The sequence below is a fragment of the Oncorhynchus mykiss genome, chromosome 6 (genome assembly GCF_013265735.2).
Source record: "Oncorhynchus mykiss isolate Arlee chromosome 6, USDA_OmykA_1.1, whole genome shotgun sequence".
In the NCBI taxonomy this organism is placed as follows: Eukaryota; Metazoa; Chordata; class Actinopteri; order Salmoniformes; family Salmonidae; genus Oncorhynchus; species Oncorhynchus mykiss.
In genome coordinates this window covers 68,207,311-68,490,123 of record NC_048570.1, presented here as the reverse complement: position 1 = coordinate 68,490,123, position 282,813 = coordinate 68,207,311, and the positions used below count along the sequence as shown (strand labels likewise).

The 282,813-nt window shown below is 42.8% G+C and overlaps 5 protein-coding genes, 1 long non-coding RNA gene and 1 other non-coding gene across 20 annotated transcripts; 5 read left to right on the top strand and 2 right to left on the bottom strand.

The window, feature by feature from the left end:
* Positions 1-5,404: 5,404 nt before the first annotated feature.
* LOC110526423 (DNA-binding protein RFX7) lies at positions 5,405-48,790 on the bottom strand. 5 transcript variants are annotated; one of them, XM_036980818.1, is made up of 10 exons: positions 48,131-48,790; positions 30,333-30,366; positions 20,369-20,451; positions 19,399-19,437; positions 19,142-19,267; positions 18,306-18,422; positions 15,585-15,669; positions 15,153-15,348; positions 13,131-13,429; positions 5,405-12,910 (listed from the first exon to the last, which is right to left on the bottom strand). In XM_036980818.1, the coding sequence occupies exons 1-10, from the start codon at positions 48,262-48,264 to the stop codon at positions 9,671-9,673; spliced, it is 4,353 nt and encodes a 1,450-aa protein (XP_036836713.1). In that variant the 5' UTR covers positions 48,265-48,790; the 3' UTR covers positions 5,405-9,670. The 5 variants fall into 5 exon arrangements, with proteins under 5 accessions (XP_036836713.1, XP_021463065.2, XP_021463066.2 ...); XM_021607390.2 differs by having other exon boundaries at positions 15,141-15,348; positions 48,131-48,786; XM_021607391.2 differs by having other exon boundaries at positions 15,141-15,348; positions 19,142-19,264; positions 48,131-48,786.
* A 1,809-nt stretch (positions 48,791-50,599) lies between these two features.
* LOC110526422 lies at positions 50,600-56,979 on the top strand. Its single transcript, XR_005052222.1, has 7 exons — positions 50,600-50,707; positions 51,052-51,176; positions 51,294-51,343; positions 51,476-51,553; positions 51,656-52,962; positions 54,675-56,757; positions 56,857-56,979. It is a non-coding gene; the product is annotated as an uncharacterized LOC110526422 (long non-coding RNA).
* Positions 56,980-57,044: 65 nt separating this feature from the next.
* LOC110526420 (meiosis-specific nuclear structural protein 1) lies at positions 57,045-80,907 on the bottom strand. Of its 6 annotated transcripts, none has more exons than XM_021607385.2 (29): positions 80,579-80,907; positions 79,841-80,016; positions 79,414-79,628; positions 78,949-79,048; positions 78,484-78,732; positions 78,272-78,337; positions 78,056-78,165; positions 76,228-76,427; positions 74,709-74,866; positions 74,422-74,522; positions 74,085-74,231; positions 71,510-71,644; positions 71,095-71,321; positions 70,263-70,403; positions 69,546-69,608; positions 69,232-69,350; positions 69,061-69,094; positions 68,217-68,259; positions 68,076-68,122; positions 67,890-67,962; positions 59,934-60,158; positions 59,691-59,818; positions 59,110-59,212; positions 58,773-59,002; positions 58,455-58,671; positions 58,209-58,316; positions 57,866-58,123; positions 57,568-57,693; positions 57,045-57,469 (listed from the first exon to the last, which is right to left on the bottom strand). In XM_021607385.2, exons 2-29 carry the CDS (start codon positions 80,007-80,009, stop codon positions 57,359-57,361), a joined length of 3,903 nt encoding a protein of 1,300 aa, XP_021463060.2. In that variant the 5' UTR covers positions 80,010-80,016; positions 80,579-80,907; the 3' UTR covers positions 57,045-57,358. The 6 variants fall into 6 exon arrangements, with proteins under 6 accessions (XP_021463060.2, XP_021463063.2, XP_036836711.1 ...); XM_021607388.2 differs by having other exon boundaries at positions 78,484-78,729; XM_036980816.1 differs by having other exon boundaries at positions 78,484-78,693.
* Positions 80,908-90,149: 9,242 nt separating this feature from the next.
* On the top strand, positions 90,150-191,959 carry LOC110526419 (transcription factor 12). 5 transcript variants are annotated; one of them, XM_036980810.1, is made up of 21 exons: positions 90,150-90,377; positions 91,224-91,312; positions 91,528-91,600; positions 112,379-112,461; positions 117,413-117,515; positions 150,179-150,243; positions 155,874-156,009; positions 156,451-156,503; positions 171,719-171,818; positions 172,545-172,684; positions 173,302-173,446; positions 173,568-173,638; positions 179,005-179,110; positions 182,200-182,276; positions 183,573-183,644; positions 184,609-184,794; positions 187,716-187,845; positions 187,996-188,161; positions 188,326-188,561; positions 188,679-188,835; positions 188,973-191,959. In XM_036980810.1, exons 2-20 carry the CDS (start codon positions 91,241-91,243, stop codon positions 188,822-188,824), a joined length of 2,160 nt encoding a protein of 719 aa, XP_036836705.1. In that variant the 5' UTR covers positions 90,150-90,377; positions 91,224-91,240; the 3' UTR covers positions 188,825-188,835; positions 188,973-191,959. The 5 variants fall into 5 exon arrangements, with proteins under 5 accessions (XP_036836705.1, XP_036836704.1, XP_036836707.1 ...); XM_036980809.1 differs by having other exon boundaries at positions 90,164-90,468; XM_036980811.1 differs by having other exon boundaries at positions 90,168-90,454.
* On the top strand, positions 179,277-179,359 carry LOC118965111. Its single transcript, XR_005052443.1, has one exon. It is a non-coding gene; the product is annotated as a small nucleolar RNA SNORD35 (small nucleolar RNA).
* Positions 191,960-194,557: 2,598 nt separating the features above from the next.
* On the top strand, positions 194,558-226,057 carry LOC110526418 (cingulin-like protein 1). The gene is made up of 19 exons (XM_036980808.1): positions 194,558-194,714; positions 197,884-199,603; positions 199,736-199,830; positions 201,808-201,904; positions 202,431-202,532; positions 202,819-202,967; positions 203,760-203,898; positions 204,200-204,412; positions 215,639-215,845; positions 216,604-216,708; positions 217,532-217,684; positions 217,814-217,984; positions 219,434-219,595; positions 220,294-220,383; positions 222,642-222,725; positions 222,983-223,107; positions 223,613-223,721; positions 223,805-223,968; positions 224,365-226,057. Exons 2-19 carry the CDS (start codon positions 197,933-197,935, stop codon positions 224,501-224,503), a joined length of 3,975 nt encoding a protein of 1,324 aa, XP_036836703.1. The 5' UTR covers positions 194,558-194,714; positions 197,884-197,932; the 3' UTR covers positions 224,504-226,057.
* Positions 226,058-232,755: 6,698 nt separating this feature from the next.
* LOC110526951 lies at positions 232,756-255,270 on the top strand. The gene is made up of 18 exons (XM_036981773.1): positions 232,756-233,256; positions 234,261-234,341; positions 241,895-241,984; positions 243,571-243,738; positions 243,948-244,040; positions 244,152-244,265; positions 244,805-244,957; positions 249,279-249,404; positions 249,912-250,040; positions 250,165-250,259; positions 250,352-250,457; positions 250,644-250,727; positions 250,992-251,098; positions 251,197-251,634; positions 253,130-253,315; positions 253,658-254,269; positions 254,396-254,627; positions 254,955-255,270. Exons 1-18 carry the CDS (start codon positions 233,191-233,193, stop codon positions 255,096-255,098), a joined length of 3,024 nt encoding a protein of 1,007 aa, XP_036837668.1. The 5' UTR covers positions 232,756-233,190; the 3' UTR covers positions 255,099-255,270.
* The last annotated feature ends 27,543 nt before the right edge of the window (positions 255,271-282,813 follow it).

The following is a 282,813-nucleotide window of genomic DNA, read 5'->3' as shown; positions in this document are numbered from 1 at the left end:
AATGCATTTGAGCCAATAAATTGTGTTGTGACAAGGTAGGGGTGGTATACAGAAGATAGCACTATTTGGAAAAAGACCAAGCACATATTATGGCAATAACAGCTCAAATAAACAAAGAGAAACAACACTCATGGCAATAACAGCTCAAATAAACAGAGAAACGACACTATCATTACTTTAAGACATGAAGGTCTGTCAATCTGGAAAATTTCAATAACTTTTAAAGTTTCTTCAAGTGCAGTTGCAAAAACCATCAAGCACTATGATAAAACTGGCTCTCATAAGACCGCCACAGGAAAGTAAGACACAGATAAGTTCATTAGAGTTACCAGCTTCAGAAATTGCAGCCCAAATAAATGCTTCACAGAGTTCAAGTAACAGACACATCCTCATCCTCAACATCAACTGTTCAGAGGAGACAGGCCTTCATAGTCGAATTGCTGCAAAGACACCAGTCCTAAAGGACACCAAGAGAGACTTGCTTGGGCCAAGAAACATGAGCAATTAGACCGTTGTAAATCTGTCCTTTAGTGTGATGAGTCCAAATTTCAGATTTTTGGTTCCATCCGGCGTGTCTTTCTGAGAAGCAGAGTAGGTGAACGGATGATCTCCGGATGTGTAGTTCCCACCATGAAGCATGGAGGAGGGGGTGTGATGGTGCTTTGCTGGTGACACCATCTGTGATATATTTAGAATTCAAGGCACACCTACCCAGCATGGCTACTACCACAGCATTCTGGTTTGCGCTTAGTGGGACTATCATTTGTTTTTCAACAGGACAATGACCCAACACACCTCCAGGCTGTGTAAGGGCTATTTAACCAAGGAGAGGGATGGAGTGCTGCATCAGATGACCTGGCATCCACAATCTCCCGACCTCAACCCTGGTCTGGGATGAGTTGGACCACAGAGTCAAGGAAAAGCAGCCAACAGGTGCTCAGCATATGTGGGAACTCCTTCAAGACTATTGGAAAAGCATTCCAGGTGAAGCTGGTTGAGAGAATGCCAAAAGTGTGCAAAGCTGTCATCAAGGCAAAGGGTGGCTACTTTGAAGAATCTAAAATCTGAAACATATTTCGATTTGTTTAACACTTTTTTGGTTACATGATTTCATGTGTTATTTCATAGTTTTGATGTCTTCACTTTTATTCTACAATGTAGAAAATAGTCAAAATAAAGAAAGCCCTGGAATGAGTAGGTGTGTCCAAACTTTTGACTGGTACTGTATACATACGTACTCTACATACGTACTCTATACACACACACACTCTACATATTACCTCAACTACCTCATACCACTGCACATTGACTCGGTACCGGTACTCCTTGTATATAGCCTCATTATTGTCATTTTATTGCGTTACTATATTTTATTTAGAAAAAAAAATCGTAGTTTAACTTTTCATTGTTGGGAAAGGACACGTAAGTAAGCATTTCATGGTAGTCTACACCTGCACGTGACAAATAAAATGTGATTTTTTTTGTAAACAAGCGCTGTAAAATGCAAATATGGCCGTGTGGGAACCCTAACCCTATAAAAGGTGTGTAGTAATTTAACCTTTAAAAAAAGTACAATTATTTCTTGCTGATATGAAAGATACGTTCTTTATGTTTCAAAAACTGTTCCGCAAGTGATATATTTTAGCGTTCAGAACGAGCGTCTGGGCTTAAAACTCCCCAGGCCAGAAGATACTATTGTCAATAAGAGCTAAAAGTAGTTAGCGTCTATGAATGTGTAACCTCGAGACAAGCATTACTTAGTTATCATAATTTAGGAAACCAGTTGAATGACACACAGGTTAACCCCCATCCCGTGAGATGGGAGAAAGGATCCCTAGGTGGGCATTGTACGACCTTCAACCTGTTGTTCACATTCATGGATACAGTGCCTTGCGAAAGTATTCGGCCCCCTTGAACTTTGCGACCTTTTGCCACATTTCAGGCTTCAAACATAAAGATATAAAACTGTATTTTTTTGTGAAGAATCAACAACAAGTGGGACACAATCATGAAGTGGAACGACATTTATTGGATATTTCAAACTTTTTTAACAAATCAAAAACTGAAAAATTGGGCGTGCAAAATTATTCAGCCCCCTTAAGTTAATACTTTGTAGCGCCACCTTTTGCTGCAATTACAGCTGTAAGTCGCTTGGGGTATGTCTCTATCAGTTTTGCACATCGAGAGACTGACATTTTTTCCCATTCCTCCTTGCAAAACAGCTCGAGCTCAGTGAGGTTGGATGGAGAGCATTTGTGAATAGCAGTTTTCAGTTCATTCCACAGATTCTCGATTGGATTCAGGTCTGGACTTTGACTTGGCCATTCTAACACCTGGATATGTTTATTTTTGAACCATTCCATTGTAGATTTTGCTTTATGTTTTGGATCATTGTCTTGTTGGAAGACAAATCTCCGTCCCAGTCTCAGGTCTTTTGCAGACTCCATCAGGTTTTCTTCCAGAATGGTCCTGTATTTGGCTCCATCCATCTTCCCATCAATTTTAACCATCTTCCCTGTCCCTGCTGAAGAAAAGCAGGCCCAAACCATGATGCTGCCACCACCATGTTTGACAGTGGGGATGGTGTGTTCAGCTGTGTTGCTTTTACGCCAAACATAACGTCTTGCATTGTTGCCAAAAAGTTCAATTTTGGTTTCATCTGACCAGAGCACCTTCTTCCACATGTTTGGTGTGTCTCCCAGGTGGCTTGTGGCAAACTTTAAACGACACTTTTTATGGATATCTTTAAGAAATGGCTTTCTTCTTGCCACTCTTCCATAAAGGCCAGATTTGTGCAATATACGACTGATTGTTGTCCTATGGACAGAGTCTCCCACCTCAGCTGTAGATCTCTGCAGTTCATCCAGAGTGATCATGGGCCTCTTGGCTGCATCTTTGATCAGTCTTCTCCTTGTATGAGCTGAAAGTTTAGAGGGACGGCCAGGTCTTGGTAGATTTGCAGTGGTCTGATACTCCTTCCATTTCAATATTATTGCTTGCACAGTGCTCCTTGGGATGTTTAAAGCTTGGGAAATCTTTTTGTATCCAAATCCGGCTTTAAACTTCTTCACAACAGTATCTCGGACCTGCCTGGTGTGTTCCTTGTTCTTCATGATGCTCTCTGCGCTTTTAACGGAACTCTGAGACTATCACAGTGCAGGTGCATTTATACGGAGACTTGATTACACACAGGTGGATTGTATTTATCATCATTAGTCATTTAGGTCAACATTGGATCATTCAGAGATCCTCACTGAACTTCTGGAGAGAGTTTGCTGCACTGAAAGTAAAGGGGCTGAATAATTTTGCACACCCAATTTTTCAGTTTTTGATTTGTTAAAAAAGTTTGAAATATCCAATAAATGTCGTTCCACTTCATGATTGTGTCCCACTTGTTGTTGATTCTTCACAAAAAAAAATACAGTTTTATATCTTTATGTTTGAAGCCTGAAATGTGGCAAAAGTTCGCAAAGTTCAAGGGGGCCGAATAATTTCGCAAGGCACTGTACTTGATCCAACTGACCTTGCTTATAAGTATTTTCGTTCATGCGGTCCCTCGCTGGAACCTGTATAAAAAGTCAAGAAATGTAAAAAAATATAGAAATATGATTGATGGACTTGGACTATACTTTTTAAATTCAGCAAAAGTGTTCTACAAGGATCATCTTAATCTAATCATGGCAACAGCATTGTAAAATGTAACATTAGCTCTCAACTTAAGCCAGTTTCTGTTTATAAAGGATTACGATGAGTGCACTGTATGATAATTGGGAGGATATGTCCTCTACCAAAAGATCTTGACCTTTTTGGGAGGTAGTTTACTTGCCCTGGGTTCAAGCCTTGATTCAGCTGTTCTCCCTCAATTACCATACATTTACAAAAATCAATGAACTACCACATCATTGGGAATTTTAGATGATTCTCAGTTTAGTATCAGCGAGCTAACAACTTCAAAAACAGACAATGGAGTGAGACATTGTATTTACCAGACCAATTACACAGTTTGTTGTTGCACAGTAGTCTGTTCAAGTTGGTTCATTACGTAATGGAACATTCTCACCAGCAGAACATTCTAATTGGGAGTGTTTTTTGCAGACAAGCTCTTTTAGCCAAATGGCAATCTCTCCTCTTGCCATTTTTACAATAGAACTACACGGAGTGTACAAAACATTAGGAACACCTTTCCTAATAGAGTTGCACCCCCTTTTTTACAATAGAACTACACGGAGTGTACAAAACATTAGGAACACCTTTCCTAATAGAGTTGCACCCCCTTTGCCCTCAGGACAGCCTCAAAACGCCAGGGCATGGAATCTACAAGGTGTCAAAAGCGTTCTACAGGGATGCTGGCCCATGTTGACTCCAATGCTTCCCACAGTTGTGTCAAGTTGGCTGGATGTCCTTTGGGTGGTGGACCATTCTTGATAGACATGGTAAACTGTTGTGTGGAAAAAACCCAGCAGCATTGCAGTTCTTGACACACTCAAACTGGTACGCATGGCACCTACTACCATAACCTGTTCAAAGGCACTCAAATATTTTGTCTTGCCCATTCACCCTCTGAATGGCACACAATCCATGTCTCAATTGTCTCAAGGCTTAAAAATCCTTCAACATGTCTCCCCTCCTCTTCCTCTACACTGATTGAAGTGGATTTAACTTTTTTATTTAACCTTTATTTACAAGTGACATCAATAAGGGATCCTAGCTTAAACCTGGATTCACCAGGTCAGTCTGTCATGTTTTGTGTACACAGTGTATATGAATTAGCATAAGGGCGATAAACAGTTCACAAAAACTAGAAGCAGACATTTTTTCCAGCTCTTCTACAAGCCAACTCTTATCAGCAGAGGCTTGAAATCTATAAAGACAGATGGTGCTCGTGATGCCAAATGTGCATCGTTTTCTTATGAGCTGCATCAGGCTGTTTACAGATTTGCCACTCTCTGGAACATCACCACCACATTTACATCTAAAATGCTAAAACGTACAAAAAACATAATTGGGAATACACTTCCCACACGTGGGGGTTCTGTTCATGTTGTGGTACTGTAACATTTTCTATAACCCCTATGGAACAGGATTCAAGAAGATCAGTTCAAACCAGTCTTCCACTCATGTGACTTAATCGACTAGAATAGATATAGGATCTATGGAAAGTGGCATTTGGCACGCCATATCTTTTTAGTTTCATATTGAATAACATAATAAGCTATGGTGAGGAAAAGGACACTGAATACCAAAAGTGGGATTAACAGTAATGTAAATACATATTTATTTGAATATTCACTTTAGTCAGCTCTGGGGATGAAACCTTTGTGGGACCAAACCAGAAGACTCTAGCTGAGTGTAGGGAATGTCAATGCATGTAGAGGGTGGAAAAACAACAATTGAAACCAAGATATCCAAGTACTTAAAAAAAAGTTTATTGGTTTTTAAAACCCTTTAAAAAAAATCTCAACATCAGTGAGCACTTTCAATTAAAAAAGAAGGAAACTTTGCTGAAATGCTATAGCAACTTTATCAAATTACTGTACGGTCTGCTGTACACTAGACAACAACAAGACGGCATAGGGTATTTCTACAGATCTAGATGAAGAAGAGGGTTAAAGGGACTTTATACCAGGTCTGTGAAAGGTACAGCACAGGACTCAGCTACCCCTGTGCACTTAAAGAAGAACAGACAGGATTAGTCTTCGTTTAAGTACAAACATCAGTGCTTATTTTCAATGGTTTCTGAAAGAAAAAACTATTTCACAGAGTTACATAAAAAAAGTAAAAACATCTAAATAAAAAGAACAGATTCAAAACCTGAACATACAGAACAAATATTACTCTGAATTAGTAAACATCAAACAATGCAAGTAACTTGTGAGTCGCTATACCTTTCTGTTCAGATTGACAGGACCAATCCTGAATTACAGCAAAGTGGTTACAAATACTTTGTACAATAGAATTCTACAAACATGCACACATATCATTTAACAATGTGAAAGATTTATTTGAGAATATTTGTTAAAATGTTTCTTTAAATTGAGTTTCATATTCTCATGAGAATGAAGTAAAAAAAAAAAAAAAAAGTATCTCATTGAGATTAATGTACATTGCTACACAAGACAATTAGCGTTAATTTTTTTAATTGACACTTCTGTATAGAATTTTTTCACGTAGTTAAGCTCTTTAAAAAAATATTTGGGGAGCTTCAATTGATGCATTTGTCCTAAAATAGGTGCCAAAGCCTGGGTTCATTAAATGTTTAGTGCAATAACATGAACCTTCAAAGCTGGTTGAAATTTTAACCATGACATTCCGATGTCCATTGCAATGTTCTGGGCACAAAATCTGTCAGAGAAAGATAGCTATGCAACCTGGTAATATATAATACTTTTTTTAAATACCCATGCTATTTTCTCACTCGAAGCAGACATTTTCTGTAAAAAGCCAACCAATATAAATCTCAGGAAGCAAACAAAAAAAACAAGTTTAGAAAAAAACAGCATTATCTGTACAAGAAAGGGTGCCAGCAGCCAAACACACAAGCACAGTTTAGCTGGCTCCTGATCCAAAATCACCAATATAGCATTTCAGAGGGTGCAGGTGCACAGAACCAGTTTAAGTTATAACAATACAGTGTCAGAGCTTTCATATGTACAATCTGTGGGATTCAAAATGAGAGGAACACTTCAACTGAATTAACCCCAATATTGTCCTGCTACATTGGTTTTTATAAACCAGAACAGTAGTGTGGTTTTCAGCATGTTTTCCAGTGCTACAGATCAGTTGCCAGTTTCAAAATTTCCTCAAATTATTTATTTTCAACCATCCTACTTGAAATAAGGACAATTCCAAATGGCCATATAAAAGGTATTTGACGGATGTCAGGCAAACAGGCAAATGCTGGGAATTTTGTGGGTTCTTCTTCTAAAAAAAAAAAAATCCTATTTAATGCTTTTTTCTCTCTCACTAATTAGTTTTTCTTTGGTATGGATATAAGGCTCAGAAGATTAAAAGCTCATAAAAACCACAGGATCTGACCAATTAGCTATTCCCTTTATGAGTTGCATGCCTTATTCACACACTGTTCTTCACTATACTATAAGCCATTTAAACCTGCAATAGATGACCCGTACTTTACCACTAAATGCCTTTTTTGACTCCAGGTGAAACACGTCCCTTCACTGTTCGAATAAAATGCAGTGCATTAATGAACTCAACAAGAACATTATTCAAGAAAAGGACAATTTATACAAATGTTTATGTAATTCTGTATTACAGTATTCCATAGTATTGTATTTTCTACTGGATCTAGACTAATGTACGGGGAATAGCTTTCAATGTATGACAGTAAATTATGCACTTTAGTGGCTTTTTTTATAGGAAGGACTTTGAATATCCAATGGCATAATATGTTTGAATTTACCATAGAAGGAAAACTAATTTAATTTAATCTAAATGACTTCATATCCATCACATGTTTTACTGAATGTATGTAACACATATGAAACAAATAAAAAGAGAAGTGGAAAACGACATACATTTACATAAACCTGCAGTAACCTACTTTGACAGTAGCAGCCGCTTTGATAAGTAAAAAATGCATAGTTTTAAAATAAATCAGAACCAGGAAAGTCATTTTTCCCCAAATAGATACATGACTGAAACAGGGCAGGGTCATCTCCAGTCAATATACTTTGGTATAGGGGTGTCATAAGGTTAAATTCCTATTCATATATTCCTCCACTTCCTTAAATCAATATATTTATGTTAATTAAGATGATACCTGCTAAATAGTCACAAAGGTAAATAAAACAATCCCCACCAGTGCCCTACACAAGTCTTAAAAAAAATCGATATAGGTGAAAAAGGTCATCTTCTGCATTATACGTTTTAAGTACAAGATTTAACTGTCTTTTGAGCTCCATCTTAAAGTCCATCCCCTTTAGTTCTGCAGCCACTAAAGTGCAAGCTATCCCCATTACAGGTCTCTATTATGATTGTTTTAAGTCTCATAAACCCACACTATTCCAAACAAACCAATCCTTTCCTTTTGACACTGGGGAGCTCAAATACAGTAAGAACGTCAGCAGGGCAAAATGTGTGTGAAGCAAGCCTAAAAAAATGACACCATTAACAGATAACATTTGTTGTTCTTCAGCTACCTGCTCTCAGTTTCGCTGTACTCAAAGTGCATTAACTACTGGGGGACATGAGGAAATTTGAAAAGGTGAAAAGCCATACATCAATCAAATTTCAATTTCCTAGGCTATATTTTTTGTACCATGCACACTGGAATTTGAGTGGTCAATATCTTATTTGTCAAGTTTGCATAACGTGTCAGCAAAATGGACAATCAGACATCTTCTGACAAGTTTAGTATACAGACAGTATATCTTGACCTTTAAATCTATAGTTTGAATAATATTCTGTAGTCACACAGATTCCTTTTCAAACAGCTGCCGTTTTCCTACTTGTAAAAATACTAATTCTGAGAGAATGGAACTAGTTTGCCTCAAGATCATTGCAAACAATGTACGTTAAAAGGTCCAGTTTTTATCTCAATATCAAATCCTTTCTTTAAGTACCTTACTGTGATTTAATTGAAAACAATGGTCAAAAAGTAACTAAAATAGCTTCTTGGCAAAGAACAAATTCTCAAGCAAGAATTTTGCTAGGACTGAGTGGGGAGGGGAAACCTAAAAACTAGCTGTTATTGGCAGAAGGTTTGGAACTCTTATTGGTCTATTAACTAAATGTACTGCCTGGTGATGTCACCATGCAGGCCAAAAATCTCACCAAAACAGGCTGACGTTTCAGGAGGTCTTTTCAAACAGCTCCTACACTAAAAAGGGCAATATTTAATTTTCACAGTATTATTCCAACCTCAGTGTGGAAATATATAAAACATGGGTCTTTAAGTAGACCAATGATCATTTTTATTTACAGATTATGGGGGAATTTTTTAAACCATTGATTTGTCTTGCACCTGGAAGCACCTGCAATCCTTAAGAAGACTTGAAACAATGAGAAACATTAGTACCACTGCATGCTACTGCAAATTCCCACTCAAGGTCATGTACTGTACATACAATAGTCTCGGTATCTCAACTCTTCATTGAGATGGACAGGGGCATATTAGGTGAACATACACCCCATTTAACATTCTTGCACAACAGTATGCTTCTAAAGCAGTTCCAAATGATTTGTCTGATACATCTGAATATAGACTTTATCTCAATGGAAGTAAAACAATTTACAGAGGGAGGAAAAGTTACCAATTATTTGCCAAACCTCTTGTTTTAGTCAAGAGCTCCTGAACAAAAATATTAACCAAAATGATAGATGTTTGTAATCTTTAAGAGATCTCTTCATATCTTCTGTGTCCTCCTGAAAATGTAAAAATACTTGTTCTACTACTGTCTTGATTTAAATGCTCTTGAATGACTTGATGTCTAAAGAGGGAGAAATGGATGAGTCAGCACCAGCAATGAGCTGTGAGAGAAAACCAGCATATTTGTAAGAGTGATCATTTATGTTCAGCCTGGCACTTAGACTGGACAAAAGTCATTGTTTCCAGAGTGTTGCAGTGTGCTATACAATGTCAATGTGAATAATTACAAAGATGATTTTTTAAAAACTATTTCACCCTCATGAAATAAAAGCAGAGCCCATATTAACCCATTAACCCGACTGTGGGCTGGTCTTTACTTTCCAGCCAATCAAATCCATTGGAATTCGCAGTCTCGCTGCAAATCTGCTGGAACAGCGGATCATTCTTCAGTTCCTCCAGTGTAGAGTCTTCATATTGTCCCTGCTGCTGATTGGGGTCAAACAGAAGGTTTGTGTCCAAATTGTTCAGGTCATTGATGCTACTGGAAAGATCAGAGGTCAGTCGAAAATCAGACCCCACAGCGTTGAGTTCTGACACCTGTCTCACGAGCCGATTGCCAGGAGTAAGGCTGCCGTCCGCTAAGAGGTCTTTAACAGTGGTACTGAAATCTAGCTGCTGCTGTTGAAGTTTCTGGGCCACTAGCATAGGCTGGCTCTGCTGATGCTGCTCTTCTCCAGTAGCTGATTGTGCTTGGCTGTCACCTGCTGAGAGACTCATCTGTTCGTTCCTAGAGTTCTTCATGAGGTAACCTGGCTTCTGAAACTCGTACGCATTCGGAGCGTTGGAAGTCAGAGTCTGGTAGTTGGCACTGCTGGGGAAGCTGGGTGTGGTCTCTAAGATCTGGGTGAGGTTCATGCGGGCTGTGTAGTTGGACGGCAGGTTGTTGATGCCCAGGCCCCGCACCGCGTCGTCACTGTCCCCGTCCATCTTGCTCAGGAGCACGTTGGTGATCTTTTTGCTGTTGGTCTGGCCCTGCATGGGCAGCACCTCTGTCTGCATCATCACATTGACAGGCACAGACTGGCTCCTCTGTGCCATGCTGCTGACGCTGACGTCCCCATGGCTGTTGGCGAAGATGTTGATCATCTCGGGGATCACGGGGGAGGTGAAGGGGGACACTACTGTTCGGGGGATGTTTTGCAGGCCCTGGTTGCCACTCAGGTTTCGCTGTCGCACAGCAGGGCTCACACTACGACAGCGGAAGGTCCCGCCTGCTGAGGATGTGCTGGTGGCCTTGTTGTCCAGAGGGGCGGGCACAGCGAAGCCCTCCTGCTTGTTCAGGTTGGCCATACTGGCTGCCTGCTGCTGCACCGGAGAGATGGGTGTCAGGCGGCCGTAGTGCCGCGTCTGAGACTGATAGGACTGGCCAGGGATGGCGAAGGCATGGGGCTTTCGGAAGTGGTCGTCAACCAGGTCCTGATAGCTGGGGAGGATACTGATGCCGTTGATGGAGTTCCCCCCGCTGTTGTTGTAACCATTGTTCATCCACTCCAGTTTGGCCTTGTCTGGGTGAGTAGCCATGGGCCTCTGCATGGGCTTGACGGGGCTACTGGAGACAATGCTGCCGTCGTGGTAGCCTGTAATGCTGGAGTTAATGGGAGTGAAGGCAAAGGGGTTCCTGCACTCCACAGGGCTGGGGGGCACGCTGCCGCTGCAGTTGGAGTGTGGAGTGCCGATGGGGGTGTGTCGGCTGCTCCCCAGGGCACTGTCCACCGGGGTGGTAGGGGCCATGCGGGAGCAGGGACTCTCCCTGGTCAAGCCCTGGCCTCCTCCCATCATCTCAGAGGTGGGTGTGGGAGTTGGGGTGGGGGTGTGGACAGGGGTGGTGCTGCTGTGTACTGATTGGTAGTAAGGGGTCACTGTCTGGTTGGAGGACATTATGTTGCCCTGTATTACAGACTGATGGCCTTGCACCGTCACATCAGCTCCGAAGGCCTGCAGACTGCTGTTGAGCTTCATCTGCTCCTCCATCTGCACCAGCTCCTCCACAATGCTGTCCTGGGTCATATCGTCATCATTGAAATGGAAGTAGTCCATGTCTGTCTGCATGGAGAGCTGGCTAGAGTCTGGGGCCTGGCCCATCATGGCCAGGGGCTCCATGACCGGTGTGGATGCCTGCTTGTGGTCTGTGATCTGCTGGGCGTAGGCCTGCTGCTGCGGTTGTTTACCTCCCTCCAGCTGGCCCCCGACCCACATGGTGTTGCTTAGGTCACTCACAGCAGACTGCTCCAGTAGGGCAGAGCTGTTGGGCATGGATTGCATGTTACCCGTCATGTGCTGCTGGTGCTGAATTCGTGCATGACCAGCCGGGGCACTAACGTTGCCGATGCTACTAGTGTCCATGGTGGTCGGAGTGTCTCTTCTCTGCACGGAGTTCTGTGGCTTGACAACAGTCTGGAAGCCTCTGGTTCCGATAGGGGAATCAGAGAGTGACAGGATTCGAGTTGGGACAGTGGAGTTCAGTTTCACAGTAACTTTACCGATGGCTGGTGCACTTTCAGGTCTGACCGGGGTTCCTGCCCTGGGGAGTTTCTTCACTCCTGCACCAATCCCATGTCTGTAACCATCGGAACCCCCAAGAGGCTGCTGGGAGATGAAGACCCTTTTGACAGGCGTGGGATAAAACTCTGGGCCGATGCCTGGGCGCTTCCTGGGGCTCTTGGAGGCGATGAGTGATGTGGCAACAGTGCCGCCATTGGGTGACAGAGTGGTGCTGGTATTCTGATTGGAGACCGTCAAATACAAAGTGCTTTCGTTATTGGTGTTATTATTGCTACCAGCTGTAGCTGCCACAGGGTTGTTGCTCAAAGAGGACTTTACGTTGCATTTGGTTCCAGCCATTGCCTCCAGTCCCAGGGAGCCTTTAGTGTGAGGCGTGGGCACACTGGCAGCCCTTGGTACAGCTCCTCCAGCCCTCTGCCCCCCTGCAGCTTCCTGAGCCATAGTAAGCCTGCTAGCACCCAGGGCCGGACTGCCCTCACTTATGGCTTCACCCTCCATCATCTTGATGTCGATGGTAGGGGTGGTGGTGGCCCGGCCTGACCTGGCTAAGGGGGACAGGATGGGCGCCGCAGAGCCACTCCTGGCCCGTGGGCTGGGTCTGCTCTCCTCCAGGGCTACAGTGCTGCCCATGCCAGCAGAGGCAGGCCTTAAGGTGGTGTTGGTTAGGGTGGTTGTAGTACTGCAGTTGGGAGCCAGGGATATGGTAGTCATCTTGACCACGTTGACAGAGCTGATGTGGGGTGTGGGCTGCATCACGGTCTTGATGGGGCTGTTGGTGATGAGCAGGGTGGGGGGCGAGCGCAGGGTGATGGCGCTGGTGGCTGAGGGTTTAGGCAGGATCTGGGCATACCGGTGCCGGGCAGAGCGGTCCCCCACAGGGCTGGCTGGGATATTCTGAGGGGTCTTGGGACACTTGACTGGCTGCATTGACTGGGTCACCACTTGGAAGTTGACAGGCAGAATCTTGCCCTCCGAAGTTCCCACAGGACTGGGGGACATCAGCTGCCTGCTCCTTTGTACCTGCATTTACAGCAAAGCAAAACATGACACAAAAAAGTATTAATAAGATGTAAACGTATGCAACACCTTCATAACTGCAGTTATGAATAGCTTCTGTTGCATGTGATATAGGCAACACAAAGTTGTCGCTTGTATAGATGTGTAACAGGAACACTGCAAAGACAGTGGGATATATTGAGTAAGCTTAGACAAACAGAAGTAGAATACCAGCTTGGCTTACCGTGATGGGGCTGGGGACTGCAGCTACCATAATGCCAATGGTGGGATGTGGGGAGAGCAGGGCTGGGCTTCTACAGGTAATGGAGCCGACCCCAGGCGTGCCCCCGTCAGCCCGCCTGGCCTGAGCCTCTCCGGGGAGGGGGGAGTGCAGCATCTGCTCCTGCTGCTTCTTCTGGATCTTCCGCTGGAGCTGCTGCTTGGCATCGATGGAGGGAGAGGGCAGGGTCTTCACTTGGGACTGGAAGGAGTGGGCTTCAGCTGTGGGTGCAAATGCTGAGGATGGGAGTGGCGTTTTAACTCCTAAAGGGAGGAGACAGAGGAAGACAAACAGGTTAACACATATTTTGGGTAAACAAATTGTCACGGTCCTCCTAGGCAAAGCAACTTCTATTTTGCAGGAAGCATAATTATCAGACTGGGCACACACTGGTTGAATCAATGTTGTTTCCACATAATTTCAATGAAATTAAACCAATGTGGAATAGACATTGAATTGACATCTGTAACCAATGGGATGGCTTTTAGGGACTGACAGGAGGAGGTAAGTAAATGCACTATAGCAGGTCAATGAGAAGAATCTGCCACTAGATGGAAACATTTCACTGTTCACCATACATGAGGCAGTGAAAGGAAAAGTGAAGTTTGACTATCAACACATACAGTGCATACTGACAGTATTCAGATCCCTTGACTTTTTTACGTTACAGCCTTATTCTAAAATGGCAAAGCAAAAACAGGTTTCTATACATTTTTGAAAATGTATAAAAAATAACAGATACCTTATTGACATAAGTATTCAGACCCCTGTCTATATAAGGTCCCACAGTTGACAGTGCATGTCATAGCAAAAACCAAGCCATGATGTCAAAGGAATTGTCCGTAGAGCTCTGAGACAGAATTGTGTCGAGGCGCAGATCTGGGGTACTGAAACATGTCTGCAGCATTGAAGGTCCCCAAGAACACAGTGGCCTCCCTCATTCTTAAATGGAAGCAGTTTAGAATCACCAAGACTCATTATGGAGCTGGCCGCCAGGCAAAACTGAACAAATCGGTGGAGAAGGGCCTTGGTCAGGGAGGTGACCAAGAACCCAATGGTCACTCTGACAGAGCTCCAGAGTTCCTCTGTGGACAAGGGAGAACCTTCCAAGGAGGACAGCAATCTCTGCAGCACTCCAACAATCAGGCCTTTATGGTAGAGTGGCCAGACGGAAGCCACTCCTCAGTAAAAGGAACATGACATCCCGCCTGGAGTTTGCCAAAAAGGCACCTAAAGACTCGCAGACCATGAGAAAGACAATTCTCTGGTCTGATGAAACCAAGATTGAATTCTTTGGCCTGAATGCCAAGCATCACGCCTGGAGGAAACTTGGCACCATCCCTACAGTGAAGCATGGTGGTGGCAGCATCATGCGGTGGGGATGTTTTTCAGCGGCAGGGACTGGGAGACAAGTCAGGATCGAGGGAAAATTGAACGGAGCAAAGTAGAGAGAGATCCTTGATGAAAACCTGCTCCAGAGCACACAGGACCTCAGACTGGGCCGAAGGTTCACCTTCCAACAGGACAACGACCCTAAGCACACAGAAAAGACAACACAGGACTGGCTTTGGGACAAGTCTCTGAATGTCCTTGAGTGGCCCAGCCAGAGCCTGGACTTGAACATCTCTGGAGACCTGAAAATAGCTTTGCAGCGACGCTCCCCATCCAACCTGACAGAGCTTGAGAGGATCTGCAGAGAAGAAGGGGAGAAACTCCCCAAATACAGGTGTGCCATCTTGTAACGTCATACCCAAGAAGACTCTAGGCTCTAATAGCTGCCAAAAGGTGCTTCAACAAAGAACTAAGTAAAGGGTCTGAATACGTATGCAAATCAGTTTAATTTTGAATACATTTGCAAAAATACCTAAAAACCGTTTTTTGCTTAGTCATTTTAAAAATAAGGCCGTAACAACAAAATATAGAAAAAGTCAAGGGTTCTGAATACTTTACAAATGCACTGTATTGTATTGTCACCTGTTGGTGTACCAGTCATGACCGTGAGGGCTGCCACAGATTTGGTGCCGATGTAGTGGCTGTTGAGGAGGAAGCGAGCCAGGTCCTCCACAGCATCAAACTGGCGACTCAGCACCTTCTGGGCCCACTCACACACCAGGCCACAGGCCGCAGAGCGCACCTCTTCCTCCGCACTGCACAGCTGACCTGAGGCCTCCAGCACCTCACACTGAAGCACAACATGGGCACATGTACAGGTGTTAAGAATTAAAGTCATATATATCCCTGTATTACTTTTAGTTCAATATGAAGCCTCAAAATGTGGTCCTTTTCTTAACACGTTACATTAAATAAAGTTATGTTTTGGTTGGACTACAGTTAGGCAAAAATTTCTTATTTAAATAGATTTAAGAAAATAAATAAGTACGGTAAAGACCTTGAGAGGAAGGCAGACAGACAACTTACCCCGTCCCCTGTTTTATGTAACTCCAGGTTCGGTAAAGATGGCATGTGGACAAAGGCTTTCTTCCTCAGTCCACTATAGCAGTATGTGAGCAGAGGTTAAGGTCAAAAAAACTGAACTGTCAAACATTTAAGAGTTAATTTATGGATTTGATAAAATGTGTTGCTTGTTTGTCTGTAAAGAGCAGGGCTTTAGGGACCATTCTAGACATAAGAGACTGGGATTTCCCCATAGGATAGGGTAAGAAACATACAGTGCCTTGCGAAAGTATTCGGCCCCCTTGAACTTTGCGACCTTTTGCCACATTTCAGGCGTCAAACATAAAGATATAAAACTGTATTTTTTTGTGAAGAATCAACAACAAGTGGGACACAATCATGAAGTGGAACGACATTTATTTGATATTTCAAACTTTTTTAACAAATCAAAAACTGAAAAATTGGGCGTGCAAAATTATTCAGCCCCTTCACTTTCAGTGCAGCAAACTCTCTCCAGAAGTTCAGTGAGGATCTCTGAATGATCCAATGTTGACTTAAATGATTAATGATGATAAATACAATCCACCTGTGTGTAATCAAGTCTCCGTATAAATGCACCTGCACATCCCAAGGAGCACTGTGCAAGCGATAATATTGAAATGGAAGGAGTATCAGACCACTGCAAATCTACCAAGACCTGGCCGTCCCTCTAAACTTTCAGCTCATACAAGGAGAAGACTGATCAGAGATGCAGCCAAGAGGCCCATGATCACTCTGGATGAACTGCAGAGATCTACAGCTGAGGTGGGAGACTCTGTCCATAGGACAACAATCAGTCGTATATTGCACAAATCTGGCCTTTATGGAAGAGTGGCAAGAAGAAAGCCATTTCTTAAAGATATCCATAAAAAGTGTCGTTTAAAGTTTGCCACAAGCCACCTGGGAGACACACCAAACATGTGGAAGAAGGTGCTCTGGTCAGATGAAACCAAAATGGAACTTTTTGGCAACAATGCAAAACGTTATGTTTGGCGTAAAAGCAACACAGCTCATCACCCTGAACACACCATCCCCACTGTCAAACATGGTGGTGGCAGCATCATGGTTTGGGCCTGCTTTTCTTCAGCAGGGACAGGGAAGATGGTTAAAATTGATGGGAAGATGGATGGAGCCAAATACAGGACCATTCTGGAAGAAAACCTGATGGAGTCTGCTAAAGACCTGAGACTGTGACAGAGATTTGTCTTCCAACAAGACAATGATCCAAAACATAAAGCAAAATCTACAATGGAATGGTTCAAAAATAAACATATCCAGGTGTTAGAATGGCCAAGTCAAAGTCCAGGCCTGAATCCAATCGAGAATCTGTGGAAAGAACTGAAAACTGCTGTTCACAAATGCTCTCCATCCAACCTCACTGAGCTCGAGCTGTTTTGCAAGGAGGAATGGGAAAAAATGTCAGTCTCTCGATGTGCAAAACTGATAGAGACATACCCCAAGCGACTTACAGCTGTAATCGCAGCAAAAGGTGGCGCTACAAAGTATTAACTTAAGGGGGCTGAATAATTTTGCACTCCCAATTTTTCAGTTTTTGATTTGTTAAAAAAGTTTGAAATATCCAATAAATGTCATTCCACTTCATGATTGTGTCCCACTTGTTGTTGATTCTTCACAAAAAAAATACAGTTTTATATCTTTATGTTTGAAGCCTGAAATGTGACAAAAGGTCGCAAAGTTCAAGGGGGCCGAATACTTTCGCAAGGCACTGTACCTCAGGGCAGAAGGTCAGCTGTCACTCAGACAGATCTGAGGAAGCGCCTTGTCACCCGAAGCTGAGACAGCTATCTCCCAGTCAGCATCAGTCACTAGTCACTCCACTACTAATCCCTCAGCCCCTCAGGCCTCTCACACTCCCACTGAACCTTCTCTTCCCCCTCCAACCTTCGGAGCTGTGACCAACTCCACTGCCAAAATAAGGCACTGTGGATTTGTGGTGAGAGCTAGACTTTTATCAGATTCTGGTGTGTGAGAGTGTGACAGCAGGTGCTCCCTGCTGAACACTTGCATACACTTAGGAGGTGTCTCACACAACCAGGCAAAGAGCTACTCAGAGTTATAGCACAGTTATGAATGACTCACACAAAACAAATAATAAAATAGACAAACAGGTCCAAGACTGTGACCTTGAATTAACTTGTACCTTTGTAGAGTGTGTATTACACTTGGAAAAAGAAAATAGTTCATTTAAAAAAGGGAGATATAGATGACGAAGCAAGCCACAGCTCAAGATGATCTGATTTTACTTTTGAGTTTCAGTTGCTATTGCAACCACCATATAAAAACAAGGTCTATTTCAGAAAGACTCTGCATTGAAAATAAAAACTGCATGCATATGCAAGTATTTTATACTATTCTATTTTCCACCTCAACAAAATAAGGACGAAGTCACTTGTCACTTTACTAATTTAACGGACGCTAATCTCATTGGAGACTGTATCTTTGCCAAGTCTAGAGTCGTGATCTCATGGAAAAGACATTTCACAAATTGTTTCCTGAAGGTCAAGAACACAGTGATTCCCCTAAGTGTCTCTGTCCTACTATACTACTCTCCAGGCAGAGGCCGCTTTATTTGATTTAATTTCAGTTCTATATTTAGAGGCTCCATGAACTGACACAACAGATGTTCTGCGACCAGAGTCCAGAGAGGCCAGATTGTTCACTACAAACGATTCCAGTGAAGGATATTTTGATTTGCCTCTCATGCCAAGTCGACGTGCCTTCATGTTTGGAAATACATTTTTCATGATCTTTCCAAAGTCCGCCGCACTCAATGGGTGGTAGCAGAGATTGTCACAATAGCTCCTGAAACAAACAAACAAACCAGACAGAGGCAGACAGACAGACAGACAGACAAGGCATTGGAAATCTCAGTAAAACCAAATAAACTGTTAAATATCAAATAAAGACAATCATATCAAAACAGTGACATCTGGGTGAAGACGTTCCCAAAGAAATCTGAACCATTATTAGTACTTTCAATTGCAGTGAATGAGTAAGTCAAACTGTGTGTTACATAACAGTCACATAGCATTTCAGACTTTCCGTTCTAGTGTTACCAACACATGGTGCAAATCTTTTCCCATGCTTTCTGCATCTATTTATATTGCTGCTTTGGCTGGCAGTATGTAGATCCTTCATAGCTGGCAGTGTCTGGTAAAGGTTTATTTATTTAGTAACAGCCAAATGTTATGTACTTTCATAACATGTATCTCATGTCATAAAATAAAACGGCCATACAAATGTGTACCTTGTTCTTGTGAAAACTCTTAGAAGTAAAGTACTCATGGAAATCAAAAGTAAATCCATTTATTTCCACCTGGAATGGAATTGAACCTAAAATACCTGTACACAGTGCTATCAATATGTTTCTAAATTGGTGTGGTGTCCCTTTCCAGAACATCAAAACAGGACAGATTTTTGTTTGTATTGAACAGTGTTATTGATTTGAAAATGACCCGAGCTGGACAAAGTCCCCTTAGATTCACACTTCCCTATGTCCCCTTTCTCAGTCAGATACCCACTTGTACTCGTCATAGACCTCCTGTTTTGGCAGAGAGGTTTCTGGGTGTTCCTCTAGGTGATTGCGGATCCAGTTGAACGCGTGCATCTGCTGAGTGCGGCTTGATGACATGGAGCTCTGATCACTGCTAGAGAAAGCAGGAGAGCAGTATTGTAAATAACCTGACTGTCGGATGTACCTTTCCCACCACATTTTTCAAACCCAACCAACACACATCACCCTCATGTCTCTGTTGTAAGTGAGAGAGGTTTTATGTACCATGACAGTTCTCCAGGACTGGCAGACCCTCTCTCAGTCCTGATGGGCATCGTGTGGAGTGTTGGGGTGGAGGTGTTGAGGTGATGAGGATTAGATGTGGAGAACAAGTAGGAATTGATCATTGTATGATATTGACAACATCAATGAGCAGCGTGTGTGTGTTTGTGTGTCACCTGATCCTAAACTAACTTCAAGCCACTGCCCCTGGACACTTGGGGAGATGTGAGAGGATTGGATAAGTTCAAACAATATGGGGAAATTCCTCTTAGCCCATCAGAAATAAAGCTATTATAGTATTCCTTAGGCCTAATACATATCCAATCATCTCAGATCAATACACATTCCTAGGGAGTAGGGGTAGGGTCGATTTGGAATGTATATACACACACAAACACAACAGATCAAATATACATTAGAGAGAGAGAGAAGACAAATCTACATATTTTGCTAAAAGGTAAAATGTGAAGGGTTGAGGAAAGATGTTATTAATAAGTTATTAAGTAAGGACTTTCAATGAGAACACACACACAGGTGGTAGTCAAGTGGGAAGTCAATATCAAATCAATTTTTTTTATTTTTTTTTTTATTTTTTTTAAATGCCAAAGATTATTTTCTATTAAAAAGAGAATATTTGAACACACATCTAACGGGTAGTCCTAAGTGGGAATTCAATATTAAATCAATCAATGCAATGATAAAAATAAAAAAAAACAGCCAAAGCTTATTTGCGCTCTAAGGGAGAGAGTTTAGCATAACGAGCAGAGTTTGACATAACAACAGTCCAATCTAATGTTGACAAGCATTGTAGTAGATGTGGGGATGGGGTAGGGTGCAGAACATCTATATTATGCTACTAGGCTAATGGGGAAGATGAACAACAGGCTAAGTCATGTGCAAATGGCGTGGAACTACATGCAGACATGACACAAAACAAATGTTGTTCAATCAAATGAAAAAAAGGATAAATTACCTTTTTTCACTGTTGCTGGGACCAGAAGGCAACTTAAGGTAGAGGTAGAGTTTCTCGATGTCTGTAAACGTCTCCACATCTTTCTGTAAAAGCGGCGCACAGGGAAGAGGAGGGATTTAATAACAAACGTGTAACAAACGTGTTCATATATTTTTTGTCCAATAAACAAATTACTTGCATGGACACGTGTTTTCGTTTAGGAGTTTTAGTTCATTTGACATTTGGCAATGTGAAACCAACTGGACCAAATACATTAACATATAATCAAACTTATTCGAACTATAGTTCAAAACTGTGTGTGAAAAACACAACACAATGTTCAGGAACAAATACCTCCCCACACACAAGAAAACAAAAACATGGATGATCCAGCAAATGAGATTAGGGATGTAAAGGAGAGATTACAAAATCCAGGAAGAGAGGGAAAGGGGTGGAAATTGCCACAGAGAGAACCACTGATCTTGATGAGGTCTCGTTCAGAAGGATCCTGGATGCATCCTGATAAACAGTGCTCGAGCTAAGATCAATGTGGAAGGGGGTCAAGATAAAACAAAATTACACAAAAACCTTCAACCTCTTGGATTCTGAATGTTTCTAAAAACATGTGTGTGCAGTAAATACCACAGGGTGTTAAAGATCAACACAGGGGGGGGGGGGGGTCCTCATCCCTGCCACAATGACAAAAGCCATGAGGAAATCTCTTAATGAGATCAAACAAATGTTTCCAACGAGGGGACAGGGTTAGTGTGTGGTCTGAGTTCGGTTCGCTAGAATTCCGACTGTCCAGTTCCCTTTTGTAGGGCAATTGGAACACTAAACTTCCCAGGTTCCCTTGTCATTATTCCCGCACCACACACTAGACTACTGCAACACTGTTTCCCCAGCCATAAATCCTCACATTGGTGCCACAAAGAGAATATGGTGATGCGCAGGTTCGCAGAAAATAAGTGTGCCGTTTTTGGATATTGGACACTGTTTTGGGATATTGATTTTAGCGCTTGTCAAGGATGCACAGAAATACCAAAATGTGTGTGGAGTTTTTAATTCAGATTTGTTTGAAATGTGATCTATAAGCTAAGAGAGCTTCATAACTCGATTGTGTGGTTTGAATAGTGTGAGAAGACCTCATGAGACATATGATATCCGTTATTTTAAAGAGGACTATATGTGAAAACCCCTTAACAGAAGACCTTGAAGGAACATAAGGATAAATATGAGGTGATGGAGCCCTGCAATATCCAGAGGGGGTTGTTGCAGCTACCATGGGACAGTGTTATAACTTTAACAAACACTGATACCTGCTAACCTAACAAACAGACAGTCTTTGGGGGTGGAAAAAATGCATTTTAAAGTTCATTACTTTCTATTTCTTTTTAGACAGTTATTTGCGGTTAGTCAAATAATGCTGGAGGCAGACTTTTCCATGTGAATTCAGATGATTAGGGTGTCACACAGACGCCTTCGACTTGGGTAGCTGGTCTACAGCCCTATGACATGTTTTACAACACATCAACATACATTAACTGAGAAAACTGTTTCAGTATTTGGAAGCTATTTCACTGAGTGACTTTGGAAGGCATGCCAAAAATTTGCCACCAAAACAGAGGTAGCCTAAATCTGGTATTTGTATTTTCAGGGTTTTGAGGTGGGGGCAGAGGGCCTGGCACGTGCAGCACTGGGTCGCACAGATGTCGTGACAGGGGGGCTTTGGGGCTGTGTCACGCCATGATCTGATCTCCACTGCTCAGTGACCACCTCCACTCCCCGCCGGGCATTGCACTAGCAGCACTACAACAGCAAGTGGCCACACATGCCACAGATAAGTACAACTTACAACAGTAAACAAACAAGCAAGCACTGGATCACGCTTGCACTCTTACTCACTGTCGGTTTCTCGCTTAAACCTCCCTCTCAATCACACAGACACAAGCTTTGAAACGTGCTGGCGCGCACACACACACACACACACACACACTTAAGTCCCCGTGGATTGATGGGGAATTTAAACATTTTATGGTTGAGGGAGGAGGTAAAAGGAATGGCAAATAAGTCTGCCTGCACAACCGATTGGCAAATATATTGCAAATTGAGAAATCATGTGACTAAACTGAATAAAAAGAACAAGAAACTACACTATAAAACAATGACAAAGAATGATAGTAAAAAGCTTTGGACCCATAATAAATATAAAACACACATACACACACACCTAAGCTCAGCTGTGAAACAATACACAGACACAAAAAATAAACAAACCACAATTTGTATCTCACCCTCTCTCTACCCCAGTACTACGATGGATAATGCCAGTTGAACCCAACCCAGTTCAGTGTTTGGAGGATGGCTGGGCCCAGAGCTACAAACAGGAAACAGCCCTCTCCAACATGCTGCTTCAAAGGGAATAGGGAAGATGATAGGGCGGGGCAAGGGTGATTTAAATTCTGCTGGAGTAGAAGGCGGCAGACGAGAGACTTTGGCTCCAGGCACAACTCTCCAACACGGAGCTGGAGGACCCTGCAGGGGGAGGAGCAGGCTCACACATCATGTTCTGGATTCTTGATGAGCTGCACCGTAGTGGAGCTTTTGCACCAAAATAAAAAACATCCTCATCTGAAGGGGCCATGGTGCCTCTGTCTACTACACAATATTCACTGTTTTAAAACAGTAACCAACATGTGGTACGATTGTTTTGACTAGCACCTAATTATTCTCTTTTTTTACAAAAACAATTCAGAGGCACACTTAAATGAATAACGTTAATTTAACATGAAGCTGTGAGTTCAATGCACTATTAATTCAAGACCGATTGATGGACCACGACGACAGCATCTAAAAGCAGAAGGGATGCAGACAGTCCCATGGCATTTCAATGACCCAACCAACCCCCCATAGAGGAAGTCATCGGAGGTAGCAATAATCCGAGGAATACCTAATCCGGGGGCTAGCAGGGCGGAGCGGGCAGTTAAGCTCACGTAAACAAGCTTTTGTTTAAATGGTGTCTGCTGTAGGACACCAACGCTAGGGAACATCAGACCACCAGACCAGTGCTTTACATTGTGGTGCGGACTGCAGTGGACAGCCTGAATGTCCAGAGCAGCATCTCTGACACCAACATTATGGAAAAGAGTTAAATACCCAACACATGACCATAAAGAGAAGCTCTGGGTGCCATAGCAAGGAGGGGACAAACATTCACACACACACACAACACAGAGATGTTGACAAACATGTCTTGACGGCATGAGTGCACAGAGCCAGACAGCCATAGTCGGATCTGGGGGGGGGGCGTTTGTGCACAACGTCGGCAGACTGAGATAAACTGAAATCCCCTTGTCGTTAACCCTTTCCCCTGGACTGGCCTCTGCTAGCGGAGTGGTCAGCAGCCCACATCAAACATAGCCACAGCGTACATACACACACACAGTGCTCCAAACCCTGTTCAATTGGTTTCTAAGAATAGACGCATTCGCCCCTCTGTCTTTTCTATTCGCCTCTTTGTTGCTAGGGGAACGGGAGCTCACCAATGGCTAAAGTTATCAGCCACTGAGCAGCGTAAGCGATGGGGGGGGGGAATAAAAATGGCTCACAGACAGACGTCGTGGAGCCAACTGGACTCTCCTTTTTAGAAGGAGAGTCTCATGGAGTGGAAGAGAGTAAACATACACGCTGCTCTACATTACACACCCTCTGTCAGACAAAGGAGCCATGACTACTATTGGTCCTTCACTGGCGGAGCACAGGACATCACACCCTGCTGCTGGCAGACAAGCCCCACTACTTCACACAGCATACTTCCAAAGTGGAAGTAAGGACAAGTCCATGTTTTTCAAATACTCAAACCAGACTACAATGAAAGACCAATACAAACTCAACTATGTTTATATGGACAGGGTTGGGGAGTAACGGATTACATGTAATCAGTTAGTTTTTTTTGTAATCCCTTACATCTAACTGTAATCCGTTAAATTAACAGTAAAAATATTGTAATCAGATTACAGATACTTTTTAAAAAACTAGATGATTACTTAGAGGATTACTTTTAAATTCAGAAAGGATGTTTGTGAAAAACAAAACAAAAAAAACACTTGTTTTCTCAATGACATTCAAATCAGTATTGAAAAAAGGTGCAAGTTTATGTTTGTTCCACCTGAGCGAGTCTGACAAGCCTGAGACCACATGATGACACGCCAAATGTGTGATGGATCGCGGAAAAGTAGCAGGAACAGGCTTTTGCGGGCTACAGTCCAAGCTGTCTTCCAATGGTGCAACTGCTGTCGGGCATCCAACGATTATCCAACTTGAATAAACGCTTGTAGGTAAGGATGACAGCAGTGGTTTAGTCTACGGCAATACGGATATTGATATCTACATAGCGTATTGATGTGAATTACACTGCTACTCTCGCATTTAGCCATTTGTGCCTTATGGATTGTGGTTGTTGTGGATGGCTGTTCAAATATTAAAATATGTATTTGAACCCAATAATGGTTGAATTCAAGAAGTTTAAGCTGATTATCAATCATTGTTTTTGAAACCAGAGGACAGAGTAAAAATAGCAGCACAGTGCGGATCCAAGCCTGTGGAATACAAGTCTGCTTTTTTTCTCTTCGGTAGTGCTCAAAGCATGCCATTCCATGAGCACAGCATTTCTTTTTCAACTCGAATCAATGAGCCCAATCAGTTCTCCATGATGACAAAATCATTAACAACAGAGTAGGGCTGGCTAATAACTCCTTAGTTTTGGGGTCATGCTCAGGTAAAACAATTTGGCTAATTTATACTTCCAAGTCCTATTCTTGAAGATCAAGGGGTATAACATTTATTGGAATGACTGGAATTCTGATAGACTTTGGTTTTTAATGTAAATATATAATTTAATCGTATTATTATATGTAGTAGAAAGCGATGGGTTAGAAGAAGCCTACATAACCAATCCATAAAGTAAAATGTAACATCCATATATGGCCAGCTATGTAAACTTTAACATTGATTTATCCTGCAATAGATGTCGTTCAATTGGTAACAACATTTTTGTCTTCTTCTAATGCCTCTTAAGGGGAAAGTAATCTTAAACAGAATGGAATCAGATTATATTACTGAGTTTGGGTAATCCAAAAGTTACGTTACTAATTACAACTTTGGACAGGTAACTAGTAACTAACGGATTACATTTAGAAAGTAACCTACCCAACTCTTTGGGGCGGCAGGTAGCCTGGTTAGAGTGTTGGACTAGTAACCGAAAGGTTGCAAGATCGAAACCCAGAGTTGACGAGGTAAAAATCTGCCAGTCTGCCCCTGAACAAGGCAGTTAACCCACTGTTCCTAGGCCGTCATTCAAAATAAGAATTTGTTCTTAACTGACTTGCCTAGTTAAATAAAGGTTCAATTAAAAAATGAAATATGGATACCAGTAGTCATCACTGCTTGGAAGTACAAGATCCCTCACTGTTGGCAATGGTTTACTTTCATTACCGCTGGTAATTAGTTCAGTATCAAAGTTTTATCCCATCATGCAAGTGATAGTGATTGAAATAATTATGTCGTAGCTAGGCAGGCTTTGGGAAGAGGACCTGTGTCTTCTGTATTGGGCTGGCCGATATGGCCTAAAAATCTTCTCGATTATGGGCGATTCACAATATATGTCTCTATTTATTTGTTTTATCTAAATAAGCTTTGATGTACAATTAAAAAGGTAAAATACCTTGCATTTCAAACAGTCAGGAATAATCTAATGAATTCTGGGCTTGTAAAATTACATCTAGGCTAAATCTAAGCCTTCCACAACCATAAGACCGACTAATAATTGAATTATTTGATTAAAATAGTTACCTTTTTTTTTGCAATAATCATTGATCTGGATTTCAAGTCTATGAAAATGCCAATTTTGTTACAAATGTAACCAGAACCATGCACATCCACTCATAATGACCAAATTCTGGTAGCAGGCATTATAGAAAATTAACACGTCTCATAAACAATCTCAAGCACAAGCCTACGTGCTTGAGATTGTAGCCAGCTAATCTTTATATTTAAAGTCTAGAGTACTTGGATCTATTTGCTTGCTAACAAGGTAGAACAGTTGAACTGTTATGAATACACCCTCCGGTCCGTCTCCAACTGTTTGAACGACATAGCCTGTTCACTTTGTTTAGATGTTAAAATCAATTGGCCTACCTGGATAAGATGCTTATCTCTCAGAATGAGAACGGGTTGCCAGTTCCTTATATAAATGTGTATTTTCATGCTCATTGAACATTTTTAAAACCCAGACTAGACATCTAGCACATAACAGTATGTGACTAAAATGCTGCTAGCAGTAGGTGGTACCGCAATGTCTCGCACGACAGAAACTGAGCATACATTTTCCACAATCATGTTCATTGAGACTCTCGTTTTAGTAGGGTCTGCTCTGTTCTAAATTTTGGGAGTTGAGACATAAAACGGTTATCGTTAGAAGGGGAAATCTATCAATTCTGTTGGACCAAACCTAAAATGCAAATAGCAAGTTGAAACTGCTTGTCAGAGAGGTTTAAGTGATCTTTCGGCTTTGTTGTTGTGAGTGGCAGGGGGGGGTCTTGGTGTCTCTGGCGAGTGTGAAGGTGCAGTGTACACAGCACTGAAGGATCGAAGGAGACGAGACCAAAAAGAAATGCTCATAAAAACATTGTGCTAAAACATACATTCAAATTAATTCCATATATTACCCAGCCCCACTTCTGCAGTCATTCAACATCAGCCACCTACAGACCTTACATCTCTGAAGTCCATTTGTACTTTGACTGGCCTGGGTCAGAAGACCCAACAAACTACAGCAAACAGCACCCTTCGCAGGGCAAGGGTCCACACTTGGATGACAATCCTAAATGAGTCAGTGTCAGCACACAGTCTACACTCCCCTGCACCTTCACACGGCCAAGGTTAAATACCCATCCACCACCATCCATAATCATATATCAGTCCCCTCGGTACCAGCAACATCAACAGAACAATTATAGCCTGGTTGTATTCTCACGCCAACAACAACACTATAGCTTTTTGTTGGGTGAAAGACAAGTTCATAAATGGCAGTTACACAACTAGCTATGCTATGTGTCGGCAAAACTGAGCTATGGCGTCAACCCGACAACTTTATTACCGAGTCTGATACCATCTAGGAGAATGAGCTAGACGTGAGAGGAACCCTGATTGGTTGTGTTGAGGCTCAGAGAAATTGAAAGCTATTAGAGGAAACGATAACACACAGGGAGATAAAATGGTAATTAACGGGTTAAGCCTCTGGTTACATTGGCTTGCTACTGTACATGATCTACTTTGTCTCAACCACCTGGCAGATGACCTCTCTCTCACATCACAAGAACCATTAACCTCAGTCTTCCAACTAAACCCAAAGCTCTACAGTGAATGAATATTCACACAAAGTGCAGCTATAACTGAGGACATCTGAACAGAACCAGTTCGATATGAGGCCAGACACCAGAAAGAGATGCATCATGCAGACCCTGATGGTAGAAGACTATATATATATATATTACTAAGACATTAATAGTGGAGCGTGGGCTGGGCATTAGTGATTCAACACACACAGAGATGGGTTACTCCACTGAAAGACTAAAACGGCCACCTCTCCCCAGAGACCACTCTCACATCTCCATAAGACACAGTCTGAGGCAGGAAACAACCACAGTGTATCAACACAAGTTTCATTATTGATGTGTGTTCTACTTATCACCACCGCTGACACATTCAAAGTCTGTAAATGAAAACAGAGGGAGAGAGAGCGGTTAATATTAGACGCTAGTGCTTTCCCATGTCCTCTAGAAATCCTTAAGAGGCAAAGAAAACAAAGTCTTTTCAGAATTGAAAAACACAAGACCCATGTGGAATACAACTGAAGGCATTAACCTTTAATGAGCGTAACTGATGCAAGGTGGCATGTGAGATCGCAACATTTAGCGCCGTAAAGCTGACTGGAGCACGGGAGCAGACTGGAGCAGACTGGAGCACGGGAGCAGACTGGAGCAATGGAACTCATGCGTGTATTGCCGACTCTGGCACCTGCCATGAACATGGAGACTTGTGTGACACTTTAGGGCTCCAGGGATTCTGGATTCTGCACTTAACATTACACGAGACAGGACTTTAACCACTGGGATTGGGGTCCCCTTTCACTGAGGAGAGAGAGGCAAGACAGGTCAATGACAAACACCCGTTGACCTCCTTATACAGTGGGGCAAAAAAGTATTTAGTCAGCCACAAATTGTGCAAGTTCTCCCACTTAAAAAGATGAGAGAGGCCTGTAATTTTCATCATAGGTACACTTCAACTATTTTGTCTTTACACAGCTCAGTGAAATCATAGGATAGGGTGAGGTGGCTTGGGGATAAATGTCCTCAGTGATTCCCCATCTTAACAGACATTCAGATAGAGGCGAACAAGGCATCCGCAGGGAGGCATGTAATGGGTCTTATTGCTAATCCTGTCACATTCAGAATATACAGACCAAGGTGGCATTTGCATGGCTCTGAAACATAATACTACTTCAAACACCCTTGGGCCCAGTTCAGCTGAGATCTCCCTTCATTCAAATGCCACACACACACAAGTGCGCAGGAACGCACACTCACACGTACACACACACACACTTAGCGCTTCAGACTTAGCTCAGGAAGTGTATTGAAGCATTAACAAGTGATGCTTTAATAACAATCAGCTTGGATCACCAAGTTACCCAATTGTAAATAAAAATAAAAAAAATACCATAATTTGCAATCACCATAATTTGCAAATAAAATTCATTAAAAGTCCTACAATGTGATTTTCTGGATTTTTTTCTCTCTCATTTTGTCTGTCATAGTTGAAGTGTACCTATGATAAAAATGACAGGCCTCTCATCTTTTTAAGTGGGAGAACTTGCACAATTGGTGGCTAAATAAATACTTTTTTGCCCCACTGTATGTGTAGCCTGAGTGCAAAACGCAGGCTACAATGTGGCAGTGGTGGTGGGTGATTTGATTGCTTTGACAGGTCTAGCCGTCTATCCTCAACATACCTGTTGGTAAGATACACCTCTGACAAGCTGAAGCCCATCCTGCAGTATTGACAGGTTTCCCAGAGTAACTAGAGTGTAGCCTTGACCTCTGCTCAGTCTCCTGCCGGCAATGCACTGGATCTTACCTTAGTGTTGTATAGCACCCATCTCTATTGACATGCAAAATATTTCTATACTTGGTCCATTACAGTACATAGGCTAAATCCTCACGTGAACACACGTAAACATATTGAACTTTCAGGTAAGCCATGTGCTGCAGATGTCAATAGGAGATTTGTGTGAAAGTTTGACTGAGTTATGTTCAAGTATGTCAAGGTGGGTTTTAGATGATAATGTATGTTCAATCACACCGTGGTTGACTGAATTTCAGTTGAAGGCCAGAACCTATGAGCAAAAACACAAAGGGCTAAAAATATGAGGTGATGACAAAGAGACATGACCACTGGTTTGGTTACAACACCAAACACAGATGTAAATCATTTCATCCCATCTTCTGGAGACCATTACGAGCCAAATACTGTGTAGTATAACTATAGGACTCATGAAGTAAGATTAAATGGGTTAGTGGAGTTTCAGTGAGATCATTCAACAGGACAGAGCAGTATTTTGTCAGCAATAGCTGTTTCATAACAGGGCTACTTTCAGCTCTGACATCAAGTGTGGTATAAATAAGTCAAACATAGGACCACCTGTTTAAATACTACATTCAGAGTAGATGGCAATGCTGCTTCTCTTCATCCTCTAACAGTCTCACAACACCGGCGAGGAGGTGAGATAAGCACAGAGATTACATTTCAGACACCTAAAATTGACCTTACCTTATGCTTACCTTAAGTCAAAAACCAACCTTAAAGTATAAGAATTGTGAACAGTGCATACATTGTGGTTAAAGGCTTTATGACAAGGAAAACTCACCAAAATATTGTCCACCTTTGACTGTACAGATTTACTGAAAAAAAAAGAGAAACATAGGACAAATTAGTATGACAAGTATAACGTGAGCACCATGCATAAACCGGATTTATTAATAAATCATTGTAACCTAAGGCATGAGACAACCCTCCCACCCGCTTCTCCCTGGTCATAACCAATATATCCCAGGAACATGTTGTCTTATGTAAAAATAGATACAGACACTACATAAATGTCCTATAGCACTCAATGCCTATTAATAACACCTCCCTCAGAAAGTCCTTGACAGTCATTGAGGGGACTTCAATCCAGTACCCGGGCCTAATCCATATAAATAAGTACCGTAAGATCTGACTTGACCTCAAGGCAATGTCATACCGCTAGAAACACAGAAAAGAAAGTCAACCTATCATTAATTCATCCCACAGCATATTAGTCAAAGGACCTATAAAGAGACAGACAAGCTCTCTCAGACAGGCAGTTAAAATCAAATAGAGAAAACGGACTCACTGACTGTTGGTTACAATCGTTCAGACAGCCTGCTACAGTTCCTCACAGTGAAGTGAGCGGAGAGGCTGCTAATGCTTTACAGTCAGAGATTATCGTGGCCCTTGCTGAGTCCGCCCACTCAAAAACAACACACATCTACACCCATAGCCTGAATTGACCCAATTTCCTCTCCATAGCCTTCAGAAATATCACGTGAGGCAAGGCCAAGATATTGGTGTGAACCACAACACAACTCAAAAGGTTGAGAGATGCCGAATTGTAAAAATTATCACTCAGTGTGTGTGTGTGACTACACATTCTGCAGCTCAAGAGGTGCGTGGTCCATGACACTTCTCCAAATGAACCACATGGTAAATCCCTCTCTGTGTGGCTCAGCCCACATTCAAGTCAGTTTACCTGGACAACATAGTAGGAGATGGTAAATTGGCTCTCATGCAATGGCATCTCATACTACTAAGAATCAATGCAAGAACTGGTCATAATGAGGCAGGCTGGTCCTATTTGATAATCTACTACAATGAAGGGGCAGAACCTAGGACTTACTTACTTGTTAAGTAAAAGTAAAGGTTAGGTTCAGATGTCAGGTTGTTGCTGTGTGATATGGGGCCAGGTCAGACTGAGGGGCTGTTACTAGGTTACTCAGGGCAGGGCAGAATCAGGAGACTGTTATTAGTGGTGACAGAGAAAGTAAGCTTTAATGGACTGTTACTAGGTGATGCCAGGATTTCTCAGTGTTGATAATAAGCAGGTCTGCCAGGTTCCTCTCATTAAGCTGTTTCTAGGTAAGGCCAGGCAGGTACCGAGAGAGCGACTCGTTAAGTCACTGTTGCTGTGGGGAGCTGGGAGGGGATTGGGAAAGGGGAAGACAGGATTTAGATTCTTCCTGCCAGCTCCTTACTGCACATTACTCCAGTTTTAAATGTTCTGCAGCAATTATACCCCAAATTCTGGTCATACAGAGCCTGAGTATGACTTAACAAGCTCTGCCCAGAATCACTTAGTCTGGAGTAGAACCTCACTTGGCAGGGTACACAATAATGTTGATGACTGGCATTACAAAGGGGGTTTAGGGGTAAATCAACCTGCAGTATAACAATGGCACAGATTCCTCTGACATTATTATAAATAAAATAAAAAATTCCTGTGGGTCAGAGTCTGAGTTTGTGTTCCTATAGAACAGCCATCCTTTCCTGTCCCTAAATTCTGAGTTTGGTGATTTTCATGTGAAACATGGACCCATTACTATGCAATAAATGTACGTTGAGACTGAGGAAGTCTGGTTTCTAAACACATCCTGTTGAACCCTGGGCTGGCAGTAGACTAGCGCAGCTCTGAATGATGAACCCACTCACCCTGCCTATGTTGGCCTAATTCATCTATATCCAAGTTGCACTAGGTAAACTTCAACATGTCTGATCTAATTATTTTAGTGGCATGCACCAAACACCACAGCTTGAGATTTACATGATTGATTGTATATATTTGCAGGATTTTGTCTCTCACAACAACCTTTCTGCACTAAGCAGCTAACTGCTGCGTGTATTAAATTACCCGTAGCTACCCAGTTCAGAAACCCTTGAATGAACTAATGTGCCTACATCTACCACACAACGGGTCTTATTTCAGCCTTTTAATAAATCATTTTGAAACGTTGAGAAAGATGAGTAAGTCAAAACACAAATCAACATTCGAAAACCATTACTGGTAATATGATATGAAATAATAAACACTAAACCTAAAATGTTACATTAATAGGGACTGTGTGTATCGTTTTTTCCTGAAAAGCACCCTGATTACCAAAGGCAGCAGAGCAGACTGTTTGTGTCCCCCCCCCCCCCCCCCCCCCCCCCCCCCAGCTGGCCCCTCTTGCACTCCCCCTACTGAACGTAAACAACAGTCAGGGCCGCCAGGAAGGGGCAGCCTTGGCTGCTCACTGTCCACCATCTTGCCTCAATATGGCTGCTTCAGGGAGAAAGAGGATTGCCTGACATTCACCTCTAAACCTCAGCAACCGCAGACAGTGGCCTGACACTGGGGAAGGCTGGAGTATGAAAGCTGTGCTATTCTGAATTATCAACGTGGGTAAACCCTCCAACGGCGAGCAGACATCCAACCCTGTTGAACCTCTCGGATCTCATAATCTTCCACTAGAGTGGTGATGGTGAATCTTAAACTGAAGCCTGACATACCATCAGAACAGCCACCAAATTGAGTGTGGAGCAGATACAGTCCACTACAGTTCAGAGTTTCAACTGAATAGCACAACTGGGAGTTAAAGTTCATAACAACTGGCCTATACATCAGATCTAACATAACTTTCAAAGATTTAAAGACAGTAGGTCAACTGTTAAATATAGCTACTACCAAAGACGAGACCTAGCTCCACTCCAGTCAGTCAAATGTTGAAAGTCACCATTTACCCACACAGAGGTTTTTTCAGGACACAGACAGTCTCATGGCTGGTGAAAACTCAGTGAGTACAGGCTTAACTGATTGTCAGTGTACAGCTCTATATAAAAAAATATATTATATATAATATATAAATATAATATATAATATATATATTTTTATATAAATATAATATATAATATATATATACATATAATATATAATATATATATTTTTATATAAATATAATATATAATATATATATACATATAATATATAATATATATATAAATATAATATATAATATATATATATATAAATAAATATAATATAATATATTATATATATATATATATATATATATATATATATATTACCTTGTTACCTTGGCACCTTGTTAGTGTGCAAATACTCCCAAGCATAGGAATGTTGTGGGTCTCCCAACTGCATTAATTAGGACGAATTACGGCTGACCTCATTTAGTCGACATGCTGTTGGTCGACCAAAATTTCTTTAGTCGAGCAGTAGCAAACACTAAAACCATGGTGTACAAGACAACTGTCTGATTTGCGCGTCTGAGTGGACTAATCCATTGTGCAGGCCGTAACAGTACATCACTCTAAAACATGTGCTACTGAAATTGTATATGGTTAAAGACAATGGTGCAACATTAATAAACCCCAACCTAATTAGGTCTATAATCAATAGCCTAACTGTTAAAATGTGCCTGGCTTCATAAAATCATCCATATATAATCTATAGAAATAAGAAATCCTGCTTCTGTTGCCTATTTGAGTGTTTGTTTAATAGCCTACTGATTCCGTGAGCACCAAGCATCACGCAACCACAACCATGTCGGATAATTAGATAGACCATTTCACAAATTGGACTTAAATATATATATATATATTTTTTTAATATTTGCTATCCTGTAATAAAGGCTTTACACTTTTTTTTTTTTTGTTAGAACGGCATCTATGGTATTACTTAATTACATTTTCAGATAAATTATAATAACCCTCCTTTTCTTGATCTCATTATTATTACGATGATCATTATAATAAGTAATGTTATTATCATTAGAAGGCAGCCTTGTAGAACCACCATTGAACACGCTCTAGGCCTAAGAGAGCATCCCGTTTAGTCTTAACTTACTTAGGCCTGTTTAAATACTTACAGTGCATTCGGAAAGTATTCAGACCGCAGACTTTTCACAATTTGCTACGTTACAGCCTTATTCTGAAATTGATTCAATTGTTTTCCTCAATCTACACACAACACCCCATTATGACAAAGCAAACAGGTTTAGAAAATGTTGCTAATTTATATAAAAAAAAAAAAAATAAATAAAAAAAAAAAACAGTATTACCTTATTTACATAAGTATTCAGACCTTTTGCTATACGAGACTAAATTGAGCTCAAGTGCATCCTGTTTCCATTGATCATCCTTGAGATGTTTCTACAACTTGATTGGAAAATTCAATTGATTGGACATGATTTGAAAAAGGCACACACCTGTCTTTATAAAGGTCACACAGTTGACAGTGCATGTCAGAGCAAAAACCAAGCCATGAGGTCGAAGGAATTGTCCGTAGAGCTCCGAGACAGGATTGTGTCGCGGCACAGATCTGGGAAGGGTACCAAAACATTTCTGCAGCATTGAAGTTCCAAGAACACAGTAGACTCCATCAATTCTTAAATGGAAGATGTTTGTAACCACCAAGACTCTTCCCAGTTAAATAAAAGGTTATATTTATAAAAAATAAATACAAATAATAATACTTATTACTTTTTTCAGCGGCAGGGACTGGGAGACTAGTCAGGATCGAGGGCAAGATTAACGGAGCAAAGTGCTGAGAGATCCTTAATGAAAACCTGCTCCAGAGCTCTCAGGACCTCAGCCTGTGGCGAAGGTTCACCTTCCAACAGGACAACGGCCCTAAGCACACAGCCAAGACAACGCAGCAGTGGCTTTGGGACAAATCTATGAATATCCTTGAGTGGCCCACCCAGAGCACGGAAATGAATCAGAACGAACAGCTCTGGAGAGACCTGAAAATAGCTGTGCAGTGACGCTCCCCATCCAACTTGACAGAGCGTGAGAGGATCTGCGAGAAGAATGGGAGAAACTCCCCAAATACAGGTGTGCCAAGCTTGTAGCGGCATACCTAAGAAGACTCAAGGCTGTTATCACCGCCAAAGGTGCTTCAACAAAGTAAAGGGTCTGAATACTTGTGATCAGTTTTGTGTTTTTAATACATTTGCAAAATGTATTTTCGCTTTGTCATTATGGGGTATTGTGTAAATTGTTTTTTCCCCCCTCAATTGAATTCATTTTAGAATAAGGCTGTCACGTAACAAAAATGTGGAAGTCAAGGGGTCTGAATACTTTCCGAATGCACTGTGTATAGGCTACTGTATCAATCATTCATGTCATCACACAGCATACGAGTCATTCATGATTTGAAATGCAATCAAGCATTTTAGTTATAAAATAAAACAAAGCAACCCTTGAAAATAAACCATTCAATTTCGGCAATTGCATTCACAAACGCATGTGACTGTTTTTAGTCTTTACTGTAATAAAAGGCTTTACAAAAAAATCTAACATTACAACATACTCTCGGCTACGCTTAGAATGTATTTAGTGGCGTCTCTTGATCTCCAGTATTTTCCACAACTAGTCAAAATGTATTCCACACATCTGATTTCCCCTTTACCTCCCGAGCAACCAGTAAATAAACATTCCCCCGTTTAGAGTTTGTCATGTCCTCTGCATCCATTTTGCTGCAATATGTGTTATGGTGATCGGAGTTTGCTACAACCAATTTATTGATGTGATGATATGCTATAGGTCAGGCCCTATTGGTCTATGTATTGCGATGCATACATGTATCATGTAAAGATAGCAAGGGTTAAGGGAAAAGGGAATGTTTCCCTAAACAAATTAGTGATTTCAGTAACAGAACTTTTCAGTCAGAAATGACTGGTCGAAAGAACAGAGGACTCTCGGCCGATTAAGATTTTTTTTAGTCGGGGACAGCCCTAACAAAACTGCATACATTTTTTAACAAGTTCAACAACGAGGAAAGGGTAGTGTGTGTGTATCAGGACAAGGCATACACACAAAACGAAAGAAAAAAACAACTTCTCTAGATAGTAGGCCTACCTCCCTTCAATGTCACTTAAAATAAACTAATAAAAATGTCCTTCAAGCACAGAGCCAGAAACAAAAAATGACCCGTAACACATTTTCAAATGACATTCCTGACATTTGTTAAGTGTTCTTCTGTTGCCTTTGAATTTACAGGCCAATCTAATCTTCAAATAATGTGATGTGTTCACAGAAATCAAGCCACAATGCTTGTTCTGTTGCGTCGCAGGTTTGTATCAGATTCGCTCCAAGCACAAACCAACTCTAAACTGAATTCCAAAAGGTCCTTGAGAGGAAGGTGAGAACGAGGGGGAAAAGAAACAATATCTTATCATGCTTGGTGGGAATTAATCCATTAAGGGGTCCTCACCACATACCTAAATTTCCTCCTTTATTTGTTAGTTTAATTTAAATTAAGGGCTAACCAAAATGCAGGGGATTGTTTGTGGGCCCATCCAAAGACAGTCATTCAGTAATCTGGCAAAAACAAACCTGATAATAAAATGCTGACTAGTGTAAAAATGGAAAAACGTCTTATGATTGCATTCCCTACAAAAATAGACAGGAAATTTCACTCAAGATATAGAACCGCACCAAAACGCAATTAAGGACCTCCAAGACGACAAAGAAATTCTACCTTCGACAGTAGCGGTGAAAATTTCTATAAAATTCTGCACTCCTGAAAACAGTCTCATGTTTGCCGGTGGTGAAGCTAATTATTAAAAAAAAAAAATGTTTACCCCTTTGACTCCCCAATTTCGTGGTATCCAATTGTTGTAGTAGCTACTATCTTGTCTCATCGCTACAACTCCCGTACGGGCTCGGGAGAGACGAAGGTTGAAAGTCATGCGTCCTCCGATACACAACCCAACCAAGCCGCACTGCTTCTTAACACAGCACGCATCCAACCCGGAAGCCAGTCGCACCAATGCGCCGGAGGAAACACCGTGCACCTGGCCACCTTGGTTAGCGCACACTGCGCCCAGCCCGCCACAGGAGTCGCTGGTGCGCGATGAGACAAGGACACCCCTACCGACCAAGCCCTCCCTAACCCGGGCGACGCTAGGCCAATTGTGCGTCGCCCCACGGACCTCCCGGTCGCGGCCGGTTACGACAGAGCCTGGGCGCGAACCCAGGGACTCTGATGGCACAGCTGGCGCTGCAGTACAGCGACCTTAACCACTTAACCCGGGAGGCCCGTGAAGCTAATTTTTAATTCTCTTTGAAGACTATCCTCATTGTGTTTGGATTTCATCCCCTCCTTCCAACAACTCAATGTTTATATCCCAGGACAAATTAGCTCGCAACAGCAAGCTAGCTAAATAGAACAAATTATTTAACAAGTGCAAGCTAGCTAGCTAAATTGCCATAAAGGTTTAATGCTTTTCAACCTGTCCCCAAATTAATGTAATTGGTTCAGAGTTTGTTTTCATATTTGAACCTGCGTGCCGTGATCGTGTTTGGGGTGGGGGGACAAAATACATTTGCGCACGAGCATAGCCGGTTTGGGTTCCGTGTTACTCAGACAACCCCCTCTACTGGTTCACAAGGAAACATTTGCATATTCAAATCTCACTCTCTCCTAAGATTTTGCATTTCTAGCCAAAAAGAAGAAGAGTCATGAAAAAGCAAGCAGCTCTAGCTCTCGTCACTGTATCTCAATGCATTTAAATTGCCATCGATAAAATGCAATTGTGTTCGTTGTCCGTAGCTTATGCCTGCCCATACCATAACTCCACCGCCACCATGGGGAATTCTGTTTACAACGTTGACATCAGAAAACCGCTTGCCCACATGTGGTCTGCGGTTGTGAGGCCAGTTGGACGTACTGCAAAATTCTCTAAAACGATGTTGGAGGCTGCTTATGGTAGAGAAATTATAACTAAATTATCTGGAAACAGCTCTGGTGGACATTCCTGAAGTCACCATGCCAATTGCACACTCCCTCAAAACTTGAGACATCTGTGGCATTGTGTTGTGTGACAAAACTGCACATTTAGGTGGCCTTTTATTGTCCCCAGCACAAGGTGCACCAGTGTAGAGATCATGCTGTTAAATCAACTTCTTGATATGCCACAAATGTCAGGTGGATGGATTATCTTGGCAAAGGAGAAATGCTCACTAACTGGGATATACATTTGTGCATAACATTTCAGAGAAACAAGCTTTTTGTGAGTCTTGAACATTTCTGGGATCTTTTGTTTCATAGGACCAACACTTTAACCCCTTTTTCTCTCCAATTTCATGGTATCCAATTGGTAGATACAGTCTTGTCTCTTCCACTCCCGTACGGACACTGGGGAGGCGAAGTTCGAGAGCAGTGCGTACTCCGAAACACAACCCAACCAAGCCGCACTGCTTCTTGACACAATGCCCACTTAACCCGGAAGCCAGATCACCAATGTGTCGGAGGAAACACCGTACACCTGGCGACAGTGTCAGCGTGCATTACGCCCGGCCCGCCACAGGAATCGCTAGTGCGCGATGGGACAAGGACATCCCTGGCGACCAAACCCTCCGCTAACCCGGACGAAGCTGGGCCAATTGTGCACCGCCTGCCCATATCATAACCCCCACCAACACCATGGGGAATTCTGTTTACAACGTTGACATCAACTGCCAAATCAATCCTCAGTCTCCCACTGACTCGAGAGACATGCAAAGCTCTCATCGTAACTTTCCAAAGGGCAGTCCAGCACCACCAGAACCAAGCCAAGGACAGATCTTTTCCATGGGAGGCAGCATTTACTTTTGTGCCAGATCTGCAAATGTAGATCATAGGTATCATCTATCACTCAGGCTGTACTAACATTTAGCTGTACTCACCCAGTCAAGTGTAATATGCACCATTCAGGACGGTAACCTGTAGGTAACATTAGGGCAATTCCATGGTAACAGAATGATGCCATAACAGATTTTTCACCTTAATATGCATGCCAAAGAACAAACATTGATTGCAAAGTTAATAAACAAACCATAAAAATCTATGCACAAGAACCACTATATTCCACAATGTCCACTGACAATGTTACAAAAACACATTTACTTGAAGAACAGTACAGATAGAAAACTTTACAACAGAATGACAGTAAAATCTCTCAGTTTTCGTGACCAAGTTCTCCAAAAAGTCTTAATCTACTCTGATTTACAATTCAAATGACAGCAGAAATAATGAAGTTTCAACTTTGATGTGAAGTGGATTAACACCTAATAACAGAATGACATCTGGGTCCCTGATTTGTACTATACAGAAATGCATAATTATTAGGAATGTAACGATTCACCGACATGTATAGATATGTACAGTTGAAGTCGGAAGTTTACATACACCTTAGCCAAATACATTTAAACTCAGTTCTTCACAATTCCTGACATTTAATCCTAGTAAACATTCCCTGTCTTAGGTCAGTTAGGATCATCAATTTATTTTAAGAATGTGAAATGTCAGAATAATAGTAGAGAGAATGACATAATTCAGCTTTTGTTTCTTTCATCACATTCTCAGTGGGTCAGAAGTTTACATACACTCAGTATTTGGTATAATTGCATTAATTGTTTAACTTGGGTCAAATGTTTCAGGTAGCCGTCCACAAGCTTCCCACAATAAGTTGGGTGAATTTTGGCACTTTCCTCCTGACAGAGCTGGTGTTACTGAGTCAGAATTGTAGGCTTCCTTGCTCGCACACGCTTTCGCAGTTCTGCCCAAACATTTTCTATAGGATTGAGGTCAGGGCTTTGTGATGGCCACTCCAACATCTTGACTTTGTTGTCCTTAAGCCATTTTGCACGGGATGGCAGCCTCATGTTGTGGGGTGCTTTGCTGCAGGAGGGACTGGTGCACTTCACAAAATAATGGCATATTGAGGCAGGAAAATTATGTGGATATATTGAAGCAATATCTCAAGACATCAGTCAGGAAGTTAAAGCTTGGTCGCAAATGGGTCTTACCCATTTGTGACAATGACCCCAAGCATACTTCCAAAGTTGTGGCAAAATGACTTAAGGACAACAAAGTCTAGGTATTGGAGTGGTCATCACAAAGCCCCTGACCTCAATCCCGTATCAAAATTGAGGGAAAAACTGAAAAGCGTGTGCGAGCAAGGAGGCCTACAAACACCAGCTCCGTCAGGAGGAATGGGCCAAAATTCACCCAACTTATTGTGGGAAGCTACCCGAAACATTTGACCCACGTTAAACAATTTAAAGGCAATGCTACCAAATACAAATTGAGTGTATGTAAACTAGAGGTCGACCGATTATGATTTTTCAACACCGAAACCGATTATTGGGGGACCAAAAAAGCCAATACCGATTAAATCGGATGATTTTTTAAATTGTATTTGTAATAATGACAATTACAACAATACTGAGTGAACACTTATTTTAATTTAATATAATACATCAATAAAATCAATTTAGCCTCAAGTAAATAATGAAACATGTTCAATTTGGTTTAAATAATGCAAAAACAAAGTGTTGGAGAAGAAAGTAAAAGTGCAATATGTGCTATGTAAGAAAGCTAACGTTTCAGTTCCTTGCTCAGAACATGAGAACATATGAAAGCTGGTGGTTCCTTTTAACATGAGTCTTCAATATTCCCAGGTAAGAAGTTTTAGTTATTTTAGGAATAGGACTATTTCCCTCTATACCATTTGTATTTCATTAACCTTTGACTATTGGATGTTCTTATAGACACTTTAGTATTGCCAGTGTAACAGTATAGCTTCCGTCCCTCTCCTCGCTCCTCCCTGGGCTCGAACCAGCAACACAACGACAACAGCCACCATCGAAGCAGCGTTACCCATGCAGAGCAAGGGGAACAACTACTAGAAGGCTCAGAGCGAGTGACATTTGAAACGCTATTAGCGCGCGCTAACTAGCTAGCCATTTCACTTCGGTTACACCAGCCTCATCTCGAGTTGATAGGCTTGAAGTCATAAACAGTGCAATGCTTGACGCACAACGAAGAGCTGCTGGCAAAACGCACAAATATGCTGTTTGAATGAATGTTTACGCGCCTGCTTCTGCCTACCACCGCTCAGTCAGATTATATGCAACGCAGGACACGCTAGATAATATCTAGTAATATCATGAATCATGTGTAGTTAACTTGTGATTATGATTGATTGTTTTTTATAAGATAAGTTTAATGCTAGCTAGCAACTTACCTTGGCTTACTGCATTCGCGTAACAGGCGCTCCTTGTGGAGTGCAACGAGAGAGAGGCAGGTCGTTATTGCGTTGGACTCGTTAACTAAGGGTGCAAGATTGGTTCCCCCGAGCCGACAAGGTGAAAGTTGTTCTGTCCCTGAACAAGGCAGTTAAACCCACCGTTCCTAGGCCGTCAATGAAAATAAGAATGTGTTCTTAACTGACTTGCCTAGTTAAATAAAAAAGGTATAAAAATGTATTATATATTTTTTTAATATCGGCAAATCGGCACCCAAAAATAACGATTTCCGATTGTTATGAAAACTTGAAATCGGCCCTAATTAAATCAGCCATTCCGATGAATCGGTCGACCTCTAATGTAAACTTCTGACCCACTGGGAAAGTGATGAAAGAAATAAAAGCTGAAACAAATAATTCCCTCTACTATTATTCTGACATTTCACATTCTTAAAATAAATTGATGATCCTAACTGATCTAAGACAGGGAATTGTTACTCAGATTATATGTCAGGCTAATGTGTATTTAAACTCCCGACTTTAACTGTAGGTATTTTCTCAAAACTGCATTGTTGGTTAAGGGCATGTAAGTAAGTATTTCACTGTAAGGTCTACTACACCTGTTGTATTCGGCACATGTGACACAAGGAGCGCCTGTTACAAAGAATCGTCTAGAATGTAATTGTATGCTGTAGCGTTAAGATTTCCTTTCACTGGAACTAAGGGGGCTTTTCCGAACCTGTTCTGTGAGCTTGTGTGGCCTACCACTTGGCGGCTGAGCCGTTGTTGCTTCTAGACATTTACACTTCACAATAACAGCAGTTCACAGTTGACTGGGGCAGCTTTAGCAGGGCAGAAATTGTACAAACTTGACTTGTTGGAAAGGTGGCATCCTGTGTCAGTGCCACATTGAAAGTCACTGAGCTCTTCAGTAAGGCCATTCTACTGCCAATGTTTGTCTATGGAGATTACATGGCGGTGTGCTTGATTTTATACAACTGTCAGCAACGGGTGTAGCTGAAATAGCCGAAACCACTCATTTGAAGGGGTGTCCACATACGTATCTAGATACTTTTGTATACATAGTGTATCGACTCGTCTTGAAAGGGAAAGATGCACATCCCTAATAATTATAGATTTGTGATGTATTCATTGTGATGTATCCTGAATAGGTACACAAAAAAGGTATAAAAATGCAATATCCTCCTTTGCATGTTCGGTTATTATTTTACACATTGGCTATTATTCTAATATCCTCCCCCCAAACAAGACCACATTTGGTTGGTACGGACTAGAGGTTGATCGATTATGATTTTTCAACGCCGATACCGATTATTGGAGGACCAAAAAAAGCCGATACCGATTAAAATCGGCCTATTTTTTGTTTTGTTTGTTGTAATAATAACAATTACAACAATACTGAATGAACACTTATTTTAATCTAATATAATACATCAATAAAATAAATTTAGCCTCAAATAAATAATAAAACATGTTCAATTTGGTTTAAATAATGCAAAAACAAAATGTTGGAGAAGAAAGTAAAATTGCAATATGTGCCATGTAAAAAAGCTAACGATTTCCTTGCTCAGAACATGAGAAAATATGAAAGCTGGTGGTTCCTTTTAACATGAGTCTTCAATATTCCCAGGTAAGAAGTTTTGGGTTGTAGTTATTGTTGGACTATTTCTCTCTATACGATTTGCATTTCATATACCTTTGACTATTGGATGTTCTTATTGGCACTTTAGTATTGCCAGTGTAACAGTATAGCTTCCGTCCCTCTCCTCCCCCCTACCCGGGCTCGAACGAGGAACACATCGACAACAGCCACCCTCGAAGCAGCGTTACCCATGCAGAGCAAGGGGAACTACTACTTCAAGTCTCAGAGCGAGTGACACTTGAAACGCTATTAGCATGCACCCCGCTAACTAACTAGCCATTTCACATCGGTTACACCAGCCTAAGCTCGAGAGTTGATAGGCTTGAAGTCATAAACAGCTCAATGCTTGAAGTATTGCGAAGAGCTGCTAGCAAAACACACGAAAGTGCTGTTTGAATGAATGCTTACGAGCCTGCTGGTGCCTACCATCGCTCTGTCAGACTGCTCTATCAAATCATAGACTTAATTATAACATAATAACACACAGAAATACGAGCCTTTGGTCATTAAAATGCTCGAATTCGGAAACAAAAGTTTGTTCTTTCAGTGAAATACGGAACCGTTACGTATTTTATCGAACGGATGGCATCCCAAAGTCTAAATATTGCTGTTACATTGTTCAACCTTCAATATTATGTCATAATTATGTACAAGCATGGCAAATTAATTACAGCCTTTGTTAGGAATAAATGGACTTCACACAGTTCGCAATGAGCCAGGCGGCCCAAACTGCTGCATATACCCTGACTGCTTGCAAGGAAAGCAAGAGAAATTAAACAATTTCCCTAGTTATAAGAAATTCATGTTAGCAGGCAATATGAACTAAATATGCAGGTTTAAAAATATATACTTGTGTATTGATTTTAAAGTAAGGCATTGATGTTTATGGTTAGGTACATTGGTGCAACGACAGTGCTTGTTAAATCATCACCCGTTTGTCGAAGTAGGCTGTGTTTCAATGAGAAATTAACAGGTACCACATCGATTATATGCAACGCAGGACACGCTACATAAACTAGTAATATCATCAACCATGTGTAGTTAACTAGTGATTATGTTAAGATTGATTGTTTTTTTTTTATAAGATAAGTTTAATGCTATCAAGCAACTTACCTTGGCTTCTTGCTGCCCTCGCGTAACAGGTAGTCAGCCTGCCATGCAGGCTCCTCGTGGAGTGCAATGTAAGGCAGGTGGTTAGAGCATTGGACTAGTAACCGGAAGGTTGCAAAAACAAATCCCCGAGCTGACAAGGTAAAAATCTTTCGTTCTGCCCCTGAACAAGGCAGTTAACCCACCGTTCCTAGGCCGTCATTGAAAATAAGAATGTGTTCTTAACGGACTTGTCTAATTAAATGAAGGTGTTTAAATAAATAAATAAATATATATATATATATCCGTGTCCAAAAATACTGATTACCGATTGTTATGAAAACTTGAAATCGGCCCAAATTAAATCGGCCATTCCGATTAATCGGTCGACCTCTAGTACGGACAAGACCCAATCTGAACTAATCAAGTTTGGACATCATAGTAGAGCACAGTAAAGTAGAGCACAGTAAAGTACAGCAGAGTGGCGTTCAGTGCATTATACTGTACTCTAGTGTGCTTTACTCTACTGTACAGTGCTGTATTGTGCTGATATAGACTCAACTTCTCTTTACTGTACTGCAATGTGCTGTCTAAACTTGTGAAACAGATGTCTAAAATGTAACTACTTTTCAATGTCCATGCATGTCTGGTGCTCAGTGATTGATTTTCGCTGGTTACAGTAAATGGAAACAGAGGGGGCTCATAGGTAGGTGTCAGTAAGAGCCGGGAGAGATGACATTAACTGGAGAGAGAGAGGTCATCCAGACTTTTCACAATTATGAGCTGAACATGACAGTATGCCAGTGGAAGGAAGGATAGTAGCAGGTGAACCAACTGTGGTATCATTTCCCATTTTATCCAATGCAATCGCAGTCATTCTGTTATTGCTTTTTCAGTCATTATGTTATAGATTTTGTTACAGAATGACACATTTTAAACATGTATGGGTTTTTGAAACAGAAAGACAAGTCACTAGGCAATATTTCTTAAACTTACAGAAGGCAAATAATTTCAGCAATATTAAATATTATATGTAATATTATATATTAAATATTTCAATGACCAGAAGCATGATATTTCTACCTTTAGATTTTGTGGCATAGAGAAAGCTAAGATATCAGGGTGATATCAATAATATTCTGAGTAGAAGGGGATGTTTTTGGATTTTCACCCTCCAGACATTATTTCCTAAAGGACTTAATGATGAAATGCCTATGTATGTTATGTTGAGAATTTGAACGTGAATTATGTGCCTATTTAAGATTTCTCTGTTTTTCGTATGATGTACCCAATGACTAATGTAAACTTGCTATGTTCTCATTGTGATTTTAGAGACGTGTTCCATAAGTCTTATTTATACACATTTGTAATATTTATGAAATTCATATTTATATATTTGGTAGCACTTATGTTTTTCCCTTTGCCTTCAACCCCATTCGATGCGTAGAACGGATGTGGGAGGGGCTAGGTCTACATAAGGGTCAAAAAATGTTACAATTCACAACAGCTCTGACGAAGGCCGTGAGGCCGATACGTAAGCTTATTAAATATCAGTGATACTATCAAGAGCAGTGTGCGGTTTCTTTTTTCCTTCAGCAATATTAAATATAAAATGTTGCTATTAGTTGGCAAGGGTCTTAACTTGAACAATATTGTGTTTTAATGTTATTCTAATAACTTTTAAGACTTTTTTTTGGCAGATGTCCGGGTTAGAGGAGGGTTTGGCCGGGGTAGGCCATCAATGTGAATAAGAATTTGACTGACTTGCCTAGTTAAATAAAAGGTTAAATAAAAATAAAACATGTCTTCTAAGACCCCTTTGTTTGACCGGAAATCAAAGCCTTTGCTTTTTCCAAAATTTAAGATAGAAAATAGCTGAAAAAAATGTATATGCCCTAATTTAAAAAACATATATAGACTGAATTTTCATTTGACATCACATTTGATGTGCTCCTATAAAACTTCACATGGTGCTCATGGGTCCTTTAACATGGAAATGGCCATTACAAAATCTGCATCTTCCATGGTATTTCAAAATACTACTACATTCGTTGTCATCTCATAAAGGGAGTTCCAACAGTTCCCCTGTAATAAAAAAGGACGAAGCAAAACAATTATTTCCATGTTTTAAATGTATTTGCACTATTCCATAACAATGTCTGATGTTGACCATAAAACATCAAGTCAATGTATTGATGATGGAACTTATGCCCATCAAAATAGGAAAGTGATATCCCACGTATGGATCCATGTCATCCAGAGCCGCATTCCTTCACACTGGTTTGGGGGTAGCACTGGGGGACACTGGCCTTACAGCAGATTACTGTGCTGAGAATCAACAAATATACTGTAGCGTATTTTCTGATATTATTAACATACGTGGTGGCATTTTGCAATTTATGACTAGGCTATGGTTACATGTTACCTAAGTGGTTCTATATTTTTCATATGATGCCCATTAGATTAAAAAAAGTGCCAGTCATGACTTTCCCAATGTTGTAATTCCACAGAGAACCGTCCATGTTCTTCAGTTCCTGATATGTCACTGCAAATAATCTAAAACTATTTACACAATATTGAAACCAAGACAAATCACAAGTCATTGAAACCAAGACAAATCACAAGTCGGTTCTGAATGATTGTGCACCACATAATGCGGTGGTATAAGTTATACCATGAACATTAAGTCTGATTATGATAAACATCTGTCAACAACTTTTCAAACGCAAAATGCAAACCACATCTATTAGCATATTATGGATCCTTATGATACTTCATAATTCATGTATGGAGTATCTATATGAAACCAAAGGATAAGGCAACAGGTGAAACATGCATAAAAGTAAAATCACCATATTATTCAGTGTGTAAATTGAACATTTAATTATGTAAGTTGACTGGGGTATGAGTGCAACCATATTTATCTACAGATCTGTGAAGAGATTAATGTTGAACGTAGCCAAATAATATTTTTCAGGTTTGTACTGACACAACATGCAGGTCATTGATTATGTATCAAGATATGGTAAGGTGCAGGGCAGGCTGTGCTATTATTACCATAGCCATTTATACCGCCATGGATTTGAAATACATGTCGAGACATGCAAAAAACAAAAAAAAACAATGGTGGTTTTCAACCCAGTTAGTGCAGGCGTGCACCACTGGCTTTCTCCTGTAAACTAACCTCGTTATAACGCGCGTAAGCGTACTAGCTACATACTATTCTGTTTTCCCGAAAATACGCAAATTGACTAGAGTGCGTGCACTAATGAGGATACCGAAACCATGCACAAAGCACACGTCCAGGTCATATATACACACCTCAGTGGGTCCAACTAACTAACCGCGAGGTATCTTGCAACACTCGGGTTGTTAATATTCACCCATTTTGACCCTTTAGTCGAGACCTGTCCACCACCACGAAAAGGCAGCGATAGCTTGCTGCTAATGGAATGAATGTGTCCGACATGCCGCACGCGCTATTCCATAACAAAAACAATTTATATAAAATAACTTATAGTAGACAATATTAGCTCTTGGTACCAAGAAATTCACGAAAAACTGTATAAAAAAAAGTATTATTGTCAACGCCAATCACAAATGTTGACATGTATGTTTACGTTGATGAAAATGAGGGCGAAGGAGGCAACACTCAGTTGCTGCTAGTTAGTAATGAGCTGGCTAATTAAATATCTGGGCTAGCTAGCTAGAGGTAGCCACACTATAATGGCAAAACATGTGGAACTGGTTGAACTAATGTAAGTTAACTAAGCTAACTATCTGGCTAGCAATCGAAGTAGCACAATGCTAGCTAATGGTCGTCCTTACCAGATGGAATTCTTTATTTTGAGCTGCAACGCATTGGCCTCAGTCCCTTGCAGTCCAGGAACTAGGGATGGTAAGGTGCTTATTCCAGAGCCCAGCTTCGGGAGCTGATCATGTTGTTGTTGATCCTCAGTCATCACGATGAGATTCAGGATGGGAGGAAAGGGATCTTTAACATGCAGGCCTCAACTTGGACCTCGAGATAGCAGTTATTTTCCTACTGTACATTACCGACCCACCCGTTCTCATTTGCGATATACGTGGCCTCAGTTCCAGGGTAGAAACGGTGCCGGGAAAACATTGTTAGACGGTTAATTTCGAACACCATGCACAGACATGTTTTTTAAAAAAAAATCACAAGTACAGAGGAATACAAAATGCAGGCTTTCCCCAAGATTCCGTCGCAGCCTTGTAGCGACCCGTGCGTTTGCAAACACTAGTGGTGGAAGTGTTTGTGATGCTGACTAGTATTCTGCCAGCAGGACGAACGATGACGTCACATTGAACCCTTCTAAATAAAAGCCTGCATTTCAAAATATTGCAATGTGGATAACTAAATCAAAATATATTTACTTTTAACATTTTTTTTGTCTCTACTAACCACATATGTGTAGGTTTGGATGGGGACGGTGTAGCACGGCTTAATGCTTGCTTTTCACTCCGTCCCTTCCATAGCTCCCAATGCAATATACTGTAATATACTGTACATGGTATACATATTGGCTTGTAGAGAGATAACTTTTCTACCTGTCTCAGCTAAAGTGGGGTGGGAAATACTCAGTAGGGTCTCTGCTAATGTAACAGGGTTATATTGGTGATTCCCCTTGCCACTTTATTGTTAAGCCAATGGGTTTTTGGTATGAGTTTGTCTTGCCTTCACCTAGTCAATATGGCATCTTATTGGCTGGTTTGCGTAGCTTGCTTACGAGGGGGATGTTCCCAGTGAACAAGCACCAGCACTCTGCGTGAGTGCAGAGTTGGATGGTGAGACGTGCATTGCATGACGTGCAATTTTGTGCCGTTCCTATCAGATACATTGTTAAAGATATTATATTGTATATTGTAATTGTATTATTTTGGTAACTAGCCCAGTGAACAAGCACCAAACCAGCGTGCGTGAGTGCAGAGTTGGATGGTGAGACGTGCATTGCATGACGTGCAATTTTGTGCCGTTCCTATCAGAATAAATCTACAAGACTGGTGCTACATGTTGGAGTTCCGTGTCGATGACTGATTGTACACAACGCAAGAAGAGTACTGTTACACTAACCAAATATGGTTCGTTTTGGAGTGGGACTGTGTTGTACATACACAGGAAGTAGGGGTGCTGCAGCACTGAAAAATCAGAATAATATTTCATTACTAGTCCTTTATTAATGGACAACGTAGCCTTGATTATTATAATTTTTTTCCACAAAGTTTTTTTTCCTGTTCTCGTTCTCTACAAGCCAATATGTATCCCATGTACAGTCCATTACAATATATTGCATTGGGGCCTATGTAGGGGAGGAGTGAAAAGCCTGCAGCAGGCCATGTGACACAGTCCACCTCCAAAACTACACCCTTCTCAGTATTTCCCACCCCACTTTAGCTGAGACAGGTATAAAAGTTCTCTCTACAAGCCAATAAGTATCCCCGTGTATTGAGCTGCAGTGAAAGGACTGGGTGGAGTAAGGAGTCACCATTACTCTGAAACAAGAGACCCATTTAAGTTTTGCAGACTATCTATTGAATAATTCCAATAACAAATTGTATTTGATTAAAAGTGCATTCATTTAAATATAGCCTACATAAAAGCTTTCAACATACCAGTATTTTTGTAAATGTTCAAAAGAAATTATGGTATAAATACAAAATGCATAAAAAATTCTATATTCACAGTTCAGCATGTCTCTGCATGGTAACTCTTATTTTGAAGAAAGAAATGCACGATCGTTCTGCCAGCATAATATCCTACTGCTGGGAGAACGGTAATGTGATGCTGCTCCTGCTGCTGCTGTCAGGCATCGGTAGCGCAGGCGCAGACTGCACGAATGAAGAATAACGTGCTTTTTTGGGGTTGTTTTTACATGACGGTGGTGAGCAGCCAAAAAGTGACCAGCCAAATACTGTGTGCCTACAGTAAAAATGCATGAATGATCAGTACTATGGACGTGGTCTTCAATAATCCAATGAGTTTGTAAAATAACATTTTGAAATGTCTATTTAATTTAAATGCAATTATTTGCAATCAGTGGTGAACAAATTAATATATCTATAATGGCATTATGCTCCATGTGTAGACGTGCAGCGAATCTGTTAGCCTAAGTAAGGGCTGTCCCCCTACACATTTGCACATTTCATGTTTAGCAAACAACTCAAATGAATGTGTTCATTGGTCCACAATGGGCCCTAACATAATATTCTTCTTAAACGTATCAAATTCAACATTATGGAAAACAGCGAGCACAGCAAATGTGCGTGTTCCTTCGCCTTGTCGCACAGCCGAGAAAAACATTTGACCACGACTTGTTGCTATGCAACCGCAAAGCCACCCGCCAGATTCAGCACCACAAAATGTCTGTAAGAAGAATGCATGCGGTGAGTCAATGTATTGTTTCAAACAACTAGCTAATTACAGTATTATACTGCTAAAAAAACATTAACATACCCATTCACAAGTTAAATACAAGAATAAATAACTAGCTATAGCCACCTTTATGTGTCCTAGCTATACCGCTGTTTAAGATCTAAGTTAGCTAACGTTAACTGCTAGCTAGATAGTTAGCATGCTAGTTAAAACTGTAACGTTATATTTATTATACGCTGTCTGACTTTCAATGAAAGCGTAGTTCCTTTGAAATGTTATATGCCTGTTGGCTAAAAGAACCAACAACTACTATATTTTTAATGAGCTACCTAACTTACTACATTTGTTTATTTAGCCCGAAAGACTCATGTCATCCAAGGCAGAAAGGTCTCAAGGAGGAAGATCTGTGAGACGTCCAGCCTCTGTCCCCTCAAAGAAACCATCCACGATAGACCTACTTGCTAAAGAGGAGGAATACAAGTGAGGTTCCTTGCCCAAACATCTGTTGAGTCAATGTAAACTGTATCATATGAGTTGCTGTAACCAGATGGCGATAGTAATAAAAAAATGCATATTTCTTCCATTCCATAAATGCAGAGCTGGAGGCAAAAACAGCCGAACTAGTAAGACAAGCGGAACAGGTTATGGTAAGTGGTTTAAGATAGCTAGCTACCTGGCCAATTGACACACTTCAGAACAACATAAAACATTCATTTTTAGGCATATTTGTTTCATTTAAACTTTTTGTCCTGATTGTTTTTTCTTTATTTTTTTCAAAGTGACCAAAATTAAGTATTGTCAAAGTCAATCTCTTTCCACCTTGATGTTGACATTGAGGATGAGGAGGAGGATTTCAGGTAATAAAATATTGCATTGCTCAAAACATATAGCATTTCAGTGTAGTAGACTGGATAAGAATATATGAGAACTGCCTATAATACAAATGTATTTGTCTTTAGGAATGTGAACATGCTGGAATCTTCAGTTATGAAGCCCACTTCTAAGGTGCAGTATTCAATTCAGTTTGATACGTAAAATGTAACATCTCAGAGACACAAAGGTAATGTAATCAGTTAGTAAAACTGGGGGAGAATTTCAATTGTATTTCCTTGATTCCGCACGTCCTCTTCAAACCCCATTTCAAACCCCATTGGATGGGAAGGTCAGAGGGGCGGGACTTCTGACTTTCTCATTCAATGGGTTTTGAGGAGGCGAGGAATTAAGGAAATCCAATTGAAATTCTCCCTAAGTCATATTTCCATTGCTCAGGTAATGACAAAGAAAAGGGTCACATCAAAATCCAATTCACAAAACAGACCTGGATACCAGAGAAAAAGACAGTAAGAATGTTATCCTTGTCACAAATGTTTTCACAAATATCTATTGGAAACATTGGAAGATTGTGAAAGGTAATGGCTTAATGAGTGTCCAGCGTTGTTGATATTCAGTTCCTTATGTTTGTTATGACTTTTTCAACTTTTTGTTTGAGTTGTATTTTGTTTATTTGTTACTTTATTTCAAAACAACAAAGACATCTGCAGTTGATGATGTTGCGGTTCTTAAAGATTGTGTGGATTTTTCCTTGGCTAAAACAATATGTAGACATTGAGGGGAAGCTGGATGATGGAGATACTCATGTCAATCTTATGGAAGACATCATGCGCTGTGTTGGTGATGAGATGGGATCAGGTGAATTCTGATTTAATTTTTACACTTTCTGTGGCTTTCTCACAAATTTACAATATCACATCTGGAGCACAAGAATGGTTCTTTTCAAAAACATTCATTACAAAAAAAACAAGTTATTTATCAGAGTTCCAGAATATCAATTGTTTCAGCCTTAGTTCATTGAGCTTCTCGCATATCCTAAAAATGATATAATTCTTTATGTAACTATAGTATACTTTTTTTGGTGTGTTGTGTTTCAGATCCGTTTTCTCAAAGCAAAACTTTGTGTAAAGCAAGAAGAATTTAACCGGCTGTCAATAGAGTGCAACATAAAAGTAATGATAGAAATATGAGAGATGGAAATTAGTTATATTTTTGAGTAAAATGTAACATTGAAACAAGAATAAAACATGTATTTATTCTAGGATTATGCAAACAGTAGTTTAAGCACCAACATAAAGGAGGTCGAGGAGGCTCGAGCAGGACTACAGAAGACCACAACTTTCAGCAAACCCAGATAGAGAAACACAGAGCTTTAGCGGAGGAGTCAAACAGAAAAGGTGATGGGCTCCAGCAACAAGTAACTGCTCTACAGAAGGTGGGTGTCGAGGATAAAACAGTTATTACATTGATTATCTTTCTAGTTAGTCATTTGATAATATTAAACAGCACATATTGTAACCATGAAAGTCCATGAACAGTGACTGAGAGAAACCTAGATGTGTATAGACAGCAGTTGAGATAGCTGTTAATCTCTTATTGCTGAATAGGGAGGGGGACATTATACAGCTTAGACAAAGTTGTTAATAAAGGATGAAATCAACCTCTCAGCAGGGGAATGCCTGGAATGGCCTCATTAACATGGTCAGCCTGTAAGGTGAACCTTTCCTGCAGCTGGCGATAGTATGGCGCTCATATGACAGATATCTTTTGAATTCAGAGAAATCCCACATTACATATTAAACAGTGAACTTTGTTTGTACTGAATGAGCTAAAGATGAAACAGTACAACATATAAATATAAATTGGGGCTGCAGGTAGCCTAGTGGTTAGAGTATTGGACTAGTCACCGAAAGGTTGCACGATTGAATCCCCGAGCTGACAAAGTAAAAATGTTGTTCTGCCCCTGAACAAGGCAGTTAACCCACTGTTCCTTGTCCGTCATTGAAAATAAGAATTTGTTCTTAACTGACTTGCCTAGTTAAAATAAAGGTAAATAAAAAATCCCTACACCACCACATATACACAAAATGTTCAATATCACAATGTGTCTGTACCTTTCTGTGTCTCTTCACAGTCCCTGTTGTTCCATAAGGTGTATTTTTACCTGCTTTTTAAATCATATTCTACTGCTTGCATCAGTTACCTGATGTGGAATAGAGTTCCATGTAGTCATAGCTCTATGTAATTCTGTGCGCCTCCCATAGTCTGTTCTAGACTTGGGGACTGTGAAGAGACCTCTGATGGCATGAGTATCCGAGCTGTGTGCTAGTATTTTAAACAGACAGCTCTGTATATTGAGCTTGTCAACACCTCTTACAAAAACAAGTAATGATGAAGTTAATCTCTATTCCACTTTGAGCCATGAGATTGAGATGCATGTCATTAATGTTAGCTCTCTGTGTACTTTTAAGGGACAGTTGTGCTGCCCTGTTCTGAGCCAATTGCAATTTTCCCCAACTCCCTCTTTGTGGCACCTGACCACTGTGGTGTCTATGGCTATGCCGGATTAAGTGATATGACATGCTATTTTATAAAATCTTTTCTCTGTAATTAATATTACCTGATTAAGATAACCATGTAAATGTAATTAACTAGAAAGTCGGGGCACCACGAAATAATGTTTATAGAGCTGTTATCTTCCGAATAAACTCTTAAAGACCTGGTAATCTTTTACCTCAATAGCAGTCAATATTTAATCGTCGCCTTATTCAGTCTCATCTGAAAGTTGTAAATTCTTGGTTATCTTCACAAACCCTGGCTAACAAGTTGAATCAGCAATACAACATTTGGTTTAATTATTTATTTACTAAATACCTAAATAATCACAGAATTACATCTACCCAGAATGGATCATACATTGATTACAAATTATGTCATAAAATAAAATGTCCCTAGTGGACGGAACATATATGACGGCTGGTTACACAAAGAAAGGGGTTTGGGTTTTGAATGAAAGAGCGGGAAGACTGAGTAACAAAAGGGAGAAGCTATGCTATCGTAAATACAGAATCTTATGCATTCTAAATAACCACCCATTTGGAAAAAGGAAAATGCAATAAATATTTACTCTGAGCTGCGCTTCAATAGGTTGGTCGTAGATGGAAGGCCGGGTTGCCCAGCAGGGATCTCTTGTCCTCTGAAGAATGTCTCTGGTGGTAAGCTGGATACGTTGTAGTATCGTTGTGTGTGTTAGATTGAATACGTTGTTCGTCCTTTCCTAGCCCACGTTTACAGCGTCTGCTGCTAACTCAACGGCTAGGAGGTATCACTTCTGGAGTGAATAAGAGTTCAAAGTTCATACCAAGCCATACTTTTAAGCTCGTGCTATATTCTGGCTGGTATAGTTGAAATTCATCCTTTCGGTGTGTCGATCGTCACCTTCACATTGAACACGATGCTAATTTCGTTAGGTTATTATCTGAGCCATTTTAACCTAAGACCGTCGTCCTCACGTCCTCGGAACAGCAAGTAGAATTTTTGTCAACAGGTTTATATAGTGGTGAAAGAAGGGCGTGTTTCTTAGTTTACAACCAAAGTCTGTTCACTTGGGTGAGTGAGCAGAGTTTCTCTATGACAAACCGTTCTCTCATTTAAGAAGCTAAAATTACATTTAATCTTTTCACAAATAGTTTCATATTTAAACATTTAAATTGCACAACAATTCCATGTGAATCTGATAACTACAATGTATCGACTTTCCAAGATAGTTTATGTCATCCTGTCATTAGTAGTAATAGCTCAGACAACAACTGATCTGAGATCATATTCATTAAGTACCAACGCATGTTTTCAACTGGTTGGATTACCGAAATATGGTTCCGTTTCCCACCTTTCAATGTTACCAGACTCTATGTTACAAATTCTTTACAAGAGTCAACTCTATAAAGTAGAGAAAAAGGTTTTATGGGGGTCATAAAACTCCCCCAACAGGCCAACGTCATGACACCACACTACTGAACAGTAGTCTAGGTGCGACGAAACTAGGACCTGTTGGACCTTCCTTGTTGATAGTGTTGTTAAGAAGGCAGAGCAACGCTTTATTATGGACAGACTTCTCCCCATCTTAGCTACTGTTGTATCAATATGTTGACCATGACAGTTTACAATCCAGGGTTACTCCAAGCAGTTTAGTCACCTCAATCTGCTCAATTTCCACATTATTCATTACGAGACGTAGTTGAGGTTTAGTGAATGATTTGTCCCAAATACAATGCTTTTAGTTTTGGAAATATTTAGGTCTATCTTATTCCTTGCTACCCATTCTGAAACTAACTGCAGCTCTTTAAGTGTTGCAGTCATTTCAATCACTTTAGTAGCTGACGAGTATTGTGTTGAGCCTTACTCAAAGCCAGTGACATGTTGTTAGTAAAGATTGAACAAAAGCATGGAACCTGGTCAGTTTGACATGGAAAGAGCAGGTGTTCCTAATGTTTTGTACACTTAGTGTATGTCCACTCCCAAAGAAAAGAAGAATGAATGGTTGATGGCTTCCTATTGCTTAGTCACAACAATTATCTGTTTAATTTATAACTATTCACATTTCATTTCTGAAATATAACGTTAATAAGTACATGTGATGACAGTCAGTTTTTGTAGCTATCTAACCAAATATTACCATTATCATTACAGTGCTTTTGAAAATGTGTGTTGGTGCGCTATAAAAACGTTACACAAAATGCTTTTACTGATTTAGCTTGCTCCCGTGCGTGTTTAACAAAGGAAATTGGGGGTTTGAAGAGAGCACAAAAACAGGCAGCAACCAATCACAGTGCCATAAAGGTAAGACTGAACAGAGGAAGTTGGAGGAAGTTGAGAGGTCTAAGACACAACTGACCAAGCTCAAGCAGACGAGCAAGAAATTAAACCACCTATCAGTGCATTTAGTGATCACATCAATCATTTACACTAAATTGTATTGATAGATAGTGCTATGCTATTAGTATAGTTTAGATTTTGGTATTCAAGTTTGGCTTCTGTCACTTGTTGTATAACCCAGGTTAAATAAACTTGTTTTATGTCTATCCTTTCCAAAAGGACACAGCAGACCAGGAGCATAAAAAAAATAGAAACATTAAAAGCCAAAAACAAGAAGCTGGAAAAGCAAAAAGCTGAACTGATAGTGGGTTGTAAAAAGCAGCTCAAACTGATTGATACACTGAAAAGGCAAAAAGTAAGTCCTCATATTAAATGCAAGTAATTGTTACAAGGCAGTATCATTATTGATATTTCTCCTTATCCCACTGACATATTTTTCCTCTTGCTTGAGCAGATGCATTTAGAAGCTGCCAAGATGTTGTCATTTACAGAAGAGGGATTCATGAAAGCTCTTGACTGGGGGAAATCATAAAGCAATACTGAAAAATGTATGTAATCCTGCTTGCCTTGAATGTATTCTTATGGTTAGCAACAGCATTGATTATGTGTCCTTTTATACAGAATATATTTGTAATGCAGTTGTATTTTAAAAGTTTAGCATTTTATTACAATAATGGGTTAAATCATTTTAAACTGTAGTTGCATTATCACCTAATAAAGGAAATGGTGTAGTTTTTGTTGATTACCAAGTGACTTCAACTGAAAATTGCTGCACCTCCATGATAGGATTTAAGGTGTGGTGATATGCAGCTAGTGGGATACAAATGAGTCTTTGCAACTTAATACATTTTAGAGTACACCATCGCCATAAGAAATCCACCATTTGATACACACAAAAAACACACTAGACAGCATCTACCCAATAATGCCATCTAGTGGTGTAGTATAGAAAGTGGTTATTCATCATCTCCCCAGCCCTCTTCATCAAAGATGTCAGCCTGTCGCTTTTGGAAATTGCTTCTGAAGTCCTCATCAAAGTGTTCAAGGTCATCTTCCCGGAATATGCCCTTAACATTTGAAAATAACAGTCAGTTGCAAAAGTGGGATATTCCTGGAGCAACACTTGCAGTTGAACTAAAAACTAAGACAACCTCCTCTCCCTTACCTTAGGTAGATAGCCCAGAAGTTTTGTGGCATGGAGTTTGAGAAGGCTTTGCCTTTCCTCCTCAATTATCTGTCGACGCAGTGTCTCCCTCTCCTGTTCCATTGCTCTTTCTTCAGCCTCACGTTCCTTGGGAAGAGAGATCAAACTTACATTCAACAAATGTTCCTTAAGGTACCTACAGACTACCTCTGAGGCAGAATAAAAACAGTGTTAAACAGAAAAGCTTCAGTTACAATAGCACCACTTTGATGTTGGTAAAGAGTGCATAAGTGTTCATGATAAGAGCAATATACTGTACCTTGTCAGCCAGGTACTGCTGTCTCCTGTCCTCCAGCAGTTTCTCCACAGCCCTCTTGTGCTCAAGCTGCTTCATGCGACGTTTCTGGGCATTCATCTGCTCTATGCGGTCGTCCTCAGCAAACTTGGCCATCATCATCTGCCTGAAGGCCTCCTCCTCCACCTTCTCAGCCTGCCTCCGCATTTCCTTGAAGGCTATTTGCTCTTGGCAGGTCTGCTGCAACTCCAGCCTCTGTCTGATTCTCTTCTCCATATCTTCCTGTTAACCCATTTAAAAAGGGTTGAACCCTCTAAAGGCAGTTTGGAAATTTAGGAAATTATAAAATGTGGAAATGCTTGCTTACGATTTGTTTCTGCCTTGCAGCCTCGGCTTGCTCCTCCAGACAAAGCTCTTCACGAACACGCTCCATCTCGTCACGCTGCTGCCTCTCCATTTCAATCTTCTCAGTGAGCTAGAAGAAAGACATTCCTCAATAGCCATAAATAATGTATTAATAATTTCTCACTTTGTCCACAGAAAAAAGACGAACATATTCTTAACTATGAATATAGCCAAAAGTTTCGCAAATTGTGACTTTTCTCCCTCTTACCATCTGGTGAAGATGTTCTTTTGCCTGCTCTCGTTCTCTGACTTTCTCCATTCTGCTCTTTTCCTTATGCTGCTGGTAACTGGCAAATTCCAGGATGCGTCTGTTCTCAGCCTCCATCTTCTCCCGCTCCATCAGTCTCCACTCAGTCTGCTGGCTCTTGAACTCCTCTATGTACCTTTGAGTGGCTGTTATCTTTTCCAGTCTTAACTGCCTCTCCCTGCAAATAAGAAAGGTCATTTGATTTCATTATATACTGATTACTTGATCGAGCAGGAAACTTAACCAAATTGTGAAAACAGACTGCCACTGCCCACTCACATTTGATCCTCCTCATAGATCTTCCTGACGATTTCGTCAACCATGAGTTTCTCCTTGAGGAACTCCTCATAAGCCTCCTGTCTCTTGTGCTCTTTCTCCTCCAGCTGCTGTTCCAGCTCCTGCTGGTACTGCACCACCTCCTCGTAGCGCTTATGTTCTTGCTTCTCCTGCTCCATAGAGGCCCGCTCATGCTCGCTCTTCATCTTACGAGCAATATCAGCCTCCTGACGCTAATGTCAGAGAAAAATATGGATTCACAAAAAGCACAACCAACAAGTGTTTTGGTTCAAGTCTCAAATATCTCTTCTACCCTGGGAAAGGACATTTATGAACTTACCACTGTCTCATATCTCATAGACTCCTTTTCAGCAATCTGTGCGGCCCTCTCCCGGTTTAGGTATGCAGACTTGAGCTGCCCCTCCAACTCACGGAGTTCAACACTAAAATTAAAAAGGAAACATTAACAGCAACATAAAACATCCATCCTGCAACAACTATGGACAGATTATTGTTGATACACTAACCCTAGGATTTTTATTAAAGCCTGAAAGGCACTTTCCCATCGGGCAAGTCAAGAGTATTTTTGGGTTGACCGAAGATTATGATCACTTGCCTGAAAATGTAAATGAGCTATTTACATGCAGCAGTTCCATATATTGCCTGCCTTTCCTCTACACATAGAGGAGGAATCATAAAGATCAATACAGAAATTTGTGGTATTTTGGTTATCAGTAAAAAAATAAATCTCAGAGCAGGCTCAACTTGCCCAACTGCCATAAATGGATTGTCTTTCAGCTTTAGGCTACTGGAATTCGTTGCAGTTGCCCAATGGTGCAACTGCTCAGTTCACTTGACCCAGGCAATAGGAGGGCAACCCTTAATGTCAATCTCTGCCAAGCCCCTCATGTTGGGACTTACCTGTTCTCTTTTATATATTGCCTCATTTTTTCATCTCTAAGCTTTTCATAGCTGATGCGGGCCAGTTCTTGTGCCATTCTCTCCTCTTGTTGCAGTTGCTTTTCCTTGTATATTCTCACCTCCTCTGCCTGTAAGAGTCAGATGAAGCAAGCAATTACTTTTAGGGCCAGTTTCCCTGACACAGATGAAGCCTTGTTGTCGTTTAAGCAGGTGCTTTTCATGAATACTGTGTGAAAGCGTTACCTTGATGAGAGCATCCTCAATTTGGCTTTCGTGCAGCTCGTCTTGCACCTTGCGTAGGTATCGCTTCTTTTCAAGTCTCTCCTCACTCATTAGATTGGCTTGCATTTGTCTGTCCTTAGTGATGCGTTTTGTCTGGTCTTCTCGTTGCTCCTCCTGCCGTCGAAATTCCGAGATCACCCTCTGCTGCTGACTGTGCTTCATGTTGCGCCACTGGCTCATTGAAGCCTTGAGGAAAGACCGCATTAGTTCATTTTGGTCAATGTATCAAGCAAATATTATTTTTTTGTAAAACCTTTATTTAACTAGGCAAGTCAGTTAAGAACAACTTCTTATTTTCAATGACGGCCTAGGAACAATGGGTTAACTGCCTTGTTCAGGGGCAGAACGACAAATTTGTACCGTGTCAGTTTGGAGATTCAAACTTGCAACCTTTCGGTTACTAGTCCAACGCTCTAACCACTAGGCTGCGCTGCCGCCAGTGGTTATAATAAAAGATAAATAAACTTGAGTACCACTCAAGCTAGCTAGCTAGCCAGCCTGGCTTACTTAGCACTAACAGCTAGGTCAGGGGTTTTCAAAGTGGGGTCTGTGGACCAGATCAAAATATTATTATTACAATTTATCCTTTTTTTTAATGAATATTGCTAGCGCCAACATAATTAACCAATTTTATACAAGGAATCTGTGTAGGTTTAGAGGGTGCAATACAATGTACTATCATGAATCGCTATTGATGCTCTTAATAACCTCTACGGGATCGGTGTCCCTATACCGGGACTGTTGAGCGAACAAGTGCTAATGTGTTTAGCATGACGGTGTAAGTTACAGCAAACTTCCCAGGACATAGACATGTCTTATATGTGCAGAACACTTAAATTCATGTTAATTTAACTGCACTGTCCAATTTACAGTAGCTATATTACAGTGAAAAAATACCATGCTATTGTTTGAGGAGTGCACAACAACAGCTTTTATCACAGCAACTGGTTTGATACATTCACCTCTGTGGTAAATAATGTAGTTACATTCAGTAATCTTGCTCTGATTTGTCATCCCAAGGGTCCCAGAGATAAAATCTAGCATAGTTTTGTTTGATAAAATCAATGTTAATATTCAAATGTAGGAACTGGTTTGACAATTTGAAGTTTAAACCCCTGCTGTCTCAACACCCACCCTGCAATCTAGATGTGTGAAAGTTAGTGTATAAGCTAATGATCCATCATGTATGACATTCCTGGGAGTGTGTAAACTTACAAAAATTATATGGTAATACAAAATGTATGTTCTCTATAGTTATGTACTTCAAAATGTATCAATTGACCAATTCGGCAGACTTGATACAAAATACTGTGTAGTATTGCAATGCTCCACTGGATCAATCGGAAACTATGCATACACTGCTGCCACGTGGTGGCCAAAATCTAAATTCCATCAAAGATGATGGGGGGGAAAAAAAGAAAAAAAACATGCATTATCTTTTACCAGATCTAATGTGTTGTATTCTCCTACATTAATTTCAAATTTCCACAAACTTCAAAGTATTTCCTTTCAAATGGTATTAGTAATATACATATCCTTGCTTCATGTCCTGAGCTACATGCAGTTAGATTTGGGTATGTCATTTTTGGCGAAAATTGAAGGGGAAAAAGGGTCAAATCCTTGAGAGGTTCCAGATGCACATGTGCCTGGGAGGCACAGGGATATAGTATCCACAGTGCTCCATCAATGATCAATTTGTTCAACTGGATTCTTCTTGTATTCCTCAAATGTTGTTTTGAACATAATGCACTGTAATTTAAAACGGTGAAATATTATCTCTGCCCCAAGGCAAAATGTGTAGAATTGCAGGACATGTACTTAAACGGCAACATTTTATCTGATGCCAAGAGAGCCTTAAATGTTATTTCCCGGTGACCGAGACTTGGTTAGTCCGGCCGTGCACTGCAGTAATAGTACAACTGCTTGTATCCTATCTTTTTTTTTTATCGCACTTTAAGTAGGAGTTGTGTTCTGGTATTCTGATGGGTCTATAACACATTTGGTCCCCGACGCAAACAAGTTTGAAGTTCAGGAGCCTCAGCTAGCTAGGTAAATTAACTAAAAGTTGGTTGGTTCTCAGCTAGCTGACGTTAGCTAACGACGTTAACCATCTAATAGCTAGATAATTTTCATGGAAAACACAATAAAACAATCTACAGCCAAGTAATTTACCATCATTGCGTGGAGCTGTTGCAAGCCTCTCGTTGATTTGTATGTTTTACCAGGCAGAAATGTAATAATCTTCTTCATCTACCACTTTGCTCCATTTGTTTTGCTTCCAGTCGTCTTGGTAACATCGCGCCTTTTGTGCCTAACAATAAACTCGAATGTAATTGGTTAAAAAGTCCGTTTGGTCCTCCCGTCTTCCCTAAGGTAACGTTACAGGTACTGCGCAGAATCAGTTAAGTTATTGACACAATTGTTCACAAACGTCAGACAACATCACCCACACACAAGTCCCAATTCTCACCCATGCTGACATCCCCAAAATAAATACAATATAGTTTGTACAATGGATATCTATGTATTTTGTAGTTTAATTTTAAAAAGATGGACATTAATAATAGGATTACGCCGGTCCTGTTAAAAACTGGACAAATTATTTTAGAAAAGTATTCAATTGGCAGGTCCTTAAGGATGGGCCTGATATGGCTTGATTTCAGATTACTGGTATATAACAAGTTAGAATTTACCCTTCGGTATATAATACATAATTTACCCTTCTGATCGATGCGAAAACTGAGAAAACTGAGGATAGATCAGCAACATTGTAGTTACTCTACAATACTAACCTAACTGACAGTGTGAAAAGAAACATGCATCCTATTTTGCAACAAGGCACTAAAATAATACTGCAAAACATGTGGTAAAGCAATTAACACTGTATTCAGGACGAAAGTTATGTTTGGGGCAAATCTAGTACAACACATTACTGAGTACCACTCTCCATATTTTCAAGAATTGCTTGTAATCGTTAAACTCCCTTGTCCTTTTCAGGATAAAAAAATTAACACAATGGAGCTAAGCACAGGCAAAATCTTAGAGGAAACCCTGCTTCAGTCTGCTTTCCACCAGACACTAGGAGATGCATTCACCTTTCAGCAGGACAATAATATTAAACACAAAGCCAAATTTACACTGGGGTTGCTTACCAAGAGAGTGAATGTTCCTGAGTGGCTGAGTTAACAGTTCTGACTTGAATCTACTTGAAAATCTATGGCAAGACCTGAAATTGGTTGTCTAGCATTGATTAACAACCAATTTGACAGAGCTGGAAGAATTTTGAAAATAAATGGGCAACTGTTGCACAATCCAGGTGTGGTAAAGCTTAGAGACTCAGCTGTAATCGCTGCCAAATGTGCTTCTACAAAGTATTGACTCAGGGGGGTGAATTAGATATTTCTGTATTCCATTTAACACATTACAAAAAAAATCTAAAAACATGTTTTCACTTTGTCATTATGGGGTATTGTGTGAGATTATTTATTTAATCCATTTTGAATTCAGGGTGTAAAATAAACAAATTAGGAATACGTCAAGGGGTATACTTTCTGAAGGTATATCTCCTTGAAGCCTGAAAAATGATGGGGCCGTGATATCACTTAATTTCAGGTGATCCAAAGGCAATTTTTTTTTCATTTTGATCCTTTTCACAATGATGCAGGGACCATAATAAACAAACTCTCAGAAGCATGTCATTTTCTTTTCATCTTGCCTTTACAGCAGGGTTATTCAACTCTTACTCTGTCCAGAGCCTGCTGGTTCTGTTCTACCTGATAATTAATTGCATCAGTCCCTGATTAGAGGAGAACAATGAAAAAATGCAGTGGAACTGGCTTCGACATCCAGATTTGACTTTGAAGGTTTTACAGGATTTGCATATGCATTGTAGTCAAAAGGGCAACAATCTTTGAGTTTCACTTTTCAAAGTCTCATTGAAACTGTCAAACACTGTCAGCCATAGTTGACATTGACAGCCATTCTATGAAGCGTGTTCCCATTGAGCATCATTAGCTGACATTTGGAACACTTGCAAACAAATACAGATAGAAATGACTGGGGGGTGGGGCCTATGCATACGTGAGGTGTTTTCACTTCACAAGATGGCAATGCTCCTCAAAGTGCCCTGACATTTGACAGAAGTGTGCCTCCCTCGGAGACCTCATCTGTAAATCTTCAAAACGACTTAGCTTGAGGTGACAACTGAGTATTGTATTTAGGCCTACTGTGCCCCGCCAGTAAAGGAGATACTGAAATAATATGACAGAATTTAGTCTCTGATCTCATTGTTTTATTTCTTATTTGTTTAAATTTCTCTCAAGAAAGCGATAAAGATCCCATAAAGGATAAATCTAGGTTTTGGTTTACTACTACTGTAGTGGTGTACCCTTTCTGCACTGCCATGTCCTCTTAATACTGGTACAGTACAAACCATTGATTACAAGACAATCAGGCAAATCTTCTGAATTGATGTTCCACACAGGATATAAACATAAGACATTATTACTGCCCTGTTCTTGTCTATTTAAAAGTATGCAAAAAAACAGTCTGCTTGGGCAAATTCCGTATGTATTATCAGCACATGCTGACCAAAAGCAACACCTTTGCTGTCACCTGTCAAATAAATTCAATCCATCTCTAGCTTGTTTACGCATCAATTTATGTCACCCTTCTCCCTCAAGCTTTTTGTATCCACAACCTCCCCATCAGCTGAAAATGCACCAAACTAACTAGCTGGCACAATGATCATTCATAGCAAAGGTGAAGACTTTTCAGTGCAAAGTCAACACTTATGTCAGTGTTAAACCTATCAAGATGCTTGTAATCTATGACAACTATTTGTGAGGTAACTGGGGAATCAATGCATTTAATTACTTTTCATGTAAACTGGGCAGTGATGAGCCTACACACAGTTGATCACCTCTCAACCATAATGAACATGGACAGTCAGTTCTTAATCAAGTCTCAGTAGCAGATTCCATAATGTATTACCAAAGTTTATTTACATGTTAGCACGACTGCAATGGAAACACTGAGGGGATTAGATTACCTGGCTCAGTTGCCCACGGTGGGAGGAATTTGCATGGGTGAAAAGTGATTGCATTCTTTTTCAAGCCAGGTGCCCCGCTCTGGCTGATGGCAAAATTGTCTCAAAACAAAAATGACGTAGGTTAAGCACGTGGAGTACTGAGTAGGATACTGGTTTCAAGTGAAATAGGTGACTGCTTTTGATCAAAACACTATCTGCCTTCCCAATGCAAAGTAGTTTGAAAATCCAAACATTTTATGGAAGTGTTTCTGGATGATGCTGCCAGTTGACAACATGACCGAGCGGCGTGGACTACTGTTCGATTTGAGAAGTGCGCTCCTCCCCCCCTCACTGCTTTTGCCTGTGACGGGCCATAGACCGGTGTACCACGGTTCATTTGAATCAAACTCCCTCAAATGATTCAAATCCATTGGATTGCTCTCAAACTACAGACAATCAAAGGGAAAGTGATGGATTATAAAACTCCCTTTTTCCGGACACTGTCTTTCAAAGATAATTTTTAAAAATCCAAATAACTTCACAGATCTTCATTGTAAAGGGTTTAAACACTGTTTCCCATGCTTGTTCAATGAACCATAAACAATTAATGAACATGCACCTTTGGAACGGTTGTTAAGAAACAGCTTACAGACGGTAGGCAATTAAGGTCACAGTTATGAAAATTTAGGATAATAAAGAGGCCTTTCTACCGACTCTGAAAAACACCGAAAGATGCCCAGGGTCCCTGCTCATCTGCATGAACGTGACTTAGGCATGCTGCAAGGAGGCATGAAGACTGAGGGCTGTGGCCAGGGCAAAAAATTGCAATGTCTGTACTGTGAGACACCGAAGAAAGGGAGACAGGACGGACAGCTAACCGTCCTCACAGTGGCAGACCACGTGTACCAACACCTGCATAGGATCGGTACAACCGAACATCACACCTGCGGGACAGGTACAGGATGGAAACTGCCCGAGTTACACCAGGAGCGCACAATCCCTCCCTCAGTGCTCAGACAGGCCGCAATAGGCTGGACTGAGGGCTTGTAGGCCTGTTGTAAGGCAGGTCCTCACCAGACATCACCAGCAACAACGTCACCTATGGGCACAAACCCACCGTTGACGGACCAGACAGGACTGGCAAAAAGTGCACTCCACTGACGAGTCGCGGTTGTCTCACCAGGGGATTCGCGTTTATCGTTGAAGGAATGAGCGTTACACTGAGTCCTGTACTCTTGAGTGGGATCAATTTGGATGTGGAGGGTCTGTCATGGTCTGGGGTGGTGTGTCACAGCATATCAGACTGAGCTTGTCATTGCAGGCAATCTCAATGCTGTGTATTACATGTGATACCCTTCCTGCAGGCTCATCCTGACATGACCCTCCAGCATGACAATGCCACCAGCCATATTGCTCGTTCCCTGTGTGATTTCCTGCAAGTCAGGAATGTCAGTGTTCTGCCATTGCCAGCGAAGAGCCAAGATCTCAATCCCATTGCGTACGTCTGGGACCTGTTGGATCGGAGGGTGAGGGCTAGGGCCATTCCCCCAAGAAATGTCTGGGAACTTGCAGGTGCCTCAGTGGAAGAATGTAACAGCTCACAGCAAGAACTGGCAAATCTGGTGCAGTCCATGAGGAGGAGATGCACTGCAGTACTTAATGCAGCTGGTGGCCACACCAGATACTGACTTACTTTTGAACCCCCTCCCTTTGTTCAGGGACACATTCAATTTCTGCTAGTCACATGTCTGTGGAACTTGTTCAGTTTATGTCTCAGTTGTTGAATCTTATGCGTATACAAATATTTACACGTTAAGTTTGCTGAAAATAAACGCAGTTGACAGTGAGGACGTCTTTTTTTGCTGCGTTTAGTATATTAAAAATACATGAAATGAAAATGAAATGTCAATGGAAGTAGAGGTATCCAAAATAAACACAAAAGGCCTATATCTACTAGTGGAAGGATAGTCAAGAAGATATTTCCAGGATTTTTCACACTTGAGTACAAGTTCATAGATCAAGGAAAGCATAAACATTCAGATTTTGTATATTTCGACACACTACAGAAAGTCAAATTATTCACATTGTGTACCATTTTCACTTTCATTGAAAGCTTACAACCAAATTGAAAGTTTGACAGAAGTAAAATCTTGCACAGCTGTTAGAAAAAAATGATACATGTTTTTCCAAATGTCAAATCTAATAAACACATAGCACATCTCAGCTTATCTCCATCTGGTCAAGGACAGTAAACTAAGAAAATGGGGAAGAGAAATACATTTCAATAGTATGCAGTCTTAAAAATACATCCGGTCCACTTTTCTCTACTCCGAGGCTGCTGATTCCTTCAGTGTTTCAGGACTGCAGAGAATGTCTTTGTTCTCTGCCCTGACTTCAGCTGGACTTTGAGAGGACAAGGAGTTGTCCTTTGATTCCACGATATTGTTCACCTCTTGGTCTACATTTAAGGGGATGGACTCCAGGGAAGCGCTGACCTTCTTACTGTCGTCAAAGATCACAGATTCCGGTTTGCTTAATGACTCATGCAAACACGCCACGTCCACCTCTAACTCACAGGCCAAAGAACTAGAGGGGGACTTGGTAGCTGACTGCAAAGCCCACTCCTCCCTCAGCTCCTCCTCAACTGAGCTTTCCATGAGTGTTTCACTTACCATGGGCCCTGACTGCAAAGACTGGTCTTCCTCGACTGAACTTTCCATGGGTGTTTCTAGCTCTGTAGCCTGTGTGACTCCCTGGATCTGATATACTGTAGAGATCTGTGGAAGCCCTTGCACTTCTGCCACTCCTAGCTGGTTAACTGCTGCATCATTGTTGTCTAGTAGAATAACATCACCAATTCCTGACTCTTGGGTCTGAACATATATTACCTCTGGCCCATCCCCTCTTTCAGCAGCTGGGGTGATACACAAGACATTGGAGGTCTCCTCCAATCTGGGAATGCTGTGAATGAAAAGGGGGGGTGGATGACACGTACCAAATCAATCTAATTGACTCCATCCAAGATGGTAAAAATATTTGTAGGTTCTATTTTGAGTGGACCATCCCTTAATTACCTGTGCAATTGTTCAAAAGCGCCACTCACTGTGGCAGTTTCAGCGTTCTATGTGACAAAAAAACAAACAGGTGCTGGGTTGAGGAAACGGTTCAAAATCAAACATATGTGTTTCTCAGGTACAATCCAGCTAGAGTAGTACCTGGATATCAGGGAACATCAGAGCAGACATCCCTTGCTTATTTCTGAAACAGAACAAAAGATAAAATCACGACACATATCCATTAAACGTAGAGCCCTGTTAATAAAACAATTAATACAACTACTTTGGAGATAGCATATGGAATAGGGTAATGAAAACTTAAAATTCATTTTCAGAGCATAATTAAGGCAGGCTTATCAGCACAGAATTAGTATCCAAATAGTTACTATTTTGTCAAATAAAGATATTATAATCATGAAGCAAAAGGACCAACATCCTTGTCCAGACAATCATTCTTCAAACAGAACAGGAATTTAGCATAAATATCAATTAGCATTGAATTGTGCATATTAAATTCTCAGGAGGAACAACATATTTATGAAATGATTACATTTGAACTTGATCTCATGTGTATTGTTAGTGCATTTGGCTCCTCAAAGGAATACAACAAATTAAGACTAGGATATTCTTGCAAAAGAGATTTTACAATGACCTTTCATTTCAGCAACTTCCCAATGACAAAATTACCTTACTTTAGGCACCCATTAATTAAGCAATGTTCTCTGGTATTAATTAAGGCCAAAGCTCCCATTTGCATTTGTGAAGGTCTAAAAAAAAAAAAAAAATCTGCTTAATATGCATCCCAATTAGCTTAACGTAAAAAGTATATGGTAAAGATTTCTCAAAATAATGGATGCTTCCAAACAAACTCGTAGGTCAGGGAGTTGGAAGTCTCACAAGTACTTGATCAAATTCTCAGATTCTCATTACAACGCTATGAGGGATGTTACTTTTATTTTAGGATGTTCTCGTTATCTTCTGCATTGGGAGAGTAGCTACTCACCCTCTAATGCCGTCATCTACAGTACAACCTTCTCCTGCAAGACAAGAAAAACGTGACATGGTTATTATTATTATTATTATTATTATTATTATTATTATTATTATTATTATTATTATTATTATATGAACAAAATGTGACGCCTGGTTGTGAAGAATGTGATAAACGTTATACCTTTCTCTAGAATGACCTTACAGACGTGGTGTGGTCTGTCAATCAAATGCTTGCTCATGAGGTCAGTTCCATGCGCATCCGCCAGGAAGTCACAGTTCAGACAGACAAGGGTTAAATTCCTGCAAGACAGTAGGTAAAATGTGATTCATAATGAACCGAATATAATACACTTGCATGGTGCTTAATTATGGTAATGTTTGGGGAAAATGCAACACTACTTATTAAATACATCATTATCAAAAACTAGAGTGCAGAACAATGGCAACATTTGGGAATTGATTTGAGACCAGATTTGTTTAGTTAGGAACACGTACCTTAGGACAACTGGGATTTTCCTCATTTTCCGGAATCTCTCTTTTGAGATTGCACTATGGAACCTGACAAATATATATTTGTATATATTTAATATGAACAATAAGACATCCTCCCTGAGCCGACTAGGTGAAAAATCTGCACTTAACCCTACTTCCTCCTGTAAGTCGCTCTGGATAAGAGCGTCTGCTAAATGACTCAAATGTAAAAATGGGCATATACACTGTTCACAAAACATTAAGAACACCTACTCTTTCCATGACAGACTGACCAGGTAAAAGCTATGATCCCTTATTGATGTCACTTGTTAAATCCACTTCAAATCATTGTAGATTAAGGTGAGGAGACAGGTTTAAAAGGGATTTTTAAGCTTTGAGACAACTGAGACATGGATTGTGTATGTGTGTCATTCAGAGGGTGAATGGGCAAGACAAAATATTTTAAGTGCCTTTGAACAGGGTATGGTAGTATGTGCCAGGCGCAACAGTTTGTCAAGAACTGCACGCTGCCGGGTTTTTCACGCTCAGTTTCCCGTGTGTATCAAGAATGGTCCACCACCCAAAGGACATCCAGCCAACTTGACACAACTGTGGGAAGTATTGGAGTCAACATGGGCCAGCATCCCTGTGGAACGTTTGACACCTTGTAGGGGTGTTCCTAAAGTTTTGTACACTCAGTGTATAAATGTGTTATGAATCTGATACTCAAGGAGCTTTTACCTTATCATATGGTTTCCAAATGAAGTTTTGCAACTTGTCCGATACTTGCATGCACCACAAATTGCAACCATGGGATAGTGACTATAGAAGTCATAAATCTCAGAGTAGCACTCAATGCAGGTGTGTCTTCTTTCGCCAATACTAAAAAAGGTAGAGAACTCATTTGGGCATCATTAATTCATTTATATTTAAAGTACTATTACCTTCAGTAACACATTCTGAGATGCATTATTAAACATACAAGTTACTTGATTGGTGTAATATATTGATAACCAGGGCTCTGAAGTGTGACCATTTTGGTCGCAAATGCTCTTAAATATTTTGCTGTGCGACCTGAAATATTTTGGCAGCACAGTGCGACTATGAAAACAATCTCCCAGAGTATAATTGTTGTAATGATTAGGCGTCGCTGTACCGTTGTTTGAGTGACCAAGACATAAAAGCGAGCACAGATTTGTTACTGTCATGGTTAGGAGCTAATGCAGCACCACTACTGTGAAAACATATTGTTTCTATATAGCACAAACTGGTAAAAAGATCAACCCTATTACCTGAGCAATGTTCTATTGTGAAGTGGTTATATATTTATAAACCACTACACAAGCTGCTCCAAAACCACTCGCAGGCATTTGTTTACCTGTTGTTCAGTCGTGTAACCTCATTAGCTCCTAACTTTTTTGAGAGCACCAGTTCTACCTATGACACATTTGAATTTAAAGCCCTGTTCATAACCAACCATGAAAATAATCAGCCCTGACCATTGTTTAGATCCTGTAACAGAAAATGTGTAGTTTGTGAGGAAAAAAACAAGTTGACTGAGTGATGGACCAACCTGAGACTCTGCAACACATGGTTGTTCTTCTGCTGCTTAAGGAGCTTCTTGCTCACTGTGGCCTTGCCTTTACCCCCACTGCTGCCCTGTGTGGTAGATGAACTACTCTGAGCTTTTACTTTGGCTACCTTCATGCCTGAGACCTCTGGTATGACACTGACACTGGATTTTTCAGCAGCATGGGTGGAACTGGGAGATGGCCCGGTCAGAGAGGCCCGGATAGTCACCTGAAATATGTATTAAAAAACAGATCAAATTAAGATTCTCTGAATTCATGCCATGATTTAAACGCTTGTAATATAAATTGCTTTTAAATAAGGGCTTATTGCGGTTGCCATTGATTTTATCTATATTGTAGATAATTGGTACAGAGGTATTGAGATGTTTTGCTAGGCTAAATAAGAACAGTCAAAACCTTGGTTCCAGGAGGAAGGCCCTCCAGAGCTTTGGGTTTTTGGAAAGTCTTATGGTGCTGAGTCTTGTGATCCACTCTCTCCTTGTAGGTGAGGAAATTCAGCCTGCATTTCCCGCAACGATTAATTCCTTTTTTCTGGCAAATTGACAAAACAAGTACAACAGAAAAACATGAGACTGCATATAGGTACGGTTGAAGTCGGAAGTTTACATACACTAATGGAGTCATTAAAACTCATTTTTCAACCACTCCACAAATTTCCTCTTAACAAACTAGAATTTTGGCAAGTCAGTTAGGACATCTACTTTGTGCATGACACAAGTCATTTTTCCAACAATTGTTTACAGACAGATTTTTTCACTGTATCACAATTCCAGTGGGTCAGAAGTTTACATACACTAAGTTGACTGTGCCTTTAAACAGCTTGGAAAATTCCAGAAAATTATGTAATGGCTTTAGAAGCTTCTGATAGGCTAATTGACATCATTTGAGTCAATTGGAGGTGTACCTGTGGATGTATTTCAAGGCCTACCTTCAAACGCAGTGCCTCTTTGCTTGACATCATGGGAAAATCAAAAGAAATCAGCCAAGACCTCAGAAAAAAAATGTAAACCTCCACAAGTCTGGTTTATCCTTGGGAGCAATTTCCAAACGCCTGAAGGTACCACGTTCATCTGTACAAACAATATTACGCAAGTATAAACACCATGGGACCAAGCAGCCGTCATACCGCTCAGGAAGGAGATGCGTTCTGTCTCCTAGAGATGAACATACTTTGGTGTGAAAAGTGCAAATCAATCCCAGAACAACAGCAAAGGACCTTGTGAAGATGCTGGAGAAAACTGGTACAAAAGTATCTATATCCACAGTAAAACGAGTCCTATATCGACATAACCTGAAAGGCCGCTCAGCAAGGAAGAAGCCACTGCTCCAAAACCACCATAATAAAGCCAGACTACGGTTTGCAACTGCACATGGGGACAAATATGGTACTTTTTGGAGAAATGTCCTCTGGTCTGATGGAAGAAAAATGGAACTGTTTGGCCATAATGACCATCTCTATGTTTGCAAGCCGAAGAACACCATCCCAACCGTAAAGCACGGGGGTGGCAGCATCATGTTGTGGGGGTGCTTTGCTGCAGGAGGGACTGGTGCACTTCACAAAATAGATGGCATCATGAGGCAGGACAATTATGTGGATATATTGAAGCAACATCTCAAGACATCAGTCAGGAAGTTAAAGCTTGGTCACAAATGGGCGGCAGGTAGCCTAGTGGTTAGAGCGTTGGACTAGTAACCGGAAGGTTGCAAGATCGAATCCCCGAGCTGACAAGGTAAAAATCTGTAATTCTGCCCCTGAACAAGGCAGTTAATCCACTGTTCCTAGGCAGTCATTGAAAATAAGAATTTATTCTTAACTGACTTAATTAAATAAAGCTAACATTAAAAATGAGATTAAAAATCTTCCCAATGGACAATGACCCCAAGCATACTTCCAAAGTTAAGCAAAATGGCTTAACGACAACAAAGACACGGTATTGGAGTGGCCATCACAAAGACCTGACCTCAATCCCATAGAAAATTTGTGGGCAGAAATTAAAAATAATGTGTGAGCAAGGAGGCCTACAAACCTGACTCAGTTACTGTCACGAAGGGCCGAAATTCACCCAACTTATTGTGGGAAGCTTGTGGAAAGCTACCCGAAATGTTTGACCCAAATTAAACAAATTAAAGTCAATGCTACCAAATACGAATTGAGTGCATGTAAACTTCTGACCCACTGGGAATGTGATGAAAGAAATAAAAGCCTAAATAAATAATTCTCTACTATTATTCTGACATTTCACATTCTTAAAATAAAAGTGGTGAGCCTAACTGACCTAAGACAGGAAATTTTTACTAGGATTGAAATGTCAGGAATCTTGACAACCTGAGTTTAAATGTATTTGGCTACGGTGTGTGTAAACTTCCGACTTCAACTGTAGATAATAGTTTCAGCTATCCATAGTAAAGGGTAAGATTTCAGGACAATGTGTCAATTCTGTGTTTTGTTGGTTGGCACAGCTAACAGGGTCATTGAATCCTTTTTGATTCTTACAGCATTGGCTAGCTTGGTATTAGACTAACGTTTCTGTTGGCTTTGTTCTATGGCTACATACAGTGATTTGTGGAGTTGATCTGGTTTGTTTTTTGTCAGAGAGTGCCCATTAGGCAGGTGAAAGGAAGCAGACATAGCTGTAAGACAGTTATGTATTACATCAAGGTGTTCAGCAGACAAACAAATCAATCCAACCTCAGAATGAAAGCCAATAGGGCAACTCACAAGCGTGTTCAATAAAAAACATTTTTTTTAAACCAGCCAGCTTTAAAACTCAAACTCTGAGAGAAAACTGTTTGCAGCATTCACTGCTTTATTAAGAGGCTGAAACATCAGGAAACTGACAGGAAATTGCATGTGCCAGGTCAGTCAGAACATGAGCCCCATCAATCAAAAATGACCCAATCAACATATTTATTGATCATGAATTGTTGCACATATTTATCAATAGAAAAGTATCCAATATAAGCCTCTTACCTGATGCTTCATATAGTGCTGCATGTAGACATGACCACTTTTAAGAACTTTAAGGCAGAACGGACAAAGGAGATCCTTTGTGTTTTCATGCACCGTACGGAAGTGTGTGTCCACATCGGTAAAGAATGAAGACCGGTAGTTGCACACCTGGAAGGAGACAATTGAAGCATTAGTGTGAATAATAAATGGTTCTGGAGGATTGCAAGTCAAACCCCTTCAATAATTTTAATTAAATGTTTCAATTCCTGATTGTAATGCCAGGGCATCTCTACTATCAACTATTAATAACTTTTCTTTGTGAACAAACTACTATAAAAACATGATTGATAAAATGTACCTGGCAGACATAGGGCATCTCGCCAGGCTTGTGGTTGTCCTTCATGTGTTCCAGGAGCACTTGCTCAGACTCGAAGGCTAATTCACATATCTTGCAATTGGCTACAAAAACAACAAGAATTATTTACTAAAATGGGCCCAACTTGTTATAGACAGGTTGATTATAGTTATATAAATAAAGCTATGTACAATAATGTATGATTGCTTGAGACAGTGTTCAATACTTTAAGGTGAAATGTATGGTTTCATTGATGTTTCATGTTGGTTGCTATTGACTGGTATGCCTACTTGAAGATTCGACCATGCTGTGGGCACTCTCAACGTGGCACTGCAGCTGGAATGGGGTTGAGTACTGCCGGTAGCAGTGTTGGCAGGTAGTGTGGCTTTCCCAGCTCTCACTGTTCTGCTTCTCCAGCTCCAGATGGTGCTTCATGTGGTTCATGAACCTACAAGAGTCACCACAAAGTTCAAGATAAGACATCAGTAGCAATGTAGCGTCAGAAACCACAAATGCCAAAGCAACGAAGTGTCAGCTTTGCCGTTTATCTTTTAAAAATTGCATTGTAAAATGTCATTTTTAAACAAGCTATTAAAAACGAGAAAAATGTGTAACTATCCAATCCACCAGAGCAAATTTAAAAAATGTTGTGAAAATATGGTAAAAAGCTCATTCGCTTTTTAGTCAAACGTTTCTTTAAATAGTTATTTATGCATGTATGCATATATTTAATTAACTACCCTACTTCAACTTTAACCCACATTTAGAAAACGAAAAATTAACTTAATGTATTGAGCCAAATTACAGCGAAGCCATATTCAATAACACTTCAACAGATCGTGGCCTATGTGCAACACCAAACCTGCACGTCAGATTTAAAAAATAAATTAGCAACCACTGTGCACCTCACTTCCTAAGCATGCATAATTGCCATTATAATACTGCCAATTACGCACAGCTTTTTGTTTTGCTTAATGATGTGGTGTTCCACGGCTGCCCCCGAGCCACACGACCTCTACATGTAACCGCTGCACTGACAAGGCAGGCAAGGCCCATTTTTCAGCCAGCAGTCGTACCTCAGCTCCCCTAATAGGGATTTTTATGCAGACAAACTATGACCTCTGCTGCCAGACTGGGTTCAGTACAAATGCGTCTGCCCATTAAAAGGAGCTTACAGAGGCTTTTCTTGCAACGTCCTGAAGCAAAGTTATTTAATCAAAGGAGCAGTTCTTACACCATCCAAACTAGCAGCCATTATTCATCTCTGGCCCCAAGTGGGAATATGAGTTGATATGTCATCCATCTGGGGGAGAAAACTGTGATGAGGGCTGAAACACGTTGAATCTCCTCTCTTCACATTGAAGTTAATCACTCTTCATGGGCAGAGGGCTCATTTAACACTTGTTCATGAACACCATTTCCATGCACCAAAACAGCACAGTAGACACTTGGGGTGACGTATTGACGAAAGGCCAGTTGATGTATCCATTCATTACCAATAACAGTGAGCCATTCATGTAAATATAGAAGATATGTCCACTGATCTGCTTATTGGTGGCAGTAATTGTGTAATGTGTTTGCATTATGTAAACATGTGAAATGCCAAATGTATTGTTTTCATTATGCCACTGGACAAATAGGATATAGAGGAGTTCTTTAGATTAGAACATGACCTGTCTAAACAAACACATTTTGTGCAGTTGACACGACACCTTTTTTTCGTCACAAATAATCGTATTTTTCAGGAATACTGTGGATTCTTGAAAACAAAAGCAGAGCTACACAGCAAGCAACGCCTGCTGTAGTTACCTGACGTTGTTCTTGAGTACTTTCAAACAGCTCTGGCACTTATAGGTAAATGGGGTCTTATGCTGCTGCGATTTTGGTTTGTCTCCCTCAAATCTACCATAGTAGAAGTCTGTGACAAGCATGATGCGCTTGCTTGCAAAAAGGTAAGTAGACTTTGGGGTTGAGGGGAAGACACACTCCAACAGGTGAGGACAACATTTCTGAAATTAAAGTAAATGTAAAATAGGTGAACAAATTACAATCTGCAGAGTTGATATTGTAGTTCTTAAAGTGCCTCTAAGTCTCTGGTTCATGCACTAATAGCAAGGCTCGACATTAACGCTTGTCCTCTTGTTCGGGACAAGTAAAAAATACATATTTTGACAAGAACATAGATTTGTTCCAAATGGACAAGTAAAAAAATTCACAAAAATCAAACAATTACAACGATCAGAATTGGATGTGAGAAGCAAACACTGAAATAATATTCAAATCTATTTTTCATGTACATAAATAAAAAAGCCTGCGCATCAAATTGTAATTGATATGCATATTAGCTACAGCCAGCCTCATGTCCAGACCGATGCTGACATGAGGGAGACAGCAGAAAATGTAGGCACACTTTAATGAGAATTTTAATTACATAAATATAGGCTAAACGGCAGCCATGTTTGACAAATAATGAAGGATAATTAACATTACCGTCTGAAGGCTTGATTCTGACGACATACTCAAAGCACATCGTTCAGATCAAATGGTCACAAGACCAGAGTGTGAAAGACAGTACATGATGCGCACTGCACATCACCCACCTTGAATCTGAGCAGAGGCAGCCAACATTTTCAAACTATTTCATAATAAACTTAAACTGTTTAAAACCTGGAAGTTTCATGTCGAGGTTTTAAACAATTAAGCAGGTCTTAACTTTTTTCAAAGTAGTCGAGACTAGGCAAAATATGGCCACAGAAATATTGAAACCAGAATTTCTCATGTTCTATTGGTTTTCAAATCAACAAAATTTAATTTTCCAACAGCCAAAGGCATAATACTAGTCATGAGTAAAGCATGCCAGTTTATACATCTTTAGATCTCCCCTCTTCATTGCTAACAGATATTTTAAACTCTGTCATATGAAACCGCTCGCACATGTGTGGAGCGCTTTTGAGAAAGGTGCTTTCCCACTAATTGCATGTTGGAACATTTATGCGTAGCCTAAGGCCATGTGCACATTGTTGAGTTTATAATAAGAAATAAAATTATCAACATTTTAAGCAAAACGGTCTGGTCTGTTGCATCAGCCTCATTGCTTTTATATATATTTTTTTTTTTTTTAAAGTATGTCATCCCAGAACTGTCCCAGAGTCTTTTGAACTGTGTACATGTTTTATCGTCCCAGGGACGCCCTTTAATATATAAAGACATAAAAGTATTTGGTTGTAATTGTAATGTTGTAATATTTTATAGGCTACCAAGGGTGGCAAACTATTCTCAAGGAGAGCTTTAAAAGGGGCAGGGTTGTATTTTGAGACACAAATTAATATGCAAAGATGCCAATAGGCAGACTGTAGCCTAGCAACATTTATCAGATTTTTTTTAATGGTAAAAAAATTAAATAAATAAAAAAGTTATTCATTTTACTTTGAAAAGTGGTTCCTTGAATCATATAATGATGTAAAAATGGTGTTAGCCTTTTTTTTGGAACAAGTAAACATAAGATCTGTCCTTGTCCGAAATACAAGTGGCTGAAAAAGTTAATGTCAAGCCCTGAATAGCAACATTATAGAATATTTATGTAAAACAATTGACACAGCTAAAGGCATGCATTTTAGAATGACTGAAGTAAACTCACCACCATGTGGTCTTTCATGACAGCTTGTTGGTAGAAATCAAATTTACACTTTGGACATTTTTTACAAAAACGTGCACCATTTTCTAATATCTCCTGGGTGTGGGGAGACCCTGCAAAAACAAAAAAATGAAATTTCAGTTGTAAAAATAAAAAAGTAACAGTGTTAATGAATCTAGCTAATAACAGAGCATGCAACTGATGTAAGGAAACCCCTACCTATGCCCTGCTTTGCTTTTTTAGCTGTGCTGTTTTGGTCTTGAGGTAAACCTCGTTTGCCATAGTCTGTTTAAGGGAAGAAAATAGATTCATACTTTCATACATACAAGTCACATGCAATCTTCAGATCATGAGGTCACACACAGTTTTCCTGACCACTTGACCTGGCCAGGAATATCTCTGGGTCAAACAAGTAAGATATTTTGGCTTACCCCAGCTGTTGCCTTTGGCTTGAATAACTGGGGACACAATCTGGAGGTTGGTAGAATTTGAGCGGTTGGGCTGGGAAGACAATGCAGCGGGGCCCTGCACATTGGACAAGGTCACTACGTTGTTGTGGATCATGTGCACTTGAGGCCTGTGGATAACCCCAGGTAAAAGCTTCCCTGGAGTCACCTGCTGCAGAATGTGCTGCTGGCCTGCTGCTGGAGTCATCTGCTGCAGAATGTGCTGCTGGCCTGCTGACAAAAACCCACAAACATTACAAATATGAAACACTGCAAAAAGCAGTATGTGTGTGCTGTGGCTGTATAGGGAATATAATTTTACTTGAGCATAGATTCACTAAATTAATTTCAAATTATTAGTCTGCTCTGAAATACAAAAATGTGTGTTATGTTTTGGTTTGTTGCTTGCCTGCCTGCAATCAAGTTAAGATGTAATATTTATATTTTTACCTGGAACCACAGTGAAAGATGTCCCAGGGGGATACTGCTTCCCAAGGGAAGCAAGGAAAGCTGAGTTGGCCGATAACTGTGGTGTGGTCATAATGTAACCCTAAGACAAAAGGCAAACAGTTTTTATAAAAACATTGCACCAACACCACTACCGCCAAAAGTTACATCTCTATAACTAAACAGGTGCCCAGTCAAAGCTCTTCTCTGTCCCAGCACCACAATCGTGAAAAAACCCGCATTTGGATTTTCCTACTGACACTGACTTTGCTGATAACTACGTTATTGAGGGAACATGTACTTGCAATTGTGATATGAGTATGTCTCACCTAGCTATTTTAGGATTAATACAGTAATTGTACGTTTCTCTGGATAAGAGTCTCTGCTAAATGACTCAAATTGAATGTGTGTTCTTTGTAATGTATAGCAAAGTGGAATAAGGGATATCTAAAGCAAAACACAATATACCTGGTTGTTGATAATGATGGGCTGTGGTGGCACTGCTGTTAAGGGTCGAGATGCATTGTTCAACCCTTTCCCAGGAATTATGATGTTGTGAGGAACTGGACCCCGAGTGAGATGAGCTTGGGGGGAGTTGTGTGTCATTATCATCCTAGGGGCTCTTGGTCTTCCAACTCCACCACTTTGAACTGGGGTGGTCTTCACATTTCTTTGGTTGTTTGCTTCAAAGACAGGTCAGATAATTAACCACTCTTGTTTATCTATCAATGCAATAAAATCTATATTGATAATCATATTTACCAACTTTGTAGAGAAACTAAGGGGAAAGGATCCAATGGAAGGATATTGTGTATGCAAACTATCCAAACTAGAGAAAACAGACAGTGTGAGAGACCTAACATTAACTGAGCCATACCAAGAGAAGAACACATACTTGGTCTGGTGTTAATAATGGTGCCCTTTGAAGTACTAAGCTCCCCAACAAATATAGGTTCATCGTCGTCGTCATCATGTTTACCGTCGCCCAACAAATTAACTTCGGGTGTCTGTCTCTGCCATGGCTCCAGCTCCTCTTCCTCACATTCCATAAAAAGCTCGGACATTGCGAAGCTGAAAAAATGGATGAGAGTTACGTTAATGTTCGCTAGAAACAAACAGTTAACTAGCTAGCTAGTCAAACGAAGTTAGCCATGGTTTCTTCAGCTAGCTGTGGGCTAACGTTAGCTAACATGTTTTGCGTACCTAACTAACTAACGTTAGTAGGAAAAGCTAGGAAATTGTAAACGTTTATTCCCCATAGCCGTGCGCCCGCGAGACTAGTTAGTTAATGGATATTTTGCTTATTTCCCGTCGAAAAACCATAGCTAGCTACATAAAAGGCTGGAAATACAATGCAGAACACCACATAGTTAACTAGATAAACTAACGTTATCTACCAAAACGTCCAGTTGCCATCTATTTTAGTTCACTACAGTAGCTAGCTAACTCTGCTAGCCAGCCATTATTAGCTAGTGTGGGCAACCAATCATGGCGTCTGGCGCGACAACAAAACATCGATCTCTTTGTTCCAACTTCATTTTATCTGATGCAGTAGTACTAAGAGATGTTTAAATGCTATTCAACAATACCAGCATTGTACGTATACCAGTGGCCAAGTACAGAATCCACTTACCTTTTAATCTAACGTTTAACTGAGTGGTTAGTCCTTAGTACAAAATGAGAAATACCTTCAATGGAGCGCCTGTGAATATTGTGGTGGCTGATGGGAAATGTGGGGTTTGCTGAAAGGAAGGTTACCACTGCCTCAAAATTAGCTGTATCGTTAAAATCTATGAAAACAACAATTAGTTAGAGTTAACAGTTTGGTTTAACATCACATTTTAAGAAGATAAATTATAGAAATAGGCAGGGTTTATGACTTTGTGGAAGTGGCAACTGTTGACAAACATAGGAAGAGGCGAAGCATTAGTGTTTACTCCGCCCAAAATCTTCTTCTATGGTATAATGGCGGTGTGCAAACAGACACCGCCCAAAGTCTGTCCACGTTTTAAGCAGATCAGCTTAATTCTTCTTCTTGAAATGTGTATTGGCGGATCACAACCAACTGAAATGTGCATACACCGCCACCTACTGTACTGGAGTGTGAGGCCATCTATTTCTTTTATCTAGCCCTGTGTTTCCCCCTACCAACTAACTCTACACCCATTAAACCCTCACCACTATTCCACTACTTGTTTTTGGTCAGTTGTGAACTTGGTCGTCAACTCCCTAACAAAGCCTGTGAAAGCACTGTAGCACTTAGTCCCGACATTCCTATGCTGTCCCTTTGACAACATAGTCACATACAAACTATAGGTCCCCTGTCTGTCACAAATATTGAATTAAATTCCATTTGAACTTACTCTACCTGTTGTCCACTGATTTTGTCCTTTTGTGGGTAGAAATCGAAGACAAAATATTCTCAGGAAAGTATTATTAAACCAGCTTCAAAACTTGTGTCTCTGTGTTAGCTATCATGGTTTGCTTTCTCATCACCTAAAGCACCCGCACAAGACAGAAGAACGTGCACACAATGCATGCGTAGTAACCAAAGTCTTGCAAGTGTTTACATATATAGTTTTGCGCATGTGCCAGGTAATAGAAATGTCAATGGTAGTACCAGAGTTTGGAAAAGTTTGTTTAATGATTCTTTTCTGTGGATGTTTTTACTCAAATTACAACACACAAAAGGACCAACCGCACAGACAACCGATAGAGGAAGTTTAAATGAAATCGTATTAGAAATGGTTTATCTTTTCTCAAATAGAGCTATCTTCTGTATACCACCCCTACCTTGTCACAACACAAGTGATTGACTCAAACACATTCAGAAGAAAGAAATTCCACAAATTAACTTTAACAAGGCACACCTGTTAATTGAAATATATTCCAGGTGACTACGCTGGTTGAGAGAATGCCAAGAGTGAGCAAAGCTGTCATCAAGGCAAAAGATGACTATTTTGAAGAATCTAAAATATATTTTGATTTGTTAAACACTTTTTTGGTTACTACATGATTCCCATATGTGTTATTTCATAGTTTTAATGTATTCACTATTATTCTACAATGTAGAAAATAGTACAAATAAAGAAAAACCCTGGGATATGCTTAACACCCCGGCCGTCCTACAATCTAAGGTAGATGCCCTCAATCTCACCAAAACTATCATGGACCCTACCAGGTAAAACACCAAATCCGTTAACACGGGCACCCTCATAGATATCATTCTGACCAACCTGTCCTCTAAATACACCTCTACTGTCTGTCTTCAACCAGGATCTCAGCGACCACTGCCTCATTGCCTGCGTCCGTAATGGTCCCCTCATCACTGTCAAACGCTCTCTAAAACACTTTAGCGAGCAGGCCTTTCTAATCGATCAGGCCCGGGTATCCTGGAAGGATATTGACCTCATTCTGTCAGTAGAGGATGCCTGGTTATTCTTTAAAAGTGCTTTCCTCGCCATCTTAAATAAGCAGGCCCCATTAAAAAAATGTAGAACCAGGAACAGATATAGCCCTTGGTTCACTCCAGACCTGACCTTGACCAGCACAAAAACATCCTGTGGCGTTCTGCATTAACATCGAACAGCCCCCGCGATATGCAACTTTTCAGGGAAGTTAGGAACCAATATACACAAGCAGTTAGGAAAGCAAAGGCTAGATTTTTCAAACAGAAATTTGCATTCTGTAGTACAAACTCCAAAAAGTTCTGGGACACTGTAAAGTTCATGGAGAATAAGAGCACCTCCTCCCAGCTGCCCACTGCACTGAGGCTAGGAAACACTGTCACCACCGATAAATCCACGATAATTGAGAATTTCAATAAGCCTTTTTCTACAGCTGGCCATGCTTTCCACCTGGCTCTGCAACCCCCACAGCAACTTGCCAAGCCTCCCCATTTCTCCTTCACCCAAATCCAGATAGCTGATGTTCTGAAAGAGCTGCAAAATCTGAACCCCTACAAATAAGCTGGGCTCGACAATCTGGATCCTCTCTTTCTAAAATGATCCACCGCAATTGTTGCAACCCCTATTACTAGACTGTTCAACCTCTCTTTCGTATCATCTGAGATCCCCAAAGATTGGAAAGCTGTCATCCCCCTCTTCAAAGGGGGAGACACCCTAGACCCAAACTGTTACAGACTTATATCTATCCTACCCTGCCTTTCTAAGGTCTTTGAAAGCCAAATTAACAAACAGATCACCAACCATTTAGAATCCCACCATACCTTCTCTGCTATGCAATCTGGTTTCCAAGCTGGTCATTGGTGCACCTCAGCCACACTCAAGGTCCTAAACGACATCATAACCACCATCGATAAAAGACATTACCGTGCCGCCGTATTCATCGACCTGACCAAGGCTTTCGACTCTGTCAATCATTGCATTCTTATTGGCAGACTCAACAGCCTTGGTTCCTGTTGTCCGGACCTCTGGTAGCCTCTATGGGGGAGCCACAGGGTTCAATTCTCGGGCCAACTCTTTTCTCTGTATACATCAATGATGTCGCTCTTGCTGCTGGTGATTCTCTGATCCACCTCAACGCAGACGACAACATTTTGTATACTTCTGGCCCTTCTTTGGACACTGTGTTAACTAACTTCCAGATGAGCTTCAATGCCATACAACTCTCCTTCCGTGGCCTCCAACTGCTCTTAAATGCAAGGAAAACTAAATGCATGCTCTTCAACCGATCGCTGCATGCACCTGCCTGGCCATCTAGCATCACTACTCTGGATGGTTCTGACTTAGAATATGTGGACAACTACAAATACCTAGGTGTCTGGTTAGACTGAAAATTAAATCTAGAATCAGCTTTCTATTTCGCAACAAAGCATCCTTCACTCATGCTGCCAAACAGACCCTCGTAAAACTGACTATCCTACTGATCCTTGACTTCGGCGATGTCATTTACAAAATAGCCTCCAACACAATACTCAGCAAATTGGATGCAGTCTATCACTGTGCCATCCGTTTGTCACCTTTCCTTCCAGCTCTCTGCTGCCAATGACTGGAACGAACTGCAAAAATCACTGAAGCTGGAGACTCATATCTCATTCACTAACTTTAAGCATTAGCTGTCAGAGCAGCTTACAGATCATTGCACCTGTACATAGCCAATCTGTAAATAGCCCTCCAAACAACCTCATCCCCATATTATCATTTATTTTTATTTTTTTTCCTTTGCACCCCAGTATCTCTACTTGCACATTCATCTTCTGCACATCGATCACTCCAGTGTTTAATTGCTAAATTGTAATTATTGTAACTCTGTGTTGGCCAGGTCGCAGTTGTAAATGAGAACTTGTTCTTAACTGGCCTACCTGGTTAAATAAAGGTCAAATAATAAATAAATAAATAAATTAGTAGGTGTGTCCAAACTTTTGACTGGTACTGTATATAATGTACAGTATACTACATGACCAAAAGTATGTGGACACCTGCTCGTCGAACATCTCATTCCAAAATCATGGGCATTGTTATGGAGTTGGTCCCCTCTTGCTGCTATAACAAACTCCACTCTTCTTCTTTCCACTAGATGTTGTAACATTGCTGCCGGAACTTGCTTCCATTCAGCCACAAGAGCATTAGTGAGGACGGTCACTGATGTTGGACGACCAGGCCTGGCTCGCAGTTGGCGTTCCAATTCATCCCAAAGGTGTTCGATGGGGTTGAGGTTAGGGCTCTGTGCAGGCCAGTCAAGTTCTTCCACACACGATCTCGACAAACCATTCCTGTATGGACCTCGCTTTGTGCACAGGGGGATTGTCATATTGAAACAGGAAAGTCCCTGTCCCAAACTGTTGCCACAAAGTTGGAAACCCAGAATTGTCTAGAATGTCATTGTATGCTGTAGCGTTAAGATTTCCCTTCACTGGAACTAAGGAGTCTAGTCTGAACCATGAAAAACAGCCCCAGATCATTATTCCTCCTCCACCAAACCTTACAGTTGGTATTATGTATTGGGGCAGATAGCGTTCTTCTGGCATCACAGGCATTTCTGTCTGTGATAAAGCCATTTTGTGGGAAAAACGAATTTTGATTGGCTGGGCCTGGCTCCCCAGTGGGGCCCACCCATGGCTGCTCCAATGCCCAGTCTTGTGAAATCCATACAGTGCCTTGCGAAAGTATTTGGCCCCCTTGAACTTTGCGACCTTTTGCCACATTTCAGGTTTCAAACATAAAGATATAAAACTGTATTTTTTTGTGAAGAATCAACAACAAGTGGGACACAATCATGAAGTGGAACGACATTTATTGGATATTTCAAACTTTTTTAACAAATCAAAAACTGACAAATTGGGCGTGCAAAATTATTCAGCCCCTTTACTTTCAGTGCAGCAAACTCTCTCCAGAAGTTCAGAGTGAGGATCTCTGAATGATCCAATGTTGACCTAAATGACTAATGATGATAAATACAATCCACCTGTGTGTAATCAAGTCTCCGTATAAATGCACCTGCACTGTGATAGTCTCAGAGGTCCGTTAAAAGTGCAGAGAGCATCATGAAGAACAAGGAACACACCAGGCAGGTCCGAGATACTGTTGTGAAGAAGTTTAAAGCCGGATTTGGATACAAAAAGATTTCCCAAGCTTTAAACATCCCAAGGAGCACTGTGCAATCGATAATATTGAAATGGAAGGAGTATCAGACCACTGCAAATCTACAAAGACCTGGCCGTCCCTCTAAACTTTCAGCTCATACAAGGAGAAGACTGATCAGAGATGCAGCCAAGAGGCCCATGATCACTCTGGATGAACTACAGAGATCTACAGCTGAGGTGGGAGACTCTGTCCATAGGACAACAATCAGTCGTATATTGCACAAATCTGGCCTTTATGGAAGAGTGGCAAGAAGAAAGCCATTTCTTAAAGATATCCATAAAAAGTGTTGTTTAAAGTTTGCCACAAGCCACCTGGGAGACACACCAAACATGTGGAAGAAGGTGCTCTGGTCAGATGAAACCAAAATTGAACTTTTTGGCAACAATGCAAAACGTTATGTTTGGCGTAAAAGCAACACAGCTGAACACACCATCCCCACTGTCAAACATGGTGGTGGCAGCATCAAGGTTTGGGCCTGCTTTTCTTCAGCAGGGACAGGGAAGATGGTTAAAATTGATGGGAAGATGGATGGAGCCAAATACAGGACCATTCTGGAAGAAAACCTGATGGAGTCTGCAAAAGACCTGAGACTGGGACGGAGATTTGTCTTCCAACAAGACAATGATCCAAAACATAAAGCAAAATCTACAATGGAATGGTTCAAAAATAAACATATCCAGGTGTTAGAATGGCCAGGTCAAAGTCCAGACCTGAATCCAATCGAGAATCTGTGGAAAGAACTGAAAACTGCTGTTCACAAATGCTCTCCATCTAACCTCACTGAGCTCGAGCTGTTTTGCAAGGAGGAATGGGAAAATATTTCAGTCTCTCGATGTGCAAAACTGATAGAGACATACCCCAAGCGACTTACAGCTGTAATCGCAGCAAAAGGTGGCGCTACAAAGTATTAACTTAAGGGGGCTGAATAATTTTGCACGCCCAATTTTTCAGTTTTTGATTTGTTAAAAAAGTTTGAAATATCCAATAAATGTCGTTCCACTTCATGATTGTGTCCCACTTGTTGTTGATTCTTCACAAAAAAATACAGTTTTATATCTTTATGTTTGAAGCCTGAAATGTGGCAAAAGGTCGCAAAGTTCAAGGGGGCCGAATACTTTCGCAAGGCACTGTAAATGAGGGCCTAATGAATTTATTTCAATTGACTGATTTCCTTCTATATTACCTTCTTCCTTCTATAACTAACTGTAACTCAGTAAAATCTTTGAAATTGTTGCATGTTGTGTTTATATTGTTATATACACAGGGCCTTCAGAAAGTACTCATACCCCTGGACTTATAACACATTTTGTTGTGTTAAAGCCTATATTCAAAAATATATTTTCTCACCCATCTATACACAATACCCCACAATGACAAAGTGAAAACAATTTTAGAAATGTTAGAACATTTATTGAAAATGAAATACATAGTATGTAGACAGATGTGTTTCTTTCTGAAATCATGTCCAAACAAGTGAATTGGACACAGATGGACTCCAATCAAGTTGTAACGACATCTCAAGGACGATCAAAGGAAATTGGATGCACATGTGCTCAATTTGGAGCGGCATAGCAAAGGGGTGTGAATACTTATGGAAATTAGATATTTCCGTATTTAATTTTCCTAAAATTTTGTGTGTACATGGGTGATAGAAAAACATATATTTAATCAGTTTTGAATTCAGGCTCTAACACAACAAAATGTAGAATAAGTCAAGGGGTATGAATGCTTTACAGTGCCTTCAGAAAGTATTCATACCCCTTGACTTATTTCACAGTTTGTGACTGACTGTTTCCATATAAATGGGCCACCTGTGGTTTGAATGGGCTAGGCTACATTAATCTGTATGTTCAAATATCATAACAGTTGGGGGTGTCGAAGTGGTATATTGTATGAACAGTTGCAAAATATTTCCAAACTAATCTCCAATCGAATGTCAGAGCACTCATTTAATGGGTTAATGGGTGTTCTCTACATAATACCAAAGAATATCTGGTAATGTGATGCATGGATGTTTTCATTAGGCCCGCCACACACTAGTGTAGCACATCCAGTGGTAACCCAGCTGGGGCTCCAATCCAGGTTTCTCTGGTTCTGAGGCAAGCATGATTGGGTCCCATATTTGTAATTGAATTAACATAAAACAAGAATTGATGCACTCCATGCAAGTTTGTATTGACACACTGCTAAGTGAAAAATCTCAAGGTCTGAATATGATCTATGACAAGGTATGGATTAGCAACATCGACACTCTGACGTTATCCATTTTAGCCTGTTATAAACTTTGGGTTTCCTGTAGTTTTTTTATCAAATCTTCACACATATTGCCAGTTGCCACGTAGGCCCATTAAATAGGTCTACAAATGTCATTAATGAGAGCTACATTCAATACATTCATTGGTGATGAGTAACATAGTCGACTATGGTTAGTTTGTCCAACAGGTGGCAGTCTGGATTTCAGAAAAGTAATAAGTGGATATACAGTAGAGGCCCATTGAGTGGACAATGGACAGCATAATACCAAGGCTAAAGCTTGGCCTACAGTATTCTACTCAAGGTGAGCCACATCCAAACAAGCAGTGTTAGCCTTGTTTTGGGGTATTGTTAAACCTAGATGGAGTGTCTTATTAAACCATACTTTTTAAAAATGAATTTTCCCAACTTGATTTCACTGTGATTATACAGATGAGATATATAACTATATAGATATACCTGGTGATGTAGGCCTATCGGACTGCAGCCAGGCAAATACTACCAGGAAACAATGTAAGCTTAGAAAGATTGACAAAATGTACTAAATTTGATAAATATGTTCAACCCTATAATACCAAAGCATTTGAATTCCTCTAAGTATCTACATCCAGTATGCATATGCTATTGATGATCACTGGCTACAGAGATTTTATATTTTCAATATTCATCTATATTTTCTATTATCCTTAAGTGTCATGTCTCTTCTCTTGACTTTTCTTACTGTTGGAAACAAAACATAATAGCCTGGTAGGGACAGATTATTTGTTCAACGGATGATCTTCAATTGATCATTTTCATCGCACACCAAACTTTTGTTCATTAGAAGTGGTGTTCTCAAAATGTTTGTGGCCGAGGACCCCTTTTGTGATAGAAAATTCAGCAGTGACCCCTCATAATCATTTCACAAGTCAAATGAGAAAAAAATAGCATAAAAGGAGTTTTACTATGATTTCGGCAGTGCATGCATTGCTGGGTGAACTAAGTCTTGGGCCCTGGGAAGTAATATTTTAAAGGCCTGCCTCTTGGCATCAGAGAGAATATTTAGCCGTTTTCAAGCTAATTTCCTGCAATTCTAACACATTGTTCTATGAGTCAGAGAGAAAAAGTTGCAGTTTTAAATCTTAAATTACAGGCCATTTAAATAAAAAATGCAAGAAGTATTGAGTTGAAATATTTATAATTGGTGAAGTACTGTGGATACCAATATTCCTGTGAGCCTCCTAGGCCCATGTTGCCCAGGGTTAAGTACATAAATTGTAGATTAATGATATTACATTTTATTGTATTACAGACTAATCTTATTCCATGGATCCCTTGGCCAAAATTAGTTGAATCTGTTGTTGTTAGTAAAATGTATGTTAAAAAACGTATGTACATTTTTTTATATATTATGTATTAATTTTTTAGACATGATTTATCTGGCCGCAGACCCTCTACAGTACCTCGGACCGCACTTTGAGAACCCCTGCATTAGAGTTTTGGCCCTGGCCCAACTCTATTGTTTTCTGAGCTCATTCGACACCAATGGCTGAAGAAGGATGCAGCCGAAATGCTAGGATATTACCGCTATTAACATTTTACCAAACCGATCAAGCTGTTTTTGAATAATTATATATAATGTCGATACACGTTCTACTGTTTTTTCACACCACTTTCTTTCCTTTTTTCCCTCTTGCCTTAGTGGAGTGGAGAAAAAAGTAGTCCCGACATATTGTGCTGTCCATAAAAATAGTTTTGCCACAAGAAAAATAGGTTGAACAGTTTGCTTGCCTTTTGATTGTGCTCAAACCATGACAGACATGACATTGCAGCACACAATGCTCTCTGTCTTTTAGACGGATTCAATTAATAAGGCTAACATACATAGGGACAAACAGGTTATAACTGTGATACTCTTTTTAAACGTCTTTTTAAATAAACTAGGCCTACTCTGGGTCAACATTCCCCATTTACTGTGAGCCAGAATTATGTCCAATTAGTTGCAACCACCTTAAAGTGATTTCTCTCTTCCCCACTCTCTCTCGGTCCATATGCATCCATGTCTCGGTCCATATATATTCATAGGCTACTCATGTATTCATTATCCCACTTCTGACACCAGTGTAGCGAATTCAGAGGTCTCAAATATCCCCAGACACTTGCACCAATACCTTTCATTACACCAATGCTCTGATTGACACAACTTACAAAATCTGGTTTCGATCTATTTGTACTAGTCTCACATAATTGTGCCTAATGATTGATTAAGACCGGATAAATGTAATATGATGGGTCCTCTCAACTACTGTCATCTCCTACCACTCCGCGTGGTGTCTGTAGTAGGCTAGGCCGGGGATATCGTTTCACTGTTTTCAGCGGAAGGATACAACACAGAATGTCATTGTGGTGCTGAGGTTTTTGCGAAGCAAAAATGTCTGTCTGCATAAGGTTAACTCGCAAGTGACATATAGGGGATATTTAGCTAAATATTACAACCTAAACCACTATTTTACAGTATTTGAGACGCGTTACAGGAAAACGAAGCTCCATACTACCACACCCGATCGCCCTAGTTGGAATTTTAAAGGGGAAAAGGTAAAATATTGTAGTGAGTTTGTCAAAAAAGGTTTCGGACTGGGTGAAAGAAGTTGGGATACAAGAGACTGGAGCTGGTATGGAGTAAAGGGTTGGCATTTGCTTTACTACTTTTACTTGAAAGGGCGTTTTACACAGCCTAAATCTGTAGCCTACAGCATATTGGTGGATTTTCTGTTTTTGTTTAACATGCAAATTCACTTTCTATTTAATAACACATCGAATTCGTGGCTCATCACTGACTATTGCAAATCAACGTATTGTATAGCTTATTATTAAGCCGTGATTTAAAAATCTACAGTAGGTTCGTTATTTTGTAATTTAGTCTGTCGCGGAAGATTGATACAAATGTAGCGTTTGGGGAGTCATAAACATTTGAAAAACGATGCTGCAGGTCTCCGTGTGTCACTGGTGTTACACGCAGCGCCAAGCATTTTCAATGTGTCTGTACCATTCCAAGTAGATGGAATTTCCTTACCACGTATTGGCTACCTTTTCCTTTTCATTCTGTTCAGATTACATAATGTGCAATAACATTTTCTAAAAGGGAGCGTTCAACCGTGGATGACAAGGGGTCAATTACAATTACTTTCATCGGTTGTTGCAGTAGCCTACCTTTGATCAATTAACTCGCACAGCAATGTCAAGGGTCACTGTGCAGATTTATTTTCGGAACCGACGTGTTCTGGGAATATTCCTTGTCAATTTCAGTCGGAATCTAGAATGAGATTGCACTTTACTGAAGTTCGTTATTGATTGGATACTTTTTTTAAAATCAAGGAATTAGGACAATAAAAAAAAAACAATAATAATTGGACCTACGCAAACAATCTGTTTCTTCTTTAGGTCTAAAGATTGGCAGGATGAATCCTCAACAGCGGATTGCCGCAATCGGCACAGACAAGGAATTGAGTGACTTGCTGGATTTTAGCGCGGTAGGACAGTTATCTATCTAACTATCTTTTTTATAATGTTTTATTTTTTGTTATTTAGCCCACTTTATTCTATATCAGTCAATGTCTCTCCAGTGAAGAAATTGATTATGAAACACAGGACGTCTGAACAGCTTGTAACAGATGCATGATTATCAAAGGCTAAATATTAATTTGTCTCAGTCACATTTTTCAGACCATTTCTTTTCTTCTGGTAGATGTTTTCTCCACCTGTAAATAGTGGGAAAAACCGACCAACCACTCTTGGAAGCAGCCAGTTCAGTGCACCAGGTAGGATTTTATCCCAGAAACCTATTTGAATATGTCCTCTGTTCTGTTCTGTTCTGTTCTGGCCCTGTCTCTCCCCCTGTTGTGTCTTGTCTAACCACTGCTGTTTGAAATCTGTTCATATGAGTGTTCCTGATGTCTCCCACTGCATTTTGGATATTCAAGTTATTCATTTTGTGAAAAGCCAAAGGAGGAAGGTTTCATATTAAACATAGTATTACTATTCATTTCCCGCCTTAGCGGTGTGTGTGTGTGTGTGTGTGTGTGTCTGTCTGTGTGTGTCTGTCTGTGTGTGCACTCCACACATCTTGCGTGTGAAACATGCCACCTCCACCTGGACTGACTGCTGTAAAGATGTGGAAATAAGGAATGGTTTAGCCTTATTTTACATATGTGAAAGAATACTTATCGACCTAACAGCTATGACAGTGTAGTATCATTTTAATTAGCACTACTTTATAACCCTTCCTTGTGTTTTGTGTGCAAAAAGAGCTCTGTGGCTTTTTCGCATACCCATTTTCTATTGATTATGACATCAAGATCAATTTTGCTCATATTGACAGTGGGGCATTGATTGTGTTTGTGATATATTGCTCCCTAGATTTGTGCACCATATAAAAGCTGTACCAAAGATATCCAATGTCTATCAGTTGTGTAGTAAGTACAGTATGGGGTTACAGCATTAAGTGGTGTTTCATATGCATGTGTCCTTCCCCCAGTGCTGAGCTATTTGAAAAAGGGAGTGAGTTCCTCAGCCCCATGTCCCTAAAGACCTGGCCATTCATGTGGCCTTCACACATCTATCTCTATCTCACAGGCTCAATGACTAGAAGTCGTGAGCTGATGTAGTGTACTTTTAACCAGGAGCATTTCTCATGCAGAAGTGGGCTGTTTAGGTTGATGCATCTTGCTTCATTGTCGTAGATGTTTTAATAAGGGTTGCTTAAATTCCCTGCTTTTATGTGGATAATTTCTTTGCTGTAAAGGCTCCAGGACATTAATCCACAGCACAATCAAGCATTATGCCTCCTCAATACTTGTTTTGCGTAAAACAACAAATCCTTGCCTTGTCGTTAGTTCTAAAGGACACACTTTTAGTGGAAACAACAGCAAGACAATGTACTGAACAGCAAGACAATGAAGCCAAAAGGGAACTTTTGTGAAAAGGCTGGGAAGTGTTAGGATGTTTTTCAGAGTACTTTGCATCCTCACTACCCATTCTGGGTGCTGCCTCCACAGAAGTAAAGAGCTTGGGATCCAGGTCAAGTCAGTGCGGAATTGATGCTTTAAGTACAGGGCCTTCGGAAAGTATTCAGACCCCTTGACTTGTTCCATATTTTGTTACGTTACAGCCTAATTCTAAAATTGATTAAATTGTTTTTTCCCCTCATCAATCTACGCACAATACCCCCTAATAACAAATAAAAAACTGTTTTTTAGAAATGTAAGCAAATGTATAAAAAAACGGAAATATCACATTTACGTAAGTATTCAGACCCTTTACTCAGTACTTTGTTGAAGCACCTTTGGCAGTGATAACAGCCTCAAGTCTTCTTCGGTATGACGCTACAAGCTTGGCACACCTGTATTTGGGGAGTTTCTCCCATTCTTCTCTGCAGATCCTCTCAAGCTCTGTCAGTTTGGATGGGGAGCGTTGCTGCACAGATATTTTCAAGTCTCTCCAAAGATGTTCGATCAGGTTCAAGTCTGGGCTCTGGCTGGGCCACTCAAGGACATTCAGAGACTTGTCCTGAAGCCACTCTTGTGTTGTCTTGGCTGTGTGCTTAGGGTCGTTGTTCTGTTGGAAGGTGAACCTTTGCCCCAGTCTGAGGTCCTGAGCGCTCTGGATCAGGTTTTCATTAAGGATCTCTCAGCACTTTGCTCCGTTCATCTTTGCCTTGATCGTGACTAGTCTCCATGTCCCTGCTGCAGCAAAACATCCCCACAGCATGATGCTGCCACCACAATGCCTCAACGTAGGGATGGTGCCAGATTTCCTCCAGACATGACACTTGGCATTTAGGCCAAAGAGTTCAATCTTGGTTTCAGCAGTCCAGAGAATTTTGTTTCTCGTGGTCTGAGAGACTTTAGCTGCCTTTTGGCAAACTCCAAGCGGGCTGTCATGTGCCTTTTACTGAGGAGTGGCTTCCGTCTGGCCACTCTACCATAAAGGCCTGATTGGTGGAGTGCTGCAGAGATGGTTGTCTTTCTGGAAGGTTCTCTCATCTCCACAGAGGAACTCTAGAGCTCTGTCAGAGTGACCATCAGGTTATTGTTCACCTCCCAGACCATGGCCCTTCTCCACCAATTTCTCAGTTTGGCTGGGCGGCCAGCTCTAGGTAGAGTCTTGGTGGTTCCAAACTACTTCCATTTAAGAATGATGGAGGGGACCTTCAATGGGGACCTTCAATGCTGCAGAAATGTTGTGGTACCCTTCCCCAGATCTATGCCTCGACACAATCCTGTCTCTGTTCTCTAAGTACCATGTCTTTGACCTTGTGGCTTGGTTCTGTCAACTGTGGGACCTTATATAGACAGGTGTGTGCCTTTCCAAATCATGTCCAATCAATATAATTTACCCCAGGTGGACTCCATACAAGTTGTAGGAACATCTCAAGGATGATCAATGGAAACAGGATGCACCGGACCTCAACTGCATGTCTCATAGCAAAGGGTTTGAATACTTATGTAAATAAGGTTTCTGTTTTTTTTATTTTAATACATTTTTAGAAATGTCTAAAAGCATGTTTTCACTTTTTCATTATGAGGTATTGTGTGTAGATTGCTGAGGATTGTTATTTATTTAATCCATTTTAGAATAAGTCTGAAACGTAACAAAATGTGGAAAAAGTCAAGGGGTCTGAATACCTTCCGAAGGGAAAACCTAGTCACTTGTACAGCTGAATGTATTCAACTGAAATGTATCTTCCGCATTTAACCCAACCCTTCTCAATCAGAGAGGTGTGGGGAGCTGTCTTAATCAACATCCGCAACACCCGGGGAACAGTGGGTTAACTGCCTTGCTCGGGGGCAGAATGACTGACTTTTACCTTTTCAGCTTGCGGATTCAATCCAGCAACCTTTCGGTTACTGGTCCAACGCTCTAACCACTAGGCTACCTGCTGGCACTGTATATACTTGCACTTTCATAAATCAGTTTGGGTAAAGCAATCACTGTGCATTCATAAGTATTAACAAATATACAGAGCATTATCAATATATATCAATTTGAGTCTGTTTATCTTATGTCAAATATATTCCCAACCATCCTTTAATTGCGCTCTATGTAGCTAATGCTATGTAAAGTGTTGCTGAATTGGCCTACTTCTGTTTCAGTGATCATACTTTCCATTTTGCCCCACCATAAATAAATATAAAATAGAATGTTGCTTCAATTCAAGTGTTACAAAGGAACTCCTTTTCTGAATTCCTAATGTGAGAAGTGGGAGAATTGAACTCAGTAAACTCTGCGGTGTGCTTTAGAATTTAATATAGCATGGCATTCATGGACATCATGTGACCAGACACTTTTAAGCCTGATGTGTTGGGCATGCACTCTGTGGCTTCCAAAATAGACCAGCATCAGCATGCTGCTTTTTGTTTAGAATAGAAAAGAAATAGAGCCTGTTCATAGACTGTTTTTCCCATCAAAGCTCATCGTCATGGCTGAAATGCCGGGTGGTATTTATTTAGTCAGTAAGAAAAGTCACAAGAATTGAGCCATGTTTTGTAGAGGCTTATGTGGATTCTGCTTTTGTTCTATTTCCAGCAAAATATAGTATGTGGGATATGTTTTGGCCTGAGTCTCCATGAGGCTTTTTATGTGTGTCACAGTCACACACCTGTCTGTTCCAAGCTTTCCAAGCTTGCTATACTCCTTGACCTAAAGTAAGTAGTAAACTAGAAACCACTGATACCTCAAATGGAATGTTCTGCATGAGGCAATACTTACGTTAACATCTATGTCCAAGCTGCTCAGTTAGCTTGCTTCAGAGCTCACTGAGGCACTTTTATATTTGGTGAGCTATATTAGGAATATTTTCAGATCATGGTTTGCTCTCTCTGTTCCATTTACTTTAGACTTGCTGTAGAAGTCAGCCAAGAATCAGAAAAGCCATAATTATGTTTGGGTTGTTATTGCTCCTAGAGGGACAGACTGAGGCAAATATTTCTGCTCCTACTGCGGGTTGACTACCTGAACAGAATTTATGATACATTTCACCTGCGATGTTGCCTTCCTGTAATTATGTTTATTTATCCCATCTTGTTTAGAATGGTCCTGGTTGGTATTCCTGGTTGGCCTGTAGTCAATTCAAAGAATGTGCCACATGTTACCATTCGCTTGTTTACAGAATAGATGAAGCGAAGTTGTATAAGGATGTTACAAGGATGTCAGAACTGTTAAATTATATTTACAGTACTTTTTGTGAATTTAATTTAAATGATATGCTAGTGATAGACTTACACTGCAGTTTCCTTCCACTTGAGCAAACTTTCTCTCAGTTTAAAGCTCTTTCTTCAGCATTTATCCCCATGGATTAGAAAATATTATTATCTGCTGATTAATTATTAATACAGTGTTGAAGAATATGACTTATTCTCATTCATAATTATTAAGCAAGGATTGTTTTGTTCAGTCAGAAGACTTAGAACTTGCAGAAGTACCCAGCTTGCATTTTAAGATAATTTAACACACACAGAAACCTCTCCACTGTACATGTCACAATGTGTGAAGATATAAAAGGTGACAAAACTAATCTTGAACGCAGCTTATCTTCAAAGCATTTTCAAAGGATTTGGAATGTTGTATTTTTTGTTTAAAGCAACTGCTAAGTCGGTCTTCAATTTAAGCATGCATTTTTCTTCTACAATGGATTAGTTCAAACAGATTCAATATATGTAACCACAACAGTAGCTTTCAACTGAGGTTCTTAAAGAAGGACTGAGCTGAATCTTTTATTTTATTTTGCTCACGGAAGCTGTTGTACCTTGACATGCTTCTCACTCCAGTTCTCCTTTTGACTGATTTCATTTCTCATAGGCTCTCATTGTTTTGATCATCTCATTTGAGTTTGTAGTCTTAGAACTCCTTTTTTACAAAAGATGCATGAAAAAATTCTAGACTATATAAAAATAAAATAAATGTTTTATTTCATTTTTAGAAATATGATCAGGTCTTATAGCAAGCTTTAGTTTGATAAACTTCATTTCATGTTTTACGCCTTTGATTGTATTGCTGAAGGAATCTTTTTTTTCTGAGACGTCAGGTTATTTTTAGATAACCTGCCGGCTGCTCTGTGAACCATTGGGCCACACTGCGTTTGTGATGCCTTCAAATGGGTACCCTCCCCTGGCAGACTGGGCCTCCCACCCGCCACTGGAGGGAAGATTCAGGGAGAGTTTGGACATCTCTCATTTATGTATCACAGGTCAGCTCCTGACTTGGTTATGGAGAACTGTGCTGTTGCCATAGCGATGGAAGTCCTTTGAAGGCAGGTGACTTGGCACAGCTTTTGCATCTTTTTTTGCAGGTCTGCCAAGAGGAAAAGCATTCAAATAATGTCTTCAGTCACCCAATATGCGGTAGATTACGATCAGGCTTCTCCTAGACTGTCATTATTTTGATTGAAGAAAGTTGGTGTTGTACATCTGACTTGGCTCCTTTGATGTGGATTCCAATTCATTTTTTAAATGAGCAATTTATTACCATGTATTTGATGTTGTATTAAGTTGTGAAGGCACTTAGTTGGTGGGGACCAAACAACCATTATTGTGACTTGAGGCAGCTGGATTTAAAACCAGGCAGAGATATATTTCTATTCCTGCTTATCTGTGCCTGACCTCTGGCTGATGTAGTCTGAATGGACACAGTGTTAGGTGTTGGACTGAGGTAGTGAGTTGTATCTGTATGTATGTATGTATGTATGTATGTATGTATGTATGTATGTATGTATGTATGTATGTGTGTATGTATGTATGTATGCATGCATGCTTTGGGAACACCTGCTGCTGAAGCACAGGATGTCTGTTCGTTTTAACTCCCAAATACAGTACATTGATGCAATAGCATTACCTACCTCCATCCTGACCACAAATGACTGGCCCTACTCTCTGAGGACGTATCTGGGGGCAGCAGCGGGAGGAGGAGGGGTGGGTTGTCCTCGTCTAATGATCTGGGAGCTCGTGGCCATCGCATGCAGCCGGGCCTGCCGTGTGGTGTCAGTGATGCGCCTGGGAGCGTGCAGGGCTTCGATTGGGAATAACAGAGCAGGGGTTAGTGGGAAGGAATGAGTAATGATCCCCTGTTTGATCTACCAGGCCCCTGTGGGAGTCAGAGCCCTGGACAGAGCATTACTGGGGGTACCCTGGGGAGCTGCTGGGATGCTGAGTTGGGGACTGGCCCTTTACCAGTTTAACCATATCTACTCAGGATCTCATAAGGAGGGAGGGATGCAGGCTAGGAGGGAGTGGCCACCCCTCTACTATCACTGATTTTATTACAGCTCCTTTTCTGCCTGTCTGTTTGGTCACTCTGTGCAGGTGTTGAGGGGAGGGGGATTTAAATGCAGGAATCAGACTATGTACACCACTGCCTTGCCAAAAAGCATACCAAATAATTGTCCTTATCAGATAGGTTTCCATCATAGGGTCATGTTTTGTTCTAGTGGTTTTGAAGATCACAGAGTGGATTGTTGCACAATGGGGCATCTCTGCTTCTTTCACTCTTTCCCACACTCATAAACTCTCTCTCTCTCTCTCGCCTGCGTGCGTGCGCGCGAACAAACAAACACACACGGTACACGTGGCACGCACACTCACACACTTTCTCAGGTGTTGTGGCTAGTTTGTGAGGATAACCCTGACCGTGACCTGAGGCTTGATACATTTGTCAGGATTTCCATTTCAGATGTAGAAAATGCTGATGAGTCCAAGTCATTGTTGTGTAGGCCTAATCCCTCAGCAGTGGCTGGGCCAGCCTCTCCTATGTATAGATTTGGTTGCAACTGCATTTGCAGTGAATGTGGCATGTTATTTTTAGGTCTGAGGTCTGAAATATTTTGTTGCTGTGCTGTGCAAAATACCAATCCAAAATGAAGTTCAATCTCTCCTCTTTTAAAATACTTGAGGATTACTGTGTGCCACTGATTTGTTCCTGGTTTTAATTTGTCTTTTGAAGGATTTACAGTAATAAATTAAAGGCGACGGACTCAAGCTAAATCTTTTGTAAAGCTCTCAACTTTCAATTCATGCAACCTCATTTTGTTTGTTACCATGGTAATTATTGTAATGAAGGGAAATCATTTTCTCTTTGGCTTTGTTACATTATTGAATGAGGTAGAGGAAGCAGTTACATGTGTTACATCCTTTACATCATAAATGGCAATACATTAACATTTTATTGTTATTGTGTAAGGGCGTTCGTCTGTAGGAGGAAGAGAAGCGGACCAAAGCGCAGCGTGGTGGTTATTCATGTTTTAATAACTCAATACACATGAACAAACTAACAAAAACAAGAAATGTGCAAACGCAAAACAGTCCTATCCTGTGACAAACAAACACAGTGACAGGAACAATCACCCACAAACACAGTGAAACCCAGGCTACCTAAGTATGATTCTCAATCAGAGACAACTAATGACACCTGCCTCTGATTGAGAACCATACTAGGCCGAAAACATAGAACTGCCCCAAAACATAGAAAAACAAACATAGACTGCCCACCCAACTCACGCCCTGACCATACTAAATAAATACAAAAACAAAGGAAATAGAGGTCAGAACGTGACAGTACCCCCCCCCAAAGGTGCGGACTCCGGCCGCAAAACCTTGACCTATAGGGGAGGGTCTGGGTGGGCGTCTGTCCGCGGTGGCGGCTCTGGCGCGGGACGCGGACCCCACTTCACCATTGTCTTAGTCCGCCTTATTGTCCGCCTCCCTGGCTTACTCACCATGACCACCCCTCTCAATGACCCCACTGGACAGAGGGGCTGCTCGGGACAGAGGGGCAGCTCGGGACAGAGGTGAAGCAGCTGCTCGGGACAGAGGGACAACTGCTCGGGACAGAGGGGCGATAGCAGCTCGGGACAGAGGGGCGATGGCTGCTCTGGACAGAGGGACAGCTGCTCGGGACAGAGGGGCAGCTGCTCGGGACAGAGGGGCGGCAGCAGCTTGGGACAGAGGGGCGACAGCTGCTCTGGACAGAGGGGCAGCTGCTCGGGCGGCCCCTGGCTGACTGACGGCACTGGCGGCCCCTGGCTTACTGGCGGCACCTGGCTTACTGGCGGCCCCTGGCTGACTGGCGGCACTGGCGGCCCCTGGCTGACTGGCGGCACTGGCGGCCCCTGGCTGACTGGCGGCACTGGCGGCCCCTGGCTGACTGGCGGCACTGGCGGCCCCTGGCTGACTGGCGGCACTGGCGGCCCCTGGCTGACTGGCGGCACTGGCGGCCCCTGGCTGACTGGCGGCACTGGCGGCCCCTGGCTGACGGGCGGCACTGGCGGCCCCTGGCAGACGGGCGGCACTGGCGGCCCCTGGCAGACGGGCGGCACTGGCGGCCCCTGGCAGACGGGCGGCACTGGCGGCTCCTGGCAGACGGGCGGCACTGGCGGCGCTGGGCAGACGGGCGGCACTGGCGGCGCTGGGCAAACGGGCGGCACTGGCGGCGCTGGGCAGACGGGCGGCGTTGGCGGCGCTGGGCAGACGGGAGGCTCAGCTGGTGCTGGGCAGACGGGAAGCTCAGCTGGCGCTGGGCAGACGGGAAGCTCAGCTGGCGCTGGGCAGACGGGAAGCTCAGCTGGCGCTGGGCAGACGGGAAGCTCAGCTGGCGCTGGGCAGACGGGAAGCTCAGCTGGCGCTGGGCAGACGGGAAGCTCAGCTGGCGCTGGGCAGACGGGAAGCTCAGCTGGCGCTGGGCAGACGGGAAGCTCAGCTGGCGCTGGGCAGACGGGAAGCTCAGCTGGCGCTGGGCAGACGGGAAGCTCCGGCAACGCTGGAGAAACGGAAGGCCCTGGTAGCGCCGGAGAGGCGGGAGACTCCGGCAGCGGCGCCGGACAGGCGGGAGGCTCCGGCAGAGGCGCCGGACAGGCGGGAGGCTCCGGCAGAGGTGCCGGACAGGCGGGAGGCTCCGGCAGAGGCGCCGGACAGGCGGGAGGCTCCGGCAGAGGCGCCGGACAGGCGGGAGGCTCCGGCAGAGGCGCCGGACAGGCGGGAGGCTCCGGCAGAGGCGCCGGACAGGCGGGAGGCTCCGGCAGAGGCGCCGGACAGGCGGGAGGCTCCGGCAGAGGCGCCGGACAGGCGGGAGGCGCCGGACAGGCGGGAGGCTCCGGCAGAGGCGCCGGACAGGCGGGAGGCTCCGGCAGCGGCGCCGGACAGGCGAGAGGCTCCGGCAGAGGCGCCGGACAGGTGGGAGGCTCCGGCAGCGCTGGAGAGGAGGAAGGCTCTGGTAGCGCCGGAGAGGCGGGAGACTCCGGCAGCGCTGGAGAGGAGGAAGGCTCTGGACGGATGGGCCGGAGAGACAGCCTGGTACGGGGGGCTGCCACCGGAGGGCTGGTGCGTGGAGGTGGTGACGGATAGACCGGACCGTGAAGGCGTACTGGAGATCTTGAGAGCAGGGCTGGCACCAACCGCCCTGGCTGGATCCTCACCCTAGCCCGGCAGATGTGGGGAGCTGGGATGTAGCGCACCGGGCTAAGCACGCGTACTGGGGACACCGTGCGCACAACTGCATAACACGGTGCCTGACCAGCACCACGCCCGCCACAGTTAGCACTGCTATGAGCACTGTAGTGCTGAGATGGCACAGGACGTGCAAGGCTAGGGAGATGCACAGGAGGCCTGGTGCGTGAGGCTGGCACAGTCTTCACCAGACCCCTCGCACGCACCTCAGGATGAGTATGGAGAGCTGACCCCGGTGCCATTAAATCCCTGACACGCTCCGTCGGGCGAATGTCGTGCCTCATGCACCAAACCAGCAAGTCCCTCATATCACTCTCCTCCAATCTCCCCATTAACTCCTTCACAGTCTCTGCTTCGCTCACCTCCAACACCAGCTCTGGTTCTGAGCTCCTCCTTGGCTCCTCACGATAAACGGGGGGAGTTGGCTCAGGTCTGACTCCTGACTCTGCCACACTCCCCCTGTGCCCCCCCCCAAGAAATTTTTGGGGGTGACTCTCGGGCTTCCATCCGCTCTGCCGTGCTAGTTCCTCATAATGCCGCCTCTCTGCTTTTGCTGCCTCCAGCTCGGCCTTGGGGCGGCAATATTCTCCTGGCTCTGCCCAGGGTCCTTTCCCGTCCAGTTCTTCCTCCCATGTCCATTTCTCCAGGTGGTGCAGCCTCTCCCACTGTAGCTGCTGCTGCTCCTGCTGCTGCTGCCTTTGCTGCTGCTGCTGTTGCTCCTGCTGCACCAGTCGCTTCTCCTGCTGCTGCTGTTGCTGCTGCCTCTGTTTACCACGCCGCTTGGTCCTTGGTAGGTGGGTGATTCTGTAAGGGCGTTCGTCTGTAGGAGGAAGAGAAGCGGACCAAAGCGCAGCGTGGTGGTTATTCATGTTTTAATAACTCAATACACATGAACAAACTAACAAAAACAAGAAATGTGCAAACGCAAAACAGTCCTATCCTGTGACAAACAAACACAGTGACAGGAACAATCACCCACAAACACACAGTGAAACCCAGGCTACCTAAATATGGTTCCCAATCAGAGACAATGACGAACACCTGCCTCTGATTGAGAACCATATCAGGCCGAACATAGAACTAGACCAAAACATAGAAAAACAAACATAGACTGCCCACCCAACTCACGCCCTGACCATACTAAATAAATACAAAAACAAAGGAAATAGAGGTCAGAACGTGACATATTGCAGATTAATAAAAATAACAGGATTTGAAGGAAATACTGATGACACTGCACTGTGTGCTTTCCTACCATTTTTCTCATTGTCTCTCAGCTGGGAATATGTTCCCTTCCTGCAAATCTAATAATTATTACTGAGCTAGAAGACTGAAATATGAATCACTTATTATTTGACAGTTAGGTCCAGGATACTTAAAATAGCTTTTTGATTATTTGTGCTAATCAACATTGATCAAAAAGGGTGATGAAAAGTGAGTTAATAAATTGAGAGAGCTTGTCGTTTTTCCAGCCTCCTTTTGGCCCCGTCCCAGGATCCTCTCTGACTGTGAAGCAGATGGGACAGCAGAGGGGCACTGGTCATGCGCTCTAATTGGCTGTCACTCACTTTATTACATCATTAATATCGTCCCATCATGTTAATTCACTTTTGATACCAAAGAAGGGCTCTCTCACTCCCACATGTTCATCTTCATCACTAGAAAACACGTCACGAGGAAGAGAAGATCACACAAGCCCAAATTAGTCAGGAAAGCCTGCTGTCCCCCTCCTATGAGAAGCGTGAGAGTAGCTTGCTGTGCTGACAGCCCTGCCATTGGTGTCAGGGCCAGGGGAGAATGAGGGGAACGTTTGGCTCCGGTGCAGTCCACTGCCTACCAGGGCCTGTGTTATATTCAGCACTGTAGTTGGAGGCAGAGGAGTGGGACTCGATGGGCCTTCCTCTGCCATGTTGGCTAATTCATGGCTAGGAGCACAGGAATGAGAAGGGACTCTGTATCAGAAGCTATATGGGGGAACGCTAGCTACATTCTTCATTGTGTTTTCGTGTGCTTTAATTTCAGTAAAGATGTGTGTGTTTCCTACCATTTTTCTCATTGTCTCTCAGCTGTGTGTGTGTGTGTGTGTGTGTGTGTGTGTGTGTGTGTGTGTGTGTGTGTGTGTGTGTGTGTGTGTGTGTGTGTGTGTGTGTGTGTGTGTGTGTGTGTGTGTGTGTGTGTGTGTGTGTGTGTGTGTGTGTGAGATAGTACTCAGCCCTCTGATGAGGGATCTGATAGTGCTGTTAGAACAGTCATAAGACACGACTCTGATTAAACCTACTAATGAGCAGCTCAATAAAACGAAGTCCTCCTGATGTAATAAACACGCTGCTGATTGCAGGAACCCGCTGGTGTGGTAGGCTAATCCTTTTGTGCTCCCGTGTTTGTTTCACCCTAAAAAGATCCACGCACGGTGAATGAATAAAGAGATATGACTTGTCTGCTTGTATGACCACACGAGGGCACTTCTCTGTAGTTAACCTTTCTGCTGAGTGAATTGCAATTTGAGGATTTTTACAGTACAGGTTCTAGCGTAAATTGAGTCTGCAATTATGAGTCTTTTTTGTTGTTGATGTAATATCACTTGAAATATTATTGCGTAGCAGTATTAGAGCACTTAGCTCATTTAGTCTGCCACTATGCCTAGTTAAACTGTTTCTCAACCAGTCCAAGGCCTTTTGCCATTTGAATGAAATATGAGTGGATTTGGTGTTTGTAAACATTTTAGATGCACGTTATTAACTAAAAACCTAAGGGAAATTGATTTATGTTAAATTAGAAACTCATTTATTCTGCATAACTACTGCACTCTGGCAGTTTATGTTATAGCAGAGATAAATTCCTCATCTCTTTAGCCTGCGTGCTCCAGCTCCTCTAGAGGAAAAAGCACCTTTCCTCCGTAAGCCACTGTGAACATATGGCGAGGGGCGCAGGCAGCAGCACAGGAAGGAAGTGTGGAAATTGCAGGGAATGAGAGTTTGGATTAATGCGTCTGAACTGGGCATACCCAGACAAATGCAGCAGAACTGCACTGCCAGGACCCTTCAAGGCCCCTCCGAAGTGTGCCAGAGAAACAGAGATAGCAAAACAAACATGAACCCAACTGCAGCTTGAACAGAGGGAAATTGCGGTTTCTCCTTCGTGCCTGTTAATGACATGAATTTGAAGAGGCCATCGGTTGTGTGTTGTGTGTGCTCAGCAGGGGGACATTGGGCAAATACTGCAGCTTCGCCGGCTCCATACCTCTGCCTACCTAGAGATATTTCTACAAATTAAAATCACTAAGTATAAAACAAATTATGAAATTGATAGTAATTATGGTGTAATTTGATGACATTTGACAATGTTGATATTAGGCTTGGGCGATATACCGTATACTGGGGTATTTCGAAATACCGACGGTATGATTTTCAATATATATATATAAAAAGAAAAATGGGGGGGGGGTTGCGTGGTCTGCCAAAGTACGTGCTACCCCACTGCTTATTACTAATTATAAGTTAAATATAACTATAAGAAATCTAACATGTATCAAATAATTTATATCCAGCTCAGGGCTCCGGCTATGCATTTGATTTGCTAACTTGCTAGCTAAGTGGCTAGATGTCAAGATCAAGCTTCTTGGTTACAGCAGAGACATTCAATCCCATCCTAGATCAAGATCCATGTTGCCTAAATGGTTTTGTGCCAGGTGGGGGGGGGGGGGGATTAGCACCCCTTGTGTGCACATTCGATAATACTGTATACCCCGGTATGGAGAAATGGTATGATGGCATGAAAATGTGGATACTGTATTTCTCTGCACACAGTCAAAATGTATTTTTTGACTACTTCCATGTGAGTTGTGAACAGTTTAGGGTACTCCAACACACACACACAGCCCCAGTGAGGGGTTGTCCCTCGCAGCGAGCCGAGCCGGTCTCCATGTGACATGAGAGAGTAGCTGTTAGATTGGAAGTGAACAACCGAAAATAGCTCCCTTCTTTGCATACAGTCAAATCAGCTCAAGCTGTGCACCGTGGCAGACTTGGTTGTTCGGTTGCAGGCACTCTTGTTTGATGCGTTTCATTAAAGATACCGTGACGAATTAAAATGTATATCTATCTATCGCTACAGCATGTCTTATTAACCTGCCTGCTGCCTGCCTCACAACTGTTTGCTTGGAGTTGGAGGGGATCCCGAAGGAGAAGCGTCTTGTCATTTGCTTGTCAAGGCCTCTGTCTGTGACAGCGCTTTGTGGATGACTGGATCTCAGTGCAGAGAGAGAGTCTGTCTAATGAAGACACTACTGCACTAGCTCTGACAAACCTCTCATTGCTACATGTGTATGGGAAAGTTTTACATTGCACAAATTAGACTTAATTCAATTAACAGGCTGGTGAGCCTAGGCAGTTGTAGTAGTGGTAGTCTATTAGAAATATTAATTGTGAGGGGGTGACTTTTTTTGTCCGATTTTTATAATGGTCACTACCATGAAATAATCACCGTATTGTTTACTTATTTGAACAATTAATCAAAAATCCATTACTATACCTGATGCCTTCATTGCTTTTTGACAAATGTCAGTTGAGCGTAGTGATCATTATTTAAGATTCTGAGAATGTTTAGTTTATTATTTTAACCCCACTGTAGATTCAGTCATGTAAGGTGAAGTATGGCTAGCTTGTGTACGTTTTCTTTCTGTATTGATGTTTCACTCCTAGACTATTTAAAGGACGTATTTCCTCTCTTGAGGAGGCAGAGCACAACTGGTAAAGACATGGTAATGCATCGGCAGCCACAACTGTTTGCCATCATTTACGATGTTGCTTCCCTGTAGGTCCATATTGATTGCAGCCCGCAGTGATTCCACAAGCGATGCCCGCTTGGTCTGAATGTTTGGTTTCCTAGCAATTTGGCAAAGAAAAACTGTGTTCTCAGTTCTGCCGAATGACTTGGACATCGCTTTGTGATGTCGCGTCTGGTGTGCTTGTTGTTTTTTGCAGTGGTCGTTCACAGTTGTGTGAAGTAACAAATGCATTTCTTTTTTCAGTGGTATTTGCCAGAAAACAGGGTCCGTTTGAACACTCGGTGCGGGGCCCTTTTGACTGTATGTCTGAGGGGATGTGGACACCTGCTCAACAGTTAAACTACAGAGGAGAGCAGACATTGCCAAGATAAATATTTGCCCTCCAATTCAAAGTTGTGTTCACGTGTTTGATTTGAGACGTGGAGGATATTACGTGTTTGTTCCTGACAGTCAGTTGGCAGTGATGTAAGCTCCGGTTCCCCACACTGAACACCTCTGTTCACTCGAACAGAGTACTCAGAACATAATAGCACTGCTCAGTGACTGTGGAATATGTGGTTGCATGTGAGGTTACTCATAAGGCTAAACATTTGCTGTTCAGGCTACCTCATTTAAATTATGCTGTAGATTTTATTTGTATTTTGCACTTTGACACAGTTCCAATGTTTAGTGTGGCTTATTTGGATTAAATGTTCTTACTAGCTCAAGCAGAGTTACAATGAGTCGTTTGTCTGTATTCAGTCTCTATCCATAAATCTGTAAATAAACAATGTTGTAATTTCTTTGATGTATACATTTTGTTTTTCAAGATGTTGAGTTTCCATACAGTTATGTAGCATTTATGTAGTAAGATAGCAGATGAAATGTAGGAATGTTAGCTACTAGCGTTCAATTGTTGTTTGACATTTTTACTGTTGTGACAATCTCACTTAAAAAAAAAGAATTCAGTGCCTAGGATGTTGTGAGAAAGGGTGTGATTTTAACGATGCTCCTAAGCTTCTCTTCCGAGCTCCTGTGTAACCGTAAATATATTTGCCACTGATTTCTTTAAATAGTGCAGATAGAGGTGTTGATATGCATTGAGGAATTGATCAGCTAGGTCTAGGCATACATGTAGATCAGCAAGACATTTCCTGTCCTTATTTTTGGGAGATTGTTTTCCTCTGAAGAAACGGTAACCTCTGAAAGGATATTAGCAGAAAACGTCTTTATTTTTATAAACCGAAAAGATTATAGACCCTAGAAATGCTTTTAGTTTAACTTGTTTTGTTGATGTTAAAAGCTGGTACAGGATGTTTTTATTAGACTATTCTGAAAAGAAAAGAAGGTTCTGGATCTGACTTTGTTCCTAGGCTGCATCGCAGAGACTACAACGACTACAAATACTACGGAGACTACAGAGACTACAATGACTACAACAAATAAGACTACAAAGACAACAACGACTACAAAGACTACAGAGACGTCAAAGACTACAGAGACTACAAAGAATACAGAGACTACAACAACTACAAAGACTACAGAGACTACAAAGAATACAGAGACTACAACAACTACAAAGACTACAGAGACTACAACAACTACAAAGACTACAGAGACTACAGAGACTATAGGCAAATGAGTACCAGGTTGTGTGTCAGGCTGCATTTTGAAATGCACATCACAAGAAGGACTGTGACTGACTGTGATCAGTTATTTTTATTTTGTTTTATTGCTAAGGGCTTCATAAAAGTATGCCAACCTAAGACCTCTCTTAGGAGTTAGTCTCCTATATCCAGAGTGCCCTTCAAATGTTATTTTAATCAATGAACAAAGAATTGCTTTGATTTCTTCCTAAATACTAAACAGAAGAAAAGTTAAAGGAGGATATCTAATGACTGCCAGACTTGAAAACAGGATAGACAAAGATTTGCACACAGAGCAGTGCCCGTGCCAAGTTAAATCCATATTTAAGTCCTCTACTCGACAGACACTGCATGTAAATTAACATTCTTTGGCATAGGTTTATGCAGTGGGGGCACGCCAGAGAGCAAAATCCCACTAGTCAAACTGAAGCATTCATATCTGCATAATGTCTTTGTCTATTTCCTGTTCAATTCTATAATTGAGAACTAGGGTTCTGAAATAATTAGAAGAGGGTCTTTGCCACACACACATGCACAGCTGACAATGTGGCTGTCAATGCAGTGCAGTATGATTCCATGTTAAGTGTGTGACCAGTGTGCTGGGTTGCGGAGTGGAGTGGATATATGATGGAGTTTGTTCCAGAGCAGAGCAGAGCTGCCACAGATGGGGCTCACAGGTCTGCGTGCCATACCTCTGAACCTCTGAAGCCTCTCTGTTCCCAGCAGCAGGACATGGGCGCCCTATTCCATAAAACCTGTTACACCTCAAACGTGATGAAAGTGATGAATGGTAGGTGAATATGGACTGTATTAAGAGCAGATGAGACCTGGATGAAATACAGACACGTGGAATTGATCTTATAATACATTTGTCAGGCTACAGTAATAGTATGCCTCTGTCTTTTATCTGCTTAACTTTTGGTGTGTGTGTGACCTCAGCTACTGTAGCAGTGTCTCATGACGTTGGTTGTCAGTGATTTGGTGGGTGGTTAAATGGAGCGGCTGACTCATAACAGTAGAAACCACAGAGAGACGGTTCCTTCCTTCCAAGCCAAATGGAACCGATCTGAGTCCCTGGGCCACTTTCTTTCAAGCCTTGTTGTCTGTTAGCTTAGAATTGACATCACAGATGTGCATTTAGATATTTCTTCCAGAGATATTAGTAATGCATTCCACATTAGAAATATAAGACAAAAAACCTCATTACTCCTCAGAGAAGGACTTCCCTGTGCTGTAGATATAAAAACCCATGTCCTTTTCCCTAACATTTCACCTATCAATAGTAGCCATATTTACCTTCATCAGATTCGATTGAGTGTTTCGCTAGAGAACAAAAATACTCCTGAAGAAACGGCTTAGCACAGAAGAATCAAAAACGACATCTGTGAAAATACCACTGGTGTTTATATTCATAATATAACCAGCACGTTCACACATTTATATTTGTAGAGAATGCTTAACAAAACGTGTCATTCCGTTGCTATTCCGTAGATGACTATTTTAGCATTATCTCCTCATTTGAAGACAACTCTACCGCTCTGTGTTTGTCTCAATCAGTGTGAAGCATAGTGATATTGTGTTGTCCCTGGCTGGTGTAGCTATATCTGTAGTCGTGTGTAGAGAGAGGACCCTGGAGCCCCAGGCAGGAGCTGGCAGTCAGGACAGAGTCTAGAGACTGGAGCTGGTGACAACTAGTGCCCTAAAGAGCCAAGCAGGGTTGCACTACAGTCAGAGCCAAGTGCTACAGCTAGTGTGGAGTACAGCGTTTCCCCCTTTTAGAATGTTATATTATTATGTGTAGTGTTAACATATTGTTTCACTTTTAAAAAGTGTATTACTGTATATTGCTAGAGTATGCCAATGAAGGTGCCATGAGTTGAGTTGAGTTGACTGCTGCATTCTGTGCAGTTCTGCCAGCCTCACATTGGCTGGCCTCTACATTGTCTTTGGCACGGGGTCTAGCCCGCACATCGTGATTGTGTGATGTTGGCCTAGCTCTTTTTCACTGTGGAAAAGTCTACTTCTCCCCTCGCTAAAGGGCCTGTTTGTTCTACTCATGCAAATGCAGATAGCTGGTGTTTAGTGTGTGCCCAGATAGCTTGTGTTTAGTGTGTGCCCAGATAGCTGGTGTTTAGTGTGTGCCCAGCTAGCTGGTGTCTAGTGTGTGCCCAGCTAGCTGGTGTTTAGTGTGTGCCCAGTTAGCTGGTGTTTAGTGTGTGCCCAGCTAGCTGGTGTTTAGTGTGTGCCCAGCTAGCTGGTGTTTAGTGTGTGCCCAGCTAGATGGTGTTTAGTGTGTGCCCAGATAGCTGGTGTTTAGTGTGTGCCCAGCTAGCTGGTGTTTAGTGTGTGCCCAGCTAGCTGGTGTTTAGTGTGTGCCCAGCTAGCTGGTGTTTAGTGTGTGCCCAGCTAGCTGGTGTTTAGTGTGTGCCCAGATAGCTGGTGTTTAGTGTGTGCCCAGATAGCTGGTGTTTAGTGTGTGCCCAGCTAGCTGGTGTTTAGTGTGTGCCCAGATAGCTGGTGTTTAGTGTGTGCCCAGATAGCTGGTGTTTAGTGTGTGCCCAGATAGCTGGTGTTTAGTGTGTGCCCAGATAGCTGGTGTTTAGTGTGTGCCCAGATAGCTGGTGTTTAGTGTGTGCCCAGATAGCTGGTGTTTAGTGTGTGCCCAGATAGCTGGTGTTTAGTGTGTGCACAGATAGCTGGTGTTTAGTGTGTGCCCAGATAGCTGGTGTTTAGTGTGTGCCCAGATAGCTGGTGTTTAGTGTGTGCCCAGATAGCTGGTGTTTAGTGTGTGCCCAGATAGCTGGTGTTTAGTGTGTGCCCAGATAGCTGGTGTTTAGTGTGTGCCCAGATAGCTGGTGTTTAGTGTGTGCCCATATAGCTGGTGTTTAGTGTGTGCCCAGATAGCTGGTGTTTAGTGTGTGCCCAGATAGCTGGTGTTTAGTGTGTGCCCCGATAGCTGGTGTTTAGTGTGTGCCCAGATAGCTGGTGTTTAGTGTGTGCCCAGATAGCTGGTGTTTAGTGTGTGCCCAGATAGCTGGTGTTTAGTGTGTGCCCAGATAGCTGGTGTCTAGTGTGTGCCCAGATAGCTGGTGTTTAGTGTGTGCCCAGATAGCTGGTGTTTAGTGTGTGCCCAGATAGCTGGTGTTTAGTGTGTGCCCAGATAGCTGGTGTTTAGTGTGTGCCCAGATAGCTGGTGTTTAGTGTGTGCCCCGATAGCTGGTGTTTAGTGTGTGCCCAGATAGCTGGTGTTTAGTGTGTGCCCAGATAGCTGGTGTTTAGTGTGTGCCCAGATAGCTGGTGTTTAGTGTGTGCCCAGCCATGCGGTCAAGTGGCATGGTTCAGGCAACCAAAGACTTGTGTTTTTTTGTCACTAACATTTAGACATTTTAAACAAATTAAAGTGGATTACAGGCCCTCTGAGAGTCTGTGTTATGGTTTAAAGGTTTGTTTACTCCCTGCAATAGCTATATTTGATTCATTGTATATACAATTCCTTGAAATCTGATCTGTTATATTTGAGGGCGAAATCAAATGAATGGTATTGCAGTTTTCTGAAGCAGGGTGAAATGACAAAGGGAACAATCAATAACTTGCAAAATGTTGACGTTACTCCCCCTCCTGCAATTATGTAGCTTACATGGGGCCGGGAGTGGAATGCTGTTACCTACAAAACAATATTGGCTCAAACAGCGTGAAGAATCTCAGAATCGTATCTCTTTACTGATCAGGCCCCATAAATGTAATTTCAAAGGTCAGATATTATATTTGTTCATCACATAGCAGATGTTGAATTCATGCAATTGTGTCAACTTTATTGATTTATTTGTTTATCTATTATTTTATTTTGCTGTCTTTGGAAACATGGAGTTTTTTAAAATGAGTTTTAGGATGTTTCAGTTCTCAGCTGTTTTGACAGGGCTGGACTATACATCACTGCCAAATCAACCAGCTCTAGTGCTCTGAAGCACATTTTGAGCATGCACACATGCTAAGGAGTGCACATTTTTTTGTCCGTGATTTATGTAAACCAAAATAAATGACGCCGTGAAAATGTGCCTGGCACTCGTAAGGCAGCACAGCCTTTGAATAGAGGTATAACAGATTAGTCACGTTCTTCTACTCTGCTCTGTCGCCTGTCCTCCTGCCAAGAGAATGGCAGCATGCTCGCTCGCCCAGGGACAGACATGACTGTAGATGCACTGTTATGTCTTTTGTTAAACCAGGCCCCTGGAGAACTGAGAGGCCGTTGCTATGAGACATTAGACGTGTGAAATATCTCTGCCCTGTTTGATTAACTGCAGCCTTCGCCTTTTGATTCAGGAGAGGCCATAAAGAAATGTTAAAAACAATCACTTTTGGATAGCAATGCAACTTTGCAATTCATTTGTTATATCACATTTTGAATAGTGTCTAATTCAGTTCCTCTAGGGGTACACTGGTTCCTGTCCTGTGTTGTATGGCCCCTCTCTTTCTGTGTTTGTTTATATGTGTAACCTGTCACTCCAGCTCTGTCTAACTGTTAAATGTCTGTGTGTGTTCTTGTGTGTGAGTGTGAGATTAGAGAGAGTCTGTTTGTGTGTGTGTGTGTGTGTGTGTGTGTGTGTGTGTGTGTGTGTGTGTGTGTGTGTGTGTGTGTGTTGGTAAGGAGTCTGAGGACACTGTGCTGATGGAGTTGTGCATCTCTTCTTCTGACAGGTATGGATGAGAGGCCGAGCCAGGCATCGTCCTCCTGGGCCCCAGGTGGCCAGTCGTCCAGTCCCTCCTACGAGTCCTCCAGGGTAAGAATACCGGCCCACTCACTCTCCGTGCGCTCCCTCACCTCACTCCTCTGTCTCCCTCACCTCACTCCTCTGTCTCTCTCACCTCACTTCTCTCTCTCCCTCTGCCTGGCCTTTCTGCACCACATCATTTAACACTCAGTACATCAACGTGTTACATTCACAGCTCACTGCAGAGGCAGGGAGGGAGAGAGCACCAGTCATGTTGTGTGACCTGTAATTGGCATAATTTTCTTTTCCAGTATGACCTAATTGCATGGCACCAATATCCTCTTAAGTGATAGGTTTAAATATGTTGTCATTTGCATTGGATTATTTGCGCTAATCTGATATATTAAGCATTTGTCAGGGGAAGCTGATTAATGTTGTGTGCTTTGGGACATTATGGCTACATTGTGGAATTTCTGAATTGGGGAAAATTACTCCACCATTTGTAGATCTGTGCCAATATTAGGATTTAAGGTGCAAACTATATTTATGGTAGTGGACATCAATGGAAATATTGTTCGTTTTGGTTGATTGAAATTATAACTGTGACTAATGTTTATATTAGGTTATGAATATTCCTTAGAAATTATTTCAGTACCCGCAACGAGTGATTAATTAATTCTTTCCATTAGGATTTCCAGACTCATATGATTATTTTGGCCGTAATTCAAATGTTATTTCTGATACATGATCAGTTGCGTTGAATTTGTCATGCATCATGCAAAGAGATAAAAATAGAATGATGCGTGACATGAAATCATACCACAACTGGTTCGTATGGCATTTCTGTTCAAAGTGTGAATATCTATTCTGTGTCTCTTTATTTGTTGTTTGTCTCCTACACCATGGTGGTTCTGGGTGCCCTGTATGAATTTCATTTAACGTCAATCTCCTGTCACTTTCCATCAGAAATCAGTTAAATGTCAGGTCTGCTCGGGCCACATTACCTTGTTTATTTTCCAATGCCCTTCCCGAATGAACCTCTACAGGCTATGGTTCCATCGGCTGCCTGATCCGAATTATAAGATGGAGACGTTTGAGATATCTTTGCTTTAGGTGCATATAAATCAGCGTTTCTGACATTGCAAGGGACGGGCATCAGTAAGCAGACAGCTGTTTGTGCCTATATACTGCACATGTGCACACAAACATGGAAACACACACACACACACACACACACACACACACACACACACACACACACACACACACACACACACACACACACACACACACACACACACACACACACTTCCACATACATTCACACATTCCTTCACACATACCTTCACACAGATACGCACGGATGCACACACAAATACCAGAGAGCCAGAGAGATGGGGTTGTTTGTCCAGGTTTTACAGGTGTTTTATCAACGTGATTACTCATGTAGGCCAGAGAAGAAGACTTGCTCTGAAATAACCATTCTCCTAATAGGGATGGTATTTCTTCTAGTTTCTCTGTACAGCAAATTGCAGGGTTCTCTTAATTTACACCTTATACCAAACCATTTCTTTTGTTATTGGCAGCGCATGCTATTTGGGAGATTTTGTAGACATAATTGAGAGTGAGTATGGACACCAAATTGATGGTGAAAGGCAACTATACACTGCCTGGTGTCCAGCCTGTCAAAGGTTCATCCGGATGACTTTGACCAAAGAGAATGGAGACAATCTCTTTAATCCCCAGGCACATTTGATCTCTGCCTGCACCAGTACATCTGTCCATTCATCACTCTGTCTGTCCGTACAGACCATGGCTGTGCAGACTATGTCTTTGTGCCTCTGCTCCCCCACACTCCTGCGCCATATTCACGTTGAAGCAGTGTACCTAAAATGCAGTTACAATGTTCACTAGCAATGTGCTGAGTGCACAGATAAATAGCCTGCAGCAGCACACATGCATAGATACTCTCTAGGTGTTGAGTACTACTTGGTTCTTATCCAGTGGTATTTATAGCACAATGGTGCTTATTCCCAAATAAGAGGAAGGACATCCTCTGATTTTGAGATGTGGTTTAGATCTTCATCTGAGATTTGATTTGGAAAGACAGGGAGTATTAGGTCAAGCAGTGTCATGACTTCTGCCGAAGTCGGTTCCTCTCCTTGTTCGGGCGGCGTTCGGCGGTCGACCTCACCGGTCTTCTAGTCATCGTCGATCCACCTTTCATTTTCCATTTGTTTTGTCCTGGTTTTCATTCCCTCATTACTTGTCGTGTATATAACCCTCTGTTCCCCCCATGTCTGTGTGTGAAATTGTTTATTGTCAGGTTGGTACGCTTCCGGCTGGTGAATGCCGGGTTTTGTTTTTTGTACCAGTGCTTTGTGGCAGCCGGTACTTTGTACTTGGTTGTGTGTACTTTCTGCTGCCTCACTTGTTCTTTGGGCATTTGTTTTTGTGACGCGGTTGCATCCTGTTTTAATAATTGCCTGAGTAAAGTGCTTTGTCCACTCATCTCTGCTCTCCTGCGCCTGACTTCGATGCACCAGCTCCCCCCTCCTCTGACAAGCAGTGTGTTTGGCCCAGCCTGAAGACAGGGAGGAGTCTAGGAACAGAACCCTTTAAATCCATTAAACAGTAGACAAGCACTTATCTACAGTTCAGCTTTTGTCTCAAAAATCGTATTTCCATAATTCTCACTGTAATGTTTCATAAATTGTGTTCAGCAACTCATACTAAGCAAGGTTTCTCAGAAGAAACGCTTTTCGGAAAAGCGGGTTTCTGTTATTCAAAGAGTTCAGTTTAGTGTGTCTGTCCGAGTGGGACCTGCTTGGGTGCTTCAAGATAGCAGTGTATGATTAGTGGACTGTGAACAGACTACAGCCCTCCGTGCTGACCTTGGCTTCCAGCCAGCCAACGTATCATGGGAAGTTGTGGCTGCAGGCCAGCCGCCTGACAGCCGGAGCTGTGCCCACCGCCAATGCAGGAGGCCCCGCAGCCCGCATGCCCCAGCCCTGCCGCGACACTCACCCCGCACACGTCCATCACGCCCGTATCATGCCTCCCCAAGCCACCACGGCGCAGCCACACATTCACCTGGGACGCCACACTCCATCTAGGATATGACTTTTTAAACTCTGTGGCAAGGAGTAGGGGCAAGGCAGGAGCTGTGGCCTGCATGCTTAAGTAGTGATTTGACAGTTATGTAGCCGGCGGTAACTGGCCCGTTGGTCGCAGTGACAGCATGTGTTAGTGTCTGGGCCGACGTAGCCGAGCAGTGTTTGTAAATGATGAGGGTTCTGTGATTGATGATCTAATGGTCGCAGGGGAGCAGACACAGGGTGGGCTGGGTAGTGTGATCTCACCCTGACCATTATCCCCTCTGCCTTTCTTCTCTCTGGTCCTCCCTACCTGCCCCTCCTCGCTGGCCTTTTCCAGCTCTGTGGCAGCTGTCTCCACCAGGGAAGAAAAGACCAGGAGGAAAGGACTGAGATGTCCAGATTAAGTCGTTCATTACTTACTACTCTTTGTTTTATTTGGTTAAATGTCAGTGGAAACACACCTGGGGGATTTGATTTGTAGTACAGGAGAGGTTTGTATGGGTTGTTGTTGCCTGCCTGTGTGTATTTGTGTGTGTGTGTGTATTTGTGTGTGTGTGTGTGTGTGTGTGTGTGTGTGTGTGTGTGTGTGTGTGCTTCGGAGCCTCTCACAGGGGTGGTGTTATTAGTGAGTCCGTTCATGGCGTGATTAACGGGGAGCGCGGCCTGGCAGGAACACAATGGGGAATCTCTGTGGATTCCCTCGACACAGCACAACACTCCACTGCCTTTGAAATTACTCCATCACCGTCTGCTCACAAAAAAGATGGATAACAAGATTTACTTTTTTTTACTGTATGTTGAATGCAGAGGGTACGAGTTGGGGGAAAAAAGCTCTATAGAAATTCTCGTCCAGTGCTGCTCGGTCCCTCCGGTGGGAGTTAATGTAGTTTGGAGGGACGCATTTGACTGGAGCGCAGGAGGATTTTCACAGGGCCTGGGATTAGCACTGCTACAGAGTATATTTTATTGCAGGGGACCCTGAGTTTTCAAAGACCATACTGTGACCGATATTTAGACCTAAGCTCCTGAAGCTGATAACTGTCATGAAAGACCGCAGGAGAAAAAGGCCATTTTTTAAGCTGCAGGTACCGTGGTAGGAGGAGGGCGGCAGTTTTCCCCGTCATAGAATATAATACCCTGTTATTAAATGTTTTACATTAAAATCATTATTGTCACAGTATATAGAGCTTTTTAATTATCGTAAGTGAGTGAGATTTGTTTTCATTCAAAAAAACAAAGCCGCATGTGTTGCGTTTAGTGTAAATGTTGCTTGGCAACGTTTTGAGACTTGCTGTCTTTAGCTAAACAAATACACCACCTAGAACGTTTTTATGGGGGAAACATTTTAAAACTGATCTTGGAAATGGGTATTGCGTTTTATGAGAGGTTTGCTAGAATCTCTTGGACTGGTTCATGACAGACTCTTGTAGAGCATTGGAAGATGAATCCCTGCAACTACGCCTTAGAATTGACACAAGTCACTGATGCTGTTATGTATCCATTTGGACTAAGGGTTTTTCCTAATTGTTTTCATCCATATGTGAATGTGCTTGTTTGTGCATCATGCATGTGCTGATCCATGTAATGTATGTACAATTAACATGTCAACATGTCTTCTCTCAAAAAGCCCACTGCCTTTTCAGATCCACAGAATTACATGTGCATCATTAACCTTGTATTTTCTAATCCTGAAACATGTGGCATATGCGTTGACAGGCTGATCAGGGTTCTGTTTTTACTGCTTTTACAATCAGTCAGAGATTTAAAAAGTCATTTTTAATGACGGAAAGGAGAAAAATGTACAGTTTCAGGGGACAGTTGACCAATTGTGCTCTCCTTCCTCAGTAATTAGTGTACTGTCATAGCACTCAATTAGCCAAGCAGCCTAATAATGTGTTTAATACTCTGATCTCTCCCCCCAGGGTTTGGCAGACAGCCCTCATTATGGTGATCACATGAGTGGCAGTCGATTAGTGTCCCATGAAGGATTGTCCCAGACACCTTTTATGAACTCCAGCATAATGGGTAAGTAGGTGCTTCTCAACACCTCACCCCTCACATGCCAAAAGGTCTCAGAGATCCATTTTATTAAAAAAAAAATCCCTTTAGCCCTGTGTGGACAAGGCATGTCACGCATCTGGAAGTGGCAGCCCCCACAGCCCCGCTAGGTCGGGTGTTTTTCCACTTCCTCTCCCCTCCTCTCCTCGCACTCTCTCCTTACTTCACCCTCTCTCTCCTGCTCTCCATCTCCCTCTCTCCTCCTGTGGTGACCATCTTCAGAAGTTGACACTCCCCCAGGGTGGAAGTCACGCCATCAGTACAGTTTTCCATCACAAAAGACTGTCTTCTAGCTATTAGAAAAGCCATCGGCAACTTCCAGTGGCAGGGGAGGTGGTGTCTAAGGAAGGGGGGTTAACCAAGCAGATGTGCCAGAGACCATTTCATACAAAAACAGTCCACCATCACCATTGTGGGATATCATTTAGGATTTCTAATAGATGCTTGAATGGCAGGTGATCTGTGATGGTTTATGCAGACTTAGCGTTTGGGTTTGTTAAATCATGCATAGCCTGATTGTGCTGCTCTGATGTTGCACCACCACCTCCATTTGTCTGCTACCAGCAGCAGTATGATAATTCCCTTCCAAATAAAAGCCTTTATTTTGAAGCCAGTAGTGACTCCATTCAGATTGGGATGCTTTTGGAGATTTACGAGATTGAATTTACTGTGCTGGTCCTTTGCCACCCCAGTATATAATCACTGTTGAGTATGAACAGATAAGAATGATGATCACTGGTTAAAGAAATCCCCATCATAAAACCATATTATAGATTTATCAAACCTAAATGGTGGGTTAGAATTTCTAAAGGTTATTTATTCCCCCCTGATGTGATGGATACATTCTAACAATTAAAAGCTATATATTACACTGGCCTTTCTCCTGGAGTCATTGTGATGTGTTAGCACATGACAGTTTTATGGGCAACTGAATCCCCGGCTCATTGTATAAGATTGCCCTGGAGACTGGTTGCCATGCAAGGTGGATAGTTTACGGATGGGTGCTGGTGCAGGAGACGACTGAAAATGAAATGTTATCTTTGTGGCGATTGATCACAGGATGCATTTGGGTAGGTGGGCTCCTCTCTGTTCTCCGGCTCTGGCTGTAATTATGCTTATAAGTGGCACAATATGGAAATGATCTGCTGCAATGATGTGTCAGGGCATTAGACAATCTGATTGTGGGCCTAAATTGCTTGTGCTTATCAGAGGCTGGGATTGGAAGATGAGCCTGGTCTTCAATACAATTGAATTTCAGCAGTAATATCTGGGATTTACATGGAATTACCTAGTTTGGAGCGACCTTATTAAATCAAGCCTGAAAGGTTATTCCTCACCAATCAAAGAGGTGGAACACGCATGCAGGGACGTTATACAATTATACATTACAACTATACACACAGCATTTCCAAGGGAACCCTCTGGTTGTACAGTACTACGTGACCCATTTTTGTTTGATCTCACCATTGGAGTTTTACAACCCAGCCATGGTCATCTAAATGGATTATCTTAATCCAAATCTCAATGGTCTGCAGTTTCCTTCGACAAATATTTGGATGATGTTTGGATACCCTTTGTTTAGATACCTCAGTGTATGTGGTTACTCAAGACATTTAAAAGAAGAGAACATGTTTTGAAGGATTGGAAGCATAGGTTCAATGACTCACTGCCACATTTACTGAGCTGTATTTTTGGTATTCTATTTGGTATTGTATAAGAATGTACATTGTTCTGATTTGAGTGTTTATATTATTTAAGTGTGCCTTGCTTTACTGATAGTTCTGCAGGTGGAAAGGAACAATGGTCTTCCTTACTCACTGCTTTGTGTGTGTTCAGACCCATACAGTCCTTGGCTTCGACAGACCTGACTCACAATGACCAGGAAACCTCATTTGCAATGCTTTTGAACAACATCTAAATCAGCTTTAGTTTAGATAAGAAATCTTACCTCCTAAGACGTACTTAGTCGAAGAAAAGCCAGCAAGCCATTGTCCTGATTGTATTGTATTGTGTGTGTGCATGTTTTTTTCTTTGTATTTTATTTCATGGTTTGTAAATGGAACAGAGGAGACGGTTGGCTCAGACCTGACTCCATCATTCAACCAAAGGGAAGTATGACATGTTGAAAGCAGCTTGGGGTTATTTGAGGTCAGCTATTGTGTATGATAATGAACATGTTACAGTTGTTAGTGCCCAACAGATGGCTGGCAATGACTGTTTATTTGACATTCTATTTTAATGACAGTTACCAGCAGAATATGCTGCATGACTTGAATAATGGAGGCTCATTCTAGAGGTCATCTTCGGTTCATTGGGGCTTTGTCTTTGTACAGTTTGGGAATAGTAGAATAACAAATGAATAGTAAACTGTGTTGTACATATAAATTCAATGAAACTATTCGTATGTAGCTGCATGTATGGGAACAGGAGTACCCAATGTCTTTCAGGAATCAGATATGAATCTACATAAATAGATGATGATCAGAATTACCCCCTCTTGCCTCATGTGATGGCCTTATTGTCTGTCCCTCACGAGTAAAGCCTGTGGGTTGGAGGGTGAGGAATGTGGATTAGGATGAGGAGAAGGAGAAGGGCAGGATGTCGTGTGAGCTCTCTGTGATGGCACCAGCAGCCTCTCTTGGGGCTAGCATAGTGCCTGTGTCAGAGCGGGTCAGGCGGTCAGCCCCCCCCCTCCAATCCTCTTACTGCACGACGACACATTCTCCTCAGCACGCTACACTATCCATACATACAGTAGTGCAGTATCAGCTCACTGTCTCACTCAGAAGGCCATGTAGATCCCTCTGACTCAGTCACTGACTGTGTAGATGACGAGGTGGTGAGCAACACGGACATGCTGCTCATTGTGTTTCCATGTTTGTATGTCTGCAAATGCTGCTCCTTGACAAAATCCATTAAACAGTAAATAATGGTAAGCGGCAAACAAAGTGGGAAAGGATGGAGTGAGTATTTTAATGGAACGACTTGTTCAATCCCATCCAGTGTTACAAATGCAATATTCTTAGTATTTATAACTCCCACTGAGGATCTAGATGTATTAAACAAGTATATCTCTGCTCCCTTTCCCCTCCTATTCTTCTGTTCACTCTACATTCCATGTATGGAATCCTAGAACAAGTTCTAGAAGCTCTAAGGTGAAAGATGATTATGGCCTATGTCCAGCCCCCCTTGCCCTGTCTCTCCCCTGGCTGAGGATGTGTCCTGTATACTAGTGTTTCTCTGAGGGAAGAGTGGAGGGTGTTGCATAACGCAGACTGTGAGTAGTTGTTTGAGGCAATATTTAATAAGCACTAATCCAGCTTTAGATTAAATAGAAATATGCATGCAGATAGGGAATCCTGCCTCTTCAGCGGGTGTTGTATTTACTGGTCAAACAGATTATGATCACAAAGAGAAATTGGTTTAGGCTTTTGTTGATATTCAAGACACAAACAGTAACAGTTGGCAAGGCAAAACACACTTGTTTTGGCTTTGGGTCATATAATATGTATCACTTGAAATATAGTCTCATAATTAAGCAGATTCAATTGTATTATTGGGATGGGAAAATCTTTCTGCTTTAATATGAATCTAAATCAGAAGAAAGATCTGGGCTTGTTACTGAGGTCTCTCATTTACAGTGCCTTCCTCAAGTCTTAAAAATAATTTTGCAACCTGTCTCCTCCCCTTCATGTACACTGATTGAAGTAGATTTAACAAGTGACATCAATAAGGGATCATAGCTTTCACCTGGATTCACCTGGTCAGTCTATGTCATGGAAAGAGCAGGTATTCCTAATGTGTTGTGCACTCAGTGTATCAAAGGAAGGGTATAAAACAATTTCTAGAGTGTTGAAAGTTTTGAAGAGCACAGTGGTCTCCACCATTGGGAATTTGACAAAATATGGAACTACCCAGACTGCCTAGAGCTGGCTGCCCGACCAAACCTTGGTCAGGGAGGTGACCAAGAACCCAATGACCACTCTGACAGAACTACAGAGTTTCTTGGCTGAGATGGGAGAACCTGCCTCAGTCTCTACAGCACTTCGCCAATCTGGGCTTTATGGGACAGTGGCCAGACAGAAGCCACTCCTGAGAAAAATGACAGAACACCTGGAGTTTGCATAAGGGATGTAAAAGACTCTGAGATCATAAGGCAAAATATTCAGGGGTCTGATGAGACAAACATTTTACTCTTTGGCCTGAATGCAAAGCACTATGGCTGGAGAAAACCACACACAGCTCATCACCCGTCTAACATCATCCCTAACTTGAAGCATGGTGGTGGCAGTCCCCACCTGAGACTGGTAAGGATAGAGAGAACAATGAATGGAGGCAAATACAGTGCCTTGCGAAAGTATTCGGCCCCCTTGAACTTTGCGACCTTTTGCCACATTTCAGGCTTCAAACATAAAGATATAAAACTGTATTTTTTTTGTGAAGAATCAACAACAAGTGGGACACAATCATGAAGTGGAACGACATTTATTGGATATTTCAAACTTTTTTAACAAATCAAAAACTGAAAAATTGGGCGTGCAAAATTATTCAGCCCCCTTAAGTTAATACTTTGTAGCGCCACCTTTTGCTGCGATTACAGCTGTAAGTCGCTTGGGGTATGTCTCTATCAGTTTTGCACATCGAGAGACTGAAATTTTTTCCCATTCCTCCTTGCAAAACAGCTCGAGCTCAGTGAGGTTGGATGGAGAGCATTTGTGAACAGCAGTTTTCAGTTCTTTCCACAGATTCTCGATTGGATTCAGGTCTGGACTTTGACTTGGCCATTCTAACACCTGGATATGTTTATTTTTGAACCATTCCATTGTAGATTTTGCTTTATGTTTTGGATCATTGTCTTGTTGGAAGACAAATCTCCGTCCCAGTCTCAGGTCTTTTGCTTGATGAGAATCTGCTTCAGAGTGCAAATGACCTTAGACTGGGGCGAATATTTACATTCCTACAGGACAATGACCCCAAGCATACAGCCAGAGCAACGCTGGAATGGCTTCAGAACAAAATGTGAAAGAACTTGAGTACCCCAGCTGAAGCCCAGACTTGAATAACCTTGATAATCTGTGAAAAGACTTGAAGATTGCTGTTCCCCGCATTCCCCATCTAACTTAACAGCGCTTGAGAAAATCTGCAAGGAAGAATGGGAGAAAATGCCCAAATCCAGATGTTCAAAGCTGATAGAGACATACCCAAGACGACTCATAACGCTGTAATTGCAGCCAAAGGTGCTTCTACAAAGTATTGACTCAGGGGTCTGAATACTTATGTAAATGAGATATTTATTTATTTCATTTTCAATAAAGTTGCAAAAATGTCCAAAAAACATGTTTTTTGGACATTGTGTGTAGATGGGTAAGAAAAATGATCAATTTAATCCATTTTGAATGCAGGCTGTAACACAACAAAATGTGGAATAAGTCCAGGTGTATGAATACTTTCTGAAGGCACTGTAGCCCTGAGATTTCCCTGAAGTGTCACCATGCATTCTGGGTCAGTTTGTGGTCCACATCTCTGCATATGTGTATATACACTGAGAGTACAAAACATTAAGAACACCTGCACTTTCTATGACATAGACTGACCAGATTAATCCCGGTTAACACTATGAATCCTTATTGATGTCAATTGTTAAATCCACTAAAATCAGTGTAGATGAAGGGGAGGAGACAGGTTAAATAATGATTTTAAAGCCTTGAGACAATTGAGATATGGATTGTGTATGTGTGCCATTCAAAGGGTGAATGGGCAAGACAAAATATTTAAGTGCCTTTGAACAGGGTATGGTAGTATGTGCCAGACGCACCGGTTTGTATCAAGAACTGCAACTCTGCTTGGTTTTTCACATTCAACAGTTTCCTGTGTGTATCAAGAATGGTCCACCACCCAAAGGACATCCAGCCAACTTGACACAACTGTGGGAAACATTGGAGCCTTCGGCACTTTGTAGAGTCCATGCCCCGACAAATTGTGGCTGTTCTGAGGGCAAAAGGAGGTGGTGCAACTCAATAGTTGGAAGGTGTTCTTTATGTACATATGAGTGGTTCTATATCTTCAATATGTTCATTTAACAGCGGTACATGGAGAATTCTCCTGGCCCTGTAATGTTGTTTCATTTTTCAGAGTTGCCAGACCTATGGTGAACGATAGCTATACTTGTATCTGCTCCTGCATTGAGAGCATGAAAGGACTCATTGAGTTGTATTTCCTGAGAGCCCTATGCTGGTTAATTGGGATGACTATATGAGTACCAGACTTGGATCTTATTTCCTGCTGAGTTTCATATCTTACTGTAGAATGGAGAGGAAACGTTTAACAGTCTGTTGCAATTTGAACAATTAGTACAGATGATAAGATATAAATAGACTAGCAGCAGTGTGATTACCATTTTTTGTTAAGCCTTTTCTGTTGAGTAGAAGCACAGAGCCTATTCACCCACCTAGGTGAGGAGGAAAGGTGTTGAGGGTTACTGTACGCTGCTTCAGGTGCCAGTTTAAATAAGTCCTCCACTGATTTCTCACTTATTTTGGCTTTGAGCTTCTTCATTCACCTTGGGTGAGTTCTATTCTATAAAAATTGGCGGTGTTTGGTCTTTTTCTTCAGTTTGGCATAGACAAGGCCTATATGTACCATTAAAAACAGAGGCTAGGAAGAGCTATTGACTTTCAGCCTGGCTCTCAGATGGCACTTGGAAATCACTGCCTAATTTCACAAGACAGGATTTATTCCGTGAGTCACGTTGATGGCTCTGTGTCAAAGAAGAAGAGAAAGAAGGGGAAATGTCCTACAAGGACATCCAGAAACATGAAACATTGTTGCTGTCTTTTGATCACTTTTCTCTTTTTTTGCAGCAAAAAATCTGTTGCAACCTTCCTCTTGACAGTTGGAGTAGGTTTGGTGACCTTTGGAGTAGGTTTGGACCATTGTTTGCTGAGTATGTTGAAAGTGATTTAATGAGAGTTTGAGTATGAGAGTTAGTGTGTGTGTGTGTGTGTGTGTGTTTGTGTGTGTATAGAGTACGTATGTAGAGTATGTATGTATACAGTACCAGTCAAAAGTTTGGACACACCTACTCATTCAAGGGATTTTCTTTTTACCAATTGTAGAATTGTCACGCCCTGACCATGGAGAGCCCTTGGTTCTCTATGGTATAATAGGTCAGGGCGAGACTAGGGGGTGTTCTAGGTTTATTATTTCTATGTTGGTGCTCTTGGTATGGTTCCCAATTAGAGGCAGCTGAGGGTCGTTGTCTCTAATTGGGGATCATACTTAAGGGTTCCCTGTTTCCACCTGCTGTGTGGGATATTGTTTTGAGTTAGTGCATGTAGCACCGCTGTTATGGTTCATTGTTTCTTTTTTGTTTGCAAGTTTTGATTAAATAAATATGTGGAACTTTAATCACGCTGCGCCTTGGTCCGTCTCTCCACATAACCGTGACAGGAATTAAAGTGAAGACATCAATATAAGAAATAACACATATGGAATCATGTAGTAACGAAAAAATAGTTAAACAAATCCAAATAGGTTCTTCAAAGTAGCCATCCTTTGCCTTGATGACAGCTTTGCACACTCTTGGCATTATTTCAACCAGCTTCATGAGGAATATATTTTGAACCGTCTTGAAGGAGTTCCCACATATGCTGAGCACTTGTTGGCTGCTTTTCCTTCACTCTGCGGTCCAACTCATCCTAAACCATTTCAATTGGGTTGAGGTCGGGTGATTGAGGAGGTCAGGTCATCTGATGCAGTGTAACAGTATAACTTTAGACCGTCCCCTCGCCGGGCGCGAACCAGGGACCCTCTGCACACATCAACAACAGTCACCCACGAAGCATCGTTACCCATCGCTCCACAAAAGCCACGGCCCTTGCAGAGCAAGGGGAACTACTACTTCAAGGTCTCAGAGCAAGTGACGTCACCGATTGAAACACTATTTAGCACGCACCACCGCTAACTAAGCTAGCCGTTTCACATCCGTTACACTCACCCCCCTTTTGACCTCCTCCTTTTTCCACAGCAACCAGTGATCCGGGTCACGGCACCAATGTAACAATATAACTTTAGACCGTCCCCTCGCCCATACCCGGGCACGAACCAGGGACCCTCTGCACATATCAACAACAGTCACCCACGAAGCATCGTTACCCATTGCTCCACAAAAGCCGCGGCCCTTGCAGAGCAAGGGGAACTACTACTTCAAGGTCTCACCGATTGAAACGCTATTTAGCGCACACCACTGCTAACTAAGCTAGCCGTTTCACATCCGTTACAGCAGCACTCCATAACTCTCCTTCTTGGTCAAATAGCCCTTACACATCCTGGAGGTGTGTTTCGGGTCTTTGTCCTGTGGATAAACAAATGATAGTCTCAGTAAGCTCAAACCAGATGGGATGGCGTATCGCTGCAGAATGCTGTGCTGGGTAAGTGTGCTTTGAATTCTAAATAAATCACAGAGTGTCACCAGCAAAGCCACCCACATCACACTTCCTCCTACATGCTTCACGGTGGGAACCACACATGCAGAGATCATCTGTTCACCTACTCTGCGTCTCACAAAGACACGGCGGTTGGAACCAAAAATCTCACATTTGGACTCATCAGACCAAAGGACAGATTTCCACCGGTCTAATGTCCATTGCTCGTGTCTCTTGGTCCAAGTAAGTCTCTTCTTCTTATTGGTGTCCTTTAGTAGTGGTTTCTTTGCAGCAATTTGATCATGAAGGCCTGGTTCACGCAGTCTCCTCTGAACAGTTGATGTTGAGATGTGTCTTACTTGATCTCTGTGAAGCATTTATTTGGGCTGCAATTTCTGAGGCTGGTCTTCCTTTCCTGTGGTGGTCCTCATGAGAGCCAGTTAGTTTCATCATAGCGCTTGATGGTTTTTGCGACTGCACTTGAAGAAACTTTAACATTTCTTGAATATTTTCCTGATTGACTGACCTTCATGTCTTAAACCAGTTGCGACGAGCAAACCCGTATCCGGGAGCGTAATCATAGCCTCACGCATTAGCATAACGCAACGGACATAAATACCCCTAGAAACTTTTCCTATTCATGAAAATCGCAAATGAAATGAAATTGTCACACCCTGACCATAGTTTGCTTTGTATGTTTCTATGTTTTGTTTGGTCAGGGTGTGATCTGAGTGGGCATTCTATGTTACATGTCTAGTTTGTCTATTTCTATGTTTGCCCTGATATGGTTCTCAATCAGAGGCAGGTGTTAGTCATTGTCTCTGATTGGGAACCATATTTAGGTAGCCTGTTTGGTGTTGGGTTTTGTGGGTGATTGTTCCTGTCTCTGTGTTTGCACCAGATAGGGCTGTTTAGGTTTTCTCACGTTTATTGTTTTGTTAGTCTATTCATGTATAGTTTTCTTCATTAAAGAACCATGAATAGAAACCACGCTGCATTTTGGTCCGCCTCTCCTTCAACTCAAGAAAACCGTTACAGAAATAAATATATTCAAACACAAGCTTAGCCATTTGTTAACAACACTGTCATATCAGATTTTCAAAATATGCGTTACAGCCAACGCTAGACAAGCATTTGTGTAAGTTTATCATGGCATAATGCTATGCTAGGCTCTGCTGGCAGCAGGCAACATTTTCACAAAAATAAGAAAAGCAACCAAATTAAATAATTTACCTTTGAAGAACTTCGGATGCTTTCACTCAGGAGACTCCCAGTTACATAGCAAATGTTCCTTTTTTCCAAAAATATTATTTCTGTAGGCGAAAAAGCTCCCGCTTCTTCACCATCCTTGGCTGAGAAATCGACCGAAAAATGCTACAACTATAACGCCAAACTTTTTTCAAAATTAGCTACATAATATCGACAGAAACACGGCAAACGTTGTTTAGGATCCATCCTCAAGGTGTTTTTAACAAATATATTAGATAATATATCCGTCGAGGCAGTTGGTTTCTCATAAGAAGCGATTGGAAAAATGGCTACCTCAGTATTTTACGCAAGGTTTTCTGCGGGAGACACCATGTGACCACATGCCATATATGGTCCCTTACAGCCATTCTTCAAGGGAAATGCCTAAAAAGACGTCACAATGCTGTAGACACCTTGGGGAAAACGTGGAAAACGTAAGCTCATTCGTAGCTCATTCACAGCCATATAAGGAGTCATTGGCATGAGGCGGTTTAAAAAAATGTGGCACTTCCTGGTTGGATTTTTATCTGGGTTTCGCCTGTAACATCAGTTCTGTGGCACTCACAGACAATATCTTTGCAGTTTTGGAAACGTCAGAGTGTCTTCTTTCCAAAGCGGTCAATTATATGCATAGTCGAGCATCTTTTCGTGAAAAAATATCTTGTTTAAAACGGGAACGTTTTTCATCCAAAAATTAAAATAGCGCCCCCTAAATCCAACTGGTTAAAGTAATGATGGACTGTAATTTCTCTTTGTTTATTTGAGCTGTTCTTGACATAATATGGACTTGGTCTTTTGCCAAATAGGGCTATCTTCTGTATACCACCCCTACCTTGTCACAACGCAACTGATTGGCTCAAACACATTCAGAAGATAATAAATTCCACAAATTAACTTTTAGCAAGGCGTACCTGTTAATTGAAATGCATTCTAGGTTACTACCTCATTAAGGCGGTTGAGAGAATGCCAAAAGTGTGCAAAGCTGTCACCAAGGCACTGGGTGGCTACTTTGAAGAATCTCAAATATAAAATATATTTTGATTTGTTTAACACATTTTTGGTTACCACATGATTCCATATGAGTTATTTCATAGTTTTGGTGTCTTCACTATTATTCTACAATGTAGAAAGTAGTAAAAATAAAGAATGAGTAGGTGTGTTCAAACTTTTGACTGTATGTGTGTGTGTTCTGCCATGTGACTGTCTGTATTAATAACTCTGCTGAGCTGCTACGATACACCCTCACGTTCCTCCAGTGCACCTCATATGCTCTGTGTGTGTAGTACTATTAAAACAAATCTGATTAATATAACTAGCTCACCACACACATCCAGGCCTTCTGTCATTAGACTTGATTTGGTGGGCTAATAGTATTTCCAAGTTACATCATGTCTGCAGTGGCATGGGACTGTATTTAGCCTGAGTCACCCATGATGATCTCAGAGGTGTGTGTTGTGTTGCCTTCCAGTTGTTGAACACCATCCTAGCGATTACTGTGAAAATTCCCCTAACTAACCTGTTTAACCACTGCTCATATTTCCAGGCAGATTAAATCTACTAGGTGGCAGTTAATGGAGCAGGGGAGACTGTGGCCTGGGCCCCAGAGACAGACTGGAGGCCCCTAGATAGGGACAGACAGTCCCAGAGCCCAGGGCCCGTATCCACAAAGCGTCTCGAAGTAGGAGTGCTGATCTAGGATCAGATTAGCCTTTTAGATCATGATGAATAAGATTATATAAACATATCCTAGATCAGCATTCCTACTCTGAGATGCTTTGTTGATATGGGCCCAGCTCCTCTCCCTGCCTGTTCCTCTAGAGACAGTGGTTACTGGGTTTCCATCTGATACCACTGGGACCGTCACCAAGTTCGTTGGACTCCTAACCCTAATTGATCTGTAACAGATGAAAAACAATAGAAAATAGAAAGTGTTTTCTCTGTCGATTCATTTTTTTTTTCTTCATATAATTCCCTGGAGGTAAGTGCTTTTTAGTTTTCAGGCCAGAATATGTGGAGACTAGGTTCCACAGTCTCCTTTATTGAAAATGGGAGGCCTTCTCCATAGCTACTCAACATAAAAAGCAGCCAGGCCTTGGACCAGTCTTAAAGTCTGTGTATATGCTCAGGAAAAGTCCAGACTGACATGCTTTCGCTGTTGATAGATGGACGAGAGGAGAGCAGTGAAGGCGGAGTTTAAATCACAATCTGTCCTTGAAGGCCAGCCAACCCCTGTTAGTGTGTCCAAGACCACTGTGACCATGTATCCAAGTGCATCAGTGCTTTTCATACAACAATTTCAATCTGGATGAAAGTACACCTTTTTTAAAAGCAGCATTGCTCAGTATCCTTGGAACAGATGAATATCACACAGTTTAAATTGAACAGTGTCCAAGAATAGTTTGTGCTGCTTGCCTTATCTGGGTAATTAAAGCTGTAATGCTTGCTGTCACCAGGAAAATAATTGTGGAGCCCATGCAGCACTAGTTTCTGAGATTTGCATCCTCATTGCCAGCCTGCAGAGTGTTCTGCAGTTAGCCCTCCTCTCTCTCCTCCTCTCTCCCCTCTCTTCTCCCTCGGCTTTCAGCTAAATGAATTCTCCGTGCACAGAAGAATTGTTCTCATCTGTTTTTCATCTCCTTTTTATGAAACGTAATGGGTTTCCAGGAAATGAAATGATGCAGTCGTTTAGTGACAATGCAAAGTGTTCAGAGCATTTTGTTGCCTAGGGTTATGTGCATAAGAGGGGCCATGACAGCGCCAAGATGTATTCTCCCTGCCTTTTGTGCAGCGGGGGGAAAAATCAATCTCTCTCAGTGCCTCGGTAGTGTCTTTTTCTCCTTTTTGTTTTTAATTGTTCCTTAAGGCTTATCATGGAGAGCCAAATCCCACATGGCGCTAGCATCCCGAGCGTGTTTAACTGGTGCAGGTGTCGGTGTGCTCGCATTCTGTCCCGCGAGAGCCCCTCCCCCGACCCAGGCTGTGATTGCGTCCAGGTGCTGCTCAGGTGTTCACCCGGGTACTTCTGCATTGTGGGTCACAGGTGCTGCCAAGGTTGCTCCCTCTCCTTCTCCTCCGTCTGTCACTCACTCGCTCCTGCCTGCACCCCCCTTCTCTCTGATTGCGCCCCCCTCCTCTCTCTCTCTCTGTCTCTCTCTTCTCTATTTCTCCTGGTTACGCTCAAATTTGCCCAACCTCTGCAGCCTCCGCGGTAGAGGAGGAGGGGGCACTGGTATGCCTTTGGAGTGTGGAGACACACACACACACGCACAGATGGTGAGCTGTACTCACAGGTGTGAGTCACAGTAGATCATTAAGGACTGTGAGTGATTGTGGTGGTTGGTCCTTTAACCATACTCACTGTTAGCTCAACTGAACTAGAGATGGAATAGATGATATTATCCTTTTGTCTACTCCACTGGTTTGGTACCACACGAGGAGAGAAGACTGGTTTGTAATGAATCCACTCTTGTGTGAAGGCACAAGGCCTTAGCACAGTGAGAGCACATTTCTGCAACCATTTCAAGCATATGTATTGCTACTTGTGATTTGTTTACTGGTACTAAACAATAGGTGAATACATTTTTTTTGTGGGTTGTTTTTCTGGGAATCTTTGAATGTGTCTGGTGTTATGCTATGTGTCAGGCCAGCAGAGGAGGAGAAAGAAAGAGGGTGGAGAGGGAGGAGAGGGGAGGGGAGGCGCGGGGAGAGGAGGTGTGGTGCGCTGTAGTCTAGTGGATGTAGCCGGTCATTATGCAGAGCTGCAGGGTGCGCTTATCTGTTACTGTGCTCAGTGGAGCGTGAAGAGCTGAAGACGAGCTGAAAGGGCACAAATCCCTCTCCTCCATCCCACTCCCACACATCCCCCCACCCCCCCTCCCCGCCCCACTCACCCCCTCCCGGTCCCTGCCCTCCTCAGGCCCTGGCGCCAGTGCTGCCAGTGAGGCGTTGCCCAGCCCAGCTGCAGAGGGGGCTACCTGTCCAAGAAGGAGGGCCAGGGGAGAGGTGAGGTGATGTAATAGGTCCCTGAGGGGCAGCTGCAGCAGTGGAGGGGCGATGACAGTAATTACAGGTCCAGCCAATCAGTCCAGGAACATCTGGAAATATCATCCTCTTCCACTGCATGTAATATTGTATCATATTGTACAAGATAGTCACCTCAACTCCACTGATTCTGACAGCACAGCATACTGCACATCATAGTGAAATATTTCTGGTGTTGGTTTGACTGTGGATTATAAGCATTCAGTAAAACCAGCTCTTCTTTTCATTCCCGTTTCATGAAATATATGGGCGTTTGATTGTTCAGTAATTCACATCCTGTCTTTTCCACGACTCCTCTACCTTGTGTCTGCTGTTTCCCTTGGTGACAAAGCCAACCCACTCCTGTAAAGCCCACCTAAAGTCAGGCAAGCCTATTCCCATAGAAATCTCTGTAATGCTAAATGACACATCAAAAAGCATAGCTTGGTGCATTGCTCAAATGTGAGATACTACATCTACAGCAAGGAAGGATTTTCAGAATAGTGGAGGCAGTGTCTTACTAGGGTTTGACGACTGAATCATGAGCTGCCAGCATTTAGCCAATCCCTTTATACACACATCTAAAGAATCTGCCTACAATCACTATTGGAAAGCATCCATACATTTAGCAGAGACTAGGCATTCTCTCTCTCTCTCTCTCTCTCTCTCTCTTCTTCATCTCGCTGTACTTTGTCCATGTCACACTCTCTTTTCTCAACCACATCCCTTTCCCTCCCTTAGCCCCCTTTGTTCGCTCCCCTCCCCCACCACGCCCCTCTTTATCCCTCATATCCTCTCTTTCCTTTCTTTCTTTCTTTCTTTCTTTCTTTCTTTCTCCCTCCTTTCCGTTTTTCTCTCTCTCTGTCCCCTTTCTCTCTCTTGTAGATTTACTCTCCTCTTACACGAGCTGGCAGCTGACGCCAATAAAAATGTTAGTGATTGTTAAATGAAAACACAAAGTTGAAGGGCAATGATTCATTAGGAAGGAATGCTGCCAGTGGAACAGCTCAAGTCTCCTGACTCCACTACTGCACTGAATCTCCATCACAGACACACTCTTGGCTACTGTACCTCCATATATCTGTTGGAATGTGTCCGTCCGTCTGCCGGTCTCTGGCATTGTGCTCTATCTTGTTCCCTGATGGAGAGTCTTGCCAGGCTCCATGTCCAGCCAGTTCAGTACCAGAGTTGTAACGCTGAAGTACTGCGCTGAGGTCTCTGTGACTCAGTGTTGTGTGAGTTGAGGTAGTCTGAGGTTTCACATGTCCTTTTATTCCGCGAAAGGGCACGGCTAGGCAGTTTTACACAAAGCATCAACAATGGCTTTTTTAGGTACAGCTTGGGATGGCTCTTCACTATTCAGGGAGACCAGCCTTGAGAACTATTTACTGAGGTGATCCTCCTTAAAGGGCCAATCCGGTGTTGCTACATACATTATATCCAAAATATTTACTCCAATGTTTGTAAACAAAGTTAATGTAAACAAAAACTGTATTGCTGGGGCTTCCCGGGTGGCTGTACTGCAGCGCCAGCTGTGCCACCAGAGACTCTGGGTTTGCGCCCAGGCTCTGTCGTAACCAGCCGCGACCGGGAGGTCCGTGGGGCAACGCACAATTGGCCTGGCGTCTTCCGGGTTAGGGAGGGTTTGGCCGGTAGGGAAATCCTTGTCTCATCGTGCACCAGCGACTCCTGTGGCGGGCCGGGCGCAGTGCGCGCTAACCAAAGTTGCCAGGTGCACGGTGTTTCCTCCGACACATTGGTGCGGCTGGCTTCCAGGTTGGATGGCACTGTGTTAAGAAGCAGTGCTGTCACCAGGTTGGGTTTTGTATCGGAGGACGCATGACTTTCAACCTTCGTCTCTCCCGAGCCCGTACGGGAGTTGTAGCGTTGCGATAGTAGCTACTAAACAATTGGATAACACGAAATTGGGGAGAAAAAGGGGTAGAATTCAAAAATAAAATTTTAAAAATATAAATTAAACTGTATTGCTTTAAAACATGATTAAAACTATCATTTTGATCTCATGGCTAGTCAGTCCTTGCCTCCATAGCTCTGTCTATGAATGTGAGAGTGGTTATATTTTTCAAGCCTCAGGTTGAACTGGCCCTCATAACAAGTGGTGATGTGGCCATTGTTTGAACTCCAGATTGGCCCTTTAAAGTTTGATGAGAAGCTATATTTCTACATGAGATACAATGCTGTAAAAAAATATTTGCAACTTTCTAGTGTTCTCAACTTTAGCATATTTTTGATAGTGAATGTTATCAGATCTTCAACAAAAACCTAATATTAGATGAAGGGAACCTGAGTGAATAAATTATACAACAATTACAAACTTATTTAATTTCCTTCATAAGCAAAGTAATGCAACACCCTATGCCCCTGTGTGAAAAATGAATTGCCCCTTACACTCAACTGGTTGTGCCATCTTTAGCTGCAATGACTCCAGCCAAACACTTCCTGTAGTTGTTGATCAGTCTCTCATGTTGCTGTGGGGGAATTTTGGACCACTCTTCCACGCAGAACTGCTGTAACTCAGCAACATTTGTGGGTTTTCAAGCATGAACTGCTCGTTTCAAGTCCTGCCACAACATCTCAATTGGGACTAACTTGAAATTGGTTGCTTTTTAGCCATTGTCATGTAGACTTGATTGTGTGTTTTGGATCATTGTCTTGCTGTATGACCCAGCTGTGCTTCAGTTTCAGCTCACAGACAGATGCCCTGACATTCTCCTGTAGAATTCTCTGATACAGAGCAGAATTCATGGTTCCTTCTATTAAGGCAAGTCGTCCAGGTCCTGAGGCATCAAAGCATCCCTGAACCATCACAATGCCAACATTTGTAGACTCAGGTTCACTTTATCTAATATTAGGTTTTGGTTGAAGATCTTATAACATTCAGTATCAAACAATGCAAAAAGAAAGAAAATCAGAAAGGGGGCAAATACTTTTTCACGGCACTGTATTGCTGGCACTGTCATTGGCACTGTATTGATGACACTGTATTGATGACACTGTATTGATGGCACTGTATTGATGACACTGTATTGATGGCACTGTATTGCTGGCACTGTCATTGGCACTGTCCTTCTGAGTTTGCAGATATACCCTTGAGAGCACACAGGCTGCGCTACAGTTGTCTAGCAGGAATAAGTCTAGCAGGAATAATTGACTTTGTCCCCATAACCCAGGCTGACAGTGTGATCACACACCCATTCATAAACCTCTGTGTTTAATTACTTGTTGGGATGAGTCAACCCAATTAAATTCATAGGACTTTATGAAATACAAGTCATGTTTAGAGTGGTGGAGTCAGTTGTGTGTCTGTGCCCTGTGCTCTTACAGAGCCATGCAGGTGCACTTCTCTGGCCCTCACACACTCCAGTCCACACACATACCACACACATACCACACACACCTGGCCCAGGGACCTCAGGTGGCAAACGCAGCGCCTGCCACAGCCTCCCCTAAAAATATCCACCCCCATTCCCCCGTGGATCCAATTCATGGAGAGAAATGAATGTAGCAAATGATTCAATGTAATCGTGTTAGTTTTCAGACGTGCTCGTCCCAGGAGCAGGGCAGCACAATCCCCTCTCCTCCCAGGATACGCAGGGAATCCACAGCGTCATTACCCTGCCTGTGTAATATAATCCAACCTGCAGGGTTTGGCAAAGAGCACGCACACACACACACACGCACGCACGCACGCACGCGCACACACACACACACACACACACACACACACACACACACACACACACACACACACCTCCACTGAGCACACACACACACCAATCCCCCCCACTTTGTCCCTGTTCATCCATATTAAATCTTTCATTACACATATATCTTATTTTATTCATTGCTTCTCGTCCTAGCCTGGAGCGCTGTGGCTTAATGAGATATTAATCCTGTGTTTCAGCTGGAACATTTCTATTTACCTGGGAACAGGTCTGGTTCCATTCTCTTTGTCATTGTGTACTCACCTTTGTTATGTTTCATTAACTGTACATGAAAGGTTGTCTTTTATATAAATGATCATCCACCTACATGTGGTAGCTCTAACTTTGCATCTTTCTGTTATCTCTGTAGGTTTCAGTTAGCCACAGAAACAGGGGAACTGGAGCAAACACTAAGTGCATGTTAAAACACTAAAAAGCATGAAATAGCGTAAACTCTGCCACACCTGACCTGTGATTCATTTAGAGCCCTCACAGAGAGCTGGCTGAATGTCTGTCAGAATGTCCCCTGTTTCCCCTGCCCAAGCTCAGCCTCCCCTCCTCCCCTCTCCTTCTATCCACCTTCTCCTCTTCTCCCCTCTCCTTTTATCCACCTCCTCCCCTTCTCCCCTCTCCTTTTATCCACCTCCTCCCCTCCTCCCCTCTCCTTCTATCCTCCTCTTCTCCCCTCTCCTTTTATCCACCTCCTCCCCTCCTCCCCTCTCCTTCTATCCCCCTCCCCCCCCTCTCCTTCTATCCCCCTCCTCCCCCTCTCCTTCTATCCCCCTCCTCCCCCTCTCCTTCTATTCCCCTCCTCTCCCTCTCCTTCTATCCTCTCCTCCCCCTCTCCTTCTATCCCCCTCCCCTTCTGTCCCCTCCTCCCCTTCTATCCCACTTCTCCCCCTGTCCTTCTATCCCCCTCCCCTTCTATCCCACTCCTCCCCCTCTCCTTTTATCCCCTCCTCCCCCTCTCCTTCTATCCCCCTCCCCTTCTATCCCCTCCTCCCCTTCTATCCCACTCCTCCCCCTCTCCTTCTATCCCCCTCCCCTTCTATCCCACTCCTCCCCCCTCCTTCTATCCACCTCCTCCCCTCCTCTCCCTCTCCTTCTATCCCCCTCCTCTCCCTCTCCTTCTATCCCCCCTCCCCTCCTCTCCCTCTCCTTCTATCCCCCCTACCCTCCTCTCCCTCTCCTTCTATCCCCCTCCCCTTCTATCCCCTCCTCCCCTTCTATCCCACTCCTCCCCCTCTCCTTCTATCCCCCTCCTCCCCCTCTCCTTCTATCCCCCTCCCCTTCTATCCCCTCCTCCCCTCCTCCCCTTCTATCCCACTCCTCCCCCTCTCCTTCTATCCTCCCCCTCCCCCTCTCCTTCTATCCCCCCCTCCTCCTATCCACCTCCTCCCCTCCTCTCCTTCTATCCCCCTCCTCTCCCTCTCCTTCTATCCCTCCTCTCCCTCTCCCTCTCCCCCTCCTCCCCATCTCCTTCTATCCCTCTCCTCCACCCTCTCCTTCTTTCCCCCTCCCCCCCTCTCCTTCTATCCCCCTCCTCCAACCTCTCCTTCTATCCCCCTCCTCCCCTCATCCCCCTCTCCTTCTATCCTCCTCTTCCCCTCATCCCCCTCTCCTTCTGTCCACCTCTCTCAGCCCCTGTTGGAGCCCCCCCCCCCCGCTGCTGCCAGGGAGATGGAGGTGGGGAATTAAATGCTTAGTCAACTCTGAGAATTTAACTGAGACCTCTTAAATGCCTACCACGCACGTTACACACACACACACACACACACACACACAGCTCTGAAACGATTATCAAAGGACTGGTCCCATTTGACCACCCTCTCTATATGGCTGTTTAGTTTTTGGGTTGTTCTGTTGGACCTTGGACATTTGGGTCTCTGGGATTTCTGTGAAAGGGAATATGCCCAAACTGCTTCGTGACTAAGAGCCGGATCAAACTTCCTAACCTGTGTTATCTTTCCTGGTCCTTCATCTCTGATCCTCTGATGTCTCATTGTTTAACAGTTGCCTGGCATCTAATACCAGCCGTCAACACACACACTCTTTGATGTGGCACACTGACTGTACTATAATATCCATCCAGGGACATGCAAGAATTCTCTCCCCTCCTTTTCCAGGGCTTATTAAATGTATTCTTGTTTTCCCCTCAATGCTCCTGTTGCCCGAACATGGCCGTCTCACATGCATGTCTGATAGGGGTGTGACTACGTGTGTGTTAGTGACCCTAATGTGGTGGCCTCCATCACAGCGTCAGTGTGAACCATGTGGTGGGAGAGTTTGTTAGGTAGCTCATGGCCCTCCTGCGCTGTGAGAATGGATGCGTGATTATGAAGTCATCAGCCATGAACCAGTAGGGCTGGGGAGGCACCCCACTTCTCGCGGGTCCTCGGGGTGCCATTGATTGGTGGCCATGTGTTTGTGCCCGATAGACTGTGAAATGGTGTGTTGCAGCACGGCTGTGTCGCACCTGCGTCCCACCAAGGTGATTGATTGGTTTGGTCATGTGGAATGTTCCCATCTGGTCTGCAGTAATGCATTTTTTTCATTCTGTGAATAGCAAGCACTGGCTGGAGGATAGTGAGGCTCCGAAAATGGGAAAGGCCAAACGAAAACATTTCCCCCCTCCCCTTTTTGCTTTTTACCAACGCGGAAAAATCAAATAGACCAAGCTTCTTGTCTGATTATCCTGTGTGGTGGGGGCTGGGGGTATTTGGGATAAATACAATCAGGAAATCCACCTCTCCACCTCTCCTTATACACAGGAACAGACCACCAGGGGAATCAAATCCCTTCTGTCTCTAGGTAGTCAGAGGGGCAGTAGTACTTCATTTTGAAAGGCATACTTCAAGGCTAAAAGCTGTGTGTTATAATGAAGGTCGTCTTTGATCCAGCTGAATATTTAGAGTCCTTGTCATGATTAAAAACCATTTCATGCTCCTCCCTCCCATCCTGAACTTGAGAGAGAGCTGTCTTTGCTGTTAAAAGAGAGCCTTTTCATTTTGTCGAGCATGACTCACCTTAACAAGTCTGTTTCATTTTGCTCTACTTAGATTCCTCCTCGTTTGATTCTGATTATTCTTAATCCCGGTCCCTCTCTTTTAATTGATCTATTCATTCCACCTAATGACTAATTACATATCAGAGCACATCAGCGAAGGCATTCATCATCGTAGAACGTAATAATCAATGACATTTCAACAAAGGAAAAAATAAATATGCAAAAGAACTCATTAACATTTTGCGCTGGCTGTTTGAATAATGCTGCTGCTGACAAGGCTGTAATTAACAGAAATTGATGCTGAGCTCAGGGTGGGAAGAGAGAGTTGTTTCCCCAGAGCTTTATTGTGCCCCCAGTGTGGGACTCTGCCTTGCTGGTAGCTGGACTGGGCTGGCTGGGCAGTGGGCACTGACTGCTACATCAGAGAGGGAGGAGGTGCTGATGTACTACCCTTACCCCCCTGCTGACCTCTCCACAACCCTAGCCCAGCTCACAGCACAGGTTTTATTTACTGTCAAACACAACCTGGTGAATACATCAAAAGCCTGCAACAGGATGGATGTACACAAACACTTGAGAGAAGGAAACAAAAGGCTCCATTTTAAAAGCCAGGGAAACCAGTGAGTGGGTGTGCTGCTTTGTTCACGGCTGTAATGTCGCGCCAACCAGTGGATTGTGTTTGGGAGCTACTGAGCATGCCCAATACAAGATTTCCAAAGAGACCAGAACTTTCCACTACAGGGTTATTGTAGAATATCATGGTGGAAAAGGAGCTGCTCTGTAGTACGTGGTCTAAAATCAATTTCCTATGTTTTACTTTCCCACTGTAGGTCCCTGAGTCCACCCCTTCTTCACCCCCTGTCTCTCTCTTTTCCTGTTGGCTTTCCTGTTTTTGTCATGAATATCAACAGAAAATGCAGCAAACACAATAACACCGTACCCAAACTGGCCACAAGCGTACGCTATGTGCACAATTGGATTTTGTCCCCCCACACCAGATGCGATCACAATACGCATGTTGAAATATCAAAACAAACTCTGAACCAATTATATTAATTTGTGGACAGGTCGAAAAGCATTAAACATTTATGGCAATTTAGCTAGCTAGCTTGCAGTTGCTAGCTAATTTGTCCTGGGATATAAACGTTGAGTTGTTATTTTACCTGAAATGCACAAGGTCCTCTACTCCGACAATTAATCCACACATAAAACGGTCAACCAAATCGTTTCTAGTCATCTCTCCTCCTTCCAGGCTTTTTCTTCTTCAGACTTTATATGGCAATTGGCATCTAACTTTCATAGTTACCACGACGACTGACTGAACTCATATTTCAATTACCCAAGTGGGTATAACCAATTAGGAGATGGCACGTGGGTATCTGCTTCTATAAACCAATGAGATGGGAGAGGCAGGACTTGCACCGCATTCAGCGTCACAAATAGAACTGACTTCTATTTTAGCGCTTGGCAAAACAGACGCCCGTTGGCGCGCACGAGCAGTGTGGGTGCAATAATTGAAAACATGTATGTTTGCATTTATTTTGCAACGCTCGTGCACGTGAAGCGAGCGGTGTGGTCAGCATGTAAATCTGTTAATGTTTGTTTTTTGGACAGCTGAAAGTGCTGACTGTAACAAGTTGAAGGAATTTATTTTATTGCATGTGTTAGCCCTGCCATATGGCTCAACATGGAACATTAACTTGACAGCGATAATGGATTGCGATGAGGTTCTTGGCTAGCACTCCTAACGCAGGGACAGGAGCATGGGTTGGGATACTTCACAGGCACAGCACACACTGGAAAGAAAGAGGGGGGAACAGATGTATGAACTATTCATTTGGCTTTAGCATTACCCTCTATTTCCTCATGTTTACACACTGTTTTACCCACTTTATATGTATATACTGTATTCTAGTCATGGCTCATCCTATATAACTACTGCTGTACACACCTTTTCTATTAATATTCTGTCCATACTGTATATACACACCATTTATATATATATACACTATATACACAAAAGTATGTGGACACCCCTTCAAATGAGTGGATTCGGATATTTCAGCCACACCCGTTGCTGACAGGTGTATAAAATTGAGCACACAGCCATGGAATCTCCATAGACAAACATTGGCAGTAGAATGGCCTTACTGAAGTGCTCAGTGACTTTCAACGTGACACCATCATAGGATGCCACCTTTCCAAGTTAGTTCGTCAAATTTCTGCTCTGCTAGAGCTGCCCCAGTCAACTGTAAGTGCTGTTATTTTGAAGTGGAAATGTCTAGGAGCAACAATGGCTAAGCCGCAAAGTGGTAGGCCACACAAGCTCACAGAACGGGACTGCTGAGTGCTGAAGCATGTAGTGTGTTGAAATCGTCTGTCCTCGGTTCCAACAATCAACTACCGAGTTCCAAACTGCCTCTGGAAGCAACGTCACCACAATAACTGTTCATGGGGAGCTTCATGAAATGGTTTTCCATTGCAGAGCAGCCGCACACAAGCCTAAGATCACCATGCACAATGCTAAGCATCGGCTGGAATGGTGTAAAGCTCGCCGCCATTGGAATCTGGAGCAGTGGAAACGCGTTCTCTGGAGTGATGAATCACTCTTTAGTATCTGGCAGTCCGACGGACGCATGGGTTTACTGGATGCCAGGATAGTTCTACCTGTCAGATGCATATTGCCAACTGTAAAGTTTGGTGGACGAGGAATAATGGTCTGGGCTTGTTTTTCATGGTAGCATACAATGACATTCTAGATGATTCTGTGCTTCCAACTTTGTGGCAACAGTTAGGAGAAGGCCCTTTCCTGTTTCAGCATGACAATGCCCCTGTGCACAAAGCGATGTCCATACAGAAATGGTTTGTCGAGATTGGTGTTGAATGTACTTGACTGGCCTGCACAGAGCCCTGACCTCAACCCCATCAAACACCCTTGAGATGAATTGGAATGACAACTGCGAGCCAGGCCTGACCGACCTCACTAATGCTCTTGTGGCTGAATGGAAGCAAGTCCCCGTAGAGATGTTCCAACATCTAGTAGAAAGCCTTCCCAGAAGAGTGGAGTCTGTTATAGTAACAAAGGGGGGTCCAACTCCATATTAATGCCCATTATTTAGGAATGAGATGTTCGACGAGCAGGTGTCCACATACTTTTGGTCATGTAGTGTATATACACTGAGTGTACAACACAGGAACACCTGCTCTTTCAATGACATAGACTGACCAGGTGATTCCAGGTGAAAGCTATGATCCCTCATTGATGTCATTTGTTAAATTCACTTCAATCAGTGTCGACGAAGGGGAGGAGACAGGTTAAAGAAGGATTTTTAAGCCTTGAGACAATTGAGACATGGATTGTGTATGTGTGCCATTTAGAGGGTGAATGGGTGAGACAAAGATTTAAGTGCCTTTGAACAGGGTATGGTAGTAGGTGCCAGGCACACCTGTTTGAGTGTGTCAAGGACTGCAACGCTGCTGGGTTTTTCAAGCTACACAGTTTCCCGTGTGTATCAAGAATTGTCTACCATCCAAAGGACATCCAGCCAACTTGACACAACTGTGGGAAGTATTGTTGTCAACACAGGCCAGCATTCCTGTGGAATGCTTTCGACACCTTGTAGAGTCCATGCCCCGACGAATTGTGGCTGTTCTGAGGGCAAAAGGGGGGCTGCAACTCAGTATTGGGAAGGTGTTCCTAATGTTTTATACACTCAGTGTATATATGTTTATATTTATGTTGAGATATAGCTTGTTCTGATATTTACTTTTTGATTATGTGTACTGTTTTGTTGCTAGGTATTACTGCACTGTTGGAGCTAGAAACATAAGCATTTCGCTGCACCTGTGATAGCATCTGCAAATCTGTGTACACAACCTATAAACTTTGATTTGATTCTGTGTTGTGTGTTTGTTTTATTTGGTCCGTGCCTTCCTTACCAGCGAGGCGAGTCGAGGGGTCTCAGGGTAGAAAAACAAAGAGGCCCTCGGTAGGAATGCATCGGAGATGCTGTAGAGCGGAGCAGAGCAGAGCGGAGCAGAGCTCACTAATTGGCTGTTTTTGTGGCTGGGGTTTTGAATTGATCCCTAGAGATGCTTAGATCACTACCTCCCAGAGTATCAAAACAAGGCGCACTGCACAGCACCTCCATGCTCCAATCAATAGGGAGCCATACTGTGAATGACTCCTCACAACGCCTTCATTCTGAGGTCTCTGAGCTGCATCCCAATTTCATTTCAATATTTCATGTTGCAGATGCTGTTTATACCTCACTCACTCATTATACCCTATCTAAGGAAGTCATTCAGTTCAGTAAGGTTGAATTATAGGGTGGAGGGCAAATCAATGTCTCTACTGCTGCACACTAGCATAGACATATCTGTTCTATTTTTGGTATTGATGGTAACTGTTCAACATAATGATTCGCAACTCCTCTATTGCATTGCATTCAATGTCAAAACTGTTTTCAACTTTAGGCGATCATAATCATAATGGCCAGTCAAAAGGCCACGTGTATATTGTGGTACATATACATTCAGACAGTGTTAGTCGTATGCCAGAATTGAAGGAAGCCTTTTTCCGTTCAAATTGATTTTCATATTGAGCCAGTGTCATCAGTGCTATTGATTTGGCTAGGAGCCACAGTATTATCCAAGGTGTCTGTCCCAGTGGACTTCATTTCTATTTAGATCATCTGCTGTGATGGCTGTAATTAAGCCGGTTTATTCTTGTTGTTTTTGCATCATGTATCTGGGGGATTGCGTCTGCGCCGGTGTCAACACTGTTCTTGATGGACACCTGGACAGCCCGGGCTTCTTCCTCGCTAGCAGAATGATGAATTTACTTACCATCCTATCCATCAACACACACTGTAGTCTAGGGAAGTACAAAAATGTATTAAAAAAAATACAAAATAGAAACTGTCACAGACAAGAATCAAAAAATGAAACAGTTGGAGAGAATATTGCTTTCTGTAGACCGACTGCACCTGCTCAGAACAAATCTTGTAATAATGATATTAGCGCTGCTGTTGTGAATGCCAGGCTGGCTGTGATAGGACAGGCCTGCTTGGGGAGATAATAAACAGCATGGCTAATGCCCTGGAAAGTGTCAGGCCTGCGACTCCTCTGGTGAAATTGGTCTCTTGTTCTCATGGTTTTCGTTGCTCTTTTCGCTCACAACGTTAGTGGGCTTTGATGGATGAGGTCTTGTTTCAGACTTCAGTGCTTCGTAAAGGAGAATTAAGATTTAATGGCTCGAGTCATGTTCTGGCTCTGTAAATATAGGTTATTACGGGGACCTATTCTCCTCAGATTGAGTTATGTCTGCTAGAGACAGAGGAGAGCGCTGTGTTGTGATGAGGGTGTATTTGTCGGGCTAATTTGGGTGCTCGCTCGGCTCTAGAAGAAAAACCTAAGTGCCAATCTGTTCCACCTGATTTATTATCACTTGTTCTTCACTGCTTCAGCATCTTGAACACACATCCACCAGACCTGTGATCAACTTCTCCATCACTTCACATGATTAGTGGTTTAAAAAACGCTGAGTGATACCATTCTGCTATTCATTCTGATGTTTTCCTGGATTAACTTTCATGGCAAGACAGCCAGGCCATAGAGTTTAGGTGCTCTTTGATGGAACGCTAGCCAGTCTACCTTTTACTTTTCTGTTAGACGTCTTTTGTTAAAGTATTGTAGAAAACTTCCTTGGGTATCCTTGAGCCAGGTTTCCTTCAACCAAGTTTCTAAATGGCTGAGTTAGCAGTCTCAGCGGTAGCAGCAGCGGCAGCAGCAGCAGTGCCCTCTACAATCAAAGCACAGTGATCCTGCCCTGGCTGTCTGCCTCCCCTCATCCACTGGCATGTGAGAGAGACTCTCCTAGGTCTTGTACTGTGTCCTCGACCAACACATCACACTCCACATGCGCTCTGCTCTTAAGTGTGATGATTTGGCTCCATTAATCATCCCAGTCAGAGGGTTTCTATAATGTATGATGTGTCCTATTACGGAGGGGAAGTGCCTGCTGGTGGCTTCCAGGGGGACAGGCAGGGGGAGACAGAGGGGAGTGCTGGGCCAGGCAGGTTATTGATCACAGAGCCCCTCTAGCCTGTCACTCCTCTAGCAGTGCTAAGGAGAGATGGAGGATGTGATTAGATAAAACAGGGGTTAGAGGAGCATCCGCATCAGGCAGGCAGCAAGGCAGGCGAGCCGAGCCCAGAACCCTGTTAATCAGTGACCTCTACACCAGATCCCGAAGTTCATCTCTAGCCACGCTCCCACTTGGCCCTTCCCCTCGCCACTGCATCCTTCTCCTCCGGGTGACTCATTTTGCTCATGGAGGAGAGAGTGGGAGGTGTGGAGGGTGAGTGAGGTTTGGGGTGGGTGGGCGACGGGGGTGGGCAGTGGCCTCACAGCTGCGCTAGCTGGCACCGGTTCCTCAAACATCAGCGTCGCAGCCAGCAGCCTGCTTGGCACAAACACTCGCCAGTAACACTTAAACAAATTGCAATTGCAATAGCTGGGCTGTCTTACATTGTTGATATTTGACATTCCAAGACACTTTTTCTCCCCCATATTCCTTTTTGGAGGCTTTCTTCATGTAGATGACTGTATTTTATGAGCGAGCCCACATTGTTTTCTAATCTTTGTGTTTGTGTGTTGAGCACCTATGGATCTTCTACAGAAGCTTCTCTTTGACACCCTGTTCTTTCTTTCAAACTGGAACATTCTTAAAGGTTTCTACATGATCCACTGAAAGGTTTCTACATGATCCACTGAAAGGTTTCTACATTACCCACTGAAAGGTTTCTACATTACCCACTGACAGGTTTCTACATTACCCACTGAAAGGTTTGGATTTCTATACAGTGTAGTAGCACACATCTTATACACATCTAATATATTAATACATTTTATATATATACCCCCACAACATGATGCTGCCACCCCTGTGCTTCACGGTTGGGATGGTGTTCTTCGGCTTGCAAGCCTCCCCCTTTTTCCTCCAAACATAACAATGGTCATTATGGCCAAACAGTTCTAATTTTGTTTCATCAGACCAGAGGACATTTCTCCAAAAAATACAATCTTTGTCCCAATGTGCAGTTGCAAACAGTAGTCTGGCTTCAATGTGGCGGTTTTGGAGCAGTGGCTTCTTCCTGGTTGAGCGGCCTTTCAGGATATGTTGATATAGGACTCACTTTACTGTGGATATACAGTGCCTTGCGAAAGTATTCGGCCCCCTTGAACTTTGTGACCTTTTGCCACATTTCAGGCTTCAAACATAAAGATATAAAACTGTATTTTTTTGTGAAGAATCAACAACAAGTGGGACTCAATCATGAAGTGGAACGACATTTATTGGATATTTCAAACTTTTTTAACAAATCAAAAACTGAAAAATTGGGCGTGCAAAATTATTCAGCCCCTTTACTTTCAGTGCAGCAAACTCTCTCCAGAAGTTCAGTGAGGATCTCTGAATGATCCAATGTTGACCTAAATGACTAATGATGATAAATACAATCCACCTGTGTGTAATCAAGTCTCCGTATAAATGCACCTGCACTGTGATAGTCTCAGAGGTCCGTTAAAAGCGCAGAGAGCATCATGAAGAACAAGGAACACACCAGGCAGGTCCGAGATACTGTTGTGAAGAAGTTTAAAGCCGGTTTTGGATACAAAAAGATTTCCCAAGCTTTAAACATCCCAAGGAGCACTGTGCAAGCGATAATATTGAAATGGAAGGAGTATCAGACCACTGCAAATCTACCAAGACCTGGCCGTCCCTCTAAACTTTCAGCTCATACAAGGAGAAGACTGATCAGAGATGCAGCCAAGAGGCCCATGATCACTCTGGATGAACTGCAGAGATCTACAGCTGAGGTGGGAGACTCTGTCCATAGGACAACAATCAGTCGTATATTGCACAAATCTGGCCTTTATGGAAGAGTGGCAAGAAGAAAGCCATTTCTTAAAGATATCCATAAAAAGTGTTGTTTAAAGTTTGCCACAAGCCACCTGGGAGACACACCAAACATGTGGAAGAAGGTGCTCTGGTCAGATGAAACCAAAATTGAACTTTTTGGCAACAATGCAAAACGTTATGTTTGGCGTAAAAGCAACACAGCTGAACACACCATCCCCACTGTCAAACATGGTGGTGGCAGCATCATGGTTTGGGCCTGCTTTTCTTCAGCAGGGACAGGGAAGATGGTTAAAATTGATGGGAAGATGGATGGAGCCAAATACAGGACCATTCTGGAAGAAAACCTGATGGAGTCTGCAAAAGACCTGAGACTGGGACGGAGATTTGTCTTCCAACAAGACAATGATCCAAAACATAAAGCAAAATCTACAATGGAATGGTTCAAAAATAAACATATCCAGGTGTTAGAATGGCCAAGTCAAAGTCCAGACCTGAATCCAATCGAGAATCTGTGGAAAGAACTGAAAACTGCTGTTCACAAATGCTCTCCATCCAACCTCACTGAGCTCGAGCTGTTTTGCAAGGAGGAATTGGAAAAAATTTCAGTCTCTCGATGTGCAAAACTGATAGAGACATACCCCAAGCGACTTACAGCTGTAATCGCAGCAAAAGGTGGCGCTACAAAGTATTAACTTAAGGGGGCTGAATAATTTTGCACGCCCAATTTTTCAGTTTTTGATTTGTTAAAAAAGTTTGAAATATCCAATAAATGTCGTTCCACTTCATGATTGTGTCCCACTTGTTGTTGATTCTTCACAAAAAAATACAGTTTTATATCTTTATGTTTGAAGCCTGAAATGTGGCAAAAGGTCGCAAAGTTCAAGGGGGCCGAATACTTTCGCAAGGCACTGTAGATACTGTTGTACCTGTTCCCTCCAGCATCTTCACAAGGTCCTTTGCTGTTGTTCTGGGATTGATTTGCACTTTTCGCACAGAACGCGTCTCCTTCCTGAGCGGTATGACGGCTGCGTGGTCCCATGGTGGTTATACCTGTGTACTATTGTTTGTACAGATGAACGTGGTTCCTTCAGGCATTTGGAAATTGCTCCCAAGGATGAACCAGACTTGTGGAGGTCTACAATTTTATTTCTGAGGTCTTGGTTGATTTCTTTTGATTTTCCCATAATGTCAAGCAAAGGGGCACTGAGTTTGAAGGTGGCCTTGAAATACATTCACAGGTACACCTCCAATTGACTCAAATGATGTCAATTAGCCTATCAGAAGCTTCTAAAGCCATTACATAATTTTCTGGAATATTCCAAGCTGTTTAAAGGCACAGTCAACTTAGTATATGTAAACTTCTGACCCACTGGAATTGTGATACGGTGAATTATAAGTGAAAAAATCTGTCTGTAAACAATTGTTGGAAAAATGACTTGTGTCATGCACCAAGTAGATGTCCTAAACAACTTGCCAAAACTATAGTTTGTTAACAAGACATTTGTGGAGTGGTTGAAAAACAAGTTTTAATGACTCCAACCTAAGTGTATGTAAACTTCTGACTTCAACTGTATATATACACTGCTCAAAAAAATAAAGGGAACACTTAAACAACACAATGTAACTCCAAGTCAATCACACTTCTGTGAAATCAAACTGTCCACTTAGGAAGCAACACTGATTGACAATAAATTTCACATGCTGTTGTGCAAATGGAATAGACAACAGATGGAAATTATAGGCAATTAGCAAGACACCCCCAATAAAGGAGTGGTTCTGCAGGTGGTGACCACAGACCACTTCTCAGTTCCTATGCTTTTTGGCGGTGCTTTCACTCTAGTGGTAGCATGAGACGGAGTCTACAACCCACACAAGTGGCTCAGGTAGTGCAGCTCATCCAGGATGGCACATCAATGCGAGCTGTGGCAAGAAGGTTTGCTGCTGTCTGTCAGCATAGTGTCCAGAGCATGGAGGCGCTACCAGGAGACAGGCCAGTACATCAGGAGACGTGGAGGAGGCCGTAGGAGGGCAACAACCCAGCAGCAGGACCGCTACCTCCGCCTTTGTGCAAGGAGGAGCAGGAGGAGCACTGCCAGAGCCCTGCAAAATTACCTCCAGCAGGCCACAAATGTGCATGTGTCTGCTCAAACGGTCAGAAACAGACTCCATGAGGGTGGTATGAGGGCCCGACGTCCACAGGTGGAGGTTGTGCTTACAGCCCAACACCGTGCAGGCATTGATGCTATGGACTGGCCCGCCCGTTCCCCAGACCTGAATCCAATTGAGCACATCTGGGACATCATGTCTCGCTCCGTCCACCAACGCCACGTTGCACCACAGACTGTCCAGGAGCTGGCGGATGCTTTAGTCCAGGTCTGGGAGGAGATCCCTCGGGAGACCATCCGCCACCTCATCAGGAGCATGCCCAGGCGTTGTAGGGAGGTCATACAGGCACGTGGAGGCCACACACACTACTGAGCCTCATTTTGACTTGTTTAAAGGACATTACATCAAAGTTGGATCAGCCTGTAGTGTGGTTTTCCACTTTAATTTTGAGTGTCACTCCAAATCCAGACCTCCATGGGTTGATAAATTTGATTACCATTGATAATTTTTGTGTGATTTTGTTGTCAGCACATTCAACTATGTAAAGAAAAAAGTATTTAAAAAGAATATTTCATTCATTCGGATTTAGGATGTGTTATTTTAGCAGTGTATATATATATAGATAGATAGATAGATAGATCTATCTCAAAATAAATGTATCTATATCTCAGTATTGTTATCATACTCTGTATCTGCACATGTTGCTGTGGTAAACACAGGGGTGTGCTGGTAAGTACAGTGACATCAGAATGGGAACATCTCTTTGTTTACCAATGCTGCGCTCTTAGCGCTGTGTGATCATGCGTGGCGGCACGCTAAACAGTTAAATGCCTGTTTACCGTCGGGTTCCTCAGGGATGTTTTCCCCTCGGTTTGGGCTGAACTGCAGCGTTGTTGACTCTGCTCAGGTCCCTGGGCGTGTTACAACGCTTGGCTTGGCCGGGTCGTGCTCCAGAGGTTCAGGTGAGCTGCCTGCCTGGCCGCTAGCTAGCTACCTCTCTCCCTGGCAGGTAGGTAGGTATTTAGGTAGGGCCAGACCTGGAGAGAGAGAGGAAGTTTTCCTGAGAAACAATAACACTCAGCCATCAATTATTCACGGTGGACAGAGAGTGTGTGACAAAACACATGCTGGGGATGAATATTTCACTGTGGGCACGAGCATCTCCTCACAGGGGAGAGACAGGGCGACTAAGTGATACCGATGGAGACCAAACCACGCTGAGGCTGAGATGCAGCTCATGAAATGTAAAAAAACAACAACAGGTATAACCTTTTTAGTCAGCCAAGACAGATGTTCTCTCCCTCTGCGGTGGCTCAGGGTATGTAGTTAACCCACAACTAAATGCTCCTTCCTTTGCGAGAGAGCTAACCCAGAAATGTTATATCATTGTGTGTTGCTACTGAAAGAGAAGCAGCGTTGTCAGTTAAACCACCTTACCTGATTTCGGCAGCTTCCTCTCAAGCTCTCTGGAGACTGTGTGCAGATGCAGTACGACTGAGCCCCGCAGCAATACTCAGAGATGTGAATCCTCCAACATGTGCCTCTGTTCACCTGGGCATGCCAGTATGATGTTCTGTTCAGTCAGAGCGTAACAGAATCTCCTGGCTATGCAAGTTTTAAACTCACTAGAAAATCTACTTTTTCCCTAGAGTAAACCCAATGTTGTTCCAGTGCTGCGTCTGGTGCTTGCAATGTTTGAAAGTCTGACAAAAATAATGTACGATGTGGTTAAAGTTGTTTATCATTTCCTTGTAGGAACCTCTTGTTTTTTTCCGCCGGAGTAAAAGTGCTGAGTTTAGTATATTGTGAGGAGCATGATTCATGTGCGTGGTGCGTTGTGTGTTTTATTTGTTTTCCTGATGGCTGCCGGGAAGCGTCTCTCTCAGGAGGAGTGCTGCACACCAAAAGTGTGACACTGATGGAGCAACTCTGTCTAGGAGGATCTCTTCTGGCTTAAGGAATACGTATTCTACATAACATTTTGTACAGATCTGCATTATGATATGGAGCAGTGGTTTATGTCCTAATGTGTGGCATCATATGTGACCTGTATAAGTGTGAAAGTGAATTAGGATATTACCTTGTTATTTCAAGACACAATGAGTTAGAACGATGATTTCTAGACCATGATGTGGTGTCAATGGTTTTTGTCTAAACTTTTCTCTGTGCCTCCACAGGTAAATCAGCAGAGAGGGCTCAATTTCCACCCTATGGGAGAGAGCCTGGCGTGTCTGGCTGCCAGGTAAGTTTGATATCTGCTATTTACTGCTTCGTGTGGCTCCGTTGGTAGAGCATGGCGCTTGTAACCAGGTACCACTAAGAAAATGTATGCACTCACTACTGTAAGTCGCTTTGGATAAGCGCGTCTGCTAAATGACTATAATGTAAATATAGTGTGGTGAACTCTGCTTGTTTAATTTTCCTTGTTTGGGCATTCTCAATACATTGTTAAAACTAATTGGCGTGTCCAGCTCATCAGATAAAATGCCTTTGTTGGTAGTATAATTAGAGTGAAAAGGAACGTTTGCACCGGAGATGGTTTATGAAGCGAACAAGAAAGCTCATGAGAATATTCTGAGGTGTGGAGGCTTAGAGATAATGAGTGAGTGATTACAGTGGAGCTGCCTGGGCTGAGGAGTTTCTCCGTGCCCTGTGATGTCTAGCAGGGTCTAGCAGGGGCAGCCCGAAACCACAGAGAAACACCACTTTCAGCACCTCCATTAAGCCAGGGTCAGTGAGCACAGCCAAGCTCAGCCCAGATCCCCTCTCACAGCCACACAGATGTTCAACACAAAGGGCTGATTGTGTGCACAAGCCACAGCTCTCTCTCTCTCTCTCTCTCTCTCTCTCTCTCTCTCTCTCTCTCTCTCAGTCTGACATCAGCAAGTCAATGGGGAGAGCTCTCATATTCTCTCTCTTTCCTCCTCTTTCTCTCCCTCGTTCATTCTTCTCTCTGTTCTCCTCTTTCGCTCTCACTCACTGTTTTTCGGACTCTGCCCACTCTATCTCGAGTATCTCTGTATTTCCTTTCCCTCTGCTCTGGCTGTGAGACCAGTAGGAGAAGTTCCACGGAAAATGGCTTCCATCAGGGTCTGCTTCACCCTCCACTGTTCCCAGTACTGAGTGTTTATATTCCACATTATGGTCAATGATATTGGGATTAGGGGTTTGTGAGTCTGGACTTTAAGATTAGGTTTAGGGCTACGTCTGAAAGATGTCTTTAAAAGATAGAGCCCACCTCTTTGGGCTTAACCCAAAGATCAAGGGAGCCTCTGACCTCATCGACCCACTTGTTAACCCACTCGTTTAACCCCAAGCTAGTCATGTGTCAGAGTAGTACCCTTCACCTCTCTATTCCCTCACTGTACACACTGTACACATTACTACTAACAACTATGTGGTCATACAGAGGTCTGCGCTTCCAGTCAGACAGAGTGAAAATATAGCTGATGTAAGTTGAAAGCTCATTTAGTCATTCATAAAAGAGCTTTTGGAGATGGAATGCCAGTTCAGACATTTTGTGTGGGAACTGGGGAATTGATGCAGGCCTGCAGCTGCTGAGATCTGAGGCTGGCAGAGATTCAGTTTGTCTGGTCCTAGAAAAAAAACAGGAAGACCAAAAAAGTAATTTCATTCTTTAGAGAATATTGTGTAACCCTTCTAGTGATTATCGACAGGGCTCCACCGCCGAATCAAGCATGAGCAAAGCATCTCAGGTGCAAAGATTATCAGTTATTGTTTATCTTTTAATGAGCAGCCTGAATGTTCACAACCTCCAAATCCTGGAGATTTCATAATCCATCCACACTAACCTAATAAAAGGTAACAATGTATTTTCTTCTCGGAGGACCAAGAATGGAAATTCGAAACAAACAATCAATCAATCTATCAAGAGGTTGTTTTTTGGAAACTACTGTAATAGCGCCAGATATCTGCCAAACAGACCATCAGTTGTGGGCTTGTCAAGTCTAAGCAAATTGCCTTGCTCAGCAACGGATTATTGCATCATTTGAACGTGATGAAGAACTCCCCATGTCTTATTGGATTAGATATTCAGAGTGTTGTAGCCAGCTGTGGCCCCTTATTCCACTGTTCCTTTTTTACACAGAACATGTCAGTCTCACCATAATCAACCCGTGTTTTAAACTTCCTGGCGTCATCTTTTTGGACAGTTGTTATCTGCACACCAGTAAAAGAAAAAGATCCCAATGTATCCACTTATTGTCTTTGTGGTATGGTAAGGTGTTATTCTGCCTTCATCATAATAGCAGGAAATCTGATTTAATTGAAGGCCTTCAGCATATCATCATCTCTTTCTCTCTCTCTCTCTCTCTCTCTCTCTCTCTCTCTCTCATTGGGAGTGCGGGCATACTGTTCTGTGTGTTCCCATATTGAGTTGGGCCTATGTCCCCAGCGGGATGAGGTAATGAACAGGGCTGGGGTGTGGGGGGAGAAAGAGGGAGAACAGGGAAGAGAGAGTGGGAGAGAGAGGTGTTGCCGTGGCGGCAGCACTCTGTTCCACAGGTAGCTCCTGTGTGCCTCCTGCGAGACGGATTACCCTGATTAAAGTGACAGGATGCAGTTGACAGACGGCTCCCATTATCTCCTCAAATCTGCGTGACATTTCACAGTGGAGATGATCATTGAGATGTGAAGAGGCTTGGGCAGAAAGCCCTGTGATTCAGGAAATTCTTGACATAATAAAGCCTTGTGTCGGGTATTGGGCATTAGCAACATGATTGACTGCAACGTCATTTGATGCAAGTGTGTTATTGGAGTACTAGGGGAGGACATTTTCTCCTTCTCCTTAGACAGTCACACACTGACTACAGAACAGAACAAGCCTTGGCTGTTAAACTCAATTTCACTCAATTCTCTGTCTGTTTTCTTCTTCGTCTCAATTGTCTCTTTTTTTTCTCTCCAGAATATCAAAGATTATGGGTTTAGTTTCATGAAAGCATAACAACATTTTCTGTCATCTTTAAATAGCATTCTGAGGATGTGAAGATATATGTAATCAACAACCAATAAACCCTGGCCTCGCTGAAGTTTCCTATGCTTTACTATGTGTACTGTAGATTACATGGTAATTGATATTTCATCTGACCTCTTGTGGCTCTTGAATGGTTTTTGTTCCATGCAGTAGTTTCTATCAAAGAAACACCAGCTAATATAGCTGGAAGGATTCAATATCATTGAACAAAGGCAGCAGAAGTGAGTCTGGTCTGGTCTGTTGTGCCATGTCAATGTCAATGCAGTGGCCTCTGTGACAGGTTGTCAGTTTGCAGAGCCTGCTTCTCCCCTCATTTCTACTGCAGTAAAGCAGTGGCAAACTTGATTTTCACAGGACTTGATGGCCTTCATTCCAATCTGTTAAAATCATAATCTATGGTATTTTTAGAGTACCACCTCACTGCCATTTTGGTGTTATTGTGAGGGGTTATTTGGGGAAATATTTTGTATTGATAGTAGGTGAAATACCCAGGCAATCCAGATAATAATAATGATGAACATTTTTGTGGAAATTGACCAAGGTCAAAACCTTCCCTCTGACCTACAGTTGAAGTCGGAAGTTTACATACACCTTAGCCAAATACATTTAAACTCAGTTTTTCACAATTCCTGACATTTATTCCTTGTAAAAATGTCCTGTTTTAGGTCAGTTAGGATCACCACATTATTTTAAAAATGTGAAATGTCTGAATAATAGTAGAGATAATTATTTATTTCAGCTTTTATTTCTTTCATCACATTCCCAGTGGGTCAGAAGTTTACATACACCCAATTAGTATTTGGTAGTGTTGCCTTTAAATTGTTTAACTTGTGTCAAACGTTTCAAGTAGCCTTCCACAAGCTTCCCACAATAAGTTGGGTGAATTTTGGCCCATTCCTCCTGACAGAGTATGTGTAACTGAGTCAGGTTTGTAGGCCTCCTTGCTCGCATTATCTTTTTCAGTTCTGCCCAAATATTTTCAATAGGATTGAGGTCAGGGCTTTGTGATGGCCACTCCAACACCTTGACTTTGTTGTCCTTAAGCCATTTGGCCATTACATAATTTTCTGGAATTTTCCAAGTTGTTTAAAGTTACTGTCAACTTAGTGTATGTAAACTTCTGACCCACTGGAATTGTGATACAGTGAAATTATCTGTCTGTTAATGTTGGAAAAATTACTTGTGCCATGCACCAAGTAGATGTCCTAACCAACTTGCCAGAACTATAGTTTGTTAACAAGAAATTTGTGGAGTGGTTGAAAAACGAGTTTTAATGACTCCAACCTAAGTGTATGTAAACTTCCGACTTCAACTGTATGTTAGTTTAATGTCATTGGTTACCGTGTCAATCCACAGCCCTCTCAGTCAATGAAATGTATTTTTAAAGCCCTTCTTACATCAGCTGATGTCACAAAGTGCTGTACAGAAACCCAGCCTAAAACCCCAAACAGCAAGCAATGCAGGTGTAAAAGCACGGTGGCTAGGAACTACTGTAGTGTTTCCTGGAAGCACATGAGGTCTCCAGAGCAGCTCTCTCCTCTGAGGTATCCTCACTCACCTCAACCCTCCCTCCTTCTCCACTTACGGTCCGCAGCAAATTAGACTAATTGGTCAACGTCCTTAATTGGCCTGTTTGCTGGGGACACAACGGTCACTGGAGTGGAGTGGATACTGGCGGAGCCTGGAGGCTGCTGGAACCTTCCAGAGGCTGCCTCAACTCAGTCACATGACACAGTAAACAGGAGAGGAGGGTGCTGAGGACTCAGGACTCCAGCCCACTAATCTGGGCCTGTCAGATCAGAGGCAGGTTTTGGGACAGCTCTGTGTCATCTCGGCTCTCCTCCACTAATTGGATACGTGTGCCTGAGATCAGACACAGGTCCAGCAGGCTGGTGGCCTGGTGACTCCCAGGTCTCTTGGACGGACGTTTTGTCCAGTTAAGCCGGCGTGGTTTTCGGGGGAGCCCACAGATCCTGGGATCAGACTGATGGTTTAATGAGCCTTGAGCTGCCCTCCTCTCACCCCCTACCCCTGCACCTCCTCTCACCCCCCTGCACCTCCCTGAGCCCTCTCCCTTCAAAGAGCTGCTCCTGCAAGTCATGACATGTCCCTGGTTGTGTCTGAAGATGCCCTCAGGCCGTGATCGCTGCTGATCAATATCGTTCCACTGCAGGCTGGAGGAGAGGGAAATCACTAGGTCAGACTGATTGGATGGATTTCTCCTTGTAGTTCAGTGGAGCTGCTAACAGTGGTGCACACAGGAGTACAAAAATGACTGTGTGTATAAAAAAGAGAAACTGAAATGTGTATTAGATTTCTTATGCTGATGCTCCATAACATAGCACCATTTACCAGCATTATAGAACAGTACCATTTTTTTCAGAATGTTTTCAAACGAACATTATACCTTTTGTCAGCTCCACAGGAAGCATTCATTAACACATATCTATGACATTTTGAAAAATAAATATTTTACTGCTAAGTGGACATGCATTAATTGAGGTGTCTGCGCTCATCTGCTGCTGTGAAAATAGTTATTTACTGTCTTTACCGTTAAAGAGATGTATTTTGTCTGAGGGCAGGTTGTTAGTGAATTATGGTAGCATAACACACAGTGGCCCCTTATTCCCACTGGAGCACATCTCCATAAAGCTGTTCAATGGATTGATTCATGGTATTTAATAGATCATTAGGGGAATGGCAGATTCATGGCCAAGTGTTTCACTGATAATATATAACAGTACATAAGATCAACCCCTGACTGCATGAGTAACCCCCCCCCCCCCCCCCCCCCTCTCTCACACTCTCACACACACACACACACTAGTTTCACACTGCTGTTCTCCACTTATCTGTTGTTTCTCTGTTGTCTCCTCCAGTCCAATCTGCGGCCGGACATTGGTCTGGTAAGTCCTGGGCCTGTGACCACATCGGGGAAAACGGCCCCTCCCTTCTACCCTCCCTTCACCGGGGCCAACCCCAGAAGACGCCCCCTACCGGAACCTACTCCCATTGGTCAGTGCCAATTAACCCATACCTATAGAGATACAGAGCAGGGCAAGTTATCAAGTCCCTGACAATGGCATTTTAGTCTAGTATCGTGTTTAGAGCAGTATGTGCTGATCTGTTTTCACTAACTCCATGAACAAGCCTGCAGGAGTCCCTGTGTTTTTAATGGATTAATTACTTTTGCTTAGCCATTTAAACTCCTATTTTAACACTAATAATGATTATCCTGGTGATTTCAATAGATTGCACAACACGCACAAATTGTTTTGCATTTTACATGACAAATTGTTTTTGATTTGACTTGATTGTGTGCAAGAAAGAATGTTTAGGCCAGGGTTGGCATCCTCATCGTTCCCCTCTTTATGCCAGTGCGTGAATGAGTGTTGTGTTGTTTACATCCCACAAAGGCCCATTCTATTGCCTCAATCCTGTTTTATCTTTTCACAGATCCTCTACAAACAAAGAAAGTTCGCAAGGTCCCTCCTGGTCTGCCTTCATCTGTGAGTGGAAGATCATTTCATCTGCCTGCCATGCCTCTCATATATAAATAGATCTCTCAGTGAGCTTAACCAAACACACACACACACAAACAAACACACACACACACACACACACACACAAAGAGAGCTGTTGACATCAATGTCACACAAACTTTGCTGGGATTTTACTTGTTTTCCTTGACTCTTCAAAGACGTCCTCTGCAGTGGTACCTGGTTGATGTGTAAGGGAGCCCATAGCCCTGCCTTGTTGTTTGTGTGTGTGCGTGTGTGTGTGTGTATACTAGAGAGTGTGTGTATGTGTGTGTACATTGGGGTGATTGATTTTGGGGTCTGTCCTGTCACAGCGTGGTCTCCTCAGCTCCTCTCCTGGGACGCAGGGCTATGCGGGGCGCGGGGTACAGAGCTGTCGGAGCGGATCCCCGGCGCTGCTCTTTTGATGTTTAATTAGTCATTATGTAGCCAAACAGGAGGACAGACAGCGATTAATAGTGCAGAATCAGAGACATTTCCATGGGTAATAATCCCGGTGGAGCAGAAGACATTAGAATGCAGAGGAAGTGTGGAGCTCAGCTTGCCTCCGCCTGGGCCGGGCCTCATTAATATGCATAAATCACTAAGTCAGATGTTCATTGTGAAAATCCTGGTGGATTCTCAAAGCGGGCGATTAAGCCTTAACTTCCCAGCCACTGGTACCAGCCGATGCTTTTAATAACATTTTAAAAAATGGTTTTAGCAGAGATCCCTCTTTACTTTTGTGCTGAAGTCTTCTTCCCCAGAGAACAAGAAGGGGGCTTTGATGAGGGTGGCTCAGAGACTGGATTTGCTTTTGGGAGTTGTGATAATCGCGAGCTCCACCGCTGTTCCTCTGAAATCAGATATGGAACAAGACACAGGACATAAAAGAGAGATGTGTTTTGTCTCTGAATTTGTGTTTGAATACTAGTTTGTCAGGAACAGAGGGAGGAAAGCAGCAGAGTGGGAAACGCACGCTGCCTCTCCCCTCCTGAAGTAGGTGAAGGGGATATGGGGGGATGGTGCCAGGAGACAGGGAGGGAGGCAGAGAAAGATTGGTTGCTTTGCGGGGTACATCTCTTTGTGGTGTAAATGGGCGCAGGGCTTTTATTTGTCTCTGCTTAACACATGGGCGCAGGTGCACTATGTGACTCATAACAGTAGAATCAAAGCAGTACAATCCTGAGTGGAATAAGTAGAGGAGCTAATGCAGCTTCTTCTTCTTCTGTCACTCTGTGTGGAGAAGACGAGGCCTGGATGTTGGAGGAGTTAGTCTCTGATCCCAAGACAGAGCCAAGACTTTAACAGGGAAAAAGGGGCTGTTTTTCTCTTATTTTCTCTGGTTGCAGGGAAAGGTAAAGAGAGAGAGCCTGTGGTATGGGTGGTGTGTGGGGATGGAGGTTGAGTAGGCGGTGATGGAGGGCTGGTCTGGAGGCTTTTAGGAGGTGTTGTATGGGCCTGGTGGGAAGTGTTGGGTGAGGAGGTGGAGGGGACATGAGCTGCCATAGCTTGTCTTGCAACTGATTATAGGTGTCTAGAGGTTATATACTAGCTGGTGGGAGGTGTGTGTGTGTGTGTGTGTGTGCGTGGGCGTGCGTGTCCGTGCGTGTACAAGGGTTATCTGCAGGGACCTAGACTGGTTGTGGGCGGCAGACAGCGGTGGTGGAGTTTAGGGGTGTCGAGGGCACAGGCGCACCTGGAGCAGGGTTGCCAAGGGCAGCTGTGCCGTACTGGGTGAGGAGCCTGCAGTGTACCTGTAATGCAGAAATGCAGCTGGCTGCTGAAAGGCTTTTGCGTGTGTAAGCACCCAGGCTTCACCAGAGGCCTGAAGAGCTGCTTGATTAACAAAGTGAACACAATGCTTCATATCATAATTTCCCCTACTGGGAATTCTCTTTTATTTATTTCAAACTATTTTTTTTCCATCCTCACCTAAAAATGGTTGAGGAGGTTTAGATTTGAAGAGCGGTGTGTTTTTAATGAGCGGCTGATGTGTGTATATATGATGTGTGTATATGTAGGATTTATATTGCAATCATAATATTTATGGGAGCACATCCTCTGTGCATTTAGGTTGTTCCCCTGCAGTATATACCAGGATGTGGAGGCCATCAGGGAGAGCCAGCCAGCTGCTGATTGCAAACATTCACATGTTTATACGCCAATCTCATCTCATATACACACTTTTTCCTTAACCCACTTTTGCAGTTCATTTGATGTACATGCTCCTTTTAGGGGACAGGAGCTACTGTACAGATGTAGGATCTTAATTTGATTACTCATTTGTTACTGAGAGTTTTCCTGCACAGTAGGAAATGAAAACTTGTAGTGTTTAAAGTCAATGTTTAAAAAGTCTAAAGTTTGTAATTTCCACTTTAAAAAGTCAAACATGATTTGCCCTAACGGAAAATGTATCAACCCCTACAAAACAGTTTCATACATTTTATCCACGTAATAATTCACATTTCCTGTTGCTGCAGGATTATTATTGTATTATTCTGGCTCAAAGGAAGATCCTACATATGTAGGTGTGTCACCAACTTTGTCAGCCTGAGAAGCACCATTTCCCTCTGAACAGTAGATCAATAGATAAACTGTGTACATAGTAAAATACAAATAAAGTGAGTAATGTGGCACGAACATGATGTAGTACAGGGATCATCAACTAGATTCAGCCGTTGGTCAGGGGGCCGGAACTGAATTACAAATAATATGTTGACTGCAAGAAGCCCAAACAGATATTTGACTAAAATATAATAATTTCAAAGCATGTTGTATATTGGGGAACCCTCATATAGTGTATATGTGCACTGGAGTCCACTAGTCCCAATTCAAACACATTATTTATTGCTTCTGATATTTATATTAAATGTAGAACATAAATTCAGTACAATGAACACAAACACAAACACAAGCTCCTTAGCCATTGCAGATGATCAGAGGTTGACTCTATCGGTCTTAAGTCTTGTAAGGCTGACTTCATGATACAGTGGGCTGACTGTGGTCATAGCTAGATGTATCACTTTGTAAACTGAGCATCGCTCTGAGTGAAGACATAACGGGTTATCATTGGATGGACAGCATGCTGCGGAGCAGGGTTGCTGACGGGCAGCTGTACGGGCACCTGCGTTAAGGGTCCGTCTGACAGGAGGATAGAGGAGAGAGACGCGCCGCGGCGGCAGCTCTGTGGCTCGTGGGGAAAAGCTGTATCTTGTAGGATATTCATGTGTAGCTAGGAGGGCATTGCTGGTGTGTGTGTAAATAGCCAGGCTTTTTTTATGCGCCCTTGTCACTGGCACAACGGCTTGATGTGACACTTCTTCCATGGCTGTGGTGATGCTAGTCTGGAGGAGGGAAAGAAAGAAAGTGGCGGGAGAGGGAGGAGGTGGGAGGCAGAATCAACTCCCTTCAGGGACTTTTGCTAGCGAGAACCCTGGCTGTGAATGACAAAAAAGATTGTCATTTGCTTTTGACAGATCACTCAGACACCCTCGTTTCTGAGAGACTTTCACTTAGCAGGGAAACAGGGACTAGAAGAGAGGAAGTCTGCTTTGCTCCGGGCTCTGAGACTAAGACCCAGGATTTTGCCTCGCAGTGTTTGGGTGAATGACACACAGAGGTTATCTCCTGTGTGTGTGTGTGTGTGTGTGTGTGTGTGTGTGTGTGTGTGTGTGTGTGTGTGTGTGTTTAGCTGAACTCCGAGAGACTACAGCCCCCTTTCATCGATGCAGCTACATGTATTTTGACTAGACAGCCATCTGCAGGCAGAGCAGGATGGTGCAGGAAGCAGAGCTCATTTTGGGTTCTCTTTGAACCAGGGCAGGTCAGGACCTGGCAGAGGGCAGCTCTTGTGAGTAGACGTGCCTTTGGATGAAACGCGTCAGCAAAGCCTTCTGCAAATACAGCCAAACAATCATTGTTTGATGTGGCCCTTTCATGTAGGCACAGTTGTATCGTCTCAAGTGATCTGGATATCCTTGTTGTCTGGCTGTTTCACAGCATCAGATGACTTACCAGACAACAGTCGTTATGTACTGTACCTCAACATTCTTGTATCCATTTTTTTTTTGATTAAGCATTTATTTGAATTTCTCTCTTTTTTAATTCAATAAGGGTTTTAAGAGTATGGTCATTGTGACGTGGTCATGGAATGTGGGTTGACATGGTCCATTTCATTTTCTAAAATCAATTCTAGAATATTAATAGTACTAAACAGAACAGGACTGTCTTTCTGTCTACCTCTGCCTCCTGGCAACAGACCAGCTCCCATCCATCTCTGGGTTGGCATGATGTCCATTATCTCAACACCTATCAGGTCAGCAGGTCAGAGTCAGACCACCAGGGGGCAGTGTGCCAGGCTCTGCTGCTCTGCTCTGACCCCAGTCTGAAGACCCTATGGGGATGAGCTCATTAGATATATGCCCCTCGTTTGCCTGGGATGATCCTGAACAGAGATCCTCACCCCCTCCCTCCCCAGGGCCTTGCCTTGTTGTGTTTATCGGTCTTTGGGTTGCTCAGATTTAACAATGACATGAGAGGCGGAGATAAAGGAGAAGGCCAACAACTCCAGAGGTCCCTGCTGCTTTCATCTACAAGGAGAGAAACAGAGTTAAAAGAACATGAAGCAGAAATGAATGCACACATTAAAGTCATTACTCACATTTCGGCCTGTAGTAAATGATTAATGTAGGGCCTGGCTGCGTGAGTGCACCATGTTAATGCAGACCTTGGTTTTAGACTGCTGCCTGGCAGGCTTGGCACTGTGCTCTGTCAACAATCACTAGTGATTAGGTTAATAGAGTGTGTTAGTTGGAGGTTGTTTAACTCTAAACCACCCCAGAGTGGCCAGTGGGGTATACTACAAAGCAGGATCAATGAGTTAGCCAGCTAACTTGTCTTTTTTGAAAGATATGCTTGAAATGAGTATGGTCTAATTGGCTCAACAACCAAAAACACATCTAAGTTTATCCTTCTTAATGAACCAGAAAATCAATAGTTATTTCTAGTTGTTTATCAAAGTTAGCTGGCTAACTCATTGATCCTGCTTTGTAGTATACCTTCTGGTGTAAGAGAGCGTCAGCAGTGGAGTGTTTCCTCAGAGTGTGTAAGTCAGAGCCATGTCAGGGCGCATTGATTGGATTGGTCCTTCTTGGGTGCCTGGTTGTGCATTGGACCAGTGAAAGACTAGAGGACACTGGCAAGAACACTGACCTACTGTACTAGGCTGAACTGGATAGAGAGGCTCAGTCTTAATGTCGTGGCTCAGAGATAGCCTCCTTCCATCCAGCAGCTTTATTCATGCGTATTGGATCTCTGTGTTTGTGTAGTACACATTGCCGTTGTCGTGACACCCTTTATATTAATACAATTCATTGGTTCCAGAATCATTTTTGATGACTTAGAACAAACAAAGAGACAAGGAAGGAATTCAATGTGATGTTGCTATGGCGCTAGAGCAGTGTCCTATCACTAAATAACTTTATGAACAGTTGTTTGTCCGGGAGGATTTGGATGACAAAGGGCAGAGTTGATGAAAGGGAGTTGGGTGGAGTGTTATTTGGTGGTTCGTAGGGAATGTGGTTCAGATCATATTTGGATGGAAGAGAGAGAGAGAGGGTCTGTGTTTCAGCCTATATTGAATGAACTCACAGAAGTTTAGGGGTGTACTGAAAAAGATCATATGAGGCATGTCTGTGGACTGGAGATCCATGTTAACTCTGGGGAGGGCAGGGTGTCTGTCTGCCTGTCTCTCTGTGTCTGTTTCTCTGTGTATCTCTGTGTCTCTCTGCATGTCGGTCTGTCTCTCTCTCTCTGTGTGTGTGTGTGTGTGTGTGTGTGTGTGTGTGTGTGTGTGTGTGTGTGTGTGTGTGTGTGTGTGTGTGTGTGTGTGTGTGTGTGTGTGTGTGTGTGTGTGTGTGTGTGTGTGTATATATATATATATATATATATATATATATATATATATATCTCCTATGCAGGTCAATCAGTCAGCCAGGCCAGGAGTGGCTCAGCCAGGATTACCATAGCTACATGTACGTATGTCTGGCAGAAGCAGCACTAGAGGAAGTGTATGTTGACTCAGTCACACAGAATGAGTGCTTAATAAATAACCGTAAAGCACCTTTCTGCTTCATACACACATGCAAAGTGTTAGGGAAATATGGTCAGGGGGGAGTTGGAAGAGGAGGAAACGTGTCTGTCGTTAAAGATTCAGCAGTTAGAGATACTCTAACATCTCAAACTGAAGCAGAGCCAGTAGCACTGCACTGTATGCCTGCTCTGGAACAGCCTACAGAGGACAAAATGCCTGTTCTGTGCTGGTTTATGCAGTTGTAAATCATTGGAGTTAAAGTGTAATGAATGTGTAATTAAGTCAAGGCAAAGCTTTGTGTTATAAACTTCTTGTGGGGTTTTGGGCAGATTAAGAACCCCCCTCAGCACCCCCGACCCCCCCGAATAAAAACCAGAGCTTCTTACAGGAAACAATCCCCCCATCCTGTCTTATGACATCATGGCTAAATCCATGCGTGAGATGGAGGTGACCTCAGTGGGTGGATTTGCAGTGGATCTTTTTTAACACCCAAACAAATCCCAGGGGGAAAAGCATGGCCACTGGCTCAAATGTGATTAGAGGGGGGAGTTGTGTGGACAGGTGCATGGCTGGGTGGCTGCCAGTCAGGTAACACTTGGCCCACTTTGACACAGATGCAGACTGGTCCTGTTTCTTGGTGGCTGATGGGTCAGGGCCCGGGCCCAGGTTCAATGTTGATGAAGTGATCGAGGGTGGTGGTCCTGGCTCTGTCTTAAGAAGATTAGTGTTTAGGATGAGAACTGACAGGAAATGAAGTATGACAACATGGGCGTCTTCTCAGTAATACAGCTAATATCTGTTTGTCTGTTAGACAAATGTAAATGATCCCAAAGTGTCCCTGTGTCACAGATCCCTCTGGAACTTTCATTGCGCACACCTGGCCCCTATTCCCACTGATTGTATTTGTATATACAGTGCCTTGCGAAAGTATTCGGCCCCCTTGAACTTTGCGACCTTTTGCCACATTTCAGGCTTCAAACATAAAGATATAAAACTGTATTTTTTTGTGAAGAATCAACAACAAGTGGGACACAATCATGAAGTGGAACGACATTTATTGGATATTTCAAACTTTTTTAATAAATCAAAAACTGAAAAATTGGGCGTGCAAAATTATTCAGCCCCCTTAAGTTAATACTTTGTAGCGCCACCTTTTGCTGCGATTACAGCTGTAAGTCGCTTGGGGTATGTCTCTATCAGTTTTGCACATCAAGAGACTGACATTTTTTCCCATTCCTCCTTGCAAAACAGCTCGAGCTCAGTGAGGTTGGATGGAGAGCATTTGTGAACAGCAGTTTTCAGTTCTTTCCACAGATTCTCGATTGGATTCAGGTCTGGACTTTGACTTGGCCATTCTAACACCTGGATATGTTTATTTTTGAACCATTCCATTGTAGATTTTGCTTTATGTTTTGGATCATTGTCTTGTTGGAAGACAAATCTCCGTCCCAGTCTCAGGTCTTTTGCAGACTCCATCAGGTTTTCTTCCAGAATGGTCCTGTATTTGGCTCCATCCATCTTCCCATCAATTTTAACCATCTTCCCTGTCCCTGCTGAAGAAAAGCAGGCCCAAACCATGATGCTGCCACCACCATGTTTGACAGTGGGGATGGTGTGTTCAGCTGTGTTGCTTTTACGCCAAACATAACGTTTTGCATTGTTGCCAAAAAGTTCAATTTTGGTTTCATCTGACCAGAGCACCTTCTTCCACATGTTTGGTGTGTCTCCCAGGTGGCTTGTGGCAAACTTTAAACGACACTTTTTATGGATATCTTTAAGAAATGGCTTTCTTCTTGCCACTCTTCCATAAAGGCCAGATTTGTGCAATATACGACTGATTGTTGTCCTATGGACAGAGTCTCCCACCTCAGCTGTAGATCTCTGCAGTTCATCCAGAGTGATCATGGGCCTCTTGGCTGCATCTCTGATCAGTCTTCTCCTTGTATGAGCTGAAAGTTTAGAGGGACGGCCAGGTCTTGGTAGATTTGCAGTGGTCTGATACTCCTTCCATTTCAATATTATCGCTTGCACAGTGCTCCTTGGGATGTTTAAAGCTTGGGAAATATTTTTGTATCCAAATCCGGCTTTAAACTTCTTCACAACAGTACCTCGGACCTGCCTGGTGTGTTCCTTGTTCTTCATGATGCTCTCTGCGCTTTTAACGGACCTCTGGTCTCAGTGCAGTATCACAGTGCAGGTGCATTTATACGGAGACTTGATTACACACAGGTGGATTGTATTTATCATCATTAGTCATTTAGGTCAACATTGGATCATTCAGAGATCCTCACTGAACTTCTGGAGAGAGTTTGCTGCCCTGAAAGTAAAGGGGCTGAATAATTTTGCACGCCCAATTTTTCAGTTTTTGATTTGTTAAAAAAGTTTGAAATATCCAATAAATGTCGTTCCACTTCATGATTGTGTCCCACTTGTTGTTGATTCTTCACAAAAAAATACAGTTTTATGTCTTTATGTTTGAAGCCTGAAATGTGGCAAAAGGTCGCAAAGTTCAAGGAGGCCGAATACTTTCGCAAGGCACTGTATGTGCCCTTTGTTCACCATGGTGCTGTCCATTATTGTTAACATGTCCGTTGGTGCGTGTGGGTACCTGTGCTGTGTGTTTCGGGCTTTCGAGCCCTTGTGAATTGCGCAGATGATTACGGGTCTCGTCCCGTGTGTTAATCATTGTGCGCGTGTGTATTTATTCGAGGTACTCCTCGCTCTTTTGTTTGGGTCTCAACCCTGTGTTTTGTGTACGTGTTTGTTTGGTCTTCGTCCCCGTGCCTTTACACTGCACGCCGTAATTTGGACTGAATTAAAAACCCTATTACGCATTCCTGCACCTGTCTCCCGACTCTCTTCATGCCAGCGTGACACCCTGTGTCTGCAGCTACATGTTGTATGCTGTGTTTGTGAGTAGTAGTAATGCGTCTGCTTTTATCAATGTTGAGTCCATCTCTCTTTACTCATTCTCTTTGAGCTTTCATGTTCTTTTCTCAGCCCGGCCTTCTGTGTCTGGACCCGTTTTTGGACCCTTCAAACGTACATTTTCCTTAAAGCATCAACTTGAAACGGGTCCAGATATAAAGTGGTACCAGCATGTGGACCCCAGTGCCTTGGAAGAGTTTAAAAAGAATCTGAGAAGAAAGAGGAATACATAATAATAGTACTGAAGGAAAAACATAATAAAGCCTCGTTTTCTTTGGGAAAGGAGTCTTTCATCTTTCTATAACAATAATGCTCTCAATGAGTGCACAGGACTGTGTTTAGTCCAGGAAGCTTCCACTGGCAGACATGAAAGGCTCCAGGGAGGCTGGATGGAGTGGGCTTTAAAGGCTCTGTACGGCACACGGGTCAGTCCTCACCTCTCGCCTCGCTCTTCCTCCTCTTTCCTTTCTCCTCCTCTCCTCTTTCTCCTCCTTCAATGGAGGCCGACATGGAACAGCAGAGCGGTCTGAGAGTGGCAGACAGTGAAATGAAATGGCTGTGGCTGTTTTGGTTGTACCCCTCTGCTTCCTCCTGGCCTTTGGTGTACGTCTGAGCTTGAGGCCCCCAGGGGTTTAGGAAATGGAGCATCACAGTTCTGTTGCCTGTCTGACGTCAAGGCCCGGCCCCTCTGCAGCTGTGGCGTGTGTTTAACAACTCTCTCTGTTTACAGTCACCGTCGTGACAAGGGGGTTCATTCTGACTATAGGGAAAGTGTAATTGTTATGGAAGCACACAGTATACATGAACATTCTCACTAAGATGTTCTACAACATTCTAAACGTTTCTTTCTCCTTCTCCCTGTCTGTTTTTATGACTCTGTGTTTTCTACCTAAGAAATAGAATCCACATTTAATTTGAGGTTTTATTTTCCCTTCCTATTTTCATTTCCTTGTTGAGAGTCCACTTTCCCATATTGGTTGTTAATTGGTATAACGTTGCGTGTGGGAACAGGTTCAGCTCCTGTCCAGATGGTTGTGTAGAAACCCTATCCCTTCATGTTACCTTACCGCTAGCGGACAAATTCAGTTATTACAAAAACAACCTGTTTAGGATTAAAACCTGTGTGGGAGAGCATGTTTATTGCAGTTATTTACCCAGTAATTTGTTTGCTTTTTAATAATGTAAATGAATGATATCGTGCCCAAAGCTAAATAGTTTTAGTTCAATCTCCCCTGCAGAAAATCTAAATGTTTATTTTGGGGAGTTATAATTTTTTTCTCCTCTTTCTAAATCAGCTCACACATTTGTTTTCTGTCCCATCTCCTCGCTTTAACTTTTTTACACCCCCCCCCCCCCCCCATTCGCCTACCCTCCCCCAATCTGCTTTCCTCTTTGCCTCAGCACTTATGAAGCTTAGTGGGAAGAACCATATCAGCCCCTCCCCTTCTCTCTACCGCCCCCCTAACACTGTGGCGAATGGTTCAGCCCTGTTTTGCATAAGTTTCCTCTGAGTAGATCCATGTGTGAAGGGCCAGCCCAGGACTGAAAGAATTAGTCCCTTTTTAACGGGTTCGATGTATGTCTAGGGAGAAGGCTTGTGTGCTGCTGCTGCCGTGCTCTGAAACAGTACACTTGCTCCAGTCATCAGTATAATAGCCGAAGATATCATGTATTGCGCCTACCCTGTCCCTGGAATGGGCAGCAACTCCTTAATGTATTACTACAACGGGAAATCGGTGAGTTCTGTCTACGGGAGAAAGAGAGAGAGAGAGAGAGTGTGTGTGTCCATGTTTGTAATTGGCCCTCGGGTATGGAATTGCAGAATATTGTGTTGTCCGGCTGCACAGCATGTTTCTCGGCTCTAGAGTATATCACTCCTCTCTGCTTTACTCTCTCTCTCTCTTTCTCTCTCTGTATCTCTCTCTCTCATTTTCCCTCTCTCCTCTGTGGACTGATTTTCCGTTGCTTCAGTTACATCTGTGTGACAGTACCATTTGTTTTTCTTTGCAGTTCAAATAGAGGACTTACTTCATTTCTTTCTCAATATGTTCCAGACATGTTATAGCCTGAATCTGTTAGATGGTTCACTTCTTCTTTTTTTAGCTAACCATGTATGTCAAAACTTACACTTAATTTCAGCACAGACTTCTCTATTAGAGATAAAGCAGAATATAAGCAAGGCACATCAATTGTATATAAGTAGGAACAAATCTCAATATGTGGATGTGTGTGGTTGAAAAAAAGTTCAACACATCATGTTTTTTGTCTCTCACCTCTGTTCGTAGACAGACAGACTGAAAATAAAATTTTTTAGCAGTGAATTTATTTTTACTGGCTGGTTGGTTCAGCACTGGGACTGGGTTGAAATAATAACATGTGGGAGTCTGGGAATGATTAAGGAAAAGAGGCTGCCTGTTAAGGTTAGACTTTCCTGTTTGTAGATTGAGCTCCTAGCACCAGCGTTGCTGTTATTCCATCTGTTTTTAATCACATCGGCATTCTGGACTCTACAGGGAGCCTAATGTGATTCCTGGATTGCTCAGTAAAAAACTCTTTGATTTCTGTGTTCCTGCAAAAACTTTTATTTTATGTGTCTGTATGTGGGAGAGTCTGTAGTGTGCGTGTGTGTGGTTGCGTGCATTTGTGTTTCGGTTTACCTGCCTCTGAGCTAAATTGAGTTTCCTCAGATGTTCGCAGTAATTGTGTCACAGGTGTAAAAGTCTCACTGGCACTGCTGCTGAATAAGAGATGAGCAGAGAAAAGTCTCTTCCTGTTTCCCAGCTCCTCTCCAGAGAGCAAAAACACTGAAACACCCACCCAGCTCCATCCAGAAAGAGAACTCCACCATTCAGAGTCAGGGCCTCATTGGACCTCATTCTCTGATCTTCTCTCCAGAGAGCAAAAACACTGAAACACCCACCCAGCTCCATCCAGAAAGAGAACTCCACCATTCAGAGTCAGGGCCTCATTGGACCTCATTCTCTGAGCTTCTCTCCAGAGAGCAAAAACACTGAAACACCCAGTCAGCTCCATCCAGAAAGAGAACTCCACATTTCAGAGTCAGGGCCTCATTGGACCTCATTCTCTGATTTAAAGAAACCAGGAAGTTGAACATTTCTATACTATTGTGAGATTCACTTTTATGAGGTCAACATGTTCAGGCTTGTGTTTTAGCCCTCCTCATACCCCATTAGGACAATGCCCTTTGTTCCTACAGCACCACAGATCCCTTTGATATTTTTATATTAAGGATTACCAGGAATGTCTTACAGGCCGGCAGAGGGAGAAAATTGGGAACGTGTGGGCAGCATGGGTCAACTTTATGATCCAAAGCAGTCATAAATAAATAAATAAATAAATAACCAACCAATACCAAGCTCTTTATCTTCTCTTCTTCGGAGGAGAGATAAATAGTGTTTATTGTGAGAATAAACAAAACTCACATTTACTTGTTGGAGTTTTGAGAGGGATTATTGTTTTTATGGCACGAGCCTTAAAGTCTTTGATTTCTGTGTTTTTTGACGTATTAAGTGTTTTCTATTTCTGTTGTTTCCTCCAGTTCCATAGAAAATGAGTAACCTAAGCTTTAGAGAATTCAGATATTTGGGAGGATTTGGTGGAGTGTGTTTTTCTAAGGTGTGGCCTTTCCTGTCTAATATCCCTCAAGTGCACTGAGGACTGGACCAAGGAGGCATCCAGTAAATTACTATTTTTCTCAGGAAATATGGAATAACTGTTTACAGGACAAGATAACATCAGGAGTATGAGTTTTGCCGCAGAGTTTAAAATTAATGTTGACAGCTTCCCACGTATATAACACCTGATATCACCTCATTTATCAGAGTCCAGTTGGTCTTTGAAAATTGTGTTTCTTGAGACCTAAATCTTGGAGTTTTTAAGCATCAACAGCTTGAGGCTTGAGATGTCTCTGTTAAAGGGTTGCCTGGTACCAGACTGCAGCGCTCAACATGCCCCATCAGGAAGGTGGTTCTGGGGCAGTGTAGCAGGGGACCATTGTTTTGGAGCTGCGTGCGTGCCTTTTAGCCTCTAAGTGTGTTAGATTTAGACTTGAAAAGAAAGGCCCTCGGGCATGGTTTGATTCCGCATAGTGACGTGCAGAGACAGGATACTGTGTTGACACCAGCAGTCCACTGCTCTCAGCTGTTCTCTTTTGTGAGTTTTTGCTGCGGTGATCATTTATTTTTAAGAGGTTATTTTTGCCGTTGTCATTTGGTGTATCCATATGTTGACAATATAATGTTTTTTTCCATGTGCTGTTTTGATTGGTGTGGGGTCGAGATCAAAGGCGGGTGCTGCAGGCTGGTGATGTGTGGAAAGGTGTGGAGGGACTCATCAGCCCTCTCAGATCAGCCACAGAGAGACGAGAGAGTTGCAGAACGAAGCTCTGCCAAGAACCTACTGTCCCCATTCTCTCCAATCTGACAGTGAAATCTGATGCTTGTTGATATTAAGTCAAACATGAGTAAGCTCAGTGTATGAACCACAAACCCTGAATTAATGATTGCATATGGATTATGATGGCTACAGATATTCTTAAATTAAACGTGATGCGGAAAATATACAGAAACACCCAAACTCCAACAACTGTGCTGGTCCTGCTGGCCCTGCTGGCCCGGGCTCTGAGTGATGTCTCTTTAATTCATGTGGTAGTAAAAGGAAACCCAGGCGGGCCCTCTCCTCCAGAGGCTAGGGGAATGAGGCGCCCGGTGTTTGGGTGTTTTATTAATGCCTTGACTGGCTAGCCCAGTGTGAAGAGGACAATTAGCATCATCCACCGCCATATGCTGCCCATTGAGGCTCAGACTGGGACAAAGCCAGGGCTCCTGTGTGAGGCTAACCTGGAATCTCCACGGGAGTCCCCACACCCTGGGTCACATGTGCGAGCCAGAGGACCCAAGAGATCCCCTCCCTGCTAAACGACATGTACAAAGGGTGCTGGAGTTACACACACACAGCTAATCACATGCTCACACACGCTGCTTGTGGCCCTGTGTGTTGGCTAAGCTGACTGACTGATATGTTGTTCACGTGAGTGAGTATGTGTGTGTCTTTCTCTTGACGTACGTAGTAAAGTGATGACGAATGAAATTTGTTGGGGTTGTGTCTCGTAAATAAGATGATTATACTTCAGTAGGACAGCAAAACATTCTCTCCAAGCCCACTGACACATCTTGTTGCATTAGGAAGCAACCTTTGAAGGTCTTGAAGGGCTCTGTTCACGCAAACAGATGAGTATGCCATTAGGTCATTAAAAAAGGAATTTATGTTGCTGGTGACTAGGGGGGGGGGGGGTTGGGTGGCAGGTCTGGTAGTGATTTGTGCTGCATGGTGATAGTGTTAGGGTTGAGGGACTGGCCCTCTTTGTGGCGTGGTGAGTTCACTGGCTCTCTCTCCCTCCATCTGGAGTGGATGAAGTCAGAGACCACATCACTAATGTTTGGCCTCACGACCCTTTGATCCTCCCACCCAGCCTGGCACAGCCACAGCTGCACAACAGCCCTCTGTGCTTCACCGCTCATCCCCTCCCTCAATCCCTCGCCAGCTCACAACCAGGTAGCAAAATAAAGAAAAGCACAGGCTCCATATTTGATTTTCTGATTTGATTTGTTTCTTTGGCGAGCTGCAATTTGCAGTGTTTTTATGAACGCTTGTGTGTGCTGGTGTCATTATAGTTCCATTAAGAGCTGAGACAATCTGAAATGCAAACACCCCCTGATAATCCAGTCCTCCCTCCACGAGCCTTCCAAATGAGCCCAGCTGCCACACCACTGGCTTCTTAAACTGGCACGGCTCAGTTTGTTCACTACATTCATTAAAGTAGACATGATTCCGGCTTCAACATACAGCGCTACTTTACAAATAACAGTCGTGTGAGGAATAGGGACAAATTTAGGCGAAGGTACTCGTTTGCATCTAATGATGGTTAATGACGCCGTCCTTAATGCACTGGCTTTAGATTGTGATCAACCCACCAGGCGGGGTGGTGGGGCATTAGAATTGGTCCTCTTCAACATCATCCTAATAACTCAACCAAATCATCATCATTATGCTCCTGCCACATACAGAGAACAGTCACAAGTTACATCTTCGAGGATAATGACTAGACTGCCCTATGCACCTGCTGTTGTTATTCATGTTAATAATGTCTGTTTTCTTTTGGCAGGTGTATGCCCCTTCTCCCAACACAGAAGACTTCAACAGAGATTCTCCCTCCTACTCATCTCCCAAACCCCCCAGCAGTATGTTTGCAACCACTTTCTTTGGTAAGTGATTCTGACTTAAGACAGTCTCTGTCATGGAGTCTAAAGAAGCCAGTATTATCTGTTTGTTCAATCTGAGGCGCTGTCTTTGTCAATGTCTTCCCCTGCCTGTTGATAGACAGTGGACCCATGAGAAAATATTTCTGGACAAACATCCTAACATCACACGCAGTTACTCTCTCTGTAGTCACTCTCTCTGATGTCGCTAAACAGTTTCAAATGTTCAGCTCAATTGAGCAATTTCTTTCTTCTGGTAGACAGTATTTCACTGAGCCTGGTCTCAGTCGCCTGTCTTTGAAGGGATCTGGTTGGTTTCTGTTAGCCAAGGGAGGCTTAGTGTTATCTCAGCTGTGTCCAGGACAGGGCTTGTGTTTCAGTTCTTAGACCAGACTGGGAGAGTGAACAACCCCCTTGTGTGATCCAGAAACTCAGCAGAGAGGAGGGGGACTGCCCTCTGTGGAAAGGTCTCTCTGGGCTCGCATAATCAAGCTGTGTGTTGTGGTTTGTTGTTGTGGTTTGCTTCATGGCTGTTCAGGCATATTGCATTTTATGTCAACTTGACTGGTTATTAAACTAAAGCCATTTAAATGTCTGCCCTCTCCTGGAATCAAATCCAGGATGTCTCTTCAATTGGTTGATCCTTTTGTTACATGAGTCATTATACTGTAAAGAATAGGGATGAAACTCAAAACAGATCCATTTCAACTCAACTCTGTTTGTTGTCATTAGATGGGTCCCACAACTCTTCTGATCCGTGGAATTCCTCCAATGGGATCAACCAGCCTAGTTATGGAGGAATGCTGGGAGGATCTTCATCTCACATGCCGCAGTCAGGAAATTACGTCAACATGCACTCACATGACCGCCTGGTAAGCAACCCAGCTAGTGATGTCTCAATGTTTCCCCTACCTATTCTTAGACAGTCTACCACCTCCCTGTTAAGCTCTATTGCCCCATGCTCATTAAACATTTGGCTTGCATTGGTTTCAATTGAATATTTGTGGTGTGCAATATTGCAGCCCATAATATTGCCCACCCTGCCTACAGAAAAAGTCTGGCTACGGGAAACACTGTGACTGATGCGTATTCAGCCTCCATGTCCTGTTCTGCCCCATCAGAGCACATCCCCTCCTCTCTGCTGAGCCCGTAGTGAGAGTGATTGTTTTGAGCTGTGGCCTGGCTATCTCTCTATCTGATGTTGCTGTCTGGGCAGTATCTGTGTAAGACACGGCTGACCCCCTCTATCAGTGTTTCATCTGCTCTGCTCTGTCTGCCCACTGTGTCTCACTGGGACTCACAGGGAGCCTGCAGCTGCTGCCCAACCAAAGCCCTCTGTCTGTCTGGGCTCCACATTCATATAACCTCTCTTTTATCAAATGATATTTTTTCACCACGCACAATGCTATTCTTACCACTGAACAAGTGTAGGCACACACAATATTGCATTGTCCTGATGAACAAGTGTTTTGTCCTCTTTCTCTTTCAGAATTACCCTCCACACTCTGTATCGCCGACAGACATCCATGCCAGTCTTCCTCCAATGTCCAGCTTCCACCGCAGCAACGCCAGCACTTCACCATTCGTTAACCCAACACACACCCCGCCTATCAACACCACCGATGGGGTCATGGGTACGGTGAATATTTAGTTGATCTACTCTTAAATATCAATAGGCGAGATACATTCCTATAATGATGTTATCTTCTTTAATCTATACTCTGTGTTATTAATGTCCTCTCCTTGTTTCTGTAGTTGCTGCAAATCGAGGGAATGCCACTGGAAGCCAGCAGACTGGAGATGCACTGGGCAAAGCTTTGGCTTCGGTGAGTATAGTACACCCCTGTTGTCCTCCGGGTAAATGGGAAAGCCTCAAAAGAGATAGAAACCATGTTACAAATCCACAGAGGTTGTTTGTTGGGAGTAAAGCCCTATTGGTTTACTGGTAAAGGGAGGCACAATCCATGCAGCACTTAAAATTGCACTCTCTCCCTCTGAATGGCAGTTTGATTGAGGCGTTAGGCTTACATGGATGGTTAGGAATCCTCCGTGGATATCCCCTCTAGGTTGGTCCCCTCTCTGGGTGTGAATCCTGTGTTCTTGACTACAGTACCTTCTCCACTCACTTTAATATCAAATATATTTTTTATTCCTGTGTTAAATTGAGATGGTGCATTATATTAATGGCCCTCTTCAGTCTGTAAAGGAAGCGACCTCAGTGGTCACGATGGGTATTAAGTGCTATAGTGAATGCTGATTAAATAAGCCCAGAGGGATGTGTTTGCAGTTGTTTCTGGGCCTAAGCCTGGATAATTGTGGACTTAATCTCTGAGTATACAAGAAAGGAAATTGTAAAAAAAAAAAAAAAACATTACGCACCAGTTTGAATAATCCAGCCTTGGTATTTGTTCCATTTTTGATCATGTCTCCCTGCACGTTTGACAGGCAGTAACTCATAAACCTTTGTGCTACTGAGGATGAATATGTCCCCCTTCCAGTTAGAGCCCTCTTGGTTTCCACAGCCACAGAACCTCACAGAGAGCTCTTCTGTCCCTGCTCTTACTGATTATTTCTCATTTGAATAACTCCCAGAACTCATCTGTAACCCGGCCTAATATACACTACATGACCAAAGGTATGTGGACATCTGCTTGTTGAACATCTCATTCTAAAATCATGGGCAATAATATGGAGTTGGTCCCCCCTTTGCTGCTATAACAGCCTCCACTCCTCTGGGAAGGCTTTCCACTAGATGTTGGAACATTACTGCGGGGACTTGCTTCCATTCAGCCACAAGAGCATTAGTGAGGTTGGGTGTTCCAATTCATCCCAAAGGTGTTAGATGGGGTTGAGTTCAGGGCTCTGTGTAGGCCAGTTAAGTTCTTCCACACCAATCTCGACAAACCAGTTCTGTATGGACCTCGCTTTGTGCACAGGGGCATTGTCATGATGAAACAGGAAAGGGCCTTTCCCAAACTGTTGCCACAAAGTTGGAAGCATAGAATTGTCTAGTATGTCATTGTATGCTGTAGCGTTAAGATTTCCCTTCACTGGAACTAAGGGGCCTAGCCTGGACCATGAAAAACAGCCCCAGACCATTATTCCTCCTCCACCAAACTTTGCAGTTGGCACTATGCATTGGGGCAGGTAGCATTTCCCTAGCATCCGCCAAACCCAGATTAGTCTGTTGGACTGCCAGATGGTGAAGCGTGATTCATCACTCCAGAGAACGTGTTTCTCTGCTCCAGAGTCCAATGGCGGCAAGCTTTACACCACTCCAGCCGACACTTGGCATTGTGCATGGTGATTTTAGGCTTGTGTGCTGCTGCTCGGCCATGGAAACCCATTTCATGAAGCTCCTGACGAACAGTTCTTGTGTCGACGTTGCTTCCAGAGGCAGTTTGGAACTCTGTAGTGAGTGTTGCAGCCAAGGACAGACTATTTTTACGTGCTTCGCTCTTCAGCGGTCCCATTCCGTGAGCTTGTGTGGCCTAGCATTTCGCAGCTGAGCCATTGTTGCTTCTAGACATTTCCACTTTACAATAACAGCACTGGGGCAGTTCTTGCAGGGCAGACATTTTACAAACTGACTTGTTGGAACGGTGGCATCCTATGACTGTGCCACATTGAAAGTCACTGAGCTCATCAGTATTTTATTTATTTTATCTTTATTTAACAAGGCAAGTCAGTTAAGAACAAATTCTTATTTACAATGATGGCCTAGTGGGTTAACCTCTAGCACTTAGCCATCCCGGATCCGGGATCGTGAATACAGCCTCAAGCTCATTACCATAACGCAACGTTAACTATTCATGAAAATCGCAAATGAAATGAAATAAATATGCTAGCTCTCAAGCTTAGCCTTTTGTTAACAACACTGTCATCTCAGATTTTCAAAATATGCTTCTCAACCATAGGAAAACAATCATTTGTGTAACAGTAGCTAGCTAGCGTAGCATCTAGCGTTAGCATTCAGCAGGCAACATTTTCACAAAAACCAGAAAAGCATTCAAATAAAATCATTTACCTTTGAAGAACTTCAGATGTTTTCAATTAGGAGACTCTGTTAGATAGCAAATGTTCAGTTTTTCCTGAAAGATTATTTGTTTAGGAGAAATCGCTCCGTTTGGTGCGTCACGTTTGGCTATCAAAAAAAACAGAAAATCCAGTCATCAAAACGCCGAACTTTTTTCCAAATTAACTCTATAATATCGACTGAAACATGGCAAACGTTGTTTAGAACCAATCCTCAAGGTGTTTTTCACATATCTCTTCGATGATATATCGTTCGTGGAAGTGTGCTTTCTGTCCTGAATCCCAGGAGAAAATGCCCGCAACTGAAGATTACGCACCAATTTAGACAAAGGACACCGGGCGGACCCCTGGAAAATGTAGTCTCTTATGGACAATCTTCCAATGATATGCCTACAAATACGTCACAATGCTGCAGACATCTTGAAGAAACGACAGAAAGTGCAGGCTCGTTCCTGGTGCATTCACAGCCATATAAGGAGACATTGGAAAACAGAGCTTCAGAAATTCTGCTCATTTCCTGTTTGAAGTTTCATCTTGGTTTCGCCTGTAGCATGAGTTCTGTGGCACTCACAGATAATATCTTTGCAGTTTTGGAAACGTTAGACTGTTTTCTTTCCAAAGCTGTCAATTATATGCATAGTCGAGCATCTTTTCGTGATAGCGCCCCCATAGACTCAACTGGTTAACTGCCTTGTTCAGGGGCAGATTTGTACCTTGTCAGCTCAGGGATTCGATCTAGCAACCTTTCGGTTACTGGCCCAACGCTCTAAACACTAGGCTACCTGCCACCCCAAGGGCATTCTACTGCCAATGTTTGTCTTTGGAGTTTGCATGGCTGTGTGCTCGATTTTATACACCTGTCAGCATTGGGTGTGGCTGAAATAGCCGAAGCCACTAATTTGAAGGGGAGTCGACATCATTTTGACTATAAAGTGTATCTTACCTCAGATAAATGAAACCGACAATAGCTTTTATTCCTAGTAAAAAGTGAGAGAAGTAGGATGTGTAAAAGCATAGTGGGTTTACATTTGGGAAGTGCTATGGCTCAGTGGTGCGCACCCGAAAGAGAAAAGTGTGTGTGAAAGTGTATGATAATCACAAATTAAGTATTTTTGTATTCGCAGACTCAATTCTATTAGCATGACAAAGCTGCAGTGAAATGGACACGGTTGGGCTGGGGTGAGACGAGGGGGGTGGGGAGGCCAGGGGGAGCGATGGGGGTTCCTAACTGCTGTGGCTCAACTCTGCGGGCCGCCCTTTGTGGGCCTTTTGTTCTCCGGCCTTTTAAACGGGCCATGCTTATTGGCCCCCCGCTGCCCGGGGGAGCGTGACTGATGAGGAGGCGGAGCCTCATTTGTTGTTGGTAAAATGAGTCGTGTTGCAGTTTGAATACAGCAGAAGTAGCCCGGGACAAGAAGAATGGCCCGTTGTATATTGCAGGGTCAGGAGTCTCGGCTATAGACGGCCTGCTTTGGAAAGAGAAGAGATATTGGCTAATTCGTTTTGAGTCCCATTGATTTGAGACATACACTTGTGATCACAGTTGATGGTCATTACTTCTCAACAGGATTGAGTGTCTCAGGGTAAAGATACTGAACAGTGACAAATCCTTTTGACTGAGAAATGTGATTTAAAAGAATAGAGAAGAAGAAGCATGTGTAAATCCCCACAGGGAAAAATATCTCTTTTGGTACACGGAGTGACATGCAATAGCCAAACCACTTGGATTTTCAAAAGTTGATTGAAACACAAGCTTGGTGATCAAGCTTAAAAGAGAAGATGATTAATAACGGCATTCCATTGTGTTTACTGAAGTGAAACGGTTTCCTATGAGTAGGATGTGATGTTTACTTGGAGGACTGAGAAATCCTTCTGGATCTACTGCCTCTGCTAATTAATGGGAATCAAACCTCTAATACCCTGGTTTACTGAGAGACACTTTCCATTATGGCACAAACTATCCTCTTAAAGGGAACAAATCAGGGATGTGTTGTCAGCTTTAATCCAGCATTTCTCTAAACAAATGAAATCCCCGTGAAAGTTTTAAAGATATAATCTGTATGCTTCAGAATCACATCATCCTATCTCTATCTCTTTCTCGCTCTCGCTTTCTCTCTCTTTCTCTCTTTCGCTCTCTCTCTTGCTCTCTCTCATGATAGTCATGTCACCCTAAAACCTCATTGACCCAAGCTTTACATTCCCCACAAACACAGTGGAAGGTCTGTACATGCTACGGTATGGTAACAGAGCTCTTCTGCCATTGAGGAGACATTGTTTTTTATAGTCCACACAAGACACCTCAACTGGTCCGATCTGAGTGTATACTAATCTTCCACTTTTAGTGGTTCTCTCCCTTCACTGGGGCTCAGTTCAGGGCGTGGTTTAGCATGGAGAGGTGCGGTGGTGCAGCTCATTCAGGATAACCCCCTCTGCTCCATCACTATTGGGGGATTAATGCTGGCCTTTGTATCTCTCCCTGTCTATGGCTTGGCATTCCCTCTCTCGTCACCTCCCTTATCTAGCACTCCACCCTGGGTTTATACTGCAGTTATATAGCACCATGTTAGAAAGATATTAATGGGATTTAGGGCAGATTTTAGTCCACTTTAGCTTTAAAGGATTTCAACCACTTTGTTCCTGTTTCCCCCCCTAAGTAAAGACGTTGACTTTCTCCTCTAATAGTGTATCAGCCATATTACTGTAGATACAGTATTTGTATTATATTATCTATGTTGAAGCTAGTGGGGGAGATCTAAATAAATAAAACAACACTAAGCAGAGTTAGAGGAGGGCACCGGACAGAGCCTTCAGGTGTCGCAGTGAATAGGGTTTGCGGTTCCTTTTTTTTGTTGCTTTCACTGAAGCCACTGCTCACCGTTAAAGGCCCATATGTATGCTCTGAACATTTTTATGGGCTCCCTGGTTGGAAAATCCCCAGAATTGATGAGCCAATTTTGGCCGTGCGCCGGCAGAAAGATGGTGACACAGGCTATAAAAAGTATGGGGAAACGATAGGTTGTGATTTTAAAGAGCTGCATGTTCTGCCTTACTGACAGATCTCTCTCTTTCTCCCTCCTTCTGTCATCCCCCTCACTCTTTTCTCCTCCGTTCCTCTCCCTCTTCTCTCTTCCCCTCTCTCTCCCCTCTCTCTCTACAGATTTACTCACCTGACCACACCAGCAGTAGTTTTCCATCCAACCCCTCCACCCCTGTAGGATCTCCGTCGCCCCTGACTGGCACAGCAGGTGCTGCCGCCTCAGCAGGTACAGTGGTGACCAACGGCGCCCCCTCTGGAAGGGCAGGCAGAACATCAGTCTGCACTCTGATCTACTGCACTATAGCAATATACCAGCCTAAACTAGTCCCAATGCCATGGAGAGATGGTGGTTATTGCTTCCTCAGAGCATTCACACTGTTTCCTCCATACACTGCAAGTGATGTTTATCTCACAATGGTTTTCAGAGTCTCTGACTTTGACGACATTGCCTCATGGCGACAGATGATGCAGTTTACCCCAGACAACCCCTAGCTACATAGTGATAAGGAGTCAGCTCTCTTCAGTTGCTGAAGGGGCCCAAGAGACTATCTTAGAGTTTGACATCCTCTCCTCTCAGTCACTGCATTCATTCTACCAGATAATTCAGATAATCAGTTTCCATAAGTAGCAGAGCAATGTGGAGGGGACATTTAATAATTGTGAGAGACACTGGCAGAGGAGAGAGAGAGGGGAGGGAGAGAAAGAGAGAGAGGGAAAGCCCAGCGTGTTGTTGTAGTGGGCAGTTGTGCCGTGTGTGGTGATGTAGTGGCGACAGCTGTCTCCACGTATGCCCCCCTCGTCCTCAGCTGTTGCTCTGGTCTGTGGACAGCTGTTCTCCCCATGGACCGACCGGCCTGCAAAGGGCCTCATTTTTCTGCCCGAGGAGCGACAGTGACTCAGCTGATGAGGGGGATTATATTGGCTTCACACAGAGGGATGCCAACCCCTCACGCACCCTCTTTACACCTCAGCCAGCCAGGCCTCAGGGCAGCATGCCCTACTTGGGAGGACGGGGATAGAATGCCAACAACCATTTAGATTTTATCAGTGAAGTTCCTGTCACCTGGAGATTGAGAAGCAGGTACAGTGGTTAATTGGGTGTGGATTGTTTTGTTATACAAATAATGATACAACATGATACCAAGGGCACCAACGTTTGTTACAATGTGAAACAGAGTTTCTCTTTACAATCATAATCCTCAGTGAATCTACAGTATCTGTTCAATTTACAAATGCAAAACAAATACTCCACATCCATGACTTTCCATATGAATAAACATCTGCCTTTGTCCAAAACCCTTCCCAAAAGTCCATTTCCAAATCTGTTGCCATTAGTTTAATAGAACGCCTCCATAAAAATGAAATGTAATGTAGCTTAAAAGGGCAACTGGGATGATTGAAAATGAATTTCTTGTTTCATGTTTTGCGATTTAATATCAATTTATTTGTTTGAAGTTTGTTAATTAGAATAGGGGGCATTACTTCGAGATCAGTTGGGGCATGATTTGGCATGATGTTCAGATTAACCACAAATTGCTCCATCTGTTCATTAGGATTAGCTACTTTCATAACCTAACCAGGCAGGAACAGATATACACCCTGGTGCTGCTCAACACAACTCTGGCTGGTGTGTTCAATTAGCTTTCTCCTCCTCCTCCTCTCCTCCACGTGGGGACCAGAGGCCCAGGGAGGCTTAGTTATGAGTACTTCCTGTTTGGTTCACGCCAGGGAAGGTAGAGCAGGTAGAGCAGAGAGGCTCCCTCATTTCCTGTTCCAAAGTTACTTTTAATAGCCTCTTAATTAAAGCCGGGCTTTTCCAGGACCTTTGTGTGGAGAGACTTTCTCTCAGAAGATGACTAATGCTTAGTTTACACTTCTGACGATGAATCGATGGAAACAGTTCCCCCGGGTCAAGTGGATATGTAATCCTAGTGTTTGTCAGAAACAAACTAACATTAGCTAGCGATCTCCCAGTTCCCGATCTTTCTCTCTCAAATACTGAAATACCATTTTAGAGGAGAACAGGGAGAAAATGGGGCCTGCTGTTGGTTTTCACAAACAGCCTAAATGAGAGAATGAGAGGTAAGCTAAACAATGTATCCATCTGTAGAGTATGCTAGAGTGCGTGGGCTGGGTGTTGACCTCCTGCCACAGTAATGGAGACCAGGCGGTATAGTGAGGGCCCATAGCTGGGGCTGGCTCACTAACACAGCCCAGTATAAATAACCTGGGAGGTTTCCTCATTGTCACAATCAATTAAGGAAACTTGAACTGTTCTCATGTGCACACAACAGGCTTGGTGTAATGCATTACCTCCTGGTACACTGTTGTTTGTTAGTTGGAATATTTCAGACAACATTGGCTAAGATAAAGAGACAAATACAAATATATTTTGTTGCATTGGATACCTCAATTTGATACGCAGATTATTTTAGTTTCACACTAATCAGATTGAGTTGATTTGTTTTGTATGTGCCATTGCACATTTCATGTACTGATTATAACCATTCCCACACATTGTGATCCCCTCTGCTTAATGTAAAATTCAAATGTGCTCTAGAGATCACCCAGTCTGGGACAGAATGGAATTCCTTAATTAGATGTTTCCACCATTTGTTTGGACTATTGCCCTGTCTCTTGGTTGTCTCTAGAATCTCAGAATGGAAAGTTAATTCAGGTCAAGTCTCGGAGTCTGTCTTGGCCTGCGTGTTTTGGCAAGCCACGGAGCTGTTGGACTGTTACACTATACCTCAGCTTGGCATGTGATTGGTCAGAGGATATTTGTGTCGTGACCCCTGGAAGCCAATCACATCGGGCTTAGATCAGCGGACAAGAGGAGCACCCACGAGTGCAGCCTTGCTAGAGCCTTCTGGAACTTTCTGGCTCATTGGATGGAGTAAGGGAGTCCTTTTGACGTGGAAGAATCACTCTGTCAGTGGAAGACAGCCTCGGTCCCAGCCGGGCCTCTTATCACTGTTCACTTTGTTCCCTGGGCTATTAGCTCATTAATGAGCGGATGTACATGTAGGCCATGTCCCAGTGTGCTGGTGTATGTTGGGGCCTTCCACCCACGGACCTGGCTCATGTTGCAGGATGCAGCCCAGTCACCAGGAAATGATGCAGCTGAGCCCCAATGCTGAAAATACCTCTCACAGCTTAACAACAAGAGACCAGACAGGATGTGGATGTGCTGTGTGTCAGTCATTCCCTGTAGAGTGGAGCAGGATGCAGGTCTCTAATCATTGGCCATGTTGAGATGTCTGAATCAGCCATGTCAGGTGGATAACTGTGGTTCTCCCGCTCTGTCTCTCTCAGGTACCAACCAATGGTCGCGTGGTGCAGCCGGACAGAGCCCCCCTTCTCCCAACTATGAGAACTCCCTGCACTCACTGGTAAGTCTCCCCCCTCTCTTCCCTTCCCCCACACCCTGAGCACTTTTTAATGGACAAGCACACAGTAGATGGGTTCTCTCATGTAGGGCAGGGTAGCATTACATGAAGATTCTTGGCTGACAAATGTCGGCGTTGGGGGGGGTGCTGCTGCTGAACAATAACCGTCCCTTGGGGCGTGTCTCCTGCCATCTGTCCCCTACTCCGTGGGCCAGGGTGGGGTTGGGGGGGCTGGTGTTATGGGGGCTGGGGAACCTGGCAGCTGTTGCGTTGACTGAACCACCACTGCTCCAGGATTCCAGCGCTAGTTGCCTGCGGACCAGAAACACGACTTGGGATCAGTTTTCACCCCACGCCGCCTGACGCCCACATCACACATTCACACCATCGGCTGTGGGGATAAATATTTACCCACTATATTTGAATGCCACCTACAATGGGATTTTTGTGAAGCGACCAAATCTATGATCAGTGTGAACAGCGAATGTGTGGGAGGGATGGGACCTCATGGTGGGAGGAGAGGACGAGGGGTCAGGAGTTATTATCTACACAGGACCACAGTTTTGATGCTGCCTGACACAATGATTAGTTACCATATGTCTGTCTCTGTCTGACTCTCCTTTTTCTCTGTCTTTCTATCTCAGTCTACGCTATCTCTGTCCTTTTATCTCAGTCTACACCAAACTCCAGCATTGGGGAACATCCCGCGCACCCCCCCTGCGTGCGCGCGTGCATGCCATATCTATTTCTATGTGCACAAGCACTGTTCACACCCTCTTGTTGGTGGAGATATGTTTTAAACCTACAAAATTTTATTTCCTGCAATTCATCACATTTTCTAATGGGGTGCAGAGAACATTTTGCAGTTTTAAAGCAAATTGTCTTGCAATTCTATACATTTTACCATATCGTGTGATATTTGAGTGACTCGAACATGGGCTAAAAAAAACTAGCTAAAGAACGTTATCTGACATGGGCTAGTTGATCTGGACATTTCTGACAAGTTATAAAAATCTCTCTAAGGTATGCAATGACTGACATGACAAAAGAAATACTGATGATGCACTACCCAATTTGGACATTTTAAGAGTAAGTTGAAAACCGGACAGAGTTCCCCAAAAGTTTGGGAGCCACTGGTCTATACTATCTCTGTCCTTCTATCTTAGTCTACACTATCTACGTCCTTCTATCTCAGTCGACACTATCTCTGTCCTTCTATCTCAGTCGACACTATCTCTGGCTCTTCCACTACTGTTTATTTGTGCTCACATGCTTTCCTGTTCTATCTGATTTTGGCAGAAAACTCGAGTCCATCAGCAGCTTCATGAGCATCTCCAGGATGCCATGTCATTCTTAAAGGATGTATGCGAGGTACTCCTGTCCTTTAGATGGAGACTTTACCCATCAGTGTTTGACACCTTTTCACATCCTTAGTTGTTTTTCTTTCTTTCACCAGCTTGGCCTCCATTCCATTTAATTGGAGTTTCAAATGTTTTGTTGCCATGCTTTTTATTGTTGTTTATTATTTCTATTTTGACATTTCAGCTTGCAGTAATCAGCTTAGGAGCATAAGATGCTTTAATACCAAATGAATAGTCATGGTGCTCCAAATGAGTGGTGTGCCAGCCCGTTTATCAGCTTCTATAGATACAAATGAGTGGTGTGCCAGCCCGTTTATCAGTTTCTATAGATACAAATGAGTGGTGTGCCAGCCCGTTTATCAGTTTCTATAGATACAAATGAGTGGTGTGCCAGCCCGTTTATCAGTTTCTATAGATACAAATGAGTGGTGTGCCAGCCCGTTTATCAGTTTCTATAGATACAAATGAGTGATGTGCCAGCCCGTTTATCAGTTTCTATAGATACAAATGAGTGGTGTGCCAGCCCGTTTATCAGTTTCTATAGATACAAATGAGTGGTGTGCCAGCCCGTTTATCAGTTTCTATAGATACAAATGAGTGGTGTGCCAGCCCGTTTATCAGTTTCTATAGATACAAATGAGTGGTGTGCCAGCCCGTTTATCAGTTTCTATAGATACAAATGAGTGGTGTGCCAGCCCGTTTATCAGTTTCTATAGATACAAATGAGGATGCTTGTCTGTTATGAACACATGCATCCCTTGTGCCCCTCCTCAGGTTGAAATGGCTTATCTTCATCTGTTTTTCAGTGTCTTTCTTTTATGCTTTTATTATCCCTGTGGTGTTTTTTCACTCCAAGATCACGCCATAAAATCACAATGTACTCCATTTTTTTGTCCTAATGTGCTTATAGTAAACTGCTCTGTCCTCTCTCCTGTTTTTCTCTCCCCTCCCCTCTTCTCTCTCGGTCCTCCCAGTCTCGGATGGAGGATCGCCTGGACAGACTGGATGATGCCATCCTCGTCCTGCGGAACCATGCCGTGGGCTCCACCACCAGTCTGCCCAGCGACATACACAGCCTGCTGGGACAGAACGGGCCAATTGCAACCCTCGGAGCAAACTTCCCTGCCGCCGGATTGGTTGCTAGTCGGACAGCAGCAATGGTATGAATTAACTTTGCAGAAGAAAAATATCTTGAGTGTTTTAGATGTTAAGGATATTATGTTTCATGTTTTTTGCAACTTAAGAATTGACTTTGAATACTTAAAAGAAAGTATTTTTTTGACTGAGGAGAGGCATATGTGCTTGTGCGTTGCGTTTCTCCAAATAGGCTAATAAACAAGCCTTGGCCACCTGTTCAGAATGAGTCCACAGCCATGTGCAAAAACGCTGCCTTTTTCCACAGAGAGCAGTTTAATTTAAACTCACATACTTTCCATATGTGTAATGGTTGGCCTGAAGGCTTACTCTCCTTAAGAAAGACCTCGTATACAGGGTTGAATGAGAAAACCAGGCAAAACGGAGTGAAGTTCTGCTTTGGTCTGGAAAGTGTTTGTCAGTTACACTCCTATGAGGCGGCTCCTGGGGAACGAGGGGATGCAGGTCTCGGTGCAGAGCATAATATGTTTGCCCATCCTCCATCTGAACTATTTCATATCGGAGAGGAGAGGGATTTGAGCACATCTGTAGTGGAAGTTTCAACAGAGGGAGACAGTTCTACACTAATCCCTAGGTGATGGGAAATAATTTAGGCCATATTTTTCCTGAATTTTCTGAATCAGTCCTGGCGTATGTGGGTGGAGGGTTGGATTAAGATCCTCTTGGATTAAACTCCCTTTTCTAAGAAAATGGATGGAGGCATTCAGGGGATGTGATGGAGGAGGGAAGGATGCCGACGACTGAAACATGCTCAGCATTTCCTTACCTCATCATTTACTGTCCAGACCTCAGCCTCAGTCCCAGCTCCTCACAGGAACCTGTCCCCCTACCACTGGCTGATTAGTAAACATTCTTGCTGTGGAGTAGCATCTGTGAGACTAGTCCTTGCATTACTCACATGGTAATCGGGCCAACAAACCCACAAGAAAATTGGGAGGCATTTGATCCCTGGCCTGTGGTAACAATCATATCCAATTTTCAAGTGGACAAGGTTTGGATGTGTTCTGTGTTTCTGCCGTACTACTTCTCCCCTGACTGTTCATTTATTGGAGTTGGTGCTCCTGTATTTGTACTGCCAAAACTAAAACCAGTGCCATTTTACAGACAAGTTTACAACCTTTCACATCCTTCGCAGCATGCAAGCTTGCAGCCTGTGTCCCTTTTGCCCAGAATAATTTAAATACAGGGACTAGTATTTCTGGTTTGTTACTCTCTGTAGAAGGAAGAAAATGTCCCAGCGCACCATGTGTTTTCAGTCATGGCCATTTTGATATTGGTGTTGTGGTCCTTGGAACTCTCAGGATAGTATTTACTGGTCTGTGACTAAAAATTATTTTTTAGTGGTTCTCCCATGGTGCAGTTCAGTTTGGTGTGCTCGTTACAGAGTGTTAAGGGACTATAGTGATGATGTTGGTGAGCTGTGAGACTAAAAGAGGACTGGCTGTGTCTGCATGAACACAGAGTTTCCTCTGTGGTAGAGAGAGAGGGTCCCCTCAGACTGCTGCTCAGACAGAGCTCAGCCACCTCAGCATGGCACAGCCACAGCCGTTTACTCAGGACAGCCCTTTTCACTCGTTCACTGCCTCTTTTTAACCAACTCAACAAATCTGAATGGTAGGAAGCGCGCGCCTGAGGCCAGTCTCCACCCAAATAGAGGTCCTCAGCTGTATGGTAATCAGACCCAGCAAGGAAAATGGCAGCGTTCTTTCCTCGCCAGCACCCCCGCGCCCCTCCTCCTCCGCCAGACAAAGACTTGTTTGGACACCTGTTGAGAGCGCTGCAGAGATTAGCGTAGTGAGGAGGAGGGGGGGGTTTGGGGGCAGTGGGTTAACAGAGGCCAACAGTGACTTGGGATCACATTCCATAAGAAAAATGAAAGATACACCCTCCCGCCCCCGTACTGGTTTCCTCTCCTCCTCCCCTAGTTCCCAGAAGAGAACCAGATAGCTGAGTGGGGAACATGTGGTAAACTCCAGCGAGCACAGCGATGGTGATGCAGCATGATGGGAGGACTCTGTTTCACAAGCAATATGGAGGGAAAATAAGGAAATGGTCTGTCTTTGGAGTGGGCTTTGCCTTATATTGCTTTCAAATAGATCAGAGATAGATCTATCTAGAAGAGGAAGAAGAACCCTCAGAACATAATGACCGTGGCTAACCCAAGAGAGAAAAGCAATCAGAAAGAAAAGAGAGAAGGGGATAGGTTTACCATCACATCACTGCATTCGTTATTATGAAGAGATTATACAGCAATACAAATGTATGTTTGTGTTTCCCTTATCCTGAATATGAATTATGCATTTTGTTATGGTGAAGTACAGCACCAAAGCACCCCCCAGTGTCAGAACTGAGGGACTTGGGAACCATCATTAGTTCTCAGAAATGGACTCCTATACTGCAGCTCCACCTGTATATCCTGCTTTTAATATGAGGAAATATGATTGTTTAGCTCACCAGAAAGGTCAGGCATTGTGTTCAATTTGTCATGACAAGTGTTTAGAAAATCCTGTTTTGAAATCCAAGCCAAACATACGTTTTTACAAGTGTTTTCAATGGACAGTTTTCCACCAAGGTTCTCATCATCGGCTTGTAGACTACAAAATCTCCCTCAAAGCTCTGAGCCAGGCTCTGGGAGGTTGTTATTTCTTTTTTGAACAGACAGCAACAGCATTCCATTTGTGAAGGTCAGTCTAAAGTGAAGTTGAACAAGAAAGTTCTCTTTCTATCTCTCTCTGCTTTTCAAGTGTGAGATATCTGAGTCATAAAAGCATTCTCTCTGGTTGAATAGACATCGTTCCTTCCTTTCCAGGCTCATTCAGACCAGAACCCTTCCCTACAGCTGAACATGTACTGTCTCTCTCTCTCTCGGTCTGTCTCTCTGTCTCTCTCTGTCTCTGTCTTTCTCTCTCTCTCTGTGTTCTGACAGGGTGGTTCTCACCGGGATGAGGCTGGCAGTTTGATCAACAGTCACGGAGGGCCGCCCAGCGTGGGCTCCATGTCCAACATGTCCAGCATGTCCACCGCTGAACTCAACCACCAAGTGGAAACCTTCAGAGGTATGACATGACACACTCCCAACTTCACCCATGACCATCTCATCTCTGCACTACACACCGAAAATAACTACATGTGAAATGTCTGTTGGCTGTAAATGATCGGAGATTCCATTTGAACTGACTCTCTACCTTTATGTCTGCGTGTTGCAGGTCTGGCTGCAGGTCTGGCTGGTCAGGTGGCTGCAGCCCTGGAGCTGAAGGTAGAGAACCAGGACAGAGACGACATGCATGATGGCCACTCCTCTGACGACCTCGGCTCTGGAGACGAAAGCGACAAGAGAGACATCAAGACTCCCAGAGGAGGCACAAGGACAAGGTAAATTAACCTAATAACCACAAATATGAATCTTTCTGACCTTCTGTCTAAAACATTCAGTTTTAGAATGTCCCTAAATCTCCCTGGAGTCCAATCATGTGAATAGCCAAAAACAATCAGTCTCAGTCTTACTGTTGCGCCTCTGGGCCTCTCTCCCTCTGCAGCAGTATCAATGAGGATGATGACAACCTGAACCCAGAGCAGAAGGCTGAGCGGGAGCGCGAGAGGAGGATGGCCAACAACGCCCGCGAACGCCTGAGGGTGCGAGACATCAACGAGGCTTTCAAGGAGCTGGGCCGCATGGTTCAGCTGCACCTGAAGAGCGAGAAGCCCCAGACCAAGCTGCTCATCCTGCACCAGGCCGTGGCAGTCATACTGAGCCTGGAGCAACAAGTCAGAGGTCAGCATTCCTACACTCTCACATGTAACACACAATAGTTATAACACCTCTTATGAAGAGTTATAACACTGCTTATGAAGAGTAATGACACACGTTAATCTGTTTCTATACACGCAGAGCGGAATCTGAACCCCAAAGCAGCCTGCCTTAAGAGGAGGGAAGAGGAGAAGGTGTCTGGCCATGGGATCTCTGGGGACCAGCAGACCCACCATGGGGTCCACCCCGGCCTCACCGACACATCCAACCCCATGGGCCGACTCTGAGGAGCACACAGGTACAGTAGTACATCTCCATGGAGCACCATCCACACACTCTCACTCTGTCAGTAATAGCTGTGATGAGATACTACATTACTTACTTTATGAAACATCATATTTTGTGACTGAGTTATTCCTGTTTTTGCCCCTTCAGATCAAAATGATCCAGATCAATTCTGTAAGATAGAGATGGTGCCCTTGCTTCCCAATGGCAGACAGGACTCACAGTTTGTGACACAAATTGGAGGCGACAGACCACTTGAAGCTAAACCCCAGACTAACGCAATCCTTAGATTGAAGAAAAGCCCAGTGTCCAGGTCCCTGTGATGACATCCAACATATTTCTGCCCACGAGAAAACTTCAGCACATATCACTGTCTGCAAGCAGCGTGTCGCATCTGAACAATCAGAGACTGTCGCGATCTCCTCCACCCTCCCATGTGGAAGTTTGCCTTGTGCCTAAACTGAATTGACGAATGCATTGTAACAGCAATTATGTTTATTTGTTTTGTATTATTTTTTCTATTTATTATGTTACTGAGCTGTAAAGTCTGTCTAAAGGGAAAGTTATGAATATGCTTTAAGAAGCCTGTGGCTTTTCAGTTGATCTACAGTTTGCCAGTGTCACTAGTATGGCCCAGCCCTTCTCCCTAGCCAGTCTCAGGCTAGCCTGAGCTAAGATTAAGATACTCAGGCTCCTGAGAAAGATACAAATTAATATATTAGGCAATTTAAAGTGATCTTTAGAGCCCAACTAAAAATCATTTGGCGGTATTGAGTACTAAAAGACAAGCATCCCATTTATAAAAATAACATATATTATTTATATTTTATTCATGCCGCAATGAACAGCATGTTTAAACCAAAACGACCTGCTCATGTGTCCGTTTGGTATAGCTCAGTCTTCATGTTACTGACATAATTAGAGGAAGAGGACTAGACATGAGTGGTGGGTATGAGCCCAGCTAAATAGTGTTCCACACATACACTAGCCTGAACACTATAAACTCTGTGTCACAGGTGACAGAAGAATGGCAAACTCTAGTTTTCCTGAAAGGTCAACTAAAGACTTATAAGGTGTTTATTATCAGGAGTGAGCAGTTCAAATACAGAAAGCAAACCATTTACAAACCTTAGCATTCCCTGCATATTTCTTAGTGTCTTAACTAAAGGAAAAGGGACTTCACTGCCTTTTCATTCCTTTGCCATATAGTGTTAAATGTAAACATTGACATATTTCTGATATTGCAGTTTGCTTTATATTATTACAGTATGGTCTCTGGTTAGTTGAACAGCCGTGGTCATGCTCTTTGTAATAGCCTAGCACTGTCTTATCATAGATTGCGTAGTGAAAAAGTAGAATCAAAACGACGACCACAATATCACCTGGCCTGAATTAAATTTTCACATAACTTTTTTTCTGTTAAAAATAACTAAAGAAAAAAAAGTTTAAAAAAACATTATTCAAAGTTATCAAAAGTTATATGTTTATTTGTAATTGTATACAAATCATTTCTCTAGGCTTCATAGTAAAGCATATGATGTCAAGCGTGAAATAGCAGAGAGGAGTTCTAAGTTATTTAGAATGGCTTTGTTTTGATCCAAGCAGTGAAGTTACTGGTGAAGGAAAGGGAAGGGGGAGCTTTAAGAGTTCACATGCTGTTAAACATCAGAAACAGCTGGTCCTTCAGGTAGGTATGGTACAATGATGAACAAACGCAGTTTTGAGCAGATTTTTTTTTATGTTTCAGGATGAAGAACAATGGTCACCACTTACATTTTTATCTGTGCGCATGCTTTACTTTCTTTAAAAAAAGTATTTTGGTCTTAACTCCTGGTTTTTATTCCATTTGTTTCCTTGTATACTGTCTTCCATTATTATCCACCTTTAAAACAAGGCTGCCACATCCAGAGACAAGTAGCCTATTCTTTGAAAATAAAGTAATAGAACGAAGGATGCCATTGAGAACCACTCCAAGGAGTTTCTACATTTTTGGGGGGGGGGGTTTACAATCATTTTCTTTTTGTGATAAATTTGGAAACGTATTGTTGTGTTTTCTCTGACTGTATGTGGCCTTGTTCATCATTTCAGTATTCATGAGCTTGTATTCATGTTACTGGCAGACTCTGAGGTTAAAATGTATGTCACTGCCTGCTCTCTCATTTCCCCCGTAATTTTAGAATGTTCTGCTGTCTGTCTCTTTGCTCCTATGTTAGACTTTTCTGTATTCCCAGCTGATTTTCCTCGTATAATATATGAAAAATAACAAAAATAAGATTTAAAAAAAAATACATTTGGCTTATTTTTCACTGTAGTTATTAGTCTTTTATACAATAATATTGTAAGAACATTTCTTGAATTCTAAATTTTACTCTTTCTAGATTTTTAAATCGAAAGTTTTGAGTAAAAAGTTTCTTACTTTATTTTACTATATTAGATAGTAAAATGTATGGTTATTTACCATAACCTGACCAATATTATCCGAAACGTACAAATAGCATCCTAAAACATAGTAGGATTGTAGCTGGCAGTCTAGTACATTGAGGTATTGTACAAGCTCAAATGTCATGAAGGTGTGCTCTCCATCTTGATCTTCAGTCTCTATTGTTGGTGGATAAAAGATATGTACTTGTGTCCAAAAAATCTAGGTATTGTTGATGCACATCAAAAACTTGCAGCAAGAAATCTAACTATCTGTCTCTGTTACAGAAAACACAGCATGTAAATAACATTTATGTAGCAATAAATGTGCCATCTTTTTTAACACAATTGTGGATATATTTCCTTCTTTGGACGTCATCTTTATTTTCTGTTTCTCCACCTTTCATTTTTCAGTTATTTCCATTCAATTTTGAATTTTGTGATTGTTTTATGAAATGATGTGCTGGTGGTGCATTTGGTTGAGCTCAATACAAGTACAGTACCATGATGTGTTCACTCAAGTGAGCTACTGACGCAACAACCCTTCCCTGGTTTTCCCCCTCAGAAGACTTTTCTACAGTGGATCTTAGCCAAATGAGGAACTCTGTGCAAGAGTGTGTTTTATAGTATGTTACTAATTTTTAAAACAATATCAGTGGACCATTGTAGTCTGTATGGAATATATGTTTCTATTTTTAATAAAGTGTGATAGCAGCATATATTTAGTCTCATTTTTCTAAAGGCTGTTTTCTTTTTGAATTTCATTTTATGCTCACTTACAGAATAACTTTGAGGGGGTACTTTTGTATTGAGTATTAAGGCATCACAGAAGAATAGACAACACATTTAGTCAAATCCAGCTGCTGTGTGCGTCGTTTACACGTATGAAATACAATAAAAATGCCACACAAAATAAGAGCCTAAAAGGTGCCCATTGCATTTAAACAAAATGTCAACAGGCATGCAGGTCAGTGCATCCTATAACATGAGGATATTTGCATGTATATTTGCAGAAGCATAGTGTTGGCTGTCCTCTCCTAACTAAGAACTCATCTGCACATATTTGTGCTGTGACATCAGTGCCCTCCTTGTCCAATTATAAAACAGATTTAAATCCCAGAAGTTGTCTCAGTGACCCACCACATCTGCAGAGCATTATCCTTTTGTATGTGAGATTGTGAGACAATTCCTCACGGTATCCTGACAGGCCAGATCCAAGTTCAGAGCACTGACAGAGGTGACAGACAAGAGAAGATGCTGACTGCTGTAAAGTCTGTGGCTAGCTTAAGTTATGCACTGTAAATTATGACTGTCATCTTTTAAAACACAGCATTTAATCTGGAATCAAAAGTTACGTATATCCCCACTTCCCCTGTAGTGTGTGTGTGTGTGTGTGTGTGTGTGTGTGTGTGTGTGTGTGTGTGTGTGTGTGTGTGTGTGTGTGTGTGCGCGCGTGATTGTGTGTTTCTGCCTGTGTGCGTGGGTGTATTTATTCCTTCCTGCTTTTATCATGCCCGGGGGTGTTTATTTGCGGTCACCTAAAGTCATGGGCATGTTTTATATAAGAGTGGGACCACCTTGTTTGAAGGCTGACTTCCTGTGGCTCTGGCTGCCTGTGAGTGAGCCATGGTGGGCCTGCTGACAGATGAGTCCTGGCTCATGTCTCTGGAGCCAAACCAAAGGGCCTACTGCCACGCAGTGGATCCCAATTCTATCTCTGTTTGTAGGTCTGTCTGTATTTCTGTCGGTCTGTGTTTGTTGATTGTTCCTTCCCACAGAATGATCTGTCTCCACTCCTCTTTTATTATTAAGTATCTCTTCTTCGGTAAATTTTATTTTCTAAACCCAACGGACAATTTCCCCTCTTACATAGAAAGATGTTACATAAAAACATCAGCCCCACCATCACAAGAGTCAAACTTGACTGTGACCTGACTGTATAGCCATTGTGTTCCATTGCCATTCTAGAACGCCTCCAGTTTCCCTCAGCCAGGGTCAGACAGCGCACTCTACTGAGCATGCTTGGAGGTCCCAGCTGCTGCACCTCGGAGGAGAACAGAGCCCCTATTGTGCAGCACTGTAACTAACACAACATAGCGCCAGAGAGTTGAGATTAAAGACACATTTACAGTCCACCCACTCTCAGTCCTCTCACAGACACAGAAATGAAAACACAGTGGGCCACAACAAAGGGAGGGGGCAGCTGAGGCCACAAATAAAATGTGGCTGATGCCCTTTGCTGTCCTTTAAACGAAAGAACTGCGACTTTAACGTTTCTTAAAGTCCTTGTGTGAGCCATTGAAATGCCCACTCTGTGCCACAACAAGGACTGAGGGCAATTGTTTTTTTTTCTCTCTCTAAAGGTTCAGAGCAACTAAAGAATGATAATATTTTTTTATCATCATGCTTGGGAACAAGGTGTAAAAAATAACGGGAAGTATTTTAATAGAAATCTAAAAAATAGCTGTTATTATACTGTAATAACTCTGTAATGTGTTATTTTATAGCACTGTAATGTTCACAAAAATCAAAGTCAACACTGCACATTTTTTTGCATTTCAATTTCAACACATTTGGGAGGTTTCTCGTAAATCGGACATCATCCTGTATAAAAGTGCTGTATAACAGTGTATAACTGCAGCATTTACCCAGAGTAAACTCTTGGCAAATTGCATAGAGGTAAGTAATTATCCACTAGATGACGCTGTTGGTCTTAAAAATAGATTAGCAAATGGGAGTGATCCACACGGTGCAGTGAATCCATATGCTTCAGTAAACAAACATTATCTGCGTACAAAAAAATAAAAACAAACAACAACAACCAAAAAAACAAGTTAAACTATTAATTGCGGACGTTTTAGTTATATTTTCTTTGGTAGCTTTATTATAACCACAAATTCCTAGTAAGGCTAATGGAAAACCCATTAACTGGGCCTGAAGGATTTTGTAAAATAGCTCACCAACATTTTCATTTATGATTAATGAGGATGATATAGAACGTGATGGGCCCTGCCATTTGACGTGCTCCATACAGTGTACATTTTGATTTTGATCCACAAATTGCAATCAACATCAATATGGGCTATTCATATCAGCCACAATTAACTTTAGTAGGGCCTAACTGTTGCAACTGTGGCTCGCAACAGAGTATCTTTGATAAACTGATAAAGGGACACTTTGTCAAACAGGTTGACTGACAAAAAGTTGGGAGTGTTCAGGTTGACATTGTCAATCTGGTCCTAGATCAGTGTTTTGAGGTTTAGTGCTTGGTAGTAGGGTCTGAGATGGGCGGGTTTACAGAGTTCTTAGCAGGGGGCGGGGTATTGCAGAGCTTCAGGCGTCTCTAAACTGAACTGATTCAGAAAACATCACCTGCAACAAATAGATTTTGAACAATTCCGTGGAGTATGCAACTTAAACGTTTGTCCATTCTTGAACAACTAATACGCGATTATTGTTCGTAAAGCGCAGCTGGTAAGTGACAAGTTTCTCTTCTTACACTTTTTGTTACAGTAGTCATTGAATGCGTCATAGCGTGGGAACTTTAGGTTACTGACTGGGCAGTGGCCGCTATAAACACATATGCAGATAAATTGTTTACTTGTTTGAAATAATAATAATGAAATAATGGAGAAAACTACATTCAAAATCGAGTTATTTCATGTTAATGTAAATAAGAAGTTAAACCACCTGTTGTACCCTAAACTAATGCATCAGTATAAACTTTTGAAAACTTTGCTTATCTTGCCCTTTCCAATTAAAATATCACTGCAATTTTTTTACACAGTACTTCTATTAAGTCAATAGATATTAAAGAGGAATATGTTTGTATACAATTTATAAATTGTATAAATTACTTACAGTATTTAGAATTTGAAGAATTGTTGAATACTAAATGAATCTATTTAGCATTCAACAATTATTTTTAATCAAACATGTTACACATTCTTTAATATCACATACCACATTCTGTAATATGAATAGATTAATGAATCTATTCAGTATGGAACAATTATTAAAACCATGCATGGCTAACTTTACCCAAGAGCAAATTCCTTGGAATAAAATGTCCACCTCTTTTCTCCTGGTTTTCCATGACTTGCTGTTATTTACTTGGTATGAATGCATGAGATCTACATGTCATAACATGCTATTAGTAACTGATATTCTTCCATAAATAATCTGTTTTATGGATTTTGAATTCTGAATTACATCATATCTCTAAGGCTTAATAGCTCTCCCTGGAATATGAATAAACTCAATCTGTCATGACTACAGTCAAAATATCAAATCTGCCGTGAATGTAACTCTTTTCTATTCAGTTTTTAATCTGGAATCAAGGCAGTGTCCTAATGTGCTCTCCTATAGTTGTCTTTTACAGGCCTGAATGGTGTATTGTGATAACAACACACCCCCAGGATGTAGAGAACCAGCCAGTGCACTGCACATGTAGATTATTCTCCTTTTTTTGTGTTCTCAATCTTTCCCTGGAAAGATCAAAGGCAGGGCCTTGACATTCTAACCCACTCTCAGCACTGACCGTTGGTCTGAGGTGTAGGGGGACAGTGGCGAGGGTAGTGCTCTAGTTATGGATTGCAGGGGAACAGGGGGGAGAAATTGACTCAGCAAGTGTTTCCTCCCTTGCAGAGAGTAACACAATGAGAGGAAAAGAGCTGCACTCACACCTCACAGCCCTTGTGTTGTTGGATACATGTGATACTTGGTGTGAAAGAGGCTATTGTGTCATCTTCTGCTGCTTTCTGTCCTCCACAGTGCCTTTCCTTTTGGATAAGGGGCTAACTTGGCCTCATTGTTCTCCCTTCCCTTCAATGGCTGGAAAGTATGATGTTCTGTCCTCTGAGTATTAATAGAATCAGGAAGAGCCTGCTGCATCGCTTCTATATCAACATGCTGGTTCAGTTCTGTAGAGCAGTAGGCAACACTCGTTTTCACTTTGAAAGAGTGATTTATTGAGATTTCCTCAAAGGCCTTGCGGGCATGTCTGTGCATTTCATTACAAAGTGGCATTATCTGCTGTCCCCTTTGTTTCCTTATCATAGCCCTCCCATCCCTATCACCATTTGTCCTGCTATTGTAACACCAGGCCATTCATGACATTCATCTATGTATTTGTTTGTTTGGGGGGTGAAATAGGACCTTATCAGCTGAGCCTACAGGACTCTGATAAGAGACCATTGTCTATACAAACACATGGTGCCCACTGATGTCTGTGATGCTGTGTGTCTCTGCTGGCCTTCCTGTTAGCTGATACAGACCTGTTTCTTAGGGTCAAATGGCCCTATGCTCTGTCCTCAGCTTCAGACTACACACTACTTGTAATCTGGCAGATAATTCACCAATATATGTCTTTACTCAGAAGACACTCAGATACTTGAGTCAAAGAACTTGATCTCTACTTTATCTGTGTGTTATAATGTGAATACCCAATAGTATCAAGGTGGTCTAAATATTCAGTTACTTGTGTATATTTTTGGCAAGTATAGTAGAAAACAGTTGAACCTATCAGCACGAGTTCCTGTCTTCAGTGGTATAGTACCTCTCTTAATGCTGTGGTGTTAAGTGGGGTTGATGACAATGGCCCTGCTGTAGGTCTATTACCCTGCTCCTCCCATGGTACACTGTTACACCGACCAGGGCCCTCTACAGGGACTGCAAATCACAGTGTATTGTACAAGGATTGGCAGAGGTTGGTTCAATAGATTCACAGATAGACAGACACACACACACACACACACACACACACACATTCATTAGCAAAGACATTCAAGAAGGTTACTGTATAGGCTACAGCTACGCACAGTCATGGGATTTCCGGGTGTAGTGTGACATATCGTTGGAGTCTGTCACTAAGCTGTAATACAATTTTTTTTATTGTCAGGCCATTAGACCTGCTTACACCTTCATGTGCAGTAAATATTCATTCACACCATGTTTAAAATTATTCATTTATGCCTGTTAGTAACAGCCAATTACAGCGCATTAAGATGCCAGTTAGTAACCTGCTTGTTATGGTTTCGTAAACAGTACCTGGTCATATTTGCCCTTCAAAAGAGTGTAGCAAATGTTGATTCACTGTTTTTCAAGTTCAGTGAGTTGATAAAAACTGGGCTCTCTTATGTTATTTTAGGGCAGTGCAGTATCTCACTCCTTCATTTGGCAGGAAAAGGGAGTACCTAGTCAGTTGCACAACTGAATGCATTGAACCGCATTTAAACCCAGCCCATCTGAATCAGAGAGGTGCAGGGGGCTGCCTTATTCGGCGTCATCGGTGCCGGGGAGCAGTTGTTGTTGGGGGTTAACTCAAGGGCAGAATGGCAGATTTTGCCACCTTGCCGGCTCGGGGATTCAAACCATCAACCTTTCGGTTACTGGCCCAAAGCTCTTAACTGCTAGGCAACCTGTGGTGGAGCTGAACAGTTTAGGGTGCTCTCTGTGGAACCACTCTCTAGACACAGAGACCAGTAAGTACAGAAAAAAGGAAAATTAGACCAGATGACATAATCAAATGTTGTGAGGCTTTAACTCTCATTAGCAGGCCATGGAGGAGTGAAACATTTGCTGACGTTATTAAATCTGATGGCATCTCATTTCTGACTAAACCAGATTATGTCCTTTTTTGCAGAGGTGGGCCTGATCCAGTGAGAGGGATTTATTATCTTGCTCATTTCCTGATGGAGTCGTACAGAGTCAATCAACCGGCCCGCTCTTCCAGGCCTCACAATGGAGCTGGCTCCTATGGCCTCAGCATTAGGGTCCAGGGGATTGATGGACACCCGTACGTGGTGCTGAACAACCAGGACCGTGGGTCCAACTCCTATACAGATCCTAATAGTAACGGCTACAATGACACACAGGGCTCCTTTATTGACAACTACCATGAGTATGACTTCAAAAAAAGCAGGGAGGCTGTTTCTGACAGCCCCTTTGTTGAGTACAGGTCCCAGAAACAGATGCAGTTTGGGGGCTCTCACAATGGAGTCACAGAGCAGGGGAAGAAGCCAGCGTCCACCCTGCTGAACTTCCAGAGACACCCAGAGATCCTCAAGCCTTATGACCCAGAGAACAACACCTTGAACCTGGATGGTAACCACAGCCTGCCTCCCCGGCCAATGTCCCTGGCGGAGACTGGGAGCACCGACCAGGGCTCTTCTCCCAGATCCACCTCCCCAGTAGTCGCCCATGCCGGGTCATCCAGCCTGGATCATAGGAGGAGTCCTGCCCTGCAGGAGAGAACACAGCCCAAGCCCCAGCCCCAGCCCAAGCCCCAGCCAGCCCCCTCTAAGCCTCAAACCAAACTAGTCCAGTCTCAATCCAAGCCTCAAGCCCAGCTGGCTCAGCCACAGTCTAAGACTCAGACCCAGGTGGCCCAGCCCCAGTCCAAACCCAAGTCTCAGCACCTGTCCAAACCCCAACCCCAGTCTCTGCCACAATCCAAACCCCAGTCTCCACCCCAGTCTCAGTCTCCACCTCAGCCCCAGCTGCCCCAACGTGTCCCCATATCCCAGCCCTATTCTGTGTCCAGCCCTCCCAGTGAGCAGACTAAGGCTTCCTGCCGGTCCGCCAGCTCCATTAGCAGTGCCAACTCTAGCCTGGAGCGCAGCCGCCATGAGCCAGACATCCTCCCCCTGCGCAGAGTTGACTCTAGTGGCCCCGTGCTGCAGTCCTCGTCCCGCTCCCGCCACTCCTCTACCTCCTCTACCGACCAGCTGGAGGCGCTGTACGCAGATACCATCAACCGCCACCAGAACCGACGTTACATCCCCTTCCAACCCGGCACGGGCCGAGACATCGACACAGGCTCCATCCCCGGCGTGGACGAGCTCATCGGCAAGTTTGACGGCAAGGATGGTGGTCACCAGCGACGGGGCAGGGCGGGCCGCAGGAACAGGATCAACCCAGAGGACAGGAAGCGCTCTAGGAGTGTGGACAGCGCCCTTCCCTTTAGCCTCCAGGGAGAGTCGGAATACATGGATGCGTTTAGCAAGAACCAGGGGAGGTCCACGGAGCACGTCCTCCGCCCCTCACAGCTGCATCTGCAGAAGGTGTCTGGGAGAAAAAACTCATGGGTGACAGCGGTGGAGGGGAAGCCAAGTGCCAAAGCTTCGGCCTGTGGTAGCAGTGCTCCAGGCTCCCCTCAGAGCATGACCTCTAAAGCAGCAGGCTCCATCCAGGGGTATAAGGCGGTGCTAAATCGCTCCTCTACGTTACCCCTGGACAGTACAGATGCTGAGGATGGTCAATCTTCACCAAGCACAAAGATTTTAACAAGTGTGGCTACAACCTCTCTATCCATCCCTTCCTCTAACTTTGGCAAGAAGCCTAATGCAGAGATGGATGTGCAGGTAAACAATACATTATTTATGATTACAGTTAGGTTAGTTGTTTAACTAATCATTCTCTATTACTACGTAGCTGCATGTGAAAGTATCTGTCAGAACTCTGATGGCTCTCTGTTTCTTTCCTCTTGCATCCAGGTGACACCTGATCTTTTGAAAGGTCAGCAGGAGCTTTCACAACAAACACATGAAGAGACGGCAAAACAGATTTTGTTTAATTACCTCAAGGATGGGTGAGTTTTTACCTCACTGATGTAATGTTCCTGGTTCACTTTTTATCGCAGAACATTTTCCAGTTTTACAGAAATGTCTATTATATTCAAAGGGTATTAATGGAATAATTGCTAATACATTAATAGACTAGTAGGCAACATTATGACGCCATGAGTATCACTTTCACTATGCAGCGGGCAGTAAACTGCACAGTCTAAACATAACATGTGCCAAGTTACACTCTTAAAGCTGCGATATGTAACTTTTTGGGGTACCCCACCAAATTCACATAGACATTCACATAGAAATATGTGTTATAACGCTGTCATTCTCATTGAAAGAAAGTCTATGAAACGGTAGATCTGTTCTATGTGCACTTTTTCTATGCTTCCCATTCTTAAGTTTTGTTTTTGCCTTTTTTACTTTTGGTTTTGTACACCAGCTTCAAACAGCTGAAATTACAATATTTTTGGTCATGTAAAAAAAAATCACAGTGGTATAGATGGTACAATGATTCCATACAGTATACTTGCTTCTTTTGCCACATAAACTGAAATTAAGCAAACTATTAAACATTTTGCAAACAGGAAATGTAGGAACTATTTCTGCATAGTGCATCTTTAAGGAAAGCATCATTTGAAAAGGAAAATGCCCCATGGGAGCACTTAAATGTTTTTGATCTGAGTCTGACTGTTTGTGATAAAAGGGAAGGAATTTATACTCCCATTCAGTCTCCACCTCCATATCTAAGCTGTGGTCGATGCAGCTGCTTAGTGGTGTTCGTTCCTCTTCCCATTTCTCTTTCTCCCTGTCTCTCTCTCTCCCTCTCTACTGAGGAATGTAAGGTATCAACCCTGCTCTGCTCATCACCTGATTCTTGATGTTCACCGTTCACCCCAAGCTATAAATCCCATCACTTACAGTAAGGGGAAATGGAGGAGTTATCGGTGGGAAGCATCTCAGATTAGTGTCTCTATGGTGTACTTCCTGGTTTAAGATAGATGAACTGGTAAGGGTAATCATGATACATGATGGTTTATATTGTTAAATAGTAAGATGAGGCGCTAGACAGTTTTGTTGTTGTTCAGTACCAAGCTACACCAGCTGAAGCTTACTATAGCGTAGCTGGTTTCACTCTCTGAACGTTTTATAGCTAGACTAGGTTAAAAGGCTTTGGGGGGGTTACAAAGCTTAAACCAAGTATGTTCGTCAAGAAGCCAAGTCTGAAAGTCCAGTGCATATATCCAATAGAATAACATGTCAATCACAGCACCAGTAAAGCTGGATCTTGGAGTTCCTATCCAATCCAGGTCAAGTTCTGTGTCTCTCACAGAGCATTGTGTCATGGTTGGACTGTACATTTGTGTCCATAGTTTTAGAAGATTTGCAATTTAAATCGTAAACTTCTAAAGTGCCTTAGTTCCTAAGTGTCTACATTCCATGTGTGCTCCAGTTCAGGAAACTGCTTTGGGTGTGTCAGGTCACAGGTCAGGGGTCAGAAGTCAATGGAAAGGAACACAGATGGAAGTGGTGTGCTGAGTCATCAAAGAAAGGACAAACATTCACTCGCTGAAGTTATTAAACTTTAATGAAGGAGGGGGGCTAGAACTCCCCTGTCAGGTAGTGGAATTGAATGGAACCATAGAACCTTCCCCGGGTTGTGGCAACCCGATGTTCTGTTCATTTTCTGTCCCAATATAGGAAGAGAGAGGGTGCACCCTGCATACAGCCCAGTTGTATAGCAGGGCCAGGGATGGAGGGAGACACATTCTCCTGAATGTGCCTCCTAATGGATAGCTGTAATGAGGTTGAGCGGGTCGTGAGGTGACACATCAAAGCAGTTGGCCCCCGGCAGAGCAGGAACCAGAACAGTCTGGGATTAGACCCTGATCTGATCCACCTACCACACACAGAGACCCCTCTTTACCCTCAGATCAGTCGAGTGTGGGAGTGCACCTGTGTTCTGACTGTGTGTGTGCGCGCGTGTGTGTCCGCAGGAGCACTGATAACGAGGACACCACCAAGAGGAAGGTCAACCTGGTGTTTGAGAAGATCCAGACATTAAAGTCACGGGCGGCGGGGAGCGACAACAAAGTGAGGCATTGTTGTGGAGTTGTTGTAATTAAATTCAACAAACAGCTAAATCTGTGAGCCTCTTATCTTAGCCTTAGGCCAGAAGCTTTCGCTTAGTGAGCAGCATACAAGCCACAAGGCTGTGTTGACCTAGCATTTACAACAGCCACTGTGGTTACCACCTCCAACAGTGGAGGTTGATGGGAGGAGCTATAGGAGGACGGGCTCATTGTAATGGCTGGAATGGAAACGGAATGGTATCACACACATGCTTTACTCCGTTCCATACATTCCATTCCAGCCATTACAATGAGCCATTCCTCCAATAGCTCCTCCCACCAGCCTCCATTAACTGCCATGTGTAAACCAGTGCAGTATGGAGAGAAACTAGTCACCACCCTTCCTTTTGTTCATTGAGATCTGCCATGAACCAAAGCAACTGACATGTTTTTGTATTGTACGAAAATGCTATCATGCAAATATATTGTGTTATTTTGAAAAGGGAAATGGAGTCAAATTTAACTCCTGTCTCTGTTGCCCCTCCCAGTCTCCTGACATAGCTACCCAAGCCAAAGCCCTACAGGAACAGAGGGTGGCACTGGAGAAGGATGTTGTTGAACTGAAAAAGCAGCTGGAGGAGCAAACCAAGGTAATACTATGATGCCATGTCATACATGTTGACTAGCTGCTATCTTGGATGTCTGTGCAGGACATGAGAATCCCTAGCTCCTGCCTCTTAAGACACAATAATCCCATTGGTGCTAATAGCTAACTTAAGCAGACCAGTAGACATCACAGCCACTGAGTTTATTGGTTAGATAGTTCGTTGTCAAAACTGTAATTCAGATACTATACTATGAACGCCATTCATATTTATTTGGTGTGGTGAGAGGAATGGTGTTTGATTAGTGTGTGTGTGTCCTTGCGTGTTAAAGAAGCAGATGGGTCTGACTGAGGCCCAAGAAAAGGCCGGAGCGGGGGTGAAGGTCCTGCAGACGGAGCTGGAGAGGAGCCAGGAGGAATGCTCCCGACTGAGGGACAAACTGGCCAAAACAGAGGCTGAGCTCCGCACCACACTGGAGGAGTAAGTGACTGACCACCAGACCAGAGCATACACTGTGAGGCAAGGAGTGACAGGTCGACAAGGCCCGGGTTAAGAAACCAGCACAATGGGGATAATCCTCAGATTTACAACTCTTATTGGGAGAAAGTTGTTTTATCTATACGTTTTATTACTTTTGTGGAGGAGAAAGTTGTAGTTTGTTTTCTGTTGTCACAGGGGGATTATATGTTCTAATGTGTTCCTTGGGTTTGCAGTCTCTTTTCGCCCATTAGAGTTTCTGTCTTTGTCTGAACATAATGGCCTCCTATAGTTCTCCTTCCCCTCTGACATTTTGTGTTAATGTACACTGCAGAGTCCCACCAAAGCCCCGCAAAGTGAGGAGTGTATATCATCATGGTTTAAATGTCTGTTGATGTTGGACTATTTAACCCTCTGTTCCCCCCCATGTCTTTGTGTGGAATTGTTTGTTGTAAGTGCTTGTGCACATTGTTGTCTGGTGCGCGACGGGTTTTGTACCCATACGTTGTATTTCTGGATGCCGGTGGTTTTGTATTTTAAACTGCTCCGGTTATTACCCAGTTCTGCTCTCCTGCGTCTGACTTCTCTGCCACCAGTTACGCACCCCTTACAGTTGGAGTGGGCAGGTGGTGTGACTGTGATGTGTGCCCGGGTGCTCATCATAGCCCCTGTTAGCCTGGAGAACAGACATTTCTGACAGAGCGCAGGTGGTATCGTTCCATTGTGTGAAGCAAGGTGCAGGTATTCAGGTGATGGTGTGTGTGTTGTGACTGTATGCTGCTCTGTGTCTGGCAGGCTGTTCCAGGTGAAGATGGAGAGGGAGCAGTACCAGACGGAGATCAGGGACCTGCAGGACCAGCTGTCAGAGATGCACGATGAGCTGGATGGCGCCAAGACGGTGGTGGCCGACAGAGAGAAGGATGCCATGATGGAGGTAATACACAGGCCAGGTCCCACAGCTCTCAGAGGAGAGAGCGTTGCCATATAGGAGCTTAGTGGCTTGCATGGAAAAGGCTTTGCGGTCCCATAATAACCACCATGTCAATACCATTTTACTACCAGTGTTGGTAATGTGTAAACATGTTATTCTTCCTGGCACATTTGCTGAAGCAGAATTTCTCAGGCAATAATGGCAGTGCTGGAGACTGTGCACGTCACCTGTTGAGGTAGCAGTTCATCTCAGGGTGAGATTTTAGCGAGACACTGTCACCACTTCCTCCTCTCCTGCTGTGTAGGACCTGATGCAAATGAAGCTGGACTTACAGGAGGTGCTGCTGGCCAAGGAGGAGCAGGAGGAGGTGCTGAGGAGGAGGGAGAGGGAGCTGACTGCCCTGAAGGGAGCATTGAAGGCAGAGGTGGCCACACACGACCAGGAGGTGGATAAACTGAGGGAGCGGTATGAGAAGGAGATCCGCAAGCTGCAGACGTCTGTGGAGAAGGCCAAACAGGTAACGGATGTTCCCCAGCCACCCATGGCCTAAGGTTGTCAGAACGTTGTATCATGGTCCCCTGGAGGTTTTGTCTAGTTCCCAGTTGGTCTCGGTGACGTCCCTGAGGAGGTTTTAGGTCGTTCTTGGGATGTTGTGTCATGGTGCCTTGGTCGCAAAGAAACATTCTCCCTCACCCCAAAAAAAACATTTTACCCAGGGCACACGCACCCTACTTAAATTACACATCACCCCTTGTTACTGTTGCCAAGCCCATCAAGGCCCTGATTGGTTGACCACTTATCCAGTAACAACGCTTTGTCTTTTTTTTAAATACTTTTTTTAGGGGGTGCGTGTCTTTATCTTTTGGCAATGCTTGGGACACCCACACCACAAACAGAGCTTTTAACATACAGTGTTACATATTTGACATGCATGATTACCTTGTGTATGTTTATTCATACAGTAATTATTGCTTAACATGTCCTCACCTGGGATTTGAACTCACAACATCTTAGTTCATGGAATTCCAATCTTCCTGCTACGCCACCATGTCTATATCAGTAACTGATTTCACCTGTAGCAGGTGGAACATTCTTAGACCGTCAGTGGGATAACGTTGTGTCGAAACCCTTTCGTGATTTAATGGGCACGTTGCCAAATGTCCTCAGGACGTCATCTGTTTGCTGGGTGTATTGATGTTAATGGGAGATTTGGGCAAACCCAAAGTGTTTGTTTAGAAGGTTTGTTTGGGATTGTATTTGTTGCCATATGTTCGGCATCAGTAGATATTCGATAGCTTTGAAGTGAATTACCAGGAACTTTCAACCAGCTTCAAAGTTGTGCCTCAAAATTAAGCTCAATTTTAGTAACTAACACAATACGACCGTTTTACCTCGAACAAAAACTCTTTAAGTTGTTTTTGTTATGACTACTGTGTATTGGAAATGGAGAAATAAGATTACGCCAATCATTGTCTACCAGTTGTTAAGGTATTTCATTTGTTTGGAACAAGTAAATAATGATTGCTATCCAAAGGCCATTGAATTTGTATAACTTTAGTATTCCATTGTTTATTTACTGAGGGAATGAAACCCTCATTATGTGTTATTATAAGGAAATCAGGCTTTTGTGTTTATTGAGATTAAAATGTTACATACAGTATGCATACTTGAAGGAATTTCTGGAAAGTCCTCTAGGAGTTAGTGAATCATTGACTGCATGGTGCCAGTGTTAGAGAATGTCATAGTTCTATACATGAACTGCTCTACTCCTCTCTCTTCTTGCACTTGCCTAACTGCATTTCACTGCACAGACTTTAATAACAACCCCAGCTGAAGGCTGAAAAACAAGTCTAAAAACTGTTAAACAGTGCTGGGCAAAAACACTCCCTTTTCTGTAGTTCAGCTGAACCAACCAAGATAAAAAGACTCAGCTATCTGACAGTTAAACCAGCTTGTCATCACTTTTCATGGGAACTTATTGGACTCTGTTTACCCTAGATGACATATAGTGTCATTAAAAAGCTTTAGGAAGTATTTAATGATGTTGAGGTGTTGTTTTGCTGTAAACACGTTTTACTGGGTGGCTCAACAGGAAGAAAAATAGGACCAAACAAAGCCTTTAAAAGACTTGGGAGAGGCAAATGGACTAGTAAAGAGAAGACAGGGTAGGGAAGTGGTAGAGAGGACAGTGAGGTAAGAGCATACATAGGGCTAATGGAGGAGAGAGACAAGAGGACCACACTGACAAGGCTAGAGGAGCATTGTGTTGACTAGGTGTTGCCTGGCTCACATGCTTCCTGTTTGTGTCAGGGCCTGGAAGTCCTCTCCTTGTCCCGAGCTTCCTCCTGCTGTGGTGGGGGTCTACACAGCAGCCAGCCCCTTCTGAGATAATTTTCTTGCTTGAAAAGAATTACTTCCATTTCTGGGGAAGATTTTGTCATCAAGAATTCGCCACCAATGCTTTATATACAAGTGACAAGATTGTGAGATTCAAGATTATGACCTTGTTACTCAGTATTCAGACAGTTTGGCTGCTATCAGTTTATCTTCAGTAATTTGGGCCTTTCCCTTAAAATACCAATCCATTGTTAGGTTGTCACACAAAAAAACTATTTATAGTGGTTACAGCCTACTGTACTTTTATCCACCAGGCATTGGCAGAATTGAAAGTAATGATAATTTCTGCATGTGTGAGTGAGCGACCTCACAGCCTGCTGAATTGCTTAGTATAAAGTGTGCGCGGTCAACCATTCATCTGTCCTGTCTCCCATCGAAACGCTGCTCCTTTCTCCTTCGGCCATGAAATGTGCATTGATAGGGCTGCCCCATGCAGAGAATAATGCTGGAACCTGGAGCGCTAAATCGTTCCCGTTGCCCGTTAATTGCAGTGGCAAGCCGTCACTAATCTAATGAGCTGTAGTTCATGAGTTGTGCAGTGTTCCTCACTGTTCCTCCTCTCTATCTGTTCATCCATTGAAAGGGCAGGGATAATTGTGGACCTCAGTAGATGAATGATGAGTTTGTTTCACACAATAATAGCAGCAGGGGTTTGGGATATGGTTGGGATATGCTGAATAAAGTGGGTCAGAGGAGTTATGGAGTGGACACTTCCCTGAAAATATGTGTGTTTGTTTTGTGTCATTGCATTTTAGGTTCAATTGTATTTTTATTGAGTTGTAGCATGGGCCATTTTTTAGATGTTAATCTATAGAGGTAGAACCTATAGAGGTCAAACAACAATATTCATAGAGAATCTATAATCAGACTGTAGTCTACATACTATAAGTTACTTATTGCAGATCAGTTCTGTGTAAATCAGGTTTTTCACAACAGTGAGACTTGAGGGAATGTGAAAATGTGAACTGATAAGGTGCAGTGAGCAGAGAGAAGGGTGTGTCAGAGAATGTTCCTGGCTGGTTAGAGAGTGTGCACCCAGCACACCCCCTCCCTCCTGCATATTCTGTTACAATGCTCCAGCTCTGACCAGTGGGTGGGGTCGGGAGGGGTGCGACGTGACCATGCCTCTTCAGGGGGCTGCTGTTATACCCCCTCTCAGGGACATTCCTGATTCTCAACACTCTCAGAGGGCCACAACCCCAGACCCCAGACAGCCCCAACCTGTAGTAGTCCCAACCCCACCCTTTAGTACCAGCCCTAGACCCTAGTTCCATTTCCAGGCTCAACCCCATTCCCAGCTCCAGCCCACTCTCATCCCTCAGCCTTGATCCCCTCCACCCTACCCATACAGTCCCTGTTGTATTTTCATTCCTAAATGAATTAGCCCCAGTCAAAAGCCTCAGCCCTTATAGCCCTATCCCATACATCCCCTGACACACTGGCAGCCCCATCCCCCAGCTTATAGCCCTCCACTTGAGTGATCCCTGCCTGTCTTTATTTTCTCTGTGACTCACTTGTTTTTGTGTGTAATCATTGAAGCCATGTGGCCTGGTGAGCACCTCCTCAGGGCTGTTTGAAGGTAAAGAGTCCCACAGGAGGCAGTGTGTTTCCTCAGTTGATGATAGCGCTCTGCTGTGTTCCCTTCCCGGCACAGCTGGAAGGTGAGGATTTACTGGGAAGGGAGGGAGGGAGGGAGAAATATAGGGATTGATAGAGGGAAGGGATCTCTCTGGAAATCTACCAGCAAAAGAGAGGAATGGGTATCATAGCCAAAGTTCAGCGCTTTTTGTGTCCATCTGTTTGCTATCATGTTCTTCCCTGTTTGAAGAATTTGTCTTCAAAAAGACTTGGGAGTTAGGACGGCTTCTCAGAATTGTTTAGATGAACTGTGATATGCTGCTGCCTGTAATGTTCTGCCCAGAAATAGTTTTTTACTGGCTCATTGGATGCACACCCATTTTGGTTGCATCTCCTTGCACAGAGCTGGTTGTTTGTGTGTGTGTAGTGAGAGAAGTTGTTCCCCTGCCATGTGAGGGTCGTGCCTGTGTGAAAGGAGGCTGTGGCCTGAATTCACGGGCCTATTGTTCCTCTGCCGCGTCACTGCCTGGCAGAGCTGAGCTGGTGGGGAGGGAGTCTACTGTGCCAAAATGCATGCAAGGCTTTTGGGATTCCAACAAATACCCCCAGGAGTGTGGAGGAGAGGGTCAGTGTGCTCAAGACTATGATGTACCGCAGCTTTAAGACCAGGGGCAGAAAGCTAAGGATTTAACTCACTCACACCGAGACTTAGGAAATATGTGGTTTCTCCACTCAATAGGCCGTTTTGGGTTGGTACATTGCTTTTAAACATCCAACAGAGTAGGGAGTACTGGCAAGTACAGTCAAAGTATTTAACATGGACTTACTGTCCAGTGGCGTAGTCTGCTCAGGTTGCAAGTGGCACTGGTCACTCTCCCTCCATCAGGATCTGACCTCAGCTCTGACATTCAAAGCCCAGTCATTTGACTGTGATTTTTCCCCAGCCCGACCAGGCATCATGATTCCCCAAGGTCTGGCTTTCGTCCAAGAGTGAAAAGAAGTACTATGCTCAATGTGAGTGTTTTGTCCTACCATATTGACTTTCTGAAGGGTCTTTTGATATTATAAATCACTCTGGATGGCCTCACATCAACCATTTAAGATCATAATAGAGGCCTCCCGGGTGGCGCAGTGGTCTAAGGCACTGCATCGCAGTGCTAGCTGTGCCACCAGAGACTCTGGGTTTGAGCCATGGCTCTGTCGCAGCCGCCCGCGCCCGGGAGGTCCATGGGGCGATGCACAATTGGCCCAGCGTTGTCCGGGTTAGGGAGGGTTTGGCTGGCAGGGTTATCCTTGTCTCATCGTGCACTAGCAACTCCTGTGGCAGGCTGGGCACAGTGCACGCTGACCAGGTTGCCAGGTGTACGGTGTTTCCTCCGACACAGTGGTGCGGCTGGCTTCCGGGTTGGATGTGCGTTGTGTCAAGAAGCAGTGCGGCTAGGTTGGGTTGTGTTTCGGAGGAAGCATGGCTCTCGACCTTCGTCTCTCCCGAGTCCGTACGGGAGTTGCAGCGATGAGACAAGACTGTAACTACCAATTGGATACCATGAAATTGGGGAGAAAAAAGGGGGTAAAAAAAAATATCATAATAGAGTACTGTGTGTGTGGACTTTGACATTGTGTCATCCCACTTCCCAGTGGCCTTCTTTTGAAGCCACTGGCCTTCTGGCGATGTGCTACACAATAATAATGCCACATTCTGGGGAGGCTTGGAGGTTTGTGACGGTAAATGTTAATTCTCTGGTTCCATTTTTTTGGACACAAAAGGGCCAGTTTCCCACAAAGCTCTACTGTGACTGCCTTCTCACTGCACTGGCCTATTTCATTCTCTATTAAACCCAAACATCCCTGAAATCCTATCATTTGGCCATTTAAAAAGGTCTCTGTTTTCATGTCCCGAAGGACAAGACAAGATTTGATGGCTGGCATCTTATTGTGACTGGAGAGATGCCAGTGCTCCTCAAGCAGCAAGTTTTAATTTCCACTGCAAGCTTTTCTCCCAAGCCATCACAAAGTCTTTACTAGGCAGACCGTAGTCTATGTGCCTTTTGTTGGAGAGCGACGCTATTGTAATGCATACCTTCTTGCTGGTGAAACAAACTAAGGCTTATTCATTGCCAGAGAAGAGCTTGAGTGATCTGTGGTGCTATTTATCTTCCTTGAAGACAGAATACATGGTGTTGAATACCGTTAACCTGATATCACACAGGATATGATCCGTTCCTGGAAGGACCTTGGTCATCTTTATGCTTCTATTTAGTCACGATTGCCTATCTTGACTTCACCTCTTATCCCATGTTTACATTCCATTGGGGAGAGCACATGGATGGAAGTCATTTGAAAACAGGACCATAATGCTATGAGGCTGCATCAACCTTGGCTCACAGTACCCTCTAACTAAGGTAGTCTGAAGTAAACAATTATGAATTATGTGATGTTGATTTTATTCACATGTGATTGTGGCCAGTATGTGTCTGTTTGAACGATGTCACCATCAGTGTGTTGTTGTAGCTGGGGTAGAGGGATATCCTGTGTTTCTCTGCATCCTGGCCTATGTCCTGGGTTAGTTAGGGGGAACACTCTGCCCCTCAGCTCCTAACTAAAGCCTTTTTGTCAGGGATGCTGCTGGGACATTATAGCAACTTGACAATGTGTCAGCTCAATCAAAGAAGTGTTGCTTTGTACCTTTCCCAAGGCCATGGTAGAGCAGAGGGAGCAGAACACTGTGCTCTACTATAGTTACTTATTTTTTTATTTTTTTTGCAATCTTACACTGTGAGTGTTACTGTCTGAAATAGGTATTATTTCTAAATCCGTGTGAATGCTTCATGCCCACAACAGTGCACTCATATAAAAGGTTGTGTTCACTGTTGTAAATGCATGTGATAGTAAACACATAAAATGTGTTTAGGGGTGTGCCAGGACTTTTACATTAATCGCTGTAGTATAGATGACACCAGTTTGTCCGTGACAACCAATCAGAGGGTATGCTACTCACTGACAAGGGCATGAGTACACCACTATCTTTATTTTCAGGATTTGTTTAAAAATAACATTTTGATTCAGTTAGTCAGATTATACTTTTTTGATGCATTGTGGATTTAGAGTGGATTAACTGCCTTGTCATTTAAAAAATGTTATATTTATGTGCCTATAAATGTGATTAGAAGGGGGCCCTGCTGGGTGTGGGATTACCCTGGCAGGTTTCTTATGGACCGTAATTGGTGCAAGAATATCTGCAAACTCCATTGTTTGTTCCCTGGGCTCCAAAGCAGATTCAGCAGGGGTTTGTGTATGTTCCCAGTGACCCGAGAGCACCCTGAAAAAGCTGATTGATTTGAATCTGAGCTCACACACTGGGCGATGCATACTTCACTGCATTGTTAGAGCCACTCTTTTTACTGGCCGCACAATGGTAGTTAATGCCTGACTATAGACAAACAGTTTAAGAGTGCACAAGACAGCCCTTGAAATCAAACTCCCAAATTGTTAATTTTGAGGCTTTGTAACAGTCTGAGTGAGTACAAAATGTCAAACACAAGGAACAATGATCACCAGGGCACCCTGTGAATTTCCACCACCCATGGGTCTTTCTCCCCCTCACCCTCTGAGTGGTAGTGCCCAGACTGGACTCTCAAAGAACCCAGGGTGGGAAATGGGACAGTGAAAGAGGGGGTGAGGGGATGTTTGTATGAGAAAAAACTGAGAACTCAACTCTACATTTTCTGTATGTTCACCTCCCCCTCAACCTGCCCTCTACCCACAGCCCCAGTTGATTACATTTTGAATACAGAGATGATACTACAATCTTCACATATTCCAGCTAAGTAGGCTAAGTGACCTGTAAAACAGTGATGTTTTTCACAAGCTTCTACCCCCTGCTGTCCTTGGATTCTGTAAAGTCCCAGACCGGTGAAAGATGCCTAATGTTTTGAAAGAGATAAGACTGCCTTTGTTGACATATTTTTTTGTGTGGGAATATCCTCGTCTGGTTTATAGGTAATTCCAGTGACACCTGTGTCGTGTCTTTGGCTATGCCGGATTAAGTGATATGACATGCTATTATATAAAATAATTTCTCCGCAATTAATATCACCTGATTGAGCTGATCATGTAAATGTAATTAACTAGAGAGTCGGGCACCACAAAATAATATTTTTTGAGCTGTTATCTTCCGAATAAACTCGTAAATACAAAATTGGGTTTAATCATTTATTTACTAAATACCTAACTAATCACACAGAATTACACATACACATAATTAAATCATAACTTGATTACAAATTACGTCATAAAGGAAAACGTCCCTAGCGGCGGAACAGATATGACAGCTTGTTACACAAAGGAAAAGGGGCTGGGTTGAGTGAAAGAGCGGGAAGACTGAGGAACAAAGGGAAGAAGCTGTGCTATCGTAAATACAGTATCTTATGTATTCTAAATTACCGCCCATTTGGAAAAGAAAAATGCAATAAATATTTACTTTGAGCTGCGCTTCGATAGGTTGGTGGTAGATAGAAGGCCATGTTGCCCAACCGAGTCCTTTGAAGAATGTCTCTGGTGGTCAATTGGATACGTTGTAGTAATGTTGTTGTGTGGTAGACGGAATACTCTGTCTGTTCCTTCCTAACCTGCGGTTGCAGCTGCGGTTGCTAACTCAACGGCTAGGAGGTATCACTTCTGTAGTGAATAAGAGTTCAAAGTTCATACCATCCGCAACCAAAGCTCACGCTGATGTTGGCTTCGTTCTGTAGTTATTATCTGAACCATTCTGACATAGGACCGTCGTCCTACATCCCCGGAACAGGAAGTTCTATTGTCGTCAAGGGCTTATATAGGAAGGGAGAGGAGAGTTTTATAGCCCATTTCCCTTCACAGGGCTGCTCAATCAGTGGCCCGCCCTATCTTATGAAAACCCACATCTCACATTTTAGAAGCTAAAATCACATTTCATCCCGTCACAAATAATTTCATATTCAAACATTTAAATTGAACAACAATTCCATGTGAATCCGATAACTCTGATGTGTAGACTTTCCACTGTAGAGTTTGTCATCTTATCATTGATGAGAATGTCTCAGATGACAACCAAACTGACATCATATTCATTAAGTACCACCGCATATGTTCAATTGTTCGGATTACCAGAATATAGTTCATTTCCCCCCACCTAATGATGTTCCCAGAATCTCTATGTTAACCAAGGGTTTTGCAAATGTAACCTCAGTAGGGTAGAGAGAGGAAAAAGGGGGCAAGAGGTATTTATGACTGTCATAAACCTACCCTCCAGGCCAACATCATGACAGCTGCATATCAGTGAGTCTGTGTACTTGCAGGCTCCTCCTGTGCCCCAGCTGACCCAGGCAGGGATAAGGGTGTCGGGGAGGGGAACAGGCCCAACAGGCCTCAGTGGGTCCTGGAGGTGGTATGGTTAATGATCTGTCTTCTCTGCTCTCCCCTCCACTGGGTGACCTTAACCCCTCGCCTACCACCCTCCGCTCAAACACTGGAACACCAAGCCTCAGTGACCAATGAGGGTCCTCCACTTCACCCAGTGGTGAGGGGATGAGTGAGGGGGCGAGGTGGTCGGACTTTGGACGCTTTCAGCTCTGTGGACAGATAATGAGTCACTAAGGGACCATAGTACAGTGGTTCTAATGACATATGAGGGGATTCAAACACATTCCCAAGCACTAAGTCAGATTCCTTTTAAGACACCCATTTAGTAAGATATATGTATCTAAACCTATGACTAATGATCACAGGTCTTGTAATTGAAGTAGTTTCATGTCATTAGCTGTCTGCTATTTATCATGCTGTTTCATTAGTGAATGGTTTTCACTCTCCACTGAGGGAGTCAGCGTTGGTGCTCACCTGGAGCACTGTGTGTGTGTGTGTGTGTGTGTGTGTGTGTGTGTGTGTGTGTGTGTGTGTGTGTGTGTGTGTGTGTGTGTGTGTGTGTGTGTGTGTGTGTGTGTGTGTGTGTGTGTGTGTGTGTGTGTGTGTGTGTGTGTGTGTGTGTGTGTGTGTGTGTGTGAGTGAAACAGATGTGTCAGTGTGCGTGCGTCAAGTGGGAGTGGAGTATGTGACTGGTACGTGCGTCAGGTGTGTGCAGTGTGTGTGTACACAGGCTTCTCTTGGAACTGTCCAGTGAGAGGTGCCTGCCTGCTTGTCCAGGCGAGGCAAAGGGGAATTGAACCACAGTGTGTTAATCTGCACCGTTTGCCTCTAATCACCCTGGGAGCAGACATTCTTCCTCATAATGAACATGCTAAGTCCCTCCCTGCCTGCATACTGTATAACAAGAATGGGGAGAAAACTGATAGCCTATATTATAAACTGGGTGGTTCGAGCTCTGAATGCTGATTGGCTGTATACCACGGGTATGACAACTTGTATTTTTACTGTTCTAATTACGTTGGTAACCAGTTTATAATAGCAATAAGGCACGTCAGGCGTTTGTGATATATGGCCAATATACCATGGCTAAGGGCTATATCCAGGCACTCCGCATTGCATCATGCATAAGAACAGCCCTTAGCCGTGGTATATTGGCCATATACCACACGCCCTCGTGCATTATTGCTTAAATATCACCTGTGTTTACAGAATCATATTTAGTCAATTAAATATAGGCCCAGTACTGTAACGAGAAAGGCCAGGCGCCACGTGATCTGACTAGGAAAAAATCTGGGCCTTGGGTATAACTTTTATCTAGGGCTTCCAGTTTTTCCTGGTTAGGGAAAATTCTGGCCCTTTGTATCAGTAATGAACTCTATATGGATGTCAGTTCCTGGTTGTTTCTGTGGAGGCGTGCAGCACGGGCATTTCTCACTGTAGTAAACAGAACAAGAAACTGTCAAACCTGTTGTCTGGCATTCTGTCAAGCATTGCCTCATTTCCAGATATTCTCGTTTCTGAACAAATGTGTGGGAGCCTGGCTGCTACAATATCTTCATAAACTGTCACTTTCAGGATATAAAGTAAATCCCTTTCTGACAGCGTCATCACAGCAAAACCTGCTATCTGTTTTTCTATGCAAAACTTAATGCGGGCCTAGATAGAGTGCTGTGTGTTGTTGTCAGCTAAGAGGTTACAAAAAGACAGAATTCAGGTTTCCCAGAGTGCATTGACTGCTCTCCCTTAGGACAGCAGCAACCCAGACAGGCTAACCAGGGCAGGCTCTCCATTGATAAAACTGGGCAGAGGCAAAGCACACAGGGACCTCCTTTCACACTGTCCTGCCCCAGCAGCCAAATTCATACAAAGACAGGCTGCCACCAACAGTGGGTCATCTAATTATGGAATTTGATCCTGTTTAGTGACAAGCGGTGAACAAGCGAGAGCCATGAGGCTTAAGCAGCAGCCCCACAACTGTACAACTCTGGCAGGTAAAGCCATTGAGACATTGGTGTTGGTCACGCTCTGGGGACAGATTTACTGGACTGGACCATTCACCTCAATCGCCCCAGCCTTTTGCGGGTGACATGCTGTCTTTGTGTGGGCCAAGCTACATCAGTTCAATGGGAAGTGAATAGAGGCTTAGATTTATTGTCATGCATCCACCTCTTAAATCCCCTTGAGCTTGTTATGAAGGAATTGTTTTGGGAGTCTCTTTGCAGAGGAGTTGTGAAGGATTTTGAGTTGCCTTGTAAATAAGACCGTAGACTTTTGTTTTTAACCAGTTGTCAAGCCAGTATTGCGTCCTTTTCTGTGCAACGTTGCATCTTTCGACCCTGTATTTACTTTGCACTGTCTGTCTGCTCTCCAGAGCAGTGCTGCAGTGAGCAAGGAGAAGGCTGAAGTGGAGGCAGCCAAGGGAGCAATGGAGGGCCAGGCGGGACGTCTTAGCCAGGAGGCCGAGAAGCTGAGAAAGCGGGCACAGGAGCTGGAGAACGAAGTGGCCAAACTCAACCGCATCATCGATGATGCCAAGCTACAGGAGAGCAAGCTGGGGGACAGAGTCGGCCGGCTTGAGGTGAGGAATAGAGAAACTTAGAATTTGTATAATCAATCAGATGTTGACTGAATTATAGTGCATAAAACATTTACTGGCATGGACAAATAATTAATGGAGTTCAGAGATTTTGGTGGGAATGCAGGTATAAAATGTATTGCCAAACACTTGCTCTGTCTACCCTATACCCTTGGATTAAAAATAAACACGCATGGCTCTAGATTACACCTATCTAAACATACTTTACATTGTTTGCGAGATCAGACATAATATCACTATAATCTAAAGTGTTCATTTTCAGAAGTGGCTTTCATTCCAGTGCATGTAATTTGTTAACATTTCAACTGTATTCAATTATTTCTTTCTTAGCTTTAGTGTTCTTATAGTTGCAACGGAAAGATAATGTATTCCATTCAGCCCATTTCAGGCATTACCGGAGTGTGTTTGACAGGTCATTACAAACATTTCTGTGGTCGTAACGTTAACCAATAAAACAAATAGGCACAAGCAAAGTATGAAAGAGTCAAATGAAAGCAATCAATCCAGCAAGATTTAAGTTACAAGTGGATTTTGCGTTCCTCTAACACAGGAAATAGATGGCTGAAAAAGACAGATCCTCGGGTGTAACATGAGCTGCTAGTTATATAAAGGAGAGCCACTGTAAACTGCACAGGAGTGTCAATCAGATTGACAGTAATACAACTTTTCACATTGAAGATCAGATCTGTTACCTATTGTCTAATGCTGGTGTGTGCATATGTGTATGTGTGAGCTCACAGAGAGAGAAGAGGCAGCTAGAAGAGTCTTTGGAAGAAATCAAGGAGCAGGAGGAGGAGATGTCACGTGCCAACCGTGCTCTGACCACGCGGTTAGAGGATGTACAGGTAAGATTGACCAGGCTTTGACCACACGGTTAGAGGATGTACAGGTAAGATTGACCAGGCTTTGACCACACGGTTAGAGGATGTACAGGTAAGATTGACCAGGCTTTGACCATATGGTTAGAGGATGTACAGGTAAGATTGACCAGGCTTTGACCACACGGTTAGAGGATGTACAGGTAAGATTGACCAGGCTTTGACCACACGGTTAGAGGATGTACAGGTTAGATTGACCAGGCTTTGACCACATGGTTAGAGGATGTACAGGTAAGATTGACCAGGCTTTGACCACATGGTTAGAGGATGTACAGGTAAGATTGACCAGGCTTTGACCATATGGTTAGAGGATGTACAGGTTAGATTGACCAGGCTTTGACCACATGGTTAGAGGATGTACAGGTTAGATTGACCAGGCTTTGACCACACGGTTAGAGGATGTACAGGTAAGATTGACCAGGCTTTGACCACATGGTTAGAGGATGTACAGGTAAGATTGACCAGGCTTTGACCACACGGTTAGAGGATGTACAGGTAAGATTGACCAGGCTTTGACCACACGGTTAGAGGATGTACAGGTTAGATTGACCAGGCTTTGACCACACAGTTAGAGGATGTACAGGTAAGATTGACCAGACTTTGACCACACGGTTAGAGGATGTACAGGTAAGATTGACCAGGCTTTGACCACATGGTTAGAGGATGTACAGTTAAGATTGACCAGGCTTTGACTACAAGCTCGGGATAATTTACTGGTGAGAATAATAAAGCAGAAGTGCTGGTCCTCCTTACCATTTTGACCCATCTTTCTAAACTCTTTCTGTTACAGAGGAACTTGACCAAGCTGAACCATGACCACAGAGAGCTGGAGGAGAGGCTGAAGGAGGAGAGGAGTCAAAAAGAACAGTTCAAGAACACTAAGAATGAGATAGAGGACGAGAGGAGTCTGCTGGACCGCACAGTGGAGAAACTACAGAGGGAGGTGAGTGGACCAACTAAAGGCCTTCGGACATCCTTGCTTTAGTCAATCAAATATCACACCACAGGCATGTGTCAGTGTGTGCATGCATGTCTGTTTGTTAGCAAGGCTAACTCTACCTTCTCCCTGTAGATGAGTGAGATCGTGGAGGCCTCTCAGTCGTCCACCCAGGAGCTGCAGGAGCAGATAAATGTGTACAAGGAGAAGAACCGTCGGGAGATGGCTGAGCTTCAGAGACAGCTGAGGGAACGGGGTGTGGAGCTGGACAAGTCCCGTCTGGCTGCTAAGTCCCTACAGGAGGAGGTGGGTTGGCCAGTGCTCCCCATGACAATGGAGGATGACCCATTGTCCTGACTCAGTGTGTTGTAAACCCCAACTCAGGGTTTGTACAGTGAGGTCATGGCTTTGGAATGTGTGTCCTCTCCCCTCTTATACTTCCCTTTTGCCCTGAACTGGACCGGAAGGTCACAGCTGTAGAGATGCCTGGTGGCCTGGTGGTATTACAGGGTTAAATAGGTTAGATAATGTATCTTTTCATAGATATCTGTGGTTTAGCATGAAGAGTTGGAGCTCTGGAGGGTGGGAAGAGAAATCTAAATCATTGTTTTTCTATGGGTGAAGCATCAGAATGTTTCAGCGATCTAGAACTTCAGACAATAGGATGTATTTATGAACCTCTTTTAATTGAACAAAATATTAAAGTATTAGCTGTGACTTTATCTTACATCACATCCATTGTTCTCATACATTAAGGGAGTTGTAGCTAGGTAGGCTTATGGAATTTGGAGTGAGCCTCTGTAAAGTTCTTCATGGCATTTTTCCTCAATTGAGGAATTCTCCAGCTAATGTTTTTATAATTACTATGGTTCATTTTCACAATCTAGCTCTAACCCCTTAGTAGCTGTGGTCTGCCCCACATAACGTTGTTATAACCCAGGGCCACTGCTCATTGGGTGTGGTTTGACCTACTAAACACATTGGAATGTTTTTGTTGAATATGGGATAAGCATTGCTTATTTGATCTAATAATGTCCTCCCTCATTGTGTGTCTGAGTTACTAACCCCTGCAGAATGTCATTAAAGAAAACCTATTTCCTACAGCAGGTTAAAGACAGGTGGCCAGACTCAGTCCAACACAGTCCAAACTCCATTGGAATTGTGTTCACTTTTTCCATGGAAATGTGTCAGTTTTGCTGCTAAGGGTTCACCTTTGTGTTGTAGTCTACCCAGTGTAATGTATATGCACAGATGGGATATGCTGATGTATCTTTGTCCAGCTGGTCTACAGGAAGAGGGGGATGTCGTGTCTTAGTTGTGAGAGCTGGAATGACAGACCACACATCCTCCTCTCCTCCCCGCTGATCCATACACTCCTCTAAGGCCTGGTGATGAGGTCACTGTTTGATCTGCTTCAGATCTCCAGTCTGTCCCAACCCCCACATATATATTATAAGCATGCCTATTAAGACCTGCTAAAGACAAATGTATTTTCTTCTTTCATCTTCTCCACTCACCAGGCTAGTGTTTGCGAAAGTTTCTCTTAAGTCACTATTGTTAAAGGAACAGATTGTGGCCACTGCTGAAATTGCATTGCTAAAGCAGACATGACAGGTATGGATGTTACTGTAACAGTATGACATGTGTGGTTTATTTGTTCGCTGTGGCGTACTGCTAAATGAGTAGGAGCCATTCACAAAAGCTGTTCTTCATTCCCATTCTGTTTTAAAAGTATGTGTGGTGTGTGTCCTGCAGCTGAGCCATGTGGAGGAAGACCTGAGGCAGTGTAAGAGGGAAAGGGATGATGCGGTCCTCAAGGAGAAGGTCCTGGAGCAGAAAGTCTACCACCTGGAGGTGGAGGCAGAGACCAAAACCAACTCCAAGGAGGACAAAATCCGACAGGTCAAACTCATGGAGGTATGGAGGAATATCTCAGTTTAATTTCACTTTGTCTCTAAATTATATACTTTATACATGTGTTCATGGAGACTTTCTTCTGCCATTTAAAGTGTCAGCCTTTTTGTGCTGTATTAATTGGTTATCTTGTCTTCAGTCTTCAGTCTATGCTAGTCCTTCCATTTCGTCTCTGTTTGTACTCCAGTCCTGAGGAAGAAACAGTTCCCAGCCAGCACATAATGTTCTGAGAACCATGTTTCTCAGAGCTTGGTGAGAGCAGGGTTGTCCTATGGTTATTTTGCATACAACCTTCCCACAACTTTCAAGGAACCAGAGTAAAACATTCTCAGACCGTTAATAAAACCTCCTAGGAAAGCATTCAAGGAACCAGAGTAAAACATTCTCAGGAACTCCCTGCAACCAAAAAAATGCACGTTCCCAGAACAGGCAACATTTTTACTTCTGTTCTCAGAATTCGTTTTACCAAAAACATACAATCCCACAACTTCCAAGGAAACACATGTGCTAGCTGGGTTCTTACCTGAGTTTGTTATAGACAGAAGTCATGTGTACTCTGCTGTTGACTGTGGTGTGATGGCAAAACACTGCAGAAGGAAATCTAAAGCTGTCATTCAGAAAAGCAACCCCATGTTTACAGCAAGGTCAAATAATAATGTCATTGTTATTACCATTGTCAATGTTGATGCTGTGTACTGCAGGACAGAATCAATCAGCTGGAGCTGGATCTGGATGAGGAAAAGCAAAGTGGAGACCTGCTGATTGTCAGGATAGACCGAGGAAGAGAACAGGTGAGTCTATTACCACTGACCACTCGAACTGACCTCCAGTCAGTGGGGCATTCTAACATTTATTAACCGTGGTTCACCAAGGTCATTCACCAATTTGTCTCTTGACTCTCCTGTGACCGGGAGTCACACTCCTAAACTCTATTAACTTCATTATCATCTGCAAAAGACAGAAAGCATTTCAAGTACAGTCATTCCAGAGCAGCTTGGCATAATGTGACATCTAACACCCCGTATCAGTTCTTTGTGCTTGTCTGCCATCCCCTGCCGCCATTGAAAGCTCAAATACCCCCACACACAGACCTACACACCGAGCCATTCTTCATTGCGTGTGTGTGTGTGCCCCCCCGTATGGAACAGCCACCCAAAAATCCCACTATCCCAGTTAATTTGTGTTCTAGAGAGAGCAGAGTGATTATTGCCATGTAAGAGGATCTTGCATAATCGTTCAGTTTGGCAGGCTGCCTGCTCGGTGTAAAAGCGCCAATCCAATTTTCATGCATCAGTCACAAAAGACCCCTTTTAATGCACCACCTCAGCCAAAATATGCACACTGCCAAATGTATCGAGTTTATGGCTATGGAGTTCACTTAGCTGTGACTAAGGGACAAATCCAGGGACAAATCCATTTATTGTGGCTGATCATAGTTCTCACATCCTGAGGGAGTCAGACCTCAACACTGCAGCTTTCCTTCCCCTCTGATAAACCTGCTGATGTGGCCATTATAAACTCAGATTGAGATAAGAGTACATGCTCCCTGAAGAAAGGGTTGTTGTCAGAAAGGGTTGCTAACTCAGATCAGGAGACTGTTGGTTCGGTGCTTTTTCATGAGGAAGTGACATTATTCCAGATACAGTTCATGTACAGGACAAGCTTTTTCCTCTAGGATGTATTTTGTATTATTCAACACGTGCTAAGGGCATTTACCTCCAAGGTTCTGACCAGTTGCAATACCTCTGCACTGCACTTCACTGTGCTCTCATTGATTTACATACTGCCAATGCAATCATGATGCATTCTTCATGTCTAACAAAGATAGGACTAGTTCTTTTACGGTCAGGTTCACTGTCCCGCAGTAGTAAGATTAAAGGGCTAAGTCTGCACAGTCCTCCAACCTTGAAATGGATGGAAATGTAAAGACCTGAACAAAGTATGAGAGGCCTAGAAGGAATGAACAAGTACTTACATTTCCTTAAAGGCAAGAAACTCCTGGCACAGAGAAAAGAGTAGCACTAGACAAAGTGGCATCACCGCAACACTGGGTCAAGGTGAGTTGCCAAGGCAACAGTGGCATGGTGTACAGTCATAGTGAAGTGGATGGGGTTAGGATAGGAGGATGTGGTGGTCAGTGGGAGAGGGGGACGGAGAGAGTGGGGTCTGCATGGCCATGATGGCTGGAAGTGAAGGGGGGCGGGGGTGGCAGGAAGAACACCTGCGCCTCTCCTGGCACCAGGTGCTCTTCTCCTGTCTAAATGAGAGTAATCTCTCCTCCCGCCGTCTCTCACAAAGCAGATTAGTTTCTGCTGTATGTTCCAGTCTGCTGAATCAGCTCCCTCAAGCACTGCACCGGGCACACCAGTTATGTGGCCCATCGCTCATCAGAGCAGCCCACTGTCACACACTAATTGGCATAAAATATCACCCATACTAAGCTCCCCTTGCAAAAAAATGTGTCGATTAGTTGTCTTTTTCCCATCCTCATCTGTATTCCCTTCTCTTGAACTAGTGTCTCTCTCTCTCTCTCTCTCTCTCTCTCTCTCTCTCAGAGACAGTGAAGTAGTTTGTAATCATAACTAATTAAAGCAAACCAACCAGGAGTCAAATGCTGTTTATTATTCTTGGTTGCTAATCTTTCACAGAAATAGTCAAGCTTAAAAGCTAACATTTACATTTTTCTCTGTCTGGTTTTTGGAGAGAAGTTCAACTCCCTGAGGAATTGTGGGGCTTAAGTGCATTCCTAGCACTAGCTATGATAGGTTAATCTAAATATAGCTGATTTACCACTCTGAGTCTATCTGAATGTACATTACTGAGAGCTGACGTGAGATCAGTTCAAGGGAATGCAACCAAATAAGAATATCCAAAACCCCAATTAGCTACAGGAAGGCTCCTTCCACCTTGAGTAAGACACTACAACAACTGGACACCTACATATACAGGAAGGGTTCTTCCTACCGACACACAAGCAGCCTCTCATAATAATTGTGTTCTCAGAGTGTGTAACCATTGCGATGACAGTCCTCTCCGCTCTGGTTGACAGGTAGAGCAGATGAGGAATGAACTCCTGCAGGAGAGGGCTGGCAGACAGGACCTGGAGTGTGACAAGATGACTCTGGAGAGACAGGTACACACTGCTCTGTTCTGCCCACTCCTTCCTCCCTTTCTGTCTGGGGGGAAACAACAGCAGTCTATCTGTGAAAAGTACATTAGGCTCATACCAAAACATGCACTCATCTAATCCATCTCTGTCTTTTATCTTTCCTTCTCTGTCTCCATCTCTATACTCCTGCTCTGAAAATGGTCTTGTTGACCAAAACATTAGCTAAATAAAGTAGGATTAAGACTGCGTATCAAAGATGTTTCTCACACTGTTTCTAACAGAACAAGGACCTGAAGAGCAGAATAGCCCATCTGGAGGGCTCCCAGAAGTCTAACAAGGAGGGCCTGGTTAGCCAGCTGGAGAGCCGGATCCAGGAGCTGGAGGAGAGGCTGGAGGGAGAGGAGCGGTATGGTTAAGGTTGGGGTGGGGATGGGTTCCTAGCGAGAGATGGGGTTGGTTTGGGTTCCTAGAGAGAGATGGGGTTGGGGTAGGGATGGGTTCCTAGCGAGAGATGGGGTTGGGGTAGGGATGGGTTCCTAGCGAGAGATGGGGTTGGGGTAGGGATGGGTTCCTAGCGAGAGATGGGTTTGGGGTAGGGATGGGTTCCTAGCGAGAGGTGGGGTTGGGGTAGGGGTTGGAGGGAGAAGAGAGGTCCTGCTACAGGGACCAGTGCTGCCTACAGACTCATTACAGAAGCTGTCTGGCTTTCATAGTAATTAGGTCACATTGCACATTCCTTGGTTCATTGGGTTGGTTAGTTTAGTTTTACATTCTTAGGTCATACTGCATACTATGTGTAGATGTATGCAGTATGGCCAATTACCTTGTGGTTTCCAGAGCGTTCTATGTACTGCTACAGTATGTGACATGTAGCAGATCGGTAGTCTTACCCATGGTGCTGTGTTTTCTAGGGACCGTGCCAACCTGCAGCTGGTGAACCGGAGGCTGGAGAGGAAGGTGAAGGAGATGATGATGCAAGTTGATGAAGAGCACCACTCACTGCAGGATCAGAAGGACCAGGTCAGGATGCAACATGCACACATATATACACACACACACACACACACACACAGCTGTGTTAACCCTTGGTGTTCCTCTTGCAGCTGAACCTGCGTCTGAAGGCCCTGAAGAGGCAGATGGACGAGGCGGAGGAGGAGATTGACCGGCTGGAACACGGCAAGAAGAAGCTGCAGAGAGACCTGGATGAACAGCAGGAGGCCAACGAGCAGCTCCAGAGCCAGCTCAAATCCCTGCGTAGCGAGATGAGGTAAAAATGCTAAATACACACAGCTAACAGAAGACGCTAAGAACATGCTCATTCTGCTTTGGTATTTGTTCACCTAGTTAATTGTAATGCAGCTCTAGCCAGCTGAAGCGAACAGCGTGCACCAAGAGATTCCACAGTGTAAAGCACATGCTTATGAAGTTTCACAGGGCCACGCACATTATGTAAATCCACTGTAAAACATCTGAACATATTCCCTTCCACTGCTCTAGGGTATTACTCACACCTTCCTGAACAATGTAGTCTAACACGAACATAGTCAAATGCAATGTGTGTAGGCTTTAGCCCACTTTCTCTCAAACTGTAACTCTTTCATACTGTGTAAACTACCTCACCCAGCCCTCCACCCAGAATAACACTAGTTTCCCCTCCCTGAAGGCGTAAGACTAACTCTGCTCCTCTGGACGACGATGATGAGGATGACATCAGCACGGACGGAGAGACCTACTTCCGCTCTTCATCTGGCTATAAACGCTCCTCTAGCCAAGACAACATCATATCAACATTCTGTTTGTGAACCAACACAATGAAGACAATGTTACTAAAACTACAGAAGGACCAAGTGGACTGACTCCTATTCAGAGAGACCACTTTCAGGTCATGATGTGCTTTTGGAAAACTGGTCAAATAGCATAGTGATGTGTGTTTGCTCTTCCTTTCACAGTACATAGATTAATTACAATGTATTGTAAATGATTGATTATAATTTAGCAATAGTTGAATTATCAGCACAATTTCTAAGTTTTAAGTTAATCATTGCACGTGTCTTCTTACCATTTATGAATGATCCAGCAATGAGATGTAAAGGGAATCCAATTATTCACCGTGTAATGCACTGTAAAGGGCAGCATTCTGTAACCTCTTATGCCTTTTTGAAATGTATTAATCCCTCACTAGATTTTATATCCTTAATCAAATATGTCAAGCCGCTTATCAAGTCTGATAGAAACAAATGTAATTTGAAACATTCATTTTTTGTAGTGTGCATTAGAATATCAATTCAATTTTGTAATGAAGTCAGGCAGAGTGTAAGGTCTTAAATTGATTTGAGTGAAATATTTGCTATTTATTTACTGTTGAATATATGAAGAAATGGCTGAATGGAGGGCAATATGTTGTTAGGGAAATTTGTATGAGGGATTCCTCTTTATACAGATGCTTTTTTGTGTCTTAAAAAAAACAACCTGAATAAGGAATAGTAATCCATCCATCTCTGTTTTATCCCTTCTGTTTTCAGGTTTATGACACCTGACCTATTGCAGGATTCAACCCTGCCTTTATTAAAATAAGATACAGTAGAACTTTTATAAAGACTGGTTAGATCACCGTTCTCAAATCAAGGTTCTACTGTGTATTTTTAGTTGGGCTTTTCTACTAACTACGGGGACTGCTCTGTTACTCCTGAGATTATTGTTTAAATCGTCAATTGTCCATTTTTTTTTGCATTATAGTAATTAACACATTCCTTACTTTTGCTTAAAAGTGATTCATCTCTGTATTTCATAGAAATATGACTTCTACCAGAAACATGTTACAATGTGAGAAGAAGCTATTTATGTTTATGGTATATCCTCCAAGAACTAAACAGTGTTAATATTGGACATACGAGTCAATCTACTGTAAAATGAACAATATTTTTTGTTGTTGAATACCTGTGTTTGTATTTGCTATGTGGATCTGTGGGGAGCATATTAATATGCTATATGACCATACAGTCAGTACCTGTTATAAGCATCTGTTGTGCCTATATATTATCTGTTGGAGGGGACTGTCCTCTGTTATGCAAGATTATATGATGAGGGACTTTCTACAGGTGAGCTGTATTGACAATCGATCTGTTTAGCTACACTGTGATGATTTGCACTGTCCGAGGGATTATTTCTGAAGGCGTCCAAGGCTGTTGCCATGTGGAATGAAGAAGAGGCCTTTGGCTGTGTGCCTCCTCCGGGCGTTTTGGAGTGGGGGGGTTGGGAAGAAATACTGCCGCTACCTCTCTGTATGTACAAATCTGTACTTAGCTGAGACAAAAAACCCTGCTAAAATGAAATAAAGTTATCCTTAGTTAATCTCACATGCGTATTGTCTCTGTAAATCATACTGCTGATCACATCTGTCTCTTCTAATCTATTTAGGTACACAAAATAAGCAACTTTGGAGAGTGTTTAGTTGTATGAGGAAGTTGAAAGGATTGACCTCAGTGGTACGTCAATGCTTTATGATCCTCTCAGTGTGACCTCATTCATCCTACTTATTATTTTATCGTCTGGCCAAAGCAGCTGTGTCAATATCAGCCCCCCATATTTAATATGGAACTCAGTGGGCCAGTATTTTCCTGCTGAAGCCTATTGATCCTGTGTCCAGCATCTGACACCAAAGTACAGCAGGGCAGGTCCTCCAAAATCTCAGGGGTAAAGGACATGATTGATCCCTTGTGTTAAAGAGATATGCACCCTCCCACCATATGTGGAAACCAGGCTGCATTAGGAGATATGACTTCATTATTTTTTTTAATGAATTTTACAGTTGACTACAGAGGAAGAAAGGGTGCAGAGACAAGGCTTTCTTATCTTCTCAGCAAGGCTGGCAGGTCATTGTTCCCAGGTCGTGACCTGCATTTGTCACCATTCTGTGGAGAACAAACAAATCAACCTTTTAAATGCATGGGGATCATCTCTGGCCCCTCTGCAAACCCAAGCAGCATACACACTGGGAGTGCACTGCTCGGGGTGGGGCTTTTGTGAGGGCTTTACAGAATGACCATTCTTGAAATTCTTGTCCTGTGCTTGGTTGAACTCATGCAGTAATTGGTGAAAGAGGGAAGTGGGGAGCGGGAAACTGTTATGAGGTAGTAACTTTACAATTACAAAATATTAAGCTGTCGTGGTTGGTGGCAGTGGTGATTTTCTGTTAAAAGTATTGTACCATGATTTCAGACACTTTTTTTTAGTTCGGGTCTCAATTGTATAACTTTTATATTTTTTTAGTTGAGATTGAAGAATATCTTGTTCTTTCAGATAATATTGAACAATGAAAAGAAGTGGTCCGACCAACTATTTATAACTTTCTCAAAACTGTACATGGTACTCTGCTGCCCTCTAGCTGTAGAAATGCTAAAGGCACACGTTAGAAGGTACAACATCCGGAATGTTGGCTTTGTTTTGTCTCCTGTAATTTGTGTTCTCACATCCTCTTGATATTATTCTCTAAACTGGTAAAATGCATGCTTGCCTGTTGGTGAGATGGGAAGGAAGCATGACATGGTAAAGATGAAGAGGGGCCATTATTATCCACCCATTGTTTTAGATGGGGCAAGAAGTACATGAGTATGGAGGGAGGGAGGTCCAGATTTCAGAGAATGTTTCATTTTTCAAATGCCTGAAACAGCTTTTTCCTGCAGTCTTGTCATTTTAATAATGCACATTGATTCTTTAAGAACTTTTATGCCTTAGGAGTTTAGTACAACTACCACTGGGATGTAGTATCATAACCAAATAATTAAAGCAATTTTAGTGTCTTCTAAAGTCTAGAAACCTTGCCAGCAGGCATGACAGCTAAAATAGTTAAACTTGATTGATAGCCTGATGGCTTGGTAGCGAGTTATGAAGTTGGGAGATTGGGAACCTATCTAGGTGGCTAGCTAAAGTCAACTTCATAAAATTGCTAGGTGGCTAGTATTACAGAGAAACAACAAAACATTTTTGTTTGATTTATTAATCAATAAAAAAATCAATAGGCTACATAGCTTGAGCAAACAAATTCATAGACATACAGTACCAGTCAAAGTTTGAACACAGCTACTCATTCCAGGGTTTTTCTTTAGTTTTACTATTTCTACATTGTAGAATAATAGTGAAGACATCAAAACTATGAAATAACACATATGGAATCATGTAGTAACCAAAAAAGTGTTAAACAAATCAAAATATATTTTAGATTTTTGATTCTTCAAAGTATCGCCGTGTCTCCAGCCAGCTGTAACCATATGATCACTCGGCTATGCATGCCTCTCCCTAATGTCAATATGCCTTGTCCATTGCTGTTCTGTTTAGTGATTATTGTCTTATTTCACGGCAGAGCCTCTAGCCCTGCTCAATATGCCTTAGCTAACCCTTCAGTTTCACCTCCCACACATGCGGTGACATCACCTGGTTTAAATTATGTTTCTATAGACAATATCTCTCTCATCTTCACTCTATGCCTAGGTTTACCTCCACTGTATTCACATCCTAATATACCTTTGTCTGTACATTATGCCTTGAATATATTGCGCCCAGAAACCTGCTCCTTTTACTTTCTGTTCCGAACGTACTAGACGACCAGTTCTTATAGCCTTTAGCCGTACCCTTAACCTGCTCCTCCTCTGTTCCTCTGGTGATGTAGAGGTTAATCCAGGCCCAGCAGTGCCTAGCTCCACTCCCATTCCCCAGGCGCTCTCATTTGTTGACTTCTGTAACCGTAAAATCCTTGGTATCATGCATGTTAACATTAGAAGCCTCCTCCCCAAGTTTGTTTTATTCACTGCCTTAGCATACTCTGCCAAACCGGATGTCCTAGCCGTGTCTGAATCCCGGCTTAGGAAGACCACCAAAACCCCTGAAATTTCCATCCCTAACTATAACATTTTCCGTCAAGATAGAACTGCCTAAGGGGGCAGAGATAGCCTGCAGAGTTATGTCATACTAATCCAGGTCTGTGCCCAAACAATTCAAGCTTCTACTTCTAAAAATCCACCTTTCCAGAAACAAGTCTCTCACTGTTGCCGCTTGCTATAGACCACCCTCTGTCCCCAACTGTGCCCTGGACACCATATGTGAATTGATTGCCCCCCATCTATCTTCAGAGCTCGTACTGCTAGGTGACTTGAACTTGGACATGCTTAATTAACACCCCGGCCATCCTACAATCTGAGATAGATGCCCTCAACCTCACACAAATTATCAATGAACCTACCAGGTACAACCCCAAATCCGTAAACATGGGCACCCTCCTTAATATCATCCTAACCAACTTGCCCTACAAATACACCTCTTCTGTCTTGAACCAAAATCTCAGCGATTACTGCCTCATTGCCTGCATCCTTAAAGGGTCTGTGGTCAAATGACCACCCCTCATCACTGTCAAACACTCCCTATAACACTTCAGCGAGCAGGCCTTTCTAATCGACCTGTCCCGGGTATCCTGGAAGGATATTGACCTCATCCCGTCAGTAGAGGATGCCTGGTTATTCTTTAAAGGTGCCTTCCTCACCATCTTAAATAAGCAGGCCCCATTCAAAAAAATGTAGAACCAGGAACAGATATAGTCCTTGGTTCACTCCAGACCTGACTGCCCTTGACCAGCACAAAAACATCCTGTGGCGTACTGCATTAGCATCAATTAGCCCCCGCAATATGCAACTTTTCAGGGAAGTCAGGAACCAATATACACAAGCAGTTAGGAATGCTAAGGCTAGCTTTTTCAAAAATAAATTTGGAGAATAAGAGCACCTCCTTCCAGCTCCCCACTGCACTGAAGCTAGGAAACACTGTCACCACCAATAAATGCACGATAATTGAGAATTTCAATAAGCATTTTTCTACAGCTGGCCATGCTTTTCACCTGGCTACCCCTACCCCGGTCAACTAATTCCTACTTTGGCCGCCTTTCCTTCCAGTTCTCTGCTGCCAATGACTGGAACGAAAATTGCTGAAGCTGGAGACTCTTATTTCCCTCACTAACTTCAAGCACCAGCTGTCAGAGCAGCTCGCAGATCATTGCACCTGTATATAGCCCATCTGTAAATAGCCCATCCAATCTACCTCATCTCCATACTGTATTTATTTTGCTCCTTTGTACCCCAGTATCTCTACTTGCACATTCATCTTCTGCACATCTATCACTCCAGTGTTTATTTGCTATATCGTAATTACCTCGCCACTATAGCCTAATTGATTGCCTTACCTCCCTTACCTCATTTGCACACACTGTATGCACAATGTACCTTTTCTCTATTATATGAGACTAGAATTGAGCTTTTTGGCCATCAAGGAAAACGCTATGTCTGGCGCAAACCCAACACCTTTCATCACCCCGAGAACACCATTCCCACAGTGAAGCATGGTGGTGGCAGCATCATGCTGTGGGGATGTTTTTCATTGGCAGGGACTGGGAAACTGGTCAGAATTAAGGAATGATGGATTGCGCTAAATACAGGGAAATTCTTAACGGTAACCTGTTTGTCTTCCAGAGATTTGAGACTGGGACGGAGGTTCACCTTCCAGCAGGACAATGACCCTAAGCATACTACTAAAGCAACACTTGAATGGTTTAAGAGGAAACACTTAAATGTCTTGGAATGGCCTAGTCAAAGCCCAGACCTCAATCCAATTGAGAATCTGTGGTATTACTTAAAGATTGCTGTACACCAGCGGAACCTATCCAACTTCAAGGAGCTGGAGCAGTTTTGCCTTGAAGATTGGGCAAAAATCCCAGTGCCTAGATGTGCCAAGCTTATAGAGACATACCCCAAGAGACTTGGAGCTGTAATTGCTGCAAATGGTGGCTTTACAAAGTATTGACTTTGGGGGGTGAATAGGTATGCACAAGTTTTCAACTTTGTCTTATTTCTTGTTTGTTTCACAATAAAAAATATTTTGTATCTTCAAAGTGGTAGGCATATTGTGTAAATCAAAAGATACAAACCCCCCAAAAATCTATTTTAATTCCAGGTTGTATGTCAACAAAATATGAAAAATGCCAAGGAGTGAATACTTTCGCAAGCCACTGTATAGCCTTGTTATTGTTATTCTAATTGTGTTACTTTTTATTATTACTTTGTATTTTAGTCTACTTGGTAAATATTTTCTTAACTCTTCTTGAACTGCATTGTTGGTTAAGGGCTTGTAAGTAAGCACTTCACGATAAAGTCTACACTTGTATTCGGCGTATGCAACAAATAAAGTTTGATTTGATTTTAATCAAGTGCCTTCCAGAAGCAAGACACTAAGATTACAATCAACACACCTTACCTGACATATAGTACTCATGGGATAGTGAAATATGGCATCTGAGTTTGATACATGACTGTGTTACTTTAATAAGTGATCTGTATAGCATGAAAGGGTGGCCATACTAGGTGGCTGGTTGACTGATTGCAGAAGTTAACAAAACCATTTGTTTGTTGTGTGGTTAATGGTTAACCTAAACATGTGGAAATAGCACTCATACTATTCAGAGAATTGACTTACTTTACATATTGGCACATCTTTGTTGAAACATATTTCAGTTGAACTTTTCTATGCCTCCACTCATTGCCTATGTATAACATGACCTGTTACACAATTGGTTTTACTATGAGACCAAAGAAAATACCCTGAACATTAGTTTAGTTTCTATGTGTCTGTTTCTGCTGAGGGAGGACATAGAGTTGTGACCATATCAATGCCAGGAATGTGATCCCCCATTGTGACATAGAGAAATGTGTTAACTACTTTATGCATTTTTCTCAAGGAAGTTACAGTAGTGTATTTATCTGTATTTTCACATTCACTGCAAACTCTGGAAGGATCAGCAACCCCTCTTTGTCAAAACCTCCTCCCATAATGATCAAATATCCCCTATCACTTTTTAAATGAGCAGCTTACCATATCATCAACACATTTCACCCCAAGCCTTAATAAAACACTATCGAAACCTGAATATAAGCAAACAGATCTGTTTGCTTATATTCAGGTTTCGATACAACCTTACTGTAATTCAACTCACACATGATTACCCACAAACCATTCAATCTCTATACTACAGACACTCAATACTTCTACAGAACCAGAAGCAGTCCTGCCTAGCCTGGCTACCTACAGTAATGACCTGCCATGAGAGAGAATATAATGTGTCTCTCTAGCCCAGTTTATACCTTGTGCTAACATGCATCCTTTGTCCTGATCTTGTCCACATTCTGAATGTGCACACATTTTTAAGACAGGTGTAGACGATTAAAGAACGCATTGTGATCTGAATACCGCCTCTGGACGTAGTCAGGGACCCATTGTATCTGGATATCAGTCAAGTGTAAACAGATCTGGATGGTCAAACCATTTACCACTAGAAAGGGCCTGGCCTCGAGGGACCCCCCTTCGAGCAAGTGATGAGTCTTTTGGACGTGAACATTCTGACAGTCTAATAAATACATTTCATATATGCTATTGCAAAAATAATCATTGGTTGTGTTTATAAAGGTCTTAGGTAATATTAAAATATGAAAGAAAATGTATTTAAAATAAAACAATTTAATGTAACTGCATACAATAAGTACAAATGAAAAAACACTTATACACCACAATTCAGTACACCACAACAAAGATCATTAATTAATTATTCATTTGTTAAGGGCAGGTCTTCAACAACATTTTTTAACATTTATTTTCTTCTGAAGAACAGAATGGCATATTTTGAATTTAAATATATTACAGTACTTTGAGTGTTTTGCATACAGGGAGGCCCCAAGAAATCTGATCACAATGTGGACACGTTGGACGGATAAGAGACACATTTTAAAACCATGTGTAAATCTGAACAACTTTGATCAGATAGTGATTTGATCATATTGATCAGATCACAAAACCCACAGGTTTGGGCATGGTGTAAACGGGGCTTTGTAAACGGGGCTATGTGCCATAGAGCTCCACCTGTCCATGATTGTGAGGGCCCACCCTGTGACAGCCCAACCCAGGTGGGAGGCGCAGAGCAAGAGAGTGGGTGAAATGTGGCCCGACAGGTCTGATGGGAGGCTCAGGGAAAGAGAGAGAGAGAGAGAGAGAGAGGCAGTCAGCCAGGTGGAGTCAGGTGCTGTCTACAGTCTGGGCTGGGACAGTGTCATAGTTCTATACAGTAGCAGAACAGTAGGGATTGTGTGGAGCTGGTCTGTAGTCTAGCCCCTGACTGACTGACTGACTGACTGACTGACTGACTGACTGGCACTCAACAGGAATACCAGGCCTTGTTCATCAACTGGAAAATGAATTCTACATAACACTGAAGAGAGAAACTTGTCAGAGTGGATCTTTCTTTCCCCTCCCCTCTTGTTCATTCACTCTCTAGTCTCTCACACAGTGGCTGGAGCTGGGGGCTGTGTGAGTTTGTACAGTAGTCCAGAAAGAGAGTGAGAGGAAGAGAGGGAGGGTGAGAGGAAAGGAGATAACAGGGGAGTGGACAGAGGCCAGTGGAGACATGCTACGCTACAGCTCACCAGGATCGGTCACCACCACCGAGGACAGTCCAGAGCAGCCCAGTGAGGTAAGGAGCCCCAGGGGGCCACTCTGTCCCAGGATAGAACCCAAACATCACTCATTCGCCTGTCAGATCAGTAGCATGGCGTGTTGGTTTGTGTAAGTCAGTGTGTCTGTAGACTATCTGGTGTTTGTTTGCTTTTGTCTCCGCTCCCCCCACTCCCCGTTCACTTTTTTCCCTCTCAATCTGTTTTCCTCATGTCTGGCAGCTCAAGGCTAGTTTTCGTAGCATGTCTACATCACAACTAATCATTCTCACTTTTTGAGTGTTGCCGGTATGTTGGAATTTTACATGTGGCTCAGGGATACGTGTATCTGTTTGAGCTTGTAATGAGAGCCGAGTATCTGGGAGGCAGGGCTGTCATGTTTATTTGATCAGCCCAGAGCGCAAAGCAGACAGCGTCTTTAAACTGCCAATAAAAGCCATTCTCACAGCTAATGAAGTGACACCAAAGGATTTATAGCCAACATAAAAGCCAACATGGAGTTGAATTAATCCTTATGATGATTACAGCGTCATGTTTCACTCTCAACCAAGAGATTGCTTTAGCAATTACAGTATGTTAATCAGCTCCTAGGGCACCTTGGTTCTAAAGGGATGTGTTGAACTTGTAAACAAGATAGTGCTAACTTGAAGTGGTATAAGGCATATTGATGCTGTTACCTCATTGCAGTTACATTTGCATAAGTTTTGTTTGTGGTGTCACAGTCTATAATTATAAATACTGATGGTGACCTGTTGTATTTGGACCCCATCAGAAACATTCCACTGCTTATTGTAACACAACAATCAGGCTCATTACAACACAAATGTTGTGTCTCACATGCTAGATCACATTATATATGAACCGATCCATTTTTATGTCATAAAGAGTGACACTGGGTAACACAACACATTTGAGTTTTCATCCAACTATGACATTGATTACTGATGCATGAGCTTGAACTGAGTGACCTTGACATTTTATTTTTATGTCTGTGTGTGTTTCTATCTGTTTTTGATTGCCCCAGAGGAGGATCCGGCGACTCAGACTAACTCTTCATACAGGAGACAATGGACAGAATGAGACCAAGAAACCAACCTCAGACACAGTGAGTCTCAAAACGCACACCCAGTCAGCCTCACACACCCAGTCAGCCTCACACACCCAGTCAGCCTCACACACCCAGTCAGCCTCACACGTCTTCATCTCCACCACCCTATGGAGCCTGGATTTATCTTTTCTCTCTCTCCCCTCCCTTAATCGTTGCTTCCTCAACCTGTAGTCTGTATGCTCTGCCTCTCTCCCTTTCTTATTCACAGCCCTCTCTATCCCTCAAACACACTCAAGTCAGGTGAGAATTGTGAAGTAGGAACCAGCTTTGATTCAGTTCTAGAAACATTCCATGGACTGTAGCATAGTGGTTAGAGTGTTGGACTAGTAACTGGAAGGTTGCAAGATTGAATCCCCGACTTGACAAGGTAAAAATCTATTGTTCTGCCCCTGAACAAGGCAGTTAACCCACTGTTCCTAGGCCGTCATTGAAAATAAGAATTTGTTCTTAACTGACTTGCCTAGTAAAATAAAGGTACAAAAAAAACACAATACAGTACAGAGTACAGAGTACAGTACACAATACAGAGACGAGGAAAAGGTGGAACCACTGAGATTTACTGCTGTTACATTATCTGGGCTGTTGGTTATGCAATTGTATCCACACAGGGGTGTGTACAGTACATACTGTAATGAGTGCACTGAGAGTCGGGAAGCAAGTTCAGGGAGTGAGTGTTTTAACAACGCACAGACATGAAAACAGAGTCAATAACACCTGAGGAAAGGGGAGTGACCGATATAGAGAAGATAATCAAGGAGGTGATGGAGTCCAGGTGAGTGTCATGAGGCGCAGGTGCGCAAGACGATGGTGACATGTGTGCTGGCAGCCTGATGACCTAGAGGCCGGAGAGGGAGTATACATGACACATACACAGCTGTGTCTGATTTTCACAGTACGCTGCACAAAGTTAGGATCTGCGTGTCCATTTTCATCTACAGTAGAACTCTCTTCAGCATGCACAAACCGAGCTGACAACAGGATTACACAAAACCGCATACTGTTGTCTGTTTTCAGATGCCGTATATCATATATAATGTACACGACACATGATAACATCATACTGTAACATTTTGTTGGTCGTCTTATACAAATGTTTAGCCAATAAACAATCACTAAACAATCACGGAACTCTTTTTAATTACATGGTACCTACTTAGTACACATGGGTAGCCTACGTCATAATAAAGGCAGGCATGTTGTTTGCCAGAGGTGGTTCGCCGTTTTGCTCTGTTTGTGTTGAGAAGCTGTGGTCTGGCAAAGTTACATCAGCTAGTTTGTAATGTAAGTGTTTGACAGCACACAGTGTGCTGCTTAGAATCACATTGAGGTTAGGTGAAGAATGATTCGGTCGCTCCTCCACAGAGACTGAGATAGTGACAGAAAGCAGAGAGATAGGTCCATGCTGTTCTTTGTACCTTGTACACTGTTTCTCTAACCTGCCCCACCCCTTTGCCATCACAGTTCAGCTGATAGCAGCGTGATTAATGGTGTAATCTGATGGTGTTTCCCTTCAGAAAGCTGTGCATGTTTACAGCATTACTACTGATGAAAGACGACAGCCAGGTCAGGGTTGAACAATGAGCAGCACATAGAAGAACAACGTTGGGTCCTAGTTAATTAGGACCCAGAGTTTTTCCTGGTCTAGTTATGTGGTCTGGAAATACTCAGGGCCCTGCTGATGATACTTCACATCTGTGCCAGTCGTATGAGGGCCGTGCCACTCTGCCATGGTCAGCTATGCGCTCCAGACTGCAATGTGGTATCAGTCTGTGCTGAAGCTAGGCCCACTTAACGAGCCACCCAGCACTAACAAGAGCAGCGCTCTGGAGCGGCCAGGACATATCGCACATTACATTAATAATTATCCCAGACCATTAACTTCAGAGGCCTTTACAGAAAGAACATAAACAGAGGATTAGTATGTAAGAACACACAGTGGGAAAGGAGGAGAGAAGGATGTTCAAAGTGACCCCCCCCCCCCCCCCCCCTCCAACCACATCCCCTCTAGCTTCCCTTTATCTATTGACTTAGCAGGCATGTTGAAGGCAGCTGACATAACTCTTCCCTTGTTGTCAGGGTTTCATTCAATAATGGCAATTCAGTATTCATCAGTACAGTACTTTGAGGGAATCAAACAATAAGCAGATGATGTCACTACGACCTACATCTGAAAATAAAGGTCAGCATCAAACATGGAGAGCGACTATCGTATAAGTCTGTGGGCTGTCCTTGACACTAGATTATTTGACTGTTGAACTCACTGTATGTAGATGTTATCTTCAGAGGAATTGAAAATATAGGTAACAATAGGGAACACTCCCATATTGTGCACATATTCTTGGTTTGTTAGTCATTTGGAAGTGAAACCTGGGTAGCAGGAGACAAAAAGACTGTGGTGTCGCAAAGAGATGGAGAAGACGAAGAAAGATAACACATATGACAAGATAGTTATGTGAAGGAGGGAGGAAACATCTTACATTTAAGTCGGAGATATCATGTTTTGGAAAAGGACAATGACGAAAGTGGTGATCTACCATGAAATTAAAAAGGGCGTGTCCTGTAACCCGACACTCCGTGTGAGACAGGCTTATCAGTGACTCTGACCTGGATGTGGTGTAATGCATCTGCTCCATGTGAACTGCCTGGAACTGTGGCACAGAGGTGCTAGACTGAACGTTTATACGCCTGCAATGTAAGACCCCCACTGCCACAATGGGCTTGAGTCAAAGGATGGTGTTTTTAAAGTTAAGGCATTTTAATCAAATGGGTTACATTAGCAAATCTTTTTAATTCTACATGACATGTACTGTAAGTTCCACATACAGTTGAAGTCTGAAGTTTAGATACACCTTAGCCAAATACATTTAAACTCAGTTTTTCACAATTCCTGACATTTAATCCTAGTAAAAATTCCCTGTCTTAGGTCAGTTAGGATCACCCCTTTATTTTAAGAATGTGAAATATCAGAACAATAGTAGAGAATATGATTTATTTCAGCTTTTATTTCTTTCATCACATTCCCAGTGGGTCAGAAGTTAACATACACTCAATGAGTATTTGGCAGCATTGGCTTTAAATTGTTTAACTTGGGTCAAATGTTTTGGGTAGCCTTCCACAAGCTAATAAGTTGGGTGAATTTTGGCCCATTCCTCCTGACAGAGCTGGTGTAACAGAGTCAGGTTTGTAGGCCTCCTTGCTCGCACACGCTTTTTCAGTTATGCCCACACATTTTCTATAGGATTGAGGTCAGGGCTTTGTGATGGTCACTCCAATACCTTGACTTTGTTGTCCTTAAGCCATTTTGCCACAACTTTGGAATTATGCTTGGGGTCATTGTCCATTTGGAGGATGCATCTGCGACCAAGCTTTAACTTTGTGACTGATGTCTTGAGATGTTGCTACAATATAGCCACATAATTTTCCTGCCTCATGATGCCATCTATTTTGTGAAGTGCACCAGTCCCTCCTGCAGCAAACCACCCCCACAACATGATGCTGCAACCCCCATGCTTCAAGGTTGGGATGGTGTTCTTCGGCTTGCAAGCCTCCCCCTTTTTCTTCCAAACATATCTTAATTATTATTATTATTTTTTTTACCCCTTTTTCTGCCCAATTTCGTGGTATCCAATTGTTCCTCCAAACATATCAATGGTCATTATGACCAAACAGTTCTATTTTTGTTTCATCAGACCAGAGGACATTTCTCTAAAACGTACGATCTTTGTCCCCATGTGCAGTTGCAAACCGTAGTTTGGCTTTTTTACGGCGGTTTAGAAGCAGTGGCTTCTTCCTTGCTGAGCGGCCTTTAGGTTATGTCGATATAGGACTTGTTTTACTGTGGATATAGATACTTTTGTACCGGCTTCCTCCAGCATCTTCACAAGGTCCCTGCTGTTGATCTGGGATTGATTTGCACTTTTCGCATTGAAGTACGTTCATCTCTAGGAAACAGAACGTGTCTCCTTCCTGAGCGGTATGACGACTGCGTGGTCCCATGGTGTTTATACTTGCGTACTATTTTTTGTACAGATGAACATGGTACCTTCAGGCGTTTGGAAATTGCTCCCCAAGGATGAACCAGGCTTGTGGAGGTCTACAATTTTTTTCTGAGGTCTTGGCTGATTTCTTTTGATTTTCCCAGGATGTCAAGCAAAGAGGCACTGAGTTTGAAGGCAGACCTTGAAATACATCCACAGGTACACCTCCAATTGACTCAGATGATGTCAATTAGCCTATCAGAAGCTTCTAAAGTCATGACATCCTTTTCTGGAATTTTCCAAGATGTTTAAAGGCACAGTCAACTTAGTGTATGTAAACGTCTGACCCACTGGAATTGTGATACAGTGAATTATAAGTGAAATAATCTGTCTGTAAACAATTGTTGGAAAAACGACTTGCGTCATGCTCAAAGTAAATGTTCTAATTGACTTGCCAGAACTATAGTTTGTTAACAAGAAATTTGTGGAGTGGTTGAAAAACGAGTTTTAATGACTCCAACCTAAGCGTGTGTAAACTTCCGACTTCAACTGTACGTGTCCTAAGGAAAGGAAATAAAGCTCAGGGCACAAAGCAGAATTACAGAGGTATATAGCACAGTGGAGTTTCATTATGCAAGCAATTTTGATACACAGCCAAGCTTAGATAGCGTTATGTCAATTAAAGGAGTGAATAGTACAAGGTGCTATCTAGAACGTAAAATTATTATTCGGCTGTCCCAATAGGAGAACCCTTTGAAGAACCCTTTTTGGTTCCAGGTAGAATCCTTTTGGTTCCAGGTAGAACCCTTTTGGGTCCCATGTAAAACCTTTTCCACAGAGGGTGAGAGTTCCCAAGAGTTCTACCTGGAACCAAAAAGGGTTCATCCCGTGGAGACAGCCGAAGAACCCTTTTGGAACCCTTTTCTTTCTAAGTGTAGAAGCAAATATTGCCCATTGCTTTCAATTTTGAGTTCTTCAGACTAGGCCTCTCTCATCTAGTTTTCCATGAATACATAACACTGTCAGTTCAGTAAGGGTCAAATTCCTTTGGCAGGACATTAAAACTGGTTTCACAGCCCCTTATCTGACTGGATAGAAGAAGAAAAATCTGTGTCTGTTGCAGCTACAGCTTCAAAGAATCCAGGACAAAACTGGAATAAATGCTCCCTCTGCAAACATGCTGAAACACCTATATTGTAATATTTAAAATGCAATAGAGGCTGACATATTGAGTTCTTTCAGAGGGTGTGTACAGTACTGGCCATAAAACATAATGCCGGCCATTCTTCTCTCCCATCTGTTGGAATTCACATTGCCTATTTGGAGCGCCTCATAATTTCTCGTCAGCCTGCTCTCTCTGTGGATTATCTGGTGTGGAAATGTGAAGCAACGTCGAGCTCAGGAGGCCATGAAACAACAGTGGCGTCATTGTTCCCCATCTCTTATCTCTGCTGGATGGGCGAAGGACACATTCTCTCTCTGGCTTGATGGGCTGCAGAGTAGATGTTTTGGCTGAAGTTCCTCTGAGCTAATATTTATTTAGTATAGAAGCTCCTATTTTCTCTTCTTAGAAAAATAGCTTTTTATACAGTACCAGTAAAACGTTTGGGCACACCTACTAATTCCAGGGTTTTTCTTTATTTGTACTATTTTCTACATTGTAATAACACATATGGAATCATGTAGTAACCAAAAAAGTGTTAAACAAATCAAAATATATTTTATATTTGAGATTCTTCAAAGTAGCCAACCTTTGCCTTGATGACAGCTTTGCACACTCTTAGCATTCTCTCAACCAGCTTCATGAGGTAGTCACCTGCATTTCAATTAACAGGCGTGCCTTCTTAAAAGTTCATTTGTGGAATTTCTTTCCTTCTTAATGCATTTGAGCCAATCAATTGTGTTGTGACAAGGTAGGGGTGGTATACAGAAGACAGCTCTATTTGGGAAAATACCAAGTCCATATTATGTCAAGAACAGCTCAAAAAAGCAAAGAGATACCAAAGTCTGTCATTACTTTAAGACAGGAAGGTCAGTCAATCCAGAGCATTTCAAGAACTTTGAAAGTTTCTTCAAGTACAGTCGCAAAAACAATCAAGCACTATGATGAAACTGTCTTTCATGAGGACCGCAAAAGGAAATGAAGACCCAGAGTTACCACTACTGCAGATGATAAGTTCATTAGAGTTAACTGAACCTCAGATTGCAACCCAAATAAATGCTTCACAGAATTTAAGTTACAGACACATCTCAACATCAACTGTTCAGAGGAGACTGTGTGAATCAAGCCTTCATGGTTGAATTGCTGCAAAGAAATTATTACTAAAGGACACCAATAAGAGGAAGAGACTTGCTTGGGCCAAGAAACATGAGCAATGGACATTAGACCGGTGGAAATCTGTCCTTCGGTCTGATGAGTCCAAATTTGAGATTTTCGGTTCCAACCATCGTTTTTTTGTGAGACGCAGAGTAGGTGCACAGATGATCTCCGCATGGGTGGTTCCCATCATGAAGCATGGAGGAGGAGGTGTGATGGTGTGGAGCTGCTTTGCTGGTGACACTGACAGTGATTTATTTACAATTCAATGCTCACTTAACCAGCATGGCTACCACAGCATTCTGCAGCGATATGCCATCAAATCTGATTTGCGCTTAGTGGGACTATCATTTGTTTTTCAACAGGTCAATGACCACAAACACAAATAGCTGTGTAAAGGCTATTTGACCAGGAAGGAGAGTGATGGAGTGCTGCATCAGATGACCTGTCCTTCACAATCACCCGACCTCAACCCAATTGAGATGGTTTGGGATGAGTTGGACCGCAGAGTGAAGGAAAAGCAGCCAACAAGTGCTCAGCATATGTGGGAACTTCTTCAAGACTTCGAAAAATATTCCTCATGAAGCTGGTTGAGAGAATGCCAAGAGTGTGCAAAGCTGTCATCAAGGCAAAGGGTTGCTACTTTGAAAATCTAAAAAATATTGTTTAACACTTTTTTGGTTACTACATGATCCCATATGTGTTATTTCATAGTTTTGATGTCTTCACTATTATTTTACAATGTAGAAAATTGTAAAAAATTAAGAAAAGCCCTTGAATGAATAAGCATGTCCAAACTTTTGATTGGTACTGTATATCAATTACTATCCCGTGTTGTTGATGTCTGTCATCAAGGAGTGTCCAGAAACTAGGCTTCTCCTAGCTCTTTCCCCACAAAGCATTGCGGTAGTCCAAACCATTCTTTAAAAAATAAATGTATGGGTTATGACTAAGATGTGGTCTAGAAATTAGTATAATGACTGTTCCCAGTGATCAAAACTACAGTAGACTATTTTCAACAAAGATGGTAATCTGTCATCAACAGTTTGATGAGAACAGGTACATGATCCATGCATTTAATAATCTACCCTTTAGCCCATATCATTATCTGAAAGAGGGGAATGCATTGTGTACATTGAAGCATATCATTTGCAAACAAAATATTACAAGCATTCAGTGATAATCAGGTTACAGGGTTGTGATATATCTCCATACATTGTGAACACACAGTTTTTTTTTTCTGTTTGTCTTCTCAGCAAGAGGAGAAGGTTGTCAACGGAACATGGAAGAAGAAGAACACACTCATCCAGAGAGAGAGGCCAGCTGGCAGTGAGTCACCTGTACAGGTAAACTACCACCACCACAACATAAAAAGCTATCATGGTTTCCTACATAGAGGCTTTTGAAAGGGAAAGTTACAGAATGTTATGGTGAGAATATGGGAAGTAACTTCCTGAATTTGTGGTCAACTCTGCTATTGGCGTGTGAAACACAAATATGCAAACTATGCACTGTATATAAACAAGAACATTTAGAACCTTTTGTATTATCCTTGATATAACCTATCCTCAGATAATTCCAAGTATTGATTTCTGTGTATGTTAAACAAATGTTGTCGATGTGTAGTATTGGGTACAACCCTTTGCCTCTGGTAGAAACAGAGGTCATATGGACCTATGTGCACAACCTGGTCTCAGAGCATTTCGTATTATTCTGTACGTGAATTCGAGTCTCTCAATTGTTGTATGATATGTTATGTTTTGTATGGTATGTATTAATTTGGGGATATCCATCACCCACTTCAAATTACAATTCATATTATATGTTATGAATTTTCAAAACCTACAATATGTTAGGAATTTATTAAATGTATGATATGTTACGAATTCTAGCTAGGTGGCTAACGTTATCTAGCTAGCTAATGTTAGGTAGGCTGGAGTTAGGGTTGGGGTTAGGGTTAAGTGTAGGAGTTAGGTTAAAGGGTTAAGGTTAGGGTTATATGAAGGATTAGCTGAAAGGGTTAAGGTTAAGGTTAAGGTTAGGGTTAGTGGAAGGGTTAGCTAAAAGGGCTAAAGGGAAGGGTTAGCCAACATGCTAAGTAGTTGCAAAGTAGCTAAAAAGTAGTAAGTAGTTGAAAGGTTGCGAATTAGCTAAAATGCTAAAGTTGTCCGTAATGAGATTTGAACTCGCAATCTTTGGATTGCTCGACATTTGCGTTATAAGCCCACCCACAATACTTTTGTGTTTGCCTTAAGTAACCATCTGACTTATGTAACCATACCAAACGTAACATATCATACTAATTTGAGTGTCCCAAATTTATCGTCAAAGGCAAACAGATTCACCTTCCATCGTTTATACTGGAGTCTGTGGCATAGTAGGGCGGGCCATTGTTTTGGCTCCTCTATTGTTGAATAATGTAGGGTAGATAACAGACTCAAATGTGGGCTGGCTGCCTGTCTGATCATAACAATGGAAACATATTGCTTCTTCACACAGTAAGACTTATTCATTGTGAGACTGATAAGATTCTGTATCTGTGTCACCCAGTGGATTCCTCTCATACTGTATGTTACTGTAAGATAACATAAAGGTGCTAGAGCCACTTCCTGATACTGCTGAGCTACAAAGGACCTGTGTCAGTGTGCACCTGTGCTCCTTAAGAGCCCTGTTGGAGAGGAACAATAGCAGGGAGACAGCAGGAGCTCATGTACTGGGTTGCAGAAATATGACACCCTCACTACACCCTGTTTCCATCTCTGCTTCCCAACCTCCAGATTCAAGTGCTCAGCAGCAATGCTCGAAATACCTGGGCATGCGCACATATGCAAACGCACAAACACTCACATAGAGGCGAACACACACACATCTACAGGCTGGTAGAAAGTCTGCCTAGATAGAAACCTGACCGGGTTGATCCTGTCTCCCTCAGCACCTCAGTGCAGCGACCAATGGGGAGCTAGAGACGTCGCTGCAGCGGCAGCACGGGCCCAAGGTGCACGGTGTGTTGCAGGGGACAGGCTCGGATAGACAGCAGGAAGTGATGGCGTGCGAGTGGTCTGTCAATCACCTGAGGGATGAGATGAGTTACATCAAGGAGGTGAGTGGAGATGGAGAAGATAACGATGAAGCTGATCCAAGTTAAGGAGTGTAAACAGAGCAGAGGCCTACAGTACAGTACACCTGACAGGCCTGCAGGGTATCCAAGAGCTAACACCAGGATTCTGTAACATGGACAATATTATAGATTTGCTAATTAAGCAATAAGGATGGATTACTTCAATCGTGTGTTATCTCTGTGCTGCACAGGTGCGAGATTCCCTGGAGAAGGTCAGAGAGCGGATGTACGGCCAGTTTGGAGGAATGCAACATTCGATGCAGAAACTATCACAAGACATCAGGGTAAGACAATACACAAAGGCACACATGACTAATAAGACAGCTAACAGCTTCTTATAAGCACAAAATGGATACAAAATCTGAGAATTGGGTGTGCCATGTGTGTCTCTCCAGACTGCCAACTCCCAGAGGAAGACTCTGGAGAAAGAGGTGAGGGTTCGGACTGCAGCCATGGACAACTTTGACCAGATGAACAGCTCCCTCATATCTGCCAACATCGACCTCCAGGTACAGGATCAACAACACTGTCAAACAGGCCTGTCACTGTCTCGTCACGGCCATCCCACTTGGCACCTATGTCAGTTCAATGTCTAGTTTTGATTTACATTTGTGAATTCAATGTGAAATCAACCAAAAATGTCACCCTGTATATTGGATTTAAGTTCAAAGTTGGGTGAAAAGAAGATGAGATTCCCGTACGTTGATGGCTTTTTGCAAATCCAATCAGTTTTCCACTTTGATTCAACATCATCACATAGAATTTTGGGGTTGAAATCACGTGGAAACAACATTGTTTGAACCAGTTTTTGCCCAGTGGGATGTCTCATAACCCCCCCATGGAAAGTCTTAATCCTCTTAAACAGAGATGTGCAGCACTATACTTAAGGATATCCTGTCTGGTTCATTATACATGTTTGTTTTATAAAGTAGCTCGAAGCTGTTAATCTTAGTTTCAGTGTATGAGTCAATCTTTCTGCTCATGATTGCTGCATGCAATAATGCCCATGGTTGGTATGAGGAATTAAAGAACTAGCTTCCTTTTGCAGAAATCTCTACTAGAGAGCTGTCACAATCGTGTGGACTCCCGGGATGAGATGAAGAGCCTGAGAAGCTCCTTTCAGCAGGCTGAGGAGAGGCTGAAGGAGAGGGAGAAGCAGCTGGAACTTGCCCAGGCTGAGAACCACACACTCAAACTGAAGGTAGAGTACTAATGTAAACACAGCACACCAGCACCACACAGTGGCACAGGCCTGGTAAGCGTTTGCTTTTTGTTTATGGGGCACAGTTTACTCTAGTCATTAGTGATCACAGGATACACCATCCTCACCCTGAACGAGTACCATGAAGTAGCAATGGTCATCACAATTGTTAAAAGGTTATACAATTCCAATAAATGCAAAAGTTGGACACCGGATGAAAATACTCAAAACGTTTTGAATTTTTTTTATCAATTTGATGGATAGTCTAGTCTAGTGGTTAGGATTCGGTGCTCTCACCGCCACGGCCTGGGTTCGATTCCCGGTCAGGGAATTTGTCTCCCGAGTGACACAGCGGTCTAATGCACTGCATCTCAGTGCAGGAGGCATCGCTACAGTCCCTGGTTTGATTCCAGGCTGTATCTCATCTGGCCGTGACTGGGAGTCCCATAGGGCAGCGCACAATTGGTCCAGCGTTGTCCGTGTTTGGCCGGGGTAGGTCGTCATTGTAAATAAGAATTTGTTCTTAACTTACTTGCCTAGTTAAATAAAAAATACATTTAGAAATTTGACAATTGATGAATGTTCAGGGATTTTGGTGGGAATTCAGGTATTAAATTGGTCAAATTTGCAGTTATATATACATTTTCTAATGGTATCAGTTTCTTATGTGTGCTAAAATAAAGAAAATGATATGGGCTTCATTTGTGTAAATACACTGGGTGTATTTGTATATATAAATGTACTTATTAACTGGATGGTTCGAGCCCTGAATTGGCTGACAGCCGTGGTATATCAGACCATATACCACGGGTATGACAAAACATTTATTATTACTGCTCTAATTACGTTGGTAACCAGTTTATAATAGCAATAAGGCACGTCAGGGGTTTGTGGTATTTGGCCAATGTACCACGGCTAAGGGCTGTGTCCAGGCACTCCGAGCTGCATTGTGCACAAGAACAGCCCTTAACCTTGGTATATTGGCCATATACCAAACCCCCTTGTGCCTTATTGCTTAATTTAAAAAAAAAAGTCATATTGAGATTAAAAGTCTATTTTACAAGAGAGCCCTGTATACATTACAATAAAAATATAACAATAAAACATACACATATATGTGTATAAAATAATACAATTCAGCACACCATAACAAAATAAACATATTTAATAAAAGCAATCCCATTGAACTACATAGGGGTCCTCAATCAATCATTTCAACTGCCTGAGTGGCACCAGCACATGTAACTGCAGTGTACTCTGTAGACTGTTTCACAGATTAGGGGCAAAAAAACAAAAAGCAGATTTGACCAAAATCTCTACTGTTATCCATTCCTGAGAATGGGTTTGGTAACTTATGATTCTTAACTTGATGAATAAAGTTACATATGAAGGGAGTTTCTGTAATACGAGCATGCAGCTCTCTTCTTACAGACGGAGAGGTCCATCCCACATTTTTATACAGACTACAATGATGAGTCCTAAAATTGTCCCCTGTGATAAAAGGAATGGTAGACTGTGTCCAAGGGTTTTAAAACAGAGGTTGCTGCATGCTGCATGCACAATATCACCAACATCCAATACGGGGAGAAGTGTTGTTTGAACAATCTTTCGCCTATTTTCAATATTGAGGCATGATTTATTTCAGTATAAAAAAACTATCTTGGATCTTAGCTTCTTAGTCAGATCTTCTATATGCGTTACGAAGGACAACATCAATCCAGACACCCAGGTACTTATATTGAGAAACAACCTCAATTTGGGCTCCATTTGTAGCGCAAATATGCAGGTCCTCAGGGTCAACATTCTGTGATCTAGAGAACAGCATGAGCTTGGTTTTACTTGTATTTAACACTAATTTAAGATCTGTAAGTGATTTCTGAAATGAATCATTGCCATGCTGAAGTTCATGAATGGCCTGCTGCACCGAGTTGGCACAGGAAAACAGAACTGTGTCATCAGCATAGAGATGAATGTTACAAGTATTAACAGTTTGTCATTAATATACAAGGTGAACAATAATGTCAAACCCTCAACCCTGAGGAACACCTTTTTGAATCTCAAGAAATTCAGAATTAACCCCCTCTGTCAAGCTGACCTGAGTTCTGTCGCTAAGATAATTCTGAAACCATAAACAGGCTGTATATCCCAGGCCTATTCTTGATAACTTCTTCCGCAAAACAGAATGACCAACAGTGTCAAATGCTTTGACAGGTCAATAAACAAGGCAGCACAGCTCTTTGTAGCATCCAAGGCATTGACAAGATCATTAACAACTAGCGTGGCTTCTGTGGCAGTACTATCTATGCCCAGCCCTAAACCCTGATTGGTTTATATTAAAAATACAATTATCAGATAAAAAGGAACGAGGTTGTACATTAACCAAGGATTCAACAATCTTAGCTAAACAAGGTAGTTTGAATCCCCACCCGTATGGAGTGGCAGCACATATGCAGATTTCCATGCTTTTGGAATAGTTCCTGGTAACAATGTTAAATAAAAAATGTGGGCTACTGAGCCAGCAATAAAAGGAGATGCACACTTAAGCAGACCAGGCTCCAAATGATTAGCCACTGTGGATTTTTGTCTAATGTTAACATAGTGTAACTTTAGACCGTCCCCTCGCCCATACCCATACCCGGGCACGAACCAGGGACCCTCTGCACACATCAACAACAGTCACCCACGAAGCATCGTTACCCATCGCTCCACAAAAGCCACGGCCCTTGCAGAGCAAGGGGAACAACTAGTTCAAGGTCTCAGAGCAAGTGACGTCACCGATTGAAACGCTATTTAGCGCGCACCACCGCTAACTAGCTAGCTATTTCACATCCGTTACATTAGCATCCAGGACTTCTTTATCAGTGAATTTCTGAAAAGAAAACTCCTGACCAGCATTCAATAGATTTTCCCCATCAACATCCAAACTACTCTTTTGAAGAGCTGGTTTTGAAATACCTTTAAATATAAAGCCTGCAGATATAGAATGGTGATTAAATGCATTAATGATATCAATTTGGTCTGTAATAGGGCCAGAATCTAAATTAATTTATTGGGGGACTTATCAGCTTTCCAAAATGTAGCTGGGTTCCCTGTGCATTCAGATAGTGTATTAACATAATAATCAGCTTTGGCTTTTTAAACTAGTTTTACACACAATTTCTCAATCCCCTGACAGACTGCCAGTCTGGGCCGAGTCTATGAATCTAGTTTTGGCCCAGGCAGCATCTCTGTTGTGTATGACTCTGATAGCTCTGGACTGAACCAGGGGCAAGACCTATTTTTAATTCTCCATTTTTGCGGCACAGTCGATAGCGCGCTAGACTACGGGCTAGAAGGTCGAAGGTTCGAGACCTGCTCCCTGCTGTTTCATTACATTGCTGTCAGAAGTGGGATCGGACCTTGCATCCACGACAGTGCGTGTGCTTGTCTGGTGAGCGCGTCCCAGACGACTCCGCCCTATGGGACTCCCAATCACGACCAGTTGTGATACAGCCCAGGATTGAACCAGGGTCTGTGATGCAGTGCCTTAGACCGCTGTGCCACTCGGGAGCATTGGGTCTATAAGGAGCCCTCGGCATTCTATGGAAAAATGTGTTAGTTGTAAAATTGCAAAATCTCTTCGCCCTATGGCAAAATGTGAAGAATTGCAGTAAGGAATTGTGAATAATTGCTTTAAAACGGCAACTTTTTCTGTATGCCCCATTGCAAAATGTGTAGAATGTGTAGAATTGCATGAAATTAACTCTAAAACGTAAAAATGTTCTCTCCACTGTCAAGAGGGGGGCTGCTAAAATGTTTTGCTTGCAATGTGGTAGGAAGCGTTGTATGCACATGTGGGTACTTTGGCCCCTTATAATGAGTTCAGATTTTTTTGTGGCCACACCCCCATCAAAATTGACCATCCCTGCAGTGTATGATTGATATCTCTCTGTGGCTTACTCCGTTCTTTTAATTTACCTCTCTACTTCAGTCTCAGAATGTTCTGCTTGATTTCACACACTTCATGTTCTGGTTGTTTCATTCAATGTTCGATTGTGACTCCCCTGATCTTTGACTGATTGGCCTTCTGTGACCTGCTTTGTCCGCTCTGACCACTGAACACTCAACTTCAATTCTATGTGATGATGAATGACATGTCATTGACAGATAGTTGAAGCTCAAAGAACCAGTCCTCCAGATTTTAACTATTAACATTCATGCCGGACTCACTAGAAAAATACAGAATCAACAGACATTTCTACATGAATGTTCTTTAGCAGGTCTTTGAATCGTCACAGTGTTGTTTGAAATTGACTGATAGATGTGTGCTTGTGTTGTCCAGGTGGAGTCGTCTCAGGAGGCCAACAGCCATGCAGTGCAGGAGATGACAGCGAGGCTACAGAGACAGTATGAGGAGAGACTTCAGGAGGAGCAGAGGAAACACAGAGAGGAGATAGAGAAGCTACAGGTACTGCCGAGTCTCCTTCTGATATCACTTCGCACAAGCCACTGCCTGAAGAGAAAGGGCGGTGATCGATTAATCATGCGAAAACCAAGGCTGGTGATGTTTCCACCATCTTACATATTAATGAAAAGTGTATATGTAAACCACAGGAGGCTGCTGATGGGAGAACAGCTCATAATTATGTCCGTAACGGAGCAAATGGAAGGGAAACCATATGTTTGATACCATTCCACTGATTCTGCTCCTGCCATTACCATGATCCCGTTCTCTCCAATTAAGGTGCCACCAACCTCATGTGATGTCAACAGTATGAAAGGTTTCAGTTTCACTCTACTCATACAAGTTGTATGAGTCTCCCTCTAGTGGTACAAGTAACTCACTATGGTACTGTTAAATGTAGAGTAGCCTAACTTCCAAGTGTTGATATGATAATGAGCCCAGATTAAATTGTATGTTCTCTGTCTTATAGCTTTTAATATATTTTGTTTACTGTCAATGTTTTTCAACTAGGCCCAAATTGATCAGTATATTAGGCGATTAGAGGAGGCAGAGAAGAATGCTAAGATTGCGGAGGCCAAGATCGCTGAAAGGGACCAGAGGATCAGTGAGGTGGAGCGCCTGCTGGACTGTATGGGACAGGTAAGACCCAGAATAACGCATCCAATAATGCAATAATGCATGCAACATTATCTTTATATCTATAGTTCTTAGGTGTAATATGTCCTTTGGGCAAGAATACTATAATAATATGTATTTTTTGCAGGAAAAGGGCCATCTTCAGAAGAAACTGCAGGAATGTGAACAGCGTCTACGCTTGATGGAGGTGACATACAAAACAGATGCAACTGTAGCAAAGAGGTACAAATGCCAAAACAAAAATGGCATTTTATATGTTCCATCCCATTGAAATGTATATACTGAAGTGATAACACTATAATTAATTATTACAGTTCTCAAAAGTTGGAAGAGGAGGCAGGGGAGCTTCGTGAGAGAATCAAACACCTGAATGACATGGTGTTCTGTCAGCAGAGGAAGGTCAAAGGCATGATAGAGGAGGTGAATGACTAAGATATGTCTCTCTCTCTCTCTCTCTCTCTCTCTCTCTCTCTCTCTCTCTCTCTCGCTCTGTCTCTCTCTCTCTCTCGCTCTGTCTCACTGTCAATGGAAACATGAGTACACTGACATATGAATGTTATACTGATATGCAAAGTTTGTTTCTTTTTTCATCTTGAAAATGTAAAGGTTGAATCATTACGAGCTAAAGTGGCACAGAAGGACATGTTCATCTCAGAGCTTCTGGACAGAATTGCTATTGTGGACTGTGAGGTAAGACTGGACTGCGACCACACTGTCCACTTCCCGAACATTATGAATGTTGGTGTGGTTTTCAAAACTTTAACTTTATGGATGCATTCATGTCCAGCGTTCTCCTACGATTCGGATCGTCAATCTGTGTGTTGTCCTTTGACATGACTCTACCTCTAAATTCAGTGTTGCACCTTTTGTGACATCATCTGTCTCTGTCTGGTCCACTTGGATTACATCACATCCACCTCATTTGCATGATCTGACTTTGCTCCTTCCTCCTAGAATAATGAGTTAGAAGACAAGCTGAAGTATTTTATGTCTGTACAGAGTGTGCCAAGGGAAGTTGTGCAAACCAGAGAGATAGGAGTGGGCTGTGATCTGCTCCCCAGGTATGAACCACTGGTTCTACTATACACGTGTCTTCATTTCCTGTAGTTGGGTTTCTCTTTTAAGTTTCTTATTCTGTTTTCTCATTTTACTTCCACAGACTTGAAATACAAGGGTATGAGATTGAAACTAATGTCCAACCTCCAGCAGCACATTACCAACCCAGACAAACCCCAATCCATCCCTCTTCTACAGAATACCTAGGACAGTCTAGGACATTCAGATCAGGTCTACCGCCACCCAGCAGACTGGAGTCTAGTTTACTGAGATACACTCCTCCTGAGTACAGCAGTTATCTGTCAACCAACTCCTCAAGATCCTTTGGAACACTAACCAGTCCAACGCTGTCTACGTCTGGCCCTCTAAGCCCTGATCAGTCCAGTACAGAAGAGCCTGCCTCAGTTCCAATCACAGATAAAGCCTCAAGTCCAGAGACGGACATTTCAGCCCCATCCTGTTCTCGACCAAGATCAAGCCCATCCAAAATCTACACACCTTTCATGAAACTTATGGAGATAACAGCAAAGATTAACATTGAGTAATCACATGAATAAATACTTTTTATGAAAGCTATTCAGTATACTGTATAAGTGAATATGTTGCATATTGTGTAAATAGTCTACTGTTCTGTAAATAATACTTGAAAGTATTCAATTATGTTTGGTTTTGTTTACAGTGAATGTTCGTGTATGGTTTATGGAATTCTGAATTCACTATCATGTATGAAGGTTTAAATTTATACTGTATCTTTTTCTAACATTTTTAGTTTGCTCTCTATAAATTAGATGCAATATTATTTTATTATTAGTCAAATGATGTACAAATATGTAAAATACATATACTTTGTGCCTTTATTAACAGCTTCATCACTGATACTCCACAACTGTGATGATAATCGTTTTTAAATTTTTTTTTTATCTATTGGATAATATTTAACTATATCTGACAAACTGAAGAACTGTATTTCTACTGACTGCCATCCCTGAGCCACTGGTATAAGTCATTTGTCTACACTGCCAGGACTGTGTATATGAGAAGTTATGATAAGCATGATGTGCCTTTCTTGAATGATACTCATCCAGCGCATACTAATGAAATCAGTGTATGTTTTATTATTATTATTCATTATTATTATGTGACCCTGCTCGTCGTCTTGACCATGTTCTGTCATAATCTCCACCCAGCACAGACAGAAGAGGACTCCTCTTCTGAAGAGGACTCCTCCCCTCATAGCCTGGTTCCTCTCTAAGTTTCTTCCTAGGCCCTGGCCTTTCTAGGGAGTTGCTTCTACACCTGCATTGCTTGCTGTTTGGGGTTCTAGGCTGGGTTTCTGTACAGAACTTTGTGACATCAGTTGATTTAAGAAGGGCTTTATAAATACATTTGATTGATTTGACTTTGGAAATGTGACATTGTGGTGTTTTTATAATCATTCATGAAAATGGTCACAGTCCAGTGGCTGAAATTGTTCATTTTGTGAAGCTTTCAGGGAGGTTATATGTAGCATCCAATTGTTTATATATACACTAGATGACTATAGAGGGTACTGTGTTGAAGCCACCATGACTCCATCTTGGCACTGCATAGCTACACCGTTTAACATAATATTTTTGGAACCTATAGAAATTAATTTATTAATGTCTACATTCGTTTTTGCCACAATTATTCTATTAGCGACACCGTAATGCATACTTGTAAATTATATTATGTGAGCTAAACGTAAAACGTTCATCAATAATTGACTGTAGGTAGGCCGTGAATGGCCTCACACACCAGTACAGTAGGTGGCGGTGTATGCACCCAAAAGTTGGATGCGATCCGCCAACCAAATCCTAAAGCAAAAGAAGAACTATATTGAAGGTATCATACTTCCGTACTACTTCCGGTTACAATGACAGCGCGCGAGCTACGTAGCTACCAAAATACAAGTTCTAGCTAACAGACAGCTGAATATGAATGTATATTTTATTGAACAACATAATCCCGTTAAGTGTAACGCTAATGGACTAACTAAGTAATGTTTTTATAGGGTAATTTGAGCAATTCGGTAAGCTTATTTGGGCGGGTTTTAGACTAGTAGCTACTAGCTTGCTAACAATGTCCTCGTCATCGTGGGCAGCTCCATCAGAACGCCAGGGGCAAGTGGGGGATCTCAAAACCAAGAGCAAAGAAGAACTTGTTGAATTACTGTCACGCCAAGATAAATTATTATCTAACAAGTAAGTAACTTCATATCATTCATCTGACAGAAGTGAACTCATGGTTAGTCTCTACAACAACATTACATTCTTCTAGAAACTTCCAGCAGTTGCCTAGACAGTGGTGGCAGTTTTGGCGCTTGTGTGTATTTACTATCCACCTGTAGGCTAGCTAGCTGATTCCAAGAACACAGGATGAGATGTTGACGTTACTTGAACTAGGGAAATGCCTTTTACCCTGAACCTGACATTCCTTTGTTTAACTATCACTGCCAACTACATTTTCTTAAAGTTGTGCTGAAAGCAAGTAGTTAATTATTGGCTATCTCTTGTTGACAGACTGATTTGATATGTTATCAACAGGAGGTTTATACAGACCCTTCCAGACAAAGGGAAGAAGATCTCAGACTTTGCAGAGAGAATATGCCTTGCTCTTGCCCACAATGAAGAAGAGGAGAGGAAGCAAGATATGCTGTCATCTGTCAGGACAGAGCTGCAGTCTAAATACCAGCAGGCTTTGACACAAAGCCCACGTGGTAGCCAGAATAAACCAGGAACTTCCCAACATAGGAGACAAGCTGGGGACACAGCTCCTGGAAATGTCCAAGAATTGGACGTCTCACCTCTGTCACCTAATGTTCAGGAGAGCAAAACAGTTGACACGCTGAAAGAAGACAGTGTGTCCAAAATATCTGCTGCTGGAACCATGAATATGGCCCAGGCTGGTGATGATGCAGAGGTCTCTCCAGACTCTGACAGGACAAAAGAGAGCGACCTAGCGGAAGCCTTGCAGAGGGTCACTCTGTCTGACCACTCAACTGGCTCGAGTGGATCCCTTAAAGACACATTCAACAGACCTGCTACTGGAAACCCCTTCCTTGGAAGGCAGCCACAGAAGAAACCACACTACATAGAAGTCCTGGAGAGGACTGAGAAGGACCCGGTTACGAGGAGACAGAAGTACAAGCCTAATCAGTAAATCCACATTGTATGAAAGTATGAGAATACTGTATAGTTCAGTGATGCTGCCTTTAGTTATGGAGATGCACTAATATTCTCACCTACTAACTCTTATATTAACTCTTCCTGTAATGTTTGCAGGTTTGCCCACAACACTGATGGCTCCCCGTCAGGGTCTCTGTCACCCAACCAATCCCCTGGAGGCTTATTACCATCGCCGGTGCTCTCCGTTGAGGCCAGGAGGGAGCGAGACAGGAAGCACATTGATGACATCACTGCGGCCAGGCTCCCACTGCTCCACTACGGCCCTGCCCAGCTGCTGACACTGGAGCAGTCAGCTGACCTGCTACGCGAACAGACCAGGAAACACCAGGTGAGTGGCCTCTGGGTAGTCTGACACATCACACCACAGAGCAACATTTAAGGTATGTCCAACACCAAAATGCTTACTGCCCAAGGTAACAGTTACCCCACAGATTACATGAGGGTATGAAATGTGTTATAAGTGTTGAGGAAACGTCTACCTACCTATTCCATTATCACCACAAAAACACTGCTCATCTGATGATGAACACTCCCTATGCTACTTCCATTCATGGTATAGCATAGCAGCCTAATGCTTACTGCTAAGCACTTGCTCATTTTCCAGGTTAATTACCCTTTCAATGTAAGCATTTTTCTTGAATTGTGTTTCCCTCAGGAGTTGCAGGCCAAGCTGGCAGCCCAGAAGCTGTCTGAGGCGCTGAGGTTCAGCACAGGGAGCTATGTTGTGGAAGGGGGCTCGCTGGGCACCTACAGGGAGGTTCATGACGACGGAGCCCAGCTCTCCTCAGAGGAAGACTAATCCAGGGGGCCGCAGCAAGGAAACTCTGGTGACCCCTGACCTCTGAGACAACAGTCTCTGTGCCCTGCATCAGGACCTATGGAAGGAAGGGGATTGGCAATTCAAAGACTAGAGCCCTGCTTGAGGAGATGGAAAGGGTCATGGGCATCGGGTGGTTTTGAAGGCACAGTGGGTGTCCCTGTCTTGTCTATCCTGGGAGGTAAATTGTGTGGGTCTTGGTTCACCATCAATGATTCACTGAGTTGTCACCCAGTCAGCATCCTGTCCAGTTTATAAGAGCTGCCACAGAACCTTAGGCCTCCTGTTGGGTGAGGATGTTTTAGCCTCTTGCAGGGAGCATTAGGTATGCTATCTCACCATGTTGTCAGAGAGTAAAAGATCAGTTGTGTGATGAGGCTGCTTACAGTATTGTCTGGTATTGTTGACTCACTTGGTGGTTGCATTTCCAAAAGACTGCAAAGTAATGACTGTCTGCATGTGAGAAACATAAAGAAATTATTTTTGGGGTGATCTTTTTCTACAGTGTTTCTTATTGAAAATAAAACTCTGTTCTTACCATATTTTGGTTGATCTTATTCTAGAAATGGGAACAAATCATCATAGCCCTAAGTTCTGCGAGCTCTGAAAATAAAGGTGGAAGCGGTTAATTGCGATGGAGCAGTGTGCTGACATTTTCCAGCAGAATGTTTTCTTAACCCCGCCACGGTTTGATGAGAGCTATGACTCAGCCATCATTTAAACCCTGTGATGTTATCAGTGGAGAAATCTGTGACACGCTTTAGAAGATTAATATACTGTCTAGTGAAATATTGCAGCTTGATGGAATCGGGCCCAATGGCTGAAATACATCTGGCTTGCATTTGGCTCATGTTACTTCCCGGAGTGGCAGGGTATGATGGGATGGCAGCAGACTGACATGCCATTTTTCAGCTTTTTAAAATGTTTTTTTACTAATGCTGATAAGGAGTGCCAACAACATTAAAAACTCTTCCCAAACATCTATTCCCATCACCTCCAGTCCAATCCTCCCTAATTGTTATACAGACCCGTTTTAACTTTAGTACGATTCAGGAATTTTAATGAGGAGAGAAGGGATTGAGGCGAGCACAGTGGGGAAATGAGGGAGAATTCATGTCGGTCTGTCTGAGCTCCATGGTTGATGCTCCTTGATAACCCCTGGTAATTGCTGTTGAGCCATTGGTGGGAGCAGCTATAGAAAAAAACACCATCTGGCTGCTGTGTGTTTAGACACAGGTCTGATGGACTCCAGAAAGCTCTGCTCGAACGTCCAATAATAAATATGTCAGCGAGCTCAGGAGAGGATCTTCCTCGTACTGGTATTAATTAGGCCTACCTTGCTTACATAAATGTGGAGACTGTTACCAATTACGGGGTTGCATTTTTCCTACAGCTTTGCTATATGGTTTCCGGCCTGCGCTATCACTCACACAAGTACATTGATATGTCTGAGCTGGAACCAAGCATGCGTTCTATGTCCAGAGCCTTTAAGTTGTTCGTTTGGGAGGTTGTTTATAGTTGTGGTGAATCCCACACCCCTTACCTCAGATTAATAAACTGCTCAGCTAGTCTGCAAGTGATTTGCTCCAACTGTGTGTCCGAAATCACACATCTCTGGGGAGCTGGAATAATTTGGACTTGGGAAGGCAAAATGGCATATGATTTTAAAACTGCCTGTTCAAAGAGCAGCCAGCTCGGCCGTACAGTGAACAGTGATGTATAGACTGGCATTAAACTCAATTTGGATTCGCAGCTAAATGATTGCATTATCCTACATTTGCCATGTTACAAAGTCTGAGATCATACAATGTTTTCCATTCTCTCCCCTCTTATGTTTCTTTTTTTCTCAGAGCACAAAAGGATTTGAATAATGCAGCAGTCAGCAGCTATGTGATGGTAGTTTATCTCCCCCATTCCAATCACAACCAGCTCTGCCTCCTCTTACTGGGACCAGATTGAGTTATGTGTTCCAGGTTTTTTCGTTTCATTCATTGGTGTTTTGATATGTGGATTGTTGCTCAATTGTACATTTCAGTCTAATTTTCTATTTATGATGTAGAGCTTTTTCGATCAATGGTATTCACCGGAAATCTGTTTTCATAATAAATCCTGATGCGCGGAAGAAATATGTCAAAGCAGGTCAGAAAATGGCAGTGTTTTGATAACGGAGAAAAAATAATTCAGGGAGTGGGTGCTATTGAACTGGTATCCTGCTGTGTTCTCTCATGGTTGTACATGTAAGTGCAGATATTCAGTATTATTTTACCCTATTCCGCTGCTGTTCATTAGTCTAGTCTGCTCTGTCCAATGAGACCAGGTAACTCATAACTTTAACAAGACAACAGTTAGTTTCTCAAGCCTCTGTTTCAGATTTTGTTTTCTGTGAGAAAGTTGTGAGACAGACGGCAGTAAGGAAAAGGGTTGTTTATGTCATGCCTGATGTCTTCCAGAAGAGACATCGCACGTGGCCTCAACAGTTCTGAAAGTGTGTGCAGCTGCCCCATCATCAACACCATATGCAGATAAGATCACTGAATTCCCTGGCTGGTGTTACTCCTATTAAAACAGCGCATTAGAGATGCACTACAGCTGTCTGGAACTGGGTCTCATCATGCATGAAGTAAACATCCCCTTCAAAATGCTGCTATCTGGTATTTTTAGATGAACTCCATCCTTGACTTTTCCATGAGTTGAAGTTGATTTTAATGTTTGGTTTGTATGAAGACAATGAAAGGCTTGGTAGTATACATTTTCTTTGTCATATTGTGATTTAGTGCCTGCAGAAAGTGTTCATACTCTTTGACTTATTCCACATTTTGTTGTTACAGCCTGAAATGAAAAAGCATGAAATAGGTTTTCGCTCACCCATCTCCACACAATATTCCTTAATGACCTTTGCACACCTGGATTGTACACTGTTCAATATTCCAGTGTATATTTGGTCTTGTATTTTATGTTATTGTCCTGCTGAAAGGTGAATTTGTCTCCCATTGTTTGTTGGAAAGCAGACTGAACCAGGTTTTCCTCTAGGATTTTGCTTGTGCGTAGCTCTATTTTATAGTTTTATTCTGTACAGGTTTCCTTCTTTTCACTCTGTCTTTTAGTATTGTGGAGTAACTACAATGTTATTGATCCATCCTCAGTTTCCTCCTATCTCTGTAACTGTTTTAAAGTCACCATTAGCCTCATGGTGACATCCCTGAGCGGTTACCTCCTCTCCTGCAACTGAGTTAGGAAAGACGCCTGTATCTTTGTAGTGACTGGGTGTGTTAATACACCATCCAAAGTGTAATAACACCATGCTCAAAGGGATATTCAATGTTTTTTTTTTACCCATCTACCAATAGGTGCCCTTCTTTGCGAGGCATTGAAAACCTCCCTGGTCTTTGTGGTTGAATCTGTGTCTGAAATTCACTGCTCGACTTAGTGTGGGGTACAGAGATGAGGTAGTCATTCAAAAATCATGTTAAACACTATTATTGCACATTGAGTGATTCCATGCAACTTTTATGTGTCTTGTTAAGCACATGTTTACTCCTGAATTTATTTAGGTTTGGCATAACAAAGGGATTGAATACTTATGGACTCAAGACATTTCAGCTTTTCATTTTTAATTCATTTGTAAACATTTCCAAAAACACAATTCCACTTTGACATTATGGGGTAGTGTATTTAGGCCAGTGACACAACATCTCAATTTAATCCATTTTAAATGTAGGCTGTAACACAACAAATGTGAAAAAAGTCAAGTGGTGTGAATATTTTCTGAAGGCACTGTATGTTAGTAGATTCATTAGAGAAGGCCCTTGCACAGGCAGGGATAAATAGAAAAGCTGGTATGTGTTATGCAAAAATAACACTTAACCATATAAACATTTTAGATAGAAGCTGATTATGACTTTTAAAAATTATGGCCATGAGTAGTATTTGATGTCTTTAATATAGTGCTTTGCCAGAATAGCATTTTGAGTGATATATGTCAAGATATAGGCTACTGTACTGTATGTCCAGGTTACACATTGCATGCAGAACTGTATCCTACCGAGGTTCCATGTGGAATACAGTATGCCAGGCTCTGCACCCTTGTGGCCTATAAGAATAAGCCACGTTAGTTTCCCTAACAAAAATATTTCTCTTACAGTAGCTGTATTCCTGACCACATATGGGGGGAAAAAACATTACATGGCTGTAATAAATTACTATGACGTTTTCAAGCTTCCTCCAGCAGATGGGACTACAGATGTGTTACCTACAGTATGTAGCTTCCACAGTCTAACACAAGATGGCAGTAGCACCACTTTGTGCCCTTCCTTACCGTACCTGGAACCTGTTGTCTCGCACCTTTTTACACTGGACAGACCACCAACAAACAGTAAACTTTGGATAAACATAGGAAGGTTTTTATTGGCCAGTTGACGATAATGATATGCACACAGAAAATAACTAGGTTCTGTTTTCATGCAACTGCTCTCATGAGGATACAGTCAGTGTTGTTTGTAGGAGTTGGAATGCAAGCACACCAGCAAGCCTCGGCTATGATGACACCTCATCATAACTTAAAGTAAGCAACGAATGTTACCATTTCTGAATGGATCTGACTGAACAGCTGTCAGCTGTCATTTGCAGTCCTGAGCTGACATAATTGTGTTTAATTCCAGAACCTGCTGTTCTGAGGTGTGGTGGATGTCCCTCATGATTGGCCCAATGGGTCACAGCCCAGCATCTGCTTAGTCCAGATAACACCAACAATCAGCCCAGATCTACGTCTACAAATCTACCAAGAGGGGAAACAGTCTGAAATCCCTGTCGACATCTGTGGCTAAGCGGACTCCAACAACTGTTGCTTGGAGAACTTTGCATAACAATCATGAGGCTGCAGAAAGAAAAGCAGAGAAAAGAGGGTCTAGATGGGTCGAGGCCCATGGTGCGCGGAGAGGGCCAAGAAGCTGCCAGCGTCCCAGCCGCCCCATGTCTGGGCTGGCACGGCATTAAGCGGGCCGTTTAGAGGCCTGTCAAAAGCTCATCACGGCGAGGAAGCCGTCTCCGTGGGGATGCTGCGGGAGTGCCAGGGCACGGTAGGGGAGAGAAACCAGTCTTGCCCAGCAGCTTGGCCATAATGAGGAGGAAAATTCCCATTCTTGCATCCAGATTCATGTAACAATAACAATCTGCTTTTGTCCAACTTTTCTTCTTTTTTTTACTCAATACCCTTTTCCCCCCTTTAATTTCTGCTCATCAGCTATACCAAGTCCATTAATGATGATGGCTTATATTTTTTGTCTCTCACCTATTTATATCTAGTGGAGTTATGTTACGTGGTAACCTCCCAACACATTACGCAAGTCCAGCCGCCTGGCTTATTAGAGGAGTTCTACTGTATCCTGGTGCATGAGACTTCTAACTCTGACGTTGTGTAACATCATTACTTAATTCACGTGGTGTTTTATAGGGGTACAAAGTGAGCATGTTTCCATTCAAAGTGACAGATAGAACATTGGTTGTCTCTGTATATTTGGTAGATGGCATTAGAGAGGTTGTCATGAGGCTCTGATGACTGTTATGGCAGTCAAGATGCAGAATACCAATTTTAAGTAATAACTTCCTGGCTGGGGCATTTATATGTGACGTCAATCTAAAGTTGTCAGCAAAGTGGTGTGATGAGTACAATGCAATTCTGTTTTTCATTATTTTCATTATTTTTTAACTGAAATCATGCCTCTTGATTTGTGAACGCACCAATTGACAAGCACCAGGAGTGTAAATTAGCAGCAAATCAGGGAATGGTGCCAGACATTACAAATTGAGAGCACTAACTTCATTTAAAGGGTCATGAAATACAACCTCTGAAATGTCAAATATCATTTTTGCCTACATTCTTTTTAATGTTGCAGGTGTGAAAGTTGGATGTGGGCAGGGAGTTGAACGGGGTTTTAGATCAAATCTGAAGGACAGTTAGTTCTTCTCTCATAAGCTGCAGTCATGGAGTAGGCTACAGATGAGGGGGTGTTGCTGGGGAAGGTGGAGGGGGGTTCTGTACTGTATGCATTTTGGTGAGAATGTCTTGTATTCTCTGAAGTCTGCATTGTGTAATAAAGTTCTGATCTGGGCACTGTGTCTTACAACAGTAGTAAAACCTTGCTGTAAAAAAGAGGCAATCCTCCTTAGCCCAGCTCATAACAATTACAGGGCCTCTATAAGGAACTGCAGGCTTGTTTATATGCTGTAATGTTGTGTCCACGCTAAGCTCGCTCTGAGCCCTGGGGCCTGGTGGTTTTGATTGCAGCAGGGAGTGTGTTGGAGTGCCGAGTCTGCAGCATGGTTCTGGCTCCACGGGGAGGCTCCTGAAGGGTGTGATCCGTCAGAGGAGACAGGGTGGGAGTGGGAGTCTTTTCCCTGTTTTCTTGTTTATTTGTTTGTTAGTTTGATACAAACTGCATCTGTCAGGGAAAACAGGAAGCCCCGCTCTCTTTTTTTTTCACTCCAGTCCCGTCTCTCCGTCCCCAAAAGAAAACATCTTTGTTCAATGAGGAGGAAGACACTGTCCAATTCCAAACGTTAATTATCTTAAGCTGCTCCTGGCTGTCAGCGTTAATATTATTCACAAATGATGCTTAGTCAGCACTTTTCTGATCAAGTTTCTGAACGACTGAGTGTTACATCTCTGTCTGATATCTCCTTTTGTAGTCTCTCACGGTTGTCTTAATGGTCCTGTGTGCCTCATATGACTGCCACAAGTCTCCTACAAGTTGTTGGGGCTGAGGAAGGACATAATGTACCTGGGTGTAATGTCAGGAAGCCTCCCACTGGTCGTGACAGGAGAGAGCAGTACTGTAGTGTGTGGCCCTGCTCTCACTGTGCTGCACTGGGACTGCTTCATATCCATTTACAGCCTGGGCTGCTGCTATTGTCATTAGGATTAGGTTCTATTATTAGTCAAAATCTCATGAAATCCAATCCCTTTTTAATGGTGAGAGAGTCTGGATTGGCCACCTTAATCATGTTCAGGAACATGGGCCATGTGACTGTGCAGTGTGAGAGTGTGTTACAGGATAGTATAGACTCCCGTATCCATGGCCCAGTCAGAGGGATCAGTCTCCTGTTCCTGTATTAGATATTTTATTTTAAATGAACCTTACACACTCATCCTCCTCTAGTGTTACATACAAACATATACTGAACAAAAATATAAACGCAACATGCAACAATGTCAAAGATTTTACTAAGTTACAGTTCATAGAAGGAAATCAGTCAATTGAAATAAATAAATTAGGCTCTAATCTATGGGTTTCACATGACTGGGCAGGGAAGCAGCCATGGGTGGGCCTGGGAATGGCATAGGCCCACAAAAGGGCTTTATTACAGACAGAAATACTCCTCAGTACCCCCCTCCCCCATCTCAGACAATCCCGCAGGTGAAGAAGCCGGATGTGGAGGTCCTGGGCTGGCGTGGTTACACGTGGTCTGTGGTTGTTAGGCGGTTGGATGTGATGCCAAATTCTCTAAACAATGTTGTAGGCAGCTTATGGTAGAGAAATGAACATTCAATTCTCTGGCAACATCTCTGTAGGACATTCCTGCAGTCAGTATGCCAATTGCATGCTCCCTCAAAACTTGAGACATCTGTGGCATTGTGTTGTGGGACAAAACTGCACATTTTAGAGTGCCCTTTTATTGTTCCCAGCACAAGGTGCACATGTGTAATGATCATGCTGTTTAATCAGCTTCTTGATATCCCATACCGTCAGGTGAATGGATTACCTTGGCAAAGGAGAAATGCTCACTAACAGGGATGTAAACAAACTTGTGCACAACATTTGAAAGAAATAAGCTTTTTGTGCATATGGAACATTTCAGGGATCTTTTAATTCAGCTCACGAAACATGGGACCAACACTTTACATGTTGTATTTGTATTTTTATTCAGTATACACTACCGTTCAAAAGTTTGGGATCACTTAGACACTTCCTTGTTTTTGAAAGAAAAGCAACTTTTTTTGTCCATTCAAATATCAGATTGATCAGAAATACAGTGTAGACATTGTTAATGTTGTAAATGACTATTGTAGCTGGAAACGGCTGATTTTTTAAATAGAATATCTACATAGGCGTACCGAGGCCCATTATCAGCAACCATCACTCCTGTGTTCCAATGGCACATTGTGTTAGCTAATCCAAGTTTATCATTTTAAAAGGTTAATTGATCATTAGGAAACCCTTTTTCAATTATGTTAGCACAGCTGAAAACTGTTGTGCTGATTAAAGAAGCAATTAAACTGGCCTTCTTTAGGCTAGTTGAGTATCTGGCCATCAGCATTTCTGTGTTCGATTACAGGCTCAAAACGGGCAGAAACAAAGGACTTTCTTCTGAAAATTGTCAGTCTATTCTTGTTCTGAGAAATGAAGGCAATTCCATAAGAGAAATTGCCAAGAATCTGAAGATCTCGTGCAACGCTGTTTACTACTCCCTCCACAGAACAGCACAAACTGTCTCTAACCAGAATAGAAAGAGGAGTGGGAGGCCCCGGTGCACAACTGAGCAAGAGGACAAGTACATGCTGCCATCTTGTGGTCACCATCGAAATTACATCCAGAGTGATGGCTAGATGTGGGACTTTTCTGTTGCATTTCAAAGATGGTGGTAGAAAAAACAGTTGGTTTTTTTCTTTGTATTTTCTTCTACCAGATCTATTGTGTTATATTCTCCTAAATTCAATTCACATTTCCACAAACGTCAAAGTGTTTCCTTTCAAATGGTACCAAGAGTATGAATATCCTTGCTTCAGGGCCTGAGCTACAGGCAGTTAGATTTGGGTATGTCATTTTAGGCAAAAATTGAAAAAAAGAAGGCTATCCCTAAGAAGTTACAACATTAACAATGTCTACACTATATTTCTGATCAATTTGATGTTATTTTAATGGACAAAAAACAGATTTTCTTTCTTAAACACGCACATTTCTAAGTGACCCAAAATTTTGAACGGTAGTGTACATACATTTGATATTTTATTTATTAATTTTACTTCACCTTTATTTAACCAGGAAGGCAAGTTGAGAACAAGTTCTCATTTACAATTGCGACCTGGCCAAGATAAAGCATAGCAATTCGACACATACAACAACAGAGTTACACATGGAGTAAATCAAACATACAGTCAATAATACAGTAGAAAAATAAGTATATATACAATGTGAGCAAGTGAGGTGAGATAAGGGAGGTAAAGGCAAAAAAAAGGCCATGGTGGCGAAGTAAATACAATATAGCAAGTAAAACACTGGAACGGTTGAGTTGCAGTCGAAGAATGTGCAAAGTGGAGATAGAAATAATGGGGTGCAAAGGAGCAAAATAAATAAATACAGTAGGGAAAGAGGTAGTTGTTTGGGCTAAATTATAGATGGGCTATGTACGGGTGCAGTAATCTGTGAGCTGCTCTGACAGCTGGTGCTTAAAGCTAGTGTGGGAGATAAGTGTTTCCAGTTTCAGGGATTTTTGTAGTTCGTTCCAGTCATTGGCAGCAGAGAATTGGAAGGAGAGGCGGGCCAAAGGAAAAATTGGTTTTGGGGGTGACCAGAAAGATATACCTGCTGGAGTGCGTGCTACAGGTGGGTGCTGCTATGGTGACCAGCGAGCTGAGATAAGGGGGCATTTACCTAGCAGGGTCTTGTAGATGACCTGGAGCAAGTGGGTTTGGCGACGAGTATGAAGCGAGGGCCAGCCAACGAGAGCGTACAGGTCGCAGTGGTGGGTAGTGTTTGGGGCTTTGGTGACAAAACGGATGGCACTGTGATAGACTGCATCCAATGTATTGAGTAGGGTATTGGAGGCTATTTTGTAAATTACATCGCCAAAGTCGAGGATTGGTAGGATGGTCAGTTTTACAAGGGTATGTTTGGCAGCATGAGTGAAGGATGCTTTGTTGCGAAATAGGAAGCCAATTCTAGTTTTAACTTTGCATTGGAGATGTTTGATGTGAGTCTGGAAGGAGAGTTTACAGTCTAACCAGACACCTAGGTATTTGTAATTGTCCACATATTCTAAGTCAGAGCCGCCCAGAGTAGTGATGTTGGACAGGCGGGCAGGTGCAGGCAGCGATCAGTTGAAGAGCATGCATTTAATTTTACTTGTATTCAAGAGCAATTGGAGGCCATGGAAGTTGTATGGCATTGAAGCCCGCCTGGAGGGTTGTTAACACAGTGTCCAAAGAAGGGCCAGAAGTATACAGAATGGTGTCGTCTGCGTAGAGGTGGATCAGAGACTCACCAGCAGCAAGAGCGACATCATTGATGTATACAGAGAAGAGAGTCGGCCCAATAATTGAACCCTGTGGCACCCCCATAGAGACTGCCAGAGGCCCGGACAACAGACCCTCCGATTTGTAGTTGGTGAACCAGGCGAGGCAATCATTTGAGAAACCAAGGCTGTCGAGTCTGCCGATGAGGATGTGGTGATTGACAGAGTCGAAAGCCTTGACCAGGTCAATGAATACGGCTGCACAGTATTGTTTCTTATCGATGGCAGTTAAGATATCGTTTAGGATATCGTTTAGGACCTTGAGCATGGCTGAGGTGCACCCATGACCAGCTCTGAAACCAGGTTGCATAGCGGAGAAGGTATGGTGGGATTCGAAATGGTCGGTAATCTGTTTGTTGACTTGGCTTTCGAAGACCTTAGAAAGTTTGGGTCAAGAGTGTCCCCCCTTTGAAGAGGAGGAGGACCGCAGGTGCTTTCCAATCTTTGGGAATCTCAGACGACACGAGAAGTTGAACAGGCTAGTAATAGGGGTTGCAACAATTTCAGCAGATAATTTTAGAAAGAAAGGGTCCAGATTGTCTAGCCCGGCTGATTTGTAGGGGTCCAGATTTTGCAGCTCTTTCAGAACATCAGCTGACTGGATTTGGGAGAAGGAGAAGTGGTGAAAACTTGGGCGAGTTGCTGTGGGGGGTGCAGGGCTGTTGACCGGGGTAGGGGTAGCCAGGTGGAAAGCATGGCCAGCCGTAGAAAAATGCTTATTGAAATTCTCAATTATAGTGGATTTATTGGTGGTGACAGTGTTTCCTATCTTCAGTGCAGTGGGCAGCTGGGAGGAGGTGTTCTTATTCTCCATGGACTTTACAGTGTCCCAGAACTTTTTTGAGTTTGTGTTGCAGGAATCAAATTTCTGCTTGAAGAAGCCGGCCTTGGCTTTTCTAACTGCCTGTGTATATTGGTTTCTAGCTTCCCTGAAAAGTTGCATGTCACGGGGGCTGTTCGATGCTAATGCAGAACGCCATAGGATGTTTTTGTGTTGGTTAAGGACAGTCAGGTCTGGAGAGAACCAAGGGCTATATCTGTTCCTGGTTCTAAATGTCTTGAATGGGGCATGCTTATTTAAGATGGTGAGGAAGGCATTAAAAAAAAATAACAACCAGGCATACTCTACGTACACTACATGACAACCTTGCTCGTCAAACATGTCATTCCAAAATCACGAGCATTAATATGGAGATGGCCTCCCCTTTGCTGCTATAACAGCCTCCACTCTACTGGGAAGGCTTTTCACTAGATATTGGAACATTGCTGTGGAGACTTGTTTCCATTCAGCCACAAGAGCATTAGTGAGGTTGGGCACTGATGTTGGGCGATTAGGCCTGGCTCGCAGTCGGTGTTCCAATTATTCCCAAAGTTGTTCGATAGTGTTGCGGTCAGGGCTCTGTGCATGTTCTACTGACAATGTTTGTCTATGGAGATTGCATGGCTGTGTGCTAGATTTTATACACCTGGCAACAATGGGTGTGACTCAAATAGCCAAATCCACTAATTTGAAGGAGTGTCCACATACCTTTGTATATGTAGTGTACATACAGTGCAACTGTGAGTAAAACTCTCCTGCTGTTGTTATTGGATTCATTGTTTATTGGTGGGTTTCGAGATGTATGTTATATATATGTCTAGAAATGGCTCACAAACAAAATCCTATGGGACATGATTACATGGAATTCTCCACCCATAAACATATGGTTAAAATCCAGAATAACTAGCCCTTTATCTATAAACAATCTCTGCTGACATAATCACAGTACGAAATGTAAAGGTAAAGGGGGCAGAAAGAAAGTGCTGTCTTCCTGTTATGGAGGGCGGCCCTATGATTCAATCATATGAAGGGTGGAGTGTCATCCACCCATCCACTTAACTAAATTCATAAAGGCTGTTTGTATTCCTGTTCCTCTTTGTTCTTCGCCAGCACAAAACAAAGCGGAATTACACAGAGGGCCGTGACCAATGGAGAATGTATCACAACGTATCACACACTGGCAAACCCTCACAGAGCTGCAGATGGTTGTGTCTGTACCTCTCTGCCTGAGCCCCTACAGGTGCCACAGTGCTGTCTAATAGAAAGCAGAGTGTGTGGAAGAGGAGAGCAGATCAGGGCGAGGGATGATGGAAGGAAGGAGAGGGGAGGGGAGGGGATGGCTCCACTCCTCTCTGACATGTTTTACATGCAGCATGGGGTGCCTCCGCGGGCAGGTACTGTCAGTCACCCCATGGCTGCAGTATCCACCCTCTCATATCGTTTTCACTTCTCGCAGATATACAGTGGGCTCCCAGAGAAATAGAGCCCTCGTAAGACATAGACAGGCCATCCACCATACCAACTGATCTCCCGTCTCTGTGTGTGAAGAGACAGTGTGTGTTTCAGATGTTGCACAGGAACAACAGTCTCAGATGGTGTTACACTGTGAGGTCTCAAGGGTGGAGTGTTTGTTTTATCTTCCGGAGAGATGTCTCTTCCTCTTCCTCCTTTCAACAAAATAAATATGTCAACTCTGACAGTTATTGAAATACCTTTAACGACACGACATAATCTTCAAACCCTTCTGGATTAATATTTCTACTGGGAACAATCCACCCTTACATCTGCTGCTGAGCAGCGGCTTGCTCCATTCAACCTGAGTGGGTCTCCCCTTCCCGTCTGGCAGTGGATGGGGACTGGTGGACATCCTTTGGCAGGAGCTACACACGTCTCTTATGGCTTTCGGCTCACGCAGGCCCCTGACAACGCTCTTGAGAGTTCTTGTGTTTCTCTGACAGCGTCTATCAATCCGCTCCCAACAGAAGGGTCATTATCAAATCAGCCACATGAGAGCCTTCTTCTTCCCCCTCCCCCCGACTGTCTCTCCTCTTTAGCGCAAGAAGAGGGTACAAGTGGTCCAAGAGATTGTGTTCTGTGAAATAACGCTGGCTTTATAAAACCTGCTTTGTGGGGTCCCCTTTCACTGAAGCACTTGTAAACTAACCCAACTTCCCACCAAACCATTGAGTTTCCTCCAGCTTTGTGGTAGAGGGGGGTTTGAAGTCAGTGTTACTTTAAATCTCTAAGAATTATTAAAGCAGTTATATATTAACATGGCTTGCTCCTCAGAGACCATATTGTACAATCCAATATAATACTGTCTTTTGGCACGTGCAGGATGTTAAAGACTTTGAGATTATATGACCTTTCATAAGATATAAGGTTTGATAATGACAAGTATAGCCCATAGCTACAGTGTGTAGTATTATAGATGGTTCACAGTAATGGACTCAGTAGTCCCTCTCAATATATCAACATATCTCCATATTCTCTCCAGCCCTTAGCTGCAGACTCACCAATGTGTCAGTGGTAATTTCAGTGAGGAGGTTTCTGGACCACTTCAGAATGCCCAGGGACTACGTCTCTCCATGGAGGCTGCTCCCACACTGTCAAAGCTGTTGGTTAATATTGTGGTTTCTCCTCAGCTGGGGAACAGAGCTGGCAGAACCACTCACTCTTCTCTCACAACAGCCTAGTCAGCACAACACAGGGGATGTACTTAACTACTTAAAGAGCAGGTAATCAGGTACCCAGGTTCTTCAGAGAAAGATTGGAGAGAGAAAATTGTGCCCTCTCTTTTTCTTCCCTTTCTCTCTGTTTCTTGGTTGATTTAACAAAGAGTTTAACCAGGGGCAGACTGGTACCAGAAATCATCTCTGACATTTTTATCACACCGGCCCATTTTTTGCCCATTTTTCTTTCCTCGTGGCCCCCCACGTGGCCTATTATTAGCCAGATAATGATCATTTTGTGCAAAAAAGCCAAGTTAGACAGGCCCAATAGGCTAAGAATTGACCAGCCCATCTGGCACTTTTGGCAAATGCACAGTCCACCCCTGAGTGGACTGAACATTTGAAAACCCCTGAGTGGACTGAGCACCCCTGAGTGAAACTATCAGAAGGATTCACTCAGCATATAGACACATAGCTTTAAAGTTCATTCATTTGGGTTTATACTTTGAGCGTGTTGTTAGCACTGTGCTGTCAGTTTTACAGTTTCCACGGTTTACACCGCAGTCACATAAAATCACATTTTTGAAGCATCCTCTTCTTTGCGTAGCTCATCTCTCTGTGCTGCTCATGGCTGCTGACAGGAGGATTTATTGATCCCAGAGCCTCTGGCACGGGGCCGGTGTTGGCTCATACAGCCAGAGATGTGTGAAGGTTATGTTGTTTAACTGGAGGAGGCAGGTATGCTAAACACCCTGAGAGGGCAGGAGGGACATCTGCTCTCTTACTCACTGGGCTAACTGAGTGCATAACTCAGAGCAGGCCCAGAGCCCCCCCGTCCCCCAACCGGCTCTGCCTTCCTCGGTGCCGGTCCCTGGTACTATACAAGAGGATCTCACAAAAACAAATAGCAACAGAAGACCTGGCAAAGGGAGGGACCCAGCTGGGGCTGGAGGTCCTGTGTGACTATTCTTTAATCCTGACACCTGCAAGCCATTTCATCATGATTTACAGTGGGGGAACGCAGGCCGGGGGCGGGGAGCCCACGATGGGAAGTGTTTTCCTAGCAAATGACGGGGAAAGCACTGTTGTCGGTTTGTTGTCCAGGCATTTGAAATGTGTTGCCCTCTAAACTACTGGGAACTCCTATCTGCCGTTTAAAAGCATATGAGAGAAAAACAACAAGTCTCTCACTATCATTCTCGGTGTGTGTGTGTGTCAGGATAAATAGGTGGGCGGGATGGGGACAGGAAGGAAATGGAGTCCACATGGATAGTCATTAGCAGGATCTCAGCAGACCAGAGCAGAACAGCTTAGCTGCTGAAACCCACCCAGCTGCTAGCCCAGAATGCCTTCATACTTGGGCCTGGTTTACACTTAGATGCATTCTCATGTAATTGTTAGTTGATGGATTATTACATTGAATCAAATGTGTTTTCTAGTGTGCTGTGCAATTCAAAAATGTGAATGGTGGTCTGTTGGCCAGTATAGCTGATATACTGACTGTTCACATGCCTTCTATGATGAAACCAAGATTAAGTTGTCCACCCATTCAGTTTAAAGTGTACTCTCTGTCCAGTCCCACTACACACAGGGTGGATGGGAGGATTGTTGGACTGCTGATCTGCTAAGTAAAAGCCAATCTTCCTCTTTTACCTTCACCTTGCCAGACAGCAGACTGAAAGAACATCTGAGAGAACTGATGCCAAACTTAAAGGATTGACTTGATCTACAGCTATGAAGCAATTGTTTGTTTGCCGTTGCTAAATAGGAGCCCCTCAGTTTTCATCCACAGCGCTATGTATGCTAAGTCATTTCATGCCTTATTTGTTAACGCCGTTATTTGATAATGATGTCGAAACGCTCTACTATGTCATTGTTCACTAACCTCACTATTTATTTATATTATCCAAAGGGTGTGGTAGTGGATGCTATTATATAAATATAAGGATTGCTCAATTCAGTAATTGCCTTGCATTTTCCATCCACATAATTGCACACTCTCTCCCACCGAACGTGGTGCGAGCTTTGGGCTGTCCGTCACTGGTGCCCATTAGAGCTGAGAAGCATGTCAGCGATGGGGCAAACTAAAAACACATTGAGAAATGGAATTAACACCTTTCTCTCTCAGGAGCGGGGATGCAGGGCTCCATGTGGAGCACCGTTAAATAATAATCCCCAACCGTTAAACCGACTCCTCGCAGTCTGCCCAGAAAAACAAATCCTGCCGCCACTCAGCTTGCCTGCACCACTGCTGCGGCCGTGGCGAGGAGGGGGCGAGAACGGGCTGCGAGTGACATCAAGCACACAGCACAAAGCACTGGATATGAGTCAAACACATAGGATGGGGCCAGAAGGCTGCTGGCCCCATCCTATGTGTTTGACTCATATCCAGTGCTCTGTGCTGTGTGTACAGTTCTGAAGTATTAGGAGGAGACACTGTGTCAGTGTCATCTGTTATTTTCTCCAACTGACAGGAGGTTTGCCAGTTAAAACTTGGGTATACAAATGACAAAATAAATAAAATATTAAGCAATAATTGGCTATAACTATGAGGCCTTCCTCCTAAACACTGGGGTATTTGTGTGACGTTGCAACACAGCCTCCATACTGTGCAGTAAGCGAGATGTTTGCTACCATAAGGGCTCTGTATGACATCACCCCTGAAGCATTGTGATTATTGTGATGATGTAAATCTTCTTTTCATTATCACCCATGTCAGTGTCATAAAGCAATTATTCACCCCGTCCGCTTTCCCCATCCGCTCCCACGAGGGTCTCGGTTTCACAGGGCTCAGCCAAGCAGCTTGTGTTCCACCTTTGTGTTTTGGCATTAAGGTGGATGGATTTAAGATCCCAGACTGTCGGTCTGATAATACCACAGACAGTTTGAGTTTAACAGGATATACCAGTACCGTATCCCACTTGGCCGCTTCCCTGCAGCAGCTATATTTAGTGCTCTCATCCATTGTGCCATGCCAACTCTTCCTTGTTTAACCCACACCCTTCCATTTTGTCACAATTATCTGATAATGTTCAGTCAAAAAAATAGAAAATATGAGTCATTAATCATTCTCCTTGGCTGCACCTCAGTGAACTGTACTGTATGACTGAAGCGAACACACATGGTTGTAGTGTGTTCATGTCTTCATAGTTTGGTATACTTTACTTTGGGATGATTATTGTAAGTATCTACATTTAAAGTTGGTCTGATTGCAAAATGACCGTAAATTCCCATAGAGGGGAGAGAGAGATGAGTGGAAGTGGCATCATCAGTCTGTGTGGGGAGGAAGGCCCATTGGCAAATAAAAGGTACACAGATCCAAAATGATATTGAACCCATATCCAGAATATTCCATAATGTGAGATGAGTGTATGAAACCATGTATAAAAGACAAAGCCCCTTTGCTGCTGTAATGCTTCAAATTGCCATTTGTTTATGGGCCTTTGCCTTTGTCAGGTACAGTAACAACTAACAAGGCACAAGGGCCCAGTGTCTCTCTCCTCTCAAACTCTCTCTCTAGCTCTTTCTCATCTCCTTCCTCTCTCTCTGTCTACCTCTAGCTAAGCTCCAAAAGTCCCACTGGGCACAACATGTCATTTCAATGTGGATACTTGGGTAATATTTGGTTTAGACGTTGATCATTGAGATTACAACCTAAATTCACCCAAAGTTAGTTGAATTGTCAATGTGTTATCATTATGCTTTCAAAAATCTTAAAGCACAACCAAATTCCAATGGAAAAACAATGTCCGATTTTTTATTTAGCTGTCACCCAAATGTCTATCACTGATAGGGAGGGGTAGTTCCTCTTGCTGCTCTGTATGCAAGTACCATGGTCTTTTTGGTGATGTGAGCTTCAACTGGAAGCCAGTGGAGTGTGCAGAGGAGCAGGGTGACATGGGAGAACTTGGGAAGGTTGAACACCAGGCGGGCTGCAGCGTTCTGGATAAGTTGCATGGGTTTGATGGCACAAGCGTTGAGCCTAGCCAACAGTGACTTTCGGTAGTCCAGACAGGAGATGACAAGTGCCTGGATTAGTAGTACCTGCTCCACTTCCTGTGTGAGGTCGGATTGTACTCTATGGATGTTGTAGGAGCAAGTCACTGCTGTGATTTTAGAGGAGGACAGATCATGTCCAGGGCCACGCCAAGGTTCTTTGCACTCTGGGAGGGGGACACTGTGGAGTTGTCAACAGTGATGGAAAGGTATTGGAGTGGGCAGGCCTTCCCTGGGAGGAAGAGCAGCTCTGTCTTGTCAAGGTTGAGCTTGAGGTGGTGGGCCAACATCCAAGCTGAGATATCTGCCAGGCACGCAGAGATGCGTGTCACCAACTGGGTGTCAGAATGGTCGAAGGAGAAAAGTAGTTGAGTGTCATCCGCATTGCAATGATAGTAGAAACCATGTGAGGATATGACGGAGCCGACTGACTTGGTGTATAGAGAGAAGAGGAGATGGGCTAGAACCAAGCCCTGGGGGACACCAGTAGTGAGATTACGTGGTGCAGACACAGATCCACTCCACGTCACCTGGTAGGAGCGGTCTGCCAAGTAGGAGCTGATTTGCTGGTGTTTTTACAGTCTTTAAAGTCCAACAATTGAGAGGGGGAAAATAAAATCACCCATGGGCCAAATTCGGCCTCTGGCTGCCAGTTGGTGAACCCTGCCCTAGGCCTATTGTATTGCCTATTTTTGTTGAATTCTAGGTTGAATTGAAACAATAGCTGTTGATAACTTGGCAAATGCTATATACTGTAGGACTAAATAGCATTGTTCATGATATGAGTGATAAATAATGGTCACATTTAATTTGCTCTCTTAAACCTACGCATTTTTAAGTGGCAATCTCTCAAAAGCCCATTGGTAATAGTCATTGACAAATATCAAAGCTAAGCAGGGTTAGGCTTGTTTAAAACCCTGTATGGGAGATCAAAGGTTAGCTGTAGATAGATCAATTCTCCAGTAGAAAGTGCCTATTGTTTGAGTTTCTTCTGATATTGGATTTAACGCTGAGGTTATTTTAAAGGTACAAATTCAACCTATTTTATACAAGGTTGGTTTATATTGAATTTGGTTACCATTATGACATAATCCAGTGGTTGACATTTCACCTTCAAAGCAATCACATTGATGACGTTTTCCAAATCCAATGCATTTTCCACGTCACAATACGTTGACAAATTACTTTGAAACAACGTTGATTCAACCAGTTTGTGCCCACTGGGGTGGAGAGACAACCTGGAGTAGGTTACTGGTTTGTTGATCCTGTTTTACATGTCTTTCATTTTCTGGCCATGGAAACCTCCTTCCTCCCCCAAAAGACCTGATTCTAACCACCTTCTTCCTCTCCTGTTGGCCAGAGAGCGCTGTATTTCACCCTTTCCTCCCCTCTGTGACCGCAACATTCTGCAAACCCTGGTAAAACAAGACATTATATATTAGTTTGGATATCAACAAATCACTCCCATCTGTGTGAGTGTAAATACTCGCACCCTTTGGCTTTTCATGAAGCAAGTCAACTGGTCATTTTGGAGGCTATCTTATGTGTATATGATTGATTCCAGATAGGAAACTACTGATTTAGAGGTAGGGAAAAACTGTATCGCAGTAAAAAACTAAACACAGACACAGCTGTCTAATCAAATATAGACCAGTATTTCTGTGTTTTATCACCTGTGATCCGATGGCATGTATGCGAGTGACTGATTCAAGAAACATAAATTTTTGCTTGACTGACTAAGTTAGACTAAGCAGTCTCTTTGGATGCGAGGTTACACACCATATGATAGCAGAAAAACCTGCTTTGGGTATTCCTATTCCCCTCTCCTCTCTGTGACTCCCAGATTCCTCATCAAGTCTCTCCAGCCTCAGATACCTTTGGCACAGCACAAGCTCGCATCAGATGGAGGGTGGGGAGATGTGTCCCCCTCCCTCCCGCGCTGGAACAGAACGTTTGTCTCTGCGCTGCCCTTATCTCCCCATCCCTCTACTGTCTGATGTGGCATAAATCACAGGAGCACAGCAGTATTTACGATGCACGGCCGTTTATTAATCTCTCCCAGCTGCCTGTGTTTCACTGACACAACACCTTCAGGGCACTGGATCTGTACCATGTGCTCCGGAAAAGGCCTTTCTCTTCTCTCCATCCAGCAAGCCACAAATAAACCTGATTAAGGGGGATTTTGTGCTCTTTATGGTGAATTTTCAAAAACCCACATTTGAAGATCCAAACTGGTTTATGGTATTTATAGTCTACATTACTTGTGTTTTTATTGCAAAACATGATCCTCATCTCCTGTATGTGATGGTTAAAAAAGTACAAATGTCTGTAAATGATATCACCTGTGTTTACTCTACAAATAGGAAATGGGAGTTTGCCCTTATTAAAAGCTATAATATACTCCAGTATAATAATCTTACTGCTCTAATTTGGGATCCATGGTTTCAATGGCTCTCATACTATCAGCTCCAGGAGGGAAGCATAGTTCAATATATATACAGTACCAGTCAAACGTTTTGACACGCCTACTCATTCAAGGGTTTTACTTGATTTGTACTATTTTCTACATTGTAGAATAATAGTGAAGACATCAAAACTATGAAATAACACATATGGAATCATGTAGTAACTAAAAAAGTGTTAAACAAATCAAAATATATTTTAGATTTTAGATTCTTCAAAGTAGCCACCCTTTGCCTTCATGACAGCATTGCAGACTTTGCCTCTCACATTTATCCAGGCTTACCAACAGGTACCTACTATAATATAGAGTTATTTCCCTGCAAATCCAATTGGATGCTTTAATTCACTCTGACACCTCTCACACTACCATTCCAACTTTGTTATTTTTTCTTCCGTCGTCGTCCCCCCCCCTTGCCCAGAAATGAAAGTGTCAGATTTTGAAACATCTCTTTCCTAGTTGGCACTTCCCTAAATTTCCCTCCATCTATCTGTTTCTCTTTTGTGAGGACCACACAGAGGGATGACATGCTAGAGGCACGTCCAGACTGGGTGGCCCAGCTGCACTCAAAATGTGGGTGACAGGTTCAGCCTTCAACCAGCTATAGAAGTAATGCGTGTAGACAGTGTAAAACCAGTCTCTAAGAGACCTAAAGAGGAAAACAACACTGGCAAATCTGAATAAATGGACATTTAAAAAACCTGAGTATTTTGGCACTCTTTTCAGCTGGAGCCACATGCACAAACTCCCATGCACAGGACTCACTAATGGGTTCACACATACAGTGGGGAGAACAAGTATTTGATACACTGCCGATTTTGCAGGTTTCCTACTTACAAAGCATGTAGAGGTCTGTCATTGTTATCATAGGTACACTTCAACTGTGAGGGATGGAATCTAAAACAAAAATCCAAAAAATCACATTGTATGATTTTTAAGTAATTCATTTGCATTTTATTTTATTTTTATTTTTTATTTTATTTCACCTTTATTTAACCAGGTAGGCAAGTTGAGAACAAGTTCTCATTTACAATTGCGACCTGGCCAAGATAAAGCAAAGCAGTTCGACACATACAACGACACAGAGTTACACATGGAGTAAAACAAACATACAGTCAATAATACAGTATAAACAAGTCTATATACGATATGTGCAAACGAGGTGAGATAAGGGAGGTAAAGGCAAAAAAAGGCCATGGTGGCAAAGTAAATACAAAATAGCAAGTAAAACACTGGAATGGTAGATTTGCAGTGGAAGAATGTGCAAAGTAGAAATAAAAATAATGTGGTGCAAAGGAGCAAAATAAATAAATAAATAAAATACAGTAGGGAAAGAGGTAGTTGTTTGGGCTAAATTATAAGTGGGCTATGTACAGGTGCAGTAATCTGTGAGCTGCTCTGACAGTTTTAAAGCTAGTGAGGGAGATAAGTGTTTCCAGTTTCAGAGATTTTTGTAGATTGTTCCAGTCATTGGCAGCAGAGAACTGGAAGGAGAGGCGGCCAAAGAAATAATTGGTTTTGGGGGTGACTAGAGAGATATACCTGCTGCAGCGTGTGCTACAGGTGGGAGATGCTATGGTCACCAGCGAGCTGAGATAAGGGGGACTTTACCTAGCAGGGTCTTGTAGATGACATGGAGCCAGTGGGTTTGGCGACGAGTATGAAGCGAGGGCCAGCCAACGCATGACATAAGTATTTGATCACCTACCAACCAGTAAGAATTCCGGCTCTCACAGACCTGTTAGTTTTTCTTTAAGAATCCCTCCTGTTCTCCACTCATTACCTGTATTAACTGCACCTCTTTGAACTCGTTACCTGTATAAAAGACACCTGTCCACACACTCAATCAAACAGACTCCAACCTCTCCACAATGGCCAAGACCAGAGAGCTGTGTAAGGACATCAGGGGATAAATTGTAGACCTGCACAAGGCTGGGATGGGCTACAGGACAATAGGCAAGCAGGTTGGTGAGAAGGCAACAACTGTTGGCGCAATTATTAGAAAATGTAAGAAGTTCAAGATGACGGTCAATCACCCTCGGTCTGGGGTTCCATGCAAGTTCTCACCTCGTGGGGCATCAATGATCATGAGGAAGGTGAGGGATCAGCCCAGAACTACACGGCAGGACCTGGTCAATGACCTGAAGAGAGCTGGGACTACAGTCTCAAAGAAGACCATTAGTAACACACTACGCCGTCATGGATTAAAATCCTGCAGTGCACGCAAGGTCCCCCTGCTCAAGCCAACACATGTCCAGGCCCATCTGAAGTTTGCCAATGATCATCTGGATGATCCAGAGGAGGAATGGGAGAAGGTCATGTGGTCTGAGGAGACAAAAATAGAGCTTTTTGGTCTACTCCACTCCACTCACCATGTTTGGAGGAAGAAGAAGGATGAGTACAACCCCAAGAACACCATCCCAACCGTGAAGCATGGAGGGGGAAACATCATTCTTTGTGGATGCTTTTCTGCAAAGGGGACAGGACGACTGCACCATATTGAGGGGAGGATGGATGGGGCCATGTATTGCGAGATCTTGGCCAACAACCTCCTTCCCTCAGTAAGAGCATTGAAGATGGGTCGTGGCTGGGTCTTCCAGCATGACAACGACCCGAAACACACAGCCAGGGCAACTAAGGAGTGGCTCCATAAGAAGCATCTCAGGGTCCTGGAGTGGCCTAGCCAGTCTCCAGACCTGAACCCAATAGAAAATCTTTGGAGGGAGCTGAAAGTCCGTATTGCTCAGCGACAACCCCGAAACATGAAGGATCTGGAGAAGGTCTGTATGGAGGAGTGGGCCAAAATCCCTGCTGCAGTGTGTGCAAACCTGGTCAAGAACTACAGGAAACGTATGATCTCTGTATTTGCAAACAAAGGTTTCTGTACCAAATATTAAGTTCTGCTTTTCTGATACTTATGTCATGCAATAAAATGCTAATTAATTACTTAAAAATCATGGTTTTAGATTCCGTCTCTCACAGTTGAAGTGTACCTATGATAAAAATTACAGACCTCTACATGCTTTGTAGTTAGGGAATCCTGCAAAATCGGCAGTGTATCAAATACTTTATTAGTATACTGTATTAGGCAAGACGGAAAAAGATAAATAATCAGTCTTCCTTTTCTACCCAGTGTGCTATGTAAGGTTATCATGCAATAATTAAATGGAATATATAATATATGACCAAGGAATTGGATATGTAGTTACATTGGATGGCCAACCTGTAAGGTTTACTACAGATGTTGCAGGAATCATGAAACTAATCATGAAAAAACAATTTAGTAAACTGAAATAAAATAATTAAGAAACCTCTTTCAAAACTTAATTATACTGAAACTATCTTTGACTCCAAAATAAAATATAAAAAAACATTATGTTCAGTTGTAGTTTTTTCCCAATTGTGTTTTCAAGCTTCTGAATCTGGCAGGTAAATGCTGCCAGAAGTAGGTGATGTTTCAAATGGGCATAACTTGTGCATCACTATCACTATCTATCTTTCTAGACAGATGGTTTGCCTCCCACAATACACCAATGTTTCAGCATACATACAAATACAGTACCTGTGTCAGTTGGGACAGAGAGGAAAAGTCAGAACAGTGAAGACCGTCACTGCCTTATCCGGTGACATCACCACCTTATCCGCTTGTTGCCCTAGCATAAACATCCCCGCCGGACACAAAAAAGTAGCTAGATGGAGAATGTGGAGGTCATTTTTAGTGAGTGCATTTCAAGTGGCTAGTTTGCATCATCTACCTTCACAAAACCACAGCAAAGATTTTGCCAGAAAACTGTTTTGAATCACGACGTTCTGAGATGTCTGCTTACAGGCTACGGAAAGAGTTCGATTTTTCAGGCTTGGCCCACCTACTCAAACTTATGATTTGTTGGCAGAGTTGTCTGTCTGAAGAGGGCCCTCCCTAGAACAAGTTTTTCTAAATGTCCAAGAGAATCTGACATCATCCCCAGACCTAATGCTGAAAGCCTGGTCATGGTTCACATCAATACCATCATGTCAGACCCACTGGACCCACTCCAATTTGCATAGTGCCCCAACAGATCCACAGATGACGTAATCTCTATTGCACTCCACACTGCCGTCAACCACCTGGACAAGAGAAAAACATATGTCAGAATGCTGTTCATTGACTACAGCTCAGCATTCAACACCAAAGCCAAGCTCATCACCAAGCTCAGGACCCTGTGACTGAACCCCTCCCTCTGGACTTCCTGATAGACCGCCCCCAGGCGGTGAGAGTAAGCAGCAACACATCCGCTATGCTGACCATCAACACGGGGGCCCCTCAGGGGTGTGTGCTTAGTCCCCTCCTGTACTCTAAGTTCACCCACGACTGCATGGCCACACATAACTATAACACCATCATCAAGTTTGCTGATGACACGGTGGTAGTAGGACTGATCACCGACAATGATGTGCCAACCTATAGGGAGGTGGTCAGAAACTTGTCAGTGTGGTGCCAGGACAACAACCTCTACCTCAATGTCAGCAAGACCAGGGAGCTGATCGTGGACTACAGGAAGCGGAGGGGCGAGCACGCCCCTATCCCCATTGATCGGGCTGCAGTGGAGCGGATCAAGAGCTTCAAGTTACTTGGTGTCCATATCACTAAGGCAATAACATGGTCCCCACACACCCATACCCACACACTCACAGATACTTACACTGACACCCCAACACACGCACACCCATACATCCTCAGTTTTCTCCTACCACTGTTTTAAAGTCACCACAGTTTCCTTCCTCTCCGGCAACTGAGTTAAGAAGAGCGCCTATATCTTTGTAATGACTGGCTGGATTGATACACCAACCAAAGTGTAATTAATAACTTCACCATGCACAAAGGGATATTCAGCTTGTTTTTTACCCTTCTCCCTCGTCTTTGTGGTTGAATTTGTTTTTGTATCTCACTGCTCAACTGAGGGACCTTATAGATAATTGGATGTGTGGTGTGTACAAAGATGAGGTGGTCATTAAAAAATAATGTTAAACACTATTATTGGACACAGAGTCATTCCATGCAACTTATTGTGTGACTTGTTAAGCTAATATTTACTCCTGAAATTATTTAGGCTTGCCATAACAAAGGGTTTGAATAGTTTTTGACTCAAGACATTTCAGCTGTTCATTTTTTATTAATTTTGAAAAATTTTGAAAAACATAATTCCACTTTGACATTATGGGGTATTGTGTGTAGGGCAGTGACATAAACTCTAAATTGTATACATTTTAAATTCAGGCTGTAACACAACAAAATGTAGAAGAAGAATGACTACTTTCTGAAGGCACTGTATCTATCCTGTTGCCTTGTCACTTTAAGTCGGAAGTTTACATACACTTAGGTTGGAGTCATTAAAACTCGTTTTTCAACCACTCCACAAATTTCTTGTTAACAAACTATAGTTTTGGCAAGTTGGTTAAGACATTCACTTTGTGCATGACACAAGTCATTTTTCCAACAATTGTTAACAGACAGATTATTTCACTTATAATTCACTGTATCACAATTCCAGTGGGTCAGAAGTTTACATACACTAAATTGACTGTGCCTTCAAACAGCTTGGACAATTCCAGAAAAGGATGTCATAGCTTTAGAAGCTCCTGATAGGCTAATTGACATAATTTGAGTCAATTGGAGGTGTACCTGTGGATGTATTTCAAGGTCTACCTTCAAACTCAGTGCCTCTTTACTTGACATCATGGGAAAATCAAAAGAAATCAGCCAAGACCTCAGAAAAAATTGTAGACCTCCACAAGTCTGGTTCATCCTTGGGAGCAATTTCCAAACGCCTGAAGGTACCACGTTCATCTGTACAAACAATAGTACGCAAGTATAAACACCATGGGACCACGCAGCCGTCATACCGCTCAGGAAGGATACGCGTTCTGTCTCCTAGAGATGAATGTACTTTAGTGCGAAAATTGCAAATCAATCCCAGAACAACAGCAAAGAACTTTGTGAAGATGCTGGAGGAAACAGGTACAAAAGTATTTATATAAACTGTAAAACAAGTCCTATATTGACATAACCTGAAAGGCCACTCAGCAAGGAAGAAGCCACTGCTCTAAAACCGCCATAAAAAAGCCAGACTATGGTTTGCAACTGCACAATGGGACAAAGATCAAACCTTTTGGAGAAATGTCCTCTCATCTGATGAAACAAAAATAGGACTGTTTGGCCATAGTAACCATCTTTATGTTTGGAGGGAAATGGGGAGGCTTGCAAGCCGAAGAACACTATCCCAACCTTGAAGCACGGGGGTGGCAGCATCATGTTGTGGGGGTGCTTTGCTGCAGGAGGGACTGGTGCACTTCACAAAATAGATGGCGTCATGAGGCAGGAAAATTATGTGGATATATTTAAGCAACATCTCAAGACATCAGTCAGGAAGTTAAAGCTTGGTCACAAATGCATCTTCCAAATGGACAATGACCCCAAGCATAATTCCAAAGTTGTGGCAAAATGGCTTAAGGACAACAAAGTTTAGGTATTGGAGTGACCATCACAAAGCCCTGACCTCAATCCTATAGAAAATGTGTGGGCAGAACTGAAAATGCGTGTGCGAGCAAGGAGGCCTACAAACCTGACTCAGTTACACCAGCTCTGTCAGGAGGAATGAGCCAAAATTCACCCAACTTATTGTGGGAAGCTTGTGGAAGGCTACCTGAAATGTTTGACCCAAGTTAAACAATGTAAAGGCAATGCTACCAAATACTAATTGAGTATATGTAAACTTCTGACTAACTGGGAATGTGATGAAATTAATTAATTAAAGCTGAAATAAATCATTCTCTCTAATATTATTCTGATATTTCACATTCTTAAAATAAAGTGGTGATCCTAACTGACCTAAGACAGGGAGTTGTTACTAGGAATAAATGAATTTGGTTAAGGTGTATGTAAACTTCCGACTTCAACTGTAGCTACCTCTATTAACTCATACCCCTGCACATCGACTGCACATCGGTACCGGTACTCCATGTTTTTAGCCATGTTATTATTTACTTGTTATTATTATTTGTTATCCAATGTGTATTTATTCCTTGTTACTATTTCAATTTTCTATCTTTAACTCTTTAACTCTACATTGTTGGAAAATTATCCATTAGTAAGCATTTCACTGTTAGTCACACCTGTTTTTTACAAAGCATGTGAAAAATAACATTTTATTTTATTTATTTGTTGCTCTAGGTTTGGGATTTCCAAGACTAATTGATAACACTAGCTAACAGGAGACTGCTAGCTATCACTAGCTAACAGGAGACTGCTAGCTATCACTAGCTAACAAGAGACTGCTAGCTATCACTAGCTAACAGGAGACTACTAGTTATCACTAGCTAACAGGAGACTGCTAGCTATCACTAGCTAACAGGAGACTACTAGCTATAACTAGCTAACAGGAGACTACTAGTTATCACTAGCTAACAGGAGACTACTAGCTA

Bases quoted from the DNA above. Each gene is read 5' to 3' on its own strand.
- LOC110526423 (XM_021607390.2), bottom strand. From the start codon at position 48,264: ATGACTGAGGATCAACAACAACATGATCAGCTCCCGAAGCTGGGCTCT. The intron at 18,423-19,141 runs GTGGGTATCTGA...TGTTTGTTTCAG, and splicing joins GAGGTCTATGACGAGTACAA to GAGCTATTGTGACAATCTCT. The intron at 13,430-15,140 runs GTGACAATACAA...TCCTCCCTTTAG, and splicing joins CATGACTGGTACACCAACAG to GAGTTAAAACGCCACTCCCA.
- LOC110526951 (XM_036981773.1), top strand. From the start codon at position 233,191: ATGCTACGCTACAGCTCACCAGGATCGGTCACCACCACCGAGGACAGT. The intron at 250,041-250,164 runs GTAAGACCCAGA...TATTTTTTGCAG, and splicing joins TGCTGGACTGTATGGGACAG to GAAAAGGGCCATCTTCAGAA. The intron at 254,628-254,954 runs GTGAGTGGCCTC...TGTTTCCCTCAG, and splicing joins AACAGACCAGGAAACACCAG to GAGTTGCAGGCCAAGCTGGC.
- LOC110526419 (XM_036980810.1), top strand. From the start codon at position 91,241: ATGAATCCTCAACAGCGGATTGCCGCAATCGGCACAGACAAGGAATTG. The intron at 150,244-155,873 runs GTAAGTTTGATA...TGTCTCCTCCAG, and splicing joins CTGGCGTGTCTGGCTGCCAG to TCCAATCTGCGGCCGGACAT. The intron at 184,795-187,715 runs GTATGAATTAAC...GTGTTCTGACAG, and splicing joins CTAGTCGGACAGCAGCAATG to GGTGGTTCTCACCGGGATGA.
- LOC110526418 (XM_036980808.1), top strand. From the start codon at position 197,933: ATGGAGTCGTACAGAGTCAATCAACCGGCCCGCTCTTCCAGGCCTCAC. The intron at 199,831-201,807 runs GTGAGTTTTTAC...GTGTGTCCGCAG, and splicing joins TTTAATTACCTCAAGGATGG to GAGCACTGATAACGAGGACA. The intron at 201,905-202,430 runs GTGAGGCATTGT...TGCCCCTCCCAG, and splicing joins CGGCGGGGAGCGACAACAAA to TCTCCTGACATAGCTACCCA.
- LOC110526420 (XM_021607385.2), bottom strand. From the start codon at position 80,009: ATGTCCGAGCTTTTTATGGAATGTGAGGAAGAGGAGCTGGAGCCATGG. The intron at 71,322-71,509 runs GTTTTGACTGTT...TACATATTTCAG, and splicing joins GCCTTCCTCCTGGAACCAAG to GTGACTATCCGGGCCTCTCT. The intron at 57,694-57,865 runs GTACAGTATATT...TCTCTTCCCAAG, and splicing joins AGCAGTACCTGGCTGACAAG to GAACGTGAGGCTGAAGAAAG.